This window comes from Schistocerca gregaria, chromosome 3, assembly GCF_023897955.1.
Source record: "Schistocerca gregaria isolate iqSchGreg1 chromosome 3, iqSchGreg1.2, whole genome shotgun sequence".
Lineage (NCBI taxonomy): Eukaryota > Metazoa > Arthropoda > Insecta > Orthoptera > Acrididae > Schistocerca > Schistocerca gregaria.
In genome coordinates, this window is record NC_064922.1 from 736,779,375 (window position 1) to 737,067,732 (window position 288,358).

Genomic DNA, 288,358 nt, shown 5'->3' on the forward strand with positions numbered 1-288,358 from the left:
GATTTAAAATAAAAAAAGTTTTTTTTATTTAGAATATAATAGGCATGTAATAGAACTACTATAATACTTATTTAAAATGAATACATTACTGCAATGAAATGGTGCAGAAGTTAGATTGTACTTAGGCACACACACTTATAAGGAATGAACACATTACTGCACTGAAATTGAGCAGAAGTTATATTGTACACACACACACACACACACACACACACACACACACTTATTTACGATGAACACATTACTGCACTGAAATTGTGCAGAAGTTATATTGTACACACACACACACACACACACACACACACACACACACACACAAACACACACACACACATTAAATGTAAAACACGAAGCCAAGTGGATGATGTTTTGTTGAGAGCACTAATTACAAATAATTTAAAGATGTTTGTACTGATGAGTAGATAACAGCTGAGAGCTCACTCTCGACTAGTTTTCTTCTTCTTCCCCTGCATAATTTTTATGAGCAGAGATTCAATAGATCTAGATAGGTCGAAAGCTGTAGTAGTCTAAACTCTTGGAAGGCGATTGTCGATTTCGCCCCACTCTGATTTAGTTAGTGCTAGCGAACATACTCTCGCTTCTGCTTACAGAATTCGCAAAAGCTCTATGGTTGAAAAACTCTCTAATATATATATATATAATTTGCGCAGTCAACTGGCACTAGATTCAATAGAAAATGGACGTGTATTATTTATGATACGCAACCCGATTGAATAGTAGTGTTCCACTGTATTTTGTAATTTAATTTTCCTTCTACACAGATCAAGCTAACCACGACGATCAGCAGATAGAGAGATACTGGACACCACTACGCTTCTGGAAGTGCAAAGCTTGAAGCAAGAGATGAAAAGGAGAGAATGACACATGCTGTTATATCTAAAACACATTAGCTGTCCGAGTTTTATAATGTGCGGAATAAGTTGTAGTTGATTGTAAGGATGATAGTTATACTATAGAAGATTCATCAGAAAATGCAACTTTTTCCGGTGTAGGGTTACGTTTTCTACAATTGGCGCAGCAGTGGAACAGACGGCAACTTTCCCTGTTCAGCCATATTGTCTCCAAGACAAACTGAAAAGCATAGGAAGTCCTATTGTCCCAGAGACCTCGTCTGATGTTACTGCATCTTGTTCAAGTGGAACACAAAGTGAAAGTAAAATGTATTCTAACGGTATTGGTGAGTGGCCAAACAACTTTGACAGAGATTATTGGATTATGAAAGGAAGTATCGAAGTTCAGCATATAAACAGTAGTTTTTTGTCTTCAAGAAAATATATGAGAAGGAAAATAAGTTCCATAGAAAATCGTTTTTCACATATAAACATAAACTAACAAATAAAACTTACATTAGATATTGGCTGTGCTATTCAGAAAGCAAAGTGCGTCTGTACTATTTTGTTTGTAAAGCGGCAGATTCTGACGGCTCGCCATCGTTTACGAAAACTGGAAGAGTGCACATATTTTGCTGAAGAGACATTAAGAAAGCAGTTCGCACCGAAAAGCGACTATTTCCCTGTTAGTTCTAAAAAAATAATGAGGATGCACGTATCGATTCTCAGCTTGTAAGCCAAATTGAGAGAGAACAAAAGTATTGGCGAAAGCTCTTAGAACGAATTGTTGCAGTTATAAGTTTTTTAGTTGAGCGAGGGCTAGCATTACGAGGTAGTGAGGAAATTGTTGATTCATCCCACATTGGAAATTGTTTAGGGTTGTTAGAATTACTAACCAAATTTGATGTGTTTCTGTTCCAACGTATACGTATTCGTGTGAATAAAAGAAAGCGACATATGTTATATTTGTCAAAAGCTATGTGCGAGGAATGTATCCATCTGATTGCATCATACATATTGAATCATATTATTTGCGAAATTAAGAGATTCAAATACTATTCAGTTTTACTGGATTCTACTCCTGATATATCTCACGTAGATCAACTGACCCTGATAGTGCGCTATGACTTACCGCAAAGACGACTGGAAAGATTTATGAATTTTTTGGATATGGAAGGACATACTGCTGAACAACTCTCCCAAAACTATCTTTCTTAACAGAGAATGGCATTAATATCAAAGACTGTCGTGGGCAAAGCTATGACAATGTCAGTAACATGAGTGACAGGTACACCGACTTAGAAGCACGAATTAAAGACATAAATAAGTATGCTGAATATATTCCCTGTTTTTCACATTCGCTAAATTTGGTCGCCAAGTGTGCTGCAGAACTTTGTACAGAAGCAACTATTTTCTTTGACTTCCTTGAAAGCCTCTATACATTTTTCCGCTTCTATCTATCGATGGAACCTTCTTTTGAAAGCACTGAAAAATGATAGCACTAAAATTCCGACTTTAAATACAAAATCGGACACTAAGTGGTCGGCCAGAGCGGATGCTACAAAGGCGCTTTTATTTGGTTTTCATACGATAAATCAAGTTTTGAATGACATATCTACTAATATGCATCAAAAGATAGAGGGCCACAATGAGGCTTACAGACTGATTTTGAAAATGGGTAAGTTGGAAACAGGAATAATGTGTGCCGCATGTTACACAATCCTAGAACGCTTGCAAGCGACTAGAGTTTCGCTGCAGTCGTCTTGATCTAGATAAGAGTACCGGGTATGCATTTTATAAATCCTTACATGAATGTATCCAAGCAATGAGGTTCAAATTTTCATTAATTGAGGCAAAAGCCAAATCCCTGACTAGCTGTGAAGAATATCAGCAACAAACTTCGAGACGACACAAGCGAAATACAAAGTACGACCATTTTAGTGGGTCAACTACACTCGATGAAGTTGTAGAAAATCAAACACCTGGCGAACATTTTGAATTTCAGATGTTGATTGTGGTATTTGACAATGTACTAGCTGCATTAGCTAAACGCATGGAAAAATAGCATCACCTGACTGATGCTTTTGGAATATTACGGGACATTAAATCTCTTACAGCACAAGAGATCTTGAAAAGAACTGCCAATATCGTGAATGCTTACCCAGATAATTTAGAAGAGTCGCTAGGCAACGATTGCTGAAAATGAATATCGCTGCCATTCACAGAAAATAGAACGAAGCTTTGGAACCACAAATTTACAAATTTTTCATGGAAAATTCGCTAGGATCGTGTTTTCCAAACGTAGAAATAGCCTTACGCATTTACTTATCTTTAATGATTATTAACTGCAGTGGAGAACGTTCTTTTTCAGCGATAAAGCGCATTAAAAATGAATTAAGAAATACGATGGGTCAGGGACGTCTAAATGACCCCAGTATAATGAACACTGAATACGATTTGCTTAGACATTGATCTATCTTGTAATATTTCTAAATTTGCCGAAATTAATTCGAGAAAAGTTTATATGTCCCAATATTGTTTTATTTTATATCCTAAACCATATAACCTTGTAGTGACCAATTTCTGACAATCGATCCCTACAAGTGTACACTGCTTCATAAAAATTCCGTGAAGTGTTAATTTACGTGCAGTGATATAGTTATTCTTTGACTTAGCTTTTGTTAGCTATTCCGTGCTGTTCATGTCTACACAATTCATTCATGTGTGTAGTGTTAAGTTATTGCTAAATATATGTGGGAATAAAGGAATTGTTTTCTCCAACACCCACATTTGGTGACCCCGACGAACTACGTTAACATCAGCGTCAGCTTCAGCCTTTAACGAAGTTCCGCAACGTTCACGTTTGTAACTTCCGCGCCAGCCGCGTCGCGCTCGTTTCAGCACAATAATGACCGATTCACCAGATTCAATTCAACCTGAAGCCAGCAATGCAATTAACAGGGTGACGATAAAACCTCCACCATTCTGGTTACATAATCCTCTATTGTGGTTTGTCCAGTTAGAAAGCCATTTCGTCCTCGCACAAATATCGACGGACGAAACTACTAAGTACAGCTATGTGGTTGCAGCACTTACAGAAGATCTAGCAGCAGAAGTACAAGATACCCTAGCCGCACCACCGGATACCGATCGTTATGCATCCATTAAAAACGCAATAATAACGCGTTTGTCACAATCCGAGGCAAAACGGCTAGAGAATCTACTACACACTGAAGAACTTGGAGATCGCACTCCATCACAACTCTTACGACGTTTGCGCGCACTGGCGAGTAACACTGTAACTGATGATGTGCTACGAAATATATGGGTGTCTCGGTTGCCGTCAGATACTCAAAAAATTCTCACGGTATGTGCAGGCGATTTAAACGCACTGGCACAAACGGCCGACAGGTTAATTGAAATATATCCCACATCAAGTGTCTCAACATTAACGCCACAACAAAAAAAATTCGCCCGCAGTGACGCTAGTCTCCTTACAATCACAACTGGCAGAGTTGACCGCACAGGTAGCTGCATTACAAACAACGCACAACCGCCAACGTCCTCGCCGCCGATGGTCACGAAGTCGCAATCGATCACCATCACTACAGAACTTACGCTGGTACCACAAGACATTTGGTAATGATGCACGAAAGTGTACGCCACCTTGCAAGTGGAAACATGAAGCAGACACCGTAGCAGCGATAACTTCCAGTGCAAACACTCGCCGACTTTTTGTGACAGACCGCGAAACAAAACTACAGTTTCTCGTCGATACAGGCGCAGAAGTGTCCGTATATCCAGGAAACCGCCTATCACGCCGGAGCTGCGACGACTGTTGTCTATTCGCCGCCAATGACTCCAAAATTAGAACATACGGTTGAGTAACATTATTCCTTAACTTGGGCTACGCCGTGTGTTTGAATAGCAACTTAACAGTGGCAGATATATCACAGCCTATTATCGGAGCAGATTTTTTTGTCCTTCTACGACTTACTGCCAGATCTGCGCCGTCAGCGACTAATAGATTTGATTACTAGTCTGCATACAACAGGAAACGTCCGTTGTATCACACCACTAGAGGTACGCACAGTCACAGGTGACACACCATATACAGGGTGTTACGAAAAGGTACGGCCAAACTTTCAGGAAACATTCCTCACACACAAATAAGGAAAATATGTTTTGTGGACATGTGTCCGGAAACGCTTACTTTCCATGTTAGAGCTCATTTTATTACTTCCCTTCAAATCACATTAATCACGGAATGGAAACACACAGCAACAGAACGTACCAGCGTGACTTCAAACACTTTCTTACAGGAAATGTTCAAACTGTCCTCCGTTAGCGAGGATACATGCATCCATCCACCCTCCGTCGCACGGAATCCCTGACGCGCTGATGCAGCCCTGGAGAATGGCGTATTGTATCACAGCCGTCCACAATACGAGCACGAAGAGTCTCTACATTTGGTACCGGGGTTGCGTAGACAAGAGCTTTCAAATGCCCCCATGAAGAAAGTCAAGAGGGTTGAGGTCAGGAGAGCGTGGAGGCCACGGAATTGGTCCACCTCTACCAATCCGTCGGTCACCGAATCTGTTGTTGAGAAGCTACCAACACTTCGACTGAAATGTGCAGGAGCTCCATCATGCATGAACCACATGTTGTGTCGTACTTGTAAAGGCACATGTTCCAGCAGCACAGGTAGAGTATCCCGTATGAAATCATGATAACATGCTCCATTGAGCGTAGGTGGAAGAAACTAAAATGAGCTCTAACATGGAAATTAAGCGTTTCCGGACACATGTCCACATAACATCTTTTCTTTATTTGTGTATGAGGAATGTTTCCTGAAAGTTTGGCCGTACCTTTTTGTAGCACCCTGTATACGATTACTGAAAGGATACCCCGAGATCACACAGCAATCGCCTACTCTCCCACCAGTCAAGCGTACAACCGTCCACCACATTTTGACCACACCAGGACCGTCAACTCACGCTCGGCCTAGACGTTTAACGGCCGAAAAGCTAAAAGTGGTAAAGCAGGAATTTCGCAGCATGCTGTCACAAGGTATCTGCAGAGTTTCGAGTAGAAGTTGGGCATCCCCAATTCACATCGTGCCTAAAAAGAAGAATAAATGGCGCCCCTGCAGTGACTACCGCCAACTCAATGCAAGAACCATTCCAGACCGAACCCAGTTCCACATATAGAAGACTTTTCTGCAAATGTTCACGGTAAGACTATATGTTCTTCCATTGATCTAGTTCGAGCTTACTATCAGATCCCTATAGCTGCAGAAGACATTCCTAAAACAGCGGTGACAACACCATTCGGTCTATTTGAATTCACCCGAATGCCATTCGGACTATGTGATGCCTCCCAGACCTTCCAACGTTTTATGGATGAGTTTACAAGAGATTTAGATTTTTGCTATGTGTATATAGATGATTTATTGGTATGTCTGCATCGGAAGAGGAGCACTTACAGCATTTGGCCCAAGTGTTGGACCGCCTACGCACACATGGACTAGTTATTAATCCTGCCAAGTGTGTTTTTGGTGAGAAAGAGGTCCACTTTCTAGGATATTTGGTGAATGCACACGGTATTAGACGCCACACAGTAAAGTAGAGGCCATAAACAAATACGCCCGCCCTGTCACAGTCAGAGAATTACGACGATTCATTGGAGTAGTGAATTTCTACCAACGCTTCATTCGCGATCATACACTGATAACTGCACCATTGAATGAACTACTTAAAGGCGCACCTAAACCTAACCACAGTGTGCATTGGACTATCGAGGCGGACACCGCGTTTCACGCTATAAAAAAAGCTATAACAGAGGCCGCACAATTAGCATACCCGGTCGCGCATGCTCCACTCGTTCTCATGGTTGATGCTTCGTCCACTGCCATTGGTGCCGTACTTCAGCAACAAATTGATCAGTTATGGCAGCCCATTGCATTCTATAGTAATAAGTTGTCACCATCTCAGCAACGTTGGGCAACATATGACCGTGAGCTGTACGCCGCTTATGCGGCAGTAAAAAAATTCAGACACGCGTTAGAAGGGCGACAGTTCACGATTTACACAGATGTAAACCGCTTACCTATGCCTTTAAGGTAAAGCCAGAGAAAGCATCGCCCAGGCAGCTGCGACACTTAGGTTATATCAGCCAGTTCACGACCAGCATTGTGTATGTGGAAGGGAAACTAAATGTTCCAGCTGATGCACTTTCTCGCATAGAAGCAGTGTCCACAGTAGCATATGACATCGCACAGGTGGAAGCAGTGACAAAGGCCATTGATTACGACGCCCTCGCGCATGCGCAACAATGTGATAGTGAGTTGCGTGATCCATTGCAACAAGGGAAAGGATTGAAGCTACAGCTCGTGGCATTTCCTGAAGCAAGCATTGAGTTGTATTGTGCCGTAGCAAGAGGAAAGATAAATCCATTTGTGCCACAGCAATTCAGAACACAGGCAATTGCATCAATGCACAATCTGTCATACCCAGGAGTAAGAGCCACACTCAGATTGGTGAAACAAAAATTTGTATGGCCATGTATGCACAACTGTAAAACATTTGTGAAGCAATGCTTGGCGTGCCAGAGGAATAAAATCACACAGCACGTCAGGGCACCATTAGGCACATTTCTTCCACAAAATCAGCGTTTTGACCATGTGCATGTTGACGTCATCGGACCACTCTCGACATCGGAAGGCTACAGTTATTGCCTCACGGTGATTGACAGATTTACTAGGTGGCCTGAGGCATTTCCAATGAAGAACATCACTGCAGAAACTATAGCTCAAACATTTTTTCGTGGTTGGATTGCCCGGTTTGGAGTTCCACTGAGAATTACAACTGATCAAGGACGACAATTTGAAGCCTACGTTATCAAAGCATTGGCTACGCTGTTAGGTACGAAACGCATACGCACTACGGCACACCACCCCGCATGAAATGGCATGGTTGAGCGTCTTCATCGACAGTTAAAGGCAGCACTGAGATGTCACGCAACACCGTATTGGACACAGACACTGCCTATCGTACTTTAGGGTCTACGAACGTCATTCAAAAGTAATCTGAAAGCAACAGTAGCAGAACTGGTGTATGGAAAAACGTTACGCCTACCTGGAGAATTTCTGCACAGCATGGCAGATGATACAATGACAGCCTCAGGATTCGCCAGAAGATTAGGAGAGCATATACGCCAATTGAGCCCAACAATGCCGAGAAACCAGCTAGGAAGACCCTCGTTCGTTTTTGCGAACCTAGACAAGTGCACGCATGTTTCCTTATGCAATGATACTGTGCGTAAACAACTGCAGCCACCATATGACGGACTATATCTGGTAGTCAGTAGGAATACCAATACTTTCCGCATAATGATTAACGGCACACCCACCATAGTTGCAGTGGACCGTATCAAGCCTGCATATCTGGACGCAACAGACACCACAGCTCCACTGAACACAAACCAGAGAAGACAGGAGACGCTACAAGATGTGTTCCTGTACCCCATGAACACCACAGCGCTCAGCGAACACCAGTCACTGCAACACCAAGACCGACGTCGAGAACTACTACACCACTCCCTGACACAACCACTGACACACGTGACGCACCGCACGGTTTCAAGAAAGAAGCAGTTACAAGAGCTGGACAGCATGTGAAATTTAATCTGCGGTATCCTTAGCATTAAAGGGAGGAGTCATGTAGTGACCTATTTCTGACAATCGATCCCTACAAGTGTACACTGCTTCATAAACATTCCGTGAAGTTTCAATTTACCTGCAGTGATATAGTTATTCTTTGACTTAGCTTTTGTTAGTTATTCCATGCTGTTCATGTCTACACAATTCATTCATGCGTGTAGTGTTAAGTTATTGCTAAATATATGTGAGAATAAAGGAATTGTTTTCTCCAACACTCACAACCTAAACAAACCAGAATTTGCTTCATACCCCACACTTGCTTAATTAGCACTGTCTACTGGTCGGCATCATAGCCAACATCGTGCTGAATCAATTACCTCTCCATCATCCACATACTGATTCCTGTGCAGTTCATTGGACCAGACAGACAGACAAAAATCTGAAGGCACAAGATCCGGGCTACAGAATGGAGGAGGAGGAATAATCCAATGAAGTTCTGTAAGCTTCTCTCGGGTGTGCAGACTTGTTTGAGACCTTGCATTGTCATGGAGAAGGAGGAGTTCGTTTGCATTTTTGTGGCAGTGAACATGCTGAAGTCGTTTCTTCAGTTTCTTGAAAGTAGCACAATACACTCAGAGTTGACATTTGCACAATGAGAGAGGACATCAAACAGAATAGCCCCTTTGGAGTCCCAGAGGAGCGGTGGTGTGTCACCATTCCAGATTCAAGCCACCTTGTTGTGATTATGACAGACGCCTCACCCAATGGCTCCCCGTGCTTTTGCTCACTGCCAGCTTTGTGAAGACATTCAGCAAGCGCCTATGAATATCTGTGCTTCTCTGGTTTTACGTCAAATGAAACTCAATGACAGCTCTCTGCTTGGAAAACAACTTCGTTACAGACGTTATTTTGAAGGCTACATATAGTGCTGCCATCTATGTAAACTTCACAAAACTAAAGAGGCTGAAGTGAGAACATTCCCTGATGCCCTGGAACAAATTCCGCATTTTTCAACCGAAACTGGAAGAGTAAAAAAAAGTGTTGCATTGATGAAGTAGCTAGAAGCTGACGCCCACAGGCTTAGGAAATTAGGGACATGTAGGCAAGCAAAATAGAATTATGGTTGAATCAGTAGTTGGGCTTATACAGTAACACAGCGAACATGCCATTTCGCAACAACCTCCAAAGCTCTGCATAAGCGTCAACTTGACACACTTGGAGCTCACAGCAGGACGTGGCAGTGTATGGTGTGAGACATGTCGGCCACTGCTCATAAGTCATACACTTTATTGTTAGATGAGGAGCCATAGGCCATTGTCTTTTTATTCCATTTTATTTTGTGAATTCAATTGTCTTGGTAGACACTTTAGCATTTTAGTCTCATAAGTGAAGTTTTACAACCTGATGATACGAACGTTGTCTCTTGAAACCCGTTTTGAGTTGTGCATAGGCCAAAAATTTCGGTTGAGTGCTAACAATTATTACTGTATATGTTTGTCACATACCACATTGCGGGGATTTGCTGTCTAAGTCAGCTGACAGTCAATATTTTTCAAACCAGACCTCAGAGATTGTTATTTGCTGTTGCCATTGGATATTGAGTCTCTATAGAGTTTGGTATGAAATACTCCTTTCAGGATGTACCAGTTTAACAGTGTGCTCTTTGAGATAGCTTCAGCTCCAGCAATATCCCACTGTTTCCTTGAGCAACTTATCAAAGACATTCTGTGCTGCATTAATTATTTGAATGATGTTTGGGCAATTGGTTCCACAACACAACATTTACAAAATTGGTAGGCAGTTTTTCGACGTGCCAGACAATGGGCTACATTGGAACTTTGAGAAAAGCAATTTTTTGCTCCTAGAATGCAGTACTTAGGGTAAGTGGTAAGTAAGGACAATATCATATGAACAACAGTAGAAAATTTGCCTGTTTGTAAAAACATTAGGGAGTGACAATCGTTTTTGGAGATCAATTACCATGCTAAATTCATTCCTAGGGCTGCTCATCTTTGTCATCCATTAAATCGGCCTCGAAGAAAAGTAGTGAAGTTTGTGTAGTTGGAGGCATCTTACTTCCAGAAACTGAAGCGCGATCTCTGCTCCACTCCATGTTTGGCCGTGTTCACACCCAGTAAGCCTTTGATTCTGGCCATTGAGGTGTCCCAATACAGCACTACCCTCATGCTCTCTCATAGAAATGTGGATGGCTTGTGTTCACCTCTAACACCTTGTTATCAGTACAGACAAGTTACTCGCACAAAGTTACTCTCACATTGAGAAGGAGGCAGGATCATAAATGGAGTAAACAAATTCGTGTTTTTATTTATGGCACTAATTCCCACCTCCTTACGTAGCATAATCCACTCATCTCACTGTTCGTTTCCCTGTCAAAGCTCCTGGACAGAACAGCATTGAGGCTTCTTTTTGAGTAATTATTTCTGACATTCACTAAAGGCCCACCTCACAGCACACGAATGTGGCCATCATGTCACAGTTTGATTTCGATAAACAAAAGGCAACCTGTTTTGTGCTGTACTAGAGCCTTCAGGATACACTCAACGAATATCCTGTGACAGCGTGGGAAGTTGAGGGAGCTATCAATGAGGATCTACTCTCATATTAATTACAGTAATTACGGTTTTTCAGTAAGGATGGGCAGAACATTAACCTGAGATGTCAGACTCAGTGCTCCGGGCATATTTCAAACTTCGTTATAGGCTTAACATTCTAGAAAATGTCCTACTGCTAGCTACAGAAGATCAAAATTGTCCCATACTTATTTCCACCATCACTGTGACAATGCATTCTGCAGAAGCCATATGCATTCCTTTTATGGATGTGATGCATGAAAGTGATCTTCCAGTGACACCTCTATTGACAGCAATTAATTGCACCATTGCACCATCAAGTATACAATGCATGCCTGTTTAGTAAGCTTTTGTAATCAGGCAGTCCTACTGTGAAAAGCTTGTCCATAGCCCATGTCACAGCACCAACTCGATCAGGTACAAATGGACTTTGTCAATCTCTTTTTAAGGGCCATGTGGCTATTAGTGAGAGCTGCCTTGTTTAATATCTGAAATTTTGCTAGGTTCTCCTTCACGACATTACATGCTAAATTAGAGGCCTTAACTGACATTTCTGCAGTAATGGGTTGGTAGCATGCCCTGGTCTTAGACAATGTTTGCTAGGTCGTGTCTGAGGAATTGGAAGTGTTTTGCCACTGAAATGTAATTCAGCACCTGACCACCACTTCGTTCCATCTGACGTCAAATGCAGAGGTTGAGTGATTAGTCAGGACATGCAAATCACTACTAAAGACAAGAGTCTCGACAGAACCAGGTGAAGATGCTCCATCCAGTGTCTTGGCGTTTTACCAAACAACTCCAATTGAAACGTCTCCTTAGAAAAATTATACACGACTGTGCTTAAACTGACACACAATATATTTTTGGCGCAATGCAATCTGACTTCCAACAATCCCTACGAAAGAATGGCCCTGACTAACATTAACCTATATGTTTCACAAATCACTTACCTCACAAAAATCTTCGTTACTCAAGCTACTGCAATACAACGAGCGCCACTACTGCCAGCTAAATAAAAGATTCAAACTACTGAAGGCACTAACTACTGATAGGCATAGTTAGCAAATGAAAGATTTTAATACAGAACAAACAATGTATTTACCTTAATAGTCATAATATATATATCAGTTCATGACACCAATTCTTACAAATTTCAAAACTCCGCCATCTCTCTCCCCACGTCCACCACTGCTGGCGGCTCACCTCCAACTGCGCAACGCTATGCGCTGTTAGCATCCAGCTGCCGCTGCCCAACACTACAATGGCAGACAACAATGCAAACCAGCCACAGACTGCACACGGCACAGCCAGTGATTTTCATACAGAGCGCTACGTGGCGGCGGCGTTACCAATAAAAAAACCTAAACAGCCTACTTACATAGCCCCCATGCTCCCCACAAAAAAATTACAAATTGTTTTGGGCAGTGGCCAATACAGATTTGAAAAATTTTTTCATAATTACAATGACAAAGAAATGAAATGCACACACTTATCGATACAATGTTGGTCAAAAGCTAAAATTTTCTCACAGTCCATAAAGACAGTCCTGATCATTCATCAAAGTAAAATTGCAGTTTTTTTCTCAAAGTCTGAGTAGCAAAAGAAAATGCACACGGAAGTTGTGGATTTCCATGCAGTCTTGAAGAAGTAGTGTTGTCCTTCCAACGGAAAGACAGTGCTGACTCTTGACATGCACACAGGTAATGGGCCACAATAGAGCAAGCCCACAGCAGAGTCAGACGAAGTTTTGAAGAATATTGGTAGGTAGGTCATCACAGAGTAGACCCCTTGTAGTCCTGGTAGAGATTACGGTATTGGTGGGCCACCAGAGATGCAGACCCACTGTAGACCTTGTAGAAATAATGGTATTGGTGGGTCATGAAAGGTGCTGACCCACTGCAGTCCTTGTAGAAATAATGGTATTGATGGGTCATCAACTGTAGTCCTTGTAGAGATGGTCAGCAGCCATCTGTTGCAACTGTGCAGGTGCACAATCACCATTGAAGAGGCTTGCAGAGAATGCAGCAAGTCCATAAACCACCACTTGTCCACTCACAAAAATTGTTTTTGAAATGTCCTTAGAACCAGCAATGCTGTTATCCAGTCCCTTACTGAATTATTAACACACATGCAAACACTATCAGTCCCTACTTCTCACATATTGTCCATATACTATGACCAACAGAAATGTGTGCAGTGAAATGTAACTTACAAGTTACTTAATTTGATTAACAGGTGTCAATTACAATTTTATAACATGAGAATACAATAACAAAGGCACAAAATATATCATTAAAGAACATAATAGTACAGATAACATTTGCAGTAATACAGGCTTTACAAAAGAATGGAAATAGCAAATACATCAGTGTTACAAAGATTATGACATAAGTACATACATAAAAGATCAGAATAACTTTTGAAACATCAACTTCACACATGAGAATTAGAACAAAACAGAATAAATAATGTGTAAACATCTTTACGAAGTAAATAACATGTTATTAATGCAAATTATATTTGAGGATAACAGTATTCCTCATCACAGTGAATGTAGCTTAGTATTATAAGAGAAAAAATTCTATGAAACAGCACACAGAGACAGGAAGAAAACAAATACACAAGGGTACACAAACACATAGTGGGATAACACAAAAGGAAAGGACAGGGTTTGTTTTACTGCAGTATTTTGCAAACAAAACTTTCTTTACTTCTCGGAGATCTCCCTTCGTTCTTCATTATTTCCAAAAAGTCCTATCTATACCTGCTTTCTGTACTTTTCTCATATAACTTCTCAGTGCATTTCTTCAAATCCATCGTAACTCATTCTCTTATATAGGCTACCCCCTCTTAAGCTAACTTAAATCTACTGAGCTCAGATGCTTAACTAAGGGACGAGGCAATGCAGCAGCACAAAACAATTTACACAAACAGCAATGATAAAAAAATGGAAATTGGAAAAAAAGGCAGCAATATTACAACTAATATAAGGCAATACGCAGCAAACAAGAAAAATAAATCAGTAATAAAATTGGCTTAACCTAGTAATACAAAGTGACATTCAGTAGCACTATGAATGGCAAACAGCAGCAGCAAATGCTATAACTTATACCTAAACATGACAAAGCTCAAGCAGAAAAAATGTTACACTAAAGACAACAATGCAGATAAGGACAATGTCTATTCACATCTTAATGTCTATGCAATTATGTCCAAGTGGTGCACCACAAAAACTAATGCTACAACAAATTACAAAGTACTTGAAAAGAAAAATATATATACAGTTACTGTTATTAGTCGCTTCTTATTGCTCTTTCCATTCCAAGAGCTCCTTTTTCGAAGAATGTGGATCATAAAATAATTATTTAATAGATCTGTCGACAGAAAGTGTTCACATCAGCAAATGCATTTAATTTTATAAAACCAATGCTGCAACACAGCTGGAAAACAGATATCAAATGAAATAAGCAACTATGGACAAAGCATAAAAATATCATTCAATAGTCATGTGACATTTCATAAGTTAGTAGAATTCTCTCAACTCTCGTAGAAAGACGTTTGTTATAATCAGGTGTCAGATGTAAGTATCTTTCTCAGTAATGAGCGTGTCGTATTTGCGGTGCTTTCTACAAAGGAATGTCAATAGCGAGGATAATGGCCTTTTTTTTTACCTGTGTCTCTGAAAGGCACACACTAATGGCTTCTTTCCAAGTGGCTGTCGCCCAGCTGGGTACCCACGACGCATTACGTGCAGGTGGTCACTTAACCGTCTTACCGAAATATTTACGACACCAGTTTCCGCTACAGTGGCAGTCTCATATAAAAAATTTCACAGGTCAAAAATTTGCATTACACATCTGTAGAAACAAAATACTATTAATATAACAGTGTCCAAAAAGTTTTTTTCGGCATTGTAATACATTCAAGCATTTACATACATTTCATACCTCTTAAAGTAGGATTCTTGGTTTTCAACAACTTTTTTCACAAACCAGAGTCCCTAACTACTACTCATTATTCCTTACCTTATTCGTCGACACTTCTTCAATATTTCATCATAACAGATACGTAGCATAATCAAATAACTCATATAGCATCAGCTTATTGATCATAAACATACCGCAACAGCATAATACACATAGACATCGTAATAACAACATCATAACACCTTAGTCAAATTCTCAAAATCGTCATAGCTTTCTGCAATAATTTCAAAACCTAAAAAAAAATTCTCTGCTCATTTCAAAAGTGTCATCTACCTCAAACGTACTTTAAAAATCACGATCCCACACCAAATACATCATTCAAAGCTCTCATAGTATAACAATGGTTCTGAAAAAATATGAACAGTTCACAAAGTACAGACAAATACAATTTCATAAGTGTGACGTTATCCAACTGTGTAATTACGTAAACATTTGTCACTGACGTAATAAAATAAATATTTCTCTCTCTCAGTTAAATGATCAGATAGCTGTGTAATTTATGTGTTAGAGAAATATGGTACCGATGTGTAAAGTTGTATAAGCAATAGCCATATTAGCTAGGGCTCCTTGTGCTTGCCATACACATGGTACACAAAGTAAGCGTGTACCCCCCTGAGGATTAATGTAATTATATCCTGAGATGTTACAGATTACAGCAATGGAATGAAATGTATCACAGAAAACCTTTATATCATTGTACTTCAAATATCTTTAAAAATAAATGTGTTAAGTACAAAATTAAACACTCAAATACGTGTACTGTAGCGACAAACTGTGCGTCTTGTTGTAAGATAATTATGTGGAAGTGTCGTAGTTATCGTTCTCTGTAAGCAAAGTTCTGCTGAAGTCAATGTACTTACCTCGTAATAAACGAAGTGAATTGCTTTGCGTATAAATATCTTAGTTATTACGCTTATTGCCGTGATGAAGAAAGTACTGTGCTGTAACGTATTGCTATGCTATGGAAAAGGCTGTCTAATTGTAGCTATACCACAAAAGTTACTACTAAAACATGTTTTACTTTCCAGAATAATACAGAAAAACTGTGCAGATATAAAACAGATACACCGCAAAAGCAACAATGTAAATCGTGTCACATATTAGTAGCGTCGTGATATAATCGTGTAGCTATTAGAGAAACCAAATGCTAAGTCATCTTTAATCTCACCGAATGAACTTCAAATAAAGAATGTGTTTTCAAGTAAACCAAAATGTTGCATTAAAATCTCATTAGCAGTACTGGTAAATGTTCTAAGTATGTAAGCCTTATAGTCGTTACGTAATCGTGCAACTAACAAGGAAGAATGTACACACACAATAACACTGTGACGTCTCTTCACTATAACAATGCACTCGTAAATACTGTCTAAATAAGTTCTCTAAGTTCTAGACTGGATAGTTAACTTCAAAACATTGTTGCATGTTAACAGATTCTTAGTGTGACAAAGTATACTAGTGACGTGATGTGAACAGCTTTATGGCAAAGATAAAGTTAAAAAGCAGATTATATTTCAATAAACAGTTTTACATGTGAAATGTGGTGTAAACCTTTACTCTTCCTAGTACGCAGACTGTCAACTGAAAAGCAATTATCATGTGATTACGTCGGTAAGGAATGCTAAAATTTTTCTCAAGGTTAGCGTCTTATGTTATTTTTCTCTGAGCCAGCCGGCGCACGTGGCTGCCTGCGGTGCGAGTCATTGTCTGTTACCTCTTTGTTGGCGCGCGTCGTTATTGGGATTAGGAGACCTAAATTCTACAAATTCACTTTGCCGAGAGGGCCCAGCTCTGTTTGAATCCCGCCAGTTCTGACGCAATTCCTGTTTGTCGTTATGATTATATCGTCTGTCGTCATGTCGGTAGTTCCTGTAGTTTCTTTCTTGTCGGTTAAGTGGTGAAGAATTTCTCCCTGAATTATCACTGCGCGTTGGACCGTTGCGTCTTAAGTTATTCTGTCTCCCTTGATAATAATTATTTTGGTTTCCATATTGTCTGTTTCTCTGATTGTCTCTGTGATAGTCACTACTGCGGAGAGGTGATCTTTCCCTGTAATTATTACTACTTTGCCAACGGTTGTCATACGGGTGGTGTCTGTTTTGGTCACGATTTGTGTTGTGAGAATAGCCTTGCGTCCAGTTATTATTTCTTTCATCGCGGAATTGCGACGGATGTGACCTGTAATTGTTGTGTTCCTGTTTTCGCGTTCCGCGATTGTCAGTGTCAATTTCTAATTCTTGTAAGAGTCCCTGAAAAGCTTCAATGTCGTCTTTGCAACGGCCTGCCAAAATAATATGCCGTAAATGTTCAGGCAATTTGATTAAGCAAATGCGGATGAGTTCTGACGGGCTGTATGGGTTTGAAAGATACTGATTCTTATGTAACATGTCTTCAAAATATTTCACAAGACTTGAAAATTCAGATTGTTCGAAATTTTTCATCATTATGATGCCATGTTTTACTTGGTCTTGTGTGGCTTGAGACCAATATGCTGAGAGGAAGGCGTGGTAAAATTCTCCTTCACTGTGGCAATCGTGAATGACCGATCGCATTCTTACAGCTGGTTCATTCTCTAAATAGCCACACATAAATTCTAATCTGTGCTCTAATGACAAGTTGGGGGGGAGGGGGGGGGGGGAAACAATGAGAGAATTGATGAAGCCACGCTTGTGGATGAATGTCGTTGCCAGAATTCCTGAATGTTTTGAATTTACGTGTAGTAATGAACAGCTTATAGTCAAAATCATCGTGTCGGCGGGTTGCATGTCGGTCATTGTTACGTCGTTTCGGCGGTTCCATCTCAAAATTCGGTGTACTCTGCCAATTTCTTTCATAATCTCCAAAGTGCCCTGTGTTATTATTTTGTGTTCCCTCTTCCCGTATTGGTGTGCGAGAGTCCTCTGAAGTACGTAATTCTTGTATTACCTGTGTCAGCTGATCTTGTACTTCCCGGATTTCTCTTTGGTGTTGCGTATTAATTTGATTTTGATTTTGTTTGAATTTCCTAATTTGTTCGAACTCTTCTGTGTCATTAAAGATTACCGGTTTTGTGTCATTCAGATTATCATCTACCTTTGTAGATAAATTATTTAGCTGATCTGAAAGTTCAACTACTTTCTCTGATAATGAACTAATGTCCTCCATGTGTCTTTCTGAACCAATTTTCAGAGTATCTACTGTGTCCTTTAAGTTTTCTTGAGTTTTTGCAAGTTGCGTAACCGAATCGGTAGATGCAACTGAGTCAATTTGAGCTTACAAGGTCTCATGATTTTCATGAACAATTGTTTGCAGATCTTTTATGGCTGCTTCGTGATTCTGTAATGCGTTTTCATGCCGCGAAAAAATAGGTTGAAAATGCTCACAAATTTGTGTTTTTACCTCATTACAGATTTTTTGGCATTTCGATTCAATATTATGTAACTCAGTAGTTAAATCTTCACGTGTTTGTTCAAGTGTGGTGTCTAACTTTTGAAGCTTTTGCTGTGTTTGTCTCTGATGTTGTTCCATTGTGTCTAACTTTTGCTGTGTTTGTCTCTGACTTTGTTCCATTGTGTCTAACTTTTGAAGATTTTGTTCCATTGTGTCTAACTTTTGAAGATATTGTCCCATTTGTTTCTGATTTTGTTCCATTTGTTGCATTAATTGCAATAATAATGTATTAGTGTCTGGAATCTGTTTTTCTATGCTTTTTGGCAGTGCATTTTCACCGGCAACATTTAAATTTTGACAGGCAGAAAATGTGTCTTGACTCATTTGAGAAAACGGTGAGGACCCATAACCTAAGTCTACAGTATTTGCAATATCGTGTTCTGTCATTTCGGATTCCTGAGGCGAGCTGTTGCCGACTGATCGATCGATAATTGTTCCCTGTTCACTACTTGCTTCCTTGTCTACACCATTATTTGCCGCCCGCTCCATTTCCCTATGCACAATTACCAAATTACTACTTCGAATGTCTGTTAATTCACTACACAGTGGTGCTCATAAGCGACGCTCGTCGTCACTATTATTTCTCAGTTTACTTTGGAGCCTAGTGTTACGTTTTCCACACGCCACTATTGTCACAATATTTCACACGATAACACATAAAAGCACATTTTGAAGAGCAATAATAAGAGAACACATTAACATAGCACTGAAAATAATATCTAGTTAATAATACTCTGTGCAAATCTACATGCATGCCACAACTGTCTTACTGTACAACAATGAAAGACTACAACTACAAAGGAAATTCTCTCTGTGATTACGCGCTAGCAATAAACAAAGGCTACACTAACTACACAAACTACAAGAAAAAATCAGAAGATTCCAGTGAGGTATCTTTGGCTAAGGATCGACATATGAAACGTCCCCTTAGAAAAATTATACACGACTGTGCTTAAACTGACACACAATATATTTTTGGCGCAACACAATCTCACTTCCAACAATCCCTACGAAAGAATGGCCCTGACTAACATTAACCTATATGTTTCACAAATCACTTACCTCAAAAAAATCTTCGTTACTCAAGCTACTGCAATACAACGAGCGCCACTGCTGCCAGCTAAATAAAAGATTCTAACTACTGAAGGCACTAACTACTGATAGGCATAGTTAGCAAATGAAAGATTTTAATACAGAACAAACAATGTATTTACCTTAATAGTCATAATATATATATCAGTTCATGACATCAATTCTTACAAATTTCAAAACTCCGCCATCTCTCTCCCCACGTCCACCACTGCTGGCGGCTCACCTCCAACTGCGCAACGCTACGCGCTGTTAGCATCCAGCTGCCGCTGCCCAACACTACAATGGCAGACAACAATGCAAACCAGCCACAGACTGCACACGGCACAGCCAGTGATTTTCATACAGAGCGCTACGTGGCGGCGGCGTTACCAATAAAAAAACCTAAACAGCCTACTTACACAATCAATAGGTGACCTCTGGTTCCAATGCTGAAGGGCTATCAGGCATGTGGTCTCTTTGCCCTATTGTATATGGTGTTGTGCACACCTGGCCTAGGGCTGAGTCACAGTATCAGCAAGGTTCTGGGCATTCTCATTTGGGTGGATACCAGGGTGGATGCAAGACTTTGTAGTGGGGCACTGGGGGGCGCCAACATCATGTACTTGTAGTAGATCGGTATACCTGATACGCCACGCTAACTAGCCATGTCTGTGACAAACAGAGCAATAGATGCTACAAATCAGACAGACTGCAGACATTAGCAAATGTGTAAGGGATCAATTAACCCTTGCTTCAAGCGCTGAATGTCACCTGCAGATGTTCCCGCTGACTGTGCACTGCTCGCCATATAATTTATGCTCTTGCTTGGAAAAATCACCATCAAGGTGATGGTTGGTTTTGATTACCAGTCTCCGACAGACCATCATCCGCCTGCGACCACCACAACCGTTGCCCATAACATCCTGGTGGAGAGTGCCAATGCAGAGAGTTAGCTGTCACCCCTTATCCATTGATCAGTGACTCCATCCTAGATTTGCACAAATTATCAGGCCTACGTGCCTCTTAAAGGTGGAAGGGATTTGGCACCCCTGCCAGACCGAAGTAAGTCAAATGAACTGTTATTCATAATCGAGGGTCAAAGCCGCCTGCAATCCACTGTAAGCAATGTGAGTGTTGCAGTGCCTCTGAAGTTATAGTTTTCTTTGTTCAACCACACAAACTCCGAAATTAGTCACACATTAGAGCAAGCCCCTATCTTGCTTACTTGCTATATGCTCGCCTTATGTATACACTAAATTTTTTGCACTGTCACATGGTTACAGTTTCTGTGTTTGCCCTAACAGTGTCTTCAGACTCTCTGCTAGCTGGTTTTATTGACACCTGGTGTCAGTCTTAAGCACCAAGCGTCATTGTACTCTGCATTCATTCCAACCATTTTTCTGCATCATCTCACTATACAAGATATAATCAATATTTATATACATAAACCATTTGTATAATTATGCATATGCTGATGATGGAATATATAACGCACAGTTGTGTGTAAATCAATTTGAATTTGGAGAATAAAGTAGCTTAAAAAGCAAAGTGTCTTGAAAATGGCCTTATGGTCTGTGTAGGCAACTACCTGGTTTCCCAATAAATAATTTATGAATTTAGAAAATGCCCAGTAAATGGCCAAAAGCTCTTTCTCAGTAACAGTGTATCGCCTCTCATGTTTTTTCAAGGTTCGACTAGCAAAAGCAATAGACCTGTGTTCTATTTTCCCATTTATATTTACTTCTTGGAGAAGGTGAGCACCTAGGCCATAATCACTACTATCTGCCATAATGCAAAAAGGTAAACTTAAATCAGGACGGTACAAAATTTGACTGTTACATAACTGTGTTTTTATTTCTTCAAAAGCAGCTTCACATTCCTGATCCCAAACCCACATTGCGTTTTTCTTCTGCAATCTGTTAAGACTTGGAGCATTTAGAGCTTGGGTACTAATGAACTTTCTGTAGTAACTGCACATCCCGAAAAATGACTTTAGTTGTTTCTTGGTTTTTGGAATTGGGAATTTTGCAATTGCCTCGAGTTTTTCAGGATCTGGCAAAATACCTTCCTCAGAAATACTGTGCCCCAGAAACTTCAATTTTTTCATACCAAACTTACATTTAGATAATTTAAGTGACATTCCCCCTTTCCTTAATCTATTGCAAACCTCCCTCAAAGTATTAACATGTTCTTCCCAAGTTTCTCCAGTGATCAAAATGTCATCTACATATACAGTTCATTTTGATAAAAGATCTTTTCCCAAAACAAAGTCAAGTGCTCTAATGAATTCGGCTACTGAGACATTCAGCCCAAATGGTACCACACAATACTGGTAACATCTTCCCCCATACAAAAAGGCAGTATACTTTCTGGAATCATTTTCTAATTCTACTTGGTGAAATCCTGATGTGAGATCCAAACTGGTCATGTATTTCATTCTTTCAAATTTATGAAGTAGTTTGTCTATATTCTCGGGATGATCGGTCTCTCTTTCCAGATACTTATTTAGGTGTCTTGAATCTAGTACAAGCCTGACACTGCCATCACCTTTTGCAACCACTACCAAAGGATTATTGTATTGGCTCTTACTTCTCTCAATGATGCCCCACTCTTCCATCTTTTGAAGTTCCTTTTCTACATCTTTTCTCTTTGCAATGGGTACACTATAAGGTTTTATAAAGAATGGCTCATGTGGTTTTAATCTGAGTTTACATTGATAATTCTTTACTCTGCCAGGTCTATCATCAAGAACATCACAATAATTCCACAATAATCTTTCTAACTCTACCTTCTGTTCTTGGTTCAAATTATCTGATTCCTGTAATTTTTCTTGAACTATATCCCCATATTCTCCATCATCATAATTCTCAGTAATTTCCTCTACACAATAACCACTGTCTTTAGAAAATGTAATGTCCCTAATTTCAATTCCCTTATCAGCACAGTTTTGAACCGACATGTCAGTACTGGAACATACTCTCGTCTTAGGATCAATAAAGGTAAACAAACTCTTTTCCCAATCAAATGCTGCATTAGCTTTTAATATCCAGTCCATACCCAACAGTACATTCTCATTTAGGTCACTTATTACAAGACATCCTTGAGTAAACTGTACATCATTTATACTGAAGGACAACAACACCTGTCTATTAACAACTTTGCTCAGTTTGCCGGTAATGCCTCTAATTTTTATTCCAACAACTGGTAATTCAACAAAGTCAGGATCATGCTTAATTATATCTCTTAATTTGCTTGAAATGGCACTAATTGGACTCCCTGTGTCAATCAAACAATACCCTTCCCAACCTGCAGCTTTAATTTTTATGTATGGACTACCAATAGTGGTGTTTTCCCTTTCTTCCTGTTCTTCATACAAAAGATCTTCTGCTATCTCATCATACCTCTGTTCCATATTTAGGTTTTCTTTATTAGGCAATACTTTCTTCAAACTTCTAGGTCTACTGGAATTTACTGGAATGTCTGGATTACTATTTACCTCACACACATCCTGACTAGTACCCCATTTGATGATTTCATTAGGCTTAAAAGCAGAAACTGGTTCACAAATTTCCCTTAATTTGATCTTAACATCATTGTCATCACTGTAATCTTTAAATTTGTCCCAAACAGATTTCAAAATAATCTCAGATGCATCAGCACAATCAACCCCCCTGTATCCTGATGTATTACTAAGCTGAACTGGCACAATCTGATTCTCATGTGGAATGTAGTTAGACTTCCTGGCACTACTATTCTCAACACTATTGCTTATAACATCCTCCTTAACTTCAACATAAACTATTCCATCCAATTCACCATCAAAATCTTCTAGTACATAATCACCATTAGCCTTAACATCAACATTATCATCATCATTGCCTGAGCTTACACTACAAACACTACTAGTATCACCAACATTACTCACAACACCATCTTCACCAACTACATCCACATGAATATCAGACTTTCCAGAAACTTCAGTACGAACATCATTATGACAACTTACATCTAAAACATCACCACACATAAGTTTGTACAATCCAAAATTATCAAAGTTATCCTTACCTTTCATTTCAGCATTAGGTGCTTCTTCTTGATTATATAAATTTGCAATTATATCATCTTCTAAGCCTACTTCAAAGGTAGCCTGGTTCCTATTACAGTTGTTTCTAGTATTTTCTCTGATGACATTCCAAAATTTCCTGTCAAATTTAATTTTTTCATTACCTCTATCTACAGATCGATCATAAGCATACTGTCTATACTGGTTAGGTCTCTGATTATAGTGCTGTCTGTTCCGGGTGAAATTAGCCTGATTTTGAAAATTCCTTGCCCCAAACTGACAGACTCCCAGTGGAGCATTTAGTCGTTTAAAGGCCTATGTCTGTCGTTTCCCTGCCTCGGGTTACCTTCTTTCATGTCATTACCCCAGGACCTGTTTCGATTTTCCCATTCTCTGTTTGAATTAAAGTGCTGATAATTCCTACCAAAATTTCTTCTGTCATTGCTATTATAATTATCCCTGTTGTTGTTAAAGTTTCTTCGTTCACTATTATTGTTATTATTTCCACGTTTCGGTTCCCACCCTCTGTGTGATGAACCTACAAAGTCGTTAAATCTGTTGTTTTGTTCAAAGGTTCTATCAAGTTTGTCCACATATTTCAAGAATTGTTCTATGGACTCATCTGGACCATATACTAAACCCCATTGTACTCTTTTCGGAAGTCTCCATTTTAGTGCAACAATTTGAGTTAGCTCATCAAATGGCTAATCCAGATGCACTAATTTTTGCAACTGTTTCTCACAATAGGCTTTCATTGACCCATCAGATTCTCTGTAACTAGGACCATTCAAGAATTCACTTTTGATTCGAGCTTGCTCAGTTTCAGACCAAAATTTGGTTAGAAAACATTTTTCGAAATCTTCAAAGGACATTTCCGCGGAACAATTCTGATTGGCCCACAAAAGCGCCTCACCATCAAGTAATTTCTTTACAAATTTTATCTTAACACTATCTGTCATTATGGACGTGAACTGCTCCTTGCAGAATTGCATGAAGTCCTTTGGGTGTATATTCTTGTCACCGGGATAAGTTTTAATGGGAAAATTTCCCCATACACCATTACAACTATTACTAAAACCTTTTTGCAACATAGATTCTTGTATTTCTACAAATTTTCTGTCTATAGTTTTTTCGACATTACCTACTCTACTACAAATTTCTGTGACCTTTTTGTCAGAATCAGATTTGAAAGATTCAATTTCGCTTTCAAAAAATCGTTTTGTCTGGTCAAATTCATTTCTCAATTGAGAATTTTCCTCATTTACAAAATCAACTACTTTTTTAAGTTTTGACTGGTTATTTGAAATTTCGTTACTTAAATCAGTTTCAAGGACAGAAATTTTGCTCTCAACCGTGTCCACACGACAACTAAGTTCTTTTTGGTTTGACTCAAAAGTAATTCGCCATTCTTCGAGAACCTGATTAGTGTGAGCAATCTGTTCTGTATTTGAATTTATTTCTGATTTTAAATCACACACAGCCTTCGAAATCGACCTGTCCATCTGTTGTTGTGTCTGTTCAATTTGTTGACGTAATTCGGCACGAGAATCGTCCATCTTCGAGTTTAACTCTGAAAACATTTGTTTTAACATTTCCAACATTCCTACACTGTCAGAAGCACTTTCCCTAATAGGTGTACTCGCTAAACCGCTGTCAGTACTGAAATCTGCGTCTTTTTCCATTATTTTAGGAAGCAGGTACTTATCTTAGTGTCCATCGGCAGTCGTTGGTGTCCGTATTTTGCGAAATTTCTTCAACTCCAGGGTGGTTTCGCTCGGTTGATTCACTCCTCTTCTTGTGACCCCAAAATCGACGTATTTACTTCTGAAGAATGACTGGTCCGTCGTATATCCTCTTCTTGTGGTCCCAAAACAGACGTATTTTATTTTGAAGAATCACTGGGTGGTCGTCAAATCCTCTGCTTCCTCCACCAAATTAAAACATCCCAGCTCTTCAACACCAAATTATAACATCCCAGCTCCCTCAACCAAATTATAACGTCCCAGGACTTTCTGCACCAAATTATAACATTTCAGCTCCTCAACACCAAATTAAAACGTTGCATTAGGAGGTGTCTGCTTCGTGCAAAAGGTCTTGAGTTCATATTGACGACAACAAGTAATTCTTCATTACAGACGTTTATTTACAAACAGAACTGACAGACTTCACAGACTCAACAACTGACTCTCCGAGCTAACCGCACTGCATATCCGAACTGAACTGGCCACTGACAACTCCTAGGTGTATTAATATCTTTCCAAACAATGAGAGTCTTTGACAATGTTTTGTTTACAATACGATAGCAATTCACGACTTAAAACTAAATTAGACATTACAGAATTTTAGTACAGATTAAAGTAAGTAAAAGGATCAGTACATATAAATTCTTACAAGCATAATTTCCAAATAGATTTTATAACATTTTTCTACCAGCTTCTGGATAACCTTCACCAGATTTGTATCGATGTTTCCAGAAATATCTTGACATTTGATTCTGGATATTTCTTGAGTGATTTAGAACAACTATTTATATGTAAAATGATTTAAATCGTGTTTCAAAAAGTCAATAAATCCCTTCAGCAATATTTCTTGATACAAATCGTCTTTTGAAGCTAGGCCATGAAACAGCTTTCTCAAGTTTTCGCATTTTTGCGATCATAATACAGAACCTCTCCATAGAAAGCTCCAGAAGTGCGCATCAAACGCTCATTCACAGACTTTCTCTTTAGCTGGTGAGTTTTTAAAAGTATCTTGTCCATATAATACGAAATAATTTAGTTCAAAACTGATAATTTATACAATTAATCAGAGCTAAAGCAAACAGTGAGTCTTTCTTTTACAAAACGAAATATAATTACAAAATTGAATGAAAATAAGTTACTAATACTAATATATATTTACATTAATTCTATTTTTGTTCTTTCTGTGCAAAATGTCCTAATATTGACACAGTACAATATTTAAACATCACCAAAGTTTCCCTTTACATTTTGCATATCTGTATCGACATGCCCTAAAAATCTACAGTATCGAATACTTCAATATGTCCCAATATGTCCTGTAATGTTACAAGTGGATACATTCTTAAGCACGAAAATACTCTTCATTTATAATGTTCTTCTTCTGCAAGGTCCTTATCACATGATTCAGATATCTATTTCACTGCTTGAGGCGATTTATTTCTTGTTTTGTATGTTTGCCTCTCACACAGTATACAACTTTCTCTTGCTATGAAGGACTGTCATGAGGTGATGTGACTGGACTACTGGGTAATATCTTTTGGCAACAATAGAAAATAAACATATATGTTAAATTACGATTTCATTTCAAAGCTTTTGATGCCCATAAATTGTTATCGTTTGTGCAGCAGCTGTTCCCAAAATAAAGGAAACTCTCAAAATAACAATTATCTCAGAACAGAATAATCATATATGCACAAAAAATTAACATGTTAAAAATGTTAATGATTAATTTGCTGCCTATAGTTGAGATACTGTAAGCCGATACCTCACAGTTGCAGTGAAGGGTATGTGGCAACTTCATGGGCATACCACTAGCAGCAACATAATGCCATTTTGTAAACATCTCTATGGCAACATCTCATTGTTGTCACAGCTCTATGGACAGCTATTGTTTGCACCAGTAACCATGTTTGCAGTTGATGGCTAGCAAGGGCGCTACAAGTTGTCAGGGATAACTGAACACAATCTCAGCTGTAGTCACTCACTGAATTAACTGAAACATAAAAATTTAAATAAAATAGACAATGCATAGACAAGTGCTGTGACACTACCTGTCAACAGCAAAAGCATCAAATAAATATGTGGATACCCCAGTACTATGGTGCAGAAGAAAGTACTAAAGACACTTTTCAAATATATACACTTTATTAACAGGTTGTTTACACAAAACTTGCAGCGAACAATAACAATAACATTCAAAACATGGCATACAAAAAAAATAGCAAGACAAGTCAAAGTATTTCATCCTCACATTGGTGGTGATCGAGTTGTACTGAGTCAACTACTGCCACAGAGACGCTCCACCCCACTGGTAGTGTGGGGTAATGAGCAATTAAGGATTTATGTCCCCAAAAATTATCGGGAAAGCAAGAACAAATACCATTTATTGTTATGAAATTCTCTTCCTACATTTAATAATGGAAATTGCACTTCAATTACATCCTTTAAGTAAAGTGAAAATATTGTGATGTTAGGAATTATTATTATGAGATCATATACGTATTTCAGTGCTATAAAAAAATGTCTCTGGAGTGGATATTAAATATTTTTCTTTCTGACTCAAAATAAATTGAATATTCTTTTAATTCTGAAATATTACTTTGTCAGGTTCAAACCAGAGGTAATGCAAGTTTTGCTAGTATGGGTTTACATAAGGATAAAATTTCAACAATCAAAGGTAACTGTGCTCTGTTAACTCAAAACTGGCCTTCGTAAATAACTTTGCAATGCAGGTTGTTCAGACTGTATAGTGTGCGAAATGAAAGAAAACTAATTTTAAGCTACTTTTGGGTATTAAAAAACCGCATGAGCTTCTGCCCTTACAAACCAGTGGCCACATTTACGTAAATGCGAAGTAAAGGAAGAAGTTTCTATTTTACAGTAAGAACAAATTTTTTAAAATTCAACACTGATAATTATTATTTAATGGTAATAAAACTTACATAATAATTATCAGTGCCGAATTTTAAAAATTTGTTCTTACTGTAAAATAGAAACTTCTTCCTTTACTTCGCATTTATGTAAATGCGGTCACTGGTTATTTAATGGTAATAAAACTTACCCTCCCCCCATGAAACATGGACCTTGCCATTGGTGGGAGGCTTGCGTGCCTCAGCGATACAGATAGCCGTACCATAGGTGCAACCACAACGGAGGGGTATCCGTTGAGAGGCCAGACAAACGTGTGGTTCCTGAAGAGGGGCAGCAGCCTTTTCAGTAATTGCAGGGGCAACAGACTGGATGATTGACTGATCTGGCCTTGTAACATTAACAAAAACGGCCTTGCTGTTGTGGTACTGGAGGAGTAGGTTTAATAATGATAGGAAAATAGGAATGCAGGTAAGCTACTACAAATAGCATAGTGAACGCATTATTGTGGCCAAGATAGATACGAAGCCCATGTCTACTACAGTAGTAGAAGTTTATATGACAACTAGCTCTGCAGATGACGAAGAAATTGAAGAAATGTATGATCAAATAAAAATTATTCAGATAGTGAAGGGAGACGATAATTTAATAGTCATGGGTGACTGGAATTCGTCAGTAGGAGAAGGGAGAGAAGGAAACATAGTAGGTGAATATGGATTGGGGGTAAGAAATGAAAGAGGAAGCTGTCTGGTAGCGTTTTGCACGGAGCATAACTTAATCATAGCTAACACTTTTTCAAGAACCACAAAAGAAGGTTGTATACATGGAAGAGTCCTGGAGATACTAGAAGGTTTCAGATAGATTATATAGTGGTAAGACAGATTTAGGAACCTGGTTTTAAATTGTAGGACTTTTCCAGGGACAGATGTGGACTCTGACCACAATCTATTGGTTATGAACTATGGATAAAAAATGAAGAAACTGCAAAAAGGTGGGAATTTAAGGAGATGGGACCTGGATAAACTGACTAAACCAGAGGTTGTACAGATCTTCAGGGAGAGCATAAAGGAACAATTGACAGGAATGGGGGAAAGAAATACAGTAGAAGAAGAATGGGTAGCTCTGAGGGATGAAGTAGTGAAGGCAGCAGAGGATCAAGTAGGTAAAAAGACGAGGGCTAGTTGAAAAGCTGGGTAACAGAAGAAATACTGAATTTAATTGATGAAAGGAGAAAATATAAAAGTGTAGTAAATGAAGCAGGCAGAAAGAAAAACAAACGTCTAAAAAATGAGATCGACAGGAAGTGCAAAATGACTAAGCAGAGGACAAATGTAAGGATGTAGAGGCTTATTTCACAAGGGATAAAATAGATACCGCCTACATGAAAATTAAAGAAACCTTTGGAGAAAAGAGAGCCACTTGTACGAATATCAAGATCTCAGATGGAAACCCAGTTCCAAGCAAAGAAGGGAAAGCAGAAAGGTGGAAGGAGTATATATAGAGTATATACAGGGGCGATGTTCTTGAGGACAATATTGTGGAAATGGAAGAGGATGTAGATGAAGATGAAATGGGAGATACGATACTGCATGAAGAGTTTGACACAGCACTGAAAGACCTGAGTCGAGACAAGGCCCTGGGAGTAGACAACATTCCACTGGAAGTATTGACGGCCTCGGCAGAGACAGTCCTGACAAAACTCTACCATCTGGTGAGCAAGATGTATGAGACAGGCGAAATACCCTCAGACTTCGAAAAGAATATAATAATTCCAATCCCAAAGAAAGCAGGTGTTGACAGAAGTGAATATTACCGAACTACCAGTTTAATAAGTCACAGCTGCAAAATACTAACGCGAATTCTTTACAGACAAATGGACAAACTAGTAGAAGCCGACCTCGGGGAAGATCAGTTTGGATTCCGTAGAACTGTTGGAACACGTGAGGCAATACTGTCCCTACGACTTATCTTAGAGGCTAGATTAAGGAAGGGCAAACCTATGTTTCTAGCATTTGTAGACTTAGAGAAAGCTTTTGACAATGTTGATTGGAATACTCTCTTTCAAATTCTGAAGGTAGCAGGGGTAAAATACAGGGAGCGAAAGGCTATTTACAATTTGTACAGAAACCAGATGGCAGTTATAAGAGTCGAGGGACATGAAAGGAAAGCAGTCGTTGGGAAAGGAGTGAGACAGGGTTGTGGTCTCTCCCTGATGTTATTCAATCTGTATATTGAGCAAGCAGTGAAGGAAACAAAAGAAAAATTCGGAGTAGGTATTAAAATCCATGGAGAAGAAATAAAAATGTTGAGGTTCGCCGATGACATCGTAATTCTGTCAGAGACCGCAAAGGACTTGGAAGAGCAGTTGAACGGAATGGATAGTGTCTTGAAAGGAGGATATAAGATCAACAAAAGCAAAACGAGGATAATGGAATGTAGTTGAATAAGGTCAGGAAATAAGACACTTAAAGTAGTAAAGGAGTTTTGCTATTTGGGGAGCAAAATAACTGATGATGGTCGAAGTAGAGAGGATATAAAATGTAGACTGGCAATGGCAAGGAAAGCGTTTCTGAAGAAGCGAAATTTGTTAACATCGAGCATAGATTTAAGTGTCAGGAAGTCATTTCTGAAAGTATTTGCATGGAGTGTAGCCATGTATGGAAGTGAAACATGGACGATAAATAGTTTGGACAAGAAGAGAATAGAAGCTTTCTAAATGTTGTGCTATAGAAGAATGTTGAAGATTAGATGGGTAGATCACATAACTAATGAGGAAGTATTGAATAGGATTGGGGAGAAGAGGAGTTTGTGGCACAACTTGACCAGAAGATGGGATTGGATGGTAGGACATGTTCTGAGGCATCAAGGGATCACAAATTTAGCATTGCAGGGCAGCGTGGAGGGTAAAAATCGTAGAGGGAGACCAAGAGATGAGTACACTAAGCAGATTCAGAAGGATGTAGGTTGCAGTAGGTACTGGGAGATGAAGAAGCTTGCACAAGATAGAGTAGCATGGAGAGCTGCATCAAACCAGTCTCAGGACTGAAGACCACAACAACAACAACAATAAAACTTACATGAATAGCAACAAGCTTCCATACACCAAATGGCATACAGAGCCATGAGAACAAGACAAGACAAGACCTGAGCAACAAAATCAAAAAGACAAGCGATAAGAAAAAGATAAGATGTCGTCTTCCCTTTATATAATAGTTCATGGTTTCTTTACACGTCACCAAGAAATCTGAAGTTACAAAACACTATTTGTGATAACTTTTTTTGCTAAGCATATGTCACTATTATTACTTTTACCACTAATTGGAGGCATCACAGGAGCTGGGCAGAGGTAATATGGTGGAGGTGCTCCCGATGTGCTCAGAGGTGGTGTAACCAGCCTCGTCGTAGCTGCCATGAGGGGAATGCGAGGCTGGACTGTTACCCTGCAAGAGAGAAGGAGGTGAGTAAAACATGTAATCTTGGTGCCAAATCGGAGGGTGGAGGGGACGACCTGCACAGGATGAGGGAATGTGAAGGGTGTGTGAGGGGAGTAGGTTGAGGATGTGGAGAGAAGAGGGATGTTAATGATAAGTCAATCAGTGGAGGCAGTAATACTGGCCTTGTCTGTGGAAGAAGGGAAAGGGTAATGTTTCAGAAAGATAACGTGGGCAGTGTTCGGGTCCTCAAAGGAGTGGGGAGGGCTACAGAGAAGTAGAAGGGTATTGTCACGGATCTGAATTGAAAGATCTTCAGGGGTGAATGGCGAGATATCAACAGAGATTGTTGTGACACTCGATGGTGATGGTTAGAGTGAATAGTCAGACTGAGCACACAAGGATCTCTTGTTCCAAGCACAACACTGCGGTAATCGTCGTAGGATGGGAAGTAGAAAGGTCAGAAGAGAATGCAATAATAGGTGAGTTATGGCCTAACAATGAGCCATTACACTGGGTGGCAGGTCATGCACTGTGGTGTCTTCAATTGTGGAAGCTCTTTTTAACCTGTGCAAGGATACCGTTTGTGGTTTACCATTGAGGAGAATAACAAAGGTTTTGTTAGAGTATGATAGCACCTTGTGAGGGCCTGAATAAGGGATCTGCAAAGCTGCATATACTGATTCATGACAGACCATGACAGAGTCGACGTTGGAGAGGTCACTGTGAATGATGACATGTGGAGTTGTGTATGTGTGAGGAGGGGGTACACGAATGTGTGCGTTGTGTGCGTGGGCACACTCAACTAATATGGGTAGAAAGGAGGGGGGAAGAGGATCAGAGTCCTTTACGAACTCTGTGGGAAGGGCCAAAGTTTCGCCTTACAGTACTTTGGCTATAGAAGATTGAAGATCCTCTCTGAAGATGGTATTTATGTCCAAGAGGATCCACAGCAAAGCTTCTGCCCAGGCACTGGTGTGATGCACGAGCGCTGTTTTCAGAGTGCAGTGCCAGCACTCCACAAGTATGTTACTTTGTGGATGGTAGTTGGTGGCACAGAAATTGGCAAACTGCATAGACTACAGAGCTTAGGGAAAAGGAGCGATTCGAATTGCCAACCTTGATCTGTAGTGACTGATGATGAGCAGGTGTAAATGAAAGCACAGGCTACCAGATCGGCTGAAATATCGGCGTAGAGGACAGCCTCCACCCACCTATTAGTCTGATCAATCATAGAAATAATGTATCTGAAACTTTCTGAAGGAGGGAGGTGACGAATCAGATCGAGATGTACATGACAAAAACGTCCCTTTGGGATGTCGAAGCGTTCGAGAGGACATAGCACATGTCGACCGATCATGCTACGTTGACTATGCAACCGGGCACAGCAATCACTTTCGATGCCCGGCCAAGTAAAATGCTCAGTAAAAAGACGCAAATTGGTTTTGATGCTCGGGTCAGGTCAGGTCGTGAACGGCTTTGAAAACTGTGCATCACAGGGCAGAAGGAACTATGGGATGCGCTGTGCTTTTAGAAGTGTCACACAATACTGGAGTAAGAGATAGGATTTCACTGTGAGGGACATAGATGACTTTTGTAACACATTCTACAAATCAGTTGTTGCAGTAAGTGAAAGAACTTGTCCATGTCAAATGGTGAAATAATGGAGTTAATTTTCGACATGTAGTCCACGACAATATTGTCAGCACCTTCTTTCTAACAGACATCCATAGTGTACTGAGAAATGAGATCCATATGTCAAAGACGACGAAGGGGAATGTCTTCATCAGGATAACGTAATGTGTTCATGAGGGGGAGTGGTTCTTAAAAATAGTAACCTCGTGAACTTCAATGTCTTCTCAGAAGTATTTCACTGCTTCATAAATACCATATATCTCCCTGTCAAAGGCAAACTATTTGCACTAACAGAAGGACAATTTCTTGGATAAGAAGCGAAGAGGCTGAGAAATGTCGCCTGTATGTTGCTGAAGCACGCTACAGACAGAGGAATTGCTAGCGTTCGTGGTAATAGAGATACACAAACCGGTGATGGGGTGTGCAGGTGTGACAGCATAGAAGAGCGCGACCTTGAGATTTTCAAAAGTTTGTCATGTAGTGTCTGATCACTTCTCTGTACGTGATCTGGAGGTGTTCTTGTCTGTTAAAGCGTGTGTAAGAGGAGCTTGATGTGAGGTGGCATGGGGTATATGGCACCTGAAAAAATTTATCATACCTAGAAACCTGTGAAGATTACAGTAGGCTTCAGGTAGCAGTAGATTGGAGATGAAGGCGACATGGTTGGAAATTGAGTGAATCCTGTCGGCAGTAGCCTCACGACCAAGAAAGGTGTTGGTGGTGTGACGAAGTTGAGTTTTGTTATGAACAGTTACGACACAATTGTCCATGAAAACTTGTAACACAGACGATGTACATCACCAAAAGAGCAAAACATAACGATGTCGTCCAGATATGCAAAGCAGAATGGCAACGCTGCCAGGTTTGGGCGGCATTTTTCAGTCCAGAAAGCATGAGATCATATTCGAATAGGCTCTATTTGTGTAATGATGACAGTTTTGGGGATTTCACCAGTAAGCATAGGTATTTGATAGTAGGCCTTGCGGCAGTCTATGACGCTAAATGCACGTGCCATGCAGCTATTGCACGAAAAGTTGGATGTGTGGAATGGGGTAGTTATCAACTATTGCGCGTATGTTCAGTTTGCAGTAGCTACAGCACAACCTGTAGAGTCTGTCTTTTTCAGGGACCAGCTGGATAGGCAAAGCCCAGTTACTAAAACAGGAGCAGGTTATAGTGTTGGAACAAGGATGGTTCTAACCTAGAGTACCGTTATCCAAGATGGTGGAGGTGACATCATCCAAGATGGCGTCGATGACGTCATTTAAGATGGTGGCGATGACGTAAATCAAGATGGCGGATATTGAAGTTTGGTGGGAAAGTGCCACACACCCTTCCCCCAGAGAAATGGCGCGAAGTTCAAATTCCAACAGGATATTGCCCCATATCACTCTTATCTCTTCTAAGCAAAGAAAATGGTGGGAAAAAGTACTTCTCTTTATTATTTTACTAATTTCAAGGACATGTGTTCTCCACTGGGTCTGGACTCCAACTGGCTTAGTTCATATCGTCGCCACCAAAGGACGCCACCGTGACATCGGGTGGTGACACAAGATCGTCTGCTCTCTCTATCCCAGGCGTTATAACCAGATACGCGCCGCATCAGCGGCCCAGGAGCGAGTGGCTGCTGACGAATTTAACTCAACACATGTGACACCAACGTCGCTCATCTAACTTATTACTTTCCTAAGTATTTAATTCCAATTCAATTTTAATTATTTTCACTAACTTAATTGACAGTTTCAATATTCAATGATCAAATGAGAAGTTCCACATTTTCCCACTATGAGTGCAGTGTTAATTCATGAGCTAACACCCGCCCTCAACCCCTAGAATGCTGCACTCTATTGGCTACTGCATTAGTCACATTATTCCACTTCATAGAACCTAGGATTACGAATCAGTTTTCGCGAATGCCACATCCACCTTGACTTGGAATCAAATAGTTAAACTCTCCACTACTATCCTAAACCGACCGCCACATCTCCCTACTATCTCATGTTGTTGGGCTAACGTGCACTAAAGTGTACTATTGCGCACAGTGCAAGACTTAATCCAAGATGGTGGAGCGAAATGGCAGGAAAACAGACCTGAGCACAAGTTTTTATTTTGCGATCAATGTCTCCACCATGAAACCTAGAGTCTAACTGACCTAGTACACGTTACGGCCATCAGAAGGTACTGTCATCCTCCTATGACCTAATCCCAGATGGTGGTCTGTAGGGGGAAAATAGCGCGAAATTGACTCAGGCTGCGCTGGGCTGCTGCGGAGAGGAAGGAAGGAGTACACTCTATTTATTTTCGAATATTTTATTTAGGGATATAGTATATTTATCAACACTGACGCAAAACACTCGCCATGCTATGCTTGGGGTCACAATACGCAATCTGCAGACACGCAAACAACTCCTAATTTCAGTACAGACCTGCAAACTGCTACTAAATAATGCTTCTTATCGGTGTGTCGACCCGCTCAGTATTCGTAAACTGCCCAATAGCGCAAAGCACAACCTACAGACCAGACCGCAAAATAATGCAATCAACGTGCGCAAGCACCCTCCGCCAGCCCCTGTCCAGTAGAGTGCACAGACAACCCCAACAACGCGGAGCGGTCGTCAGGTGCCAAACCATGCACAGGCCCCCGCCCAGGTCCTGCAAGCATTAGGCGGTGAAATCTCATTCATAAATCATTTCTGAGGAATCCCTATCCAAATACGTGTTCACCTAGACACACGTGCTGACGTGATCGAGCGGGAGTGCGACCGCGACCTACCGACGAACGCAAGCGAAAGTTGCGTCTATACAGTTTCCCTTATACCGACGTCATAGAACCCCAAAGCGCAGCCCCCACATTCGTGACACCTCAGGCCAGCATTGTCATTACCGCGGATGGCAGAATAGCACAGTCTGCTTCCATCTAATGGGGCAAAAGTGAGGTGTTCAGCTGTGTGTACCTGCCCCAGCATGCCTCACACCGCGTCTCCCGGCAAAACGTCTGTGTGGCGGCTAGCCATCTAACAACGTTCCCCATGTTATTCTTAAATCACATGTCTTTGTAAAAATTAACAGAAAAATCAACCTCTCGGGAATTGTGTACTGGCTCAGTAATAGTTAATTGCTCGCTTTCATGGTGCCTCAGCTTGTGTGCACGGAAATTTTTACCCTAACAGAACCTGTTTACGAAAATAACATCGAATGCACGCTCTCCAGCGATCCTAACATGTTACCCTTCCTGCTCTCAACTATGCAAATCTTCCCTGCGCTGTGTAAAGGCTCATATATCACAGCACAAACGATGGAACATTCTGATTGGCTCTTATAGAGTTTACTTGACGAATTACTGACGCCGCCGGTACTGAAGCACCATCCACCTATTCTTTATGGACCTTTCAGTGGTAAAATTATTTTGCACACATTGCTAAATTGATTTGACTGTTAATCCCGCAAAGTTGTCTACCGATCATGAAATTCATACTAGACTCACAAGAATATTGGAAGCTAGGAACATATTTATCAGGCTAACTACAATTAAATATTACTATTCATGCTATAGTTTGCCACCGATCAATGTACAGTTAATGACTCCTCTTGTTGACTCTGCTTCAGTATCTATAGTGCATATAATTTTCCACGTAAAAAATCTTTCAGTATTATCGATGTGCTGAATCTATAAGTCCCTCATAATAGGATACACAGTCATCCTCTTTAGTCATGCCATAACACAAACCATATTAACTTTACAATACAATATTTACACATTTTACACAAACAGTGCAATTATCTTTTATATGTGTATAGCACCCGAAAAAATTACTATATGCCAACACTCACACAGGCTATGTGTCATGATGCTCCCCAGTCCTAGGAAAGCACCATCCACCTTTTCTTCCTTTCTACAGACATGACATTAAGCTGCAACAAACCATTTTACACTGTTCGCCTTATTTCACCAACAACTAAACCTCGCAAAGTGCCATACAAATCGTCAAATACGTAAAGACACCTACTCATTTACACTGTTCTCCCACTTTTGCCAGGAGCTTGAATATTAATGAGTGAAACCAATCTCCAACTCAGCAATATATCAACGTGTACCGTGTCGATGTAGTAAACATGCAGTTCCTATTCTATGCCATACAAAGTCACTCCTTTTACACCTGAAAGTCCTCACTCAATCGAAGTCACTCTCAGAACGGGCTCGTTTCTCCTCAGTACAAACACGCTACTGTTTCTGGTCCAGACCTGCCTGCTTGATTGCTTTCCTACACCCACCTCTAGACTCTGGAATTACAAGAACACACCTATTTTCGCCATAACATTATATCAGTTTCATGGTACTTCTGGATATCAAGCACATGGCAGTAGACGCATGACCGCTCACGCAACGTAATTCCGAAGATATAGACTGGAAATTATTTATCTACAAACCCCAAACTTTAGATAGATCGAGTGTGCTCTAGACTACTCAGTAACTAGAAACAAACAGATGAAAAATGATGTTTCCATCGGCGGATACCGATCTCGCTGATCTAACAAATTCCATATCATTCCTATAATTTACAAGGCCACTAAGGTCTTTCCCATGTCTAGAGAACAGGCACATGCCAGATGCACACACCACAATCGATCTTCTCTCAACTAAATAAATGCTCAAATTGTGCAGAAGCAGTCAACCAAACAATTTACATGGAAGTGAATAACAGTCCAGCACAAATGCGCCTCCATACACAATTTTCTCAGATTTCCCCTTGATTACGAAAGCTGCCCATCTTATGATCACGGTCTCAATTGAACATCATTCGACAATGAGCGAAGCATCGGCAGTACACCCTACCGAAGGCTGGGCATGCGTTAGAAAACGATCACCACACAAAATTTGACGATACCTCTGTCGTGGCTCGCACTAACAGCTTCTGGGAAAGTTTAATAAAGGAAGCTATTGAAATAAAAACCACCCTTAATAGAGACGGTGGCTTGCAGCTCAGTGCTACATGGGATCCACGATCGCCCGGTTGAAGACGACACATCGAACGCCGACTCAGAACATATCGATACACGGCAAGTAACGAGCACCAGTGACGTCACAGCCGGCAGCTAGCGTTGCACCAACAGCCCATTGGCAGTCATGACAATCTTGACAGTCTTGACAATGGCCAGTGAATGCTTGGCCGAAAGCTCGTGTAGCTTTAAGCAATTGACGCGGTTGGAAACACGAGAACATTTTATTCAATGTTATCGCCGTGAGACCCTGCACTCATACAATCGTATGTTGTTCTTCTTAACTGTCTGCTATCATGTGAGGGCAATTTGAAATCCGTTACTATACATCAATAAGGAGTGCTAAGCTGCTTGATATGGTCGCACCTCAAGAAATCTTGTGCACTTGGACAGGTTAGGACTCGGAAAGCTTAATTCATTCATGAGACGTGGAACTAGTGGTCTTTTTCTGGTTGGTTGCATATTAATTCGCTAACTGTGCTGCAGGGCTGGTTGGTCAGTTGGTCAATGACATTCTGATGAGGGTCTTTCACTCTCTAATTTTACCCTAAGGCAGCGAGAATGCTCTCTGATACTCATATGTACAGAGATAGATCGTAAATTAAAGACTATGCTCGAGGTGATAGAAATATGTGGAGCGCTGTCTGGTATACTTTGATGATTTTATGTGTTCGAGAATTGAGACTGAATGGACATACTGCTCAGTCATCTATCCATGTTCGCAATGATATTCGCAACGTGGAGAGGGCATGGTTTAATTATGATACTGAAATTTGGGAAACATGCTGTCACATCATTGGCTGGTGTTGAACTTAGTGTAAGATTCTTCGCGCTATCAAGTGTGATCAGGCGCGGCTCGTGGTTTCTATACTGGGGAAGGCTGCGGTATTTATCGATCGGAGCCAACATAGACCTCGGGTGAGGCTAGAGATTTCGGACAAACAACTAATAATTCAGGGGGATGGGGTGGGCAGATCACTCTCTACCCATAATTTTACGTACTGTATCTTCTATAATCAGGTATTAAATATCATTAGAAGCTAACTTCGAGTTAAAATCTTTGGTTAGTGTTTTTATACGTCATCATTACATTTTCTGACACTTTGCAAAAAATCATATGAAAAGACACGTTTTGGGGAGATCTTTAATGCAGTGAATGTTAACTTCGCGGCTGTTTAATATTTTTGGTGTTTTCAGTTCTAAACTTAAGGCGTTTATTGATGTTTACGTCCAAAGCTCGAAGTTTACGAGTTCGCATGATGTTTTGGTGACGTCACAGGTCTTGTGCAAGTAAAACTCACTAAAATCTTGAAGAATACACCCTGTAAAAGAAACTTGCTAATGTCACACGGTATCAACAAAAGCAGTCAGTATCAGCAAGCAAGGAAAGTAAAGTAACGGGACAAATTTCGCGCGCTTTGTTCTCTAATCACTTATGAAACTCTGGCTAGATGGCAGTACTGTTATGTTACTGTAGGCTAGTGCACTCTGGCGGGATATTTGCAAACTTATTCTAAATGTGGATAAAATAGCCAATGACGGAAACAAAACAACTTGGTAAAACATTATCAAAACAATAATACTAAACTCCGATTAATGACGCATCGAAGCGTAGTAGAGATGTGCACAGACAGAGATTGGATAGCGAAGTTTCGGCCGCTCTACATTCCTTTATTACATACATAACGGAACGTGAAAAACGTGTGGTGGTTGGTATGACACCCTTAGGCTGCAAGCTCTGAGCCTTCGGGTCGCCCATAAAGAGCAGTACTAACTAGAAGCCACGCCCCCAAACCGCTACTACATGCAGCTTACGGACGTTCCAAGGCGCAACCTAAACACTACTAACCGTTCGGAAAAATCTATCGCTACAAAGAGTTCCAAAAATGTTGACCGTCGTTATTTTAATCGGAATGGGAAATTTGTCCTGATAATTTAAATTATGTAATACGTTCTTGCGAAATTTTCTTTAACATATATTTTGGGGCGGCTCCGCCTCAGAGCCTTTAATTACGAGCCGCGCCTGAGTGTGATGTTTCTTATTAGAGTACATGGATGGTGTCTTTTCCGTCTCATCCCTGCATTGGTTAGCAGATAATGATTGACTGATATGGCTTGTTTGAGATGGGGAAAAAGTTTTGGTGGATGGAGAGCAACTTCAGGGGGTTGCTAGCAGCAATACAGTGATCGCATACATGAGTGCAATATGAGGAATGAGTCGAATGGGAATGCACAGCCGTCAGCTATTCCGTCAAATGGCTCTGAGCACTATGGGACATCTTAGGTCAGAAGTCCCCTAGAACTTAGAACTACTTAAACCTAACTAACCTAAGGACATCACACACACCCATGCCCGAGACAGGGTTCGAACCTGCGACCGTAGCAGTCCCGCGGTTCCGAACTGCAGCGCCAGCTATTCCGTCAGTGTGAGAGATGAGTATAAATCTAGAGCTCGTGAATCACCTTTGGACTATAGTTTGGAGACCTACGCCAACGCCGTAAAAGTCTTCCAGTTTGCTTATGTTGTGTTTGTCTTTTATTTAAAATCAGCAGATGTGTGGTGTGTTATGGGTTCCGCCGTAAGACACAGAAGGCAGTAGCAGCAGCAGTTTGAAATGAAAATTCGCAGAGGGACTGTGTATACCGCTAGGAATTCTTGGCTGACTGCACACTGCGCTATTCTGGTGAAAATTGTGAAATCTCATTCTCCGAGCTGGACCACAGCGCAGTTGTGCGTCATTGCGCCAGTATTGGTGCGTAGTTGACTTCTAAATTGGATGAGCTTTTATAGTTCGTAATTATTCTCTGTTGGGGAGAATAGAATAACGATGATAGCATGTTGGGCTGACTGAATTGAATGAGCGCGGATCTGTAGTACTTGTATGCAATTTGGGGACGTACCACATTGCGCGAATTTTCGCCGAATGGTCAAAACACAGTCCTGTTTCACTAACTAAGGTCGTTCTGTTTCTACATGGGTTGCAGAAGGTTGCTGATATGTCTTTCTCCGACTTTTGCTCAGTTCTGACTTAAATTGGAACGATCACTTGCGGAAAGGTAAATGGGAGCAGTTGCAAGATGCGTAGGGAGTAACTAAAACGACGTTGGAATTTTACTGTAGCAGCTAGGTTCAGGAAAGGTGACTCGTTTCGAGATATGACTGTACCAGAAATATCATTCACTAATGGTTGTAATAATTAAAGGAATTGTCAGTAAGATCGAAGGCGTGTATGTGCTTGAATGGAAACACCAGATTCCAAACGACTGTAATCATTACTAGCGGATAGCGTGACACTAGAGATCGGGGAAACTAGTGTACATTTTCATACGATTTCAATCAGGACATCTTCTGCTACTATACTGTTTGTGCTCCTTCTCAATCAGTCATCGCCTATAACACAGTGGATATATCACTGAACGTCTGATATGGTCTCGAGACAGAATGCACCAGAAATACTATAGAATTATTTAGCTTGGGCTGTGTGAGGGAGTTGCAATTACCACTTACATACCACCTATCTTAGCCAATTGACTTTCAAATGCGGTAATTTTATCACTAGGTTGCATTGTGGACTTACACATTCCTACAGTCACCGTCACGGTATTTGTCCGGAAAAAGAAAACTACCTAATTCAGAGGTAATCTCGTACCACAATTTGTGAAATGGATATAGCTTTTAACATGGATACTTGTGTGCACCTGGAGAACCAGGAGCGCTTGTGGGAGTAACATGCAGTAGTTGTTGGGATCGCGTTTTTTCTTTAACATCAAGTCGATTACGTCTCTCTTTCTATGACATGGTGGTATGACTCGCAAGAAGAACATAAGGGACATGCACAGGGATAGTTGATTTTCGGTTAGTAGTATTTCGTATAATAGGCAATGACTTGGTGACGAAACATTATAATTAGTAGTAGCGGTGGGTGCGTGATATGCACGTATTTGAGGATCAGGTTTAAAAAGTATGTTTTTGTGGAACAGAGATGACTATGCCATGTTGTAAGACAGGTATGCATCTGAATTGGAGTACTGTGATAGCAAAGGGAAGAGTATGTCCAGTCGTAACGCACGCACAGATATTTCCATTTCCAGAGCCACCGCCTGCGGTAGGGTGTATTTCCGATACTTCGCTCATTGTCGAATGATGTTCAATTGAGACCGTGATCATAAGATGGGCAGCTTTCGTAATCAAGGGGAAATCTGAGAAAATTGTGTATGGAGGCGCATTTGTGCTGGACTGTTATTCCCTTCCATGTAAATTGTTTGGTTGACTGCTTCTGCACATTTTGGGCATTTATTTAGTTGAGAGAAGATCGATTGTGGTGTGTGCATCTGGCATGTGCCTGTTCTCTAGACATGGGAAAGATCTTAGTGGCCTTGTAAATTATAGGAATGATATGGAATTTGTTAGATCAGCGAGATCGGTATCCGCCGATGGAAACATCATTTTTCATCTGTTTGTTTCTAGTTACTGAGTAGTCTAGAGCACACTCGATCTATCTAAAGTTTGGGGTTTGTAGATAAATAATTTCCAGTCTATATCTTCGGAATTACGTTGCGTGAGCGGTCATGCGTCTGCTGCCATGTGCTTGATATCCAGAAGTTCCATGAAACTGATATAATGTTATGGCGAAAATAGGTGTGTTCTTGTAATTCCAGAGTCTAGAGGTGGGTGTAGGAAAGCAATCAAGCAGGCAGGTCTGGACCAGAAACAGTAGCGTGTTTGTACTGAGGAGAAACGAGCCCGTTCTGAGAGTGACTTCGATTGAGTGAGGAATTTCAGGTGTAAAAGGAGTGACTTTGTATGGCATAGAATAGGAACTGCATGATTACTACATCGACACGGTACACGTTGATCTATTGCTGAGTTGGAGATTGGTTTCACTCATTAATATTCAAGCTCCTGGCAAAAGTGGGAGAACAGTGTAAATGAGTAGGTGTCTTTACGTATTTGACGATTTGTATGGCACTTTGCGAGGTTTAGTTGTTGGTGAAATAAGGCGAACAGTGTAAAATGGTTTGTTGCAGCTAAATGTCATGTCTGTAGAAAGGAAGGAAAGGTGGATGGTGCTTTCCTAGGACTGGGGAGCATCATGAACATAGCCTGTGTGAGTGTTGGCATATAGTAATTTTTTCGGGTGCTGTACACATACAAAAGATAATTGCACTGTTTGTGTAAAATGTGTATATATTGTATTGTAAAGTTAGTATGGTTTGTGTTATGGCATGACTAAAGAGGATGACTGTGTATCCTATTATGAGGGACTTATAGATTCAGCACATCGATAATACTGAAAGATTTTTTACGTGGAAAATTACATGCACTATAGATACTGAAGCAGAGTCACCAAGAGGAGTCATTAACTGTACATTGATCGGTGGCAAACTACAGCATGAATAGTAATATTTAATTGTAGTTAGCCTGATAAATATGTTCCTAGCTTCCAATATTCTTGTGAGTCTAGTATGAATTTCATGATCGGTAGACAACTTTGCGGGTTTAACAGTCAAATCAATTTAGCAATGTGTGCAAAATAATTTTACCACTGAAAGGTCCATAAAGAATAGGTGGATGGTGCTTCAGTACCGGCGGCGTCAGTAATTCGTCAAGTAAACTCTATAAGAGCCAATCAGAATGTTCCATCGTTTGTGCTGTGATATATGAGCCTTTACACAGCGCAGGGAAGATTTGCATAGTTGAGAGCAGGAAGGGTAACATGTTAGGATCGCTGGAGAGCGTGCATTCGATGTTATTTTCGTAAACAGGTTATTATGTTAGGGTACGAATTTCCGTACATAAAAGCTAAACATCAAGATGGAGAGAATTAACTATTTCTAGTACAGTATATAATTCTCGATAGGTTGACTTGGCTATTAATTCTTACAAAGACATGTGATTTAAGAATAACATGGGGAACGTTGTTAGATGGCGAGCTGCCACACAGACGTTTTGCTAGGAGCCGCAGCGTGAACCATGCTGGGGTGGGTACGCACAGCTAAACACGTGACGTATGTTCCATTAGATGGAAGCTGCCTTTGCTATTCTGCCATCCGCGGTAAAGACAATGCTGGCCTGAGGTGTCTCCAGTATGGGGGCTGCGCCTTGGAGTTCTGTGACGTCGGTATAAGAGATGCCTTATAGACGCAACTTTCGCCTGGGTTCGGATGCAACTCGTGGCTGCGCTCCCGCTCGATCACGTCAGCACGTGTGTCTAGGTGAACACACATTTGGATAGGATTTTCTCAGAAATGATTTATGAATGAGATGTCACCGCCTCATGCTTGCGGAACCCGGCGGGGGCCTGTGTGTGGTTTGACAGCTGACGATCGCGCCACGTCGTCGTTGCCTGTGCGCTCTACTAGATTGGGGTTGGCGGAGGGTGCTTGCGCACGTTGATTGCATTATAACGTGAGCAGGTCTGTAGGCTATGCTATGCGCTATTTGGGTAGTTTACGAATACTGAGCATGTCTACAAATCACTAAGAAGCAGTATTTAGGAGCATTTTGCAGGTCTGTACTGAAATTAGGAAATGTTTGCGGCCAACTAGAGAGTGAATCTATTGTGCACCTTGTCAGCAGGCAGCTGTCTCAGCCCTATGAGCCCTCAGGCTACAGCAGATGTAGACTAATCAAATTGGATATTCGCAAGTGCACATTGAACCAGTCTTCAACAATACTCTTAATAACATTAGTGTCATACTATGAGGTCACAGTGGTTGCCTTTCTTACAACAACAAAAGAGACTAACCAAGCATTCTATTATAAGTTTGCTATGTGCCGAGAAAAAATTATTTTAAAAATATGATATGAATTTCTTATTTGAAATTGAAAAATTGTGTAACCTGAGTTATACAATACCAATATATGTGCCTATAACCTATTAAAATCTCATTAACATTGGATAAACAAGTTTCAAGATATTTAGTTTTAAGGTAAACAGTTCCTAGCGAAGATTCCCAAAACCTGTACCATCTTCTGTTCTGCGTGGCAGTGATACATCAGTTATGTAGGATAATTCATAATATTTGTAATTGAGCATGTTTGTATCAAGTGTAGGTACTTTGTCAATTAGAAAACTAGTTTACAGTTACTTGACCATACATGTCGTTTTCTGTTCCACATACTCTGTGTGTTGCTAAGAAAGTGCACATATCTTGCTGCACTATTCGCCTTTTACAACATCTGATACATAATTTCTGTAGGATAACTCATGCCCTGAGTATCTCTCCTAAGAATAGGTAGACGCATTTTCTCTGGTGTTTCAGCAGACATGTGCAATTTCCATTTTGCATTCTGTAGCACCCCCCCCCCCCCTCATGAACCATGGATCTAGCCGTTGGTGGGGAGGCTTGCGTGCCTCAGTGATACAGATGGCCGTACCGTACGTGCAACCACAACGGAGGGGTATCTGTTACGAGGCCAGACAAACATGTGGTTCCTGAAGAGGGGCAGCAGCCATTTCAGTAGTTGCAGGGGCAAAGTCTGGATGATTGACTGATCTGGCCTTGTAACATTAACCAAAACGGCCTTGCTGTGCTGGTACTGTGAACGGCTGAAAGTAAGGGGAAACTACAGCCGTAATCTTTCCCGAGGACATACAGCTTTACTGTATGATTAAATGATGATGGCGTCCTCTTGGGTAAAATATTCCGGAGGTAAAATAGTCCCCCATTCGGATCTCTGATATAGTGGGAATTAGTGAAGTTCGGTGGAAAGAGGAACAAGACTTTTGGTCAGGTGAATACAGGGTTATAAATACAAAATTAAATAGGGGTAATGAAGGAGTAGGTTTAATAATGAATAAAAAAAATAGGAGTGTGGGTAAGCTACTACAAACAGCATAGTGAACGCATTATTGTAGCCAAGATAGACACAAAGCCCATGCCTACTACAGTAGTACAAGTTTATATGCCAACTAGCTCTGCAGATGATGAAGAAATTGATGAAATGTATGAGGAGATAAAAGAAATTATTCAGGTAGTGAAGAGAGACGAAAATTTAATGGTCATGGGTGACTGGAATTCGTCAGATGGAAAAGGGATAGAAGGAAACATAGTGGGTGAATATGGATTGGGGCTAACAAATGAAAGAGGAAGCCATCTGGTAGAATTTTGCGCAGAGCATAACTTAATCATAGCTAACACTTGGTTCAAGAATCATAAAAGAAGGTTGTATACATGGAAGAATCCTGGAGATACTAAAAGGTATCAGATAGATTATATAATGGTATGACAGGGATTTAGGAATCAGTTTTTAAATTGTAGGACATTTCCAGGGCCAGATGTGGACTCTGACCACAATCTATTGCTTATGACCTGTAGATTAAAACTGAAGAAACTGCAAAAAGGTGGGAATTTAAGGACATGGGATCTGGATAAGCTGAAAGAACCAGAAGTTGTACAGAGTTTCAAGGAGGGCATAAGGGAACAATTGACAGGAATGGGGGAAAGAAACACAGTAGAAGAAGAATGGGTAGCTCTGAGGGATGAAGTAGTGAAGGCAGCAGAGGATAAAGTAGGTAAAAAGACGAGGGCTGCTAGAAATCCTCAGGTAACAGAAGAAATATTGAATTTAATTGATGAAAGGAGAAAATATAAAAATGCAGTAAATGAAGCAGGCAAAAAGGAATACAAACGTTTCAAAAATGAGATCGACAGGAAGTGCAAAATTTCTAAGCTGGGATGGCTAGAGGACAAATGTTAGGATGTAGAAGCTTATCTCACTAGGGGTAAGATAGATACTGCCAACAGGAAAATTAAAGAGACCTTTGGAGAGAAGAGAACCACTTGTATGAATATCAAGAGCTCAGATGGCAACCCATTTCTAAGCAAAGAAGGGAGAGCAGAAAGGTGGAAGGAGTATATAGAAGGTTTATACAAGGGCGATGTACTCGAGGACAATATTATGGAAATGGAAGAGGATGTAGATGAAGACGAAATGGGAGATAAGATACTGCGTGAAGAGTTTGACAGAGCACTGAAAGACCTGAGTCGAAACAAGGCTCCGGGAGTAGACAACATTCCATTAGAACTACTGACCGCCTTGGGAGAGCCAATCATGACAAAACTCTAGCAGCTGGTAAGCAAGATGTATGAGACAGGCGAAATACCCTCAGACTTCAAAAAGAATATAATAATTCCAATCCCAAAGAAAGCAGGTGCTGACAGATGTGAAAATTACCGAAGTATCAGTTTAATAAGTCGCAGCTGCAAAATACTAACGGGAATTCCTTACAGATGAATGGAACAACTGGTAGATGCAGACCTCGGGGAGGATCAGTTTGGATTCCGTAGAAATGTTGGAACACTTGAGGCAATGCTGACCTTACGACTTATCTTAGAAGAAAGATTAAGAAAAGGCAAACTTACGCTTCTAGCATTTGTAGACTTGGAGAAAGTTTTTGATAATGTTGACTGGAATACTCTCTTTCAAATTCTGAACGTGGCAGGGGTAAAATACTGGGAACGAAAGGCTATTTACAATTTGTACAGAAACCAGATGGCAGTCATAAGAGTCGAGGGGCATGAAAGGGAAGCAGTGGTTGGGAAGGAGTTAGACAGGGTTGTAGCCTCTCCCCAATGTTATTCAATCTGTATATTGAGCAAGCAGTGAAGGAAGCAAAAGAAAAATTCGGAGTAGGTATTAAAATTCATGGAGAAGAAGTAAAAACTTTGAGGTTCGCCGATGACATTGTGATTCTGTCAGAGACAGCAAAGGACCTGGAAGAGCAGTTGAACGGAATGGACAGTGTCTTGAAAGGAGGATATAAGATGAACATCAACAAAAGCAAAACGAGGATAATGGAATGTAGTCAAATTAAATCTGGTGATGCTGAGGGAATTAGATTAGGAAATGAGAAACTTAAAGTAGTAATTGAGTTTTGCTATTTAGGAAGTAAAATAACTGATGATTTTCGAAGTAGAGAGGATATAAAATGTAGACTGGCAATGGCAAGGAAAGCGTTTCTGAAGAAGAGAAATTTGTTAACATCGAATATTGATTTATGTATCAGGAAGTCGTTTCTAAAAGTATTTGTATGGAGTGTAGCCATTTATGGAAGTGAAACATGGACGATAACTAGTTTCGACAAGCAGAGAATAGAAGCTTTCGAAATGTGGTTCTACAGAGGAATGCTGAAGATTAGGTGGGTAGATCACGTTACTAATGAGGAGGTATTGAATAGGATTGGCGAGAAGAGAAGTTTGTGGCACAACTTGACCAGAAGAAGGGATCGGTTGGTAGGACATATCCTGAGGCATCAAGAGATAACGAATTTAGCATTGAAGGGCAGTGTGGAGGGTAAAAATCGTAGAGGGAGACCAAGAGATGAATACACTAAGCAGATTCAGAAGGATGTAGGTTGCGGTAGGTACAGGGAGATGAAGAAGCTTGCACAGGACAGAGTAGCATGGAGAGCTGCATCAAACCAGTGTCAGGACTGAAGACAACAACAACAAGAATTCCGTAGCATGAGTCAGCCCAGACCAATAGTGCTCATTACTTCTTTCATGTGACCCCCAATATTGACGGAAACCGCCAGTTTGTTTCCCATTACAAGCAAAATAATTTTTGAAACGAAATTCTGCGTCCCCATTCGTTAGAGCGATCCCTTATTAGTCTATTGCAATGTTTCTTTTATCGACACGAATTAAGAGGGACAGTAAAATAAGAAGAAAAACCGGCACTCCATCAGTGACATAAATGCCCTGGCACTTGTTAGCTGCTGCCTCCAAGCATCGAGTCGTTGCTTGAGTGCTACTAGATTGACTCACAAGCAGAAAGGAACGAGGAGGGAGAGAAAGCTGAAGCGCTTTCCGACATTAGAAAGAAGAGCAAATAATGACAGTATTGGCAGGAAAGTTGAAACGCGAGCAACAGCGAGCCGCCACTCTATTGTGCACATTTCGCTGCTCCAACAGGTACGTGTATATGAATGTCCTTTAAAGCCATTGGCACAAGGAAGAGTTAGCTAAGGCGCTCTACGACTTTTGTGACGTCACTTCCTGCTATGTCACGTTCTGCAGCCACTTCGTCAAGTGTCACGTAGAGTAGAACCTGTAGGAAGCAAGAGCGCTTCCTATGTCACAAGCAGAAATCTTGAGCCCTACAGAAAGCAAGCCGCCATATTGTACTTGCCTTGTTAAGTAGAAGTCCATATTCGGTAGGTTTTGTGTTATACCTTACACCCCACTAATATATGCTGTTTCTAAACACCGGCTATTGAATGTTTCAAGAACGAATCGTTACTGTTACGATTTGTTGTAATAAAATTACGAGAAACGTCATAAAGGTCGTTAAAGAATTTTCTTATTTAGTTGTTACCGCATTATAACACACATGTTATCAGACTAAGCTCCTTTAAGGCACGGCGCAGTAAATAATCTTGAAAAACATGCCGTTCTTGTTGGGATTTGTTATAATTAAATGTAAATTTATAACATATAGGTGATTAAAGACTACAGAAGATTTCAAGATAAAGTCCGAACCATCTTATAATGTAGCTGCAGTCTAGTGAAGTGTGAAGAGGCACCATGTTACAGTGCAGAGATTATGCCAGTATAAAGTTCGCATCATCTAAGTTACTCGAAATTCTCAGGCCCAAAAGTGTCCATGCATCGGTAGATGTGCTGCAGTATGTTAGGACTTATTTTGTGGAAGTAAGTTACCTCAACAATGAGGTCACTAATTCGCAACAAATAACGGCTAGAGGCATTACACTTCACAAAAAGAAACATTAAGGGAGAAACAAAATACATTACTGGCCATTAAAATTGCTACACCAAGAAGAAATGCAGATGATTAACAACTATTCATTGGACAAATATATTATACTAGAACTGTCATGTCACTACATTTTCACGCAATTTGGATGCATAGATCCTGAGAAGTCAGTACCCAGAGCAACCACCTCTGGCCCTAATAACGGCCTTGATACGCCTGGGCATTGAGTCAAACATAGCTTGAACGGCGTGTACAGGTACAGCTGCACATGCAGCTTCAACACGATACCACAGTTAATCAAGAGTAGTGACCGGCGTATTGTTTCGAGCCAGTTGCTCGGCCACCATTGACCAGACATTTTCAATTGGTGAGAGATCTGCAGAATGTGCTGGCAGGGCAGCAGTCGAACATTCTCTGTATCCAGAAAGGCCCTTACAGGACCTGTAACATGTGGTCGTGAATTATCCTACTGAAATGTAGAGTTTCACAGGGATCGAAAGAAGGGTGGAGCTATGGGTCGTAACACATCTGAAATGTAACGTCCACTGTTCAAAGTGCCGTCAATCTGAACAAGAGGTGACCGAGACGTGTAACTAATGACACCCCATACCATCACGCCGGGTGATATGCCAGTATGGCGATGACGAATACACGCTTCCAATGTGCGTTCACAGCGATGTCGTCAAACACAAATACAACTAACATGATGCTGTAAACAGAACCTGGATTCATCCGAAAACATGACGTTTTACCATTCGTGCAACCAGGTTCGTCGTTGAGTACACAATTGCAGGCGCTCCTGTCTGTGATGCAGCGTCAAGGGTAACCGCAGCCATGGCCTCCGAGCTGATAGTCCATGCTGCTGCAAACATCATCGAACTGTTCGTGCACATGGTTGTTGTCTTGCAAACGTCCTATCTGTTGACTCAGGGATCGAGACGTGGCTGCACGATCCGTTAAAGCCATGCGGATAAGATGCCTGTCATCACGACTGCTAGTGATGCGAGGTCGTTGGGATCCAGCATGGCATTCTGTATTACTCTCCTGAACCCACCGATTCCATATTCTGCTAACAGTCATTGGATCTCGACCAATGCGAGCAACAATGTCGCGGTACGATAAACCCCAATCGCGATAGGCTACAATCCGACCTTTATCAAAGTCGGAAAAGTGATGGTACGCATTTCTCCTCCCTACACGAAGCATCACCACAACGTTCACCAGGCAACGCCAATCATCTGCTGCTTGTGTGTGAAAAATTGGTTGGAAACTTTCCTCATGTCAGCACGTTATAGGTGTCGCCACCAGCGCCAACCTTGTGTGAATGCTGTGAAAAGCTAATCGTTTGCATATCACAGCATCTTCTTCCTATCGGTTAAATTTCGCGTCTGTAGCATGTCATCTTCATGGTGTAGCAATTTTAATGGGCAGTAGTGTAGCTAGGAACTGTTCAAATATCGAATGAGATGCTGTATGGAAAAATACACGCAGCATTGTATGAAATGGTAAATAATATAACTAGAACATATGAAAGACTGAATGAAATAGGGATTAGCCAAACAAACCTGTGTCAGAAATGTTATCTTGAAGACACAGTAGTACGTAGACTTACATATGCTGGCAATATACAAAACTGGAAATGGCTCAGAGATCAACTAGCTTTTCTTATGAGACCTTCAACAGACCATTTTGCACCAACAATGCTCTGCAGGCTCGATATTTTCCCACATTAAAAAAATAATAGTATTCATTGGTTAATGGAACAGTAGATGAGCAATGTCATTAATGGTCTGGGAGAAGACAATGTAATTGAATTCCATGTGAATATGAAGTGCAAATTACGTAAAATTATCAAGCATGCAGACCACGAAAGTAGTATGGAAACATGCTTAAAATTGTTTTAAAAAGAATGGGCACAGGATGACAACAGCAACCATTAAAAATAAAAAAATCTTACTTGGTAAGTTATTTGATCTTTTTTAATTTCTGTTCCTTAATTTACGTCTAAAACTAGTTTAAGCAACACATCAGCGTATCATGGCGAAATGCTCTGCAAGAAAACGTTAAAATCACTTCATTCTGTGGCTATGAATTCTGTCCGATTTTGTCCTTTCTTTTATAGTTTATTTTATTTAAAAAATACTTCTTTCAATAACATACCAATTTGAAGAATGATCTGACAGTGAAGAGTTTTGTATAAACTTTGGTGTAACATTCTAATTCGTTGTATTTAAATACAATGCAAGGTTTTTGAAAAAATCCTGCTGTATCTATTTTTTCTCTTCACCTTCCTATTTTCCAGAAGTTTGTGGGACTTCCTTATGAATTTATGGAAATAATTTCTGTAAAATTTAATGTTATGAGCATTCTCTGTTAGGGTGAGTTTGCTCATTTTGGTGAACATTTATAAGCTACTGGTCTCACTGACCCTGACATATATCTTTACCTTTTTATTACATATTCATGGATACTGAAATTTTTATCTGTGTATACCACAGCCAGAAGAACACGACTACCACATGGACAAGGGAGGAAATGAGCATTTTAATAGCATTAACGATGAAATTTTATGCACATCTATTTTAGTGAACAAACTGTATTGTTTGCCAGCAAAAGGAAGCAGACAACTCCACTGGAGAGCGCTGAAAGCGTAAAATCACATTAACTAGTTCCTCCTGTATCCTGACAATGCTGTGTCCCTGACGTTTGACATTCTGCCTGTGTGCACGTCAACGTTAGCTGCCTTGTCTGGTGCACTGATGTCTTAAAGCCTGTGTTCACTAGCAAGTAAATTCCGAAAGTAACTTCTGCAAGTACTTGTTGACATGCTTACATTGGAACAAAAATGTGTGCAAGTTTTCTTCTGCAAGTCGCTTGTGTATGAAACTTGGTTTAAGTAATTAAGGGAGTGTTTCTGCAAGAGTCACATTGTGAGAGAGGCAAGTTGAAGTTCACAATGGCTAGCACAGAAACCAGAGCAGCCGCTATGTTATTTCATTATTATTATTCACGAAATAAAGGTGATGGATAAAGTTTTAAGAAAACATTAAGTGTTTTGGTTAAGAGGTAGGTGCAGAGACGTACATATTTAAGTTTTGAAGAAACTTTATTAAATAGACTAAAGTCAGAGAACTCTGGTCAGATTAAAAACTTTCTTAGAATGTCATATGGAAATTTTTAACGACTTTTGTCTGTTGTAGAATCAAATATTTGGAAACAGGATACAAAAATGCAGCAAACTATTTCAACGAAGGCTTGTCTTTTTATTATGATTCCATTTTTAGCAATAGGCAAGAGAACAAAACATTTAAATATAAAACATTTGTTTATGGCTACTACACACCCTACTCATTTATTTATTTTGTATATTTTCAGGTGATTCGTTCCACCCCATCACATATCTTTTTCATGTGCTTTGTGCCTGTGTATACAATTTCACACACTGATCTCAACTGCTGTCAGGCTTTGTATGAATGTTTGAAAAGAGAGTATTTGAAAGTTGATATTTTGCTATTTCATAAGCTCACTCAAATAATTCACTTAAGCAGAACATTTGAAAAATAATTACCTTGTCAATAATCCACTTTGGTTAATTCAGATAAAATAACTACTACATCTGATGGAGCGTCCATTGTGGAAACAAAATTATGTCATCTGATATCTAAACATTATTTCAAGGATCATTCTCTGCCAAAATTTTCAAAATTGCTTTTTGAATTCTGCCTTATAATTTTCTGTGCTTTCTGCTTGCAAGAAAGCTTTAACAAATAAGCTCTGAAGCAACACAACCACCAAACACTTGAATTTCATCAGTGGATTTCTGCAGCATACCGAAGGCATTTTTCTAAATAACATCAGAATCTGACTATGTCAGTTTCTTCCTTTTGCTAGGAGTCCTTGTGATTTCTGTTTCTGCACAATGTTCCTACAAAATAGTAGGCCTGTTTGCGTCAAATTCGTTTTATTTGTTATCTTAATCTCTTAAGTGAAACAAATACCATAATGTAGTATGTTTCTTACTATTTATTTTCGTAAATTGCACATATAATTCCAGTTATCTATATTTTTAGGTACGATCAAACTTAGAAGAATGGTTACAGATAGCCAGTGTTTTCAAAACAGATGGGACTTTTCAAATTGTTGGTGCTATGGGTGGAAAACTTGTAGTCATAAGGTTTCCCAAGGAAGAAAGCGATGGTGTACTTCAATTATGAAGTCATACAAAATATTGTGCTATTAGCACTGGTTGTATGTGTCTATACAGTTCATTTCTTTGAAATGGGAAGTAACGATGGAATATCTGATGGTGGAATTTTTGATAAGAATATACTGTCAGATTGTCTTGAGCCTAATAATGTGAATTTACTCGTTTCTCGAATTTTTCCCGGCAGAACTGTTCAGATATCATATGTTATAGTTGCTGATGATACATTTGCTTGAAAAAAATTATTATTATGTAGTGTTACATTGTATTATTTTGAGGGCCAGCCATAGCAAAAATCGAGTGCTTAATTATCGGCTCTCTAGAGAAAGAAATATGTCTCAAAACTTTTTTCTTACTTATATCCATACACTTTGATTATTACAAACTCCAGTTCTTCTGAAAGAAAAATCAAAGGAAATTGTCAAGGCAGTTTGTATTCTCTACAACTTTTAAATTATAGGTGACAGTAGCAATTCCCTTTATTCAGCACATTTGATGCTCAAGATTAACAAATTCAAGGACAATGGAGTGAAGACACGTACATGGAAGCAAATGTACTATTGGATCCCTAAACATGCATAATTGGCCACCGCCAGTCAAGGAAATGCGAAATGAATTTACTGATTACTTTGTTTCACCAGAAAGGAAGTTGACTGGCAATAACGACATCTTTAAATTTTCACTGTGTTTTTCATGTTAGCATATACATGCATTTGTAATGAATGTGGTAAATACTATTTGTAAAATGTAAAATTTGTTTCAGTCACCAAATTTTCCTGTGTATCCTTTGGTGTGTAGGGTTGAAACATAAATTTTAATGAATCAAAGTGTTCTGACTTGCTTGTGTACAAATCATCTGGACTCCGTCTACTTTTTCATTTGCTCATTTTGATCACTTCTTGACTATATTCCGCATGCAAATTATGGACTATTTTAACTGTTTTGTCGTCTGCTGTACCAAAATCTGCCCCAGTGTTTTCGAGGTCTGTTTATTCATTCTATTTTTGAAGCCCATGTGATACGTGACCCACAGTTTTGGGATGTACTCCGTTTTTTGTACTAGTAACTGCGGTTTTTCGCAATTCGACACGAATTTTGTCACCGACACTGTTTCCACGTCAAATAGCCTGGACGTAGCTTTTGCAAGCTACTTGCGGAAGTTTACTTACCAGCAGGCACAAATTTTTAGCGGTCAGGCCTTCATGTCTGTCGGACGTAATTGAAAATGAATGCCCATAGCCGTCGGAACGTTTTACCTGCCAGATGTACATGTACGCTGTCTGGGCACTCTTAACTGTCTGTCATACGTGTATGCTCCTAGCCGCGAAATGGTTAGCGTACCTTTTTCAGATGCTTTGAATGAGCAGAAAAATTTGACGACACACTATAAAGTGCTACATTTAGACGCTCTTTGATTCTTTGTCCTCAGGGTGTTCATTCACAGAGCTCTCCGACCTTCGTCTTTTGGAAATCTGAAATCGTACAGGAAAAAATATGCTACAGTACAGTAAAGAAGTAGCGTAGTTTTGTTCACAATATAAGTGGCAAGATAACAAGTTAGTGAGACCACTTACACTTGAAATGTTTTTCATTTAGGTTTCGCATCACAATCGGAACTATTTGTGCAACCAAACACTACGCGTGTCACCATTATAGCTCTAAACCTTACCAAAAACTAGATGTAACCCTATGTACACAAGCTTAGAACAGCGGTATTTTGGTCCAATCAAGATTGCTCACGACTGAATTTTTTGGCTTCACAGTTCTGACGTCAGGGCCTCACCTTTTATTTTATACCTCCTGAAACTTTTCTCAATAATTTATTTAGTTAAGCCGGTCTTGTTATTTGTAAGACCTCTTAATTTCATCCATCCTTCAGTATTACATGGCAAGAGCAGATAATCGGTTACAGCCACGGTTTCTTGCAACGGAGGCCGTACCACTGCGCTATATTTGAAAAGACATATCGATTTGCATCGATAGAGCCAGAGACGACAAAGAATATCAAGCGACGAAACAGAGCTGCCAATAAAACCAAGGGCTTTTGACAAACAGCTGAAACATGAAATTGCTGTGTAGTGCTTGAGGATAACCAGTGTTCATATGGTGTTTTGCTGACAGTTGTATTTAATTTAACATACTATTTATTTTCATACTTTTTTGTCATGTCAGTGAACAGAGAAGAAGTTTTAGCCGATTTTCAGGTTAGTTTCGAACAAAATTTGAGTGTCTTACAAATAATACAGTGCCTCTGTTAGTTACTTTGGTTGCGCGTATCTGAATAACAATGAATATGAGTTTAATATACAATTTTTGTGTTGCAGGCGTGTACAGGAATAGATGATGTTGCAGAAGCAATTCTGCATTTGGAAGAAACTAACTGGGATCTTTTGGTACAGTTCTTTACAGGTTAATTCATACGTCAGGAGGTATTTTTACTTCATTAGTAATTAATCATTACTGAAATGTGTTTCAGGGTGCCATTAATCGTGTGATGCCCCAAGACACACAGACACTGCCGTCGGAAGTGGATTCTGATGTTCAAATGGTGGAAGAAGTGAAACGTCCACGTTCTGTGTCTACAAGAGTTACTCGCGCTAGCAGTTCTAAACTATCGAGTGGTGCTAACAGTTCTCACCGTTTTCGTATGCCAACGAGTATCAGCGCCGATGTCATCTCTCTTCCTTCAACGTCTCATGGTCGTGAAGCCAGATCACTGAATTTTCATGTGTACTTCAGAGAGAGGGATGCTAAACTCACAGTTTCAGATACAGATACTGTTGGTTAGTATGTGACATACACAAAGAGTGTGTCAAATGTTGTTTTATGTGTGATGTTACTTATTGGGTGTGTTCCCTTTTCTTAATTAATGTTGGTGCTCATCTGTTCACTTAATGTGGATGTCTCGAGTGTGTAGATTCATGGGTTTATATTTCTTAATCTAATAAGTGTTGGAAGTATCAAATACCTGCTTATTGCTTGGCATTTAAAGGCTTGAGCAGTACAGCTTGGTTGCTTCAGGATTTTATAACACCTTTAACTTTTTTGTCTATCATGGTACGTATTGTTACCATTCCATTAATGATTGTATTATCAGAATATTTGTTGTTCAGAAAGAATTGCAGGTGTGCCTGTATCTCGAGCTTCAGTTTTTTAATATCTGTTGAGGCTTGGAATCATGTTACAAAAATGATTACAGATATTACAAAGCCCTCCATCTTAAATACACAGTGACCTTTTTTTCAAATTCGATTTCAGTTTATGATTATTTGTGAACTTCACAAACTTGTTTCACTGCTATGAAACACTTAAGTATGCCTGGTACATACCTCTGCCAATAAGTGGGTGTTGTAAACTAGTACACTGCTGTAGAGATGATGCAACATGTTCAATTTGTGTTTGTTTACAATTTCTCTAAACACAAAACCATCCATGAATATAGATGTTCTCTCTCTATCTCTCTCTGTCTGTCTGTCTGTCTGTTTCTCTCTCTCTCTCTCTCTCTCTCTCTCTCTCTCTCTCTCTCTCTCTCTCTCTCTCTCTCTCTCTCTCTCTCTCTCTCTCTCTCTCTCTCTGTCTCTTTCTCTATAGTCAGGGTCAAAAAGATGGCAGACTTGCCCATTTAGGAGTCATTGGAGCAGCAGAGCATCTGTGACTTACTGAAGAAAATGTCTATTTGTTCATGGCTTATTTAGGAAAAACTGAATCATAGTTTGAACACTGGTCTTGTGAATGTCATATTAAAGAAAGGCATTCATGATGAACATTTCAGGCCACTGAGCTACAATGATTGTAAATACACAATATGACCAATTTCACACTTATCCTACACACTCATCTATAAGTATGTCTGTGGGATTCATTGTACCTCTTGGGAATTTCACTGTAACAACATGAACCCTACTGTGTTCCATCCTCATGGGATGTGTGTGATTAACAACACATTGTGACTGTGCTACACAAATGCATTCAAATAGAACTTAGTCTACCATCTGAGTAAAATGATGTATATAAGTTTTTGTACACAGAGCGAGATGTGTTGTTATACTAAATGAAAAGTGATAGTTTGCTTCTGTTCTACAGCATTACTTTTATTGTGTTAAACGATTTTCAGCTTACAAGGCCTTGTAAGCTGAAAATCGTTTAACACAATAAAAGTGATGCTGTAGAACAAAAGCAAACTAGCACTTTTCATTTATAATAATGTTGTTCTACTTAGAACCGACAGAAGATTCAGTTAACATGTATCATTACACTGATTGTTGGTGACGAATAATAGAATTTTGCATATATTCACTCATTGTTGTCTTACACAAAAATAATTAGGGAAAAAGTGGCATTGGTGAGTGAAACGTGTGCATCAAGCCGCCACCAACTGAACATTGCTGTGGCGTTTACAAGAATTTTTAAGTTCTTTTACATCTGTACAGTTGTTTACTGTTTTAACATTACTAATGCCTAATGGTAATTACAGCTTCTTTCAAATGATAGAGGCAAGTCAAATACAAAAGTAATCCTTTTTTTACACTTAATATTTTTGTAGTGAAAGTAGTCATGCCAGTGATAGTGTATGGACAGTAGCATTGCTACTTGGGTAAGAAGTAAGGGGTGGTGGTGGTAGTGCTGGTTGTGGTTGTGGTGGTAGCAGCAAACTGCAGTATTTTGTCATAGTATGTAGCATATAATTTCAGTAATAGGGTGTAAACAATTTTATGACGATATTGAGTTGCTAAGCTAATAAGACTTCAATTAAGAAAGAATGAATAACCTACTGTCTGAGCTTCACATCAAGCAAGTTGATGGAATGGTTAAGACACCGCATAGCAGAAATTAAATTTGAACATTCTGATTTAGGTTTCACTTCAAAATCATTTGGGGCATATGCTAGTTTGATCCTTAAAACAATGCCATGGCAGAGTCCTTGTTCTGTACTTTTCAAATTGAGCATGTATAGGCCTACAACCTTTGAAGATGTTGAACTACAGGGTGTGCACCAAAAACCAATCCTGATTGGCGACTGCTCATTGTCCCAGTCTATTGTCACCTACTATTTTGAAGCCGTTGCGATTACGTTTTGCATGGTCAGGTTGGTGTGAGAAATCACACTCCATGTGAATAAGTCTCATGAATTTGCCAGACCTAACCATGTGTGACTTTTGTCTTCGGGGCAGTCTAAAAGGGAAAAGTGTATGAAAATAACCAAATAACGTTAGAAGACTTGAGACATTTGTTGTAATGAAATTTTGGAAATTGATGTGGCAGGGTTGTGCAGAGCTTATATAAATGTGTTTGGACGCATGAAGAAGTGTGTTGAAGTACAAGGACCTAACGTATTGTACTCTGGTTTCTTTGTCAGTTGAAGCAAATGCTAGCATGATTGTTTTACGAAAGCCATAGCGTATTTTGTTCTCAGTTCCTGTCCATTTAAAAAATAGTCTAAAAAACTAATTTTGATGAGTCATTGAATGTGATTTGGGAACTTGTGTGGAGAAATGTTAGAGGTAATCTGAAATTGCACGTCCTGCTCTAATGAAGCACAATAAATGCTATTAGCAGATGTCAGAATGAAGATAATTTTTAGTTAAAATTCTAATGTGTTCACTGGGGGTGATAAGGTGAATTACAGAAATAGCTTCTGCCTTTCAGGGCAAAACTGATACTCCGGCAGTATTGTAAGTCAGCTTTTTTCAAGTTTCTTGGATCATTTGCACAATAAATTGTAACTTTGGAATGAGGCATTTTACATTCACATCACAAATTAATTTGTAAATATGGTTACGGTTCATGCTGAACATGTATAAGGTTTTATTATTATTATTCTTATTATTATTATTATTGAATATAGGGATTGAGTTAGTAATTCTGAACCACAATGTTTTTGCACATTACATTAATGGAAATAATTCTGTGGGAAAGGGGCAGTTTTTTAGTTTTCAGATTTTACTTTATTGTCTTCAGATATTTTATATCACTGATAAGTTATCAGAAATTTTACTTGCATCATTATGCACCCCTGTTTGTATTAAAGTCAACCTTAGTATGGGTTAATGAATGCCATTCAGTGTCATTCCTTTTGAACTGCAACGGATTATTTACAACAAACATCATGTGGGAATAAATACTGTGAAGCAGTTGTCAGAATGTCCAGCTCTTTAAAAAGATGCCTTCAATGGATGACCACCACATATTATTCTTACAGCACATTTTTGACACTGTTGACTTTCTTTCTTATAGATGAGTTACCCCCAAACATTAAGCCATATGACGCAATTGAATGAAAATGTGGAAAATATGTCAACTTACTGATTTGTCTCTTCTCAAGATGAGCAATGATTCTAAATGCAAATGAGGCTGAAGTAAGTTGTTTTAGGTGTTCCAAAATGTACTTTTCTGGTTTAAATTCTCATCATTATGGACACCTAAGAATTTTGAAGTTTCAATCCTATTTATTATTTTGTCACCTTGTCTTTCACTTATCATTGGCGTAGTACCTGTAGATGTGGAGAACTGAATCTGTTGTGTCTTTCTAAAATTGGTGATGAGACCACTCGCAGAAAACCAGTTCATGATGCCTTTAAGAGCCTTGTTTACTATGTTGCTATACATATGCTTGGATTAATTTAAGAGTGTCATCTGGGGGGAAAAAAGTAATTCTCCTTGTTGTATATTAGATGGACGGTAAGAACAATAGCAGACCTAAGATTGAGGATTGAGCCTTGGGAACTCCATACGTGACATCGCCCAGTCAGGATGATGACCCCTGGTTACATTGGTTGCATTACTAAGTGCAATGTTTTGTCCTTCAATTAGTCCTAATTTAAACCTGATAATCCAATAATTTTAGTGTCTTAACAAAAGCTGTATATACAGCATGTCTTTTGATGTTCTCAGTCAGGCCCAAAATTGAAGTTGTTCTTTTTTGTCCTTTTTTTCCACAAATGAGTTTAAGGAATGATCTAATAAAAATATCAGATCCATATACTTGTAAATGTCACTTGGGTCGGGAATATTATTATGGCAGCCGTGACGCAAAAATATGAATGGACCACAGTGGGCCACACCATGCCAAAGTTACCTGGGTGAGATATCCGTTGCTGTGTGTACCTGACGACAGGCAGTATTGCGGCTATGTGTGGTGCGCATGGATGCAGATCAGCAGAAGAAGCAAGGGGCTGTGCAGACAGCCGCTGTACAGTATAGATGCATTTTTCGAGTCTCGTGATGTCAGTCTGCGGACCACTTGAGTCGAGCTAAACGCAAGCTCCTCAGACACTTACGGATGTTTGTTGGATGCTCTCTGTTCATTTCAGCTTTTGCTTCATCGCATCCCACCATCATGAGAAAAGGGTTTTGTTTCATTCCAGACATGTGCCCACTGTTCTCCTGCACTCATGCAATTGGACAATGCGCTCCTCACCGCAGAGTGTACACCCTCCAGGATTGGTTTTAGAGTTGAACTATTATGCAAAGACAATTACTGCAATTGACTGCTAATGGGCATTACGATCTGATTTCATTTTTGTCACAAGTTCATTTACTCATTTGGCAGAATAAATACGTTTTTGGCAAGTGTACTTATCAGTTCCTGTTACCTAACTGGCACCATATCCTGCATCCTGAACAAGTGCATAGGTGAAACAGTAAAGTTGGCTCACTGAACGACTTTCATGTAAGTGGCCCACATGTTCCTGCTTTGATATTATATCCTACTCATCAGTTTTAGCCAGTGAAGTAACGTTAATGGCTGCTATGAAATTGCTATAAAATTACCCTTTGGTGCATATTTTCAGTGGTTGTTGGTTGACAAATCCAGTGATTGTGAAAGCAAAAGACCAAATAGTGGTGATGAACCGAATTGTAGCTTAGTAGCCAGCCATGTATGTTTACGACATCTGTCACATTTCCCGCATCATTGCTCAAAGCCAACGACTAGTATTGAATAGTCCTCTTTATTCATGTCACTTTTGTTTGAAGAGGAAGCTTTGTACACAAAAACGTAGTCTTGTCCCAGTTTACGCAACTCCTGGCTTCGTTTCCAGCTCCAATAATTAATAAAACTTGTATGTGTATGTATATAATACATCAAATTTTATCAGAGCCCTACTGCTGTTAAATTTAGTTCTGTGGTAATACTTTCTGTATGGTACATATTTTGTGTGGTTTCAGTGTTGCTTAGTTGGCATTGTCAAACTTAAAAAAATGTGCTGCAATTGTTGATTCATTTTCATTTTTTCTATATACTTTCTTCGGCTCACACTATCGTAACCATCATTGTGGATATTATCAGTTACTAAACTAACATGCAACTTGCAATGCTAAGGTGCAGAAAAATTACCTTAGTTTTTTTGTTAATCATTTTGCTTCACAACTTAAGTACTAATAACCACCATAGTCGTTTAGCATGTATGCCTTACTCTTAAAAACTGTTAGCAACCAGTGTATGATCACACCATTTCACCTGTAATAAATAACTGTGGAAAGCTTTTATTAATTTTTTTTGAAGCATTGGCCTTTTATAGACATACAGTGTCTTTTATTCTTGTCATTGGAAGCTTTATCGTTATAGTTATGAATTAGTCATTGAAAACATTTTGTGGTGGTAATGGAAATGAACTAATCTTTGCTTGTTTAATGTTATTACTCTGTGAAAATTGCAGGAGTGAATAAATGAGTAAGCCACCATTTATTTCTGTCATCAATGACAAAACATACGACGTAATCACTCCTCACATGGCTGTTAAATATATTTAATATGATTGCAATTTACTTTTGTCATTGTCAACCACTGGAGGGTGTTGAAGTTTAATGTACACCTTTAAGTTGTGACGTGCTGGAACACAGTTCAAACTATATAGTTCCTGAAGTGTCACAAGTTGACTTCGTAGAGCGGTCTGGGACATCCCACAGTGCTTGACAATGACAAAATGTCGAAATTGCAATTGTAGTAATAGTTTTAACAGCCATTTATGGAAAGATAACTATCAATGATTACATTAAAACGGTAGATTCAGTCATCAAAATTCGGTATTACCAAACCCCAGCTGGGTTTTTCCATGTCAAACCACCCAGAAATTTTAGGAAATGACAACTATTGTTGTGCAAATTCTTGAAATTTTGGGTAGTGGAAGTTTACCAATATATATCCACATTTCCAAAATGTAAATGTTACAGGTCAATTACTGTATCTCTTACGATAAAAAGGAGTAATATAGATTCAGGAATCCAGGCTTCCATAGACTAGCTCCTTTACAATTTAAAAGTGCAATAGTTCCTACAGTTTTTGTAGTGGAAGCTTGCATTTTGTTAGTTAAAATGGAAGGTTTATATTTTTATAGTCGTGCTTCTTGTAGTGAATATTCATCATGTACATCTCAGAAAAAATTGCAGATATTTTCTTTTAAACGAAATCCATACATGGACATTATAATTTTTTAAGGTATTGCCCCCTCATAGATACCTTAGAAACATTTACAATATTATTGTAAATATTTCATTATGTCACACAAAAAGAATAAGTTTGTAGAAATAATGGGAAGTGTGGAAAATGACATTACTGTAAAAGAAATATTGAAGTTGCTAATTATTGACTACCATGTCACCACTAACTTGCTGAAGTTGGTGGTGGTGGTGCTGGTGGTGGTGGTGGTGGTGGTCGTCGTCGTCAGTCCAGAGACTGGTTTGATGCAGCTTTCCATGCTACTCTATCCTGTGCAAGCTACTTCATCTCCCAGTACCTACTGCAACCAACATCCTTCTGAATCTGTTTAGCATATTCATCTCTTGTTCTCTCTCTACAATTTTTACCCTCCATGCTGCCCTCCATTATTAAATTAGTGACCCCTTGATGCCTCAGAATATGCCCTACCAACCAATCCCTTCTTCTAGTCAAGTTGTGCCAGAAATTTCTCTTCTCTCCAATTCTGTTCAATACCTCCTCATTAGTTGTGTGATCTACCCATCTAATCTTCAGCATTCTTCTGTAGCACCACATTTTGAAAGCTTCTCTTCTTGCCTAAACTATTTATCGTCCACATTTCACTTTCATACATGGCTACACTCCATACAAATACTTTCAAAAATGACTTCCTGACATACACGATGTTAACAAATTTCTCTTCTTCAGTTTCCTTGTCATTGCCAGTCTACATTTTATATCCTCTCTACTTCGACCATAATCAGTTATTTTGCTCCCCAAATAGCAAAACTCCTCTATTACTTTAAGTGTCATCATTTCCTAATCTAATTCCCTCAGCATCATCCAACTTAATTCGATTACATTCCATTATCCTTGTTTTGCTTTTGTTTATGTTCATCTTATACCTCCTTTCAAGACACTGTCCATTCCATTCAATTGCTCTTCCAAGTCCTTTGCTGTGTCTGACAGAATTAAAATGGCATCAGCAAATCTCAAAGTTTTTATTTCTTCTCCATGGATTTTAATACCTACACTGAACTTTTCTTTTGTTTCCTTTACTGCTTCCTCAATTTACAGATTGAATAGCATTGGGGAGAGACTACAACCCTGTCTCACTCCCTTCCCAAACCACTGTACAAATTGTAATTGCCTTTCGCTCCCTGGATTTTACCCCTGCCAACCTTCAGAGTTTGAAAGAGTATTGTAGTCAACATTGTCAAAAGAGTTCTCTAAGTCTACAAATGCTAGAAACATAGGTTTGCCTTTCCTTAATCTTTCTTCTAAGATAAGTCGTAAGGTCAGTATTGCCTCACGTGTTCCAACATTTCTACGGAATCCAAACTGATCTTCCCCGAGGTCGGCTTCTACCAATTTTTTCCATTCGTCTGTAAAGAATTTGTGTTGGTATTTTGCAGCTGTGACTTATTAATTTGATAGTTCGGTTATTGTCACATCTGTCAACACCTGCTTTTTTTCGGGATTGGAATTATTATATTCTTCTTGAAGTCTGCGGGAATTTTTCCTGTCTCATACATCTTGCTCGCCAGATGGTAGAGTTTTGTCAGGACTGGCTCTCCCAAGGCCGTCAATAGTTCTAATGGAATGTTGTCACTCCCGGGGCCTTGTTTGGACATAGGTGTTTCAGTGCTCTGTCAAACTCTTCATGCAGTATCATATCTCCCATTTCATCTTCATCTACATCCTCTTCCGTTTCCACAATATTGTCCTCAAGAAAATCACCCCTGTATATACCCTATATATACTCCTTCCACCTTTCTCCTTTCCCTTCTTTGCTTAGAACTGGGTTTCCATCTGAGCTCTTGATACTCGTGCAAGTGGTTCTCTTGAGATAAGCCTCTACATCCTTATATTTCTCCTAGTCATCCCTGCTTAGCCTTTTTGCACTTCCTGTCGATCTCATTCTTTAGACATTTGTTTTCCTTTTTGCCTGCTTCATTTACAGAATTTTTATATTTTCTCCTTTCATCAGTTAAATTCAGTTTTTCTTCTGTTACCCAAGATTTCTACTAGCCCTCGTCTTTTTACCTACTTGATTCTCTGCTGCCTTCACTACTTCATCCCTCAGAGCTACCCATTCTTCTTCTACTGTATTTCTTTCCCCCATTCCTCTCAATTGTTCCCTGAAACTCTGTACAACCTCTGGTTTAGTCAGTTTATCCAGGTCCCATCTCCTTAAATTCCCACCTTTTTGCAGTTTCTTCAGTTTTAATCTACACTTCATAACCAATAGATTGCGGTCAGATTCCACAACTGCCCCTGGAAATGTCTTACAATTTAAAACCTGGTTCCTAAATCTCTGTATTGCCATTATATAATCTATCTGACAGCTTCCAGTATCTCAAGGCTTCTTCCATGTATACAACCTTCTTTTACGATTCTTGAACCAAGTGTTAGCTATGATGTATTGTCATCCAATTCCTTTGAGTCGTGTTCACTGTGCATGCAGTTCTGAGATATTGTACTGAGTTGTACCTATAGTCAGTTATTGGTTAAAAATTCAATTGTTGCAGTTTTTAAGTATTCATCCAAAACAAAAGTAAGTCCTCTCGTGTTACAATAATAATGTGAAATACTTTTGTAATGAAACAATGGGATAGATTTTTCATTATTAATTACTTTTTGGGTTACACCAATCATCTTTTGAATTATTTACAACAAATATTGGTTTTATGACTGAAGCAGTATGAAAAGTACAAGAAGGCAGTGTTTTATTTGGACAGTATCTGTAAGATATGTGATGATGCCCTGACTTGTGTGAATGAACTGACAAGTGAAGAACAAAAACTTTTATTATGGCGAAGCAACAGTCATTCATGTTGTGATTTAAGTGTTTCATGTGTGTTTGTTAAACACAAAGACAGGTAGGCCTACCTGTGCAGATTCTCTCTACATAAGAAAATTTGCTGTGATCCCTTTAAGTGCCATAAATGACCTATTTCGTCTGGATTGCGTGAAATTAGTTTAGAAAAGGCAAAGACCTTCAAACTGAGGGGCTTTAGAGTTATTCCTGGGGAGAAAATGTGCCCAACCTGTATAAAACTTAATAATGAAAAACAAGCAAGTGACGACTCATCACCAGACTATATAAATGACAGTAATGTGAAGGTGCAGACTGCTGAAAAATCTTTGTCCAATACTAGCTTAGGAGTATTTCCTGCAAAGCTGCATTCAGTTGCTCAGCATAGTCAGTATGCAACAGCCAAATGAAAATTGGAATCAGCAGCTGGGGCTCTGAAAACTATAATTTCACATACATATCAAGTTGTGCTGGCTGCTGATGCAAGCACTATCCCTGACAGTGATTTAACAGAAAGGCAAAACATCAAAATCAAACAGAAAATTGAATATGCAAATAATCATGAAAAGATTCAGTTACTTAACTCTTGTGCCTACAAATTGATCTCGACAAAGTCAGTTCAAATTTTCAGGTTTCTGAATATTTAGCATGAGAAGCAAGAGCCCTTAAGCAAGAGCCCTTTGAATGAAGAAGGGTATTTTATCGATAGCTGAGCAGAAAAGAGGAAAGATGTTGCCACATGATACAGTGCAAAAAGTAAAGAGTTTCTATTTGGATGATGAAAACACGAGAATAATGCTTGGGGAAAAAAGACAAAGTGAGCACTAGCAAAAATACCTGTGAACAAAAGTCTTGTTTTAAGTAATTTAGCTGTGAACTGTATTCATTCTCTCTCTCTCTCTCTCTCTTACTGAATAAGAGAGAGAGAGAGAGAGAGAGAGAGAGAGAGAGAGAGAGAGAGAGAAAGTAACATGATGAGCAGGAGGAGTCTCAAGATTTGATTCTCTTCAACCAAAAGTGTGTATACTTGCAGGATCATCAGGCACACATGCAATATGTGTGTGCATTTACCACCAAAATGTTAAATTGCTTCTAAATTCCATTTCCATTAAAGAAAAATACCAAGATCTAATTAAAATAATATGGGATATAAATGACCAAGCCTGCATGCTTTGTCTGTTTGAAAAGTGCTTCACCAGTTGATTGCTACAAACCCACTTACAAAATGAAATAGAAGACTATGATCCTGATGAGATAGTTCAGTGCAATCAATGGGTATCAGCTAATAGAATGACTTCATGTTCGAATCACTTCTCTATCAGAATTCTGTGACACACTAATTAAGGAAACTGAAAAACTTACTCCACACTCTTTTTATTTCACAATCACAATCTGATTATCTGAAAATGAAGAAGGAAACACTTGATGAAGGATCAGTGTTAATTTTAATGTGAAAATCTCAATTTTGTTGCTCAAGATGAAGTACACGGGTACCATTTTAACAATGGCAGCTGCACTCTTCACACTGTCCATATATATTACAAAAAGGACAGACACGTGCAAAAAATATTTGTACTGTGTGTGATGATCTAGAACATGATATTGCTGTGGTGTACCATACTCAGAAGACTGTATTGAATTCTTTTTAGTGTGAATTTCCAGAAATTCATTTTGTGTATGCTGAATAATTCACTCATGGTTGTGCTGCACAGTATAAAAATTGTAAGGATTTCAGAAATACCTGCTACCATGAACATGACTTCAACATAAAGTGCAGCTGGTCCTTTTTATGCTACCAGTCATGGAAAATCCTCCTGTGATGGTAATGGTGGCACTGTTAAGACTTGTCACAAAAACAAGTTTGCAAAGAGTTTATAAAGATCAAATACTCACAGCTTCACAGGTATTTGAATTTTGTCGCTAGAACCTGCGAGGCATTTCAGTTCTCTTTGTTTCAAAAGATGAAATGGTACAAGTCAGGCATTGTCTTTCTCACCGCTTTGCAAGTGCAAAAACAATTCCTGGAACATGATCTGTGCATCACATTGTACAAATATCACCAACCTAGATTGGAGCAAAAAGGCTGAGCTATGATATGGATTTTAGTATCGTGCACGATTTCTTAGATGCACTTCCACCACTAATGCCACAATGCACTGTGCAGCCCAACTGCTATATTGCATGTGCATATGACTATTCTTGGTATTTGGGAATTGTTGGAAAGGTGAATTGTGAGGAGGAGATGTTACAGCAAGGTTCATGCATCCCCATGGACCATCCCCATCCTTCTATTGGTTCGATAATGATATTGGTGATGTTTCTTTCTCTCATATTCTGTGTGAAGTTGTTATCACCACAGCAACAGGCCATACTTATTCTCTTAGCAAAGAGTCCTCAAAGTTGGTGGAAGAAAAGTTGTTCTCATACCAAAAAATATTATCTAAGCATCAAAGTGTCTCATCATATGTAGTTCCGAATCATCTTGAATGCAGATTGCAGCAGTAGCATTTTGTGCAGTGTTGACAATATTGGCTTCTGACAAACTGCTTAAATATTATAAACAAAATGGTATGTATTTTTACATTGAGTTAATTTGGTTATGGCAGAGGTATCAAATTGTTCACATGTCATGTAATGTAAAAGTTGCCCTATATTATATAATGTGTAACTTTGTTTCAAATATTGCAGTTTTTGTTTAATTTGGATATTGTTACATGTACTTCTGTTGTTAATGTCTCTTGGGTAGTAATTGTATTTCTCTCCTTTTTTACCAGTGCCATTCATTTCTCAAAACTGACTTTTTGTGTGATGAAATTTTGTCATTTGTATATCACTTCCTAATTTTTTCAGTGTTTTCCAGAGGGGGGAAATTGTCCAAAATATTTTTTTCCAATTCAACAATAAAATTATTTACACAAATGTAATTGGACAATTCTGACATGTTTTCAGAAACTACATGTGTGAAAGGAACTCAGGGAAAAACTGTCAGCGTACCATTTTTTGTTTAAAAACTGCAGCCAATTTTCAAATTTTTACAGTTTGCTTTGAAGTAATGCATTGTATCAAACTGTCAGCAATTGCTACCACCAGAATGTATATAAAGTAATAAAAATTGTCAGAAGTTCATGATACAAAAGCAGTACATAAAATCTCAGTTCACATCTAGATAATGGGTGTCATGGTCTGGATGACTTGACATGGAATGGCCTGTTAGGAGAGTCACTTTTGAAGTTAAAACAATCTATGAAGAAAAATCAATTTTTGATACAAACAATTTTATTCACCCTGAATATTTACACAATTTTGCATACATCCAAATACTGTTGCAAATGAAACTTCCTGGCAGATTAAAACTGTGTGCTGGGCCGAGACTCGAACTTGGAACCTGTGCCATTTGTGGGCTACCCAAGCACAACTTATGACCTGTCCTCAGAGCTTCAATTCTGCCAGTACCTTGTCCCATACCTTCCAAATTTCACAGAAGCTCTTCTGTGAACCTTTCTTCCAGGTTCGCAGAAGAGCTTCTTTGAAGTTTGGAAGGTAGGGGATGAGGTTCTAGCAGAATTGAAGCTCTGAGGATGGGTGATGAATTGTGCTTGGGTAGCTTAGGCAGTAGAGCACTTGCCCGCAATAAGCAAAGGTCTCAAATTTGAGTCTTGGTCTGACACACAATTTTAATCTGCCAGAAAGTTTCATATCAGTGCACACACCTGCTGCAGAGTGAAAATTTCATTCTGTTCTACTTCTACAAATATTTTTCCACTCTGATGTTATCACCTCAAATATGTGGTTTAGGCGACTTCTTAAAGTGATGGATATCACTCGCCATACAATATTTGCTTGACATTGGAGATCAGAAAGAAGTCATCAGACCATAAATTGGGTGCTGTGTGAGCATTGTCACGGTGATGAATGATACAGTATCTTCGTTTCTTGACACGATCTCATTGATGAATTGTCGCAAACAAATTTTGTGCCATTCACCATTAACTGTTCTGTGATCCTCTAAAGCAGTGGGACAGTGTAAGCAACAAAACAAGCAATCATTTCCTTGGAAGTGCTTCACAGACGAGCCGCTTTCGTTGGTCTTCAGTTAATTTTTTTACTCTTACGAATATGTCGAATTATCATCTCCTGTTACAGTGTTGTATAGAGATTTTGCATTTCCTTGTCTGAATTTTTTTTTGAGCATATCCTTACACAAAAAGACCCACATGTTTTTGAGTTTGTCAAATTGTTCAGAACCTATTAGGTACGTTTTCTTGTCAGCTAAATGGTCATATAAAATAAAGTGTGCTGCAGTGTTCGATATGTCTGATGATGCTTCCGTCTCATGCTGACAAACAGCCTTTGTTTATAAATGTTCATCTCACATTATCGGTTTCGGCATACTGCTATCATCAAACCTATATGAAATAGAAAATAACGGAAAAAATCAGTAATGTGACAGTAAACCTAGAAATACATAAAAAGGTAATGTAATTAGCAGCCATATACTCCAGCCAAATGTGCCTTTTAAAAGTATTCAGATTCAAATACCATCATCGAATAATGTTACACATGCGAACATAAAGTGCTGATAATGGTCTGGGAGCATGTTATACTTCTCAAACACAGTTAAGTCAGTAGAGGTTACTAGTGGTGTGGTACTTGAGTAAATCAGTATCATAAATTTTGTAGTTTAAAATAGAATGTGCATGGTAATTAATTAAAATGATTTCATGTTAAAAACTGTGTGTCAAACAATGAAATACAAAATGTAGAAATAAAATGTGTAGTAAAAATGTGAATAGAACATGTAAAAAGTGAGACTATTAATAGAAACTTATTGGCATGACATAGTGAACAACACAGGATTGTTTGAAAGTTATAATAAAAGGTGTGAAAAGTATTACACAGTAGAACTTTTCAACAGAAAACCTGTCAGGATGACAAGGTGAATAAAACACAACCTTATGTGAAGATGATCTATGAAACAATAATTGTTTAAAAAGTGCTAATAGTCGATATTATATTTGGAGTAGAATCTAGCTTGCACTGCTCATGGTCTCTCTGTGAGATGGTTTATTTTCCTGTGGAGTCTGGGTCTTTCTTCGGCAAGCAACTCCACAGGGAAACAGAACAGCTTACAGAGAGGGCTGTGGGCAGTGCTAGTAGGATTTTACTCTGAATATACAATCTTGACATTTATTAAATAATTTTTGTTTCATTGACCATCTTCATGTATGGCTGTGTTTTAGTCAACTTGCCATCCTGAAAGCTTTTCTGTTGTGTAATACTTTTCACACCTTTTATTTTAACTGTCAGACAATTTTGTACTTTTTATATTGGTCTGGCAGTAGGTTTCTGATAACTGCCCTTCATTCAAATTTTAAGTATGGATTTTATTTTTATGTTTCATTGTTAGAAACCAAACTTGCTGTGTTAAATCATTTTAATTAATGACCTTGCATTTTCTATTTTAAATTACTAAATTTATGATAATGAACACTTGTGTTCGGCAGTGCTAGTGCATCATACTGGCCTTGTTATGTTTGTTAATGATGCCAGCATATTATATGTACCCATGTGTACAGATGATTTGACAATGATATTTGCATGTGACCATTTTCATGGGATGTATAACATGTATATGTGACTGCTAGCTATGTTATTTTTCATGCATACCCAGGTTTTCTGTCACATTACTGTTTTTTTCAGTTGTATTTGGAACAGATCTGATGATTGCAGTAAGCCGAAATTGGTAATGTGAGCTATAGAAAATATGTGATAAAGATGGACATTTATAAATAAAGTGTCAATTACTATATAACTTAAATGTATTAAGCATGTGACAATAACCTATTTCAGCTGGTCTCCACAACATTGATACCTGACATAAGCATGAGCATGATGAAATTCTACAAACAAGTCGTAAACAGTCCTTTCTGAAGGTGGTTGATTACCAAAAGGTGAATGGAGACATTTGAGGACTTGTTGATGAGTAAGATCTTTATGGAAATTGTAAAAGTGTCTTAAAGCAAGCTTCGCATGAAATTTCAGTTTTTTTTGTGACAGCCTTTCTTTAAATGCTCAGTGTAAACAAATTACTTAGTCAATTTCTGAGCTGTCATTGTTTTAACAGCAGCAAATGGAAAATTTTTAAAACAGTAGTAATGTCACACACTGGTAGTGTCATCTACTGGTGATTTATAAAATTTTAAGCTTGATGTTGTAGAACTTCAGTTTGTTTCTGTTTGTGTCTCATGATACTGTTTTGTTACAGGTGAACTAAAAAGCACTATATTTGCACGTTTGGGAGTGCCAGTTTGTCAGCAGACTCTTCAAGGATGGAAGAATAATCCAAAGTCTGATTCAGTAACATTATCTAGCCTGAATCTACCAAAAGAAAACACACTTTATGTTATTGTTCCAGACCTTGAAGACGGGTGTACTGCTGCAGAAGAGTAAGTGGTGGTCTCTTGGATTGTAGTTAGCCATTAGAACTTTGCTTGTTTTATGTTTAATCTTGTAATAATTCAATCATGGGACTTATTCTATGGCTGTTTAACATTGCTCAGTGCTTCATTTTGAGCTCAATAAACTGCAGTATTTGGCTAGTTTTCATTGCATTAAATATAGTTTTATTGGTCGCATACAATTGTAGCTATTGTTTATAGCTAAACTTTTAAACTTATCGAGAAAAACATTGAGATGTTTTGTTGCGCATTTCTTGAGGGCTTCAGCGTGCTTTATGTATCTCCATATCTGAGTTTTCTGTAGCACAGTTTGTTGCCACCCTTTCCAGAGATGAGAGAGATGGGTGTGGATATGCATAAATAATGAATGGTTTGCTTACTTTATGACAAGCTATGCTTTACAACACCCATTCAATTTCTGATAAGCACTTGCTTTGTAATTTGTGTTCAGACTCATAAACATTGTTCTGTAGCTCCATATTTAAGATATTTCAAGCCTGTTCCATTCAGGTTTTCCCATTGTACAATTTACTTCAGTGCAATGACATGTCAAAACTTACAATTACATCATTGTTGTTCCCTGAAACTCCAGAGAGATTCATTATGTAACCTCTGTAATGCATCTACAAGGGATGGGCACTCAATATAGGAAAGGTTTCAGGGCTTTTTTCGGCGATTTATTTGATAAGATGTGAATATGAAGGCCCCACAGGCAGTCAGTTATGATTCATTCCAATACAGTCTTTGCAAGTTCAGCAATTTTCTCCTATATCTGTCAGTGGCATAGGTAAGACGGAAGTTGGTAAAGTCTGTCGAAAGTGATACATTGTTTTTGCTTGTCTTAAGAATTCTCGTACCGTATTAATTTCTATTATTTTGTATAGATTTGTGTGCAATTCTGATGATATTACTGCCATTGGGGCTTGGCTGAGTGGTAAATACATTCATCTACTCAAGTATCTACAAGGATCCTTCTATGACTATTCTTAAGACTGTATCCCCAGAATAGAGAGACATGGAAAAAATAGTAGTTACATTAATGATCTGCAGAAGTCCCATTGTGGGCAGGGCAAAGCATGTCATTTCTGCGTTACCAGTTCTTTTCATCCGAACCCAAAGGGATATTTTAGCTCAGAAGTGAGAGGAATGTTCTTGAAGAAACCACTCTGAAGCATAGTCTGCAATTTGTTTTTTATGGCATTTAATTTTAGGGATGGCATGATAAATAAGTAGTTTGAACTGAGTTAAAGTAAGCTTTTTCTAGTTGTTTATTCACTTAATTTTTTTGACCCATGTTCTGGTGGAATCAGTTGACCTTCAGGTATAAGCTTCTATGAATGAATATGTGGTATACCAATTTTTATGACTTGCATTTTGTATATTTGCAACGGGATGCTCTTCAGTGTAATTGGAACTTCTGTAGTAGGGACTGTTTAATATTAAAAAGGGGACGCTTCTTGATATTCTTCAAATATCATCTACTTGGTCACAAATTGGCTTTTTGCTTGTTAGACCACTATCATGTTGTAAATGAATGTTGAAAACAGAGACGAGATGTCATGCGGGTTACACAAATCTACAATACTAAGCTTGTGTCTCGAAACCCAGTACCACTTGCAGGTTGTCTGTGTGACAGCTTCCAGGGGCAACAAAATTTTGACTTACATTATTTCATTTAATTGTTAACTGAATTAAAAAAAATACTGTCATAATATAGTGATTAAGAGGTATAATTTTATGTCGAAAGTTTACTGTATTACAGTTAGAAACTGTATGTTTGTCTTCAGACAGGTAACTGGTGGCCCACAAATACCTCGAGTTTGTTCATCCAGTGTTAGAGAATGCGGGTGCTCGGCAACTTCCAACAAGTTTTAAGCACAATTTCACACACTTCCTAAATTTTTCTCACTTACACACTTAATTGAAAATATTTAACATGTTAACTCGTTTGTAAAATAATCAGACATATGAAGCTGTTTTATGTATGAATGTCAGATTTTTTTAAAAAGAATCAAGGATTTACTGGTTGTTGTTGTTGTTGTTGTTGTAGTCTTAAGTCCTGAGACTGGTTTTATGCAGTTCTCCATGCTACTCTATCCTGTGCAAGCTTCTTCACCTCCCAGTACTTACTGCATCCTACATCCTTCTGAATCTGCTTAGTGTATTCATCTCTTGGTCTCCCTCTACGATTTTTACCCTCCACGCTGCCCTGCAATGCTAAATTTGTGATCCCTTGATGCCTCAGAACATGTCCTACCAACCGGTCCCTTCTTCTTGTCAAGTTGTGCCACAAAATCCTCTTCTCCCAAATTCTCTTCAATAACTCCTCATTAGTTATGTGATCTACCCATCTGATCTTCAGCATTCTTCTGTAGCACCACATTTTGAAAGCTTCTCCTCTTGTCTAAACTATTTATCGTCCACATTTCACTTCCATACATGGCTACACTCCATACAAATACTTTCAGAAACGACTTCCTGACACTTAAATCAATACTCAATGTTAACAAATTTCTCTTCTTCAGAAACGCTTTCCTTGCCATTGCCAATCTACATTTGATATCCTCTCTACTTCGACCGTAATCTTTTATTGTGCTCCCCAAATAGCAAAACTCCTCTATTACTTTAAGTGTCTTCATTTCCTAATCTAATTCCATCAGCATCACCCAACTTAATTCGACTACATTCCATTATCCTCATTTTGCTTTTGTTGATGTTCATCTTATATCCTCCTTTCAAGACACTGACCAATCCATTCAACTGCTCTTACAAGTCCTTTGCTGTCTCTGACAGAATTACAATGTCATCGGTGAACCTCAAAGTTTTTATTTCTTCTCCATGAATTTTAATTCTTACTCTGAATTTTTCTTTTGTTTCCTTTACTGCTTGCTCAATATACAGATTGAATAACATCGTGGATAGCTACAACCCTGTCTCACTCCCTTCCCAACCACTGCTTCCCTTTCATGTCCCTCGACTCTTATAACTGCCATCTGGTTTCTGTACAAATTGTAAGTAGCCTTTCACTCCCTTTATTTTACTCGTGCCACTTTCAGATTTTGAAAGAAAGTATTCCAGTCAACATTGTCAAAAGCTTTCTCAAAGTCTACTACAAATGCTAGAAATGTAGGTTTGCCTTTCCTTAATCTTTCTTCTAAGATAAGTCGTAAGGTCAGTATTGCCTCACGTGTTCCAACATTTCTACGAAATCCAAACTGATCTTCCCTGATGTCGGCTTCTACCAGTTTTTCCATTCGTCTGAAAGAATTCATGTTAGTATTTTGCAGCTGTGACTTGTTAAACTGATAGTTCGGTAATTTTCACATCTGTCAACGCCTGATTTCTTTGTCTGAGGGAATTTCGCCTGTCTCATACACCTTGCTCACCAGATGGTAGAGTTTTGTCAGGACTGGCTCTACCAAGGCCGTCAGTAGTTCTAATGGAAAGTTATCTACTCCTGGGGCCTTATTTCAACTTAGGTGTTTCAGTGCTCTGTCAAACTCTTCATGCAGTATCGTATCTCCCATTTCATCTTTATCTACATCCTCTTCCATTTCCACAATATTGTCCTCAAGAACATCGCCCCTGTATATACCCTATATATACTCCTTCCACCTTTCTCCTTTCCCTTCTTTGCTTAGAACTGGGTTTCCATCCGAGATCTTGATATTCGTACAAGTGGCTCTCTTTTCTCCAAAAGTTTCTTTAGTTTTCGTGTAGGCGGTATCTATTTTATCCCTTGTGAGATAAGCCTCTACATCCTTACATTTGTCCTCTGCTTAGTCATTTTGTACTTCCTGTCGATCTCATTTTTTAGACGTTTGTTTTCCGTTTTGCCTGCTTCATTTACTGCATGTTTATATTTTCTCCTTTCATCAATTAAATTCAGTATTTCTTCTGTTACACAAGGATTTCTACTAGCCCTCGTCTTTTTACCTACTTGATCCTCTGCTGCCTTCAGTACTTCATCCCTCAGAGCTACCCATTCTTCTTCTAGTGTATTTCTTTCCTCCATTCCTGTCAATTGTTCCTTTATGCTCTCCCTGAAGATCTGTACAACCTCTGGTTTAGTCAGTTTATCCAGGTCCTATCTCCTTAAATTCCAACCTTTTTGCAGTTTCTTCAGTTTTTATCTACAGTTCATAACCAATAGATTGTGGTCAGAGTCCACATCTGCCCCTGGAAATGTCCTACAATTTAAAACCAGGTTCCTAAATCTGTCTTACCACTATATAATCTATCTGAAACCTTCTAGTATCTCCAGGACTCTTCCATGTATACAACCTGCTTTTGTGGTTCTTGAACCAAGTGTTAGCTATGATTAAGTTATGCTCCATGCAGAACGCTACCAGACAGCTTCCTCTTTCATTTCTTACCCCCAATCCACATTCACCTACTATGTCTCCTTCTCTCCCTTTTCCTACTGACGAATTCCAGTCACACATTACTATTAAATTATCGTCTCCCTTCACTACCTGAATAATTTCTTTTATCTCATCATACATTTCATCAATTTCTACATCATCTGCAGAGCTAGTTGGCATATAAATTTGTACTACTGTAGTAGGCATGGGCTTTGTGTCTATCTTGGCAATAATAATACATTCACTATGCAGTTTGTAGTAGCTTACCCGCACTCCTATTTTTTATTCATTATTATACCTATGGTTCATGGTGTGGGTTCCTTTAGTCATGTCCTAGTTCATGAACCACAGGCAACGTATGAGTGGCCAAGTAAGTGGTCCCGACAGTTGGGATACCAGTTACTTTGGAATAAGGCAGGACATCTCGGTCATATTCTGAGTCGTGGTCACCTTTGTGCTCATATGGCAAAAGACTACCAAATCCACCGGTTAGTCCCTCAACTGTTAGGGGTAATACCCAATGGGACTCAGGGCAAGTAAGGCTAGCAACCTGCTTCCCTGGTACTTTAAATAAGATGCTGGCAACAATCAGAGCAAAATGCCTCGGACCTTTGGAGGTGACGGAGTCCCACCTCTAACTGACAAACCAGGGACCCCTAAGATACGACTTGGCAAACAAATGGTAATGAGATGGGGAGCTATTAATATCAATGGGGGCTACTCTGGGAAGAAGGTAGAGCTGGCAGAGGCTGCAAGTAAGATGGGGCTGAACGTTTTAGCTGTTAGTGACATTTGGGTAAGGGGTGAGAAAGAAGAAGAAGTGGGAGAATACAAGGTCTATCTGTCAGGAGTCAAAGCAGGAATAGCACAATGGGGTGTAGGGCTGTACATCCGGAAAGAAATGGAACCCAGCGTAGTTACAATAAGGTATGTAAACGAACGACTGATGTGGATAGGTTTGACAGTGTCTAGCAAGAAAATTAGGATTGTGTCAGTATATTCACATTGTGAAGGGACAGATCAAGATAAGATGGATAGTTTTTATGAGGCACTCAGTGATGTAGTTGTTAGAGTGAAGGACAAGGGCAGTGTTCTGCTCATGGGTGATTTTAACGTCAGGATTGGAAATCGAACAGAAGGGTTTGAAAAAGTTATGGGTAAATTTGGAGAGGATATGGAGGCCAACAGGAACGGGAAACAACTCTTCGATTTCTGTGCCAGTATGGGCTTAGTAAACACAAACTCCTTTTTTAAACATGAGAACATTCACCGGTATACTTGGGAAGGCAGGGGAACCAGATCTGTTATTGACTATATAATAACAGACCAGGAATTCAGGAAGGCTGTGAGGGACACACATGTATTCAGGGGATTCTTTGATGGCACTGATCATTATTTAATCTGCAGTGAAATTGGGATTGTGAGGCCGAAAGTGCAGGTGGTCAGGTCCATATGTAGGAGGATAAGAGTGGAGAAACTTCAGGATAAGGAAATTAGGCACAAGTACATAACAGCGATCTCAGAAAGGTACCAGTTAGTTGAATGTAATCAATTACAGTCATTGGAAAAGGAATGGACAAGGTACAAGGACACAGTACTAGAAGTGGCTAAAGAATGTCTTGGAACAGTAGTGTGTAAAAGTAGGAAAAAGAAAACAGCTTGGTGGAATGACACAGTCAAGGCAGCCTGTGAAAGGAAAAAGAAAGCTTATCAGAAATGGCTACATACTAGAACTCAGGTAGACAGAGAAAGTTATGTTGAAGAAAGAAACAAAGCCAAACAGATAATTGCAGCATCCAAGAAGAAATCTTGGGAAGACTTTGGAAACAGGTTGGAGACTATGGGTCAAGCTGCTGGAAAACCATTCTGCAGTGTAATTAGCAGTCTTCGAAAGGGAGGTAAGAAGGAAATGACAAGTATTTTGGACAGGTCAGGAAAACTGCTGGAGAATCCTGTTGATGCCTTGGGCAGATGGAGGGAATATTTTGAAGAGTTGCTCAGTGTAGGTGAAAATACTATCAGTAATGTTTTAGATTTCACTGTACAATGGGATAAGAATGAGGATGGAAATAGGATCACATTTGAGGAAGTGGAGAATATGGTCAATAGATTGCAGTGCAACAAAGCAGCTGGGGTGGATGCAATTAAGTCGGAACTCATCAAATACAGTGGAATGTCAGGTCTTTAATGGCTACACAGGATAACTGAAATGGCCTGGGAATCGGGACAGGTTCCATCAGACTGGACAAAAGCAGTAATCACACCAGTCTTTAAACATGGAAACAGAAAAGATTGTAACAACTACAGAGGTATCTCTTTGATCAGCGTTGTGGGTAAAATCTTCTCAGGTATTGTTGAAAGGAAAGTGTGAGTTTTAGTTGAGGACCAAATCGATGAAAATCAGTGTGGGTTTAGGCCTCTTAGAGGTTGTCAGGACCAGATCTTTAGCTTATGGCAAATAATAGAGAAGTGTTATGAGTGAAACAGGGAATTGTATCTATGCTTTATAGATCTAGAAAAGGCATATGACCGGGTTCCTAGGAGGAAGTTATTGTCTGTTTTATGAGATTATGGAATAGCTGGCAAACTTTTGCAAGCAATTAAAGGTCTTTACATGGATAGTCAGGCAGCAGTTAGAGTTGACGGTAAATTGAGTTCATGGTTCAGAGTAGTTTCAGGGGTAAGACAAGGCTGCAACCTGTCGCCACTGTTGTTAATATTATGTATGGATCGTATGTTGAAAACAATAGACTGGCTGGATGAGATTAAGACATGTGAACACAAAATAAGCAGTCTTGCATATGCAGATGACTTAGTTGTGAAGACAGATTCGATTGAAAGTTTGCAAAGTAATATTTCAGAGCTAGATCAGAAATGTAAGGACTATGGTATGAAGATTAGCATCTCCAAAACGAAAGTAATGTCAGTGGGAAAGAAATATAACCGGATTGAGTGCCAAACAGGAGGAACAAAGTTAGAACAGGTGGACGGTTTCAAGTACTTAGGATGCATATTCTCACAGGATGGCAACATAGTGAAAGAACTGGAAGCGAGGTGTAGCAAAGCTAATGCAGTGAGCGCTCAGCTACGATCTACTCTCTTCTGCAAGAAGGAAGTCAGTACCAAGACTAAGTTATCTGTGCACCGTTCAATCTTTTGACCAACTTTATTGTGTGGGAGTGAAAGCTGGGTGGATTCAGGTTACCTTATCAACAAGGTTGAGGTTACGGATATGAAAGTAGCTAGGATGATTGCAGGTACTAGTAGATGGGAACAATGGCAGGAGGGTGTCCACAATGAGGAAATCAAAGAAAAACTGGGAATGAACTCTATAGATGTAGCAGTCAGGACGAACCGGCTTAGATGGTGGGGTCATGTTACACGCATGGGAGAAACAAGGTTACCCAAGAGACTCATGGGTACAGCAGTAGAGGGTAGGATGAGTCGGGGCAGACAAAGGAAAAGGTACCTGGATTCGGTTAAGAATGATTTTGAAGTAATAGGTTTAACATCAGAAGAGGCACCTATGTTAGCACTGAATAGCGGATCATGGAGGAATTTTATAAGGGGGCTATGCTCCAGACTGAACGCTGAAAGGCGTAATCAGTCTTAAATGATGATGGTGATAATGATTATTATTATTATTATTATTATTATTATTATTATTATTATTATTATTATTATACCTATTCCTGCATTACCCCTATTTGATTTTGTGTTTATAACCCTGTATTCACCTGACCAAAAGTCTTGTTCCTCCTGCCACTGTACTTCACTAATTCCCACTATATCTAACTTTAACCTGTCGATTTCCGTTTTTAAATTTTCTAACCTACCTGCCCGATTAAGGGATCTGACATTCCATGCTCCAATCCGTGAACACCAGTTTTCTTTCTCCTGATAACGACGTCCTCTTGAGTAGTCCCCGCCCGGAGATCCGAATTGGGGACTATTTTACCTCTGGAATATTTTACCCTACACGACACCATCATCATTTAACCATACAGTAAAGTTGTATGCCCTCGGGAAAAATTACGGCTGTAGTTTCCCCTTGCTTTCAGCCATTCGCAGTACCAGCCCAGCATGGTTGTTTTGGTTAGTGTTATAAGGCTAGATCAGTCAATCATCCAGACTGTTGCCCCTGCAAGCACTGAAAAGGCTGGTGCCCCTCTTCAGGAACCACACATTTGTCTGACCTCTCAACAGATACCCCTCCGTTATGGTTGCACCTATGCTATGGCCATCTGTATTGCTCAGGCACACAAGCCTCCCCACCAACAGCGAGATCCATGGTTCATTTACTGGTAGTTACTAATAAGAGATACAGAGTATGAGAGATACCGTATGTTTACAAAATTAAGAATTACCTTTATTGTTACACAGAAATCATTATGTTTTACAAAAAAAAGCAAATAAAATTGTTAAATTTTAAATAAATATATTTTTACTATAATATTGTAATGGCATTGTTGCTTTGTGTGCCAGAGTTGATAACTCTTGGTTGTCGGTAGCCAGTTATAATTTTACCTCATTGTTGAAATTTTTGGCAGAATCATAAATAATGCATGAAGTATGTTATTGCAATGAAAAACATGTCTCGAACTATGCTACACATCTGTCTATTATGATTGTAATTTCATGTTGAGATGTGAATTGACTTCGCTATCAACCAAACTCACAATTTCCAACCAGACCTAACTATTGGACTGTGTTACAGGTCTGTCTATTAGCACATTGGTTATTCTTCCTTTGAAATTGAAGACAAATTTAATCAGTTCACGTCTTCCACTAAAAAAAGTCATTAGATTCAACATTTCTCATTGGCTACCATATACCACTACACAATTGTCTATGACCAGTGTCAGTGAAATGCCAACTTCAGCACACTACACAAGAGCTGCAGACACCTTAAGTGCATTGTAATCCAGTGGTTTCATAACTGATGTTTGGTAACTCATTATGTTTGTGAGAGTGTTACATGCTGTGTAATATCTTGATCTTTTGTGCACTTAAGTTTCCATTAATTTTAACGAGCGATATATTTTGTATTACTTTTCTTTTTTCACGGTGATTCGCCTGGTACTAACTGTTTCAGTTGGACTGAATAAATGTATCTGACATTTCATTGTGTGATTGTAGAATTAGTTGTCCTAATGGGTGCATGTAGGTAGTGATGTCATGTTTGTTTTCTTTTCGGTGGTGTTTGGGAAACTCTTCAGTTTTCATGTTGTTGTTCTGCATGCTTGGTGTTGCTTTGCGTCTGCAATAGGCTGTAGTTTGGCAGCTTCTTTAGGCACTACTCTCTTCTGTTTAAGTTTGAACACACACTTTGAAACCAGCAAACTTTGCTCAGTTTACAATTGTCCAGACTTCCATCAGCTGCATTCAGCTCATACTAATTAAAGGTGAACACAAGCAATGTGGTTAGCTGTTGTAGATTTCGTAAATCTGAGAATGACAGAACTCTCGTTTCATGCAAAGGTAAAGCACAGAAGTTCTGATGTAAAATTCTGTTGTGATAGTTGGAGCTTCAATAGTAACTCCATATTTTTTGCAACATAAACTGTGAAACAGAATAGGTGATATCAGGTGTCCATTTTGTGGGGAAAACATACTTACCATACTACAATAAATGTGTTGGATTGAAGGAAACCACTCACTGAAAAGCAGAAGCATTTGAACTATTGATTGGCACGCACAAAAAAAGGAAGAATACTTGCTACCTTCAGAGTACCCGTTCTTCCGAGCTAGAGTAACCCCCCCCCCCCCCCAACACACGCACGCGCGCGCACACACACACGCACGCACGCGCGCGCACACACACACACACACACACACACACACACACACACACACACACACACACACACACACACGTGGCTATGAGTGGTCTCCTTTAATCCCAAAGTATTAATTCTACCAGAGCTCTCTTACAACATTTGTACTTATATATTAATAAAAAAAAGAAATGAAGTCACAACTGTTGACAGAAACTCAGTTTGGACTAGAATAGTGAAATGGATAATTGAAAGATTTGAATTCATGAGGTGATGCTCAAGGTAATGAGATTGAAAATAAATATCAACACAGAAATGATCATTGGGACCCTTGGAACAAAAATTTCAAATTGAACTTGAAGACAGTTCATCATACAGAAATGTTGGGTAGTGATAAGATGGACATTTGAGGCTTTAATAAAAAGAAAAGTAAAGAAGGATATTTCACCTGAGAAAGTAATGAATCCCACTGACGAAATATAGAGTAATGTCATTCATGGTCTCTGAGTGAGTTCAACTGTAGTGTTTAAAATAACTTGCTGTGTGATGTAGTTATGAATGTACAGTTGTTTTCATGGAGAAAGGTGGAGTCAACTGATGATTTAGGTATCTGTGAAGCAAAGGAGATTTATGCTGAAATCTACAAAATTGAGTTTTTGTTCATCATTAAGTTTGTGTTCATCATCATGAATGAAGGACAGTGAGAAATGCTTAGGCAGTAAATGGTAAATACTGCTCAGCATCTTCTACACACATATGGTTTTCATGGGTAAATCTACATGGGACACAAAAAACTGAAGAGTAGATGTAGCTATTGATGCAATTGTGATATTTGTGATCAGTTTGTATGTATGCCTGAATGCAATATTTTGTAAGGGTATGAAATGGAGCAATCACTCGGACTCAGTCATAGGTAAGGCAGGTGATAGGCTTTAGTTCATTGGTGGGATATTGGGGAAAATGCAGTCATTCTAGAAGGGAGACAGCTTATAAAATACTCATACATTACATCCTTGAGAATTGCTCAATTGTATGGAACACAAACCAATTAGGACTAACAGGCAGTATTGAATATATGCAAAGAGCACCAGGACAAGTGGTCACAAGTTTGTTAAACTCACTGGAGAGAGTCATGGAAACGCTAAATAACTTTAACTGGCTGATGTGTGAAGACTGATGTCAGCTATCCCCCAAAAGCCTACTTTCACAGTTTCAACAACTAATTTAGAAATATACAGTACCTGGCAACATTATTAAGTACAGCTTCATTTTTTAACAGAATACAAACTTAGTGGGTGTAGAAAGCTGCAAAGATCATTTTGATCAGTGTAAATGAAATGCTTTAACTTCTTTAAACATTACAGGTTATTAATAATAGACAAATCATGCAGTTTTAATATTAACTGTTGTTGTTAAAAGAAAAGCCCAGTAAATAGAACTAGACCTAACTTCTTAATACTTCATCATGCCACATTTAGCAGCTATTATTTTGTTTTACCTTGACATATTGTGAATATAGGCTTCTAGAGTGTCTTGCATATGTGGGTGATGATACCAGATTTGAATAATCTTCCCAGCGATACGAATTTTTGTGATGCTTGTTTCCCTTGCCACTTCCCTTGTCACCAGCTCCGAGACATTTTCATTTGGTTTATGTTGTACTAATTTCCTGGCCATGGTAGCAAATTGCTAGAAAAAAGTTTTTGTTGATAATGCTGTGTGGCATCTAGCTCTTTCCTGTATAAACATGAATGGTTCTCCTTTAGTAGGTAGTAGCCTCTTCCTTGTACTGATCTTGCCTCATTGTTTCCTCAACAGAGTACAGACATCCAATGCCCTTGCCACTGATGACAGACCATATCGTGACTTTGGTGGGATGATTCATAGTCTGCACAATACAGTTGGGATGGTACTTTTCACCATGGTGCCTTTGTATAAAAAGATTTATTTTTGTACAAACGGAGATTTATTTACCAAAATTTCAAATGTGGCTTCATCACTAAAGCAAACCTGAAACAAAATGGAAAAAGCCATTAAGATTTGCTTTAGGGTTGGTCTAAAACGTTTTCCACTACTGTATTAAGGGAAATACTGTCTTAATTTTATGATACCTGCCAAATTCCAAAAGTCTTAAATTTTGATGCTTGTGCTCCTGTGCCCAAGCAAGAACATATTGACAGAATGGCAGCAGTTAATTTTAGCTTTTGAGCAGGCCTACTAGTCGTGAAGTTCATTTATGAAAATATTTATTTTTAACAGATTAACTATAGGGTAAAATAATGGTTGTGTGGTAAACTCCACTATCTTTTACTAATGGTTTGCTAAGTTATTAAATTTGGAAGTGGACTTAATTATTTGCCTTATCATTTGTGACGAGTGTGTGTTAATGGTATAAAACGATTCTGTTGCAGGTCGAAATTTGTTGAGAGACTGATTCAGACATACACTCTTAACATTCATGATCAAACAAATAATAAAACTTACAAGCTAAAGTTCTTGGGCTCTAAAACTATTCTTGAAGTGAAGACCGATGTGTATACTCTCACAGATATACCAGTGAGGCATCAGGTGTGGAAAGGTTGGCCACCAAATGTTGTAAATGACAAAACAACATTAGCATGTTCTGGCATAAATTATCCATCCCATGATTTTGTTTTGGAGCGAGCAGCCTCTACAGCCAACAGTGATAAGAGAGTAAGTCACCTTATTCTTGAAAATTGAATATTATTTTCTCTGTTGTAGTTTAAGTGTTTATTCTAGTTGCAGGGGTAGCAGTCTGGACTACTGACAGATCTGGCCTTAAAACATTATCCATCATGGCCGTGCAGTGTTGCTACTGTGGCACAGCTGTATGATTTAATGATGATCTATCCTCTTGGCTAAAATATTCCAGAGGTAAAAATAGACCCTCGTTCGAATCTTCAGGTGGCGAATAAGCAGAAGGGTGGGTGTTGCCATCAGGGGGGGGGGGGGGGGGGGGGGACGACAAGTTTGACATTGTACAGTTGGGAATTGGATAGCAGAATCCATTAATCAGCTAGTAAGGCTAGGGAATACAAAAAGGAAAATGGGTAGTTGATGTTAGATATAGTGGAAATTATTGATGTGTGTGTTGACAATGAAAACCAGTATTTTTGGTCGGGTGAGTAGAGGGTTATTAAAACATAACCTATAGAGCTAATGCAGGAGGAGGACAATTAATGTGTAAGAAAATGAATTGCTGGTGAACAGCACTGTGAGTGCATTATCACAAAGTGAAGTGAGATATTACATTTTTAGGATGGCATGTCCCACTTCCAAGCTTCCACGACAATGAAAGATGTTCATGACCTTTAGTAGTAAGTGTCAGACATTCCACTGTGGAAGTTGTTATTACGATGTATGCAGATGGATGAACTGTTTGAACACATCACTTCTGCAATGTGAGATGGTGAGTGGAATGTCTCCACCTGCTGTGTGGGGTCATGTGTTCCTTGGTGGCAAGCTTTGAGGGTGCTTAGTAAGACAAGGAGAAAAAGAGAGATGGTCATGGCTACAATGAGACTACAGAGAGACTGTGGAATTGGCTTATATAAAGATATACTTCTCGGCTTGATCTTACACAAGCTACATATGTTTTGAGATGACACGTCAACCCCCCTAGTTGTTGTAAAAGATGATGATGTATAAAAAGTGGAATACAGAACATTTAAACTTCAATTATTTACATCATTCCAGCAGCTTGGAAGACAATTAATGCTTTCTTACAGCACCCATCCATGCATAAGGGGAGAGGGGGGGTGGAGGCTGATGGACCTTGGTTAGGAGGAACTGAATAGCGGATCCACATCAGTAAACATCAAGAAAGGCAACTGAAAGAAATTTTATTAAGTAAGTCTACTTATGTCAAACATAAGTAGGTTGCACACAGGTAATGTAACCCAGTGCCATACTGAAAACCATAATGATTCTATTTCAAACCAAAGTAGATACAAAGCCACAGAAAGCCTACTTATTCATTGCAATCATATAAAAACATTTATGGTTCGTGTATTGACAAAAAGAAAGGCCCTACAATTAGATATCTTGTAATTTATATTAATATTTGCATGCAAAATACTTCAAAATAATGCTCTAATAAGTTTTCCATTTGCATTCAAGAATGGTATTTTTTTCCACTGCCGGTGTGTTCTATCTGTTAATCAGAATTTGACCAGTTTTCAACTGCACATGTTCGACCAGAACAAATATTGCTACAGAACACAACTGCCAGAGAACTAAATAGTAAAGGTTGGGATACTGACACTTTCTTTCCAGCCACCATTTTATTGGAAGTCAATGTTCATGTCACAGATCTTTCTATTGTTGTAAACATTTCACAAATTTATTTTAATAGCAGTTTCATGGCACTGGTTCATATTAAAACGTGGCACCTTGCTGTCTCCGTTACCAGTGTGAAAAGCACGGTGCCAGTGCCTTCTTTACAGTGCTACTCCACATGTGATGATGAAAAGGGTGAACAAATATATGACAGAATAAAACAACTTGTTGAATTTATTAAAAGGGTAAAAATTTAATTGTGATGAATAACTGGAATTAGGTTGTATGAAAAGGAAGAGGAGAACAAATAACAGGCCAACATTGTTTTGAGAAAAGGAAAGAAAGGGGATGCTGTGTGGTAGAATTTTTAATAGAGTGTAACATAATCTTTGCAGTCACTTGGTTTAAGAATGAGTGTTGTATGTGTGAGTGATACCAAGATACACCAGGAAGTTTCATACAGACCATGTAATAGTAAGATCACAGTATAGACACCAGATTTCAAACTGCAAAAAATTACCAAGAACAGATGTTAACTCTGACCATAAATTATTGTTTATAAACTGCAGCTTAAAACAGAGAAAATAACAACAGGTAGAAAATTAAGGAGATGAGACCTGTATACATTTAACGAACCAGATGTTGAGAATTTCAGTGGTGGTATTAGGGAATTGCTGACTGCAATAGGGGTAAGAGGTACAGCAGAAGATGAATGGATAGCTTTGAGAAATGAGATAGGGAAGATAGCAAAGGATCAAATGAGCAAAAGTAGAAAGCTCAGTAGAAATCCTTGGATGATACATTAGTATTGAATTTAATGGAGCAAAGAAGAAAATATAAAAATGTAGAAAATGAATTCGGCAGAATAGTTTACTGATGTCTAAAAATGAGATAAAGAGGAGAGGGAAATGACAAAATCAGGAGTGGCTAAAGAATAAATACAGAAATGTGGAAGCATGCATGACTAAGGGAAATACAGATGTCATTTACAGAAAAATTTGAGAAAGCAAATTGGAAAATGAGAATCATCTGTGTTAATATTAACAGCTCAAATGGCAAGTCAGTACCAAGCAAAGAAGGGAAGACTGAAAGAGGGGAAATTATATATAAAGAGAAGAGGAAGTGGGTGCAGATGATCTGTGGAAAACAACACTGTGAGAATATTTTGACAGAGCGCTGAAAGACTGAAAGTCCCTTGTCAAAGACAGGCACATGGAGTAAATGATACCCCCTCAAAGTTACTGAGATTCTTGGGAGAGCCATTCATGACAAAACTATTTCACCTCATACACAAAATAAATAATCTGCAGGATGCTCACAACTCAAGCCATTGCAGTACTTCTTCCTTCACTGTGGTATTATTCTCTCACTATAACTTTTCTCTGACTTATTCTCTAGGATGGATTTCTTACTGACAACTTGTCACATTATGTTGTCGATTCTGCCTTCTGCAGCTTTGTTCCTTTAGTTTACACATAATTCTGTTAATATATGCCCTGTTCCTACATCTGGTTGTGACCACCTTTTTAAAAAAAAATATGAATTTTGTTTAGGGAAGATCATCCACTACCCATCATGGTGGGCAGTCCTGTATGATGTCCCCTCATCATGCAGGCATCATACTGTCGATGCCTGATCTGTCACCTCTCCGTGCATTCTGAGGAGTAGGTTCCCATCCGTGAGAACTCTGGGCACTGTCCATCACACCAGGTGACCTTTGCTCTGGCTGGTACAGCCCATGGTGAGAATCCTCGTTCATAGCAGGCACCATTATGACAGAAATTTGGCATCATGAAGCAGCCAAAGTTATCAGTGAGTGACAATGATGTTCCTGTGTCTTTGCAGACAACCACAATTTAGTGCTGATAGCTACAACATGAAGAACTTTTCCTCCTTGGTTAATCATGGGAGGAAAACAAAACCAAGTGACTTGGAGACAGTTATTCCCCTCAGTTCTAGGTTTGCACCAGAATATATTGCAGGTTCTTTTCTCTCTAAGCTAGTCTTTCTTGTGAAGAATATTGAAAATGTGTTTGAACTCTCTACTCTTAGCAAATTGAAAAGTGGTTCAATATTAATTAAGGTGGCAAATCCTATCCAGTCACAGTTTTTTACTCCCTTGCAAACGACTTGGTGATAAACCCAAAAGAATCTCAGCATAGTATAGGAATTTAGTTTTCAGCTGGATCTTACGTAGTAGACAATGGACTATATGAATACTTGGAGAGATGGGGGACTCACTGTGTACATTGAGGTAGCCTGACAGGAGATGGGGGGATTCACTCTGTAGGTTGTTGCAGCTGGACAGCAAGATAGACACTAGTGCATCCATCCTTGCTTTTGAGGAGAATTTGCTTCCAGATAAGATCAAAGTCATGTGTTATTGCTTCAAATGAAGCTGTATTTCCCACCACTGATGTGTTTTAAATGCCAGTGCTTTGAGCATGTCTTCTCAGTGTACACACAACCAAATTTGTGGAGACTGTGGCTGGCTACTTCACAAAAATTCACCTTGCGTGCTACCACCTGTATGTGTATGTGTCAGCTGCTGGAAAACCCAGTTTCCCTGATCCCCAATGTTTGCTACCTAACTCAAGGAATGCAAAATCCAGGAACTGAAGGTCACAGATCATGTCCCATTTTCTTAAGCTCAGAAAAAATATGATTGATTGTATCCTGTCTCTGTCATACACACCTTTGTCATTGATGTGGCCAGGTTATCAGCAGTACCCAACATAAATAAGCTTGACCATTCTCCTCTCATGGTTCCTGTGGTGTAATCTGTGGGAACCACTACATGCATCCGGCCAGAGAACCAGTGTACTTCTCTGATGTTTAGCAGTGTCAGGGCTTCCTCTTGGCAACCTTTCCCTCAAGAAATCCGTCAGCCACTGAAGGAACTACAGACTGTGGGTTCCAGGACTGCCCGCTCTTCTTCTGTTGGTACACCCACAGTGGATAAGCCCTCATAGGGTTCCCAAGTGCAAAAATTTGTGAAGCAGAAGAAGAAGGAGAAATCTCAGGAGAAGGCGTTGCCAGATCCCCGCCCCAAGGCATTGGACTAAATATCAGTGTTTGTTGATATTCCATCCCACCAGTGACAGACTGTGATCCTGGGGCATGACCTGTCCTGGAATCTTCACACCTAACAAGGACATCCTCAACTTGATAATCCATTGAAATTGCGGTGGCTATTACTGCCACCTGCTGGAACTACAGCAAATAATTTCTTCATGTTCTGCAGTCTGCGTTGCTCTCCAAGGAATGCATTTCAGTGATGACATCCCCTAACTTCTTGAGGTTAACATACTTTCTGTCGAAATGGTCCCGAGAAAACATTTGAATAGGTCTGTTCATTGGTTCGCACAGGTGCTGTCAGTGATTGAATTCCCCACCATACTGTGTTGGTAACAATAGCAGTGTGAATGCATACTACCCCAGAAATCACCATTTCTAATGTTTGTTTGTCTCCAGGCTGCGTACTTATCTTGAAATGACCACCTTAAACCAACAACTCTCCCCTTTTTCTCCTATTTTGGGATTTCATTACACACCATCCCTTGTGGGGAGAACATCTTTGGTAGGTGCCTTCTGATTGACCAGCTTCTTTCCACTCTCAGTGTGTGTCTCGTCAATGACAGTACTTTATTCACTTCGGTGTTACCCATGGTCACCTTTTCAGCTATTGACCTTACAATCTGTTCTCCCAGTCATGGGTCTTTGCTTCAGTGGTTATTACATAACGATCTTTGTGGCAGTGACCACTGTCCGGTCATCCTGTCATTTTCTAGCCACCACCCACTGTATCAATTACCACATTGGACTCTTCAAACAGCCATCTGGCAGTTATATACCTCTGCTGTCATTTCTGTTCGGTCTGTATCAAATTGCATTGATGAGGTTGTGGGAGACGTCTCCCACAGGACCACTTGCTTCATTGGAACTGCTCCTCCATTTTCTACAGGCCTCTTCCCCGCTGGTTAGTGCCATGGTGGACCAAAGTGATTGCAACAGTTATTCATGATCCTCAAAGCACCCTACAGTGTCTCAAATGACACTCTTCATGGATCATCCCACCCTGCTTTTAAGTGGTTTTGCACTGAGACTCACTACCTAATTAAACACAATAAGAATGAAAGCTGGAAGTATTGGGTCTCCTCCTTGGGAATTTGTGCCCTTTCTTCCCATGTGTGAGCTAAGCTCCTTAGTCTTCTGGTCCGCAAAAGTTCAACTGTTACAGGTCACCTCCTTCAGGCTGGTATTTGTACTGATGTGCTGGTTCTTCCTAAATGTCTTAAAACCCACTTTGTGACAGTGTTGATGTTCTCTTCTTACCCAGCTACCTTTTGAATGTATAAATGACAAATTGTAGTCTCGTCCTATCTACCCACCCCCTGCATTGACGAATTATGTAATGATCCTCTCACTGACTGGGAACTGCTTCAGGCTGTTGACTCATCACACAATATGACTCCAGGCCTTGATTCGATTTGTAATCGGTTGATCTGTGATCTCGGAATTTTCAATTGTATTTGGCTAGAAGATGTTTTCCCTTCACAGGGGTAACTGGTATCATTGTCATAATCCTTAATCCAAGCAAAAGCCTTGTGTCCATCGAAAGCTACCGTCAGATTAGCCTCACCAATGTTTTCTTGAAAGGATGGTAGCCTGATGATTATGTGTGGTTTCCAGGTGAGACAATTTGTGTGGGTAGGTTCTTTTGGTCAGCACTTCATTGCAGTTTTCTCCTCCTCCTCCTCCCCCTCCTCCTCCTCCTCCTTCCCCCCCCCCCCCCCCCCCCCCTTACACGAGGCATACAACATTGGTTGTTGCCATTCAACTATATTCAGCCTTCATGACTGGGGCTTTCTAGGCTCCCTACCAAGTTTTTATTCATCAGTTCTTATTGTACCAGGTGTTTTGGGTTGGAGTTGATACATCACTCAGCTTCCCGTGGGTCTAAGAGAACGGCTTCCTGCAGGACTCTGTGATAAATTTTACACCCCTTCTCATTGCCATCAGTGGGCTACTTGTCTTCTTGTCAGGCCAGTGAATACCTTGTTGCAGTGGTTACCTCCTGGTCTGTAGCTCCAAGGCGCCATTCAATTGACCACCACTCATGGCTTCCAGTTCTCTTATGTGAAAACACGAATCATTTCTGTTGTTGCACTGTGGTCCATTCTGATGCAGAACTACTTGGGTACCCAATGTGTGGACATTTTTGCACAGTACTGAATTTTGGGCCTCTTGCTTGATAAAAAGCAGCCACATATTCAACAATTAATGACTAGCTGAGTGCAAAAGTTTAACTCTCTCTGCTTCCTTGCCCATACCTCTTGGTGTGCAGATGACTCTATTCTCCACCATATTTACTATGCCCTGGTTTTATCCCAAGTGGACTGAGGTTGGCTAGTTAATGGCTCAGCAGTACCTTAAGCTTTGAAATTGTTGGATCCTTTCCATTATCACAATGTAAGACTGGCCTTCAGCATCTTCCATCTGAATCCCTATCAATTTTTATTCATCATTTCTTATTCGACATTTTTCAGTTCATGTGCTTGTTTTGAGCAGGCATGTTCCCTCTTCAGTTGTGGTGGCACCAACTCTTGCTCACTTTTGTAGTCACCATTTGTCAGTTTTGTAATCATCCAACTTAACAAATTCATTCTGCATACAAGGGTCATCGAACCCTCTGCTACCTGCCCTCGGGTGGAATTACCACTTGAATGTGCCTCAAGGTCCTCTAACTTCGTTATAAGGTGTTTTCGTGCACTCCTCCCTTTGGTTAGTACCTGGACATGAATTAGGACCAAAATATTTTGAGCCCATAAAGTGGTTTCGGTTCTAGACAAATGTAGGCACATGCAAGGCTATACTGACCCTATGACTCACTTTGGAGAAATACATTGTAGGAAAGTTCTTGTGGAATATAAATATTTTTGGATTAAAGGAGACCACTCACCAGAAAGAAGAAGCATTGAGTTGTTAGGTAAATGTAAAAGAAGAAAATGTGATGACTTTAAAAGTTATCCTTTTATGAGATAGAGTAACACACACACACACACACACTCACACACACACACACACACACACACACACACACACACACACACAGGGTGTTACAAAAAGGTACGGCCAAACTTTCAGGAAACATTCCTTACACACAAATAAAGAAGAGATGTTATGTAGACCTGTGCCCGGGAATGCTTAATTTCCATGTTGGAGCTCATTTTAGTTTCTTCCACCTAAGCTCAATGGACCACGTTATCATGATTTCATATGGGATACTCTACCTGTGCTGCTAGAACATGTGCCTTTACAAATACAACACAACATGTGGTTCATGCATGATGGAGCTCCTGCACATTTCAGTCGAAGTGTTCGTACGCTTCTCAACAACAGATTCGGTGATCTATGGATTGGTAGAGGCGGACCAATTCCATGGCCTCCACGCTCTCCAGACCTCAACCCCCTTGACTTTCGTTTATGGGGGCATTTGAAAGCTCTTGTCTATGCAACCCCGGTACCAAATGTAGAGACTCTTCTTGCTCATATTGTGGACGGCTGTGATACAATACGTCAGTCTCCAGGGCTGCATCAGCGCGTCAGGGATTCCGTGCGACGGAGGGTGGATGGATGCATGTATCCTCGCTAACGGAGGACAGTTTGAACATTTCCTGTAAGAAAGTGTTTGAAGTCACGCTGGTACGTTCTGTTGCTGTGTGTTTCCATTCCGTGATTAATGTGATTTGAAGGGAAGTAATAAAATGAGCTCTAACATGGAAAGTAAGCGTTTCCGGACACATGTCCACAAAACATATTTTCCTTATTTGTGTGTGAGGAATGTTTGCTGAAAGTTTGGCCGTACCTTTTCGTAACACCCTGTATATGTGTAAAGGCATGTCTTCATGTGTCTGTATATGTACGGATGAATATGAGTGCGTGCGCGCGCGCGCATACTTTTCCCTTTTTCCCCCTAAGGTAAGACTTTCCGCTCCCGAGATTGGAATGACTCCTTACCCTCTCCCTTAAAACCCACATCCTTTCTGTCTTCCTCTCCTTCCCTCTTTCCTGATGAAGCAACCGTGGATTGCGAAAGCTTATATTTTGTGTGTGTGTTTGTGTTTGTTAGTGTCTCTATCAACATACCAACACTTTAGTTTGTTTTTAGATATATTTTTCCCACGTGGAATGTTTCCCTATATATAAAATAGAAAGATACTTCCACATGGGAAAAATATATTAAAAACAAAGATTCCAAGACTTACCAAGCGGGAAAGCGCTGGTAGACAGGTACAATAAAAAAACACACAAACACACACACAAAATTTCGAGCTTTCGCAACTGGCGGTTGCTTCGTCAGGAAAGAGGGAAGGAGAAGGAAAGATGAAAGGATGTGGGTTTTAAGGGAGAGGGTAAGGAGTCATTCCAATCCTGGGAGCGGAAAGACTTACCTTAGGGGGAAAAAAAGATAGGTATATACTAGCACGACACACACACACACACATCCATCCATACATATACAGACAGAAGCAGACATATTTAAAGCCAGTTTGGTTGAATCTGGGAGTGGGGCTGAAGGTGAGGCCTTTGGATAGGACAGAGGTTTCGGTTTGGGAGAGAGATTTGGAGGAAAGGTTAACTACTGAATTGGGTTGTTGTGGTTCCAGATTGTGTTGACTAGAATTTTGAGGTGTTGGGGGGAGTGGAGCTGGAAGTGGTAGGTTGAGTAGATGGAAGTGACTGGGTCTGTGTGCAATGAGAGGAGGTTGAGGTTTGTTGGAAAGGTTGTGGAGGGTGAGTGAGTTGCCTTTCCGGAGGTGGGAAACATGGAGATTGTATAGTTGTATAGATTGAAAGATCGAGGACTTTGATTTGGGATAGGAGTTGACGGATGTGTTCATTGGCTGAGTCGATGTATAGGTGAAGGATTAGGCGGGTGAGTGCTATGGATTGTGCAGTTTGGAACTGGTATAAGGACTGATGGAAAGAAGGATTGCAGCTAGAGATGGGAACTTTAAGTGTGAGGCCTTTGGGGGTAATGCCAAATGTCAGACAAGCGGGAGTAAATAAAATATGGGAGCGTAATCTGGCTAGGGTGAAGGCATGTTTGCGGAGGGAATGTAAATAAAATTTAATGGGGTCGTTGTAGGGATGTTGTGAGGTTGACATGATATTAGAAGGTGGAAAGGGTAACATGAAGTTCAAGTGAATATATAGGGAGAGACAAAGGTGTGAAAAAAGTCGAAAAAGTGTTGGTTTGAGATGAGCTATGTTGATACTGTGCTGAACTTAGGTTGGTGAACAACAATGGGTGCAAAGGTTAGGTAGTTGTGTTGTCTCCAAAACACGTTAAAGTGTGGGGAAATTCAGGAAAATTTCGAAAAAACTGTGTGTAAATGTATTCAAAGGACTGGTTATGTACTGGCAGATTATGAAAATGAGGCTAACAGTTGTCTGACGAAGAAATAATAACGTTTAAACCTGTGGGAAGCTGCTAAAAAATGATTGGTTATGTGGGAAAAACGGGAATGGAAATAAAACGAAAGTTGTTGGAAATAGCTGAGATGGTTGTTTAATGGGTGAAATGAACTGAAGCTGTGAAATAGTATTCACAAGTTTACATGAAATGTTTGTAAACTTGGAACAGTAGCTTTTATAGCAGCGGTAATTTTGAAAGTGTTAAAAGTTTTTAGGTTATGGTTTGGAAGTAAATTACGTATTATTGAGTATAATTAGGCAGGACAAAATGTATGGTAGATTACAGAAAAGGGGAAGATGAATACAAAGTGAAACTACTTGTACAAACAAAAAGAGAAAGTAAGATGATAGAAAAGATTTCGAAATGCAACAGAGACAATAACAAACGTAATTGTTGGGTTCAAATTAATGATGTAAATAAAATAGAAAGAAACTTCCACATGGGAAAAATATATTAAAAACAAAGATTCCAAGACTTTACCAAGCGGGAAAGTGCCGGTAGACAGGCACAATAAAAAAAAAAACACAAACACACACACAAAATTTCAAGCTTTCGCAACTGGCAGTTGCTTCGTCAGGAAAGAGGGAAGGAGAAGGAAAGATGAAAGGATCTGGGTTTTAAGGGAGAGGGTAAGGAGTCATTCCAATCCCGGAAGCGGAAAGACTTACCTTAGGGGGGAAAAAAGGATAGGTATATACTCGCGCACACGCGTGTGGGCGCGCGCGCGCGCACACACACACACACACACACACACACACACACACACACACACACACACACACACACACACATTTAAATATGTCTGCTTGTGTCTGTATATGTATGGATGGATATGTATGTATGTATGTACGTGCGTGCGTGCGTGCGGACGCACGCGCGTGTGCGTGCGTGCGCACGCGAGCATATACCTATCCCTTTTCCCCCCTAAGGTAAGTCTTTCCGCTCCCGGGATTGGAATGACTTCTTACCCTCTCCCTTAAAACCCTCATCCTTTCATCTTTGCTTCCCCTTCCCTCTTTCCTGACGAAGCAACCGCCAGTTACGAAAGCTCGAAATTTTGGTGTGTGCTTGTGTGTGTGTGTTTTTTATTGTCCTGTCTACAGGCGCTTTCCCGCTTGGTAAGTCTTGGAATCTTTGTTTTTAATACATTTAAGGATTACTCTGAAAGCTAGCAACTTTTCTTTCTTTTTTGTGTGACTATCAACAACTCAATGCTTCTGCATTTCTGTGAGTGGTCTCCTTTAATGCAAAAGAGTTTACTTAGACTGAAGAAGCTAACATACATTTATGGCATTCTTGTATTTACAGAAAGCTTCCGACAATGCCAATTGGAATACTCTCTTTGGAATTCTAGAGGTAGCAGGGATATAATACTGAGAGTGAGTGTAATCTACTACTTGTACAGAAACAGGCTGCAGCTATAAGAGTAAAAGAGTGTGGAAGGGAAGCAGTAGTTAAGAAGGGAGTGAGACATGTTTGCAGCCAATCCCTGGTGTTATACTATATGTACATTGTGCATACTGTAAAGAAAACAAAAAAATAAATTTGGAAATAGAATTAAACTTCAGACTAAAGAAGTAAAAACTTTTTTCAATTATTTTGTAACTCTATTGTGGTGCCAAAGGAGTTGGCAAAAGATCGCTTCTATGGAATGGATATTGTCTTGGTTAGGCAGTTAAATTAGATAATGAGAGAAACTTTTCTTAAATGAAGCAAAATGTCAACAAGAAACAAGTAGATAATAGAAGTGTTTGCAGAGTGGTGCTACAGGAGAATGCTGAAGGGGTAGCTCGTTTAACTAGCAGAGAGGCAGTGGAGTTAAGTGTGGAAAATAGAGCATTACTTATAGAATAAGTCATAAGTTGCCTACTTTCGGTGCTGAAACTGATATCAGTGTAGCAACAATGATTACTAAAGTATAAAAGACAGAGAAAACAATTAGGGAAATTTAAAGTTCAGCAAGGTAGATAAAGAAGCGATCATGTTGTATCTTCAAAGGGAACTCAAAATATTTACATGTGGGTAGAAGCATGTTAAAGAACTGTGGCAATAGTTTAGAAAAATAGCGCACAATGTACTGGATAGATAGATACATAGTAGAACAGTTTGTGATGGGAGGGAGACGACATCGAAACCAAAGCCCAATCATCCCAGTGGAAGCATCCTGGAGAGCCAAGACAAAAAAAAAAGTGCCAGGTTTGATCAAATGTCAAAGTTTTGCTCACTGTTTTCTTTTTCCCCAATTACAATGGCATAGAGCATCATGAATTTTTGCCTCATTACCTTTCCTAATGTGTCATTTGTGAAAAGCAATATGCAAAAAGCATCTGGAATTGTGGAAAAACAATTCATGGCATTTGCATCACGACAGTGCAGCTGCTCATTCATCGTTGCTTGTGAGAGATTTTTTTTGCCCAAAAACAACACGGCAATCATGCCTTCGCCACCATGTTCACTGGATTTGGCCTTCTGCTACATTTTCCTGTTTCCAAAACTGAAGAGACCTATAAAAGGATGAAGATTTTCAATGACTGAGGAAATAAAAACTGTATCACTGGAAGTACTCAAGGCTGTACCAAAAAGTGCTTATGAGAAGTGCTTCGAGGATTGGAAAAAGCGTTGGCACAAGTGTATTGTATCTGACACCTGTCTACAAAAAGAGTAGCATAAATGATCCTCAAAACTATTGTCTAATCGCATTGACATCCATCTGTTGTGGAATTGTAGAATGTATTATTAGCTAAAACATAGTGAGGTCTCTCAAACAGAATGATCTCCATGCCAAGCAGCATTTATTCGAAAAACGTCAGTCATGGTAAACCTAATTGCGTTTTTCTCGCCTAACATCTTCAAAGCAATGGATTGAAGCAGTCAGGTTGCTACAGTATTTGACTTCCGAAAAGCATTTGATTTGCTACCACACTGATTATTAACAGATATACTGTTGCATTGATATTAAATAAAATTTCAACTGAACTGATGGTTTTTTGGTAGGAATGGAGTCATTGACAGAAGTAGAAGAAACATTGGATGTGCCCCAAAACAGTGTTTTGGGATCCTTGTTGTTGTATATTAATGAGCACATAGGCTTTTTGCAGATAATACAGTTATCTATGACACAATAGATATCCAGTCAAGTCATGGTAAGATTTCAAAATAGTGTACCCACAAAACACAGAAAAATATCATCATATGACTATGTCATCACATAATGTGGTTCTTATTAAGATGTTGGTACATCTTTAATTTTGTGTAATGTAAGTTTTTTTCCTATATAATCTTTATTTAAGTATATCAGCTTGCTATGATGATATTTTCAGATTGTTGTTGATCTGGTGGAGAGTGACAATAGCTCAGCAGAAGAGTTTGAAGATGCATCAGAGACATTTGCTGTTGAAGACGATATCTTCGTTGATGTTGAAACTAAAAGAATGCAGCCCTTAAGTATGTCACCAATATTTACTAAGTATTTGTAATCTTTACCTGTTTCATTACTTTCACAGCCAGATTGTTCTTTTTTCTTCAGTTCCAGATAACGTAGAGGATGAAACTGCTGCCTGCATTCACTTTTGTGACCAGTTTACGAGTCGTTATGGTTCGTCACATCCGGACTTTTTCCCAGGATCTTTGGAAGATGCCATTAAAGAAGCTTGTATGAAACCGGCAAAAGATGTGAGCATTTTACTCCATACTGCAGCACTGGTTTTGTTTGTTTTTTGATTACTGATATTTAAGAAAATAGTTATTTTTCTTTTTTCTTGTTATAATGGCTTTCTTTCATAGTATCATAAGACCGCTGGTCCCAAAAGTGTATGAACATGGTGTGTACCCTTGGAACATTTTTTTCTGTCTTTGGAGAGCCCACAAACCATTTTTTCTCCAATTGTTTCCATGTGGAACCAAGTTACAAGGTTTGTTGCGAATCTCACCACTAGATTTTACAAGCTGCAGCAAAAGAATGCTTGTCATTGTTCAGAGATTTGGACTCTGCATATTCTGTCCTCTTATACATTGAGAGTTGCTCATAAATTATATGCCCAACACTTTGTCTCAATATCTGCACTGTCACTGGGTAGTAAAATTTTAATCATGTTTACACCAGTTTCAATAGTGGTTGTTGTTGTTGTTGTTGTTGTTGTGAAACGCCTGTTAGGCATTGGTGGATCTTCAGACCCAATTCTCAACACCAATAATTGTTATACAATTTCTTTGTGTTGTATGGCAGACTTTTGTAGTGTATGCTGTACACTGATAAGTTTTCTGCACCAACACAGAAAGTTTCTGGCATATTCAATGTTTTTCATGGATATAGTCTTTCCAAGATTTTCAAAAACTCAAATTAGTACTAGAGATAGCACTTCAGTTACATAAAGGACTGCCCTACAAATTGTCGTAGAGAATAACATTTTAAAACTATTGTTATTGTAACATTTGCATAGAATTCCAGGCATACTACTATCTGTTTCGATAATTAACCTGTTTTGGCATAAAGAATGTGTGTTTTTTATATACATACACTGGAACTTGGTAGTGTGTATCGATTACAGAGAGTGGATGTAAGTGATCCTGCCTTGCCTGTAGGCTACTTACAGGTTACGCAGCGTACAATACACACATGCCTACATCAATAGTGTCGGGAGCAATCGAATGAAAACAATCGGCTCATTCAGATGTAGCTTTACGTATTAATTGAACTATCCATTCTTTTGAGTGAAACTGTCTATGGGAATAAGCGAATGGAAACAAATGAATTAGTTGGTTGTAGCTTTGTGTCAGGTGGAATGAAAACAGTAGACACAATCCGGTGGTGTTTTGCGTATTGAATGAGTTATTTCAGGTGAAACCAGTCTGTGGTTTTTCTTTTGGTTGAAGCATGTATTCAGTTGTTTGTTCAACTGAATCCACTGTTTAGTGGTTTAGTAGACTGAATTATCCAGTTACTGTTCTGAGTGAGACTAGTCTGTAGTGCTTTCATTATGTGAAGTAAAGCAGTGATGAAAAATACAATCTGGGGTACATGTACACCCAAGCGGTAGTCCCACTCTAGGTTTATTTGAAGGCACCGCAATGGGTACGCCAAAGTTAAAATATTCAATATGAATACTAATTTAATTACGTACTGAAACACAAATTATTCTTTTTACTATTTAAAACTATATACACACTGCTGTGCATTAAATTGTTCCAGGTGCAGTTAACGCCATGTAAAAATAAAGCTTCGTTGGGAGTAAAAAGTTGAGAAAGCGTAAAAATTCTCGTAGGGGTATGTGAAGGAGAAAGAATACATGACAGAGTTTTGTGACTGTTTCCATTCTGTTTTGTTGAAAAGATGTGATGATGTCTATGTATTACAAAAAATCTAGTGTCCAAGACTCCTGCAGGCTCCATGTCAGGGCAGAAGACAGCAGGAGGAGGACGTGACCAGTAGCCACTAACGCAGGTCCTGACAGTACTGCTCTCATGCTGGCCACTGCGCTACCTCTTCGCAGTGCATCCCTGGTACTGGCAGCAGCAACAGCAGGAGGAGGTTACAGCAGTGGGCGCAGTGCACCTGCCCTAATGATCGTCTCTCCCTCCCCCCCCCCCCCCCCCCTCAACCCCCACTCCCCAATGGAAAAGGGTGAAAAAGTATGGGAGTGAAATCACTCAAACCCAGACACTGAGTGAAAACATTCATATAACTGGTGTCACTAACAGATAATTCTGTCAGTCGTGTGTCTCACATTGAATGAAACCACTCAAACCAGGAAAGTGTGTGAAAACATGTATAATGGCCACAGTAGACAGAGACTTCTTTCAGTTGGTTGTCTCGTATTGAGTGAAACCACTTATATCTGGTGAGTGAGTGATAACATTCGTATAGCTGACGTGGCCACAGAGACTAGTTTCATTCAGTTGTTTTTGTTTGAATGGGGAAAAAAAATTGTCTGGTCAGTTTATTGTTGAAAACAGTTGTCTGTCTCATCACGATATTTAAATGTTTATATTTAAGTAGAGTTAATGATCACTTAAATTATTTTGTATTATTGAAACTGAACTAGTTTCCTAAAAAATGCAAAATAGTACTATAAATATACTACAGAAAGTTCTGGCAGAATTAAATAATTTAGGAGTAAATGTAAAACCTTCTCTCTCTCTCTCTCTCTCTCTCTCTCTCTCTCTCTCTCTCTCACACACACACACACACACACACACACACACACACACACACACACCTGCCTTTTAGTTGTTACATTCACTCTTAAATTATTTACAAAATACTAATATACTGTGTTACCATGAATAATATTGTGTACTAAGAATAGTTATTACTGACCAGTAACAAGTCAGTCACAGAATTCTGAAGTGCCAAGTTACAGCATGTTGATGTTAAGTTCGTAATCGTAAAAATATTTGTTTGTCATCTTCTGTGTACTTGTACACTGGTTAAATCATAAAAGGACATGTTAAGGGAAAAGTCTGATGGAAAAGCACTGCAGATGGACATATTTAATTAAAACAGAACAGTGAAACTAATTATTGGGGTAATGTACTTACCATACATGAAAGGCCATTTCCATCACATCATCTCCCATTAGTTGTCATTCATTAAGGTGAAAGTGTTGTGTGGAGTTTGAAAGAGTCGGAGGTACTTCAGGAGAATTGCCTGCAGAAGACACAAGTAATAATTATAGATCTATCTCAACACAGTTTTAATCTTTTGAAACTTCATTCATAATTATAGTTCATATTTAATGCTAAATGTACAGTTTCAAACTAAAAAAAACTATTATTCTCTTTTCAGCGGAGGCTGTTGGCTATTTATCTCCATCACGATGCAAGTGTCTTGACAAATGTGTTCTGCACACAGCTTCTAGGATATGAATCAGTTCTGCAGTGCCTGAGTAATCACTTTGTTGTGTGGGGCTGGGACCTCACACATGAATCCAACAAACAAAAGTAAGTGCAAATTTGCTTCATTATTTTACTTATGTAATTAACAGGTGGAAAAGTCTGAAGGAAGCCTTTGTCCATTGGTGGATATGGATGTGGTGGTGACGGTGACGGGTGACGTCCCTGCTGTTCATATCACAATTAAAACATTGTCATTGTGTAACAAAACTTTAAAGGACTTTTTTGATGAGGATACCTTAGAAGACCCCTGGAGTGCATTGTTTGTGAAAACTGTCGTAGTGTTAACAATCTACTACTTTCTAAAAATTAAATAAAATCATTCTGATTCGTTGTGGATGGGCATGGGCTCAGCACACTATATCTCAGTCATTGTTGGCTCTCCCGATTTTGTGCATGTTGTTTCTCATTCAAGTATCTCCTGGAATCATGAGGCTGAGTGGACTCCATTCAAGTCCTCCCACCGATGAAAAATCACTGTCAGTACTGGGAATAGAACCTGGGTCATCAGCACAACAGCGAGATGTGCTGACCAAGCAGCTACAGAGCTGGGCTACTTGAAATTTTGTTTCTCATTATAGAGATTGTCAACATTTATGTTGCACTGTAACTCAGGGAGGTTAGAAAATTTTGTAAACATATGTCTCTGCAAAACATTCTCAAAATTAAAATAACAGACTTACATTAGTGATTATGCACAGAGAAAGTGTCACAGTTATAAATACCAAGTGAAGTATGCCGTCTTGACATTTCTTAAAATAAGACATTTTCCTGTGTACTGTTCTTTTAGCACTTTGCATCATTGTTAGCAATTAGCTGATTTTGTCCCATGTGGCGTTATGAAGCTATATTGTAACAACAGTAACAAAAGTTAAGAGCAGCTCCAAGTATTTGGTGAAGGCGAGTCACACACAAAGCTTCTGTGGCTCACCCCGATTTATTTGGCAAAATGAAACCTGTTACAGAACACTCCACGAGTCAGTGCAAGCTGTTTTGAGTAAACATTTCAATCAAAGTCCATTTCACACAGTATTAGATTTCTGCCAATGACAGATAGTCCCCATTGTAAACACCATAAACCAAACTAATATGCAATTCAGCATGCACCTCACTGATCGCATTATAACTGACACAGATCAAGAGTGGGCCATCTTATATGTAGGATTTGTAGAGGACACTTCTGGTGACTTGGTAATGACTCCAAAGTGGATGAAGAAATTTTACACCAAATAATCAGTGTCCATAGTGATGTCAGGTGGTACCACTATATCCCCTCCCCCATGTTAGTGGCTGCTTAGAAGAGGGGGCAGGGGGAAGCAGGTGTTGAGTGGCCTGGCTGAGACAGGATCACAAAATGATGTCCACAGGTGTCACTGTGGAAGGCTGGGGCAGAATGAGGCTCAATGGAAGTTGCACGAACCACTATGGGATCAGGAGGATCTACTGCCGGATGGGGAAGAATGTGGTTACTGACCAAGATGGGAGAGACAAAGTTGATTTGTATAACATCTCGGAGAGGTGTAAGTGGTCAACATGGTTTACATCATGGGTCTATGGTGGTCAGAGGTCGTCCAACAGATCTATGTTGGTGTTGTCTGAACCTGCAGGCCCACAATGGGGTGTCCACCGAGAAGGGAGATACCTCACCAGTGATTTTGGCCAGTGGTGGAGGCATCATGCCCAAGAGGGTGCAGCGAGAGGAGTCAAGAAGCCACTCTGCTAGGTTGTGGTATTCAATCAGGGTAGCCCTCTGAGTTGTTGAAAACTACAGAGGACAGCAGATGCTGTGTTGGACATCATTTTCATGCAGAGTTGAATCTTGAATGTGCAGATGAAGTGTTTCCCACAATTGTTGGAGAACAGGTGAAAGGGTGCGATATGCGGGTGTTCAGATCTGTTAAAGACACGAAATAGTTCAGTCATTAGAGGTGGAAAGCCATCTTGTTATCTGAAACAAAATTGAAATGGTTGCCTTCAAGCACAGTGTTTTTTCCCCTCTAATGCCACAGTAGTATTGACAGAAGTGACCTGGGACATGCAGATCATGAAAGGGGACTGAGGAAAAGAATCAGTTGCAACCAACCACATTCAGCTCAAAAATGGACCAGCAAAATCTAGATGGATAAATTCTCATGATTCTGCAGCATCAGTCCAAATAGAGAAATTATGGGGAGGTGCAGCTTGATAGACATGCAAGGCAGAATATGCTGTATCTTTTCATCTGGGAGATGTGGGCAACATGCAAGAGATGCAGCACCCACAACGGAAGAGAGGCAGGCTCAGGAAATGACAGTGGTCATTCTCAGAGTCCAGCAACAGAACCTCTTGGTTTAGGTGCAGGTGGTTTCGCAGTGATCAGTGCAGGCAGAAATATACCTCGGGAAGTGTGTGTGGCGATCTGTGTTGCATAAAGTGAGTGAGTCAGTGTAATTTATGATCCCTGCAGATGGTTGCCACAAAGTCATTTGATGATAAAGGGAGGGCTGGAATACCCAAATCAAGGCAGAAATGCATAATTTCATGTTTGTTAAAAGCTGGATTGGGTCCCACGTGAAATCGGGACGCATTGTCCCAGGAACACAAGAGTTTTATGGCCCATGGCCTTGTACCCTGAAAGGTTTACCAGTACCAATGTCATCCGGTCATGAAAGCCTTCATTCGACTGTAATAAATGGTCTTAACCAGAAACACTTGTAAGTATTTTCTGTTTGCGGGTGGCTGTATGTTGTTGACCACTACACCATTATTTGTTGTTTGTTCAAATTCATTGAACAAGAGTTGAAACCACAAATATATAAGGATGGTTTCATAAAGGAAAAGTTGGTGCAGATTGTATTTTAGTCCTTTTTTTGCGAGCCTCTGGAACAAGAGCTTAAACAGAAGCCATATTGCATATTTACACGTAAGCTTGTGTTACTGCATCCAAAAGGGTGCACACACAACTATCAGGGATTTACCCCAGTTTATTTCCCCAAAATGATATTTCTTTCAGAACACTTCTGGAGCAATGCAAACCATTTAAGTAAGCATTTCAGTCAAGGTCCAGACCTCACAGTATCAGTGTTCCATCAATAGCAACCAGACCAGTAACAAACTGAGTACCCAAAGTAAACACCATATACCAAACCAGTATGCCAATCAGGATGCACTTTACTGATCATATTACAACTGATTCAGATTTACCGTGAGCCATCATACATGCAGGATTTGTAAAGGACACCTCTTGTGACAAGCACCACTTGGGTAGCAGCATCTCGGCAGTTGACAGAAATGTTGTACTAGCTGATTGGTGTTGACAGTGACATCAGTTGGTGCCACTGCAGATTAAAAAAAGAATATATAAAAATAAGGAATTACAGAAAAACATAAACACATTTCTTAATTACTTACACGACACCAGTGATCATATTATGCTTCAGATGTGTCATCCACACAGCAGCATGACAAGAGTAATATGCAATGGTGTACCTAATTAAGAATTCAGCTTAGCTATAGTAACTAAGGGCTAGGCCTGTAAGTATGTCAACATATAATGTAATTTGCACAAAAAAGAAAAAAGGGAAAAGCTATAAATGTCATTTGGTAATGGATTATTATCAAAGATGTGTCCTATGTGTAGACTGAAAAAATTGCAATGTGTATGCAAAAAATGCATCAAATATATATATGTTGTATCATCTTACCAGCTTACATAACACTGAAATAGCACGGCATAAAAAGACTATGGTTTTAACAGTCAGGAGATGCTCTGTACGAACGACAATTGAATTCTTACAGTTGCAAATGAGGACGTTCTTTTAATAGTGGTGCCATTCCAATTTTTAAAAACTAGCGATAATTAGGCTTCATAATATAAAGACCTTTCCCTATGACTTAAAACTAGAACCAGTACTGAGCTTACAAAAATATAAAAATTCTGTACAAACGGTAGCTCTTGTGTGGCACACTTGGTGTGTTTCCATTTCTCCACTGCATCTTTTGATCTTCTCTACACAGCATAGCCCTTTGGTTCAACCCCTTCCTTGGTGCCCAAAGAGTTTTTACTATCCTCAACTTGGACAATTATGTTTGTACATCATTCCCCATCATTAGGTCTGCTTCCAGGGCTTTTTCTTCCTGTCAGTCCCTGACAAAGAGTTCGGTTTCCCTTGTGAAACCAGTCCATTCTTGCTCTAATATTCTTCTTCATGAGATTTATTAAGGATATCCAGTTGTTCCAAGTAAACTCGTAATTAAACTGTTGCTAGATCACTCCTTCCCAAAGGCTTTCGAGGGAAACATTCCACGTGGGGAAAAATATATCTAAAAACAAAGATTCAGTAACTTACCAAATGAAAGCGTTGGTACGTTGATAGAGACGACAACACACACACACACACACACACACACACACACACACATTTCAAGCTTTCATTCCAATCCCGGGAGCGGAAAGACTTACCTTAGGGGGATATATATATATATTTTAGAAAGAAACTTGCACATGGGAAAAATATATTAAAAACAAACATTCCAAGACTTACCATGCGGGAAAGCGCCGGTAGACAGGCACAATAAAAAAAACACATAAACACACACACACAAAATTTCTAGCTTTCGCAACCAACGGTTGCTTCTTCAGGAAAGAGGGAAGGAGAGTGAAAGACGAAAGGATGTGGGTTTTAAGGGAGAGGGTAAGGAGTCATTCCAATCCCGGGAGCGGAAAGACTTACCTTAGGGGGAAAAAAGGATAGGTATATACTCGCGCACACACACATACACATATCCATCCATACATATACAGACACAAGTAGACATATTTAAAGGCAAAGAGTTTGGGCAGAGATGTCAGTCGAAGCGGAAGTACAGAGGCAAAGATGATGATGAAAGAAAGGTGAGGTATGAGCGGTGGCAACTTCAAATTAGCGGAGGTTGAGGCCTGGCGGATAATGATACTGAAGGGCAAGTTCCCATCTCCGGAGTTCTGACAGGTTGGTGTTAGTGGGAAGTATCCAGATAACCCGGACGGTGTAACACTGTGCCAAGATGTGCTGGCCGTGCACCAAGTCATGTTTAGCCACAGGGTGATCGTCATTGCCAACAAACACTGTCTGCCTCTGTCCTTTCATGCAAATGAACAGTTTGTTCCTGGTCATTCCCACATAGAAAGCTTCACAGTGTAGGCAGGTCAGTTGGTAAATCACGTGGGTGCTTTCACACAAGGCTCTGTCTTTGATCGTGTACACCTTCCGGGTTGCAGGACTGGAGTAGGTGGTGGAGGGAGGGTGCATGGGGCAGGTTTTACACCTGGGGCGGTTACAAGGGTAGGAGCCAGAGGGTAGGGAAAGTGTTTTGGGGATTTCATAGAGATGAACTAAGAGGTTACGAAGGTTAGGTGGACGGCGGAAAGACACTCTTGGTGGAGTGGGGAGGATTTCATGAAGGATGAATCTCATTTCAGGGCAGATTTGAGGAAGTCGTATCCCTGCTGGAGAGCCACATTCAGAGTCTGATCCAGCCTGGAAAGTATCATGTCACAATTCGGGCACTTTTGGGGTTCTTCTGTGGGAGGTTCTGGGTTTGACGGGATGAGGAGGTGGCTCTGATTATTTGCTTCTGTACCAGGTCGGGAGGGTAGTTGCGGGATGCGAAAGCTGTTTTCAGGTTGTTGGTGTAATGGTTCAGGGATTCTGGACTGGAGCAGATTCGTTTGCCACGAAGACCCAGGCTGTAGGGAAGGACCGTTTCATGAGGAATGGGTGGCAGCTGTCATAATTGAGGTACTGTTGCTTGTTGGTGGGTTTGATGTGGACGGACGTGTGAAGCTGGCCATTGGACAGATGGAGGTCAACGTCAAGGAAAATGGCATGGGATTTGGAGTAGGACCAGGTGAATCTGATGGAACCAAAGAAGTTGAGGTTGGAGAGGAAATTCTGGAGTTATTCTTCACTGTGAGTCCAGATCATGAAGATGTCATCAATAAATCTGTACCAAACTTTGGGTTGACAGGCCTGGGTAACCAAGAAGGCTTCCTCTAAGCAACCCATGAATAGGTTGGCGTACGAGGGGGGCCATCTTGGTACCCATGGCTGTTCCCTTTAATTGTTGGTATGTCTGGCCTTAGAAAGGGAAGTAGCTGTGGGTCAGGATGAAGCTGGCTGAAGTAATGAGGAAAAAGGTTTTAGGTAGGGTGGCAGGTGATTGGCGTGAAAGGAAGTGCTCCATCACAGCGAGGCTCTGAATGTGCGGAATATTAGTGTACGAGGAAGTGGCATCAATGGTTACAAAGGTGGTTTTCGGGGGTAACAGATTGGGTAAGGATTCCAGGCGTTCGAGAAAGTGGTTGGTGTCTTTGATGAAGGATCGGAGACTGCATGTAATGGGTTGAAGGTGTTGATCTACGTAGGCAGAGATACGTTCTGTGGGAGCTTGGTAACCAGCTACAATGGGGCGGCCGGGATGATTGGGTTTGTGAATTTTAGGAAGAAGGTAGAAGGTAGGGGTGCGGGGTGTTGGTGGGGTCAGGAGGTTGATGGAGTCAGGTGAAAGGTTTTGTAGGGGGCCTAAGGTTCTGAGGATTCCTTGAAGCTCTGCCAGGACATCAGGAGTGGGATTACCTTGGCAAACTTTGTATGTAGTGTTGTCTGAAAGCTGACGCAGTCCCTCAGTCACATACTCCTGATGATCAAGTACCATGCTCGTGGAACCCTTGTCCGCCGGAAGAATACGATGGATCAGTCAGCCTTCAGATCATGGATAGCCTGGGCTTCAGCAGTGATGATGTTGGGAGTAGAATTAAGGTTTTTTAAGGAGGATTGAGAGGCAAGGCTGGAAGTCAGAAATTCCTGGAAGGTTTGGACAGGATGATTTTGAGGAAGAGGAGGTGGGTCCCGCTGTGATGGAGGACGGAACTGTTCCAGGCAGGGTTCAATTTTGATTGTGTCTTGGGGAGTTGGATCATTAGGAGTAGGATTAGGATCATTTTTCTTCGTGGCAAAGTGATATTTCCAGCAGAGAGTAGGACAGTAAATCTTTGACAAGGGCTGTTTGATTGACTCTGGGAGTGGGGCTGAAGGTGAGGCCTTTGGATAGGACAGAGGTTTCGGATTGGGAGAGAGGTTTGGAGGAAAGGTTAACTACTGAATTAGGGCGTTGTGGTTCCAGATTGTGTTGATTGGAATTTTGAGGTTTTGGGGGGAGTGGAGCTGGAAGTGGGAGACTGAGTAGATGGGAGAGACTGGGTCTGTGTGCAGTGAGAGGAGGTTGAGGTTTGCCGTAAAGGTTGTGAAGGGTGATTGAGAGAGGTGGGAAACCAGGTTTTCAGGATTCGAATATACAGGGTGTGGTAGATAAGTAATGAGACTGGCTGCCGCGCGGCGCCTCAGTCGCTCGCAGGGCGGTCTCCACCTGTACGTCACGTGGTGGGGGATCTGAGCTAACAATAGAACCGGTTCGCAGTCGCGTCGGAGCTCTGGTGGAGTGAGGGTGCAGCTTCGTGTATTACGTTGTTTGTGTGCCCGTGACACTTGTGAAAACGCTGAAGATGGATCGCTTGATAGAACAGCGGTATGCAATCAAATTTTGCTTTTGCTTGGGCAAAACTGCTTCGGAAACTTTTGCTATGATTACGGAGGCCTACAAAGAAGACTCCCTATCAAGTGTTCCGGTGGTTTAATGAATTTAAAAATGGGAGGGAATCCGGTGAAGACATGGAACGATCTGGACGCCCTTCAACGAGTCGTGTGGATGAAACGGTGGCTAAAGTGAAAGAACTGACTCCGACCGTCGTTTAAGTCTCAAAATGATCGCCAGTGAGATCTCCGTGAATAAATTTACGGTTCACCAAATTGTCTTACCCAAGATTTGATGATGAGGAAAGTTTGCGCAAAATTGGTTCCCCGAGTGCTCACCGCCGAACAAAAGCAACGAGTGGACGTTTGCCGTGAGATGTTGAATGATTTGGAAAATAATCCAGACTTTTTAGACAACGTAGTAACAGGTGACAAATCATGGACATTCCAGTACGACCCGGAGACGAAAGCCCAGAGCTCGGAGTGGCACATACCGGCATCCCTGCGGCCGAAGAAAGCAAGAATGTCAAAGTCCCGCATCAAAACAATGCTGATTGTGTTTTTCGACAAGCGGGGGTTAATTAACAAAGAGTTTGTCGCTCAGGGGAAGACTCTTAATGCCGAATTCTACAAAGAAGTCCTTCAGTGATTGCACAGAGCCGTCAAACGGAAGCGACAGGACCTTGCTCAACGCTGGCGTCTCCACCACGACAACGCTCCGGCGCACACAGCGTTCCTCGTGACCTCCTACTTGACCCGAATTGGAGTTGAAGTTCTGCCACAGTCGCCATACAGCCCTGACTTGAGTCGTCCTGATTTCTTCCTATTTCCGAAGGTCAAAAGATGCCTGAAGGGTCATAGTTTCAACGATATTCCGAACATCCAACGTGCTGTCACGAAAGCACTAACTGGGATAACTCAAACGGACTACAGTGGGGCCTATGAAACGTGGAAAACGCGCTGGCAATGTTGTGTCGACGCCTAAGGCGAGTACTTTGAAGAATATTAACGTTTTGTACAAATTGGATTAATAAATTTGTTTTTCTAGACTGAGTCTCATTACTTATCTACCACACCCTGTATGCTCATAAGCTAGCACTACCCTGGAACTCAACAGACTTTAAGGGTGGAGTTGGTTCGTGCTACAGGTTTTGAAGCGCCATGGACTTAGCATGCAAACCAAAACCAGAATATTGCAGAAAGTGCACAAGAGCATGATGAGAAAATATTATCTTTCCATCGCTTTATTATTCTACATCAAAAGAAAACCAAATAGTGAGCATGGATGAAACTCCTCTGACATTTGATGTGCACAGTAACAAACTATTACAATGAAAGGTGCTAATACTGTAACTAAAAGACAGGTGGACTTGAAAAAATGCACTATACTGTTGTCCTTTCATATTGTGCTGACAGTGATCAATTTACTAAAGTGCAAAACAATGCCAAAATCTTCTGACATACTGCCAGGTGGTGTTGCTCACATACATGACAAGGGTTGGATGAATGAGGTTGGTATGACATTACGGTTTTAACAGTGTGTGGAGAGAAGGAAAGATGCTTTATTGAAAAAGAGTTCTCTTCTTATGCTAGATAAGTTTAATAGTCATTTGAAAAATTCTGTGAAAGAGAAATTGAGACAGGGAAATACAGAGCTTGCTGGGTCATTCCATGTCAGTTCAACCAGGGGCTTCAGCTCATAGTCTCAGATTTGACTGAAATTCAGTACACTAATTCTACCATGTGTGGAACACTCGTGTATGTAGTATTAGTTTCCCCTGCCTGTTAGTTCCAGAATTATGACTTGCGAAAGAAGGTGGCGTGACCTGGAAATTGCAACCAGCACCTGGCAATCTATCTTCAGACCCAACTTCTGGTCTTAATAACTTTGGAACTATTCTGCACAGTCCAGTGAAATTTTTACAATTCAGTAACATCCACTGAGAGAACACACTCTATGAATCAAAACACCAACAACATATTTATGAGGAAAAAAAAATTCCAAAATGTGATTAAAAAATGTAATATGTTAAAAGGTACATTTTGTAGGTGCCTTCTATGCCAAATATAATTCACTCAAGAAGGGTATAATTTTTTTGTGGTGCGCTTAATGTGGCCTAAACACACACAGAACTAATCTTGCCCATATCAGTCACACAGAGTTACATGCACACGAAAATACAAAAATTTGGAAAATTACCTGGAAAACGTGGATTTTCAAAGTGTGGAAGCACAGAAGGGACAAGTGATATCCAAGCCAAATTTCAAACTCTACATAAGTAGACCACAATGATATATATCTCAAAATTTCAGCATGTTATTGCAATACATTTGTGTACAACAAAAGTTGACAGATGCATTAGGTGATGTGGCCATTGTTCCACAACACAATTTCATAAAAACATATCGTAAACTGTTCTGCCTCTTCTTATCCTCTCCCACAACTGTTTAATCACTAAGCATCAACATATAGACAGATTAACACAACCTATTATTAATGTTTACTGCACCTTAACTGCTAAAAACCAGTCTATTATGCTTCAAACAGAAGTTCTCCCACACTTCAGCTACTTTATTCTGTACATTGTAGTGTATTCCTGACACTGTGGTAGGAACTGGAACTGTCATAAGAATATGTTCAAAAGGAATCCAACACCTGTCTGCCAAACATAGCCAATTAAATGATCTTTCAGGTCCTGCTGGTGCCATGAAGTTAACAAATACATCACCTTCTGCTTCACAGCACTCTGCAACACATCCTAAGTACCATTTGTCGTCATAAACAGCGATAACATAGCAACCTGGTTGTATGTTGCTGCTTTTGCTTGTGAATCCTGAGTCTCACACACTGTGAAGACACATGTTGTGCATGAACCTATAGTTATATCCGGACAGTCTGCTCATCTGCACATTGTCAGAGTCCACTGGAGAGAAGTGATGGCTCCTTGTGCCTGCAACAGTTTTAACGTGTTCTAGCCTGTTTTTTTTTTTAGCAACTCTTCGACTGATTTCACCTCATCTTTCAAAACATAGAATGATTGTACGCCAGAGATATTTTTCTGTACCCAGGTAAATACCTTCTGTAGGGTGCTGCAGAATAGCTCATGATGCCATGCACCAATACCATCAAATAAGTTTTTACCATGACTTTTTGCGAAAAAATTCCATTCTGCATGAATCTGAAAAGCATGGTAGGGCATGCATAAATTTTTGAGATTTTTATAGTTTTTGTACTGACTAGCTGCCGCATCACTGAAGTATTTTGCAAAATGTATGTGAGGCAGCTTGTTTTTCACACATGTCATGACAGTGCGAATGTGGGCATGAAATGCAGTGGCGTCATGAATTAAACAGTCACTAAAAACGCAGAGGTTCATGACAGACACATCACCTGATTCACCTCTATAGTAAATGGCAAATGGCTCAAGAGTTGCTTGACTGTTGTCCCAATGATATCCTTGGATGGCACCTTGAACTATAAATGCATAATTTTCAGAAAAGTCTAGTATTACTATAATTTCATCTTGTTTCAAATTATCCTTACAAAACTGGAGAAAAGCCGATTGTGCTGTTGCTGTGAAGCTGTGTGTGGTCAGTTTGTCCGTTTTTTGACAACACATTTCACCAAAATCTTCCGCTATACTTTCCTTTGTTTCAAGGCTTGTGCGATCCATGTGTGTCCATTGTTTATAAGAAACAAGTTCATCGTCATCCATAAGGAGTTCACCATACAGTTTGTTATTCATGTGTTCTGCAAGATTTGCCTTACCAGGACACTTTTCACACCTGTGTATCATGCACTGTAGGAACTGATGTCACACACTAGCAGCTTCAATGCACCTTTGTAACCAACACCAGAATCCTTTATAGCAGCAAACATCAGCTTAGCATTTTGATTGGTCTCACATTGTGTGTGCGCCTTGCACTTACAGGCACAACCCATTTTGATCGAAGATTGAAAAAAGATGATAAACCTACTTTGGTATTGGGATACTTTCTCTTGAATTCTACATATAGTTATGATATGTTGCATAGCAACAGTCTTTTTTTTGCATCTGTACACATACATTTCCCATTTTCACCGTTACATAGTCTTGTTTTTCCAGGCATTATTCAGCTGTAGGCATTATTTTCATAAAACTCCGACACTAGCACCTTTATTTCTGAACTCAATTGCTTACCCTGGGCCTGCTGAAGTTGTGAAAGCGCTCCTTGGGTTGCTTTTATTTTCCTAGCTTGCTTTACCATATATGTAGAAACATTGAATTCCTTTGCAGTGTAGTCAGTAGACCAGCTGGAAGGTGCAAGGGTAAGAATAGCTATTTTTTTCTGGCGTGTGGATATACCACATTTTTATTTCAAATCATGCACAATTTTGTCCAAATCAGAGCATTTCTCGCATGATTTCTGTTCCTTTGTAGCAGATAGTTCTTCCTCTTCCATCATTAGTGAGTCAGCTATTTTGTGTTTTAATTCCATTTGAGCTTCTTGTAATTTTCTTCTGCTATAGCTGGGCCCGTCTCTTTTTTCCCCAATTTTGTGTGTCTTCATGGGAGACAAACTAAGAGCAGTCACTAAAGTATTTAATTGCTCATCCGCTGTGGTTGTAGGTGGCTGATATTCTTCGTCACTGTCATGTAAATTATCAGAATATTCTTCATTTTTTTAGCAGTGTAACACACCTGGAACATAACTTTTGTCCTGGTTTCATGTTAAGTCCCATGCACTGATTCTCTTTCAATACTGATTTTATATCAATTTCTCTGAGGCTACACTTTACTGTCTTCTTATGAATCCAAAATGGATCAAAACAACATCTTTGTTGGAAAGAATACTTATCCAGAAACACTTTTCATAAGATTATAACAAACACTAAAGTTCCCTGGAACTGTACTTCTTGTGCCCACAGGGTGTATCCCAGATCTCCATAGCAATAAATCTTGATCTGATTCATCCAGATCATACAGTACAAAGCGACTACCACATTTTGTTCCATATGTTGTTTTATGACACTCAGATGCTTGTGCTCTACCAATACTGCAACTTGTTTGAACAAAAGGACCACTAGTACACTCTTCTGCCTCCATACTGACTTTCCACAACAGTACTGACCAGTCTGAACTAGAATCTTAAAAACATGAGTAAGCTGTAACTGTCACATGTTTCCTTTGTTGTTCCTGCCTAACAATGAATCATTCTGTCACTGAAAACTACCATTGTTTACCTTTTTGTTACTTAATGGTTCCCAACAATTGCTGCAGCTTTATCTGAAACAAGCAGTCTGCATCATCACTATTACTTGCTAAATCGTGTTAAAAGAAACATAACCAAATACATCTCTGTCAACTTTTATTGTACACAAGTTGAAATTTTGCCACATACTAGATTATGGTCTACTTGTGCAGTGTTTGAAATTTGGCTTGGATATCACTTGTCCCTTTTGTGCTACCACACTTCGAAAATCCATGTTTTTCATGCAATTTTTCAAATTTTTGTATTTTTGTGTGCATGTAACTCTGTTTGTGTGACTGATATGGGCAAGATGAGTTCTGTGTGTGTTTAGGCCACATTAAGCTTACCACAAATATATTATACCCTTCTTGAGTGAATTATATTTGACATAGAGGGCACCTACAATATGTACCTTTTAACGTATTACATTTTTTAATCACATTTTGGATTTTTTTTATTTTCCCTCAGAAATATATTGTTGGTGTTTTGATTCATAGAGTGTGTTCTCTCAGTGGATGTACTGGGTTGTAAAAATTTCACTGGACTGTGCACAATAGTTCCAAAGTTACTCAGACCTGAAATTGGGTCTGAAGATAGATTGCCAGATGTTGCAATTTCCGTATCACGCCACCTTCTTTCACAAGCCATAATTCTGGAACTAATTGGCAGGGGAACTTAAAATTTTGTACGAATGTTCCACCCTTGGTAGCATTGGTGTGCTATATTCCAGCCAAATTATTTCACAGTTGCAACCTCTTGAACCATTTAAAAGTGTGTATGAGAGAGCGATGGAACAAATGGATAATGAATGAAACCCAATATGAATTTATGTCAAAGGGAGCTTTAAAAGTACTTACAATCAAACAAGTGTGCCAATGGAAAGAGAGAGGGAGAACATTATTGTTAAAATCTTTTCGAGAAGTGCAGCCTAAGTGATGTCCTTGATGGCAGTAAGACCATCTTGTATATAAACAGGACAATAGTGACGAAGAGTAAGAAGCAGAAGGAGGAGGAGGTTCATTTGATTATTTTCAGGGATTTGAAAGGTTGGTTCAATTTTATGAACTAAGAATTTTTTTGTCTGTCTTTGCCATCTAATAATAACAATGGTAAAATGTTATTCAGTTAAAAAAAAGTTTAAAAATTAAGGTGTCTTGTAGTCTGTAACATCTTAGTCCATAAAATATGATATTGTGTAGGTACGCCAATTTTTCAAATAATATTGGTTATATACTGTCTTTGCCCCCCATGAACCATGGACCTTGCCATTGGTGGGGAGACTTGCGTGCCTCAGCGATACAGATAGCTGTACCGTAGATGCAACCCCAATGGAGGGGTATCTATTGAGAGGCCAGACAAACGTGTGGTTCCTGAAGAGGGGCAGCAGCCTTTTCAGTAGTTGCTGGGGCAACAGTCTGAATTATTGACAGATCTGGCCTTGTAACACTAACCAAAACAGCCATGCTGGACTGGTACTGCGAATGGCTGAAAGCAAGGGCAAACTACAGCCGTAATTTTTCCTGAGGGCATGCAGCTTTACTGTATGGTTAAATGATGATGGCGTCCTCTTGGGTAAAATATTTCGGAGGTGAAATAGACTCCCATTCGGATCTCAGGGCGGGGACTACTCAGGAGGACGTTGTTATCAGGAGAAAGAAAACTGGCATTTTACGTGTGGAATGTCAGATCCCTTAATTGGACAGGTGGGTTAGAAAATTTAGAAAGGGAAATGGATAGGTTAAAGTTAGATATATTGGGAATTTGTGAAGTTTGGTGACAGGAAGAACAAGGCCTCTGGTCAGGCGAATACAGGGCTATAAATACAAAATCCGAGAGCTGGAAAACCACTTGCTGAAGGTGAGTTTATAAAGGAGTGCATCAATGACACTGCTGATTTACTTTGCCCACTGAATAAATATCAGTTTTGAGGTATCACTCTTTCTCGGCGGACTGTAAGTTGTCGTACAAGTGATGTGGCAGGTGACGTTCACCGTCAATTAAGGAGTGCAGTGCAGAAGTTTATTGCATTTTCCATCAAATTTGATGAGTCCACCTATATTTCATACACCGTGCAATTAGTGATTTTTGTCTGCCGCGTGGACACTGCACATAACAGAGGATTTTTTAGATATGACATCTTTAAAAAGCATGACTACCAGCGCAGACATCCTAAAAGCCGTTGAAGAAGCTGACGATTCAGCTGGCTTAAACTGGGAACATTTGGTGTCAGTGACAACAGACAGAGCACCTGCAATGAAAGGGGAACAAATGGGATTTGTTGGACTACTAAGAAAAAAGCCTCAGCATACAGCATCCTCTGCATTTTGCACCAAGGAGTACTATGTGCAAAAGCAGCAAAACTGGGGTACGTCATGCAAGTGCTTATTCGGGCAGTTAATTATTTGAGATACCACGGTATTACACAGTTTCACACATATTTAGCTGAAATTGGAGAAGAGTTCGGTAACATACAATACCACAGTGAAGGCCGTACTCAAAAAATTTTTTGAGCTTATAATACCAACAAATCAGTTTTTAAACAACAAAGGAAGGTACGATCCCAAGTTAGAAGATCCAGAGTGGGTTGCCAACCTTACATTTTTAGTGGACACTACCGGACACGTGAATGCGTTGAACACAAGTTTGCATGGAGAAAATCGTCTAATTTGTGAAGTGGCTGAAAAAGTGCAAGCTTTCACTTCCAAGCTTGAGCTGTGGGAACAACAGCTCTCGTCAGGGAACACACTGCATTTCCCTACTCTGTCTACTGTGCGAGAATAGAATCACAAGGAATATGTTTCCATACTTAGTGCAATAAAAGAGGAATTTCTCAAGCAATTGGGGATTATCATATTTAACCCAAGCTTTTGAATGGTTCTCGAGAGCATTTTCTGTTTCTATAGATGATATTCATCCCAATTCGCAAATGGAATTAGATATGCAGTGTAATTCTCATCTGAGAGACAAGTTCCTTTTGGCAAGCCATGTAATAGACTCTTATCAAGACTTTCGACAGCAGAGTTTCCTCGTCTCCATTGTGATGGCGCGAAGATAATGTCAATGTTTGCTTAGACATACGTTTGTGAGAGATTTTTTTTCTGTTATGAAAATTAATAAGTCTCGGTTAGGAGCAAACATCAGTGATGAAAATTTGCGTAACTGTTTGCGTTTGTCTGCATGTAGAAATTTTGTTCCAGACATTAAACATATTGTAAACTCCACCTGTGATAAATAAAATATATCGTAGGTAATAGGTACTCTTTCAAAGCATGATTTCTTTCAAGCACTCCTACATTTTTCCAAGCACTCCTACAAATGTTATGCCTTATTCAGTAAAGCAAGCTAGGAAACAATACGCATTACAGAGGAAGGAGCAGAGAGATGGTATGGTGGGGATGGGAGAGAAATGGGTGGCCAGCTTGTCCCTTTGTGCACGCAGAACACCTATTAACTGCACACGAGCAAGTGCACCGCACATGTGTAGGATTCCTGCTCTTCCCTGATATACAGGGTGTATACAAGGGGATATACTTGAGGACAATATTATGGAAATGGAAGAGGATGTACATTAAGATGAAATGAGAGATATAATACTGCGTGAAGAGTTTGACAGAGCACTGAAAAACCCAAGTCGAAACAAGGCCCCGGGAGTAGACTACATTCTATTAGAACTACTGACAGCCTTATGAGATCCAGGCCTAACGAAACTCTACCATCTGGTGAACAAGATGTATGAGACAGGCGAAATATCCTCACACTTCAAGAAGAATATAATAATTCCAATCCCTAAGAAAGTAGGTGTTGGCATATGTGAAAATTAACCGAACTATCAGTTTAATAAGCCACGGCTACAAAATACTAACACAAATTCTTTACAGATGAATGGAAAAACTGGTAGAAGCCGACCTCGGGGAGATCAGTTTGGATTCCGTAGAAGTGTTGGAACATGTGAGGCAATACTGAACCTACGACTTATTTTAGAAGCTAGATTAAGGAAAGGCAAACCTATGTTTCTAGCATTTGTAGACTTAGAGAAAGCTTTTGACAATGTTGACTAGAATACTCTCTTGCCAATTCTGAAAGGTTGGCAGGGGTAAAATACAGGGAGCGAAAGGCTATTTACAATTTGTACAGAAACCAGATGGCAGTCATAAGAGTCGAGGCGTATGAAAGGGAAGCAGTGGTTGGGAAGGAAATGAGACAGGCTTGCAGCCTATCCCCGATGTTATTCAATCTGTATACTGAGCAAGCAGTAAAGGAAACAAAAGAAAATTCATGGAGAGGAAATAAAAACTTTGAGCTTCACCAATGACATCGTAATTCTGTCAGAGACAGCAAAGGACCTGTAAGAGCAGTTGAATGGAATGGACAGTGTCTTGAAAGGAAGATATAAGATGAACATCAACAAAAGCAAAACAAGGATAATGGAATGTAGTAGAATTAAGTCGGGTGATGCTGAGGGAATTAGATTATGAAATGAAGACACTTAAAGTAATAGAGGAGTTTTGCTATTTGGGGAGCAAAATAACTGATGATGGTAGAAGTAGAGAGGATATAAAATGTAGACTGGCAATGGCAAGGAAATCCTTTCTGAAGAAGAGAAATTTGTTAACATTGAGTGAAGATTTAAGTGTTAGGAAGTCGTTTCTGAAAGTATTTGTGTGGAGTGTAGCCATGTATGGAAGTGAAACATGAACGATAAATAGTTTAGACGAGAAGAGAATAGAAGCTTTTGAATTGTGGTGTTACAGAAGAATGCTGAAGATTAGATGGGTAGACCACATAACTAACGAGGAGGTATTGAACAGAATTGGGGAGAAGAGAAATTTGTGGCACAAGTTGACTAGAAGAATGTATCGGTTGGTAGGAGATGTTCTGAGGCATTAAGGGATCACCAATTTAGTATTGGAGAGCAGCAGGGTAAAAATCATAGAGGGAGACCAAGAGATGAATACACTAAGCAAATTCAGAAGGATGTAGGTTGCAGTAGGTACTGGGAGATGAAGAAGCTTGCACAGGATAGAGTATCATGGAGGGCTGCATCAAACCAGTCTCAGGACTGAAGACCACAACAACAACAACAACAACAACAACAACAACAACAACAATTTCATAAGTTGTGAAGGAGCTTCACAACCTTTTTGTGGGCAAACTACTTACTTCACAACCTTTCCAGGCATGCGTCGTTAGCCACATCACTGCTTCAGTCTGTCAGTACCTATCTCAACTTTCCAAATTGAGTTGGAGTTTTATGCAAGAGTGTAGTCTTGTGTCCTAACCCAACAGACACTTCTAATCTGTCAGGAGGGTGTATGACTACTGATAATCCTCTGTGGAAAGAAAGATGTGTTATGAAGAATAGTTTTTGATGTTATCTCTGCTGCAATATTTGTCTCTAGCACATTATTTGAAAAATGATTTATATGGTTTGAGACAAAACTTAAAATTGAGATAATAGAACGTCAATATTGTTAATGCACAGGTGAAATGCCATTTCCAGCAATGTGTTAAAAGGATATGTACTGTAGTTATGGTTTGAATTGTTGTCAAAAATTCTTATTTTCTTCCGTAACAACTTTCAGGTTCATTGTGTATGATGTTGAGTGGGTAAACATTCAGTATTTGCCAAAAGTTAACTTCAAGTACAAATTTTAAATTCCCTATTCCCGCATCTCATAAAATAAGTGATGACTCTTATATACAAAAGATGAAGAAACATAATGTTACTATTTTTATATGTATGACTTGCCATATTACTTTAGCACTTGCATGTAGATGTTCCGTTTGCTTAGTCCTCCAGTCCCAGATGGTAATTTTTGGGAGTGCAGCTATGTAAAAATACACACTCTTACCATTTAAGACTGAATATAATGCCCGAATCCTTTGACTGCTCACTTTATACATACTTTTTCCCCCCTCACAGCTTAGAATTTGTTTGAATTTTACATGAAAGGTCTGAAAGTGTCACCTAATTTGCTGAAAATTACTGAATTTTCACATATTGTAACACCTAATGAACAGGCAATAATTCTGTTTAGTTTTCATTTCATCGTAAGATTGTCAGCACTTTAGATATAAAAGCAGTTTTGACAAACTTCAAATTTGTTATTAATTTTAATCCGATGAACAGTTTTCTGTTCGTATTAAATTCTTGCACTGTGATTCAATTTGTATGATGATTTGATGCCATCACGTATGTTTAAAAGGTGTGATTGCACAGAAAATACAAGGTGTACAACTTTTCTTTCTGCTGTTTGCTGATAGGTGGCGACAACGGTAAGTAGCGGTCGAAAGAAACAGATTGCAGACGTCAGGCAGTTAGCTTGGACCTCGGTCAACATAACCACATTCAAACATCAGTTAATTTGTGTCTGCATCATAAAGTTGCTCTTGATTGAAAATGTCAGTTTACGAGTGTAATTCTTGTCATTTGCGGGAGATGTTTGTTTTGTTTCAATATGAAGGCAACAGCGGCTGAGTCTCATCAAATGCTCTCAGGTATGTATGGTAAGGACGCTATTAGTGAAAGTATGTGTCTTGAGTGGTTTCAACGCTTCAAGAGTGGTGATTTTAACGTCATAGACAGGCATAGTGGTGTAAGAGAGAGTGTTTTTGAAGATGCAGAATTGGTGACATTGCTGAGTGAAGACTCGCGTCAAACTCAAGAAGAATTGGCATGATTAGTGGGAGTGACACAGCAAGCCATTTCAAAATGTCTCAAGGCTATGGGAATGATTCAGAAAGAAGGAACTTGGGTCCCGCTTGAGCTGAAACCAAGAGACGTTGAACGGCGTTTGTGTGTTCGTGAACAGTTGCTTCAGAGGCAAAAACAGAAGGTATTTCCGCGGCGCATTGTGACCAGGGACGAAAAATATGTTCTTTATGATAACCCTAAATGCAAAAAATCATGGGGATATCCCGGCCATGATTCTATGTTGATGGCCAAACCGAATATTCACGGCTCCAAGCTCATGCTCTGCACTTGATGGGACCTGCTTGGTGTCCTGTTCTATGAGGTGCTAAAACCAAGTGAAACCATCACAGGTGCTCATTATCGAATGCGATTAATGTGTTTGAACAGAGCATTAAAAGACAAACGGCCGCAATACAGCAAGAAATACAATAAAGTGATTTTGCGGCACGACAACGCTCGACCCTACGTTGCAAAAGAGGTAAAAACGTACTCGGAAATGTTAAAATGGGAAGTTCTACCCCATCCGCCATATTCTCCAGATATTGCTCCCTCTATCACCTATTAAGATCAATGGCGAATGGCCTGGCTGACCAACACTTCCGATCTCGTGAAGAAGTCACAAATTGGATCGATTCATGGATTGCTTCAAAAGATTAACAATTTTTTTGACACGGGATTCGTACACTGCATGAAAGGTAGGAGAAAGTAGTGTCCAATGATGGAAAATACTTTGAATTAAGAATGTGTAACCAATTTGTTTCATTAAATCCTCAAACGTTATGGAAAAAATGGCAGAAGAAAAGTTGTACACCTTGTATGTTTTATCTACAAAAGCATTGATGGAAGCTATCACACGTTCTTAATATAAATGCCTTAAAACCGAAGTGTTCAGCATGATGTATGAGGTTTTGGAGTGATAAATTGTATTTACAGAGTGTATACACTCTGGGACAACTGGGAAATCCGGGAAAACCCTGGGAACTTTTTTATCCAGGAGAAAACCGGGAAAACCCAGGAATTTTTAATTGTTTAAGTGTTCAGTTAAATGTTTGTGGTTTGGACTGGTAAGAACTGGTAGAATTTTACTTCAGCCCACTACTGCAAAATAATACTGCAGCAATAAATCATAAATTAGGAAAAAAAACAAACTTAAGTTGCAAAGGAAATGAACCATTTACTACAACAAAACACAGTGCACACACAAACATCTGCCAACAGCAAGATGTGTCAATGGAATACTTCATATCAACGAACTGCTGCCGATGGGCGTGATGTCACAACGGTTTATATTAGCTTCATTTGAGTAGTTTCCAGCAGGCTTATGCACATTTGCAGTGGAGTCGTGTATGAGCCGTATCTTCTACCGCTTCTGGCTACTTGAAGTGTGGCTGTTAGCTCTGTCAGCAGTAGCAACAAGCAGCCTAAGCTGCCAGATTGGTGCATGCACAGAGCTGTAGTGGGATTGGGGGAAGTATGCATGTGAACCGCATTTAGGTGTAGCGATTTTGCTGTTTCCTCTTGGTTTACAGCTCTCACGTCAGATAAAAATGAAATGTATTTCTGTGGCTGGGAGCTATAAAGTGAATTAAAATACATTTACATAGTTATGGAAAGCTAAAATATGTTATTAGTTTCAGTTTTCTGATTTTATTTTATTTCCAGGTTTGTGGCAGTCTCGCATTAATTGCCTTGCAGAACAATGAATTTATTTTTGTCAATTTGCTAAGAAAATTTAATTAATATTTTCCCCAGAGGTAGTCAGTTTATTTGCAACACTAATACTAGTGTCATCTGTCTGCAGAATTTCAAGTGCACTTTGTTATCTTCTGGGACTAATGGCATTATGCCAACATAAAGAACTGAACATGAGAATACAGTTACAGGTACTCCAAGAAAATTTGCACCCCGAAAACCACACTGAAAAATTTCATATCAGGATGGGGCCCACTTCTGTGTGAATCTGGAAATATGAATGTGCCCTTTAAGTCGAATTATGCCTTTCCGTATGGTTTACGAAATTCCGATGCTCTGGAGTATTCTCTGATGTCCTGTTTCATTTGTGACTTAAAGTATGGTCTCTTAATGCTATATATGTACGAATATGTGGGCTACTTATGTCATCGTAGCTGTGCGGGCACAGTAACGCCGTTTTCTTATTGTCTGACAGATGGTGAAACGAATTGTAACAGGTCACAGGAAAATATTGCGATTGGTGGTTTGAAAAGTGTTATTGGTGGTGGGAAAAGCATTACTTTCAAAGTACATTTCATTTTACGGAATACGAGTTATGTTACATGTGTGAATGTGCTTTGAATTTCTTAAATCAAAGAGTGTTTGATTCTCATTTGAAGCTTAACAGTTTGAGGGCCAGTCACTTAGAAGAATTTCGAGCCCAGAAGACCAGGCACATTTGTATGACGTATCGAAATACCACACAGACAAAATGACAGATTTTTTATATGAAATCTTATCTTTTCTTGTAGCTACACTATGTACATTAATTTGAATCATTAACTTTTCTTGTAGCTACACTATGTACATTAATTTGAATCATTAACTTTTCCTATTTGTGTGTTCGCACTACTTAACAGTAATGTTGCCATAGGTTGACTAGGCTTACATCACGTGTCCTACACACTGAATGTGCCCTTTAAGTCGAATTTACGCGCGACACATCTCCTGAAAGATGAAAACTAAATTTCGGAAACCATTTTTTGCTGTCGTGTTTACATGTTATTGAAGTCGGAAGCGGGTTTGTTAACCCATTTAACTAATGTGCCAGGAAAACAGCTGATACAGTATATGATTTAGCCAGTACAATCACTATTTATCTTCAATTAGACGAGGTGTAAACAGCTTCAGTCTAATATTCCTACTTATCATTCACTGTACATAAAGACACTCCATCTATAGTAGCCAAAATTTTTAGAAAGCAAGACGAAACCTGACATCCCAAGCATGTTTCTATACTCGCTCTGTTTACATGAGAGCAGAAATCGATTGCGGAATTGGAAAACTGGCAACCAGGAGCAGATTTCCTGAATCTGTTTTGAAGTGTTTACATGACCACCCAGAAGTGGCATAGGGAGATCGGTTTACGAAATCCACGTTTGGGAGCCCCATTTTCGCAGTGAGATCACATGACTTGAGCTATGATTGGCTTACAAAAGCACATCGCAATCTCAATTTCAATCCTTCGGAAACTAACGTTCTGTGTTTGGTGGAATTCGACTATGTGCTTTCATAATATGAAAATATGCAGAGTCCATGTTGCTGCAAATCAAAGATCTATCGAAAAAGCATTTTTTTCTGAGGTTCGCTTCCTAAAGTGGCGGGAGGTTCTACGCCAGTTTATAAAACCTTAACCATTCAAAGGATTGATAAATTTTACGATTCCGAGGGAAAGTATACCGGCACTTTACATGGAAAAAGTGTATTTTCATCCAGGAGAAAGTGTATTTTCATCCAGGAGAAAGTGTATTTTTTAACTGGGAAATCTGGGAATTTTGTTTCATTGTCCACGTATACACCCTGAATTAAATATTGGTTTTGCCATAAAAACTTATTTTGAATTATGATTTCATAATATGTCACTGTCATAGCTATTAGATGAAAAAAAATTTAGACAAGTAAAATTTTCTGTACACACTTCAATTCTTTGCTTTGGTAAGTTTGTGTTCTTAAGGTGACATCATAGACATGCAGATGTGTGTAAACATTTGTTTGGCATTTGAAAGAGCATTGATATTTTTGTAGCATTTTAACCTGAGTGTTTAACGATGTAATGTTTGCCCTGTGTATTTAAATGTTGAATAAAGCAACTGAAAAAGTAAGCTACCAGTAACAAAGAGAAACCACCTCCACTAGGACCTTGCCTAGTAAGGCGGCGCGGGTCTCTCGCGTCGTTTTCCTATGCTCTGTAAAGAAGTATGGAACATCATCGAATCCACTTGGAGATTTTATGTCTGTACAACCCATGAACCATGGACCTTGCCGTTGGTGGGGAGGCCTGCGTATCGTAAGTGCAACCACAACAGAGCGATATCTGTTGAGAGGCCAGCCAAACATGTGGTTCCTGAAGACGTGAAGCAGCCTTTTCAGTAGTTGCAGGGGCTACAGTCTGGATAATTGACTCATCTGCCCTCGTAACATTAACCTAAACAGCATTAATATGCTGGTACTGTGAACAGCAGTAATTTTTCCCGAGGGCACACAGCTTTACTATATAGTTACATGATGATGGCATCCTCTTGGAATTCCCCGTTCAGATCTCCGATAGGGGCTACTTAGGAGGATGTCATTATCAGGAGAAAGAAAACTGGCATTCTATGGATCAGAGCATGGAATGTCAGATCCCGTAATCGGGCAGGTAGGTTAGAAAATTTAAAAAGGGGAATGGATAGGTTAAAGTTAGCTATATTGGGAATTTGTGAAGTTTGGTGACAGGAAGAACAAGGCCTCTGGTCAGGTGAATACAGGGTTATAAATACAAAATCAAATAGGCGTAATGCAGGAGTAGGTTTAATAATGAATAGGAAAATAAGAATGTGGATAAGCTACTAGAAACAGCATAGTGAACCACGTTACTGTAGCCAAGATAGACACGAAGTCCATGCCTGTCACAGTAATACAAATTTATATATTAACTAGCTCCGCAGATAATGAAGAGATTGAAAAAATCTATGGTGAAATAAAAGAGATTATTCAGATAGTGAAGAGAGGCAAAAAATGTAATAGTGATGGGGGACTGGAATCTGACATTAGGAAATGGAAGAGAAGTAAAAGTAGTAGGTAGGGAATGAAAGAGGAAGCCACCAGATAGAATTTTGCACAGAGCATAACTTAATCATATCTAAAACTTAGTTTAATAATCATGATACAAGGTTGCATACATGGAAGTGGCCTGGGGATACTGGAAGGTTTCAGATAGACAGAGATTTGGGAACCAGGTATTAAATTATAAGACTTTTCAGGGGCAGGCATGGACTCTGACCACAATTTATTGGTTATGAACTGTTGATTAAAACTGAAGAAACTGCAAAAAGGTGGGAATTTGAGTAGATGGGACCTGGATAAGGTGAAAGAACCAAAGGTTGTAGAGTTTCAGGGAGAGTGTTAGAGAACAATTGACAGGAATGGGGGAAAGAAATGCAGTAGAAGAAGAATGGTTAACTTTGAGGGACGAAATAGTGCAAGCAGCAGAAGATCAAGTAGGTAAAAAGACGAGGGCTAGTAGAAATCCTTGGGTAACAGAAGATACGTTGAATTTAATTGATGAAAGGAGAAAATATAAAAATGCAGTAAATGAAGCAGGCTAAAAGGAATACAGCCTTATCAAAAATGAGATTGACAGGAAGTGGAAAATGGCTAAGCTGGGATGGCTAGAGGACAAATATAAGTATGTAGAGGCATATCTCACTAGGGGTAAGATAAATACTGCCTACAGGAAAATTAAAGAGACTTTTGGAAACAAAAGAACCACCAGTATGAATATCAAGAAGTCTGATAGAAAACCAGTTCTAAGCAAAGGAGGGAAAGCAGAAAGGTGGAAGGAGTGCATAGAGGGTGTGTACAAAGGTGATGTTTTTGAGAGCAGTATTATGGAAATGGAAGAGGACGTAGCTGAAGATGAAATTGGAGATATGATACTGTGTGGAGAATTTGATAGAGGACTGAAAGACCTAAGTCGAAACAAGGCCCTGGAAGAAGACAACATTCAATTGGAACTACTAATAGCCTTGGGAGAGTCAGCCATGTCAAAACTCTACCATCCAGGCGTTGACAGGTGTGAAAATTACTGAACTATCAGTTTAATAAGTCATGGCTGCAAAATACCAAAATGGATTTTTTACAGACGAATGGAAAAATTTGTAGAAGCTGACCTTGGGGAAGATCAGATAGGATTCCTTAGAAATGTTGGAACACGCGAGGCAGTACTGACCCTATGACTTATGTTAGAAGATAGATTTAGGAAAGGCAAACCTACATTTCTAACATTTGTAGACTTAGAGAAAGCTTTTGACAATGTGAACTGGAATACTCTCTTTCAAATTCTGAAGGTGGCAGGGGTAAAGTACAGGGAGCGAAAGGCTATTTACAATTTGTACAGAAACCAGATGGAAGTTGTAAGAGGCAAGGGGAATGAGAGGGAAGCGGTGGTTGGGAAGGGAGTGAGACAGGGTTGTAGCCTATCCCCAGTGTTATTCAGGTTGTATATTGAGCAAGCAGTAAAGGAAACAAAAGAAAAATTTGGAGTAGGAATTAAAATTCATGGAGAAGAAATAAAAACTGAGGTTGCCTGATGACATTGTAATTCTGTCAGAGACAGCAAAGGACCTGTAAGAGCAGTTGATTGGAATGGACAGTGTCTTGAAAGGAAGATATAAGATGAACATCAACAGAAGCAAAATGAGGATAATGGAATGTAGTCAAATGAAGTAGATGATATTGAGCGAATTAGATTAGGAAATGGGACACTTAAAGTAGTAGATGAGTTTCGCTATTTAGGAAACAAAATAACTGATGGTGTTCAAAGTAGAGAGGATATAAAATGTAAACTGGCAATGCCAAGGAAAGTGTTTCTGAAGAAGAGAAATTTGTTAACATCGAGTATAGATTTAAGTGTGAGGAGGTCTTTTCTGTGAAAGTATTTGTATGGAGTGTAGCCATGTGTGGAAGTGAAACATGGTCAATAAATAGTGTAGACAAGAAGAGAATAGAAGCTTTCAAAATGTGGTGCTAGAGAAGAATGCTGAAGGTTAAATGGGTAGATCATGTAACTAATAAGGAGGTACTGAATAGAATTGGGGAGAAGAGGAAATTGTGGTCCAATCTGAGTAGAAGAAGGGACAGGTTAGTAGGACACATTGTGAGGCACCAAGGGATCACCAATTTAGTATTGGAGAGAATCATGGACAGTAAAAATTGTAGCGGTAGATGAAGAGATGAACACACTAAGCCAATTCAGAAGGTTGTAGGTTGCAGTAGTTACTCAGAGATGAAGCAGCTTGCACATGATAGAGGAGCATTGAGAGCTTCATCAAACCAGTCTCTGGACTGAAGACCACAGCAACAACACAATCCATGTTACTTAGTTCAGGCTTTTCTTTATGGATACATTCACACACAGTGATTATAATATTTTCTTCACTCCTGCTCTGTATAGTTTCAAGTGAAATTACCTGCACAGATGACCCATTTCTATTGTCATAAATTTGATTTCATTCTTCCTTCTAATCTCAGTTCTGTTACCACAACCTGATTTCCCACGTTGTTTATATAGGCAGTTAATTTTGCTTGCTCCGTACGTCTGCTGTTACCAACACATCTACTTGTGAAATAGTTTGTCTTGCTTTTGAGCTTAATCTGCCTTATTTTTCTTTAAGGTTGCTTCCTACCAATTCCTCGAACACAATATCTAATTTTTTTTGTTAATGTATTTGCCATATTATCTTCAGATAAAGTTAATTTTTCTAGAATTCGCATCTCTTCTTATCTTGTCTTGTCCCTTTGATTTTAGTGCATCTTCAACAACACTACGCGTATTTTTCTGATCTTGACATTCTTATGCTAGTGCTTTCTGTTCCTTTACTAGTCCCCTTCCTTCTGTACTTATCCGTGTTCTCAAATGTGTCGTCCCCTGTTTGACTAACATTTGACACCCAGAGTGTTTAGATTTCATTTTCATTCCTACATCAATCTTATATGACTACTTGTCTTCATCGTGAAGAACTGTGCCCTTTAGCTTTGCATTGTCAGCAGTATTTTTGTTTCACAAAAAAGAAAAAAAAATGATATGCTTAATACACACCCAAAAATTAAGGACACTGAAGCACATATAGTAGATGTTCTTAAACTGGGTGCCATCAAAATGAGTTATTTGTGATGCAAGTGTGCCAGATATTCTTCGTTTTAGTGACACAAATTTTGAGCTTCTTTGTTGCTGAACTAAGACTTGTTTTAGGTATACTGTATGCTTCCTGCTGTGCATCTTTTCACAATTCACTTATTAACTTCACAAGGAGTGTTCTCTATTCCATGACCATTCGCCTTTGTTCATGTAACAGTTACACATTGCGGCCTGACATATGCCACACACTGTTTTTGGCTAAATAATTTGAGTCAGATACACAATTTATGACTATACTATTCTTCACCAAAGTACTGATTCTTAGTCACAGTAAGCAATGAGTAAATTACCAACCCCAGTATGCTCTATATGTCATGGACCTTACCAGACACAAATTTAATTAAAGTTACCCAGAATGACTTATTTGGGGATAAACTTACATATACTAAAGGAAAAGGAAAGTTAAAGTGCTGTGATAGTATCCATCCCATGCCCCTGTTTTTGTTAAAGAAGGCTGATTATTATTCATTTCAATTCAAACAGATAATAGTACGTACAAGGTTGTAAATATAGTTCCTGTTTGTTTGACACACATTTAAAACCTAACCGTTCCAGTTTGCATTTGCTATGTTCTGTATCATTCTGGATGTTCCTCATGAAAAAGACAAAAATTTTATAGAAACATGACTGTTACGTATGCCATTGCAGTCTTACTCAGCGTATTCCACTGATGAATTCCTTCGGGTTATCAGCTGAGTGGTGGCGCTGTCTTGTCGCAACGTTTCAATGAGTTTTGTACCCATCATCTTCTGGTGAAGTGACGTCAGCACTCGGCTGATAACCTGAGAAGAATTCATCAATGACTATTATGGTTTTTTATCTCTCATACACATTTGTTACCTTTAACCACATGAGCCCCTTAAAATTTAAACACCACTCCTTTAAAAACTCGTATCACCATCTTCTCCTCAGCATTACTAATTAATATTCTTCTTATTATCATGTTTCCCTCCTTTGCGTATTTTATACATTAGGGCCACAATTTTATAATCATCACTATTCCTCTTAACACTGTTCCTCAAACTTCTGACTGCCTCAGTTTGCCTCAGACAAGTCACTATTTGTATATGAAAACGTGTGCTCTAATCAGAAACCTCTTATTGTGAGCACGAAGGAACCCCACTGATTGGCTTCAGACTTTGTCTCAGTAGATATGCTACAGTTACTGTGTGTGTGTGTGTGTGTGTGTGTGTGTGTGTGTGTGTGTGTGTGTGGTGCTATGGACTCTGTATGAAAGCTTAGCAACATTTCCAGTGTGCTTCTTAAGTCTTGTTTTTGTGCTTATGAATCACTCATTGTTATGTTTATGCCTTCCATTGTTTATATTCCTTGCACCAAGAACTATCTCTAACTTTCCTCATGATCTGATAAACAACTTTACCCACTCTATCTATAGCAAGTCCTTTTTGCAGAAACTAACTTAATTTTTATGATCTCACTATTATAACTGTTGGTTTGTTGAACAGCAAATACTAACAATAGGGAGAATTTTATGCCACTTTTTCCATTTTGGTGGCTTCTCTCTTGTCTTCATTGGTACCTATTATTGCTGTTTTCCCCTCTCTTTTTATCTGTAGTTCCTTTAAACTTATGAATTTTTCATCCTGTCCTTCATTCTTAATGCCTGTTACCACTTTCAGTGGTGTGCTGTTGTGGTCTTCAGTTCACAGACTGATTTGATGCAACTCTCCACAGTAATCTGTTCTGTGCAAAATACTTCATCTTTGCATATCTATTGCAATCTGTGACCATTGAAACCTGTTCACAGTACTCTCAATATGGTCTCCAGCTACAATTGTTATGCCTCCTCACTTAACATTTATTACTAAAGTGACGTTTTCTAGATATCTAAGGACATGTCTTGTTAATCTATCCCTCTTTTAGGCAAAATATTTCATAGATTTCTTTCCAGTTAATTATTTATTCAATCCTTTATTTTAGTCAGCAATCCCTTCTTTTAGTTAGATTTTGCCACAAGATCTTTTTTCCGTAGATCATTTCATTACCTCTCTCTCTCTCTCTCTCTCTCTCTCTCTCTCTCTCTCCATCAGTCATTTGGTGTACCTGTCTAATCTTCAGCATTCTGCTGTAGCACCGCATTTCAAAAGCTTCTATTTGATTCTTGTCTGTACTGTTTATTTTCACACATTTCACTCCCATGCAAAGTGACTCCAAACAAATACTTCAGATGATGCTTCTTAAGCTGTACATTTATATGTGATGTTAACAAATTTCTTGTTTTCAGAAATGCTTTTCTTACTGTAGCCAGCCTACACTTTGCATTCTCTCTACTTTGGCTGCCTTAATTTTATTGTGCTGCCCACATAGCAAAATTTGTGTACTATTAGGTGCTTATTTCCTAGTCTGAATCCGTTAGTGTTACTTGGTTTAGTTAAAATTCATTCCACCATACACTTGTTTTGCATTTGATGTTATTTATCTTATAACTTCATTTCAAGAAACTATCGATCTGCTCATTTTTTTCATCTGATCTTCCCAAGTCCTTTGCTGTCCCTGACAGAATTACAATGTAACTGGCAGAATTTTTAATTCTTCTCACTCCCCAAATATGCCCTTGGTATCTATGACTGTTTGTTTTATGTCCAAGTTGAATAACATAAGGGATAGGCTAAATCCCTGTGTCACTCCCTCCTCAATTATTGCCTCCCATTTGTGTCATTTGACCCTGTAACTGCAGTTTTGCTTCTGAGCAAGTTGTTGATAACCTGTCTGTCGCTTTTTTTATCCCTGATAATTTTCTGAATTTGAAGGACTATATTGCAGTCAGTGCATGCAAATAGCATTCATTAAATTTAAAAAAAAATGCTGTAAATGTTGGTTTGCTTTTTTACATACTGTCTTGTTAAGTATGTCGTAGGGTTAATAATGTCTTATAAGTTCTTCTCTTCTAAATCCAAATGGATCTTGTCCCAGTCTGGCTTCTATCAGTCTTTCCGTTTTTCTGTTATTTTATTATTTGTTTCTTGTATTGCTTGATTGGTAGTGTTCATTTTATTTTCTGCCATTTGTGGTATGTCATAAGGCTTGCAAGAGTTGCAGTCTGCTTTCAACAACTTCACGGTTTGATATTTTTTTCTTTTTTTTCCCCCATGTATTCAGTTTTGCAGCAGAGTGAAACTAAATTTTGGTCTCTGAAATTTAGTGACACTTTAGGTTTTTGTAAATTCCAGTAGCAAGAAGAATATTTTCACTATTTGACCAAAAGTATCCGGACATCCCCAAAACATATGTTTTTCATCTTAGGTGCATTGTGCTGCCACCTACTGCCAGGTACCCTGTATCTGCGACCTCAGTAGTCATTAGACATCATGAGAAAGCAGAATGGGGCACTCTGCGGAACTCACTGACTTCGAACGCGGCAGGTGATTCGGTGTCACTTGTGTCATACGTCTGCACGAGATATTTCGACACTCCTAAACATCCCTACGTCCACTGTTTCCGGTGTGATACTGAAGTGGAACACAAAAGCTTACAGGCCAACCTCATGTGTTGACTGACAGAGACCACCAACACTTGAAGAGGGTTGTAATGTGTGACAGGCAGTTGTCTATCCAGACCATTGCGCAGGAATTCCAATCTTCATGAGGATCCACTGCAAGTACTATGACACTTAGGCGGAAGGTGAAAAAAAACTTAGATTTCATGGTCGAGCGGCTGCTCATAAGCCACACATCACGCAGATAAATGCCAAATAATATCTTGCTTGATGTGAGAAGTGTGAACATCGGACGACTGAACAGTGAAAAAACGTTGTGTGGAGTGACGAATCATGATACACAATGTGGCAATCCGATGGCAGGGTGTGGGTATGCAGAATGGCCGGTGAACGTCATCTGCGAGTGTGTACAGCGCCAACAGTAAAATTCGGAGGCGATAACATTATGGTGTGGTCATGTTTTTCATGGAGGGGTCTTGCACCCCTTGTTGTTTTGCATGGCACTATCACAGCACAGGTCTACATTGATGTTTTAAGCATCTTTTGCTTCCCACTGTTGTAGAACAATTTGGGGATGGTGATTGCACCTTTCAACATGATCAAGCACCTGTTCATAATGCATGGCCTGTGGCGGAGTGGTTACTCGACTAGAACATCCCTGCAATGGACTGGCTTGCAGAGTCCTGACCTGAATCATATAGAACACCTTTGGGATGTTTTGGAAAGCCGACTTCATGCCAGGCCTCACCGACATACATTGTTACCTCTCCTCAGTGCAGCACTCTGTGAAGAATGGGCTGCCATTTCCCAAGGAACCTTCCAGTACCCGATTGAACATATGCCTGTGAGAGTGGTAGCTGTCATGTAGGCTAAGGATGGACCAACACCATACTAAATTCCAGCATTGCTGATGGAGGGTACCACGAACGTGTAAGTCATTTTCAGCCAGGTGTCCGGATACTTTTGATCACATAGTTTATGACTTAAAAGGAACACTATACCACAGATTAGATTCAGGAAGAAAGAAATGGAATCAGGAATTGATGTTGAAGTCCCCATGTGCAGCAATTAGAGCCACTAAATGGCACAAATTCAAAGAAATCCTTTATATGGTCTCTGGGAATCTCCATCCATCCTATATGAATCTGTAAGGCCTCAAGATAAAGTTTTTGATGAACTACATCTCAGATATTATTATATTGTGTCTTCAAATATACGCAGCAGAGCCAAAGAAACTGGTACACCTGCCTAATATCGTGAAGGCCCCCCCGCGAGCAAATAGAAGTGCCGCAACACGACGTGGCATGGATGTGACTAATGTGTGAAATAGTGCAGGAGGGAACTGTCACCAGGAATCCTGCAGAGCTATCCATAACAGTACGAGGGGGTGGAGATCTCTTCTGAACTGCAGTTGCAAGGCTTCCCAGATATGCTCAATAATGTTTATGTCTGGGGAGTTTGGTGGCCAGTGGAAGTGTTTAAACTAAGAACAGTGTTCCTGGAGCCACTCTGAAGCAATTCTGGATGTTTAGGGTATCGCATTGTCCTGCTGAAATTGCCCACGTCTGTCGAAATGCCCAATGGACATGAATGGTTGCAGGTGATCAGACAGGATGCTTAAGTAAGTGTCATCATTCAGAGTCACATGTCGACATATCAAGGATCCCATATAACTTCAGCTGCACACATCCCACACCATTACAGAGCATCCACCAGCTTGAACAGTCCCCTGCTGACATGCAGGGACCATGGATTCACAAGGTTGTCTTCATACCCGTACACATCCATCCGCGTGATTCGATTTGAAAGGACACTCATTTGACCAAGCAACATGTTTCCAGTCATCAGCAGTCCAATGTTGGTGTTGATGGGCCCAGGCGAGGTGTAAAGCTCTGTGTTGTGCGGTTGTGAAGCGTACATGAGTGGGCCTTCGGCTCCGAAAACCCATATTGATGATGATGCATTGAATGGTTCACATGCTGACACTTGTTGATGGCCTAGCATTGAAATCTGGAGCAATTTTCAGAAGGGTTGCACATCCGTCATTGAATGATTCTCTTCAGTCGTCGTTGGTGCCGTTCTTGCAGGATCTTTTTCCGGCTACAGCAATGTCGGAGATTTGATGTTTTATCAGATTCCTTATATTCACAGTACACTTGTGAAATAGTGGTACGGGAAAATCACCACTTCATCATTTCATCGGAGATGATGTGTCCCATTGCTCGTGCGTCGAGTATAACTCCACGTTTAAACTCACTTAAATCTTGATAACCTGCCATTGTAGCAGCAGTAATGAATCTAACAAACTGTGCCAGACACTTGTCTTATGTAGGTGTTGCCAACTGCAGCACTGTATTCTGTCTTTTTACATATATCTGTATTTGAATACCCATACCTATACCACTTTTTTTTTGTGCTTCAGTGTAATAGCTTACTATCTTGAATTGTGATTTCAAGTTAATGGCTGTATGCTGACAGGTCTCACTTCCTTTATCCTGGTAACATAATGAGAAAGTCTTTCAAATGATTAGTAGCGCACTTAAAATTATGTACTGCTCATTCACTTCAACATCATAAATTATTTCTGATCATTATCACACCTGTTAGTTTTACTGTGTCGTACTTCCATCCTGTGAAAGCTACTTTATTTCCTTTAACTCTTTTTCCCCGTTTAAGTTTTGCTATTCACTGGCCATACTAATTTTAATTAGTAATTCTTACATTATTGCTTCCTGTTTGAACAGTCCTTCACACACTTCTGTCTGTCTGTTTGTCTTAGTAGTGAACATTTGAGATTTAGAACAAAGCTGGGATCTTCAGTTAGTCATGCCAATCCACATTACAAGAGCGCATACTAAATTGCTGTTTTGAAAACTTTTCTTTTTCCTTCCAGATCTGCCATATAACGAAATTCCTCCATGAAATTCCAAAAGAGGAAGAAAATACTTGACAGTACTATCTACAAAAACATGCACAGCAAAACAAACAAATTGTCATATATTGCAATGTTTAAGCCAATTTAGTTTTAAGCTGTCTCCTGTTTTAGGAGGAACTTGATAAATTTGATCTCCTCAGTGTTACAATATTTGTTTATGTTCAATATTTCAGGTTTTTGGCATCAGTTTCTAAGGCACTTGGGTCAGTTGCCGCAATGACAATCCGCAGCATAGATGTGGACACATTTCCTGTTTTGATAATTATAATGCGGATGAGATCTACAACAGACATATACACAGTAGTGCATGGTATGTTGAAGGTTTTATACTTTTAAGTATTATAATTTCATTATACTTAGTTTTTTGAAATTCATTTTGGAAGTTAGTTTACAGTTTAGAATTGGTTAAATTTAATAAGCAAATAAAAGAAAATAAATTAATGACTCTAAAGCAAAGAAAAACTGAAATTTGTTTTAATGTTGCATAGATCTTACATACCTCTCAAATACCTAGTTAAGATTCCATCTGCCACTTATAACATAGTTAATTTTTTTGTAGCAAATGGTAATTCAATTGATATCTTACAAGAAATCTTCCTTAATTAGAAACCATTCCACCAGTGCTGATTTTGGCATTCAGATAGATGGTCAGGAATATACATCATATGTAAAATGTGAAACTGTTAAACTCTAGTGAAACAGCTGATGAGCAGTTCATCGTTCGGATTGTTCTAAAACCACATTAAAGTTTATATTCCATGACAAAATATGTAAAGAAATTGGAACACAACCTTGATTCAACTTTAAATACTGGTTTTGTTGTGTGTGTGTGTGTGTGTGTGTGTGTGAGAGAGAGAGAGAGAGAGAGAGAGAGTGCTCGTGCGCTTGCATATGCTGTGGGACTAATGTAAATGTTCCATAGAATACAGAACCAATGGAATGGTGGTAATGCAGTACAGCTGCACAAATAAATCATATTTCTCATTAATTCATAGAAAATTTGGAAGAATTCTTTTGTATTTTTCTTTTAAAATAACAATAAAAAACCTATGCCATGATTTTTGAGTTTGTTTTTTGTCATTGTTGATGTAGGTTATTTCGGGTGCCTTCTCAGCTGCTTTTTTAAATTACAACAGGGTCCATAGCAGAAATGAATTTTCTGAATGACAGATTATTGTCATCCTAGTTGACCTAAATTACATTATAATATCCTTTTGTGTTGTGTTTTTCACTACTGCACAGTTTTGGCTATGTAAGCATTTTCAAGTGTCTGAAATACATACCAGATTTAACACTGTTAAAATAAAAATATAAAACAACCATTAATCGTTTGGTTGGTGGAATAAAAATTACAATAAAATAAAAGAAAACAGAATGTACACTGTATGCATGTACACTATGTGATCAAAAGTATCAGAGACCTCCAAAAACAAACATTTTCAATAATAGGTGCATTGTGCTGCCAGGTACTCCCATATCAGTGACAACAGTAGTCATTAGACATCGTGAAAGAGCAGAATGGGGCACTCCGCAGAACTCAACGGACGTTAAATGTGGTCAGGTGATTGGGTGTCACTTGTGTCATATGTCTGTTCATGAGATTTCCACACTCCTAAATATCCCTAGGTCCACTGTTTCCGAAGTGATACTGAAGTGGAACACAAAAGCATACAGGCCGACCTCATGTGTTGACTGTCAGAAACCGCTGACTTGAAGAGAGTCGTAATGTGTATCAGGCAGATGTCTGTCCAGACCATCGCACAGGAATTCCAAATTGCATCAGGATCCACTGCAAGAACTATGACAGTTACGCGGGATGTGAGAAAACCTCGATTTCATGGTCGAGCAGCTGCTCGTAAGCCACAAAGCACACAGGTAAATGCCAAATGATGCCTCACTTGATGTAAGAAGTGGGAACATCAGACGACTAAACAGTGGAAAAACATTGTGTGGAGTGACGAATCACAATCTGATGGCAGGGTGTGGATATGGCGAATGCCTGGTGAACGTCATCTGCCAGCATGTACAGTGCCAACAGTAAAATTCAGAGATGGTGGCGTCATGGTGTGGTCGTGTTTTTCATGGAGGGGTCTTGCACCCTTTGTTGTTTTGCGTGGCACTATCACAGCACAGGCCTGCTATTGACGTTTGAAGCATCTTCTTGCTTCCCGCTGTTGAAGAACAACTTGGGGATGGTGATTCCACCTTTCAACACGATCAAGCACCTGTTCAAAATGCATGGCTTGTGGCGGAGTGATTACTCGGCAATAACATCCCTGTAATGGACTGGCTTGCACAGAGTCCTGACCTGAATCCTATAGAACACCTTTGGGATGTTTTGGAAAGCTGACTTCATGCCAGGCCTCACTGACTGACATCGATACTTCTCCTCAGTGCAGCAGTCCGTGAAGAATGGGCTGCCATTCCCCTAGAAACCTTCCAGTACCTCATTGAAGGTATACCTGCGAGAGTGGAAGCTGTCATCAAGACAAAGGATGGGCCAACACCATACTGAATTCTTGCGTTACTGATGAAGGGCTCCACGAACTTGTAATTCATTTTCAGCCATATGTCTGGATACTTTTGATCACATAGTGTAGCTTATCAAAAGGACATATTTGCATTTCATTCGAAAGCTAGATTGGCCATGCATTGTTAAAATGCAGTTAAGTGGCATGGTATGTGATAAAATGAAAGTAGAGAGAGTGATGATATAATAATGGATAACATTATATACTAATATATTTTAGCATTTTGCCAGACTTTAAAATAACAGTGTCACCAAGTGTGCCTTGAATATAACATTTGGTTAGATTTTAAGTAACTAAGGAGGTGAGACAACAGTGGACTTCAACCCCTATTGCCTTAACAAAACACAATTTATTGTTTGGTATCTCTCCCTGCCATTGTAGTACAGGCAGTCATTACCGCTGAAAAGTAGTAGAGAGAGAAGACTCCTTTACAAGGTCTTTGTTAGATACAGTTTGTTCAGGTATTAGTGACCCTAACATTTTGTATCTTTTGGCCTCCAACTCTTCGCGTTGGAAGGCTAAATGAAGTCTACACTTAGGGGTTTCTTTCTTTATTCCCATCGTGTACAGGTGTTTCTTGAAGTTCCTACAGTCAGTCATTGAACTTACCATATGTTTAATCTGACTCCTGTTCAAACCGAGGATTGCAGAATTCTGCTTTCAACATGGTTTTGGCATCATTAACTTTCCATGTTTCTATTTTGGGTATTAATCCAAAGTCCTGATCCAGACACGTAGTTTAGATTTTATCATCACAGAAGTGATAGGACAAGTTGTGGTCCAACAAATGGGGTAATAGCCCTTGTCCTGGCTAGCCTATCAGCTCCTTTGTTCCATTACTACCTGAGTTATCAGAGATCCCACAGCAGGCTTATCCTATTGCTGTCCCATAGCATCACAAGGAATTCGTGGCATTCTTTGATGATCTTTGATCTCCTTTGCAGGAGCTGACACATTTCAAAGCTGGTTGACTGTGTGAATGGATGTAGATTCTATGATCCTTATATTATCTACATAGCTTCTACTCCACACATGCCCTGATCTTTGGCTGAAATACTATAGCCGAATTTCTAGTCTAAGCTGTACCCTGTATACCATGGCCCCAGCATCTTTGATTTCAGCCTCTGAAGAAACCTGTCACCTGAACAGTACCATGGTTCATTCTTGCACTGCTACTTGCTTTCAGTTGTTACATTGAAAGGTCTATTGAAGCAATTGGAAGCAACTGCACAGTCAACCTGCAATTCTAGGACCATTCCTATGTTAACTCAACATTAACTTTCTGTAATTAACATATTCATTATATTTATGTAGGATTCTAGGATTCTGATTATTCTAAGGATTCCAGTTCTCCTCTCTCTCTCTCTCTCTCTCTCTCTCTCTTTTATGATGCTGCCACTGCCTCTATTGTAACTGAAACATGTAATGAGGGCATACCTGGCAGTGTGTGTGCTGCAAATTCTTGGCTAAGCAGGTCCTTCTGGAGTTCCTTAGCAGCCACCTTCCATTCTACTTCATTCCACCATACTGTAGCCACACGACTTCAAGTTAATGTAGGTGTAATATGAAGTACATGCACAGACTTCAATCCCAGTTTTTTCCAGAAATCCTTCTAGAACACATGAGAACATCTTTTACCCTGCAACTTATATTTTTTTATATGATGCATCCGTGTTAGTTTTACATCCAGGGTTATCCATAGACACTTCAATATTCCCTCTATTGGCAGAATTTGATTAAAAATTTTATGCTTCCTGTCCATGTCCTGGATATGCTTCATCATGAGTAGTGCAACAGCCGCTTTTTTTGCACTGACCGTTCCTACTGTTCCGTAACCAGTTTTGCACATTGTTAAGAAAGTATTGTGCTATTGTTCGAATAGTATTTGCTAATTTTCCAAATATTACTATGACTAAATCGTCTGTTTATTCTTGGCAAAAGTAACCTCTAGCATTTAACTCTTTAATGTGTCCATTCACCATTAGTTTCCACAATAGTGGGCACAAAACCCCATCTTGGGAACTCTCTCTTGTGATATTGATAACTATTTTCACATCCATTATGGTGCTTCTACGTTTGTGTACTCGGCATAATCTCAATGCACCTATGTATAGTGATCTTATTGCCATGCTCTTATGCATTTCTTACCACGGTTTTGAAGGCATTATTGCTGAAGGCCCTTTTCCTGGAAGTATACAGCTGTTTCTACCTTCCCAACAAGTTGGTAAAGTCCTATTTTGCATTATGCATCTGGTTGATATGCTTCTTGGTTTTCATGTAGAGGGACCTCGGCTAATATTTTCTCCACAACATCCACATTACCAGTTTTTGTATGGTATTTAAAAGAAATAACAGAGGCATATGTCTAATGTCCTTCACCTTGGTGTGATCAGTTCTCTCTTGCTTCTGAATGAAAACAACCCTCACCGTCAAGCACCAGGAATAATTCTGCTGCTAGTCTAACTCCAAACAGTCTGCATAGGAATCTTGTTAATCTCTCTCTTGTTTTTTGCAGTAGCCAGAAAAAATTCCATTTGGGCCCAGTGACTTGAAAAGTTGAAATGTGCTGATCAACTATATAATGTCATGATGACAACATGGAAATGGCATGTTTCGAGGTGGTGCCCTCTATGTCCATAGATACTGTTTCATGCTCACTATCCTCCACTGCTTGCAGCGCCTTCTCACAAGCAGTAAACTGCGAGAAGTCTTCCTCCACACCTTTCCTTTATCATGTGCACACTTCCATGCAGTGCTAAGTGTGTAGCCTGTGTTTCTGTTAAAATTGTTTCCGGATTATGCCCCACCAAGATACATTCATGTTTGTGAATTTCATGCTGACTGCATAGCTTTCTAAGTCCAAGGTAATGATGACAGACATTACTTCATCTACCATCTCCTTCAAATCTACTAGGTTTCTTAACAAAGTTTTAACTTCTGACAAGTATGAGTTTAGGTATTTCCTATATGTGTCACATCTGTTTTACTAGGGTCCCTGTAGGCCACAGTCTGATGCCCATTTCAACACCAAGCTTTATATACACGTGGTCAGATAAGGCTGGCTCCATCAGCATATATTAACAGTATGTGTGTTAGTCACACAGACTAACTGTCCATTGAGATGGACCAGATGTTAATTCAGTTACTTCTTCCCTTCTTGTATTCCTGAAGTTGTCCCCCTTACCCCTACTCAAGGTCTCTAGACTGCTCTCCAGTAGGCATTCAAGTAGGTACTCACCTCTGTGTTGGTGTTGCTGCTTCCTCACACCAGGGTGTGTGCATTGGCAACAGTTGTTTGTTCAGCTGCAAGCAGCTGTCTACCAGTCTTTGTACTTCCTGTGAAAGAAGAGTCTTCATAAAGCTGAGGGCATTAAAAATTCCCTCATGCTCCCTTCCTCACACTGTTTCATCCTGATGATCATAAAGTCATTGGAACAGAAGTCTGCCATCAGCATGAGTGAAATTCTCTTTTTAACATTAATACATATTCTGGTGGTTTTTAGATTTCTAGGTAAATTAGGGCTGTGTTCACCTGCTGCCTTCCCAGAAAGTGACTCAGTTTTCAGTTTCCTCGTACTGTGTTGCAGATTTATCTGAAACAATTCCAGCCACTAGCTTGCCTTCATTGTCACTTCTGATATCCATATTCTTCCTGGCAATAATCCGTAAGAACCCTAAATACAGGCATTGCCCTCAGGGATTTGTCACAGACTTCCACTACAAGGGTTTGGCCATCGGATGCAACCTCCTAGTTAATTATCTTTACATCATCTTCAAGAATTTCTGAATCTGCACCCATACATTTTTGAACAGGGTCTTTGCAGTAACATCCTTAAGTAGCGTAGGTTCTCAGATTTATATCTTCATGACCTTGTAGAGTCTCTCTTCTGTTGTGACCAGAAACTTCACATTCCCAAATGGAGATGTCATGAGCACCATCTCCCTCAGCCAATCTATTGTTCCCATCCCCTCACAGGCAAAGATTAGAGCACTTTGTCCGTACAGACCTCTTAAATTTATGGCCTTGACTTATATCTCCCCCAATCTTTACAAAGAGAGCCAGCTGAACTAACTCTTCCTGTTGCTAGATGATGATAACAAGTGGATAATCTTGTAGGATTAGTGTCATCCTAAAAACAAAGACTGAAATATTAAAAATCTGTTGCCCTGTTGTCCAGCTATCACAGGAAGAAGTATTAACCCTTTGACTGCTGTTGGTGCTCCCCAGGTGCTGTGGACACATTCAAACATGGCCTCTGCTTTTTCCTTAAGCACTGTTGATGTGTTTATTCACCCCATTCTGCAGGCGCTCTCACTGCTGTGGACAAATTTAAGCACAGTGAGCGTCAGATGCTTGTGTTCCAGACGTGTCAACGTGCAGAGCTGAATTTCAGCACTGTTCTTCCAGAGATTTTCAGAGGTCCAACTTCATAGTTTGACTGTGCATCTATGTTTGCTGCTTTGATCCTTCACTACAGCGTTTGACTTCGCTTTGCATGTTTTTAAGTAGTAACATCACGTTCTTATGTTCTACAAGAGAAATGTAATGTCTCCATGGTTGCACGGATAGAGCGATCCTTGAGGAGTGGCAGTGAGTGAATTCTTTAATGCCAGTACCAGTGAGGAGTCCTCACCGGAATCTCGAAGTAGTAGTCCCCTTCCTTGTACTTCAGCTGGTACACTAGTTTGATGTTTTTACAATACATACAGTTGGCAGATATTCAGAATCCAAATAATCAGAAAATTGTAGTGAAATATATCAGAAACATGCATGCCTTAGTAACACTTTTAATTTGGAGGGGGGGGGGGGGGGGGAGAGGATTTCCAGCCATTAAAGCATACCACTTTAGGGCACAAATGTTAGTTGGTTTCATGACATTCCTGTCAGAAGAGTTGCAGACAGCCACAATTAAAAGACTTACATAAAGTTTTCGGCCAAAGTCTTCATTAACAAAAGAGAAACTCACACACCATTCATACACACAAGCAGGTACACCTCACACACACGACTGCCAACCCTAGCATCCAGGGCTGGACTGCAACTATCACGTGGTATGTAAGCAGCAATCTGGAGGGGGTGGGGAAGTGTACTGGTGGGGAGAGAGATGAACGCTGTGTGGTGGAGTGTGGAGGGTCTAGAATGCTAATAAGTGCATCAGGAGGTTGTGGGGCAGGAAGGTGGGGAAAAAGGAGCAAAACATGAGAGGAGCAAGGAAAGATGGGCACATGCATTGGCAGAGGGCAGCAAATAAACAGGGTGAGAGATGAGAATGGGGAGGAGGGAGGAGATGAGGAGATGGTAGGATTGGGGGGGGGGGGGGTGGAAACTATTGGGTGGAGGATGTAGGTACAGTAAGTTACTTTAGGTTGAGACCCAGATAATTACAGGAGCAGATAATGTGTTGTGTTGTAAGGATAACTCCTATCTACGCAGTTCAGAAAAGGTGGTGGTGGTGGTGGTGGTGGTGGTGGTGGAGGGAAAGATTCTGATGGCTCGGGTAATGAAGCAGACATTTAAATCAAGTATGTTATGTTCGGCTGCATGTTGTGCCACAGGGTGCTCTACTTTGCTCTTGGCCACAGTCTGGTAATGGCCATTCATCCTGGTTGGCAGCTGTTTGGTTGCACCTGCGTCTTCCACAGGGAAGTGATCCTTGTGGCAAGGGGTTGGGTTAGGAGTGACGTGGGGATGGATGAGGATGTTGTGAAGGTTGGGTGAGCGACGGAACACCACTTTAGGAGGTGTGGGAAGTTTCTTGGGTAGGATGACCTTCATTTCAGGGCATGATGACAGGTAATCAAACACCTGCCAAAGGGTGTGGTTCAGTTGTTCTAGTCTGGGATGGTATACTGGGTTGAAGGGAGCACTCCTTATGGCTGGGTCTTGGGATGAAAAGGGGGGGGGGGGGGGGGGAAGGAGGGAGATTGGGGGTTTGAGGGGGAAAAGGCACGGGAGATCAGTTTGCGTACTATATCTGGGGGTAGTGCCTGTCAAATGTTGGTACTGTTGGTGTTTGGTGGGTTTTATGTGGACAGAGGTGTGGATGGAGACATTAGAGAGGAGGAGGTCAACATGTAGGAAGATGACATATCGGGTTGAGGTGGACGACATGAAGTTGATGGGAGGGGAGGTTTTGAGGTTGCGAAGGAACAAAGATAATGTATCTTGGCCCTGAGTCCATATTATGAAGATATCATCAGTGAAACTGAACCGGGCTGGGGGGTTTGGCTAGGAAGGTGTCCTCTAGATGGACCCATAAAAAGGTTGGTGTAGGAAGGTCCCATGTGGATACCCATGGCTCTGCTGCATATTTGTTTGTATACCTTCCCTTCAAAGGAGTAGTAGATGTGGGTTAGTATGAAGTTAGTAATGTGTGTGAGGAATGAGGTAGTGGGTTTGGAGCTGAACAAGGGAAAGGTATCGTTCAATAGTGGTAAGTGCACCTGAGGGATGTTGGTGTAGTAGGAGGTGGCGTCAACAGTGACGTGCGGGATTCCAGGGGACAAAGGGTTGGGGATTGTGGAGAGTTGATGAAGGAAGTGGTTGGTGTCTTTGACGTGCGAGACTAGATTACAGGCAGTTGGTTCGAGGTGCTGTTCAATGAGAGAGAAAATTCTTTCTGTGGGGGCACAATAACCAGCCACAAGGGGGCGTCCAGGATTGTTGGGCTTGTGAATGTAGGGAAGCATGTAGAAGGTGGGTGTGTCGGGTGTCACAGGAGTAAGGACGGAAATGGATTCAGGGGAGAGGTTATGAGAAGGGCCCTATTTTTCAGTGTAGTCACCCTGGCAGAGAGAGACCTGCTTGTTGAGAAAATTCTTGTTGAATGTTTGACTTTGTTGATGGAGCCACAACGTCACTCTGCTTACACTACTTCATCATTATCAAAGAGACATCCTCGGAGATGTTATTCAAGTTTTAGAAACAGATAAAAATCGACAAAGTTGGGACTGTGTGGGGGATGAGTGGTGGCAGCGAACCCGAGTTGTTGGTTTGGTTTGTTGAAAATATTGCAGCACTCGTGTGGTCCAGTACTGTCATGCTGAAGGAGAGGGTGTTCCGTGTGTGGATGAACTCTTTTTATAATTCGAAATTCAATTACACCACAGTGTTTCTCACATACTGGCATAGTTACATTACACACCACCAAGTTACACCGCACGATTTTGAAGCCTCTCGACGTAGAGGGCTGGAAATACATAGATGTGAAAAATAAAGATATAGAGGTTAATAACTTTTATTTGACTTTAAAACTTTTTGGAGTTTTCACATAAAACATTTAGAGGAATTACTATCAGTGGGCTCTCATATGTATATACAAAGCCAAATCCTCCAGAATCTGTGCATTCTTGGCTGTCAGAAGAATGGAAAGATACTGGATTCACAATTTGGGGAAAAGTCGTGTCATAGTGTTAACACTTGAGAGGCCATATTTGGAAGAGGGGCATATTTTGTGTGTTGACAACTGCTATTTCAGCACAGACCTTTTTCTCTGGATTCACAACCATAGAACAACTGCATGTGGCACATGCTAAAACTACAGAAAAAATTAAATTGATGAAAAACTGAGTTTAAATCAACTGACAAGAAGCTTGCTATTGAGTGGTGCAGTAAAAGAGGAGTGTGTATGTTAACCACATGTAACACAACATAAGTGATTGAAACAGAGAAGACTGACAGAAACACAGGTGGAAAAATCAAGAAACCCCAGTGTATTGTAGATTGCAATTAGAGTGTGAGTGAGCATCATCTCCTTAAGCCAATCTATTGTTCCTGTACCCTCACAGGCAACAATTAGATCGCCTTGTCCAGACATACCCCTCTTAAATTTATGGCCTCGATTTACATCTTACCCAATCTTTTCAAAAACTGTTGATATGCTGCCGAGTTCAGTAGGATTAGTGCATAAGGCCGAAATGGTACAAGAAATATTTTTTAAATTCTGGATTTGTTAATTTTAAATGCTCATGCTATCCACAGGTCGGTTACTGGGGAAAAATGGCACTTAGAAAGTTTCACCTGTCTCTTATTAGGGAATTGTAGAAAGACCTGCAAGAGAAGAGGAATGAGCTGGGAGGGGAAGGCAAGATAATGACAAGAATCATGTCAGATTTACAGGATGGCATTTACCGGATGTTATTGTGAGCATTCAAAAATAAGTACACTCGTGCACAGATGCGCATCTGGCATGAAACAGAAAGTGCACCAAGAAACTAGATACCAACCCAAAACTAGGAGCATACCATTGTGTGTTGGACCATTTTTATAAACTTGTTGCACAAAGAACCGTTACTAATCTTCAGGAACAAAACCTGATAGCTGAAATTGACACATCAAAGTACATTAATAATGAAAACATGAAAAGGAGGCGTGTAAAACAATGTAAAAAACTAGAAAATTTATATTTAACTTTACAAGTGCCGGTCCAAACTGTGGATGGAAAATAGAGGCAGTGGGTGTGAAAAGTATCCAAACAGTTCCTGACTTCATTTGTTAAAGTTGGTGTTTCAGAGGTTACAATATCTATTCTGTACATAATGTAATTGCAAAGCATACACTGTGCCAATAAAGCACAACTTTTATCTTCATCTGCTTAGTATACACCCAAATTATCCACAGGTAATGTAGACTTTTTTTTTTTTTTTTTTTTTTTTTTTTTTTTTTTATCATGACTTTTGGCTGTTAATGCCATGTAGGAAAGGATTGCCATGTGCAAAGGATTGGAAGATACATACTGTATTTTGTAAAAAGTATTTAGTTGCATAAAAGACTCAGATTGAAGCATCTTCCTAGATGCTGGCAACAGACTGACCTGATTCTTCACATGAATCAAATGAATACACAACCTACATTGTGTCAGTCTGTTAATAATAATAATAATAATAATAATAATAATAATAATAATAAAAAGTACAGATTCATCTATGGGTGCTGTGATCAAATGGCACAATGTACATTGATTTCTGGCTTTGGAGTTTGCTTAAAAATAATTTTGTTGTTACACTCCCGAGGTATTTGGATGGTAAACAGGCCCCTTTCACTTACAAAGCAGGGAGTAAGAGAACATGGGAGGAGTCCTTTAACCCTTTTGCTGTTACAGATATGCTTGTCACAGTCTGTGCCGAGTGCAGTATCACTTCATTTCCTCTGTGAATTCTCTAAAAATGGCTGACAGTGCTAGCATGCAGCAAAAGCACAAACTGGAGTGAGTGGGTGTGCAGATGGTACAGTGGTTAGCTCACACGATATGGCTAAAATATTCAGCACAAGGCCAGTAGACTGTCACAAGCTATTCAGCAGACAGGGAGCAGTCCCCCCACAGAAGGCGGTAATTTGGCACAGCCTGTGACAAGCATATCTGTAACACCAAAAGGGTTAAAGGACTCCTCCCGTGTTCTCTCATTCCCTGCTTTGCAAGTGGGAGGGGCCTGTTTACCATTTTCACTCTGACCCACACTTTTTCTTGGAGGTCATAGGTTCAAGACCTCTTAATTCCATCCATTTGTTCAAAAGCCATTCTTTTCCTTACTTTTATCTTTGTTATCTTAGCAGTTTCCTCCTCATGTGCCCCAGCTAAGGCTTTTATCTTGATCTGTTCCAACTTCTCAGTTACATTTTCCACTTTTCGGACTACTCTGGCCCTCAATCCAGTTGCAGAAACAACTTCCTTCAGCCCATCACCAGATTTATGTGTATTTGTGATATCTTCAAATGCCTCTGTTTTTATATTAGTTTCTGTAGTCTCTATTCTGGTTCCATGGAATTGGGGATGTATCAAGTTGACAACAGCAGAACCGTACTCTGGTGTAAGGCTAATTACTCGGAGAGGTTGACCAGTGTCCATGAGGCTCCATTTGTGACGCTTCTTCCCAAGTGCCACACACTTCTCGATACAGATTGCATCACATCTTGGATTTAGCAAATGCTTTGGTTTCATCCTGCTTGTTCCATCCGACACACATTTTCATGTGAATCGGTTGGCCTAAGAATGGATACGATGTTTATCCCCTCCTCTAAAAGAATCAACTTTAACATGGTGTCAGACTCCTCAGACATACACACATGAATATAACATACTAGTTGCAAGGAAAATAGCATACTGTGCTAAGCAACACCCCACGACTAGTGAGTCGGAGACAAAATTGGGTGATATACTCTGTGTTGTACAAATTTACATAATCTATGTTTATCTAAAAAACTGATAAAGTACATGAACGAACAACAAGAGGGGAAAGGAATAATATTTCTTTATTCAATGTACAGGGTTAATAGGGAAACCATAATTACATTTATATTACTGGCATAGTAGTGTCTGTCTTGTATTTACAATTTGATATGATAGTAATGAAATGTGACAATTTTGTTTCACCAAATAAGCTATGAGACAAGCCCCTGCACATTTTTCTATCTTCCATATTAAGATTGACTACAGTGAGTATGTATATTAAATTATGTATGATAATAATTAGATGTAACATTTTTCATAACACATTATTGTTTTGTGTGTTATACTGTGATAAATAAAAGGCGAGTTGACATGCAGTGTTCTGTATGAAGCCAAATTGAAGCTTCCTCATGACTGGTTTCAAATCTGAAGTTCCCCTGCATATAAAGCATATTTCTATTCAGAATGAGATGTTACAAATTACATAGAGCTGTGTGCCAGTAGAAGGTTTTGTTAGTATATTGATTTCATATGAAGTAGGTTACATTGAGGGATGGTGTGTAGGTAGTTGTCATTTGCACACATCACATTTTGCTAGGCCAGTTGTGTCTACCAAACACTTTGGAGTCTGATAATGCTTTCTTCTTTGTAATTTGGGTACACGCTTTATGCATTACTAATAGATCTGATAAGCAAGCTGTTAGACTTAATTATTCTTTAAATATGTCTGTCAGTATAGATGATGATGTTTCAGTGTTCAATAAATTGAACATTACTGCTCTGTTCCTTTTCGGAGCACATTAGTGTAATGTAACCAACATCACACCCTCCCCCATGGGTGCACACACACACACACACACACACACACACACACACACACACACACACACACACACACACACACACACACACACACACACACACAGAGAGAGAGAGAGAGAGAGAGAGAGAGAGAGAGAGAGAGAGAGAGAGAGAGAGTTGACTCTCCAATGCTGATTTCTACTGCAAGTGTGTGTTTTATTTGTAACATTGTGTGACTTTTTTATGAATATTGAACATATGAGTTTCATGTAGTAATATCTGCAATATGTGAACTGAGCTTTTGTTGTTCATTTCCCCACACTCATCGTATCTGCAGCTAGTAGCATGGATATAACTGCTATGACATGCTTGCCGTCTCTCACAGAATGCTAATAGCACAGTGTCCCCTGTACCATGACAGCCAGAGATCGGTGGCCCTTGAATTTTTTTCTCAGTCACTATATGTCATAAATTCAGTTCGGTGAATTATCATGTGCGCGCCAGTATCCATTGCTTGCTTGTGAAGGTTTAATGACTAAAATATATAAAAATAATTAGTGCTTCAATATCTTCATTTCTCACTAACTTTGAAGCAAACAGAATTTTTTAAGGAGTCAGTGGAATATGTATATAACAAGAATTTAGAAAAAAATCCTTTGCTCCAGAAAAAGGCTTCTGTGCATTTTTCCCCCCATTTTTGCAATTGCATCCTTCTTTTCTTTTGCCCCTTAATAGATTTTTTTTTTAAAATAAACACATCAGCAGTGAAGGGTCAGTGATCTGTTGACTTAAACAGTTTCTGTTGCTTGAAAGCACATCTTGCACTTCCAGCCCCATGCTTTTCCTGTATTTCACCTTCCAAGACAGTTCAATTCTCTGTATGCATACAATAAAGTGCCATGTTTAGTGTTTTGTGGTGTTGGGATACGTAATATATCCTGAGAAACATTTTCCTCAACTTCACTTCTTTGTGGCATTACTTGGTACACAGTAATCTTGTTCTCAAGCAGGTTATAAATTATGTTTTTGGGTAATGTGGCATAAACATAAATTGCCTAAACCCATTTGATATAACCACGGAGTATAGTAGTGGTTCATTGCCTGACATCTTTTCCTGTTGATGTACAAGGTGTGTTCAGAAAGTATCTGTTGGCCTCCAATAGTTTTCATGAGAACATCCAGTTGTTTTGATCACTATATATGAACTGCCTGTAGTCAGGGAGTTTCCCTCGCCAAAAATAGCAGTATACTAAATATTTGTTCAATAGTATTTTTACTTCATATCTTATAAGGGTGCACAAAATTGTACAAAAGCTCACAGAATCTAAAATTAAATCAACCACAATATCTGTTGAGAATTTTAAATGCAGAAATGACTGTCAATTAGAATACAATACTTGTCTAGATTCATAGCATTTTTTGAATACTATCACCATTGATCATAAGTACTTGGAAGTACAAGAGAGAAATCCACAAACAGTCATCTCAGTTAAAGCCTGTCAAGAACAACAAAGAATTAGTTTCAAAGATTGGCAGCTTAAATTTCTGGCATGTAATCGCTCTGAAGGGTGCTTTGTTACTCATAATTGCCCAAAGTGTGTGTGTGTGTAGTATTTATGCCCCGATATGCCAAATTATCACTGTGTCAACAGTTCCTCAGCTAAGTTTTTGGCATGATCCACGACTGTATCCAGGATAAGCACCACAAATGGAAAGGTGCCAGAGGCACCTAAGTACAAAATGTTTGTTTGGAAGTGTTTCACAATTAATAGTGAAAACTAAAGGGAGTGGAGATACGTGTGGGAGGGGGAGGACACCAAATGAAACATCACTTGTGTGGAGAAATGTTCTTGAGCCAGCCTTGGCTGTATCAAGTGTGATTTTACACTAGTTTCCTTATTCATCAAATACGATTAATTTACTTCTGATTTTCAGTAGGTTGTAGAATTTAACATTGTATCAAAGCTTTTCTCTGAATGGCGAATGACAGATTCAAACCATTCTGAAAATATTTCTTGAGCCATTCTGCGACTATTATATTAGTTGTGTCATTGAGACTGTGGTAATGCTTTATCAGGAACAGGATAAAGTATGCATGGGAAATAACCTTTTTATGCTAGCCTGTGTGTGGATACTTTTCGAATGCACTTTGTACACTTTGCATTCCTCGTAGTGCCTGTGTTAGAGTAGTCTGGAACTTTGATTACTCTTGTAGATGGAGCTAGTCCTATAATCTTGGTCATGCAGAATGTTTTTTCTCTTTTCAATGAGCTGCATCGATGCTTTCACCAGTTGCCTACATTGGTAAGTAATAGCTTCTTTTAACATTTTCTGATTTGTTACACATTTCCTTAGTTTGCAAAAATAAGCTTATTGTTTCAAGTATTGGCATATATCTACATAAGCTCATAGACAAGTTATCTCCAGTTTATATTTTAATTCCGTATAGTCCCTTGACTAAAAATAAATATTTGCAAGTGAACGCAGTTGAGAAAAAAATTCGATGACAGTGTAGTTGTATAATTAAAGGGAATGTATAATATAGTTTACTAATAATGTGAATAAGTACCTAATGACAAATATCACTAAACTGTCCATATCTTATGAAAAATGACATATTTTTCAAACTGGTAACATCTGTATGTATTGATATATGTATATGTATTGAATGCTCTACTTACAGGCAATATTGGAGTTAATGAACTACTTACAAGTTTAGTTCAAGCTGTAGAGGTATTTACGGAGCAACAGCGAATAGATATGAAGGAGGAAGAAGACCGAGCAGCTAGGGAACGTGTTAAAATGGAGCAGGATGCAGCTTACCAAGAATCGTTAGCAGCTGATAGGTAAGTACCTAATTCTTAGTTGGTACAGTAAACTACTCGCCAACTGATTTTAGTTGTTATACAAGTTACATGAACCTCTTTTGACATCTTAATATAAAAGAAAGAAATAGGGTTATTTTACCAAAATACATATAGTTGGTAATGTATTTCATGTGGTTTTTCATAAGACCTGCAATATGCTTTGTATCGCTGTAATTTATTTATCTCTTAACAGAAACAATTCAGAAAGATGAGGAGTAAAGTTTTCATAGCAATGCACAAAAAAGACTGGCATGGTCTTAATACTTGTCATTGATGGTAGCCCTCTGGCAGTTTTAAAAGTGGTGTTTAAAAGTAAAAATAATTATGAATGACTGTTACATATTCCATAACAAATTAGGTACACTCTAGATTTAATGGAAGTGTAAATTCACTTAGATATAGAACACCATCAAATTATGGAGAGTTGAAGTGTCATGTGTCAGTAACAAAGTAATTACCCGGGAAGAACATTTTATCAGTGTCTTAAGACTTGTTTGATTCAGCCCTCCACACTAATCTATCCCATGCAAGCCTTACCATCTCTGTGTAACTGCTGCAACGTACAGCCACTTGACGCTGCATATGATAGACAGGCCTAGATATCTCTATACAGTTTTCACATCCACATTTTCCAGCATCATCAAGTTCAGCATTCCTTGATGTTTCATAATGTGTTGTATCAACCTGTACCACCTCCTATTCAAATTGTGCAATAAACATTTCTCCCTTATTTGATTCAGAATCTCATCATTAGTTATTCAGTGTACCCATATAATCTTCAGCATTCTTCAGTGTCACCACCTTTCAAAAGCTATTATCTTCTTGTCGGTACTCTTTATTGTCCATGTTTCATTTCTGTATAAGACTGCACATGAGACACATATTTCAAAAATGATTTCCTAACACAATTTTTAATACAATGTTAACAAATTTCCCTTCTTCGAAAATGCTGGTCTGCGCCTTATATCGTCTTTACTTTGGCCATTATTAGTTAATTTGGTGTCCTAATAGCAAAACTCGTATACTACAATTAGTAACTCATTTGTATGTGGATGTACACATACATTCTCTGTTAGCCACTGTACACTGCATAGTGGTGGCCACCACTCATTTCCTTTCCTGTTCCGTTTTCAAATAGAGAGAGGGAGGAATGATCGTCTGAATGCCTTCATACGAGCCCTAATATCACTTGTTTTGTCTTTGTGGCCCTTACGAGAAATGTACATTGATGGCAATAGAATCATTTGGCAACCGAAGTTGACCATTCGCCTTCCCTACTATAATCTTTACTCGCTTGTTCAATTTCATTTCACTTTGCATCCTGGATATTTAATCTACATGACTCTGTCGAGTGTCACACTACTAATGCTGTATTCAAACATTACGGGTTTGTTTTTCCTACTCATTTGCATTGAAGTACATTTTTATATATTTTCATCACACCAACAAGAAATTTTGTCTAAGTAATCTTGTTTTTTCCTAAAGTCTCTCGATGACACCACCTTCCTATATTCTGCAGCGTCGTCAGGAAACAGGTAAAGACTGCTGCTCACCATGTGCTTTAGGTCATTTATGTATATAGAGATTAACAATGGTCCTATCACACTTCCCTGGGACACTCTTGATGATACCCTTCTCTCTGATGAACACTCGCCGTCGAGGACAGTATACTGGGTTCTAGTCACTCTCATATCTCAGAACCTATTATGTATGCTCGGACCTTGGTTAAGTCTTCAGTGGGGCACTGCATCAAATGCTTTTCGGAAATCTAGGAATATGGAATTTGTCTGTGGCCCTTATCCGTGGTTCACATGTTATCTTGTGAGAAAAGGGCAAGCAGAGTTTCACACGAGTGTCCTTTCTGGAACCATGCTGATTTGCAGACAGTAGCTTTTCTGTCTCAAGGAAATTTATTGTATTTGAACTGAGAATATGTCGGAGAATTGAGAAGATTGATGTTAAGGAGTTTGGTCTGTAATTTTGCGGATCCATTCTTTTATCTTCCTCATATACAGGAGTCACCAGCACTTTTTTACAGTCACTTGGGACTTGGCAATGGCAGAGAGATTCACGATAAATGCAAGCTAAGTAAGGGGTCCATGCTGTAGAGTACTCTTTTGAAAACCGAATTGGGATTCCATTCTGTCCTGGACACTTAACCTGCTTTCAGCTCTTTCATTTGTTTCTCTGCACTAGGGTGCTTATTACTGTGTTCTCTGTATAGGAATCCATGCGATGGTCAAACGATGGTATGTTAGTATGATTTTCTAATTAAATTCCCTCAGAATACCCAGATTTAAGTTTTTATTTCACTGTTATATATGCTATTCACACAACTTCTTTTTAAGACAGTACTCATTCCATTCAGCTAATAGTAAACTTCATAACAGTCTGGCAGAATTACAGTGTCATTATCAAAACGTAAAGCTTTATTTCTTCTCTTGACTTTAATTCCATTTTAGTGTTCTGCGCCTCAGTCTGTAAAAACGGAAACCTTATAGGATTGCTTTGTTGACCATCCTTCTGTCTGTCTGCCCATCCAACTGTTAAGAACCTTTTTTCTGAGTCATGGGTTGATATATCAAATTCAAATTTATGTCATGTATTAATGTCTGTGGTCCCTTGACAGTGTAAAATTTTTACTACTAAGTCAATTCAGTCAAAAGATACAGCCATTTATGTCACATATTTTAATAATCCAAAACTCATCAAAACTTATAGGGTACTTTTCATTGATATAGAATTATTAAATTTGGCGAGAAGCGAGGTTTCATGTAGAAGTAAAGGGAAAATTCCGAAATTCTTAATTTGTAATTACTTCACACGAAAAAATATTTCTTTTGTCATTTATTATCGGACTTCAAATGTGAACTTAAAACATTTTCGAAAGTCTTGGAATCCTCAGGACCAATATCTTGCCATTATCAGTGTCGATAATGATCAATATCCTTGATTTGCGGAATGGATGAATCGTCTGTATACACAGTTAAGTGTGTATGAAATACTCGGTGCTTGAGTCCTACTCACACTTGGTCAGTCTTTTATTCCCATATTACTACTTGATTTTCTTTACTGCTTGCTCTAAGCGCACATTAAATTAAAGGGTGGTGGTGGGGATGGGGCACTAGACTACAAGTCTGTCTCACTCCCTTCTCAACTACTGCCTCCTTTTTGTGTCCTTCAACTGTTAAGACTACAACCTTCAACTATTATGATTGTACTCTGGTTTCTGTACAAGTTGTAGATAATCGTTTGCTCTGCATATTTTATTTTTATGGACGATGAATAGTTTGGACAAGAAGAGAATAGAAGCTTTCGAAATGTGGTGCTACAGAAGAATGCTGAAGATTAGATGGCTAGATCACATAACTAATGAGGAAGTATTGAATAGGATTGGGGAGAAGAGAAGTTTGTGGCACAACTTGACCAGAAGAAGGGATCGGTTGGTAGGAAATGTTCTGAGGCATCAAGGCATCACCAATTTAGTACTGGAGGGCAGCGTGGAGGGTAAAAATCGTAGAGGGAGACCAAGAGATGAATACACTAAGCAGATTCAGAAGGCTGTAGGTTGCAGTAGGTACTGGGAGATGAATAAGCTTGCACAGGATAGAGTAGCATGGAGAGCTGCATCAAACCAGTCTTAGGACTGAAGACCACAACAACAACAATTTATATCTGATAATTCTGAATTTCCAAATGTGTGTTCCAGTCAACACAATCAAAATGTTTTTCTAGGCCAGCAGATGCCATAAGCATAGGGTTTTCTTTCTTCAGTCTGTCTTCTAAGACAAGTCACTACTCCACATATTTTTACATTCAGCCGGAATGTTCCCTCGTTTTGGCTTCTTTCGGTCGTTCCATTCTTATGTAGATAATTCATGTTAGTAATTTGCAACCATTTACATGCTAAACTGATTGCTGTGTACTATCCGTACCTTTCAGCACTTGGCTTCTTCGGTACTTGCCCTCTTTGGTACTGGGATTATTACTTTCTTCTTGAAATCTAGTGTATTTCGCCTATCTCATGCAGGTGCAGTAGTTTTGCCATGAGTAGCTCTCCGAAGGGTTATAATTATTCTGAAGAAATGTGCTCTTAATTCAGAAGCCTTGTTTTGACTTAGGTCTTCCTATGCTCTGCCACACTGTCTGCTGCCACTTTCTTTAGATATGTATGTTCCCTTTTGCCTGCTTTGTTTTCTGCATGTTGATATTTACTTCTTTCATTAGTTAAACGTATTATCTCTGGTTATGGGAAGCCACAGTCCAATAAACACAATTGAAGGATAAAAGTAACAATTCACTGGGTAGATGAGGTACTGAGTAGTCAAAAGGCAGCTACCGGTAACAAATCTAGCAGCCTGCCTCTGAATTGCTTCACTGCCTTCCTTTGATCCGACCTGGTACAGATCCCAAACACTCTAGCAGTACTCAATAAAAGGTCACACCTGAGTCCTATATGCAGTCTCCTTTACAGGTGAACCACTCTTTCTTAAATTCTCCCAATAAACTGAAGTCTACCATTCACCTTTCCTATCACAGTTCTAACATGCTTGTTCCATTTCACAACACTTCGCAACATTAGCCCAGATATTTCAATGGCTTAACTGTGTCAAGCAGGACACTAATAATACTGTATCCAAACATTACAGGTTTGTTCTTCATACTTGTATGCATGAACTCAAATTTTGCATATTTAGTGCTGGCTGCTATTCATCATATGTACTGGAAATTTTGCCTAAGTCATCTTGTATCTTCCTACAGTCACTCAACATGACATCTTACCATACACCACAACATGATCAGCAGACCACTGCAGGTTACTGCCCATCCTGTCTGCCAAATCATGTATGTACATAGAGAATATCAGCAGTTTGTTCATGCTTCCTGATGATACCCTTGTCTCTGATGAACATTTGTCACCGAAGACAATATTCTGGGTTCTATTACTTAAGAAGTCTTTGATCCACTTGCGTATCTGGGAACTTATTCCATATGCTCATATCTTTGTTAACAGCCTGCAGAGGGTGCACTGTGTCAAATGCTTTCCAGAAATCTGGAAATGTGGAATCTGTGGCTTGCCCTTTATCCATCGTTCGCAGTACATCATCTGAGAAAAGGGCAAGCTGAGTTTCATGTGGATATAAGCTTCTCAGTCTCGTGAACGTTTAGTATATTGCCTTCCCCTCCCCAGTTACTTGGGACTTTGTGCTGGGCGAGAGATTCATGATAAATGCTGGCTAGATAACGGGCCAATGCCATAGGGTACTCTTTATAAAACCAAATTGGGCATCCATCTGAACCTGGTGATTTACTTGCTTCCAAAACTTCCAGTTGTGTGTCTACACCAGGGATGCTTATCTCTATGCCATTCATACGAGAGTGTCTTCGATGATGAAATTACAGTATGTTTGTGTGGTTCTGTGTGAACAATTTCTTGAACGTATGAGTTAAAACTTGGGCTTTTCCTCTTGTCAACTGCGACACCAGACTACAGTCTGCTTACACTTTGCCCATAATTCGTCTACATCCATCTTACTGGGAAAAAGTGATGTCAATTCACTGCATTAAGTGTGATGCTAAGAGCTGCTTATCTGTTCTATCTGGCAGCAACACTCTCCTAACCTTCTTGCCTGATTTATTAACTTTTATAACCATGGTTGCTATAATGACGACCTGTTCGCTAATCCTTGTTTTCAGAAAATGTGTTCAAAGCGATTCCATATTTTGTGTGTCTGTTTATCTGTAACGTCCCCCCACCCCCCTCCACAATGAATCCATAGACATCCCAGTCTGTGTACCAAGTAGGTTAAAGTCACCTCCAGCTAGTAGTACATGATCTGGATATTTACGTGCTATTACTGACCAGAGACTTCCTTTGAATGACTCTAGGACTGTGACAGCAGAATATGGTAGCCAGTAAAAAATCTGACAATTAACTTGGTTTCACCTACAGCTGTTATATGCAACCATGTAACTTCACTGTCACACTCAACTTTGACCTCAGTAGAGACAATATTTTTGTCAACTGCAATGAACACTTCCTCTCCTATGACCACTAATCTCTCTTTCTGATATACATTATAAACGACCTGCTAAATGTCTCATAACTTTCCAGTTTGGATTTCAGAGAGCTCTTGGTCCCAAGGATAATCTGAGCTGAGAACTTTCCTGGAGGGCAGTAAATTCTTTTCTTTATTACGAATACTTCAAAAGTTTACTGATAAAATTATGGCAATCAAAGTGTCTTCATTCTGAATGCCATTTGACATCCCTTGCTGCTTATCAACTAGGGAATGTTCATCAGAGCACCTCAAGCTACCGCCTAGCTTTTTTAAAAAAAAAAAAAAACCCCTTGTGTGCACTGCACAAGTACTCTGCTACCTGAGCAGCTGCTTCCTTTCGTGTAGTACACACTTAACCTATCAAAGGGAGTTCTGTCTATCCCCACTCGATAATGCAGGTTGACGAAGCATTTGGTTGAGACCATCTACTTGGCTCCAAATCAAAGTACCCCAATAAACTCTGGAAACAATGCTGCAAGTTGCAAACTCTGCTTGCACCCTGTGTAGTCTTCACCACCTTCACCAGCCACCCATATGAACTGAGGATGGCCTCAGAACCTATGTGTCAGGTGCCGTTGGTGCTGATGTGAGCCACAACTTGCAGATGACTGCACCCTGCATGCTTGATAGCAGCAAGCAAGGTTGCCTCCACATTTTGGATGAGGCTCCCTGGCAGAAATACAAAGTACACATTGGCCTTCTTTCCAGCCCTGAATGCTGTCTGCTTAAGAGGCTCCATAATGTGCCTAACATTGGAGCTGCCAATAACTAGTAAACCTTGCTCATCCCACCCCACCCCACCCCACCCCACCCCACCCCACCCCACCCCACCCCACCCCACCCCACCCCACCCCACTCCACCATGCCCCGTGTGCCTGCTCAGACCCAGATGGAGTAATGGCCATCTGTCCTCTCAAAGGGTGAGTGGACGAGGCCAGGTGGCTAGTCTCCATATTGGCCCTCCTCTTAAAGTGATGCAAACGCGTTACCACTCGTCATGACCGTGCTTTGAGGACAGACCAATCGGATCGGGGGCACTAGGAGGTGCCATGGAAGTAGATACCATTGGCGAAACAGGCGACACCTGAGGTATCCAATGTGGCTCGCCAGATTCTCCATCACCGGTACACCCCGAGGCAGCAGCTTCAAGGTGACTGATGATAACTAGAAGTGTGTTCAGCTGTTCACAGTGAGGCTACAATGTCCTGGTGGACTTCAATGTACTGGCACTTTAGGTTTTCTAGGGTGATGTGTTTTGTCAGTCATTATGGGAGAATGGTGACGATAAGAAAGGAGGATTGAGGAAACTCTGGATGACAGTATGGAGGAAGAGGCAGAAAGGTTGCAAGACAGAAGCGAGATGCAGTCCACTAAGAGGGATCGTTGCAGAAATATTCATTAATCACCTTTAGAATAAACTTCTGAACAACAAAGACAGCACCCAGAAAATTGTGCACTACAGCATACAGCATGTAGATGGCTCATTTGTGGTAGATAATGGGACTGAAAAGGAAATACAAACTTAGTTAAGTAGCTCCAATAAGTTACGTAACTCACCAATTCCACCATAGAATACCACAAGGATAACAAAATAAATTTCTTAGACATGACGATAACTAATAGAAACCAGACCTTTAACATCAATGTGCACAGAAAACCAGCACACACTGACATTCATTAATAAATCCTCCACACATCCCAACTCACACGAACAAACTACATTCAGACCTTTCATAAGCAGAGCACAAAAATCTGTGCTTAATGCTGCTGACTATGAGACAGAAATAACACACAAAAAGGACACATAAAAATGGCTGTCATGAACATGAAGTAGAGGCGCTTTCACAACAAATAACAAAAACAAAAGCAAACAAAATGGCGTGACCATCAGCCATAACATACTAAAACCCAAGTATATAACTACACCCTATTTAGGACATGAGCATCAGACACAACATGCTAAAACCAGAGTATATAAGTACACTCTATTTACAAGTCTATTTCAGACATAATAGCGAAGCTGTTTAAAAACACAGGTATCAGAATCACATTTGCCACCAACAACCACTTGAGGAAGACAAAAATTCTTACAAAAAAAAGAAAAAAACTGAGCAAACAGAAATCTTTTATTACATGAGGTCATTTGCAAAAAATACTACATTGGCCAAATGGGAAGAAACTTTAAAACCTGGTTCATAGAACGTATTGGCTGTTTTGGACTTTAAAAAGTTAACAAGTCAGCCATAATGAAACTTACAGGCAACACAGGACACATTGTTTATAGTGACTGGAATCGGACAAAACTGGGAATGACAGTAGAACCAGCAGAGGCTGGCCGACTGGCTCAGAGCTTTGACAGTGAGATGCAAAAGAGTTGCAGGTGGGCAGCACGAGAGAGAGAAACAGATAGCACAAACAGCATGGCAGAACAAGAAGTTCAGTGAGTGACCCAAGATCGAAAACTAAGATATAGCAAATTCAGAACCAAGACAATAATGTGTAGCAACGTCAGTACTGTCAGGGGGGAAAAATGGGGCACCTGGCAATGTGCGGAAGGTGCAGTAGCTTAGGCAGTGATGTCTTGGGCGACAAAGGCCAAGAGGGTGGAGGTTGCACTCGGACCTCTGCTTCCGTGGTCACCTCTTTGGGAACTGCTGCAGGGGTCCGGTAATGGAAATTGCTCCTTTCTGGGCAAGGGAGCAAAAAGGGCAGGTGTTCCGGAACTGATTAAGTTGTCGTTCGAACTGTCTACAGAAGCGGATGGAGCTGGTTGGTATTGTCGTACTCCAAACCTCTCAAAGTGTCCACTATAATAAGGCATTGCCTGTGGGTGACAATAACTGTAACCATCATTCATGAAGGTTTCGCCCCCCCCCCTCCCCCCCACCCCCCTTTACGAGCATACTTACAAAACCGAGCCCAGAAAAAAGCGACGACGGTTCAATCCCGCGTCCGGCCGTCCTGATTTAGGTTTTCCGTGATTTCCCTAAATCGCTCCAGGCAAATGCCGGGATGGTTCCTATCAAAGGGCACGGCTGACGTCCTTCCCCGTCCTTCCGTAATCCGATGAGACTGATGACCTCGCTGTCTGGTCTCCTTCCCCAAAACAACCAACCAACCAGAAGGAAGCACCCAGCAGGCTGTGGGGCGAGGAGGCGGAGGACAGTTTGTGGCTGCTGCCTGTGGATGAGCTCCACCTGGCTGCCACCGTGGACAGGGGTGGCCCTTTAGGTGCTCAGAAACAGTGCAAGTGCAGCTGTGGTGATGGAAGTATCCACTGCGTCCAACATTTGTTGCTCAAATATATGCTACAGACACTCTGCTTCACCATTAGCAAATGGGTGAAACGGCTTGCTGCCATTGAAGGCAGAATTGTTCGAAAGCTGCTGCCATATATCACAGTCCATTGTTCTGACATCATGGTGTGGGGAAGCCACTTGATGGCTAGAATCTGGATGAGAGCAGTGTGGGTGGTGGTTGCCATGCTGACCACATATGGCTTGTTGGAATAAGCGTCCATGACAATGATCTGTATAGATCCCAAAAAGGTCCAGTAAATTCCAGATGAATGTGGTCCCAGTGATGACAGTGGTTGGGCCAGGGGGCAAAAGTCTGGGATGGAGCAGCCTTGTGCTGGACACAAGCAGAACAGCTGCACATCGTGCCACTACACTTGTTTTCAGTCCTGGCCAGTACACACATCACCTTGAAAGGGCTTTCATCCACGACATATCCAATGCCCACAATGTACCTCCATGTCAAGGAGGAATGACTGACAAACAGTGGGAGAGGCAAGCTCCACCCCGGAGCTGTGAATCGACAGACTTGGAACGAGAAGTGGCCCACCTGCGGAGCACATAGTGTTTGAAATGCCACAAGATTGGGTCACGACCTGTCTGTAGCTATGTGAGTAGTTTAATGGGAAACTTATGTGAGCCATGCCCTTGTTCATAATCAGTGTGGAAACAGATATTTCCTACTGGTAAAATTCCAGGTCAGGCACTAAGGGTAAGTGAGAAAGGGCATCCACATTTGTATATTGTGCCATGGGCTTGTATTTAATGTCATAAATGTAGGATCTGAGGAAGAGTATCCAATGCTGTAGTTGTCATGCAGTCCAGTCTGGAAGCCAAGAGCTGAGCCTAAAGAAAGCTGGTCGTGGCTTGTGGTCCAGTAGGAGGGCAAACTGGGTTCTGAATTGATAAAAGTGTAATTTCTTAATCGCAAAGATGGTCATCAAAGCTTCTTTTTCTGTCTGCAAATGGTTTCTCTGAGCTGGTGCCAGCACCTCTGATGCATAGGCAATCGATTGCTCTGTGGCATCATTGTTCCTAAGCACCAGTACTGCGCCAGTACCATAGGGAGAAACATCTGCGACCAAAACCAGTGGACATGATGGAGTAAAGGGGCATAAAGCAGGGTGCTGTGTGCAACAGATACTTCAGTTGCATGAAAGCTTGCTCACAGGCAACTGTCCCACCTGTAATGAGTGCCCTTCTTTTGCAACTGGTTGAGCAGATGCATGACGTGGGCTACTTGTAGGAACTTGGAATAATGAGTTACCTTTCCCAAAAAAGCCTACAGCTCCTATTGAGTTTTGGGGATGGTGTGGAGAGTTCATGGTAGAGATGTTTTGGTCAGTGGGGTGGATCCCATCATTGTGCCCAAGCTATTCCACTTGCTCCTGAAAAAACCTGACATTTATGTAAGTGGCACTTGAGCCCTGAATCGTATAACTTAGTAGAAAGTGTGTGAAGTTTGCACTGTTGTTCCTGACGTTAAGTGCGCACGACAATTGAGTTGTTAATGGTACAAGCAGGAATGGACATGGTCGACTGTTCCAGGTATCTCTGAAAAATCGCTGGAGCGGAAGAGATCCCAAAAGGGCAAACGCCTGTAAAATGAACCAAAGGTGTTGCTCATGACCATAATGTATTGTGATTCCTCATCCAGGACAATCTTCATATACATGTCAGCAAGATCTATCTTGGAAATATTTACCTCCATCAAGCTTTGTGAGCTGATCCTCAGACTGCTGGTTAGGGTAGATTTCCACTTGTACTTGGTACTCGGGCATTGGCTGGTGCTTCAAAATCTACATAGCCGGAGAGACCCATTGTTTGCTGACTACCAGGGGTGTGGCTCAAGCACTAGTTTTGACAGATTCAATCATCCCAGCTTTGTGGAGACAATAGAGATCTTGCCAACAGCAGTCTATAAAGAGACAGAAAGAGGCCGTCCTTGGCAGAAATGGGGTGCAGCACATGTACATAAGGAGATGTATAGTGCTCTCCAGGCCTGATTCAAATAGAGGCACGATGTCAGTACAGAGGTAGTCAAGCTCCTGGAAGGAAACCATGCCTGATATTATCAAAACCTCGTCAGGGATTAATAGTGAGAAGGTATCATAGAGACAAAAAGCGTCGCCTGCTGATTGACTGTTGACAATAGAGTTACCACCTGTATAATGTGCTTGTATGTAGCATTGACTGAGAATTGACCCTGGGGAGGAATGGAACTGTCACCATAGGCGACAGCAGCAGACGCTCTTATTTTGAATTATGAGGTTGATAAACAACTTAGTGGTGTAAGGATCACCCTGAAGAACAACTGCCTGGAGTTCATGGACTGACCTGTGATGCATGTTGGGGGTGATATCTGACTGTCCCAACAGTGCAAAGATGGCCACCTTTCCCATGGTGGATGCAGTGCACCCAATGATCCAGGCAGTCAGCCTGCAGGTGCACTGTGGAGCAGTCAGGACATGGTAGGAAACCCCGTTGCTTATTTCAGTGGCATCTGATTGGCTGGTCAGAGACCACGGAGACATCAAAAATCAATGAATCACGACGACACCAACAGGAGAAAGACTTGGAAGAATTCCACCCCCAAGGTGGCAGCTGGAGCGCCACTACCTGGGATCAGGCCACAAGACATTAGTTTGCTGCCTGGTCAATCTCAGAACAGTGCACGATTTTCAAAATATCATCTAAGCGAGGATTGTCCAGTTTGAGGGCTGCATTGTGAATTTCCAGGTTGAAAGCCATTTGAACCATGAAATCTCGGATCAGAGGATGTGCATATGAATTTTTATAAGCTGTGTTTGTATGAGCGAATTCGCAATGTCGACTCAACCCGTGCAAATCCGTCTTCCATGGTCAGTATGACTGGCCTGGCAGCTTGTGTTACTGATAGAACTAAAGGCATGATGTGATCGCATGGAATTGTTCTGAATAATAATTGGACAGCAATGAACACACCTACCCAAATGTGAGCTCAACCAGATTTGAGAGTGGAGACAACTTCTTGAGCAAGAAGAATGTTTCTGGGGAAGCCCAAGAAACAGACACAACTAATGGAGAACGTCTCCCAAAAGCTGAAAAGTTGTGAAGTGTTGTTTCAGCCACTGCAAATACATGAGCCAAATACTGTCTGCATTGTTAAATGGTGGAAATGTGGAGAAGTGGAACCTATAAGTGATCTGACAACAGTTGAAATTCCTGTTGGAACTGCTGTAGCATTTGCTGATGCAGGAGAAGTTGTTGCAGTTGCCGTTCTACAAGTTGTACGAACGTGGCATCCATGAAACACCACTGACCTTTTTACCTTTACACCAGTTACAGTGACTGGAATCAGACAAAACACGGAATAACTCGAGAGTCAGCAGAGACTGGCCAAGAAAGTCAACAGTGAGCTCCAAAGAGTTACAGGTGGACAGCATGAGAGAAAGCCTTACAACGAAGACAGCATGAGAGAATAACAAGTCCAGTGAGCGAACCAAGATTGGAAACTAAGAGGTAATAAATTCAGAACCAAGACAACGATGTGTAGTGAGATCAGTACTGTAGCACAGAAAAATCACAACTGATTGCAGAGCCATGTGCTGCTGGCTTTAAAGGGAAGCCACGAAAGCTAATAGGCTGGTGCAGTGAATGTGTCTAGGTGCTAGAGACAGCTGTGCCCACAGATGTAGCTCCACTGCCTAAAGGCTGTCATCAATTTCCATACCATCCAGTGGGCCTTCAAACATGCTAGGCTGGGATACCGGAGTGTTGGTGTAGACAGTGATCTTAAAGTACTGCACACTTTATAAAAGAGCTGAGGGGTGTGTACTTCACTGTTATATCAGAGGATAGAGGTAATTGTTAGCCCAACAAAACAGAAACCATCAGATTCATATCTACAGACACGTAAAATTGTCCTCAAGAGTTGTCTTTCAACATTTATGTTAACATCAGCATACGACCCAAGTCTCGTCATTTGCTGCTGTCTGTTTGAAGGTAAAGAATGTCACATTCAAATACAGTGTGCTTTGTTAATCAAAAAAATCATTTGAAGATATTATACTAAGAGAATGAGGTAGCATATGGGATATCAAATAACCATCTTCAGATTGTAACAACTATATAAAGTCACGGAAGACAAAATACAAGTCCGAGTGCCGAAGTAGATGCACCTAGACTCTTCTGTCTCATTGAAGGGCCAGTTTAAGGGCCACTATGTTTGACGAACTGCAGGATGATCTCTCCAGGTGTGGTGTACATGACTAATTTTGATTGATTTTTGCTAATGGCCAATGAACTTGGTAAAGGGAACTTTGAAACACTCAAGTAGCCTGGGAACTTTTAAGAAGTATCCCAATTGAACAGGCCACTAATGATTTGCAAAACTGATAAAAAGAGTAACAATCACAGTCAAGTAATCTGGAAACACTCAGTCATCATGTAAAGAGTGTCTCGGCTGGGTTGATACTATAACATCACACCACAGGCATGGAACATAGTAATTCATAGAGCAACAAGTAACACACAGTGAAGTACAGGTTGTGCATAGCACGGAAAACATTGGCTGAACGACAGTAATGCAGGTTACAGAATAGAGTGAGCACTCTTTTGCGATCATTTAAATGATACCACTTCTGTGGCAGTTCACGAGAGCACGCCAGGACACTGATGAAGGTGGATGTAGCCTCTATAAGTGTGCCTGTGAACTGTATGGACACAAGATCTCTGAAATCACGTGAATGAGTGATGATACGTCAGCCTGTGACAATGATTGATAGAGTAATGATCACAAAACACTTGTCAGCAATCAAGGAGGATCCCAATCAGGTTGCTACTAGAACAACATACTTGCAAAATCGAAGAATGAAAAATGATCAAAATAAAGTAATACGGAAACACTCGGTGAATGTGTAAGCATGAAGGAAGATCCCAGTTTGGTTGTTACTGGATAGACACAGATAGTGAAAGAAATTACTAATGGATGTAACAAACAGTAAGAGGGTGCGATTGTTGTTTGCAAAGCAAAATACAATGACCAACTCAGTTTCTTGTAAGTGTCTACTACAAATTCACAAAGAATGTGGACTCCCTGAGGGTTCTTTGTCAGATATTGATCTTTTTATTATTTCAGTGTTATGCAGTCCTTTATCTTTCCTAGTTGACATATCTATTAGAAATACTGCCCTTTGGTGTGGAATGTTTGCCAGACTTTCGTACCTATTAAAAGAATTGCTGGTCTCATTCTTTATATTAGAACTTTGGTGTTAAGCCTTAGTCAACACCTGTGGGATGCCTTTTTACTTAGTTCATCTTTTATACATTCACGAGTATTACCTATTTGGCAAATTACATTATCTGGCTAATCTGGCTATTTGAACATTTTTAATAAAGGTTTTCCTATAAAGTTTCTTTTAATGCTTCTACTGATGAAAGCCCAATAGTTAAATGAAGTAACTCATTTAAAATAACTTGGGATTCAGGTATCAGTTGTGCTCAGGTAATTTGCCTACTTTTGCAATGTGGGTGACAAATGCATTCAATTTCCTTTATAACTTTTTCAGAAGGATTTAATGGCAGTTAGCATTTAGATATGGAATTTGATGTACCCCTTCCAAAACTAAAAATTCCTTTAAACTGTTGCTTGCAAATTGCATGCCATTATAAGCAAGTAATCTTAGTTTACCAATATCTGCAAATAATATTTTAAAGAATTAATTATTATGGCAGTATTTGCTGACTTAAAAGTATATAATTTTGTGTGTGTAGACCAACATTCAATAGCTACTGAAATGCACACAACTTCTCTTCTACCTTTTGGCAAAGGCCCGAATAGATCTTATGCTGTCATCATGTACTCCAGTAGGTAATATTGGATAAATCTTGTAACTCAAATTTCTATTACCTTTGTTTACGTCATGACATAATTTACAAGTACGTAAAATCTCTTTCACTTCTAATATTTTTAAAATAATAGAACTTAATTATATGTCTAATACATTTCCTTATTCCAAAATACCCAATACCTGTGTGTAAATACCATACAATGTCATTAACAGCTACTGCAGATATACAGAGACTACTCCTTTTGTAATGAGATGTTTTGTTGTACTGGAATATGTTCCCTATTCCCCATATATAATTATAGTGCCATAATGTTAATATGAGGATCCTTCTTTTATTTTCATAGCTAACTACCTTACCTCAAACAACTACTACTTATTGATCTAAAAGTAACTCTAAATATTGCTCCAGGTCCCTTGGTTCTACATTCATTAGCCATACCTAACAGTAATGTGATTTTGCATAGAGCACATCTTGTGAGGCTTCGGTATAAATAATCTCTTTAATTTAAATTCTTGTAAAAATTATATAAATCTCATTAATTGACTTTGTAATAATCTATAATTTCCATCAAGAATGCCAAACTGTGAAGTGTATATTATTATTTTAGTGACCTATACAAAAGTTTTAAAGTTTTGCAATCACCACGTAATGGATAGAAGTTCGGCTGAAATCGATCCAGGGGCTTAGGAGGAGTTTTCTGTCTGCGGCTTTGTCCACATGTGTATGTCACATGTATTTAACATATTTCACACATATTTGTACACACATTTTGCCTGCAGCTCTAGTGAAATTCATCCTGCATTTTCACTTTCACTCAGATCAGTGTTTGACATCATATCTCCTGAACTGTGTATCGTGCAATGATATAATTTTGCAGGTACATTCAGTGGCATATGTGGATAGTGTCTGCAAAATGCGTTGTTAATACAGTTGCTAGTAAAGAAGAAATAAATTAAAACATCACCTATGGTGCAGCAGTTTTACTGCATGAACACCGAGACTATAGTAAGCAATAAAAAATTTTCATTTCATCATTTTGTGAGTGTTGTCAATGAGAAAAATTTCGTAAAGGTTTGAAATGAAGTATAAAGTTGCAAGTCACTACATGTTCTCTTTCTCAAATATTGGATAAATAAAGTCTGAGTATTCACACATTGTGGGGTACATTTCTTTTTCATCCTCCTCCCATTGATATAATGGGTCTTACTCCCACAATGATTCTTTTCAGACAGTAAGGGACTTATGTACAAAGTTTGGTTTAAATTTGTCCAGTGATTTAGGAGAGATGTAGAACATACGTACATACATTGTTTAAATGTGTATGGATAAGATCTTGTTGAAAAGATGTAGTTGAACCTTTTGATCTTCAGTCAAAATATTTTATTCTCAAGATTTCAGTTTGTTAGTTTTCGTTAATTCTTGTTCAACGTGTTTTCGCTTACTTACTACAACATCCTCATCAGATGTTGCCAGATGAACATACTTCACTACTTGTGCTTCCTTAAACTCAAATAGATTGTTGTGGAACGGTATACTTTTGCACTCCTCTATGAACTTCCAATGTAACCCAACTTTTTAATTAAAATTTACTCTACTTTAATCAATCTAAGCCCAATAGTGTGTCAAAGTTTAAATTAGGAACTACATGCATTGTTTGGTAGAAAGTTTTTTGGTGTTCCACTGCTTCTTTACTAGGATATTGCGTGGCAAAGTGAAGTCTGATCAAGAGCTAAGGTTCCTGTTATTCAGTCTTGCTCACCATTATTTGAGTATACTCACGAACCCCTTCTGATTGAACTTTGTTTCTCAAAGCAGTGCAGTTACTGCTGGAAGTTAAGAAGTTCAAATCCAACATCCAGTTCTCCAAATTAATATGATGCTTCTCATAAACAATATACCATATATTGCACTCTTATTTACAATGACCATGAATTACAAAATTGTGTCATTGCTTGGAAAGTTAAAGGTACATTGATAAAGACTATGTCCAAAAAATGGTCTGTTTTAACAGGTTCCGATTAAGTATACAACAAGTTTTCTCTCATCCTCGTGATGTCATAGGCATTGTCATGAATGCTCTTCCTCCATGCCTCACACTATATGTGCAAGGCAGAACCTGACAGTGCAGTATAAACTGCCAAACCAGTGGGTACTGTGAATCTGGTTACATAATTGTCATCCCAGCTAGCAGTTACATTGTGTCCATCGATTTCATATCCCATACACTAAATCAAATGTGCATCCAAACAGTAGGTGGTGATCATCATTTGTTGGTTCTGAAAATGCTTGTGCAACGCATCACTTCACCAAAGTGATATGTTACACTACAGATTCTTCCCTTTAGGCAAATGATGTCACTACTACTGTGAGATCCCAATCAAACAGTAAATATTCCAAGTTCAAAACTACTTTTAACCATCTCAACTTCAACTGTCTCAATGTAATAAATATACTTACTCATATTTATTCTGTGTGGAATGCCTCATAATGAATTATAAACCATCAGTCATAGGCATGTATTTGCTTCAACTCCAGTTTGTTTCGTGGTATTTCTACCGGATAGTCATTCTTTTGCTGTGGATATAGGACATTGAATGACAAATATTTATTCCAATATGGATCTTTAAACTGTTTTACACTGTTCTTTTGTCTTGTGAACTGTTCATCAACACAACCTACAGACCAGTACCCATTTAATCTAATTGTCTGTATTTCACCTAATCAAATATCTTTCTTCCAGAACTAAGGCTTTTCCAGCCATGCTCATCGCATTTTTCGAAACCACTATACTTAATGCTACACCTTGGGTAAGAACTTTTAGCAAACTTAATTCACACTATGTTTTGGGAAGAGCAGTACTGGGATATTGCTGTGTGTAGTTGTTACAGAGAACACAGTATTCGTTGTTACCAGGCCAGTTTCCTCATTAAACACTTTCAGCACTCACAAAACTGCCATGAACCAGAAGAGTTATGTGCTTTGAAAATTAAAAGTATTTGTTGTCAGTGTCCTATTTTCCAAATCTGAAGAATACCACACAAAACTAAAAATTGCATCATTATTTTGTCTTTAAATTGGCATATGGAATAGATTAACAAACTCGGGTAAATTAGTCTACTTTCCTACTTTGGAGGAACCTCAACTAATGGTATCGGCTTATGGAGTAACTGTCAAGTTGCATGTCTTTCCACAGAAAGATTATATCTACACAATCATTTAATTATCCACAGCGATATTGTCCCCATTTATGTATCCTCTCCACCTACCCTTTCCGTCGCACCATATAGACATACAGATTAGAGTACAATACCCAGTTAACACTAGAAGGGTGGAAGTGGTCCAAATGACCCCTGTCATACTTCGCCTTCATTGTCATAACCAATTTATTTACATTGTTAATGAAGTCATATGACTTTTCCTGTAATTTTTTTCTCTTGTTTACTATGTGTATTAGGATTTACAGAATACTTATATTTTCTTCAGCATTTCATTTGACATACTTAGAACTATGGAAATGGTCAATTTGACCCCACTGTAATTTCTTTTCTGAAAATATGTAAATTATCCAACAATGAAGGGGCAATGGTCAGCAGTCAAAATGGTTCAAATGGCTCTGAGCACTATGCGACTTAACTTCTGAGGTCATCAGTTGCCTAGAACTTTGAACTAATTAAACCTAACTAACCTAAGCACATCATACACACCCATGCCCGAGGCAGGACTCTAACCTGCGACTGTAGTGGTTGCTCGGTTCCAGACTGATGCGCCTAGAACCGCACGGCCACACCATCCGACACAGCAGTCATGCAAGGCATTTGGTGCTCATTGTTGCAACTAAGATCGTGTAAATCCCATTCTACCACCGTTTATATTGTGTCATTCTGGTAATAATCTTTGTCTGCAAAACTTGATTTTGAACATGTATCATCAGTGTGTACTTTCTGATTAAGAAGTGTTAAACCTCTTGGAGAATTCTGAAGTTGAATTGGAAATTTACTTCACTGATGAAGATGTGAACGAGGAGTGGTTAGTGGAAGAGAATTCGTAGGCTGATATACATCAGTCATCACCTCTTTCAACAAAACAGGCACAGTTGGAATCATCTACAATGGTGGTTTCTACGGATAGCATCTTGTGGGAGATTGCCAATTTTTCATCTTCTGGAAGGAGGTCAGCTGTGAAGTGTAGGAGGTCTCACTGCTTATGCTTGCCAACAGGTAGATGATTCTGTCATCAGTGCCTTCCGACTTACTTTTGATGAAGTAATAACTACATCTCAGGAAGAAACACACAGAGTCAGATACTCGAAAAATACTAACAAACAATGAATGAACTGTCACTGGAGGAACTGGAGAAACATGATAGCCATCATGTATGCTCCGTGTGTCATTTGTACAAAAGGAGGTCTGGGGATGATCTCTGATTGCACTCTTGGGGGCCTACTTTCATCAAGAACATTATGCCAAGGTACAGATTTCAGGAGCTTGTCAAATTTCTCTATTTCAATGAAAAGTCAATATAAATGCCTGGCAGTCAACAAATTCACTCTTGTATCAGAAATTTGGGGAAAGTTAATTGAAAACAGTTTTCATTCTTACTACCCTGGAGAAAATATAACCACTGATGAGCAACTATGTATTACCAAGCAAAACAAGATGCAGGATCATTTAGTTTATGTCCTACAAACCATCCCAGTTATGGTATCAAATTCTGGTCGGCTGTTGATGTAATGGCAAACTATCTATGTAGAGCTTCACCGTACCACAACAAAGAGGACATGGGTAGAGAGAAGCAATCACTTGGAGAGTACATCATTCTGCATTTCATGGAGCCATTTGTAAATCAAGGAAGAAATGTAATGGCGGAAAACTTCTTTACATCTCTTCAACTTGCTAAGAAACTCGAAGAAAACAAAACTTAATTAGTTCGTACAATGAATGAGATCCATTCTGAAATCCCCAGTAAACTAAAGAAGCCCATTGCTGAAATACGCTGCACCCCCGTTCTGCACCATAGTGGCAATACAGACTGCACCATGACTGTATACCAAGGAAAGAATAATAAAATGTCATTCTTGTGAGTACACTGCATGCTGAAGTAGCAATAAGCAAGAAAAGGAAGAAGAAACCTGAAAGTGTAACATTTGACAATGCAACAAAGTATGGGGTGGACATGGTTGATCAAATGACCCATAAATATACAACAACGGCCGTGTGCAGGAGATGACCAATGCGTATCTTCTGCAACATCATCGACATGGCAGCAATAAATACAAGTTTCATCTACATCATACTAACGAGCAAGAAAATGGAAAGGAAGAAGTTTGTACTTCAGCTGGTGAATGAGCTTAAGGAAATAAGAGAGCGAGAAATCAGACAAAGGTAGAGGGTAGTGGCTGAAATCACCTTCCTAGGTGATTTCAGTGGAGGGAGTGCCAAATCAGCCTTTTCAAAGGCAACAAGACCAGTGAAAACTGTGTAAAGTGCCACAAAGCTCTGTGGGGAAAATGTTTGTGTAAAACAGAAATCACAATGGCTTGCATCTAGCAGATTTCAGTGGCTTGACTACAAAGTAATACAAAGCTGTCTGTAAAACACTGAATGTACTATAATGTATCTTACAGTTTGTACAAATAGTTCTTAAATGAAAATCTACAGTTTAGGAAACTTAGCATTAGCTACAATAAATGTTTAATATATTTTGTTGTTGAAATAAATAAGTAATTATTAATTTTCCTGTTAAATAATTATTGTGATTACTAGAAAAAAGGTACAGATTAACAAGCACCAAAATAAAGTATTTAAGTCAAATATGAAAATATTTTATGTGGGGTCAAAATGTCTGTTTTGTGCCATGTTAGGAATGTCAGAAACTCAGCCATTTTTGTGTTAATAGCATTTGTTACAACTCTACCTTCTCCTTTCACATAATAGCGAACCTGGAAATAATGCTTTGCAATTGCTAAATATGTACGGGAATTGGCTATACATCCTGATCTCTCTCTCTCTCTCTCTCTCTCTCTCTCTCTCTCTCTCTCTCTCTCTCTCTCTCTTTGTGTGTGTGTGTGTGTGTGTGTGTGTGTGTGTGTGTGTGTGCGTGTGTGCGTGTGTGCGTGCGTGCGCGAGCGCACGCGCTGTCAATCCACTAAATTCACGCAAAATGTGAACGTATCTGAGGCATGTTTTTAGGGCACACATCTCTTGACCATGCCTATGTTTGTTCCATTGTCATGTCATGGACCCTGGCCCCCATTCCAGACATCCACAGTTTGCTCTGTCAGAAATGTAATTCAGATTTTTGTGAACTATCACTATAATATTGTTGGTCAAGAGTGCCAAGTATCAACTTTCTTGAGCATTAGGAGACCAGTGCTGAGTAATTATGCAAATTCAATCCTCTTCATATCCTGCCGTTGCTTGGGTAAAAACTTTGTAAAAACTCTTTTTAAAAAAATACAGGGGGCCAACCTCCTCATCTGGATTAAACTTAAGGAATTGTTTAGATATACAGCTTCCATTTCCCAGCTACAATTCTTCTGTTAACTTGGTTCATAGTCCACTATTTCCACTAAACTTTCTTTTATTTATTAGTTAATTTGCCCCTATTTTCTGTAGTTCATTCTCCATTTTATATATATGATCGTATGCATTGTTGGCCGGGAGGCCCCATTCGGGGGAGTTCAGCCACTGTATTGCAAGTCCTTTTTAGTTGACATTACTTCGACAACTTGCGAGTCGATGATGAACAACACACAACACCCAATCCCCTGCCGGGAATCAAACCCAGGCCCCCTGTGTGACAGGCGGTAACGCTACCGCTATGCTACGAAGGCAGATTCTGCATTCTGTCTGTTTCTCTATGAGAATGAAATGTATCCACAAATGTTTTCGTCACCCGTACTTTTTTATCAACTAAATGAACTGTACGCTACTCTGTTAATGTGGAAAGTAGTCTGCAATTGTGATATACATGTATTTGTTTTTATTTCAATTTTTAAATTTTGATTTAGTATCCTCTGTACTAATATTTAACTTTCTTATCTCATCATTTAACTGCACACTCATTGTAACCATACTGGCATAACCACATCGGTTCTTTTCACATACTTTGTCTGCAAAACACGTTTTCAATCAATCTCAGCTGAATATTTTAACAAGGCTAGCTAGACCTCTGTAGTAAACCCGCAAACTCTGGTTCCTAACCACTTGCAGTTTACCCCACAAAAACACCAAAAAACTTTTGGAAACTAGTCATCTCGGATTTTATACATCTCACCAAAATCTTGCCATGACTAGATGCTGACGGGAAGCTCAATTGGTGTGTAGATCATGCTCTGTTGCCGAAAATGAGTGCATTGTTGACACTGCTGCCATGACAGGTTGATGTTCTGCAGCTGTGATCCACAATGGCTGTTCCGCAGCTGTGATCCACAATGGCTTTTGTAGGCTAGTTGTGGGATTAATGCTGTTGAAGACTTCATAATACAACTGCATGAATAAAACCTACATCCAAACAATAGGTTATAATAATTCATTAAAAAATAATCTTTGTGGTGGCAATCATTATTTGTCAGTTCAGAAAATGCTTTTGCAACACAGCACTTTACCAAAGGTTACACTACTGCGTGTGTGTAAATAATGAAAGCTATTTGTTTTTTCTCTTTCATTTGTTTTCCCTTGTTTTGAGTAATTCCGGTAACATACATCCCTGTTACTGGTAGTGCAGGACATGAAAATGTTTTGCTTGCTTCTATTACGAATTCTTCCTATAGCAAAAAATATTTCACTTCCACAATTAAATGAATGTCCACTTTTATTCCAAACTTTTCACCCACAATACTAGATCTTATTGTTCTGTTTCTAGTTCCATCTTCTCTTCTTCAAGTAACTGTGCAGGTAGCGTTTTGGACATTTGAGTGCTACGACTTTTTCTGTGCACGGGCCTGCATTTCCTTTGACACGTCCTGGATTGTGGCTCTGGTTGCAGAATGTTCATTGTTTTCTATGACTGGTTCGGACAGGGCCTGTAGTTAATTGATTTGCATTTTCATTAGTTAATTTGCTGAATTAAGTGTTTGATTCCTGTTGTTACATTGTTTATTTACTTTATTATGAGTTTGTTTCTTAATATTAATATTTAGTCTCACTTGTGGAAGATGCCTAATGCAATTATTATTATCTGATCTGTGGTTTCTTGCAATATTTAGTAATATTTAAGTTAGCAATTCATTAACATTTGTCCTTCCATGATTCCTTATTGTCTTCTGCACCTGGTAGGGTAAACGACCAAGTAATCCTCTTTCACGTATTGGCCTTCCTGTATGGGGTCATCTTAAATACACTGATCTTGTAAAGTGCATTGCTATGTATTTATTATAATTACCACAACTATTATAGAAATATTGATGATTTAACAAATTAATTGATAACTTTTATTTGCACGATGACAAGTACTTCTTTTTAAACTTAAGTCATTCCTTGAAGTGAATTCTCCTCACTCATTAATATCTCCTTGTAAATAACTGAGAACAAAATCTACCTTTCTCGTGTCACGCAAACATTTTAATAGCGATTTTAAAAGTTTTCTTACAGTAATAGGTATCCCCTTCCAGTTTAAATTTCAGGAATTGTTTATGTAAGTTTATTCCCAGTTCTAAACAGAGTTATACTAATAATTCTGCTGGAAGCCTACAACCCTCATTATATTTCTTTGTTTTAACCTTTTACTTAGTCTTTGCTAGTTCCTCCCAAAGTTTTTGAAATTCTGCTTCTGATTTCTCCAGTTCAACTGGGCACCGCAAATGAGACGTAATGTTAATATAATTTAGCTGTTATTTACCTTTTATTCTTGCCTATTGTGCCTTCTTGTCCTTGCCAGACTTCTGTTCTTGCATTGCTATTAAGAATGGTTACACCACACTTCTAAATCTTTACCATATAACTCGAGAATCCAATAACATGAATAACATGTATATCCTCTTCTCAAAACATTTATTAACTCATTTACATGTACACTTTCTTGGTTTTATATGTCATGCCAAAATGAGAATCAGAATGAATAGCAAAGATTATTTTAATGGCTCTTTTCTTACCAAGGTTCAGTTGTTTCTCTCTATGCTACTGAACTAAGCACATCTCCAAGGGAGGCCAGCGATCCATAGAACTTCTGTTCCTGCATCCGAGCAAGTATTGCCACTCACAAAGTTGCCACTGTCACCATCTTGTGTTGAAGACGCATGTCATCTCCAGATAGAGTACGCCAAATACTGTTATTTATAACAGTCCCACACAGTACCTGCACTTCCACACTCAACAATTCATTTTATAACTTTCGGTTATGAGTATCATTCATTGGTAAGAAGACATAAGGATGCAGGTCACAACTTTGGAGTGGTATGTATCACAACAATGCATTGCAAATAAGCGATGTATTGTCATTGTTAGATCACTTTCCTTTTCAAGGATGCCATATTGTATATATTTTGCAGGTTTGCCCATTATAACACATTTTCCCGTTTCTGGTTATTTCCAAGTCACAACATATTTGCTACATTTCAAAGTAACGTGAAACAGTTACATAAAAAAGAGTTTTCAGGATACAGTTACCAAACAGCACACAGTACGCAGATTTTTATGTTGTAAAGTAGTTTCTCGTACTTATTTTGATATTGCATCACCATTATCCTCGATGAATTGTCACAGATAAAAATTGTGTGAATACCTATCTGGTGAATTGGGAAGTCACTTAATGTGATTTCAGCAGAACAGGAAAGCATTTTAAAAATACTGAAACACACTTTTGTCTTTACAGTCACATGAAAAAGAGTTTTCAGGATACAGTTACCAAACAGCACATAATACCCAGATTTTTGTGCTGTAACGTAGTTTCTCATACTTTTGTGGCTTACTTGTGAGTCCATATCCCAGTATTGTTCAGGTGTTAGGTGATAATATATTATTTCATAAATAATATATCTTTCACCACATTTTATATGTACAACTAATTTATTTGTAAATAAAATAGAAAGAAACTTCCACATGGGAAAAACATATTAAAAACAAAGATTCCAAGACTTGCCAAGCGGGAAAGCGCCGGTAGATAGGCACAATGAACAAAACGCACACACACACATAATTTCGAGTTTTCACAACCGGCGGCTGCTTCGTCAGGAAAGAGGGAAGGAAAAGGAAAGATGAAAGGATGTGGGTTTTAAGGGAGAGGGTAAGGAGTCATTCCAGTCCTGGGAGCGGAAAGACTTACCTTCCCCCTAAGGTAAGTCTTTCCGCTCCCGGGATTGGAATGACTTCTTACCCTCTCCCTTAAAACCCACATCCTTTCATCTTTCCTTTTCCTTCCCTCTTTCCTGACAAAGCAGCCGCTGGTTGCGAAAGCTCGAAATTCTGCGTGTGTGTTTGTGTGTTTTATTCATTGCAACTAATTTATTTGGTATATTGAATTCCACTCTAAGATTTCAGCATCAACTTCTGGGGAGTTCTCTTGGTTGGTAGCCTTTTGAACTTTACATTTAACACAGACCATATAGAACTCCATTTTCTAACTTAAGTTATGAATTCTGCAGTTTTAGAAATACCTCCCAGAAATTCTCAGCAAATGCTTACTTTACTTCCGTGAATGATATAGTGTACGAACAAAAACGTCTGCAATCCCTACTTCAGAAATGATGACATTCTGAAATATAACTTTGTTGCACAACTTATATTCATTAAGCACTACCATTAATAACAGGAATGGTTTAATTTACTGTCAAGCACCTAGAACAAATACATACGAAGTTCAACGGACCTGCACCCACTAAATACTCTGGAATTGTTGTTGACTAGTTTCAAGGGCTCAGTCAGTGTAATATTATTGCAGTGTTTGGGATAAATTAATGTGTTAATAAATATTATTCAGTGAGTCTTCCTGGTTATTTACTGCTGGAAATTTAATATTGGAGAAGTAAAAGTATATGAAATATATTTATTCATTAATGGTGTATGAAAAATTTGATAGAAATTATAGTATTGCTAACAGTTGCAGCAAAACATGACTGATACAATGAAAGTCAGCTTTTAATTTCTTGTTTTTATCCATAACAGAGCAAAAGAAGAAGCAAAACGCCGCCAGGAATTAATGGAGTCTAAAGAGAAAGAGAGAAAACAGATATTACGGCAAGAGATAGAACTTATTCGAGAAGTAAGTGTCCTAATTACTATTGAAAAATTGTACAGGTTAAAATAATTCAAATGACTCCCATACAATGTACTGAAACTACTTCATCACTGTCTTCTGTGCACTGTTCTAGCTCTTAAGAACTTCTTTTAATTTTACAGCAGCTGTTTGTCTCTAATCATAGTCTTTCTGGCACCATGGAATATTGAGTGTTTGTCTATAACAACCCTGTTGTGGCTTTAGGTATCCACATTTGGGCAAAATTTTGACCGAGACTGAAAAAACTGGAGTAACACAAGAGTTTCTTCTGTGACATTTCTCTTGTTTATAGGGTACAGTGGTATCTTTCATGTCGTTGAACCTTTTTTTTTTTTTTTTTTCTATACGGTCACACAATTACTTGTTAGTGTACACTTCATGCCTGGTAACAGATATCCTCCAATTGAGGCTCCCAAAAACTGTCTGCCATTTCTAATGTGCCACAGCGAAGAATCGTGAAGTGTTTGAACAGCAACTGACACCTTGAATTGCACATCATTTAAGAAATGGAATGCTGAACCTAGTTCTCAGCTTGTTATATTGTTACCCCTCAGTATATGTCAGATGTTCTCATTCCCTGGTAGTCCAGGCAACAAAGGAAAGTTCATATAGCCACATTTTTGCACTGGATAGGGCAGAGTGCAGTGACCAACATACTAAAACTTGTAGCCAATGGGTTGTGATCATGGGGCTTGGGCGCGTTTGCAGGTCACTTTTTTTTTTTACTTCTAGCAAAAATGTTTCCCAGTGCAAAGTTAAACTACACTCAATTTCCAACAAAAAAAGGCCCCATTCATTTGTTTTCTCTGGGTGTAACAGCTTTCACATTTCAGGGATTGGAAAAATTGCAGATTATTAAAAATATTGTTTAAGTAATATAAAATTATTGTTAAATGAGGTGAGATAAAAACAATTAGCAAGTTGTGTGCCACCCATATTAAGGGATCAATGACGGGATGTTTCACTAAGTCACTAAGCTTTAATGAACCCCTGAGTAGCTTACTTTATGAATCACCGACAATGAAATGGACAGGCATGCCTGGGAGGGGGAGGGGGGGGGGGGAGTTCATGAAGTTCACTAACACTACGTAGAATACAAGAAACATGTATAGTCAGACTCTGTGTGAAAGTCTGTGCACTTCTCTACATTGCAAGAGATATAATTGATTGTTTGTCATCCTATATTACAGCTGTAGCATTCTTGTGGGAAAGGCGACTGCCCACTTCACGAGTGCTGCTTGCTTTTCAGTTTATATACAGATTATGTGTCTCCAGCACTTAACTGTCCAGTTCACTGAGTTCATGTTTATATAGTGGATTTAGATGTCCTTGTGTCCACTGTCAGTTGCTGGAATATTTTTCACAAGAGGGATATCAAGTGTAGCACCTCAGTCTCAGCTCTACCATCATCTGAAATGGCTCAGAGGCTTAAATAGTCTCTCTCTGCAACAACAGTTAAGCAATTCATTGCAGCAGACTGCTATTGTTGAACAAAATCCTAAGCCCTTATTTCTCACATTCATACCCACCCAGGAAGGCATAGTGTGCGTGTGTGGTATGTGACTCCTCTCAGAGCAGCACACTCTGTAAGTGCCAAAAACTCCTTAATGGAAGAAATTTATGCAGTCTCTTAATAACACAATTAATGGTGAGGGAAGTGCAGTAACTGTCTGGTCAATCATTATTCAACACAAGTGACTAAATCACTATCGCATGAGTTTAAAGTACACTGTCAATGATGAACAGTAACAAATTTACCAATCCAGTCCCTTTCCCACCAATGTTACATAGGTCACTGGCAACATGAGACATACAAGCTAAAGACTTCTCAGCCACTGTTTATGGGAAAGTATTTCACATAGCTCACTTCCATCAACTGCAAATAAATACTCACTTAATGAACTGAAAAGAGCTTCACTATATAAACATTAGCTCAGTGAAGTTATAAGGAGTTTTCAGATGGAACTGTATGAAATGTTGTACCAACCGAACCAATTGAAGTTTTCATACACTGCTTGGGGATAATATAGTGAGACATCTAGGCAACGGGAGCATGCTGTGTCATCACCTCCCCCAAAGAATTCAAATCTATGCCCTCAGCAGGCGAGGTGATGCACTCTGCCTGTTTCGACGTCCAAGGTCTTACACTCATTGAATTCCTCAAGCATGGAAAAACCATTAAGCGACATCACTGTCAGTCACTCCACATCCTACACAAGTCCATAAGGTGCAAATGACCTGGATTGCTCTCAGAAGTAGTGATTCTGTTCCATAATAATGCACATCTGCACATCTCCAAGATCACAAATGAAAATGAAATGATCGTATGGCATATGTTGGCCTGGGTATCCCCTTCAGGGTTCGGCCGCCGCATGGCAAATCTTTTTAGTTGATGCCATTTCAGCGACGTGTGTGTCAATGATGATGAAGCGCAAACCACACCCAGTCCCCTGCCAGGAATCGAACCCGGACCCCCTTGCATGGTAGGCGGTAACACTACTGCAGCGCTACGGAGGCGGTCTCCAAGGTCACACACAAAGTGTAATGGCCAAAGTCAAGTGGGAGAATGCATTTTCCCTATATCCTGAACATGTCGCCCTACGACTTCATGGGTTTGGCCCACTAAAGGGAGGAGGGGGTGATGGGGACCTCAAAGGGAAAGGGAATTGCTTCAGCATGGACGATGAACCGAAGGATACAGTGGAGGACTGGTTTCAGTCACAGCCACAGGAATTCTGGGAACAAGGAACCTTCAGATCTTCAGATCGTAAAACCTTGGGATAGTTGTGCTCAGGTCTCTGGTGATCACTTTTTTTGTTTCTCCCCTTTTCTTTTGAACACTTTTCATATTTGTTTACTAACGTAAGAGAACTAGATTGGAAATGCTGGGGAAGTGTAGTCTGTAAACTAAAAAACAAGCAGCACTCATGATGGGGGAAGTCACTTTTCCCGGAAGAACAATTCAGTTGCCTTACAGGATGACTATGAATCAATTTTTCCTCTAGCAGTGTAGAACAGTGTGCAGAGATTACATAGAATTTGTCCACAGGAGTTTCTCGCATTAATTTTATAAGTAACTCTCATGTACATTCCATTTAGCGTTAACACATTTTGTGGAAAATGAACATCCCCTAGGAGTGTCTGCACACTGTGTCGCCGGTGATTCATAAGGCACGCTATGGAAGAGTCAGTATAATTTTGTGAAACATCCTGCTGTTACCTCTTTTGTGATGTAATGCGGTAGAGAGAGGTGGGTATCACGCATTCGCTCTTCAGTTTATAGACGTATGTAGGAACTGCATGACCACAATCCAGTGACCTACCCACTGTCCCCAACCCCCGTCCATCCTGTTTCACTGCCCAGAACACCAAGACACAGTAGACTTAATATATTATTTTTATGTTTATTTTAATATTTGTTTTTAACTCCCTTCATTTAACCATAAGCATTAATTTTCTACCATTGAAACACTATTTTTAATAATCTGGAATTCTTCCAGTCTCTGAAACATGGGAACTCTTAGACCTAGAGAAAAAAAGGAATAAGAACTATTTTGTATGAAATTTAGATGTAATTTAAATTTGTAAAGGGAAACATTTTTGAGCTATTTAAGAAAAACATTAAAAAGTGCTCTTTAATGCTGACACCTCACTGGTCAGGATTTTTAGTATGTCGGTCATTGAATTCCCTCCTACCATCGTAAAACAAATTTGTGACTATGCAAATTTTTGCCCCAGTCAACTTCTTCTGTTCTTCATGGACAGCACTATGTTGGGATTTTAACTGAAGCAACTGATAATTATTGTGGCAAACCTGTAATGGTTCATGACAAACCAAAGTCATAGTTTTAAATAATGGAAGGAGTAAAAGTAATAATTCACTTCATAGCTCAGGCATTAAGTGGTTTACAGGTAAACAAAAGCTGAAAACATTGCTAAGTTTTTGGACAACGTCCTCCTTGAGAGCTAACTAGTACAGAACACATACACATAGACCTGAACAGCTATGTTGTTCCAGCTGACATCATTCCTCCAGCGTTGTAGCTTGATTGGGATAGTACAGTGTAGTCGGGTGGGGCAATGTAGCCATACAGGTTATCTGAGTGTAGTGTATACTGGTTATCCTCTGAATGAGATCATCATTCTAAAGCTTCGCATTTTTTCCGACCTGTTTATGTGCATATCAACCACTCAACTTCTCAGCTGTAATGTGTGTTGTTATCTTCACTCCCCTTCTTATTTATATTCCACCCTGGGCTTCATATCATCTTTTATATCGCGGTTCATAAAAAACTTCCTGGCAGATTAAAACTGTGTGCCCGACGGAGACTCGAACTTGTTACCTTTGCCTTTCGCGGGCAAGTGCTCTACCATCTGAGCTACCGAAGCACGACTCTCACTCGATCCTCACAGCTTTACTTCTGCCAGTATCTCGTCTCCTACCTTCCAAACTTTACAGAAACTGTCAACACTGGCTGTCACATGGAAGACTTGATAAGCAGTTTTTGATTGGGGAGACTCCAGCTACACACTGCACAGACAAAACTGCATTTTGCTGAACACCAAAGAAAATGTGTCCGATGATTCTTAGGAGAGATAAATTGTGTGCATGTTTATGAGTGTGAGGATGGTCCTTATAGTGGGGTTACATAAAAATATGACACACAGGTCCCCCTTCCCCATTTTTTGGCATGTTTTTGTAATATAACTAATTTTATTATAATGAATTAATACTAACTGCAATTGGCTTAAATGCCTACATAAAACTTAAATACTGAAAAACGTGTGGTATTTTTCTATTGGCATAAACCATTGAAATCAACCTATATATGTTTGGCAAAGATGACTAAATGCATTTAAATTGTAGAAATGTAAGTATTACTAAGCAGCAGAACATACTGAATGCCTGAATGCAGGATGAATCGATACTAGTTTTAGCACAGTTTGCTTTTCAGTATCTTTTTCTTCTCCCCTCCCCCTCTCCCCCTCTCCCCCTCTCCCCCTCTCCCCCTCTCCCCCTCTCCCCCTCTCCCCCTCTCCCCCTCTCCCCCTCTCCCCCTCTCCCCCTCTCCCCCTCTCCCCCTCTCCCCCTCTCCCCCTCTCCCCCTCTCCCCCTCTCCCCCTCTCCCCCTCTCCCCCTCTCCCCCTCTCCCCCTCTCCCCCTCTCCCCCTCTCCCCCTCTCCCCCTCTCCCCCTCTCCCCCTCTCCCCCTCTCCCCCTCTCCCCCTCTCCCCCTCTCCCCCTCTCCCCCTCTCCCCCTCTCCCCCTCTCCCCCTCTCCCCCTCTCCCCCTCTCCCCCTCTCCCCCTCTCCCCCTCTGCCCCTCTGCCCCTCTGCCCCTCTGCCCCTCTGCCCCTCTGCCCCTCTCCCCCTCTGCCCCTCTGCCCCTCTGCCCCTCTGCCCCTCTCCCTCTCTCTCCTTTTTTTTAAGAAAGAAAATCAGAATGCTTCAATGATCTCACACATCTTGCAAAATGAGTTCTGTTTGTTCTTAATCAGCCACTAGTACTCCATTGAAATTGTACATTAACTTCACTTCTGTCAAGCAAAGCAACATGAAACAGAAAAATAGAGACCATTTAATGTATATGTAATTTTTAATAGAGGAATATTGTAGTCTGCGTATGGATTAAAGACTACAGTATTCTAAGGATGAAAGTGATTGTTGAGGTGCCTACAAAAAATTGTGCCTTCCCCCACCCCCACTCTGTACAGGTGGATCTGCATGTGCAACAGTATCAGTGTGCTTAAATGGTGAAGTGCCAGCAGTGTGGGAAGAATCGAACAAAATAGATATCATCAAACGATGTAAGGTTAGTCTCCATATGTTAAAATATGCTGATCAGTTTGTGAATGAGCAAATTGTTTTGATCATATTGACACATCTTAACCAGAATTATGCATTTCCAATGTCTGAGAAAAGTAGTCACCTTACAAGTGCTAGTACTTTGAATTGGAATCTGCTGTGCCAAGTATAACTTCCTGAAGGCATGTATTAGAAGACTGTCACTACAAAAAAAATTTATCTCACACTCATTCCAACAACACTGTTATCCACTGATGATCAAAGATTATTTTTTGAACTCTTAAACTCTCATCCTTCAATGGTAAAGTATCAGTCTACAGATACCCTATTAGTCCTGAGTTTTTTTTATCTGTCACTTGTCACTTCTTTCACCTCTGCCAATGTTTGTTACTATGGAAAATGCAGAGTTAGCTCTGTGATTCAGAGTCCATGGTAAACTCTAGGCCCCCCTATAACTGGCTGGGAAAGTCAGTTCAAAAGGTCTGGTGAAGGCAACAGTATACCTCCTCATATAGGACTGTGCCTAGTAATGCACTGTGGTATTCAAACAACCTTAGAGTAGATGATGGCTTTACCTTCTTTCTTTGTAACCTGTGCGGAAAAAAAAAAAATTATTTATATGAGTACTTGTGCCGTAGTGAGCTTCAGTGTATTTGCTTTGCTAATGCATGTGAACGTGTTGTTGGTGATACAGGCTTACCGTCTTGAAATAGAATCTCAGCTGCCGGAGGAACCAGAGGAAGATTCTGGGGAAGATATAACAAAAATAAGATTCAGATTGCCTAAAGGAGAAACTGCTGTTCGTCGATTTCGGGTACGAGCACCTTTAAAGGTAAGTATTATGAAGCATGTCATGTTGTTTTATAATTTTCAGCTTACAGTGCCATTGATTTACAAGGTTACACCCAGAAACAATTTTCAAGTGTAAGGTATGTTCAAAAAACTCCAGAACATTGGTAATTTCACACCAGTTGTGTGTTGGAGAGAAATGCTGTTGGCATCCCTGTGTGTCTAATGTACATCTGTCAGAAGTTTCGTTGTTGTATCTCTGTTAGTTATTGTTCAGTGCTGTGTTGAGTTGAACATCGTGTCGCACAGTTTGCGAATTTTGAGACAGGGAAGGTAGAGGAGCAATTTTAAATTTTGATGAAATTCAAGAAAACCTTTACTGATGCATACCAAATGATTCAGGAAGCCTACAGTGATGAGTGCTTAAGCCATACTTGGTGTTATGAATGGTTCACATGGTTTAAAAATAGCCAGATGGAAGTTAAAAATGCCCTTTACTCAGGATGCCCTTCGACGTGTACCGACAACGCTCACATCAGGAACGTCAATGAAACTGTGCTTGCCAATCAAAGACTGACTGTCCAAGAGATTGCAGAAGAATGTAACATGTCAGTTGGATCTTGTCATGAAATCCTGTCACAGCATCTTGGAATGCATTGTGTTACTGCCAAGTTCATCCCATGGCCCATGAGTCAAGACCTGAAGACCTCTGCCTCACAATCTGTGAAGAGCTTTGGATCGCGCAAATGAAAACTAGATGTTCCTTAAGAGAATCATAAATGATGATGAGGCTGGGTCTATGATTATGACGAGACCAAGGTTTATTTCCAGTGTTGGAAACCCCTTTATAAAGACAATTATTTGCAATGATAGACAGGATAAAAGAAAATTCGCAGATGGCACTTCACGCGATCCAGCAAGAGGTGTATCAAGAATCCTTCCGGAAGTGAAAATGGCATATCAATTGTGGAGGAGAATATTTTGAAGGATACCACGTACAATAAGTAAAACGTAAGTTAGAAAAATTTTGTGGACAAAGTTCCAGATTTTTTTGGACAGACCTCTTAGTTAACATTTCTAATTACGTAAACCTTTTTCCACCTTCAAAAATTTTAAATACAAGTGACTATACATTAGAAACAAAGATTCCAAGACTTATCAAGTGGGAAAGCACTGGCAGACAGGCACAATAAAATAACACACACACAAAATTTCTAGCTTTCTCAACCAATGGTTGCTTCTTCAGGAAAGAGGGAAGGAGAGGGAAAGACGAAAGGATGTGGGTTTTAAGGGAGATGGTAAGGAGTCGCTCCAATCCCGGGAGAGGAAAGACTTACCGTAGGGGGAAAAAAGGACGGGTGTAGACACACACACACACACACACACACACACACACACACACACACACACACACACACACATCCATCCGCACATACACAGACACAAGCAGAACACCTTCAGTGTCTTACATCTTATGATAGCATATGTTTGAATACCATCACTGTTGTGCACACCAAATGCAACCCTCTCCACTGTCAAGTCACAAAGTATGCACCATCTAAACTTGAAAATGTCTCTACAAAGCATGTTAACACATTGAACAGTGTTCTCAAACAATTTTTGTATAATATGACAAAGTGTGTTGTGTATAGCAAGTGCCGGAGTTTCTCAAATCATAGTCTGGTGTGTTATTTGCTATGTAGTACACTGAGCAGTCATGCTGGAGAATGTGATTGCAGGACCACTGATGATGCTTCTTCCACTGTAACTACTTAGTGCCTCAAAATATTAAAGGTGGAATTTTCTATAAATCACTTTGTCCCTCTTTGACTACATTAATCCAACCTAGCTAATCTCCTTATTGCATACAAATAAGCATAATTTTTCCCTTCCATATCTTCAGCTCTTTCTATCCGCCTCACTATTCTGTCAACACTGTTTTTACCCCATTCCTTTTACCATTTCACACTTGCCCTCCACAACCACATAAAACTAACACTATTTCCATCCTCCAGTAAACACTGCCCCTGGTTTTATGTTTGTGCTGGCTGGTGCCTTCTTTGACCACATATAGCTCTGACTTTCTCTTCATTTACCTTTCATATTTTCTCTTCTGTAGAAGTTTCTTATCCTCACTGTCATTTTATTTATCTTTCTTCAAATATCAACTTGTTTATCTCTTTTTTTTCCTATTATTTTCCTCCCACTCAGTTACCTTGATGTTTTTTTCTTTCTTCTCGGTTTAACACCTTTCTTGTCACGTTAGTCAGTCTAGTATCAGTCATATTACATTTATCATTTTTATTTTTGTTTTGCTCCATTTTTATTTCTGATTATGCATAACTGACATCCACAATAATGATGATTTAGTAATCAATATGACTGGATCATGTTTTGAAAGTGTTCAAATTTGAATCCAATAATGCTCTCAGTATGTTCTTTTATGCTTGGACAAAGCTTTAAGCTATGATCAGATTAGATTAGATTAGATTAATTATTCATTCCATAGACCCATAAGAGGGAATCCTCCTGGGTGTGGAACATGTCAGATAAACACATTACAAAAATGTAATTAGAAAAACTTGAGTTTCATTAATTTTAATGATCTTCAGTGAATAAACAGTAAAATTATGTACGTGAATTACATTTAACTTCTAATATTTGCAGGTTTAATACTTACCTCTGCTTTCATTAAATCCATCATTCAGACATTTGCTAGTTTCTTGGCTATTGCAACCAAGTATTGTCAAAAATTAAAGTAAATTGTTCATTTCAGCGATCCTCAGTTAAGAACAGGCAGATTATGTACAAGATTTAAATTTTAACTTCCACTATTTACAGACTATTGATGAATTCTTCAAATACTGCGTGGTAGAATGATTTCTATTTGTCAATAATACACTAACTGTGACTGTTACAAAATATTGTAAGGGATCCAGTGTTTGAATTTTCATTGGTTATTTTTAATTTCAGATATTTATTTATGTATTTCAGTTATTGGAGTTGTCTGATGAAATGTGTGGAACTAATTTATATTTATTTTCTGCATTGTCTATTTTGTTACATAGGCTTGGTCTTTTACTATTCACACTGTTGATCTTACTGTGCTGGAACATGCATTTTGCTGAGTTGTGAACCAAAAATGTAACAAAAAACCACCCCACAATTTTATTAATGTGGTGAGATATTTTTGATCAGAAACAGGACAGTATCAGAGAAGATACAATTTGGTGTTTGAAGGAGGGGGGAAAACATTAATTGTAATCGGGCTTCAACATATTGCATTGAGTCTATGATGATGATGAAATAATATGAGCATATTTTTGTTTTTCCACTTACTTATGAGCAGTGTATGATACTTAAAGATTTCATTTGGCTGTCTTTCAGGTGTTACTCGATTATTTAGTGGTGCTAGGTTACCCTCCAGATGAATACAAAGTATTATCCAGCTGGCCACGAAGGGATGTAAGTTTTATTAAATACTTTCTGTCATTATGTCATTATGTTTTAGAAGTTTTATGTTGGTAAATTGCAAACATGATTTTTTTTTGCCTTCCAGCTTACTGCACTGGATCCAAAAAATACATTACAAGAACTAAAACTTTATCCACAAGAAACTGTGATTTTAGAAGAACGATGAAATTTTTCACTGAATATGCCTTACAATCTTTTTTGTGAAGAATTTTAAGTGGCTGAAAGGAAAGTATTACGAATACTTGTTATGAGGCCAAATGTCAATACTGTACATATTTAAGCTGGGAACACTCTGTTGCCCAATAATTTTTTGTTTGGGCTAACTTTCATAAGTACATAAAATTATACTTAGCTATAAAATCATGTATATCTGCTCCACCACTTTTTTATGTAATGTTATTTATGAAACAATTAGTTATTTTTTGCCAAGAAATTTTTGCCATTTGAATTTTCTATAATTTCAAAAGAACCAACCCCATAAACTGCACAGATTGGTTATATTTATTCTTGGTATACATTGACTGAAATGCAGAATACTGCATATGAAAATAATAGAAAACTTGACTAAAATTCCTGTGTCTGTCTGTAACTGTGACAGGATTATCTTCTTTGTTCTGTGCTAGTGTGCTGCCACCCCCACTCTCACCTCCCCCTTTCCCCCTTCCCTCCCTCTCCTTCTCCCTCGCACACACGCACAAGCCCATACTCGCACACAAAATTGACACTTGAGGATAGCTTACATGGCATTTCCAACAATAAGCACAGTATTGACAGAATGACTACTTTGATTGTATCAATCATTTTTTGTATGCAAACTTGATAATTCTGATGTAAGTTTTTCTGCTAATGTGTGGTGAAACTACATGTAAAGTAATTCCCATGTATGCTTGAGAGAGTTTGTGTTTAGATGGTGGAGATTTTGTTTCACACACATTGATCACTGAAAGCAAATGTAATTTTATGCAACATATTTTATCACCTTTGTGCCTAGCATTATGCAAGAAAAACAACATAAGATTGGGACTTATTTCTTTGGCATTACTGAAGAACTTAATTTATGAGAGAAAAGTGTGCAAGAATGAAACTACACCTAAATGACATCAGACTAAAACTTCTGCGTATGAACTTATCTGCTATTAGAGGAGGACTTCATTTATGAGACAAAAAAAGTACAAGAATGAAACAACTACTCGATAAAAACAGGAAAGACATACAAAATGTCAGAAAACCAACACAGACAAATAGTTGTTGGTCTAAACACTAGCTATCAGGAGAAGAGCTTCCATCGTCCAGCAAAAAGAAGCAAAGCATTTGCATCCATATTGTAGATTTAAAAATGAAAGTTGCCCAGGAATTTCATAGTTTCATTAACAAATATTTCACTTACATATAGGAAACCTTGTACTTGTGCTTTGCTTTAACTATGTGGAAAAAAGTACAACAGTAGTTTAATTATGAAGGGAAAACTTGTTTCATGAAGTCAGTATAAGTCCAGTCTTTACTAGCAGAAAAGAAACTAGGAGGTTTGAAGTGTAAGATAATGGATTGTTGAGACCATTCACCAGGTAATGGGCTCTTCAAACTGTTATCTGTTCCAATTTGATGATAGAACTTTTTTCCGCCATATTTCTGCAGTGATAATAAGTGTAACCAACTGCATGGACATCCCTCCCAGAAAGCCATTGTACTTATGGCATGATGTCTTTGGTGTGTTACAAGATTAAATTATGGAAATTAGACTTATGTGCTGGAAAGTTAGACTTCACTTAATTTTAAAAATAAAATCTTTAATTTTTTTAGCACAGTGTGGTCTTTACTGGTCTTAAGCACCTGTTGTTAACTGTTATGGAATGTATGTTATTAACATATCTGAAATAAGTAAGAATTGTGGGTAAATTGTGAGGAAAAAAAATAGCACACGTAAGCTACTCTCGTGTCAGTTGTGTTCTAAAATGCACAATAGAATGAAATAATTGAAGTATTATAGCACGTATTTGTGACTGACTGATCACTTAACCAAAAGTACTGGAGACCACCACTCTACGAAACACTGAAACTGACACAACTAAACATGTTAGAAATAAATCACTCAGTCGTAATGTGGGACAGTGTCCTATAGATGAAAAATAAATAACACTCCATTAAAACATTCTGAAATCCTGATGCCAGACCACTTTAAATTGTACAGTCCACTGGCTGTTTTAAACAACCATGTGTGAGGCAACAGTGCACATACATGGCAACAGGTTGGGGACTGGAAGAAGATATGCCACAGTCAGATAGTTGCTTTCACCAACCACAACTTGCTGGTCCTCAAATACAGCCACTTTTCTTTCGGTTGGTGTATAAACTTTTGCTTAGACAGGAGATTGCAAGGGAATGGCATATTTCAATACTATACCCCTTGCAACCGAGCATGACGACACATCTTGTTGCTGTTTCTGTAGCAAAAGAAGGGGGTCCTGTGTCTTTCACGCAGTTTGCTTTGAGGTCAGTAAGGGAAATTCTGAGGAAAATGACCAATAATGTTTGATCTAACAGTGTGTACTGTATTAAAAACATGATGCTTAACTAATGTATTATAACACAAAATTGGAGACTATGGTAATGGAAAGTCCTTAGAGGAGAACAAGTAATGGAAGGAGCAAAGATAACAACTTATTGTATACTTCAGTTAAAACTCAGTTGAAAGGCCATGGTGTTGATGTATAAAACTATTTCCTTACTTTAGTCTCTGTCTGCAGAAGGCATCTTCAGAGTTAAAGTGGCAACTGCATCGAGGGCTTAGTGGGCCCTAGAATTTATTTCTGTTGTCAAGATTTAAATAATGATGTTGACATTGTGCCATCATCATCTTTTCTGTTATACGTATTACGGTGTTTGTAAATCTCAATGGCCTCTCTATACCTGCATGCATGATAATATGTTGTCTTTGCTAAAATGCTTGTCTCACTGGACTTTGGTTTACATCTCCAAAAACATTTTGTACTATGCCCAATTTGTCAGTGAGATTAGGCGGCAGTTTCTTTTGCATTCAGCTAAGCAAGAACTGACACTCAATTTCATGGTTCTAACATATTAGAACTATATGCAATATGGCAATGTCATATGATATTAGTGTGAAACAGTAGCTTATAGGCTAAGATGTATTTGGCATAAGTGTCCTATCTCAGGGTTACAGTAAACTCCTCACCAATAATTACAAAGACCCTGTATATTTTTAAATTTATTGGAGTACAAGAAGTCTCATACTTCAAATCACATATTTAGAACAAAATTTTATGAGATTTAAAATGAAAACAATAATTTTTAAGTTACCTTCTACTGGGCTTAAGTAGGGTGGTAATCTAGGCTGTTCAGTCATTTCTTGGAGACAGTGGAGCAGATGGAACTTGAAAAATATGTGGAGGTCTTCATATGCTAGAAATCTGTAAGTGCTGTGCAATCCATCAACATTTGTCTTCAGATATAAAGCTGTCTAATCCAGGATGTTGTTTACCAGTTACAGCTGCAAGGTAAGTTAGTTGTGTTCTTCTGGACACACTATGTGATCAAAAGTATCTGGACATTTGGCTGAAAATGACTTAAAAGTTCATGCCGCCCTCCATCACTAACGCTGGAATTCAATATGGTGTTGCCCATCCTTAGCCTTGATGATGACAGCTTCCACTCTCGCAGGTATACATTCAATTGTCAATCACATGCTGGAAAGTTTCTTGGGGAATGGCAGCCCATTCTTCACAGAGTGCTGTACTTAGGAGAGGTATCAATGTCAGTTGGTGAGGTCTGGCATGAAGTCTGCTTTCCAAAACATCCTAAAGGTGTTCTGTAGTATTTAGGTCATTACAAGGATGTTAATGTCATATAACCACTCCGCCACAGGCCATGCATTATGAACAGGTGCCCGATCATGTTGAAAGGTGTAATCGCCATCCCTGAATTGCTCTTCAACAGTGGGAAGGAAGAAGGTGCTTAAAACATCAATGTAGGCCTTTGCTGTGATAGTGCCACACAAAACAACAAGGGGTGCAAGACCCCTCCATGAAAAACATGGCCACACCATACCACCACCACCACCACCACCTCTGAATTTTACTGTTCGCACAATACACGCTGGCAGATGACATTACCGGGCATTCGCCATACCCACACCCTGCTAACGGATCGCCACATTGTGTACCGTGATTCGTCACTCCACACAATGTTTTTCCACTGTTCAGTTGTCCAATGTTTACGCTTCTTACACCAAGCGAGGTGTCATTTGGCATAGGTGTCATTTGGCATTTACTGATGTGATGTGTGGCTTAGCCGCTCAACCATGAAATCCAAGTTTTCTCACCTCCTGCCTAACTGTCATAGTACTTGCAGTGTATCCTGATGCAGTTTGGAATTCCTGTGTGATGGTCTGGGTAGATGTCTGCCTGTTACACATTCTTCAACTGTCGGCGGTCTCTGTCAGTCAGCAGATAAGGTCGGCCCAAATGCTTTTGTGCTGTATGTGTCCCTTCACATTTCCACTTCACGATCACATCAAAAACAGTGGACCTAGGGGTGTTTAGGAGTGTGGAAACCTCGCATTCAGATGTATGACACAAGTGACACCCAATCACCTGGTCACATTCGAAGTCAGTGAGTTCCGTGGAGTGCCCCATTCTGCTCTCTCATGATGTCTAATGACTAGTGAGGTCACTGATATGGAGTACCTGGCAGTAGGTGGCAGCACAATGTGCCTAATGTGAAAAATGTATGTTTTTTCGGGGGGGGGGGGGTTGTTGTGGATGCTTCTGATCTTATAGTGCACCCGACCACGTGGGAATTCATGGAAATAAAATTCTTAATAGAGTGTCAAAGGAGACCTATGTGGAGCCAACCACAGAACAATGTGCCGACAAGACCCTGTTTGCCATTATCACATTGTTGAGCCAAAAAGTGACTTGCCAGAGGAAATATACATGGTTATGTGAGGAGTTACAATAAGCTGCAACATATCCACACAAGCTATAGGCTAGCCCCATTCAGCAGTGAATAAGAGATGTTCTTACACACTTGCATAGTGGCCATACTATTTTTCATAGCTTCCTGCTTCACCACAAGGCCCTGCCTGTTTGTGATGCTTGTAACTTGTTGCTTTCAGTGAAACATATTTTGACGGATTGAATTTTATAAGCTGCAGAAGGGCGGCCATTGATTTAAATGAGGACTTGCCTACAATAATGGGTAATGGTAGAATGAGTGTAGTGAGTATTTTAACTTTTGTGGATTGTCAGAACCCATCTCTAAAATGTTAGGTAGATCTGGAACTAATACAATTTTATTCTGGCTATGTTATATTGGAAGATGTATATGTTTGCGTAAGAAGTAAAGATTACGTCTAAAACAAGCAACTAATACAGGGTGTAGCACAAAAGATGCCCGGGAGGGGCCCACGGGTCACACAACATGGCCACGAGCTGCCGCTACTTCATCCAGAGGCCACCGCCGCGCCTTACTCCCGGACCCTAATCTGCCAGTTGTTGGCTGTGCATGTGTTTTCCCTTGAGTTAAGCGTAAACAATATTGCATCTGATTAACTTAAGCTTACCATTATTTACAGTAAGTGCTCAAAATAGTTTTCCTCAGTGGTAAGAGCAGCCTGACTTCTCCTGAACATATTAACAGACAAACAATGAAGTTCAGCTGCCAAAATCTGGGAAATGACTAGCCAAACCGTGTCTTCCAGCTCTTCGAGCTTGTGGGGATTGGTTGCATACACCCTATCTTTTAAAAACACTCCCCAAAGATAAAAATCACAAGAATTTAGATGTGGAAAACCAGGAGGCCAGTCAGCTATCCTATCATCAAAAACACTTTGTATTGCTGTGATTGGCACTTGGACTGTTCTGCATGAAATAACTGTACATCTTTAGTTAGGTGTTACTTCTTGAAGAAAAGTATGCAGTATATTATTCACAAATGTGTCAGAACGTATTGTTTCATGGAAAATGGTTGGTCCAATAATTTGTCTTGCACTAATTACAGACCACACTCCTGTTTTCACAACATGCAGATATTGTCAATGTAATTTGTGAGGATTTTTAGAGCTCCAACGTCGGTTGTTCAGAGAATTTACACATGCCGACAGATGCAGCCATGATTCATCAGAGAAAGAGACATCTCAGGGTCAACTTCCCCATCATACACAACTGTTACAGCCAGTTGCAATAAAAGCATCGAGCAACATCATCTGTGTTCCCCAGTTGATGCATTACTGTTATTTTGTATGTTTGTTTCACTTTGTGCACAGCTCTGTGAGCAGATGCTCTTGACACACCAGTCTGAAGTGCCGAATAGTGCAGAGATTTTCTCGGACTGCTTTTCAAGACCACCCCTATCTCGTCTAATTGATTTTTGGTTAAAACACTAGGTTATCTTGACCTCTGTTTCTGCACTACAGATCCAGTCTCTTGAAATTTCTTCACTAATCTGCATATCGTCAAATCGCTAGGAACATGCACACTGGGAAATTTTTGTATGAATTCAGGCCGATATTCCACATAAAATTCTGTTTTTGCACAGTTCAACACAAGAAACATTCATTGATCCTTCATGTATACCATACCAAACGGAAACTAGACAGGAAACTCAAAACAAAGCACCCGAACACTCAAATCTCACAGTATAGAAGACATGTGCACAGTGTTTCTGTCAGAACTGGGCCCTGCAACATATGGGCAGGGAAATCCCCATACTAGGTGCTGTTGCAATAATGACATCTAGTAACAATGTTTGAAGTGATTAAACTTGACAAAGAAAAAAAAATGGGGGGGGGGGGGGGGGGGGAGAACCACTAGTACTCCGCCACATAGTATATGAGGCACGCACAAAGTATTGGTGTCCAAGAATTACGCACAGTGACAACCGGCAGATGCAGCGGCAACAGTTGGCAAATGTGCCGCATGACTTTACCCCTCCCAGGCATCTTTCTTGAGACACACTATACTTAGGACTTAGTGAAGAATTTTTTAAATGGAACAGCACTACTGCATATTGTTAGTCTTCAAAACATTGAAGAAAAATAAAATAAATGCTGGTGATGCAACTTAGTGAAAAATCAAGTGGAAACTAACAATTTGGTTACAACATGTGAATGCAAATTCTACTCATACCTTCTCAACAACTGTTGTAACCGACACTTATTTCAGGTAGGTAGTAATGTCATGTAACTCTGTTTAAATTTTTTTCATGAGTTCATCAAATGGATGAGTTATTAATGTTCGCTTGAAAATGAACACCAGCTGCCTGGAACAAGTTGCAAATTAATATGTATTATTCATATTACTGTATCTTAACAGCGTGAATGATTGCAGCAAATAGGGAAATTTGAGCAGATATTGTCATGCAAGAAATTAAGAAATCTCCATAAATTTTGATCTAAATTGTCTGCAAGCACTGACAAAGCAACCAAGAATGGATTTACTAGTATTTTCAAACAACTATCCTGACAGTCATTTTGCCTTATTTAGGACGAAAAAACTGGGACAGCCAAACTATTGTCTAAATGTGCAATGCCACTTGTCATGGAATGAACTGATTCAAATTCTGATAGTGAAATTTTATTTTCCAGTATTTGGTGGCAAGGGAGGAGAAGAGGTGGTATAAAATTCTGATTAGCAGAATTTGTGCAAATATACTGAGTTGAATTTCAAGTCTCTGCAGTGTCTCATGTACCCATGTGACATTGTTAATAGCGATTGGATGCTCAGCAGCCCTCTAGGTGCTGTTCAAGAGAAGTAGACTGTGTGTTTGTGCTAGGACTCACCTTTTATCTCTGTCATTAACAACACCATAGTATCAATGAAGATGTGACATTGCACTATGCACAAACTTATTGCAGTCGTATGTACAATACCTTTATAGTTAAAACACCTGATATGAAAGCCACCAACAAGATGTCAGCTAGAAAGGTTTATATCTTGCTGTGGGCCACATCAAAAAAACTAGTTACATACCTGAAGCAGCCTACCCTCTTTCCAGCCTGAGCAGCACAGAATGTTTTATACAGTGTTATTTTTTGTCTTTCTCTCTGGTTATGGAGTGTGTATCATAGGCTGTACCAGATTGCCAGAAATTGAGATATCCACAAGAAGGCAACTACTGGAAAAGGGATCGTCTTAAGTTTTACACCTTGCCTGAAAAATGTCTTTATCAGTGCCAGATTTCCAATATAGTGTCCTACCTGCTTAAGGGTGCATACTTGTTCATTCACAGTTGAATCGCCATTATCAATTTCTGGAGGAGGAGGAGGAGGAGAAAGTTAAAGAAAGTTGTCATCTTAAAGCTGCAATATTAATTATTTTCATTTAGATTTTGTTTTGTGGCTTACAATCTGTTGTGTGATCTGATGGTGATTTAACAATGAACCTAGGCAAAAATAATAAAAATTAATAATATAAACACCTTTTGACAGTTTTAAGATGTCTTTTCTTAATTAAGAAGAACTGAATAGCAGCCTACGGAATGTATTTCATATCACAATCTGTTCTCATAAGCCCAGTTTGTCTGTCTGTCTCAACACATTAATGATGAGGACATATTAGTTGAATGACAAGTCTGCTATTTAGGTCAAATATAATTATTGTGAGTTCCAGAACACAGCACCTATGCTGGACATATTGCTGCTTGCCAAAGGCAAGGATCTCCAACATCATTTGATCTTCCAGACTTGTCTAGCCCAGACCAGCCTAAGGCACATTCACAACAAGCAAATCCTATTAATGAACTTCATCAAATTTAAAGTACCCATGAAGAGTTGCCAGTGAGATCTCCTGGTTTGAAAAGTGTTTTTAAGGGAATAGTACAACTATTTATAAAACTTTTGAAACATTTTATAGAGAGTATTGTACATTGCCGCTGGGGTGCAGCTGTAAATCACATTAACTACCTAGTTTTGTCGAGAATTTTCATACAGTTGGGAAACAGTTATTAATTTCTTGCATTTTGCTCTCCTGTCATCAGATAACCATGTAACTGTCATGTGAAATATGTTTTATTCATCTCATAACGTTCACAATTTCAGAACATGTCTGATGTACAGGAGACATGTCAAGGTTACAATTTCCTTATTTGAAATTTTGTCACACTTAAAATAATACTGTGTGAAGAATTTACTTATTTAAAATTTGTCAAACTTACAGTATTTACATCTACTACAGGGTGGCGCACGAAATGTGTTACCAATTGTTTCCACGAAATGTGTTACCAATTATTTCATTCACAATTTACGACGCACATTAGATATCCCACTGGGATCATTACAGCAGTACCAGCAGAGCTTGAGTTGTGAAATGACATGTAATTCACGATACTGCTGCTAGGAGACTAGTAAGCAGCAATGGCTGACAATGGAAGACTGACGACACAGCAACGATCGGCAATTGTGCTACTTTTTCATGAAACGAAAAGCCTTGTTGTGACTCAACAGTTTGACACACGATGGGTCCCTTGCTCCACATGTTGTATGATAAATTTATACAGGAAGGAAGCGAAGCAACCTCGACCTAAGCCTGTTTGTTCGGCGAAGAATATTGAAGCGCTACGAGCTGCTTTACAGAGAAGTTCCGGGAAATCATTTAGAAAGGCAGCAGTGCAACTGGGAATATCCAGACGCTCTTCAATGCATTCTTAAAAGTGACCTCCATATGTACCCATACAAGATGACCTGTGCACAGAAGCTTACTGAAGAACATAAGCAGCAGAGACTGCTGTTTGCTCAGTGGACGGAGGATATGGAAGAAACTGTCAGTAACGTTTGGTTTTCAGACAAGGCGCATCTTCATTTAGATGGTGTGGTTAACAAACAAAATGTACGCTTCTGGGCCACTGAAAACCCACAAGTGCTTCATGAACGACAACATTATGCTCCGAGGGTTACAGCGCAGGCAGCAATTACCAGTCACGGACTTATTGAACCCTTTTTCTTTGAATAAACTGTGAACAGTGAGCATTATTTGAGCATGCTTCGCAATAGCTTCATTCCACAGCTTCTTGCTACTGCCTTGCCCTTCAACACACAGTGGTTCATGCAAGATGGAGCAAGGCCACATGCTGCAGACACTGTGTTGGAGTTTTTACTCGAGCATTTTGACATGCAGATCATTTCACTCAGGTTTCCAGGTTGCTTCAGTGACGGACAAAATTGCCCCCCCAATAGTCCAGACCTCAATCCATATGGCTCTTTTCTTTGGGGTACCTGAAGGAAAAAAATTTCCAGAAATGTCCACATGATTTAATGGAGCTCAGAAGACTTATTCTTCAAGCTTGCAGTGAAATTACGGAAGACATGTGCTGTAGGGTAATCATTAACTTAAGTGTTCGTTTGAAGGAAATTAGGAAACAAATTGGTGGACATATTGAGCATGTGCTGAATTAGAACAAATCTCCATGGACAGCTCTTCATTGTAGTATATGTTATCTTCAGATTGTATTGACAATAAAGTTTATATTCAAAAACAAAATGGTAACACATTTCGTGCACCTCCCTATATATCATAAATTTGTATTCCATTTTAGGAATCCAGCTCAAAGTATCAATTCATCCTTCATGAAATCTTCCAGAGTAATAGCATCGTTCAGTTAGAAAATCATATACACGCTTTTTAAAATATTTATCTTCATATTCATTCTGTCACACCAGCTTATTTTGTTGTGAAGTTTCATGGCTATGTACTGAGGAGTCAGGACAGGCAGTTTTTAGCGATGTGAGATGATCATAAAGTTTTCTTTGTCTTGGGTTGTATGATTGTTCAAAATGATTTTTTGTTACAGATCATCTCAGCTGCATAGGAAAACCACCTCAAAGATATATAAAGAGGGGACAGTTACTATCTTTTAGGTCTTTAAATAATGGTCAACAAGATGCCCTCAGCTGTGCAGTGCACATCTTTAAAATTTTCTATTTTCATGGTGTCCATATTGGTGGCTAAGGCTAAAATTTACATTGCAAATGCAAGGCTGTTGAATTTATTTGCTAGATATTTGATATGAGAATTCTAACTCAAAGTTCTGTTTTAGTGTATGCCCAGGAATCTGATTGAGTCAAGTTTTTCCATTTTTTGATTGTTGTGAGCGATACAGATTTCTTAAGTATTGGACTGTTTGGTTTTAAAACTCATCATGTGGGATTTTTGAAATTTTTATCCTCAAGTCATTTAGATTGAACCATGTTTCCAAATTACTTAATGTATTTGTGACACACTGTGGTATATTGTCAGAATTTTCATTTTCAATTAGGGCAGAAGTATCATCTGCAAACAATGTTAAATAAGTATTTATTTTGAGAGGCAAGTCATTTACATAGAACAGTAATAAAATCGGTCCAAGAATTGAGCCCTGAGGAACACCTTGTGACAGTTTTCCACTTTAAGTAGTAATCTGCTCCATTTAATGTGATTACTATTCATTGTTTCCTCTCCATGAGCCAACGATTCAAAGCCATATCCTTTATTCCGTACCTGTTGAGTCTGAAAAGCATTATGGCATGGTTTAGAGTCCACTGCTTAAAGATTATAGGATATTCCTGTGACCTTAGCTTTCCTGTCTAATGATGAAGTAATTTTTCAGTAAATTCATTTATCGCATATACTGTGTTTTTGCCTTGTTGGAAGCCAAATTGGTTATGTGAAATGATCTCTCTCTGTGTGATGAAGCTTTGTATCTGTAAAGCAGCAATTTTTTCATATATTTATGATATGACAGGGAGTATAGAAATGGGGTGATAATTTCCCATATCTTTTGAATCTTTTTTAAACAATGGTTTTACTTCCACACATTTCAAGAGATCAGGAATTGAACCTTCCTCAAAGGATTTGTTTATTGAGAGGGGGGGTGCTGGGGAGCTATTATGTTATAAACATTTTAATCACTTTGGTGGGTATCCCATCCGAGCCTACAGAGTTGTTGTCATTTAAGGAGAGTATGACATTTTCGACAAATTTTGTTGAGAGTGTGTTGAATTTTTTAAGACATTCACTGTTATTGCCTTTTAACCCAAAACTGTTTACTTTCTGCTCATAATTTGCTGCATTTAAATCAGATTTTGCTACTTTAATGAAGTACTCATTGAAGCACTCTGATGTTTGAGCTGGATTTACAACAGATTTTTCCTTGAGTTGGATTTTTGAAATGTCTTGTTTGTTATTTGGGACACTTAATTCAGACTTAACTACTGTCTAAACTGCCCTTGTTTTATTTTTCTGCCCTACGATGAATTTGTTATTTGTGTTGAAGCTTTCACAACTTTTTAAAAAATAGTTTAATAGTTCCTAATGTATATTACAAAATCAGATCTTTCTTGTACTTCAGCTGATTGTGTAGCTTCCTTTTCCTCTCACTGGAAATTTTTATTTCTGGTGTGATCCATCTTATCTTACTTGCTGTTTTACGAGGTGCATTCAAGTTCTAAGCCCCCCCCCCCCCCCCCCCCCTCTAATTAACTACTCACCCGAAATCGATGAAACTGGCATTACTTCTCGACGTAATCGCCCTGCAGACGTACAGGAGTCTGTTTTGACCACTGGAAAATCGCTGAGGCAATAGCAGCACGGATGGTGAATTTGCAGATACGGAGAGTGTCTTTCATTGTTATGTTGGAAAAAGCAAAAAGCCAAAAGTCACTAGGAGCCAGGTCAGGTGAGTAGGGAGCATGAGGAATCACTTCAAAGTTGTTATCACGAAGAAACTGTTGCATAACGTTAGCTCGATGTGCGGGTGCATTGTCTTGGTGAAACAGCACACGCGCAGCTCTTCCCGGACGTTTTTGTTGCAGTGCAGGAAGGAATTTGTTCTTCAAAACATTTTTGTAGGATGCACCCTGTGGAATGCAATGGCTAAGGATTATGCCCTTGCTGTCCCAGAACATGGACACCATCATTTTTTCAGCACTGGCGGTACCCAAAATTTGTTTGGTGGCAGTGAATCTGTGTGCTTCCATTGAGCTGACTGGCGCTTTGTTTCTGGATTGAAAAATGGCATGCACATCTCATCCATTGTCACAACTGCCGAAAAGAAAGTCCCATTCATGCTGTCGTTGCACGTCAACATTGCTTCGCAACATGCCACACGGGCAGCCATGTGGTCATCCGTCAGCATTCATGGCACCCACCCGATGACACTTTTCGCATTTTCAGGTCGTCATGCAGGATTGTGCACAGAACCCACAGAAATGCCAACTCTGGAGGCAATCTGTTCAACAGTCATTCAGCGATCCCCCAAAACAGTTCTCTCCACTTTCTCGATCATGTCGTCAGACCGGCTTGTGCGAGCCCGAGGTTCTTTCGGTTTGTTGTCACACGATGTTCTGCCTTCATTAAACTGTCGCACCCACGAACGCACTTTTGACACATCCATAACTCCATCACCACATGTCTCCTTCAACTGTCGAATTTCAATTGGTTTCACACCATGCAAATTCAGAAAACGAATGATTGCACACTGTTCAAGTAAGGAAATCGTCGCCATTTTAAGTATTTAAAACAGTTCTCATTCTCGCCTCTGGCAGTAAAATTCTATCTGCCGTACGGTGCTCTCATCTCTGTGACGTATTGACAATGAATGCGGCCTCATTTTAAAGCAATGCGCATGTTTCTATCTTTTTCCAATCTGGAGAAAAAAAATTCGGAGGCCTCAGAACTTGAAGGCACCTCGTATTGGAATATGATCTTGCCGGGGAACTTTCGTTAAGTAGTTAAAATAAAATATATAATAATATGCTAAAGTTTTCGTTTGTTGAATCACCATCCCCTAAACACCACTTAACTTTAGTTTCTCATAGAATATTTCAATATTTGTTTTATTGAAACTTCTTTTGTATTATTTCTATCTGTTTTTGGCAGGGAGACATTATGCTCATATGTCGTGTTGTAATTACTTGTGGCATTTGGTTACTAATGTTATTGCTGTAGACCAGTGATGTGGCACGTGTCTAATCATATAATACATCAAATCCTGATCATAATTAGTTGATATCAATTCAGTAATTCGTCATGTTACCTTCCACTAGGAAATTGGGGGCACTCAGCGACTGTGATGCATGTCAGTTCCCTGTTGCTCGGACGTCAGTCACAGTGCTTTGAATACTGATGCCCAGACAATAGGTAACTGACATGCATTGAGACTAGAAAGTAGTGCATTGATAATGGCTTGGCACTAGCCAAAATGTGGGTTTGCCAAATAAAACATGCAAAAAAATAATAATAATGACGACTGCCCTTGTTATAGTCACCACTGGTCAAACAACATACAAGAACATTTTTGTGACCCATATGGGCCATTGTAGTTAGAGCTTACCTTTTGATGTTGTATACAGCTTTGCTACAAGGAAAAAGAAAGATAAATGGTTCATTGTCCAGGAAAGTCTTTGTAATCCTGTATTCTGAGTTCTGTACAATCTCAACATGTGGCACTAAGGACCAGTTGTCAACTGCACAAAGCCTATCCTGTCATTGTGTATCAATGTATCTGATCACTGTCGATCTCTGCCAATATTTACATTGATCGATGAAACTAATCTGTCACTTCTTTTCTCGTGGCAGAGGACCAGAGTAGGATACTTATTTCTCCATATTGTAGTTTCATAATTAACCCAGATAGTCCTGAATTATTTGTTTTTCTAAATTAATTTATATCTTACATACATTCATTCACAAGGTTGTAAGGAAGAAAGTAAAAACAATTTTGAATATTTATTTTTATTTAGATTTCCAAAAGTGGGCGTCCTTCCAGAAGGACGTAAGGACAATAAGGAAACATGTTTTTAAAGCTTGTGACATTGCACAATTAACTTATTTTGTTTTTATAGTTTCAAATAAACATAAATAAATTTGAATTATGGGCTAAAACAGCTAATAAATACAAAAAAACAAAGAAAATAACTTGTACACATATTTTATGCACTAGTACGATAAGACAAAAAGCAACAAACATGAAGTGGTCGTCATATACGCACATAATAGCAGGTAAACATGAAGTGGTTCGTCACATTATACGCACATAGTAGTAGGTTTTTTGTGACAACTTCAACATTTCAGCTGATTCTTCTTCTTCTTCTCCTCTCTCTCTCTCTCTCTCTCTCTCTCTCTCTCTCTCTCTCTCTCTCTCTCTCCCCCCTCCTCTCTCTCTCCCCCCCCCTCTCTCTCTTTTATAATCTCGACTGTTGGTAATTCAGCAACATAATCTTCTCTTCCTACAAACCTAGAATCTAGTTTTGTCCTCTTACTAGGACATCTTCTGCTGGTAGTGACTCTTTTGTTACTTTCAAGAATTGCAGTGATAATTCGACAACGAAATGTCAGATGATCTATGGGTTCTTTGTTGTGCTTGTAAAGATCCCAGGCATTTTGCTCTGCAATGTCTATAAAATGTGCAATGATCGGGAAATACCACTTTTTCCCTCTTATAGAACATTTATATAGGGATACATCTTGATCAGCTCGATCTATGCCTCCCATATGAGTATTGTGGGAGTGTAATAAGTTAGGTTGAGGCACGCTAATTGTTTTCTTTTGTTCCCTGGAAAATTTTGCTACAGAGCGTAGCAGTTGCACTCTGTCAAAGTTGGTGGCTACAGTAACAACATTGTTGTCATTCCAACGTACAATGGAAATCCCGGATGCTGATTCAGGACAAACTTCATATGATCCTCTATTTTCTTTTATCATTTTATCTACAGATGATAGAGTACAATTCTTAACTCTGTTTCCTCTTATTGTTCCAGTTGCTTCCACACCCCTCTCTTTTAGGTCATGTAGTAGTTCAATGCTGGTAAAGAGGTTATCAAAGTATATTCAATATGGAACATGTGGAAGTAACTGGTCAACGTAAGTCATTACCACACCGCACCCCATACCTTTCGTTTCATAATCCTTACTACACGTGCCAGCTCCTTTGTAGGGTTCGAGCGAAATGTGGAAGTAACTGATCAACGTAAGTCATTACCACACCGTACCCCATACCTTTCGTTTCATAATCCTTAGTACACGTGCCAGCTCCTTGGTAGGGTTCGAGCGAAATGATATATCCTCCACTTGTGCCTCCACACCAAAACTTGAATCCACGTCGGATTGGTTTCCCTTTTATGAATTGTTTGCACCCGTAACTTCCGACGTATGGGACCATCGATTCATCGACAGAATGATGATTTGTGTACGTGACCATCATCTGAAGCACTTAGTTATCAAAAAACTGTTAGAAATATTCAAGCGGTGTTCGCTCTTTCTTCATTGCAACTGTGAACATTAGAGGCCATACAAGTGTTGGATTAACTATTTCAGCACTTTTCCAGTTACATTTCTTGAGGTTTAGAACTATATTTTTCAATAGCCTTGCTGGTTTGTTTGTGGTTGTCGCTGTTTTTGTACTGCTGGATGGTCCTGGAACATCATCAGAGGTAAAGTATTGTTTCTTTGTTGCATTCACAGCATTACCATTGATAGAAATGGTCAAATCACAAAGTGCAGTAGCATTGAGCTGACTTGCTGGTAATTTATCTACCCCGGGATTGTCTTCAGCACCTGAATCTTCATCTGTTACTTCATCAGTTGAATTTAGAAGAGGGTGGAATGTTACATTCACACCAGTATTAGGTATTTCCTTATCTTTTGGTTCTAACTTTTGGAAGTTCCATCAGTGTACTCGTTTTCTGTGAATACAAAATGACAACATATTACCCTGACGTCCTTCTGGAAGGACGATTGAAAACATTATTGAATTACAACTGACGAAAACCTTCAATTGTAATATGATCCCGTAAATAATATAGGTTAATTCTTTAAGATGTTATATGACAGGTTTCAGAATTACCCATCCATAACAAGGTCAGTCAGTTCGTCCATGGTAAAATTGGCCATATTTTCAAGACACAGTTTCTCACTCACTATGAACGACAGCGTCAAACTGACTGTCGCAGTGCGCAAGTAACTCTGCCTACTTCATATAACAATGCGTCACACTCAGTTGCAACAATGTGTTGTTCGCAAAAATAAATAATTTCAACAGTGAGTGACGTCGTCCTTCCAGAAGGACGTCAGGGTTATCTGGGTTAACTAATTGCACATTGGTGGTGCACTCATGTGGCAAAAATTATGCTAAACTTCCTTCATATGACTCTTTAAAGGGGCGAGGCAACTGATGTGTTAAGTGGCTGATGCTGAGTGTAATAAAGATAATGATCTAACTTTTATTTTTGATTAAATTTACTAAACCTGTCCCCAGTATGAAGATTTGATTGAACACCCTTATGCTGTACTACTTGTATTGGAGACAGTATGCCCTTGCCATCCTATGTCCATTGAACTGCCTTATCAGCCTACAGTTTAATGTGGAATTGAAACCACGGTGGAGGTTTTCATAAATTCAAATGGTTGCCAGAGGTGAAAGAAGCAAAATCTCAGATAAAGCTCTTGGGGCAACTGTGGCTTGAACCCTGAATATCTGTAGACCTTAGAGGCAGGGCTTTGCAGTCATCAATTTCAGACCAGCGAGCACTGTATCCCCTCCCCTCCATTGTCACACCGCAGAGAAACTAAAAGCTTTACAGTGTCTCATAATTTGACTGTCACATAACTTCATATTTATTATTTTACTTACACATTACACAAGTAATGATTATTAATCAACTCTCTCATTCTCTATCTTCTCGCTCTTTACTCCTCTTTTACAAGAACATCTGTATTTGGTGGAATAATTGTTGTGCATTTTAGCTGTACCGTGCGGTGTAGATTATGACCTGAAAATTTCTCAAAGGTGCTTTATTGTTTCTCATTATTGGAAACACTTGGTTACAGACATACATGGAACTGAACATTGATATTATGTCTGCAGCCATCTTGTGTAAACCAGGAAATTGATCCTGTGGGAAATGCTTGTAGAAATCTAGAATGTTTCTCTTATTAAATTTCACACTACAAGCCAGTTACTTTGAAGCTGCTTATCAGCTCAAATGTCATAAGTATTCACTAAATATGGAGATGAGAATCACACTCAAGTACTGTAGCATCCTTAGAGTAAAAAATGGAATTCGTCCTTGACGTTACATAGAATGAGTGAATAGTTCATGGCCTATATTAATATCAGAGCCCTTCAATGAAGGTAATTTTCAAGAATGAACTGCATTTCTCATGTCCAAATGATTCTTCTAAATTGACAGTGTCATTTTGAATTCCTCTATACAATGGATGAAGTGCGTTATCAGCTGATCCTTGCCCAGAGGTGAAGTGTTCAAGTAGTTTAAATTGTATTGGCAAGAAAAGTATTGTCACTTTTGTACTAGTGGTGTTTCAGTTCAGAAACTCACATTAGTCATTTCCACATTCAATTTTCATCCAAAAAATAAAAAATCAATTTAACAATTGGCCCTGACTAAGATAGTGCATCTCACTATGATATAACAGAGTTCATTGCTGGCTCTCAATATCTCCAAGAAAGTTCTGAAATTGACACTGTTGAACTCCATCCTTCCATATATTATCAGTCATGACAACACTCATTACAGTTATCAGTGTGACAACCTTTGCACATAAATTCTCCTGGAGAGTCTGCACATTGATTTTACTGGGTACTGAATTTTTCATTTTCACATTCGTTTGCATTTTCTCCTACATGGCTGGCACTCTGTCTGTTGACACAGAAACTAATACCTTCCGTGATAAACCTGTATATTCTACACTTTATTCCCTGAGTGGGTGCTAGAGCTCACGTTCCAAATTGGCGAGTTTATCATCCTGCCTTAGAACCACACTGTGACACGGTTATAAGAGATTAAAAGAACTATCAAGGTGTGCAGTATTCTGCTGTTTTGAATGGGTGTTGCATCAAACTTCTCATTAGTTTAGAGGTTTTCAGGTACCTGCAGAATCTCCATTGTATTAGAATTATATGAACATCCGCTTCCCCAGCTATGCATGGGATCAAATTATTTATCAACACAAAAAAGAAGGTTGTAGATCTTGATCAAAATATGCAAGTTTGTGCAAGGAAATAAAAGATCAGCCAAGAAACCACTCAGTAGCAATTGAATGGTGTCAGAATACTTTCACAATATTGCGATATGGAAAGAGGACATGAGTCCGATTGTTTTTCATCTAAGGAACACATGGAGAGACTTAGAAATTGAATTATTATTTAAACAACATTGGGAAAAGGAGAGATAGCTACTCACTGTAAAGATGACCCGTTGAGCTGCAACTCAGTGGGTTATTTTGCAGTGAGTAGCAGTCTTCCTTTTCCTAATATTGTTGATACGCCATTCTGGAGTTTAAATTGCCATTTAAAGAATAACATACCCGCAAAGAGGTGAAAACAAAAAAGTGTGGTGAATACCTTCTTACAGTTGGACTGAACAATATTATGTAAGTATGTTGTTGCTTGCAGAAGTATAATGAATATAGGAACTGTGTGATTAAAGCTGAAGAAGGAAAATGAAAGCAAAATGTGTTAGTGGTGAGTATAAACCGCTGTTATTTAGTCATCTTGTGTTGACTGAGCAGATTATGTTATTTATATTTGCGTCTGCTATAACTTTAAATCATGATTAATTGTCATGGGCAGCTGTTTCACAGTCTTTCATAGTCTGCTGTAGCTATAATACTACTGTGCACATAGACAATAATTGGTAAATGTTATTAAGTTTTTGTACATTTCTTTTTAGTTTTTTCACAACATTGTTACTTCATATTGTCAGCTATAATTGACATTTAGGAACTAGAAAATTGAACAATGAATACATTTTTTAGCAAATAAATCCTGTCAGTTTATACAATTCATGACATGTTCAATTTATCAGAATTACATCTGGGGTCTGTTGGTGATTTTTTTTTTTTTTTTTTTTTTTTTTTAATACAGTGGAGTTTCTGTATCATATGTCTAATGTAAAATTATAGTGTGTCACATTACAAATGCATTAAAACAAGAATTTCTGGTGCAGTGGTATCGTTAAAAACTTTTGTGTAATGATGTATAATGGAGAAATATCCAGCGTATTACAGTTTTTAAAAGTTTTCATTGAGTTTTGATGAGGTATGTCTACACAGTTATAGTAAATGTAAGCTATGCATATGTATTTTATAATCACAGGCATTGCAGTGCTCATGGATGTACAAGACTTATCAGAATACATTTTGCCTTCTTGTAGTTTCCAATTCTGTACCATCACTTACCTATGTCCATGCAGCAACAGAATTCCACAATTAAATAACAGTTAACCATTTAAGTGTTCGTAGACATAAGTGTGTGAATTAATTATGATCATGTCAGAGCTTTGTCAGAATTTAAAAAATATCAAAGTGAGATAAATGAAGCACTCCAGATTATGCAAAGCAAACCATTAATTGAAATTTTCATGTTCTGAAGCTCTGCATTATCATTGGCCAGAATTTCATAATTCTCGATGCTGAATACACTGTAGCTAGAGTGAAACAGTATGCTTACAGACAACTAAAACAGTAGTTTTTATCTACAATGGACTGAAACATCACAGAACTAGTTGGAACTGTCAAGCAATTGGCATTTTTCAATATTGGGAACATTTGCCTTTGGGGGACCATGCTCTTAGCAAGGATCGATATCTCTATACTGCTGCAGTACATCATCCTATGAAAAATGACACAGGGCAGCCCTCTTGCTCATTAACTGTGCACTGAAACTGTACATGGGTCCTCACTTTGATAACTAACCAAGTGATGGGCTCAGTGGACTCAAATCCCCCTGTGGGCATCCAGATTTTCACTGTTCATCAAAAATAATGAGGCAACTGCCGGAAAGATTCTGACCGAAAGAATCTGACCGATTTTGTTCCCCAATCTGACGTGACAGACACTATTGACCTCATTCTCAATGGGACATTACATTCTAATCTTCCTTCAGCTCTCTTTCAGTAACTTGGTATTGTTGGCAGTCCATTACTGTTAATATCTTTCATCTGTCATTTGCACGCTGAATCCCATTGTACCATAATTTGAACCTTCTGAGGAGTTTTTGTAAATAATTCTCATATGAGGTGTGTGACCTATTCATTAGTTTTCATCAATGAAGATGAATAATTGCTGCATGAAGTTAACACTCTTGTATAATTTCCTAAATTTGGATAAAGATTCAGAAAAATAGAGGAGATGCTCAAGGTAAACAGTGTCTGGATTTCCTTCTTTGCCCTAAACATCTGATGCAAATACCAGTAGACACCCACTCTAATAATGGTCAGGGAATATCTTTAAAGAAAGTATGAGCCACTAAATATAAAATTATGATGTGGGCCCTGTCTCATGCGTAATCAGTTATGGAACCTGGTCTTTTTCTGAAATGCTACTTATATTGGTAAAATAGTAAAACATCGTCCAGACAGCCATCAGTCTGCTGTGGCCTTCTCCACCAGACATTAGTGCCTGGAGTATCAGCAACCAAACAGACAGCCTACAGCCACAGGTTGCCCACTTCACAGGCACACCGAAGCACTACACAACCAACAGGCAATATTGATGAATGGCCACAACAACAACAACACAGCAAAGACACCAGGGGCCACTACTGGCCCACGTAAACATACGGAAGGGGTTGCTGCAGATCCCGGAACTATTTTCACACGTCAAACCACGTTATGGAAAATAGTTCCGAGGTACTCATCCGCCGAATCGCTATAAAGGCCAGCGCTCAGCTGCACATCGGCAGTTCATCGACCGCCAGCAGATGTGGATAGCTGCCGCCCCGGCAGCTCGGCTTGGATCTTCTCACTGATCTCTGGATTAGGCTCGTTATATCGGAGAAGTCTCTGGCAGAGACTAGTAGGAAATTATTTCAGTTGTTTTCTATATTATTCTTGTATGTAGTTGTGATTTGAAGATGGATCACTGTTTTGTGTTGGTGTTATGCTTGGAGAATTTGTTTTGCTTAATTGAACAGTCCAATAAATTGCTTTCGGACTTTGGTCGTTAGTTTCTTTTCCAGGTGTCAGACATACCACAGTCAATGGATCAGAAAGATAAATGAATAAACTGCATGAAAAATACAATTCTCAGTTAGTACACTAAATCCTCAACAGAATTAATTGTTGCTGACATAATGTTCTGCTTGTTTGAAGATTCTGCAACATTACGGCAGATTCTCAGGCAATATGCTGGATGGTGATAACAATATTTCTATAAAGCAGTTTCTCTTCATCTTCAGGCACAACTGGGCTAGCTATTGAAGCAAGCTATAACATCATTGCAGGGGCTATACATTCAGCAGAGAGGCGCTGAATGTCAACATACCCTGTGATGACATTACATCCCTGCCTCCAGGTATCAGCACTTTTGTAACAAACTAAAATATAAATTGGTGAACCACAACAAACAAGTTGCACCCAAATGAAATGAGCAGCTGGCTCATAGAGATATTGTGCAGTTTCCACATCATCATCTGATACAATGCCTAAGAACCTATCAAGCATGTTATGCCTGAAAATCTCATTTTAATCTCCACCCCAATTTGTAAAACTATTTTAACAGACAAGCTCATGGAAATGTTTGACAAATGACCAAGTAACAATGGAAGGGGTTTCCTCACGACTTGATGTAAAAATCTGGTGAAGAAGCAATGAAAGTAAAAATATGATGAACTGAATGGAGAGCCTGAGATGATAACCTGTTTCATAGCAACATTGTAAGAACATAGTTTACCTGAGTACACATACTGAACCCTTTGCACTGTGTATGTCACTACCCATTTTTTTGTCGGAACCTGAAGGAATTTTCTAAGGACATCACCAGGAAGTGTTGCATTAGCAACCACTGGCTGGTAAGGACAGCATGGCAACACATGGAACATAGCAACACATTTGCAAAAGGACTGACAAGCTAGCCGTGCTTGATGAAAACTGCACTGCGCAGCGAAAACTGCACTGCGCAGCAGTTACAGCCAAAGTGGCCCAGGAATATGTCAACCCACCATAACAAGATACTTATTGTGAACTATGTGACTGGAACCCGGTAAATGTGTAACAAATATGTCTCAGTGCCATATAAATAGTTGCAATTTTTTAGGCAAATTCATTCAAAATCTAGCAGTGCACCACAACACCAATGCCACACTAAATGACGAGGACAGTGCTGCCAGCTGCAGCCAAGGATCAAGATTGGGTTGGACCAGCTGCCCCCTGCACAGTCTCCTTGTGGGACTTGGTGCCACAGTGCCACCGACGTGCCATCACCAGACTCCTGCCAGAGGACAGCGGGTCGAATCCTGTGCGGACACAAGCGGGGCCTGATCGCCAGGTGCGATCTTTTTGCATCAGAATTCTACACAGCAGAGCAAGAGAGTGCCACTAACAGCAAGGTCATAGCCTACTATCATGCCACCTGCCATTGCTTGGCCCCCAACATCATCAATACAGGATGCCTATGCATGCATCTCTTCGCCAGGGCAGAAGCCATCCTTAGTCGCTGGAGGGGGCATACCTACTGCCCCTGGAGTCTCCCTGTGGGTCTAGACTCCACAGTGACGCTGAGCTGTTGTCTGCTCCTGCCTTCAACAGAAACTTGCCAGAGGGCAGCTGGTTGTGTCCCGTGCATGACAGTCTTGACCCACCTCCGCAGTGGACACGAGCAGGCCTGAGTCTTTGGGTGCAACCATTCCACAGAGGAATGCCACTGGAGCAGAAGTAGAAGAGCATGGCTGACACCATAACCTTGGCCTATCCGTTTCTCAGCTCACACGCATGCATCTCTTGCCAAGGCAGAAGCCACCCTCAGTCGCTGGAGGGGGCATACCTACTGCCATTGCTAATGACGTGATGTGTATTTGAAGTTTAATAACCACCACCAGCCCTTCAGTCCGACACTAACCCTACCTAGTGCTGTTTGCACTCTGTAAATTGATGTTGGAAGGAGATCTTCGATCCAGTGAAAGCAGACAGCCGCCAACTGTGGACAAAGATGATAACTATTGTGGGTTGCAAATTTCATTGACACATTGTGGGGTGAGTACAGTTTCTCCCCCTCCCCTCCCCCCCCCCCCCCCCCTTCCGCCAGCTGCAAGTGTTATGGCAAGTCAGTCGGTTTTCGATTTTGCCAGTGGTTGAGTGGTGCTTTTAAGTTCAGTATGTGGATGTGGCAGGTGAACACAAACGTTATTTTTAGGAGGTGTAAATTTAACTTTTAGTGATTCAGGAACTGAAGCTATGTTTAGCCATTGTTTTGATGTATAGGAGTAATTCTGAGCAGCCTCGCAGGTGAGAGTAGTTAAGTTATAATAAGAAGTGATACAGGGGTGTTACGATTAAGTGTTCTCATAATTTGATTTTGTTTTTTGCAAAGCAAGGGAAATACCTTAGTAATTAAGCAAGTAAATTAGTAGAAGTGGAGGACACAAATAAATTAGTGAGAAGTGGAGGACTGTGACATGTTAAGGTATTTCTCCGCATTTGTGTTGGTGTAATTGCTATGAGATAATCGCATTGTGTTTAGTACCACAGGTAGTAGAGTTTTCAATACTGTTATCATGGAGGAGGTATTGAGAATTTTTAGGAGGCCAAGTAGATAAAGTTCAAGAAGACAATGCAGAGCAGTTTAAAAGATTAGAAGCACTTGAGGCTGAGGTGAAGAAAAGAATTTACCACAGAATTCCAGGAGTTTAGAGAGACATAGATGGAGCATAATGACTGACTGATCGTAAACAGACCTTGGAATATGAGGAGAATGTAGAAAAGGAGGAAGCTGAAAGAGAAAGCAGCAAGCTTGTGTATAGCTTACCTGTTCCTGCAGGGCACCAGACTACTTAATGTAGTTAAACCCATCAATCCTGTAAAGAGTTTGGAAGAACATCACGGAGGGGTGGATGATCTTTTGAGTAGATGAAATAAATGTTCTTGACAATTTACACAAGGCACAGAATGATGATGATGATTAAATTAAGAAGAGTAATGTAAAGGTACTAGTATGATATCAAGTAGAATTGTCGAGTCTGAGGTAGGAGGAATGAGTGTAGGCTGTACCAAAGTGATAAAATGTGGGGAGTAGCAACACGAGTGATTGAAATGCAATAGTATTTGCCCCACTATGTGGCAGTGCGTGTTGTGTTGAGGTTGGAGAGCCAGGTCACATGCGCAGTGAAGTACATGTGTGGGTGATTTTTGTGTTGTGCAGAGCAGAACTGCAGATGATGATGATGTTTTAGATACTGCAGGTAATACACAAGAAGTTGTTGATAGTTTTGTTGCAGATGGCGTGACACAAACAGTACAGGCACTTGTATTTTCTCTGGAGGAGGATGAACTTAGAAAAAGGAAGAGGAGACGAGGTCATAGAGTGGATGATGAAATCACCGAGACTGAACTCTTTTTGAAGAGTGTACACCAGAGGTTCAGAATGTATTGCAGGCACAAATACTGGGTCACAACCTTGCAGGACAAGCAGTAGATGTGCACAGTGGGCTTTCTACAATTCAGCCACAGTCTGATGTACGTAACAAGCTTGAAGTGGATGAAGGGTACAGTACAAGCATGAAAATAACTGTCCTGACTGAACATCATGCCAATGTCAACCTCCAGCAACAGAAAGTTGTTGCCAGTGCAGAGCTAGTACGAGGAGCATCTGGTTGTACAAGACCCATTTAAACCATGTACGAATACACTAAAGTGTAATTCACATGGTATAGTGCCATCAGGCACCAGGAAGTTGTTTTATGTGAGCAGAAGTACTAGAAAACCCAGCATTTCAAAGGGAATTCGGTCTGCAATGAGTGCTACAGTGGAAGGAATAAGTGAGACTACTTATTGGAGTATTTTTAATGGTAATGGTGTACGTAGTTTCCTAGTGAGAAAAGTTCTGGGAGTATTTTTGTTGAGAAAGCATAGGGGGAACAACTGTTGTTGCAAGGACAAAGTTCCGAAATGAGTTCCAAAACAAAGGATTGAAAAGCCATTGGATAGACAGACGAGATGCCAAGTATAATAATTTAATGGAGCCAGACCATATACTGTTAGAGCTGATATGTTATGGATAATTTATTAAGAAGGAAAGAGTGTCATTTTTGGTTTGTAATTGTGGAATGGAGGATTAAAAGTTGTTTTTGCGTATGCGTGGCAAGAGGCCGAGCAGTGAAATATGGTCTGTAGTAGTTGATACGATGAGCAGAGCAAGAAACAGTTGAAGATGGTGAAATTAAGTAATACAAGAAGAGATCCCAAAGTAACGATAGACATTTGAGTGTGAAGGAATGTTGCAGTGTTAAGTATTGGAGATAAATGAATTTGTAGAGCTTAAAGAAGAGACAAAGGAGCCATAAAATTTAATGTAGTAAGTATATACTGTTTGAGGTCATCAGTCTGTTAGAATCTTGAGAGTGTGGACTTGGTTCATAAATCAAAGTTGGAAGTAGTAGTGGGGAACCAATCCTGAGAAAGACCTGAGGGGGGCAGTTCCTGTGGGTGGAGGATAGTGTAGTGTTGCTACCCAGTTTTTAGTGGAACTTGTAAGAAAGACGGTGAGGTGTTACAGCAGCAACCATGGGCTGGTAAATGCACTGAGGTGACATGTGGATCAGAATAACACACCCAAAAGAAATGACGGAAGAGTCATGGCAAAACCTGCACTGTACAGTGGTAGCTGAAGTTCCCATGATGATGTCACCACACCATGGCAAGTCCCATGTTGTGAACTATGTGACCAGGGGCGGGGTAACAATGCACCTCAGAGCCATATAAATAGTTGTGATTTTATATGGAGATTCATTTGGCATCCAGCAGCAGCACCACCACAATGACAGAGCCATGTTAGACAATGAGATGACTGGACCCTGCCAGCTGCAGCCACTGGCTTGAGACCAGGTCAATCTCCTTGTGGAGCTTGGTACCACAGTGCCATCAACCTGCCACAGGGCAGTGGGTCTTGTCTCGGACACGAGTGGGGCTGATTTGCCTTTCACCACAGAATTCTTTCACAGTAGAAGTAGAAGAGTTCTGCTGGTATAAAGGCCATAGTCTACTGTCACGCCACCAGCATTGCCTGGCACAATGTTAGCAACATGGGGCACCTACACATGCATCCCTTCGCCAGTGCAGAAGCCAGCCACCATCTAGCTGTCGCCAGCCTGACTTGTCACCCTTCTGAGTGCTGTCTGCACTCTACAATAATATGGCCGTACTATAGATGCACATATACAAACAACATATGAGAATGAAGCATGTATATCATACACAGACCCATAGCATGGATCTGTTACTGCCATGTGCTCTGAAAGAAATGAAGGTGCAGGAAATAAGTCACTGTCAGTGGCACTGAGTTTGAGACCAGGAGCCAGCCACCCCCTGCACTGAGTCTCCTTCACATGGGACAAGGTGCGGCAGTACTACCATGGCGCTGTCCATGGCTGCCATTGCCAGATTCCTGCCAGGTGGCAGCAGGTTGTGTTCGGCATAAAGCGGTCTTCACCCAGCACATGCGGACCTGAGGCCAAATAGGGTCAGCTGCCCGTTGCCCTGCTGCAGCTGGCAATGCCTAGTCACCTCGTCATCTAGCATGACCCTGACATTGTAGTGGCAGTGCTCTGGGCAATGCGTGCAAACACATATGCATGCCTTCCCCCCCCCCCCCCCCCCCTGCTCCCCCTCCAAGCATTTACACATTTACAGAAAAAGAAATTAATAATAATCCAGCTATCTATGCTCCATTGCACACAATGCCAGTCTAACAGGGGTGACTACTGAAAAGCCAAAAATACTCCCTGTGTCAAAAAAGTTCAGGGACCTTTTTTAAAAAAAGAAAAAAAAACTTCATGTACCAAATAATGATCGTAGCTCCTATCTAAGTAGTCCCCTAAGCTACACTGTGATCAAAAATATTCAGACATCCCCAAAAACATATGTTTTTCATGTTAGGTATATTGTACTCCCACCTACTGCCAGGTACTCCATGTCAACAACCTCAGTAGCCATTAGACATCGTGAGAGAGTAGAATGGGCACTCTGCGGAACTCAAGGACTTCAAACGTGGTCAGGTTATTGGGTATCACTTGTGTGATAGGTCTGTACGCCAGATTTCCACAATCCTAAACATCCCTAGGCCCACTGTTTCCATTGTGATAGTAAAATGGAAACATGAAGGGACATAGTCAGCACAAAATCGTACAGGCCGACCTCGTCTGTTGACTGACAGAGACTGCCGACAGTTGAAGAGTGTCGTAAGGTGTAATAGGTAGACATCTATCCAGACCATCACACAGAAATTCCAAACTGCATCAAGATCCACTGCAAGTACTATGACAGGTAGGCGGCAGGTGAGAAAACTTGGATTTCATGGTCAAGTGGCAGCTCATAATCCAAACGCTGCCTTGCTTGCTGTAAAGAACATTGTACAATTGAACAGTGGACAAACATTGTGTGGAGTGACAAATAACGGTACACAATGTGGTGATCCGATGGCAGGGTGTGGGTATGGCAAATGCCCTGTGAACATCGTCTGCCAGCATGTATAGTGCCAACAGTAAAATTCGGAGATGGTGATGTTATGGTGTGGTTATGTTTTTCATGCAGGAGGCTTGCACTCCTTGGTGTTTTACGTGGCACTATTACAGCACAGGCCTACATTGATATTTTTAAGTACCTTCTTGATTCCCACTGTTGAAGAGCAATTCGGGGATGGCAATTGCATCTTTCAACACGATCGAGCACCTGTTCATAATGTAGAGCTTGTGGTGGAGTGGTTACACGACAATAACATCCCTAAATGGACTGGCCTGCACAGAGTCCTGACCTGAATCCTATAGAACACCTTTGGGACATTTTGGAACGCCGACTTCATGCTAGGCCTCAACGATCGACATTGATACCTCTCCTCAGTGTAGCAAACCATGAAGAATGAGCTGCCATTCCCCAAGAAACCTTCCAGTACCTGATTGAACGTATGCCTATGAGACTGGAAGCTGTCATCAAGGCTAAGAGTGGGCCAACACCATATTGAATTCCGTCATTACTGATGGAGGGCTCCATGAACTAGTAAGGTATTTTCAGCTAGTTGTCTGGATATTTTTGATCACATAGTGTATCTATACAAAGTTTCTGGAGGTCATGGAAGCAAGAAGGGAAATTTGAACTGTGATGCTCATTTGTCACAGCCTGTTAAGATCTGTGTGACATAGTGATGAAGCTTTCCTTTTAATCGCAGAAACAAGAAAAAATCACAAGACAGGACATCAGGCAAATATGATGGATGTGTGATTGCAATAATAGAATGTCCGGCAAGATATATGGTAGCAGATAAATAGTATGAGGTCATGCAGGAAGAAACAGTCCTGCGAATGCCACAAATCAAGGCGGTGATGTCAAATTCCTTGTCACAAACATTTCAAGACTTTGATGTTCATTTGAAATTTTCAAGGTTGCCGATCCAGGACTCTGCCATTCTGCACTTCGTGAGGGTCATTAGCACCAACATTCATCGCCATTAATAATCTTTGACAGAATTGTGGGATCATGTCTGGCTGTATTCAGTAGTTAAGCAGAATTTTTTTGTCTTTCCTTTTTATGTTCACCTGTTAGTGTGAGGGACAAGTTTTGCATTAAGTTTTCATTTCTCTAAATCTTAACGTAAAATCTTATGACTCACATCATTATTCAAATTAAGTTCTTCTGCATGCATAGTTACATGACAGTCTTTTTGCAATAACTGCCTTACACACTCCATGTTCGCATCAGTATGTACTTTAGATGAGCAACCCGCTCTGGGATCATCTTGCACTGAATCTGTGTGTTCATGAAACCTGTTGTGCCACTCAAAACCGCGACTTCTTGAAAGTGCCTCACCTGCGTATGCTTGATAATCATTGTCTACATTTCACTAGGGGTTTTCGCAAGCTTAATATAGAACTCTTTGCTCGCACTCAGCATCCATTGTGTAATTGTAACTAATGTGCCACAAATCCAAATAGTGTGTTGCTAAGGACAGCCCTGCCACCTAGCGGAAACATGGCCAAGATTATTTCAAGAATGCACACATACCTTATTATTATTATTATTATTATTATTATTATTATTATTATTATTATTCTTAGTTGGCTGTACAGTCCTTGAAGAACCTTGGCCTCCTGTATCACCTGCCTTCAATTCTCTGTCCATCACCTTCCTTCTCCAGTTTCTTATTCACATCACCTTTAGATCTTCTTCCATATTGTCCAGCCACCTTTTCATGGGTCTACCTCTTCTCCTTCCCCCATCAGGTTTCCCCAGGAAAACTTTCTTGATACTCTGAGTTTCTGTCATTCTCTGCACATGTCCTGCCCATCTTATTCTTCCCTGCTTAATTTTAACAAGTATATCCATCTCAAAATTGTTTGTAGTTCTACATTTGTCCTTATCCTCCAGCCATCTTTCTCTCTCACTGCTCCAAAAATCCTTCTCAGTATCTTTCTTCCCCATCTCAATACCAGTTCTCCTCTTTTAATGCCAATACCCAGCCTCCTGATCCATACATTACTATATGTCTTAATATGGTTGTGTATATTTTGATTTTTGTATTCCTATTGACATTCCTGGAATTAAACACAATTTGAATTAGCAACAATTTCCACTTGCTATCCCTTGCTATACAAGGGCAATGTATATTATGGAAATGGAAGAGGATGTAGATGAAGGTGAAATGGGAGACACGATACTGCGTGAAGAGTTTGACAGAGCACTGAAAGACCTGAGTCGAAACAAGGCCCCAGGAGTAGACAACATTCCACTGGAACTACTGATGGCGTTGGGAGAGCCAGTCCTGACAAAACTTTACCGTCTGGTGAGCAAGATGTACGAGACAGCCGAAATACCCTCAGACTTCAAGAAGAATATAATAATTCCAATCCCAAAGAAAGCAGGTGTTGACAGATGTGAAAATTACCGAACTATCAGTTTAATAAGTCACAGCTGCAAAATACTAACGCGAATTATTTACAGACGAATAGAAAAACTGGTAGAAGCCGACCTCAGGGAAGATCAGTTTGGATTCCGTAGAAATGTTGGAACACGTGAGGCAATACTGACCTTACGACTTATCTTAGAAGAAATATTAAGGAAAGGCAAACCTACGTTTCTAGCATTTGTTGACTTAGAGAAAGCTTTTGACAATGTTGACTGGAATACTCTCTTTCAAATTCTGAAGGTGGCAGGGGTGAAATACAGGGAGTGAAAGGCTATTTTCAATTTGTATAGAAACCAGATGGCAGTTATAAAGAGTTGAGGGGCATGAAAGGGAAGCAGTGGTTGGGAAGGGAGTGAGACAGGGTTGTAGCCTCTCCCCGATGTTATTCAATCTGTATATTGAGCAAGCAGAAAAGGAAACAAAAGTAAAATTTGGAGTAGGTATTAAAATCCAGGGAGAAGAAATAAAAACTTTGAGGTTCGCCGATGAAATTGTAATTCTGTCAGAGACGGCAAAGGACTTGTAAGAGCAGTTGAATTGAATGGTCAGTGTCTTGAAAGGAGGGTATAAGATGAACATCAACAAAAGCAAAACAAGGATAATGGAATGTAGTCAAATTAAGTCGGGTGATGCTGAGGGAATTAGATTAGGAAATGAGACACTTAAAGTAGTAAAGGAGTTTTGCTATTTGGGAAACAAAATAACTGATGATGGTCGAAGTAGAGAGGATATAAAATGTAGACTGGCAATGGCAAGGAAAGCGTTTCTAAAGAAGAGAAATTTGTTAACATCGGGTATAGATTTAAGTGTCAGGAAGTCGTTTATGAAAGTATTTGTATGGAGTGTAGCCATGTATGGAAGTGAAACATGGACAATAAATAGTTTGGACAAGAAGTGAATAGAAGCTTTTGAAATGTGGTGCTACAGAAGAATGTTGAAGATTAGGTGGGTAGATCACGCAATTAATGAGGAGGTATTGAATAGGATTGGGGAGAAGAGAAGTTTGTGGCACAACTTGACCAAAAGAAGGGATCGGTTGGTAGGACATGTCCTGAGGCATCAAAGGATCACAAATTTAGCATTGGAGGGCAGTGTGGAGGGTAAAAATCGTAGAAGGAGACCAATAGATAAATACACTAAGCAGATTCAGAAGGATGTAGGTTGCAGTAGGTACTGGGAGACAAAGGAGCTGGCACAGGATAGATTAGCATGGAGAGCTGCATCAAACAAGTCTCAGGACTGAAGACCACAACAACATCCCTTCTTGAATTTCTACTGCTACTTTATTGTCCTGCGTTATTACAGAACCTAAATATTTAAATGTTTTCACTCTAGCATATTCTTTCCCATTCATTACTATTGAATTATTTTTTCCATTTATATTGGGCTCCCCCATCACCATATACTTTTTGTTTATGTTTACTTCTAAACCTACTTCTCTTGCTGCTTTCTCTAATGCATCGTAGTTCCCCTTTAGTGCCCTTACATTCCTTGCCATTAATGCTATGTCATCCGCATATGCTACCACTTGAACTTGCCGATTAAGTATTGTTCCTCCTGGGTTTATCGGCATTTGCCGCATCAGCTTTTCTAACACTAAGTTAAATAGCATTGTAGAGATCACATCTCCCTGTCGTAGCTTCCTCTGTACTTGGAATTCACCAGACAGTTCTTGCTCTACTCTTACTTTACATACTGTTGCTTTCATTGTCATTTCTTTTAAATTGACAAGTTTCAGTCACTCACTCCGTCTTCAGTCCACAAGTGGCCTACCGGGACCATCCGACTGCTGTGTCATCCTTGGTGGAGGATGCAGATAGGAGGGGCATGGGGTCAGCACACCGCTCTCCCAGCTGTAAGATGGTATTCTTGACCGAAGCCACTACTATTCAGTCGAGTAGCTCCTCAATTGGCATCACGAGGCTCAGTGCATCCCGAAAAATGGCAACAGCGCATGGCGGCCTTGATGGTCACCCATCCAAGTGCCGACCACGCGCGACAACACTTAACTTCGGTGATGTCATGGGAACCATTGTATCCACTGTGGCAAGGCCATTTTAGTGGGATTCTAAATTCTTTCATGATCGGTATATTTTTCTTCCTGTATAGGCTTTTGTATGCTTGCTTAAAATCAATGTATAACTGATGTAGTTGCTTGTCATACTCATAAAACTTCATTAGCACTTGTCTTGATAAAAATATCTGATCCATCGTGGATCTGTTCCTCCTAAATCCAGCCTGATAGTCCCCCAATATTCCTTCTATCATGCCTTCCAAGTCTGGAGGCGAAAATTTTACTAAATATCTTATATGTTATGTCCGAGAGAGTGATTCCACGATAATTGCTACATTCTGACTTGTCGCCTTTGTTATGTAACAGGCAGATAATTCCCATGTTCCAATCCTTAGACATTACCTCCTTTATCCATAGTTCCTTTATCAATTCATGGACTGCCTCCTGAATTTTCTTTCCCCCATATTTTAACAATTCAGCCTCTGTGCTGTCTTCTCCTGCTGATTTATTATTTTTTAGGCTCTTGACAGCATTCATCACTTCCTCTAGTTCTGGTACTACTTCCTCTTCCCAATCCTCTACATCTAACGCTCCAATTCTGAGTCCTGTTCCCTTTCATTCTCAATCATGGTTCGTTCTTCTTTATCCCCTTCTTTCCCATCACGCAGTTCAGTAAAATACTTCTGCCACCTTTCCAGGACTTTGCTTTATCTCCAATTAGATTTCCGTCCTTATCCTTATAGAAAACTGCCAAAGGTTGGAAACCTTTCTTCAGATCTCTTGTTCTTTCATAAACCCTTCCGATCTCTTTATTGTCTCCCATTTCGTCCTGCTGCTCTACCCTTCTCCTTTCATGCTGCCTTTTCTATATCCTACAAAGCTTATCTGCTCTTTTCCTCTTTTTTCTGTATTCTTCTGCCCCTAACCTTGTGTTCCTTTGTAACATTCTCCATCTTGCTTCATTTCTCTCATTACCATTAAGTATTCCTCATCAAACCTCTTAACCACTCTTTTGCATTGTTCTCTCCCCAGTATCTCTTCTACAGCTACGCTGATGGCAGTTTTCAAGGACTCCCATTTAGTTCCACATTATCTTCATTCCCTGTGTTTGTCCCTGCTTCCAATACCTCTTCTAGTTTCTCCCCATATTCTTCCTGTGTTTCCTTTTTTTCGAGTCTTTGTATATTGTGTTTCATTCTTATCTTATTCTTTTGGTTTCTTACCAAATCTGTCTTCTGCCTACATCTAATTCATACTGAGTAGTAGTCTGTGTCTCCATCTGCCCCTCTGCAACTGCTAACTTCCATAATATCTGATGTACGCCTTTTGTCTATGAGTACATGATCTATTTGGTTTCTTGTGTTTCCATCTTGTGATACCCATGTACATTTCTTAATATCTTTCCTTGGGTGATAGGCGCTTTTTATCATCATGTCCTTGCCACTGGCAAAGTCTATCAGTCTGAGCCCGTTATCATTACTGTCATTGTGTAGGCTTTCCTTTCCTATTATACTTCGATATACCTCTTCTTTCCCTATTTTAGCATTTAGGTCACTAAGTATTATTTTCACATCGTGCCTTTGAATTTTATTAATTTCTTCTTCTAATTTGGCATAAAATATAACCTTTGCATCTTCATCTGCCTCCTCCATAGGGGCGTAGACATTCACTATTGTAACGTTAAAAAATTTTGCCCTTATCCTCAGAGAACACATTCTGTCACTTGTTGCCATAAAACCAATTGCATTACCCTTCATACACCTATGTAGAAGAAAACCAGTGACATAAAGGCCTGTATCTCCACCGCTATACATCATTGAATGTTCCCCTGACGCTATCATTCCTCGCCCTTTCCAGCTGTAGCGCCGATGAGATCGACAGCAGTATCGATCTGAACATCATCTTTGAACTATGCAAAACATTACCTTTGTGTAGTTCTGCTGTTCAGTTCTCTGTAAGCCTTACTTGAGTGAAGAGGTAAATAAATGAACTCCTGATTATAAGGAGGTGTTTGGTGTATCTCACCCGAGCGTCCACCTCACTAGTGACCCTGAGTTGTAACGTCTTCCATTTTCGCCGTTTTACTGTGTCCCTGGCCTCTGCGTCGGTTATCTTTGCGTGTATTACATCAACACAACATTTGAACAATGGCTTCAGCCCAAAGCCTAACGCCAGATTTTGTGATCGATATACATCGTGATGCGGGCGATGTACACCTGCCATTACTGCAACACAATGCATCTCATTCGTCAATTATGCCGATTTTTTGTGCCTGCAACAATAAGTGAGGTCAGGAGTGTGCATGACTCTGGCTATCAGACGCCTTTGTTCCCGCCACATGTGCCCTCCCTCATCGACAGTGCAGTTACCTCTTACGGATCTACGTGCAGTGCGGGATCGGTGCCGATTTCTGCAACTGCTTTGGATAACCTACCACCGCCAGGACAACGGTTTGCCACGTGGCCGGAACTGCTTTGTTCACAGGTCAACCTTCTCAGCATCCGATCACATCCGCTTCTGCCTCGGTTCAGCATCAGCACATGCCTTTCTGCCCCAATACCTCGGCCTGCAACAGGAGCAATGGCTTGTTATCTGTGCCTGTCCTCCATCCTATTGCTATGCCTCAGTGTTTTGTGCCACGACATTCACCTTTCCTGCACACCATTTTGAGTGAAGTGACTGCGAACAGTGAGCATTCACGCATTCCGCCCAACGTTCGACATCATTTTCCTCACTGTGCTTTTGGACAGCCCGCACCTCTGCAGCCTCCCTGCAACACAAGTGGCTCCAACTCTGATCGCATGTCAAGTTTTCTGGGGACTGGCACGCATTTTCAAACTTTGAACATTTTCTCACCTGTTGCCCCCCGCGCCGGCTCCAGTCGAACTTCCACAACCGCAATTGACACATTACGGTGTCACACCTGCGTCGGCCTTCCGCGTTGTGACAGATCGCGCTCAACGACAACGAGTCACCTTCACACTGCCACCCGACCAGCCACGTAACCACATACCCTGGAGACACACTCTCCTGGAATACTGCAGAACAACAGCTCATTTCAGGCAGTGCCCCAACGAATTCAACTCACCCTGTTCTTCTGAACGTTCCACAACACTTACTGATGCTGCCGCCATTCAGTTCCAGGTTCAAAATTGTGGACGAAGTGTTCAACCATTTCAAACTCGACAAATCAACTAGATTTCTGTGCCTCATCACCCACTTGCACCACCAGGAGGACTACATTGCTGACCTGGTCGACGCCCCGGACTCAGCTACCCGGTACACTCTAGCCAAAAAAGACAGCTCTACGTCGGCTTGCGCGTTCAACTGAGACAGCAATATGGCAAGTGCTCCATGTCGAGCAACTAGGCAACAACGACAACCCTTCAGAACTTTGGAGACGGTTACGGGCCTTGGTCAGCGACAATCTACACTCTGACACAGCTCTCCTCGCCATCTGGATAGATAAACTACCTCCCCACATCCGCTTTGCTCTGGCTCAGAGGTCTCCTGAACCTGTCGAGCAACAAATGACAATTGCTGACAAACTACATGAGGCATCACTACTCTATTTCGCCAGTAACTGCCTACCTGGCAAGTCTCAGGTTCAGGCTCCTCGTCCCACGGCCGGGGCTGCACTGTACCGACCGTTCCGCTCTCTCCGGGACGCAGTATACAAACAGCCAGGACGTCACCAGCTCAGCCCTCGGTCACGCCGCCTCCTGCAACCGAACCGGTTGCGGCCTCCAAACCTCAGCCACCGCCTCTGGCAACGAACTTACTGCAGGAAATGCAGCCGCACTACCCATACGGTTACTTCCACACACAGTTTGGTGAGGCGGCACGGAACTGCAGACCACCCTGCTGCTTCCCAAATGCAAATCGCAGGTAGGTCCGAGTGCCACCTCCTGCGCACAACATGACAGGCACCTCCCAGTGCTCTATTCTGTCCGGGAACAATCGGATAATTACAGACGACTTTATATTAAAGACATTTCAGGATACTTTTTCCTAGTGGACACAGGCGCCGATGTTTCGCTGCTGCCTATGTCCTTAGTGTCGTCAAACTTCCGCCCTCATCATTCTTCACTGCAATCTGTGAATTCTACTAAACTACAATGCTCGGGTTCAACCTCCCATGTCGTCTCTCTCTCTGCAAACTGCAAGCTCGAGTGGACTTTTTAGTGTGCAATATTGAGGAACCTATACTAGGCATTGACTTCTTGTGACACCACAAACTTTCACCAGACCTAGTGCAAAACACCGTGTTTCATCACCCGTCCAGAACTCACTTCCCCTGTGCTTCGTTGAGCAACACCCCCCGCCCCCCCCCCCTCCGTGACACGTTGTTCTGGACTCACCTAATCCGTACATGCTGGGCTCTGTCGACAACATTACAAGAAACAACACACAAGTGCCTTGTCGAGCTTGAAAACGTTGCCTATGCAAGGAAAACTTCGAGCTCTCCCTCCGGCTCCACAAAACTCAGCTCAAGCTATACGATGCAGCAAAGGAATAACAGACACTGCAGCAAGAACAAAGCAAGGTCAGTAAGTGTGCCGAATCTGCTTGAAGTCCCAGCAATAGAGCCTCCGAGTGCTTACCTCCTGCTACCCCTCGCAACTGTGCTATCAAGTCTACCATAATGTGTACTGACAGTTCCACTGGGCCTCATCCCCCTAACGGCAGCATTTGACACTCGGCCGGACACAAGTGCGCATTCACAACGAGCATCACGTGTTCCCGTACTGACAGCTCCTACCCCTCCCCTCGCGGACAGCACCTCAAACTATGCAACTTCGGCTCCTGCACACTGCTGTGCGACCGCCACTGACAATACAAACAGTGCACTCGCGCGTAGCGCTTCGGCCACGACCGTGCTGCCACAGACCCCTTGGACAATGGACTCAATAACGCTTCACGAGCTCACTCGACCACAGTGCCACTGCTTCGGGCCGGCAACCATCTTGTCACATTGACTCCTGGGACACTTTGCCATCTTGGCTCCCATCGGATCCGCTGAGTGGCTCCGAACACCACGAATTCGCCTCGCCTGCCCCGCCCGTCTCACATTGTAAACAAACAGCCTCCCGTCCCACCAGAAACATTTCCATCGTCACCAATGGCACGGTTCACAAGATTCGCCTCACGCCAGGCCTCAGATCTCCAGTAAACCACGTCGACTTTGTCCCGAGTGCCTCTCCGACCTTAAAAAGCAGGTTTCTGAACTTCTAAGCTCTGGCGTCATCGAACTCTCTGCCAGCAGCTGGTCTACGCCCATTCATATGACACCCAAGAAAGACGAGTGCTGGCGCATGTGCGGAGACTACCGTCGACTAAACGCACGAACAATTATGGACACCGACCCCACTCCCAACATTTCCAAATTTACCAATTCCCTCACAGGTGTGACCACTTTCTATGTCATTGATTGCAAACGGGCCTACCACCAGATCCCCATGGCTCCTGAAGACATTGAGAAGACAGCAATCACCACCCCAATCGGGTTAATTCAGTTTTGATTCAAGCCCTCCGGGCTAAAAAACTCAACCCAGACCTGGCAACGCTTCATCAACGAAGTGCTATTCGACCTAAAACTCTGCTTTGCATACCTTGATGACATTCTTGTGTTTGGCTCCTCCATTAGGGACAACATTCAACATGTGCAAACTGTTAGGGACACTCTCACAGCAGCTGGCATCGAGATCAACTAGGACAAATTGCGGCTACATCAACTCGCTGTCACTTTTCTTGGTTTTCGGGTCTCTGCCAACGGCATTTCACAACCCCCTGACAAAGTACAAACAATACTAAACCTACCCAGACCTTCGTCATTCAAAGAGCTTCGGCGCTTTCTGGGGACAGTTAATTATTATTGCCGACATCTACCGCGGGCTGTGGAGATCCAGGCTCCACTGACCGACACCTTGGCAGGCACAAACAATTCAGGATCTCGGCCCGTTCCGTGCACCCCTGCTATGACTGACTCTTTCACTGCCCTCAAAAATCTTTTTGCCGAGGCCTGCACCATCGCGCATCCTCATCTCAATGCGCAGCTTTTCATTACCACAGATGCGACCAATACTGCCATCGGCACTGTCCTTAGCCAGACAGTTGACAGCCAAACTTCGCCTCTGCAGTTCTTCTTGTGCAAGCTCACCAATGCACAACGGAAATATTCCGCGTTTGACAGGGAGTTGCTTGCAGTCTACGAAGCAATCAAGCATTTTAAGACTGACGCTGAGGGATGCCCTTTCTATGTTTTAACAGACCACAAACCCCTGGCCTGCGGCCATTTCAAACCCACCAGCTGACCCGCCTCCTCGCCATTTCAGATACATGGACTTCATATCTCAGTTCACCACCGATGTCAGACACACAAAGGGTGCTGACAATATAGTTGCTGATTTCCTTTCACAGGTCGACGCCATTCATTCACTGTTAGGCCTCTCTGGCCTGCCTAACCTCCAACCCGCTGGTGAGGACATACAAAAACTGATTTCAGACTCTACCTCTTCACTACACTTCGTCCGCACCACCTTCCCTGACATTTCTGGTGCGATGACAGTAAAGGCACGTTACGCCCCCTCATCCCAACCACACTCGGTCAAGCTGTCTTCAACGCATTGCATAATTTAGCCCATCCCGGTGTTCGAGTGTATGCCCGCCTTGAAGCAGAGCGCTTTGTGTGGAGAAATGTCAACAAGAACTACCAGCAATGGGCATGCTCCTGCATCGTGTGCCAATGCTGCAAAGTACACAAGCACACTTCACCCCCACCCCCCCTCTTGGCGCCTTTTCGAACCCTCCTGGGCGTTTTCAGCATATTCACATTGACATTGTCGGCCCTCTTCCCCTCCCCCCCCCCCCCCTCTAACGGCTTTCGTTATGTTCTCTCGTCTATCGACCGAACAACTTGCTGGGTTGAGGCTGTCCCCCTCCCCAATATCACAGCAGAAACTGTTGCTCGAGCTTTCGTCAAGTCATGGGTATGACATTTCGGATGTCCAGCTATCATCATGACTGACCAGGGCAGCTAATTTGAGTCGGCCCTGTTCAACGAGATTTGTAACATTTCTGGCATCCGACGCATCCATACCATAGCATATCACCTGCAAAGTAACAGGCTAGTTGAGCGCTGGCACTGCACTTTCAAGGCGGCTTTTTGATGCCACGACTCTCTTTGGACAGAGACCCTTCCCCTTGTACAGGGTGATTCAAAAAGAATACCAAAACTTTAGGAATTTAAAACTCTGCAACAACAAAAGGCAGATCTAAGCCCTATCTGTCGGCGAATTAAGGGAGCTATAAAGTTTCATTTAGTTGTACCTTTGTTCGCTTGAGGCACTGCTGACTAGGCGTCAGCGTCAGTTAATGCTAAGATGGCGACCGCTCAACAGAAAGCTTTTTGTGTTATTGAGTACGGCAGAAGTGAATCGACGATAGTTGTTCAGCGTGCATTTTGAACGAAGTATGGTGTTAGACCTCCTGATAGGTGGTGTATTAAACGTTGGTATAAACAGTTTACAGAGAATGGGTGTTTGTGCAAAGGGAAAAGTTCTGGACGGCCGAGTGATGAAAATGTAGCATGCATCCAGCAAGCATTTGTTCGCAGCCCAGGAAAATCGACTCGCAGAGCTAGCAGAGAGCTGCAAATTTCACAATCAACTGTATGGAGAGGCCTACTAAAAAGGTTAGTTATGAAACCTTATCATCTGAAATTGGTTCAAGCACTGTCTGCAGCTGATAAGATTAAAAGAATTGATTTCTGTGATTTTATCCTTGCTCAAATGGAAACAGATGAATCTTTCGTTTCAAAGATTGTGTTTAGTGATGAAGCAACTTTCCACACTAACGGGAAAGTCAACCGTCACAATGTCTGTATATGGGGCACTGAGAATTCGTGGGAAACAACTCAGTATGAATGTGACTCGCCTAAGGTGAACGTTTTCTGTGCCATTTCAGCCAATATAGTTTTTGGTCCATTTTTCTTCGAAGGTGCTACTGTAACTGGACTACAGTATCTGGAGATGTTAGAGAATTGACTGTTCTCTCAGCTCGAACAAGAAGCACAACAATTCATATTTCAGCAGGATGGAGCGCCACCACATTGGCACTTACCTGTCCGTAACTACCTGAACGTCAACTATCCGAGGCGATGGATCGGCCGCCAGGCAGCCCGTGACAGAGCACTTCATCACTGGCCTCCAAGAAGCCCTGATCTTACCCCCTGCGATTTTTTCTTATGGGGGTATGTTAAGGATATGGTGTTTCGGCCACCTCTCCCAGCCACCATTGATGATTTGAAACGAGAAATAACAGCAGCTATCCAAACTGTTACGCCTGATATTCTACAGAGAGTGTGGAACGAGTTGGAGTATCGGGTTGATATTGGTCGAGTGTCTGGAGGGGGCCATATTGAACATCTCTGAACTTGTTTTTGAGTGAAAAAAAAACCTTTTTAAATACTCTTTGTAATGATGTATAACAGAAGGTTATATTACGTTTCTTTCATTAAATACAAATTTTTAAAGTTGTGGTATTCTTTTTGAATCACCCTGTACTACTTGGCATTCGTGCGATCTATAAGGAAGACCTCAAAGGCACAATTGCCGAGTTTGTATACGGCCAGAACATTGTTCTCCCTGGCGAACTTGTGAGCCCTTCCGCTTCTATCTCTCAGTCTGACTTACCTTCCTTCATGGTCCGCGTCAGACGCCACTTCAACCTCCATATCCCTCCGCCCTCCAGCCATTCCCGCCCTAAGGTTTACGTCCCAAAATCTCTGAACAATTGTGAATACGTCATGCTCCGAGATGACATTGTCTGTGCTCCCCTCCAGCCTCCGTATACCAGCCTCTAGCTCATGTCGAGCCTTCTTCTACCCCCCTTCAGGCCACGACCACACCACTCACTGTCATGGCTCACGACGCTCCAACCACTCCCTCCACGTTGGTCTTACTCACCCCGTCGAGTGATCACATACTCCCCATGTCGAGCTTGCCTACGATCACGCCCTCACCACCAGGCCCTTCTCCAGTCCCTTCAAACTCTCCCCCTGCCTCGCCCTGTCGAGGTTTCTCATGCCTCCCCATCTTGAACGTGGCCTCGCTCAAGGTGTTCGTGCCTGTTCCCCTGGACATAATCCACGACATCTCTATAATAGTACACGATAACACACTGTTCGTCATATGTTTCCCTTCATCCGGTGCTCTTGATACAACCTCCGCCACTCCCTGCCATATGGTGAAATGTGTTCACCTCTCGCCCGACGTCTACCTGGACATGCTTCGTGTGTTCGCCACTCCCACCAGGGACATCGTCGTCGTCGCTCTGTTCCTCCCACAAACCACCAGCCTACCTGTCGCCATACGACCAGTACGATGCCCAGCGTGCTTCAGTGACTTCCAGGTTCAGTGGCCGGACCTTCCTTCACGTCATCTACCAGCACAGCTCCCCGATGACACTGTCGAGCTGATCGTGGTTTGGTTCCCGTGGACCACACCTGCCGACACCATAGTCACCCCTCCCCCGCCCCCCCCCCCCCCCGGCCACTCCTCAGGAGTGCTCTGTACTGTAAGGGGAGGGGGGGCTATGTGGTGCCGATGAGATTGACGCCAGTATTGATCTGAGCATCATCCTTGAACTAAGTAAAACATTATCTTTGTGTAGTTCCGCCATTCAGTTCTCTGTACGCCTTACACGTGTGAAGAGGTAAATAAATGAGCTCCTGATTATAAGGTGGTGTTCGGTGTATCTCACCCGAGCATCCACCTCACATCTATTTTCTTGCATTGCTGCTGTTTTCACTTGATGCTTATCTAGTTCATTCCCAATTTCTTGTAGATTGCCAGGCCTCTTGAGTGTGCTCACATTCCAGGTGGCTATCCAAATATCAGTGTTTCTTCTATTAAACCATTTTTTTGACCAGGTCATCAACAGGCAATTCTTTCCGTTCCAAGGCTTGTGTATAGTGTCCGCAACAGCAAAGGAGGGTTGGCTTCCCTATGCCTACAGAGCCCCTCCTGCCCCACGTTGTGGGACACACTGTCTGGCTCTTTCGTCGACACCAATCCAGCTTGGGTGACCCTGCCAGTAGCTACGCTACCGCCGGCACAGCTCTCGACTTCGACAGAGCGCGCAAACTCTCCCACCCGGCAGTGAAGGCGCCTACGATAAGGCGGTGTCCCCTGGGAGGCTGCACACATACCAGGTAACATAACATTTCTTCCTTTTCAGTATTCCAAACTCGGGAATAAAAAAGCCTGCACTTGAATTTTTGTGACAAAGGGAGTATAGTATGTTCCTCAAGGCTATGAAATTAAGTTTCATTGATGGTGCCATATGAAACCACTAAGGCCCCATTTGTGGAAGTTTGTTGAAAGAATTTGAATTGTCATTATGTAAATCATTAATCATCCTATGATTACGGTCTTGGCAGCAAGAAAATGGTGCAAATGTAGAAAAACATCACTAATAAAATAGGCTGTCACACTTCAAAGGGATGTAAATGCTTTTAGGATTAACCTGTAGACACTAACTTTCTGTACACTCTTGCTCTTGCACACCTTGCTCAGTGGAAAGCAGTCTATAATTTTTCCTTCAGTGACTACTTTCCCATCTAGAAACACCTATCAGACTAATCAGTGCTTGAAAATAAGGAACCAGGCTCTGCAAGGGGAACTGAATGGTGGACAGTCAGTTGGCTCCTACAAATGTGCCCATGAAGGCATAGATACAACTATTCCAAAGTCTTCAAGCCATCTATGAAGACAGCCAGTCCCCTGGTGGAACTTGGGAGTACCAAGCAGCTCTCTGCAGGTTCAGCTACTGGGTGACTGAAAGGCTATGAGATTTTCAGCAAGGGGCAAATGCCACAAAATTGTAAAGGAGCAAGCAGAGTTTTTGAAATGAATTCCTGAAAACTTTGTATGGGAGGCAACACAAAGATTTCTGACCAATGTGGGAGGTACACAGTTACTGGTTTAATGGGGAATAGAGGTCTCCAAACCTGCCCATCTGATACAGCACAGATAGTAGTAGAATATTTGCAGAAGTCACTGCTACTGCCAGGAAGGATCCAACCACTTGTGATACAACTATTACGGAGAGTGGTGAGAGAGACTTAATTTCACCTACTGTCCCTTCTTCATACAGGTGATGGATTCAGTATTCTCTGTGGCTTACGACAGTACTTGCTATCATAAAAAGCATTACGTTACACTGAGGCACTTCACTGGGGATTTGAGGAAAATGCGTTTCATCTTGTTGTCAAATATTTTAAGCAAGGCATTGCCCTGACTCACGAAGGCAGGTGGAGCTAATTTTCTTTTTAAAACCAGGAAAATACTCTGCTTGCCAAAGACAATAACTTAAAAGCTACCCATAAGAGTTTTGTAGGTGAGGCATGCTGAACCATCATCCTGTCTGGGTTCCTGAATCCAGATACTTCATAAGTTGATTCCAGTGTGGGTTCTGGAGATGTGATAATTTTACCTGTGTCCTGCCTCAGTTAATTGTAGTTAGATTAAAACTGATAGCTGAGAGGGTACAGGAACCATAGTACCATCATCTGAGATCCTGTTTACTTTCCCGTGCTTTTGTACCAGGCTCATACTTCTTGTTGACTTTGTCACTGTGGACTGAAATCTTGGATTCTTTCAAATCCAAAAATCCTTCTTCATGAAACATTACATTTTAATTGAATCAGACAGCAGGAAATACTTCTTGTAAAAAGTTTCTGTTGATAAACATTAAGAGCCTTTTTTCTACTTCATGGGGTAGAGAGATAATGAATTTTCCATTGTCATTGTAATGTAATCCTTTTATTTGTCATGAGCATCAGCATTTTGTGAAGTGTGTGATGTTCACCTGCTTTATTTCTTCGTTTGTTGTCCCCAGTGTGTTGACGTATTGCGTTGCTGTACTGGCTGAAAAAATGGAGGGTGGAAATCAAACACGAACTACTTTAAATGATGTAGCCGACAGGTGCACATTTGCGTTTCACAGATGTTTACATTCAACCCCCCCCCCCTTCCCCCCCCCCCATACCCCATATACACATTTAATATGGCGAGTGCATTATTGTTTAACTTTGGATAAGCCTCACAATAGTTTGCAGGTGAACATCCACATACTACTACAATAGTTTACTACTGAACATCTACGAGCAGTAAAAACATAACCACGTGGTTCACAGTTCTTTTAGAATAATAAGGTATGTATGGAACAGACACTGTCATTGTTTCAACACACGGACTAATTGTTATACACATATTTCATGGATGCATTGTTGATGATCTTTCAACACATGGACTAATTGTTTTACACTTATTTCATGGATGCATTGTTGATGATCTAACCAATATAGGTTCCTCGTCTGAAACTCAGCCATGGACTGACTGTCTCTGTACCAAAAAATCAGGCCCTTATATATCCTCACAATATCAGGTGCTGAAACTACACGTTGTTTGAAGTTTTAATTTACACAAATTACAATTCAAACTTAACTCAATAAATTAACTGAATACATCGAAATATTGGTTCTTTTTAACAGTTTCTTCTGCTGTAAGGGTTAAGCTGAATTACAGTTAGTTGTCCCTCCAAATGTTTATAATTAGTAAAGAATTTATATTTGTTTATAAGTAAACAATAGAATTTAAGTTATGAAATAATTACTGATTTCACCCCATAATGAAATATTCTAACTAGGAATAGTCAAAATGAATTAGAAAATCAATTATATGCATAGAGCTAAGCCCAAAATTATATCTGGTGTTATATTCTTTAAAAATGGGGGCCAACCTTTCTCTCTTATAAAAAAGCAGATTATACTCACATACGTTAATGGTAATTCATCACACATGAAAAAATGAATTTTAAGGAGGCAGATATCAAACAAGACAGGAAGTGAAATACCCCAGCTTTCTTCGTCACAAGTGCTGCCTGTCTCCAAGTAGGGGTGCCCTCCATGGAGCAACCGCCAACCCAGCAAGTGACATGGTGGTAAACAGCTGTCAGAGCCCCTGTCTTGTAGAATTTGTCGACAAAATGCATATTTTTATTTATTACACATTTATCACAATTTTTTTGTGTAAATGACAATCATCATTCGTTGGTAACAGGTACAGGTAGCAACTTATCACTTTTATGAAGCAATACATCATATTTCATATTACTCATACAAATAAGGTCATATTCAGGAAGAAAAATTTAATCAACCAAACAACATTAACATTAATGGATATTTCACCAAGTCAATCTTTTTTTAGGCCCAGTTCATCTGTAAAATATTTTCTTTTCTTTAAACTGGAAAAGTAAAATGAAACCACCAAGGCATGACATATATTATCTTATCTTATAATGTAATTTGATAGATAAAAAAAATCTACTTACCAATTGGCAGCAGAACACACACATAAAAGAAGGGTACAATTACACTAGCTGTCGGCAACAGTGGCTCCTTCTTCTGGCAGAAGGGTTGAAGGGAAAGGAAGCGGGTTGAAGGAAAAGAACTGAAGAGATCTTGGAAAAAGGGGTAGATTTCACAAAATTCACACAGAACCATGGGTACCACTTCTGCCACCTGGTGAGTAGATTTGTTTATCTATCCAATTACAAATGGATCAAATGGCTCTGAGCACTATGGGACTTAACATCTAAGGCCATCAGTCCCCTAGAACTTAGAACTACTTAAACCTAATTAACCTAAGGACATGACACACGTCCATGCCTGAGGCGGGATTCAAACTTGCGACCGTATCAGTTGTGCAGTTCCAGACTGAAGCGCCTAGAACCACTCGGCCGCAGTGGTCGGCTATCCAGTTACATTCTATTGTCAAACACTCTTCCCAAATTATCTTATGTTAGATACATATCATTTCAGGTTGAATATCACCATTAACATAAGTAATAGCCCTACATTTTAACAGGTTCACTTATTATCTTGTTTTGGCTCTTCTATCTACTTTTGTAATTCATTGAGTTCAGGTTCAATCACAATTCTTAAAGTAATCAGGCTATCAATTGATTTCCCTTGTAAGTTTTATACAGGGTGTTACAAAAAGGTACGGCCAGACTTTCAGGAAACATTCCTCACACACAAAGAAAGAAATTTTGCTAGGTGGACATGTGTCCGGAAACGCTTAATTTTCATGTTAGAACTCATTTTAGTTTCGTCAGTATGTATTGTACTTCCTTGATTCACCACCAGTTGGCCCAATTGAAGGAAGGTAATGTTGACTTTGGTGGTTGTGTTGACATGCGACTTATTGCTCTACAGTACTAGCATCAAACACATCAGTACGTAGCATCAACAGATTAGTGTTCATCACGAACGTTGTTTTGCAGTCAGTGCAATGTTTACAAATGTGGAGTTGGCAGATGCCCATTTGATGTATGGATTAGCACGGGGAAATAGCCACGGCGCGGTACGTTTGTATCGAGACAGATTTCCAGAACGAAGGTGTCCCGACAGGAAGACGTTCGAAGCAATTGATCAGCGTCTTAGGGAGAATGGAACATTGCAGCCTATGACTCGCATCTGGGGGAGACTTTGAACGACGAGGACACCTGCAATGGACGAGGCAATTCTTTGTGCAGTTGACGATAACCCTAAAGTCAGCGTCAGAGAAGTTGCTGCTGTACAAGGTAACGTTGACCACATCACTGTATGGAGAGTGCTACGGGAGAACCAGTTGTTTCCGTACCACGTACAGTGTGTGCAGGCACTATCAGCAGCTGATTGGCCTCCGTGGGCACACTTCTGCGAATGGTTCATCCAACAATGTGTCAATCCTCATTTCAGTGCAAAAGTTCTCTTTACGGATGAGGCTTCATTCCAACGTGATCAAATTGTAAATTTTCACAATCAACATGTGTGGGCTGACGAGAATCCGCAGCAACACAGATTTTCTATGAACATTTGGGCAGGCATTGTTGGTGATGTCTTGATTGGGCCCCATGTTCTTCCACCTACACTTACTGGAGCACGTTATCATGATTTCACACGGGATACTCTACCTTTGCTGCTAGAACATGTGCCTTTACAAGCACGACACAACATGTGCTTCATGCACCATGGAGCTCCTGCACATTTCAGTCGAAGTGTTCGTACGCTTCTCAACAACAGATTCGATGACCGATGGATTGGTAGAGGCGGACCAATTCCATGGCCTCAACCCTCTTGACTTTCATTTATGGGGGAATTTGAAAGCCCTTGTCTACGCAACCCTGGCACCAAATGTAGAGACTCTTCGTGCTCGTATTGTGGACAGCTGTAATACAATACCCCATTCTCCAGGGCTGTATCAGGGATTCCATGCGACGGAGGGTGGATGCATGTATTCTTGCTAATGGAGGACATTTTGAACATTTCCTATAACAAAATGTTTGAAGTCACGCTGGTACTTTCTGTTGCTCTGTGTTTCCATTCCATGATTAATGTGATTCAAAGAGAAATAATAAAATGAGCTCTAACATGGAAAGTAAGCATTTCCAGACAAATGTCCACATAACATATTTTCTTTCTTTGTGTGTGAGGAATGTTTCCTGAAAGTTTGGCCGTATCTTTTTGTAACACCCTGTATAGCAGTCAGCAAACTTGAATTTTTTATTATCTGCTTGTAAATTGATAGTATGTTGGAGGTTTACTCTCCCACTATTCTACATTATACAGAGGCTACATTATACAAACTATTATTTTTTTGTCATAACTCCAAACTACAAAAGTTGTACTAAGCTCTTGCTTCTGGTATCCCACAAGTAGGACAGGTAAGTAGGGATTGGTTATCTATCTACATCTACATCTATACTCCGCAAGCCACCTGACGGTGTGTGGTGGAGGGTACTTTGAGTACCTCTATTGGTTCTCCCTTCTATTCCAGTCTCATATTGTTCGTGGAAAGAAAGATTGTCGGTATGCCTCTGTATTGGCTCTAATCTCTCTGATTTTATCCTCATGATCTCTTCGCAATATATACATAGGATGGAGTAATATACTGCTTGACTCCTCGGTGAAGGTATGTTCTCGAAACTTTAACAAAAGCCCGTACCGAGCTTCTGAGCGTCTATCCTGCAAAGTCTTCCACTTGGGTTTATCTATCATCTCTGTAATGCTTTTGCGATTACTAAGTGATCCTGTAACGAAGCACGCTGCTCTCCGTTGGATCTTCTCTCTCTCTTCTATCAACACTATGTGGTACGGATCCCACACTGGTGAACAATATTAAAGCAGTGGACGAACAAGTGTACTGTAACCTACTTCCTTTTTTTTCGGATTGCATTTCCTTAGATTCTTCCAATGAATCTCAGTGTGGCATCTTCTCCACCGACAATCAAATTTATATGATCATTCCATTTTAAATCACTCCTAATGCTTACCCCCAGATAATTTATGGAATTAATTTCTTCCAGTTGCTGACCTGCTATATTTTAGCTCAATGATAAAGGATGTTTCTTTCTATGTATTCGCAGCACATTACACTTGTCTACATTGAGATTCAATTGCCATTCCCTGCACCATACGTCAATTCACTGCAGGTCCTCCTGCCATTTCAGTACAATTTTCCATTGTAACAACCTCTCAATATACCACAGCATCATCCGCAAAAAGCCTCAGTGAATTTCCAATGTTATTCACAAGGTCATTTGTGTATATTGTGAATACCAACAGTCCTACAACACTCCTCTGTAGTACACCTGAAATCACTCTCACTTCGGAAGACTTCTCTCCATAGAGAATGGCATGCTGCGTTCTGTTATCTAGTAACTCTTCAATCCAATCACACAATCGGTCTGATAGTCCATATGCTTTTACTTTGTTCAGTAAACGACTGTGGGGAACTGTATCGAACGCTTTGCGGAAGTCAAGAAACATGGCATCTTCCTGGGAACTCGTGTCTATGGCTTCTGAGTCTCATGGACGAATAGCGCGAGCTGGGTTTCCCACGATCGTCTTTGTTGAAACCCATGCTGATTCCTTACAGGGTATATTTCTAGTCTCCAGAAAAGTCCTTATACTGGAACATAATACATGTTCCAAAATTCTACAACCAATCGACGTTAGAGTTATAGGTCTGTAGTTCTGCACATCTGTTTTGACATCCTTTCTTGAAAATGGGGATGACCTGTGCCCTTTTCCAATCCTTTGGAATGCTAAGTTCTTCTAGAGACCTACGGTACACCGCTGCAAGAAGGGGGGCAAGTCCCTTCGCGTACTCTGTGTAAAATCGAACTGGTATCCCATCAGGTCCAGCAGCCTTTTTTCCTTTGAGCGATTTTAATTGTTTCTCTACCCCTCTGTTGTCTATTTCGATATCTACCATTTTGTCATCTGTGTGACAATCTAGAGAGGGAACAATTATAATATATTATAGGTTACACAAACCAACCTTAAAAATTATATACCAACTCAACCATAATGTTTAATTGGTCATTACTTCAAAGTATAAATATCCCTTTGTAAAGCCAAAACTGTTCATTATCTTTCATTAAAAAATTTAAAAAACCTTGGTGCAAGTTCTAATGCTTTGGACGACTTAAAGTGGCAAAGTATGCGTGTAAACTCCCACGTCTTTAATGATGAGACGGTCATCCAACTTCCCTTGCTGGTTAGCTTGCTGCTGCAACCTCCTTTTCTCTTCTTTTCCGAAGTGTATGTGCTAGTAACAGGAATTTCTCAAGACTCTTTATACTTATAAAAATAAGCAGAGGTACACAGTTTCTTTTGCTTCACTTCACAGTGTATATTTGAACATCAAATTTTTACAAATCTCATTCTCCACATGAAGAAACACTATCAAGTCTCTTCACATCTCTAAAGGTTAGAAACAAAGTTCATTTACTCATAAGAGAAAGTTGGTTTAAAAAGAAAGTCCATTCTCATCCTGAATCTGAACACATCTTATCCTCTCCAAGGCCAAGATGAGCATTAATTAACGATATCTCAACTGTTCTTTTTTTTTCACTACAATTGTCAAAGTTATAAAACAGCACAGAATACATAAACACCTTTCACTACGGCTTCCTCTTTCACTACGGCTTCCTCTGTGCTACCAGCAAACACTTTCTGGCGGTTTCCGGCAACTAGAGGAAGCAATGTGGTGCTGGTGTGCAAGACTCACATGTCCCCTTCATCATTGGACTTACTTGGAAGTGCTTTGCTGATCTTCTTCCCAGGATAGCCAGCTGCGACAACCTGACCAACTTCTTCCGCGAAGATATGGTGCTTTTTGGAGGAATTATCTCTACTCTTCAAATGATTGTGTACACTCAGGGTACTTTTAAATCAACCTTGCTATATTTCATTTCCATAAACAGAACACCACATAATAGTTTCAAATCAATGAATCTTATTTCGTAAATCTGTCAGAAGCTATTGATTACTTTTACAATAAATACAGTTCCAAAAAATCTCTCAAGGTCTGCCAAGGCCACCAACTGCACCTGTAGAGAGTCAGTAAGTAAGTAAAAGTAAGTGTCTCATCTTTTCTTTTAACAATTCAACTGTTCACAATAATGACTGACATAGCACCATCACGGAGTAAGGCGGGCTTGCTCCTAGTGCTGGTCATGTAACTTCTGTGATGAGCGAGGCAACCACTTGCCTGTACCATTCGACCGTCACTAATGCCATATTCTCCTGAAACATGTCCATCCTACACACACAGAAACACGTGGTGAGGTAGATGCATCTCCACTCTCTCACCCTCGTACTTAAAATATCGGGTGTTCGATACAGTGGAAAGCCGAGTGTGTCTGGAATTTACACCGAAATTCTTGACGCACTACATATCCCTCCCCTTAGCTTGAACACATGATATTTTATACATATTCATTATGTACAATTACACAGGATAGTAATTCTTTATCTTTTAATAGTACCATGCATATTTTACCACAATTACAAACTCTGAACCTTTCAATCCATGTTGGAGTTATCTCTGTTTTCTGTTCCTCTTCCGATCATAAATTCCAGGCATACATAACTCATGAATATTCTGCCGATTTGTTCTTACTTACCGTACTACTTTTTCTAAGTCTGTACTTAATCATTACTTATTGTAATCTGGAGGAACTCTAGGTAGAATAAAAGTGTTCCCTTCTGGGACATCTGTGAAACTGAAACTTAATGAGGCTATTTATGCATAGAATTCAAACTTACCAGACTCAGACCTTTAAACGTGTGACTTCTGCCATGATACTGCCCTTTTTACCTTTAAGAACAGTACTTATATCTTACATGGGTTGATCATAAGAGTACCCTTTCTCCTTCCATTTAGGTAGGTATGCCCCTTTTAACTTCCTAATCTATGGTATAGGTTGATCCCCCTCTTGGTGCCCCATTCTGCACAGTATAGGTCAGCCTCTCTTGGGTCTGCCTATCTGCCCTTCTCATCCAATAAGTGCTGGGTGCGCCCTCCTGACTAGGCCTCCTGGTTCATTGCCCAAGCATACATCTGTTCGAATACTATTCTTAAATACTCTACGGTAAAATAACAAATCCATTTTCTAATGCATCATCTAATACTCTAGAGTTGTCTTTCACTCCTCACTTTTACTATATAAATAGATATCATGCACACACATAGTAGATGCTATGTCTACCTGTATTTACCAAATTTCCTCCAAGGACTAGCACGGCACATGTAAATATATATTTTAGAGTGACAAAATAAGGGTGCAGAACCGTCACATATCAACAATGTAATATGTGTATCAATTCAGATATACATATATCTATATTCCCCTACATGCCATGGCAGTTCCAACATCGCAGCATGGGGTTCACGCCTGAGCCTCAGGATGTGTGCTAGCAGCGCATGTCGGGTGTTTCAAGCGTCAACTTAGCATCTTAAAATCTCGGGATGTAATGGGAATATTGCGATGCAATCAACGCCATTGCGTATGTGCTTTGTCATGCTATGTATTGCTGAAGAAAAAATATAGGAGGTCCATTTAAAAAAAAACATAAGTTTGTGTTAAAAAACACATGTGCTTTCGTTTTAGAATATTTCCAAGTATGTACATTCATGGGCCCCAGCCCTACATTGATACCGGTGAAAGTCGTTTTCCAATAGCTGTTATTGTTCCAGAGATATTTTGGGTGGACAAGATAGCTGGGACATCCTGTATATACAAACCACCACCCTTATATTTAGATCTGCAGAAGTAACTAGCTAGTTTGTAGTCCTTTATTGCAACACTATGTATTTTACTTTCAGTTAGTCCATGTTCACTTATGCATAATACGTCTGGTCTTACTTCACTCAGGAGTACTTCTGCTTCTAAATTTTTCTTTTGTTGGTTTACATGTTGTGGGCTGTATTCTGGGACAAATTCTTTAGTATCGTCTTTTTTTATATGGTGCGTAAATTTTTCTTTTCCAGCTGGAGTGTATGATTTTTCACCCCCTTCAGGCCACATTAGTTTCCCTTGCATCTAATGATTTTGCAGACATCTGCAAACATTCTGCTGAATGTTACAGACCCCAGTCTATTTAAATGCAAGCCATCCTTCGCTAGTGAGTTTTCACATAGGAATTTGTTTGGATTTATAAAAATTGCCCCAAGACGATCACATTGTTCTTTAAGAGCAGTTTATTTTGACGATGTATTTTTCACTCACCAACCTTCTGTTTATGACTCAGCTAAGTATCAGACGAGATCCTGCATACATATTTCTTGCAGAACGAATCGTGTTTCTTGTTTCGTTTGCCATTTCTTCTTCACTGCTGCTCCTTAACGAATTCGTTCCAAGATGAATAACCACCCCTTTATAGTTGTGTCTGGTTTCAGAATCTGGTTCTGTAGTATCTTGTCTTGCATTTACCATATTTTTAAAATATTTACCGAGTTGATGCATTCTAATTCCAGGTCGTACGTCAATCTTGCAATTGGGGACAGCGATATTCATCAGCAGCGAATCGCCAATTATTGAAAAGTCATTTTCCTTTTGTTGCGTATCTGTCGCCTTGTTTTTCCGTCACCACCCCCCATGAACCATGGACCTTGCCGTTGGTGGGGAGGCTTGTGTGCCTCAGGGATACAGATAGCCGTACCGTAGGTGCAACCACAACGGAGGGGTATCTGTAGAGAGGCCAGACAAACGTGTGGTTCCTGAAGAGGGGCAGCAGCCTTTTCAGTAGTTGCAGGGGCAACTGTCTGGATGATTGACTGATCTGGCCTTGTAACACTAACCAAAATGGCCTTGCTATGCTGGTACTGCGAACGGCTGAAAGCAAGGGGAAACTACGGCCGTAATCTTTCCCGAGGGCATGCAGCTTTACTGTATGATTAAATGATGATGGCGCCATCTTGGGTAAAATATTCCGGAGGTAAAATAGTCCCCCATTCGGATCTCTGGGCGGGGACTACTCAAGAGGATGTCGTTAGCAGGAGATGGCAAGGAAAGCATTTCTGAAAAAGAGAAATTTGTTAACACCAAGTATAGATTTAAGTGTCAGGAAGTCATTTCTGAAAGTATTTGTATGGAGGGTAGCCATGTATGGAAGTGAAACATGGACGATAAATAGTTTGGACAAGAAGAGAATAGAAGCTTTTGAAATGTGGTGCTACAGAAGAATGCTGAAGATTAAATGGGTAGATCACATAACTAATGAGGAAGTATTGAATAGGATGGGGGAGAAGAGAAGTTTGTGGCACAACTTGACCAGAAGAAGAGATCGGTTGGTAGGACATGTTTTGAGGCATCAAGGGATCACCAATTTAGTATTGGAGGGCACCATGGAGAGTAAAAATCTTAGAGGGAGACCAAGAGATGAATACAGTAAGCAGATTCAGAAGGACGTAGGTTGCAGTAGGTACTGGGAGATGAAGAAGCTTGCACAGGATAGAGTAGCAGGAGAGCTGCATCAAACCAGTCTCAGGACTGAAAACCACGACAACAACATATGTCACCACCTTCCATTTATATTTACCTTCCGGTTTTCGGCTTACTGAGTTTACCGAGACATCCACAGGAACGCTTGAAATCTTGTTTTTAAAGTACGATCGGTCACTCGTATTTTCGCGATCTTCTTGCTTTTCCGTTTCATAGCTTTTACACACACAGGACTTCTCGTCTTGTATTAATGTATCGTTTTCTTTCTTGATGGCCGAACGTTCGGTTTTTAATGCCTCAATGTCACTTCGTAGTAACTTTATAATTTCGTTGTTTGTATCAACTGCACTTTACAAGATCGGCCGTTTCGTCACGTAAACAACTGTGACATGTCCACGGAAAATCATCGCTGACGAACTTTAGATTTACTTTCGCGCGCTTTTCGTGTAACCAGAAGTTGCATTTGATACACAGAATACCCTTCAACACACGCTTTTTACATTCTCTACACGAAGAACTGTTCATTTTTTGCCTTTTTAGCGAGAGAGAACAGGCAAATGATGAAGAATCAGTCACACTAGAGGTGGAAAAAAATAACGTAACTGATAGAAATAACCGGTTACTGCGATAGCCGTTCCTCTGATACAGGCAGTTATTTCACTAACTGTCTAATGTCAACAATGCCTCGCGTCATCTGTTAACCGAAGATCGTACTACGCTTTCCCGTCAACTCATTGGAGATCTGGCTAGAAACTAGGGAGAGGGTAGACCATTTGGAAGGCGTTCTATAGGCCATGGGAATAACTGTGAGACTGCGCCATCTGTTGATAAGAACTGTGTACTACATCATGCGCCTTCATTACTTTTAGCACAAACAATTAAATAAAGTTAATGTCCGAGCGGTGGCTGATAGGAGCTGCACTACAGGCATTAACAAGTACAGTCGTTCCTTAAGCCACCGCCTCATATGTCAGTTTAGCTTGGACGGGCTGTATAAAGAGATGTACCATAAGGAATTCGAGCGACTATGGAAATAACTGTCAGAGATCGGTATTTTCCTCTGGCAGTTATCGTAATTGGCTCACAGTTCTCGCTCTCTGGCAGTTATCGGGCTACCATTACAGGTAACCTGGAAGTTGGTAACGGAATAACTGTGTATCTGTGTTCCTGATACAGTGACTCCAGTGATATTTTAGAGACGATAGTTACTGGAGCGAACAAATATTTACGTACTTCTTTGGAAATAGCCACTGGCCATCGCGAATGACAAATAACATGTCAGAAAGTATAACATAATACAGTTGAATATAATAATTATTATCCTCATCATTTGTCAGGAGATTGTCAAAATATGTGAATATATCACAGTAACTGCTAATATTTACAGAATTGATACGCTGTCAGAATAAAACACAGTTACGCACTTTTAATAAATTCATCATACACAGAATACCCGATCTTGACTGTTGCAACCAAATGCTGTCAAAACTGAAACATAACAGAATTTTTACATAAGCTGGTATATCAGTCTCTGTTACGATATTCATCTACAGAGTAGAAGAAGGGGTCAATGGAAGCGTCTGATTCCACCCGTCTGCTTCAACTTAAAGGTGTTGTGGTGTGTGAGTGTTATTATGGCACGGTGTTTATGAGTTCGTTTTTTGTGTGGGGGGGGGGGAAGGGGGGGGGGCTGCCGTTCCAGTTTGCAGTGCCGGATTTTGCTGGTGGTAATTAATTTTTTTTTTCCTAGCTGTGATGTTTGTGTATTTATGGAGTATTGAATGTGATTTAATTTATGTAGAGATGATTGATTTGTGGACTTTTGGGATTGTGGTTTTATTATTCGCAGTTGTAGGTGTTGGTTTTTTTGGCATCAGTAGCTGTTGTGGACCTATATAGGTTACCGGAAATGTCCAATTCCCATTTTCATAGTTGTATGTGTTGATGTTTTAGTATCATCATGTGAGGTTGACCTATGTAGGTCAAGGGAAATGTCCGATTCCAATTTTCGTACTTTTAGTTGTGGGTATTGGTGTTTTGGAATGGGCACCTATGGTTGACCTATATTGTTCAAGGGAAGTGTCCAGTTACTTGCTGGCAGTTTATTGAAAATGCATGTTCCTGAAGATTGGACACCTTTTGGACCAAGATAAGTGATTTTAGGTCTTTATGTAGATTGCTGTTCCCATTTCTAATACTGATATTATGTATTGAGCTATTGGTTGGAAATACTTGTAACAAATTTCATGGAATAAATATACTAGGAAGCAGTAGTTAGAATACAAAGTTCCTTGAACAGGTTCCTACATGATGTTCTTGAATTTATACCACAAACGATTTTTATTACACGCTTTTATATGCGAAAAACTTTTGCTATGTTTGATAAGTTAACACAGAATATGCTCCCTTATGAAATAATAGAGTGAAAAATGTGGTATGCCCTTCCCAACTGAATTTATTATCGAGTTGTAGTCCCAGAAATGTAACACTGTCAACCTTTTCGATCTGCATGTCTTAATATGTTATAAACATGCTGTAGCTGGAGAAATCTAGCAGTTTCCAAATCTGACATAAAACTTGGATTAGCGTACTCACACTTTCCTCAATAGGACTAGCTTTAACAGCACAGGAGTAAACGAATCTGTCACATTATGTATATTTTTTGTTGTATTACAAGGCTGTACACTTTATTCTATTATGTGAGCAGCACAAGAAATTAAACTTCGAATTTAACCTACAGTACTCAGCTTACATATTACTTCACACTTAAAAACTCACGTTGTTAACATTTTACTTAAACAGTGCTGTGTCGAAGTTCCGCCTACTTTGTTGCAGCTGCGCAGATAATATTTCTAATAGCGACCGATAACCTACAAACATATAATATGAAACACTAATAATCGTTCTAACATCAACCAAAATGTACCCGGAGTTAATAAGTTATGGTTATGACACGATTCATACGACATTTCTGTCATTTCACACTACTCGCAGTTATACTGATAACTAAACTGATGGATTCCAACTATGTCATTATTTAACTGTAGTCCCTCGGAGTATTCGGTATTCGCTAGTGAAAAATAACTTGGCAGTTATTAGTAACCGTTAACGATAACGGTTATCAAAGAATAACTGGAACTGTGATAACGGTTACTCCAGAATAACCGTTTGGCCCACCTCTAAGTCACACTTGTCTGTGAGGGTTGTCCGAAAGGTTTGGTGTGTGTGTGTGTGTGTGTGTGTGTGTGTGTGTGTGTGTGTGTGTGTGTGTGTATACCTACACTACCCACCCTTTCCAAAAGCGATACAAACCCTCCCATTTACCTTACATCTCACGAAGGTTATAAAATTATTCTATAAAAATAGAAAATTATACACTATGGTAACATAATTGTTAAGTCATTCAGTTACTACTATTTTTCATACACACAGAGTACTTTGTTCAGTTTTTGACGTCTAGATACTACTTTGCTTGAAAAGTACCATGGTATTATCGTTACACTAGTACTATATTCTATTCGTTTCATTCCATGTTTAGAGATCCCTGTTCATTTGCGATTCTCTTAAATTAGTCACTATCTTGTAGTCATATTCGGTCACTTAAATACTTACATGATAGGATAGTTTAAGAGGTTATGAATAGATTGCAGAATAGTTGAAGATTTGAAGGGAAATTGGTGTAGGAAAACTAATGTGGAAGTAACACCAAAAACAACTCAGGAACCGACAGTCGTCACTCTGTTAACACAGAATGTTAACATCCCTGGGGAACAGATGTAACTCTGCCCGGATCCCAGAGATCTGATATTAACCTCATTTGACCAAGTGCATATCAGTACTTCTCATTAAATTTTGTGTGAAAGTCTCCGCACAGCAAAAAAATTACCCTGGTACTAAGAAGCACGACATTATGTAAAGTTATTCTATGTTCTAATCTTCCTAGACAATTTGGAATTCTTTCCATGAGTCGTCAGTAACATCGCTATTATCATTAAGTTTGGAAAAAGCAACAGTCGAAACGTGTCCAGATATTATGCTCACTGTAACTTCTCGATCTATAATTAGTTCAAAAGCTCTGCCAGACTACTTACTTTTATAATGTCAAAGTTAACTATTTTTTCCCTGACATTTCATCCTTCATTATTTACACGCGGACTGACAAAGCATGTACTAGCAACTCGGTAATCTCTAGTATGGAGATCACTGTAACAACTCGTGTATTAGCCTCTGGCATTTGGGATTGAAAAATCGGCCGTGTGGTAACACCGGGAATTTTCGACTGAATAATTGACATTACTTTCTTAGTGCGATCTGTGCTCTCTTTCAAGATATTCATTTCCTGTCTTACGGCATTACATTTAACATTACATATATTTTCACAAGATTTTGTTTTTTCATTAAGATAGGGTTATTTTATATAATATTTATCTTCAATATCAAATTCTAATTTCTGGGTCAACTTCTGAAACTGATCATCCTGCTTATGGCTAAAATCTGTAAACATTTGATTCATTTGGACAGTTAAAGAATTACTTAATTCATTCTTTAAATATAATCCTAAATTTTCCACTTCATCATTTGATACAAAAAACTTTGAGCGGTTGAAGTTACCCCACAGTCTAACATAACAGTCGCGACGCTGTAAAAGTCCTTGCCGTTTGACAGATGGAGCACCACTAGCGCTCCAAGCGGCAGCTAAGGTGAACGTCAGACGCGTTGTAAGCATCTTGTTTGTTTGCATCCATTTCCTACGTAATTTCCGAATTATTCAAGTTAGTTTCCTGCCTCCAAGAGTTTTTGTAGTATCAGAAGGCATATATATGTCTAAAAATGATTCTAAATTAAGCGCAAGTATGGACAAAAACCATGAATAGAGTGGCAAGCTACAACACATTCGGAAGAAACACTTGTGACATTGGACAGAATTGCAGCTTACCACGTTGATATCAAAAGAATATAAACACACAGATTCATATGTAGGAAGCACAGGCACGTACCTCTACATGCAAAAGTGATGGACAGCTCGTTTATCGTTCTCTAGGCCTACTGTGTTTGTCATTGTTGCCTGTTGCCACAAGTACAAATAGTGGGAGAAATATGCTGAAAACATTATAATGAGCTGATTACATTTCACGAAAAACCAAATATTTGAATAATTTTCAAACAATCTGTCTGTAGGCACTTCTTGTCCCATAATAGTATCGGTCGAAGTCTAGCGATCTGCACATCCTGACACTTCACACGCTTTTATAAGACACTAACAACTGCACTTAATCTAACCACATCATCGTCGAAGCAGGTCTGTGTTGATGATTCTCACGAACCTGGCACCAATACATGGAGAGTTGAACTGGCTCCTTCTGTGTCATAGGACTGTTTTACAGATTTAGATTTACTGTCGAATGTTTGTGGCAGTTTCATCTTCATCGTCAGTTTAGATGGCTTATTTGGAATGTCAAACAGGGTGGGTACTGTATTCCACACGAGTTTGTTATTGTCTGCGTTCATGAAACGTAGCGAACAAAACCTAATATTATTGTACAGGTAAACCGGGTCTTTCTTAATAAGGTCTTCTCGTCTGCTATTTACTAGCCATTTTTTGCTCCTAAAACGAAACATTCATAATTTATACACATACAGTTTGCAAGTGAATCCTGACTATACAGTTTAGTAACATGATGGTATACACCTCTCAGGATCCTTAGGAAACCTAAAAAAAGACAGCTGTGGTGTCTTCTTCCTATTGCTGCTGCAATTTATTGCGCTACAAACGCTCCCGATGGTAAAAACCATTGTGTAAATCAAAATAAACAATCGCTATTCGCTTTCACGATCGCGTCGAACTCACAGTTCAACCTACCGGCCGCTTGGGGCGCTGTTGGCGCTGAAGGCAGCAAAATCGAGGCGAAGTGTCGCGACTGTTATGTTAGACTGTGGTTACACTCTGTGCTTCTAACTTTTCACTTCAAGTGGCTGTATCAGCCTTCTGATTATCCAACATAGCACTAATCTAGTATTCAGGTCTTGTCTCTGGTTATCTAATCTAGCATTCACTTCTTGTCTTTGATTATCTAGTTTAAGGCTTAGTGCTTTAATTAAATTTGCTACCTCAGTCCAGTCTAGCATTTCCTTTGTTACATTCATTGCTGGCTGGCTCTGAAGTTTCCCCAACTTTCTGAATATTATCCATCTCTCTACTTTTCTTTGACCTCGTAATCATCTAACCTAAAATACAAATACGGAAAAAGAAAAGCAGTACTTCCAGTACACCTGAATGAGTTTTTATTGGCAAGATAAATGTAATGATGAATTAAATATGCCAAAGTCTAACAAGTCTTTTAATTTCATGCTGATTCATCAAAATGTCCAATCATTCCTAAACAAATCAAGTGATATATACCGATGAGCTAAAAAACTCTTCTGTAATGTGTATAACTGAACACTGGCTGCCCAAAGATGCAATGTCAGTCACAAAACCTGCAGACTTTAATCTTTCATCATCATTCTCTATAATTACATCTAGTCATGGAGGGTCATGTATATTTGTTAAAACTGGTATTGATTATTGTAACATAAAACCCACTGAACTGTTTGCTGAAGAAAAAGTTTTTGAAGTATCTGCAGTTGAACTCTCTGCATTAAAATTAATGATCATCTGTGTATATAGGAGCACTGGTGGGAACTTCAATGATTTCTGTCATCAACTAGAAGCAGCTTTAAATACTATAAAAAACTTAACAAAACAGGGATCATATGTGGAGATTTTAATATTGTTTTTCAAGAAATTGCAAAAGACCAGCAAAGCATAATGGCCCTACTGGAAACATATACCATAAAAGCCACCATAGATTCTCCTACAAGAGTTACACCAACAACTAGCTCAACAATTGATCATGTATTAGTAAACACAAATGTAAACACAATTTCTGTGCCGGAAATCTTAATATTGGCTTCAGTGATCACTGTGCACAATTTATTGCTTTACATGCTCCAATTGAAACAAATGAGAAAAGGGAACTTGTAAAGGAAACAAGCAAATTCACTAACAATCAAATAAATCTTTTTAGACAGAGACTAAGTGAAGAAACCTGATATGAAGTGTATACTTCTGAAAATACCAACAAAAAGTTTGAAAAATTCATGGAAATCTCCATGTCATACTTTGAAGGTGCATTTCCATAAAAAAAAACATGTCAACCCACCTTCAAAAAGTACAAATGGTGTACAACAGGTATTAGAATCTCTTGTGCAGAGAAAAGAAGATTACACAATATAGCAACGACACAGAACTCCGCTCCGCGAAAAACGTAAAAAAGAATGAGTCTTTATGTATTTAGTGCAAAAAAACTATCGTTGTTCGACCTGGAAAATGTTACTGCTGCGAAGTTAAAGCAAAAAACGCAAACGAAATCATTACAAGATCAAAATCTAGTGAAAAAACCAAACCGTAGCAAATGCAAATTCAGTGACATCGACATGTTAACATTGCGATTATTTTCGTCTCGTTTTAACTGCAAAAAACAGTGAAATCAGTAAACTTAAAAGGACTGTAGCCTTACTGGAGAAAAAACCGCAACATCTTGGCTGTAAAACTCAACAAACAGAGCATCGTCTGAACCTGGAAGAAATATCGGCTACGAGTTATGTAATCAAAGGAAGAACTACTGTTGAAACCAATACAAAACTTGTAAATAATAAAGTAAGTGCATCAAATAGCTATAATGACAAACGTGATTCCACAAACAATGTCAATCAGGAACATATGAGTCCAGCTAATAATTACAAACAACAACAGCGATGCACTTTAAATTTTTCGCTCATGTTGCATACTAAACAAAGAAATGTGATTGAAAAATCAGTCGACTGGCCTCAAAAAGAGCAAAAAGTGTTGATTTTTGCCGATAATCATGGACGCCAGATAGCAGAAAAGGTAGCAGATACACAAACTAACGCAAGTGTCCAAGCCTTTGTCAAACCAGGAGCAGGCATTGCAGAAGTGACAAAAACAGCGGTAAAATCATGTGAAAACCTTAACCAAAAAGACTGTGTCGAAATTATTGCAGGCGCGAATGATGTTGCCAGAATTAAAGGTAGTGAACTCATCACTGTTCTTGAAAGTGTGCTACCCAAATTAAGCAACACCAATGTAGCTGATGTAAATAAACACACAGATACGACCTTCCTCCTTGGTCATGTGTAAATAAATTAATAGAAAGAGTAAACAAAGAGATAGATAATGTATGCAAAAAGTTTCTGTATGTGAACTTAATAAATGTAAGCACGTTAGACAGGTCCATGCACACCATCCATGGCCTTCATTTAAATCACAGTGGGAAACAATTTTTGGTGGAACAAGTCTGTTGTCTAGCCAATTGGAATCACAATAGGACTAATATAGAAGCAGTCCAAAGTACTTTGGACAAATGGGTCATAAAGAAAGATGCGATGTCTTATAAAAAGGGTGAAAGACATTCTTTAGGGAAGTAGACTGTATCACAAAAAAATGTGATGCAGAATTAAATTGCAAATATAGACTGAAGATTGTACACCAGAATGTAGAGTCATTAACAAACAAAGTTGATGAAATAAATGTACTCCTCAATAATGAATGAAAAAATGTTTCAGTATTATGTTTTTGTGAGCATTGGTTACATAATGAGTATTTTCAGTACTTAAAAATATTACATTTTAACCTTGCAAACTGCTTTTGTAGAATGAAATCAAAACATGAGGGATCTTGTATATATGTAAAAGAAAATGTGGATTATAAGAGTATAACATCTGTTTGCACACTTGGTTGTGAAAGAGACTTTGGAATCTCAGCTGTAGAATTAATGTCTGAAAACTATTATTTGATGTATGTATAGATCTCCTGTTAGCAACATAAGTGTTTTTTTTTTTTTCAAAAAATTGGACCTTGCTTTAGGCAAACTTAAGACAACTGGGAAAACAGTGGTACTATGTGGTGATTTTAATATTGACTTTATGAGCCATAACCCTCACAGGGAACCGTTTTTAAATATTATAAAAGCCTACAATCTTTGTCTTACTGTTATCTCTCCAAACACATGTAAGTAAAATTAGTGTCACTCTCCTTGATCAGGTAATGGCAAACATGGACAGGTGTACATCAGAAAACTTTGATACCAACTATAGTGACCACCTTTCACAATTACTAACCATACCTGTAAATCACATTTTGATGAGTGTACAAAATATTATTTATAAAAGGATTTATAGTAGGAAAAATATTGAATACTTCCAGTATCATCAGCAAACAGTCTTGGAGAGAAGTATATGATCCCTCTATTACCAACGAAAAGATGGAACATTTTCTACCATAACTTTGACACAGCTTTTCCACAAAGGAAAAGTTATTTTCAAGAGCACAGGTAGATTCAGAAACTGGATTACACCAGGCATCAGAGTATCTTGTAAAAGGAAGCGGGAACTTTTTCTGCAGTCAAAAACTAACAGCAGTCCAGAATTTATTAATTATTTCAAAAAATACAAGCTAGTTTTGAAACGCATCATAAAGGAGGCAAAAATTAAGGAAAATGACAAATATATTATGAAGTCATCGAATAAAATTAAGTCCACGTGGAAAGCTGTGCAGGATCTTACTGGGAAGAAGACAACTCACAAAAATATTGTGATATTACATGATGGCAAGAATGTCACTGACCCTAGGGAAGTTGCAAATAGTTTCAATTCTTACTATGCAACTGTTGCTGGGATAAAAGTGAAGGAAAAATTTGGAAATCCACCTAATACGACATGGAAAGAACTTTCATCTATTGAAATAAACATGTTCCTCAGTCCAATAAGCCCAACAGAGCTCCTAAATACCATTAATTCACTGAAGAGTAAGTATTCAACTGGTATTGATGATATTCCAGATTATATTATAAAAATAACAGCAAGACAAATACTATCACCTTCATTGGACATATGCAATTCATCCTTATCATGTGGTGTCTTCCCTCAGCAACTGAAAATGGCAAAAGTAATACCCCTACATAAAAAAGGTGATCATCAATGTATGGGTAACTATAGGCCTGTGTCTCTATTGTCAGGGTTTTCGAAAATTATTGAAAAAGTGTTCCTTTCAAAACTAATTACATTCTTTGACAAGAATAATATTATTTCTGGATGTCAACATGGCTTCAGACCACAGAGATCAATTGAAACTACCACTTTCAATCTGATAAACCAGGTCTTAACCAACCACAGAAGTATCTCATGTATTCTTGGACCTAACAAAAGCTTTTGATGTGATTGATCATTCTAAACTCCTGAGGAAGCTCAAATGGTATGGTGTAAGAGGTGTGTCAAATCAGTGGATCAAATCATATTTGGAATATCGCTCTCAGGTAACTGAAATTAAGTACACAGAAGGAAAGGAACTCCAGGTACACGTTTCAGAACCATGTGGACTAACTCATGGTGTTCCACAGGGCTTCATTTTAGGTCCCTTTCTTTTTTGGTCTACATTAATGTTTTCCCATCACACATTAGGGATTCTGAACCAGTACTGTTTGCAGATGACACCAGTCCATTGATTGAAGGGAATAATGAAGAAAATCTTACTGCATCTGCAAAAGATATTACAAAATGAGAGTCTGAATGGTTTACCAGAAACAGGCTAATAGTTAATCCCCAAAAAACGGTACTCATGAATTTCCACACTGATCAAAACCTGTAATATGTATAGATAACCAAAACATTAGTTCTGTCAATGAAACTAAATTTCTTGGGATTATCCAGGAAAATCTTAAATGGAACACTCATATCACAGCCCTACATTCAAAACTAGCAAAAATGAGCTTTGTGGTAAGAATTCTCTGCAACAGTACTAATGCAGAAACACTTTGCTCGTGTACATTCAATATTGAAGTACGGTATCATTTTCTGGGGAAATGTACAGCAGGCCATAACAGTTTTCAGGAAACAAAAGGCAATTATAAGAATAATGAAACAAGTGAGCAGCAGAAAATCATGCAAACCTTTCTTTAAAGATCTAAAGATCCTACCCCTTCCCTGCATTTATATACTGGAAGTAGTCATGCATGTAAAAAAAAAAACACACTGAGAAAAGAAAACCTTTTTCCTCAAAACAAAAGTGTCCATGATTACAGTACCAGGTCAGACAGTGACATACATGTCAATCATTGTAACACCACATTATGCCAAAAAGGTGTATATCATGCAGGAATAAAACTTTACAACAGATTACCAAGACATATAAAATCTCTTACTAAACTATAAAGCTTTAAAAAAGGCTGTGACATCCTACCTTCTCAAAAACTGCTACTATTCAGTCTCACAGTATCTTATGGAAGAAAAAATGTAAATTTTATCTTTAATTGTAGAAATATGTTATAAATATACAGTATTTCAAAAATTTGTAATTATTAACTGTATAGATCCAATTTGTCATAAAAATTTATAAAAGTTATGTTTGACATTTGAAAATCCAATAGCTAAAAAGGTTTTCTGTCCAATATCCTATGTACAGAATATGTACTTAAAAAAATATTTATATGGACAAATAAATAAATAAATAAATAAATTTCATTTGTACCTGAAGAATTACAAGAGGTTCCTCAAAAATGTTGTTAGGAAAGCTAAAAAAATGGCAAATGACAAATACGTTCAAAATTCAAAAAACAAATCTAAAGCTACATGGGAAGTTATAAAAAAACAAGTAAAAGCAAACTTGCATTATGAAGAACACATTATTTCTTGTACAACAAAAATTGAAGGGACCTTCAACAAATATTTTTCTAACAGTAGTGAACAGTTGGTGAGTGGACTGAAAGAACAACAAAATATCACCCCCATCATCCATTAGCGTGAGAAATGTGTATACACCATTGTTCCTTTCGCCCAAAAATACTGAAGAAATTTTATCTGTTATAAAAACCTTGAATACAGGGCGCTCATGTGAAATTGATGGAATACCAGATGCAATTATTAAAAAATGCTGAAAACTTGACACTCTTGTGCAACAGTTCACTGGCATCAGGAAGCTTCACTTCATGCTTAAAAACTGAAACCACTGCTCAAAAAAGGAAATCCAGAAAGTGTTTCAAATTATAGACCAATAGCCCTACTGCCTGTATTTTCAAAAATTTTAGAAATTTTTTTGTAAGAGTTTGTCTGATTTCCTAAATAAAAATAAAATTCTGTCTCCCTCAAATCATGGTTTCAGGAAAGGCTATTCAACTGAAAGTGGAATGTTTGAATTTCTGAATGAAATCTATACTAAACTGGATGTGAGTGAGTTTGTGGTGGGCATATGCCTTGATTTATCCAAAGCTTTTGATGTCATTGACCGTAATGCCCTACTACAGAAGCTTGACAAATTAGAAATTAGAGGTATATCCAATGAGCGGCTCAGGACATACCTATGTGGTCGCAAACAGGGGGTAGAAGTGCAATATACTGACCATAACAAAATCAGCTACTACTATCCAGGATGTGAAATATGGTCTGGGTGTACACGATCCAGGAAAAACCTGGGAATTTTTTCATCCAGGAGAAAACCGGGAAAAACCCGAGAATTTTTTTAGAATTCCGGGGATTTTTCGTCGTGTTAGTTTTCAGTTAAATTTTTGTAATTTTGGCTGGTAATAATCGATACTCTAACAAAAGATATTACTGTATCGCGCTATTGCAGAATACTACTGCAACAATAAAACGTGAACAAGAAAAAAAGGGAAAATAAAACATTAATTGCAAAGGAAATGTGCCATATACAACAAAACTCAGTGCTCATACAAGCGTTTGCCAACAGCAGATTGTGTCAAAGGCTTTAGGAAGACTAATCAATGCTTCATAGCAACAAATTGCCTCCGATGAGCGTGATGTCACAACTGTGTACATTAGATTCGTTTTAGCAGTTACGAGCGGGCTCATGCGCATGCGCAGTTGAGTGGCGTATGAGTAGTACCTTCTCCCGCTTGTGGCTACAAAAATGTGGCAGTTGGCTGTGTGAACAGTCGCAGCAAGATGCTAGATGCGACCGGGAAAAATTTTACTTCCGCGCCCAAGCAGATTCACAGATGCGCAGCAGTCCTGGATCTATGAGGGAGGGAGAGAGGTCCCAAATTCATATTCTTGAGGAGGAAAAACCTTGTTTCACAAAGCGCACAACATCCAGCGCACGTTGGTCTATCGATTACTCTTAAGATTTTGAAACGCATCCCTGTTAGTTTTTGAACACACTCTCTAAGCTGATTTCGGAATGAATCATAAGTTGATTTTTGAATGCGTGCATAGTGTACGTGATGTCTCTGTCAGGGGAATCCTCGTCACATCTAGAAATAAACTTCTTGCAGGCAAAAGGGGACCGGGCTATACGAGCTAAGCGAAGTACAGCCGAACGAGTGAACGCCAGTTGCTGTCTGTTATAATCTTGATTGGGTTTGCGAATGATCGGGAAGTCCATAGATTCAGACCTCCAGAGTGGAAATAAACGACTAACAGGAATACCAGCTAAGAAAGATTTCGTATTATCTTCTCTCTTCTCATTGTACCCAGGAAAATGAAATTGTGTCAGAAAATTTTTGCTCATTAAGGGCCAGTTGTACAGTCCCCGTCTAGCAGCCGCTTAACTTCTATTCTGGAAATAGCGCGGAAAATGGTTTGTACGAACATAACAACACCTAACCAGAGAATAATCATAGATAATTAAACCGGTGATTCTGACAGGGTTAGTTAAGTTAACGAGCGAATAAGTTTTGACAAAGACTGGAATAGTTCCAGAATTAGTCATGACATGATTGATTATTAGAACTAGGAAGGAGAAGAAACGATGACATCACAGAAATTAGGGAAGAATATGACGATTCCAAGTTTATATAAAAATCTCGTACTACTAATTTTCGATCTCATGCTCGAGAAACAGCAACGTATGAATGAAATGTGAAACTATTCTCTAACATAAAGCATTTTCCTTGTAGTAGACCTAATAGGCATTTTATGTTGGTCTTCGTGAATTATTTTCTGTCGTGTTACACAAATGATCATTTGGTGTGTTACAACTTCGACGGTGTTAGAAAGGCCTATTTCGTTTTATCTAGCAGACAGTGACGAAATAGAAATAATAAGATCGAGAAACCACACCAGTCTTGGGTAGTGTTTGTATTAATAACTTACGCAATATTAGACAACAATATTTCGATTTTTCATGTAGCAAAACCTTTGACGAACTTTGATGAGGTAATAGACTCTTTCACAGAAAGGATAGCACACCATGTAAAGCTGTAGCAAGATTAGAGAAAAAATAATGCTAGGAGCTAAGGATTGAAGAAATGTGTACAGTGTTGTTTGATTCTTGTCTTCACAGGTTTTATGTATCCTATATTTAATTTTATGTCACCTGAAACAGGAAGTTTTTAGCCAACAGGCAATAAAGAGTGCAAATGTTCAGAAGAGTTCTATTAGAGTTCTATTACAAATAATCCCATCCAGTATTAATTGCGAGGGAGAGGCACCACAGGACATTAATTTTCACTGTCCTGAATGTAGTTTGATGGCATCCATTACAGTTTACAATTCCCCGTAGGAAAATACAGTGACATGCGATAGAAGAATGCTGTGTGAAGAGGGGTGGCACTGCACTCTGGCACACTTAAGACCAAATAACATTTCTTACATTTCCTGGAAAATATATGTTTTATGTATCAGACTCTTCAGAAAGGTGTGCGTACAAAAATGAACATATTTTTGAAAATCCAATTTTTTTAAATTTTTGAATTCGTGTCTCAACCGCTTGAGGGAGTGGCAGGGAGGGGGGGGGTGCCATTATCGCAGTATTGCCCCGGTTCGGAATTATCGTAGATCCGGGGCTGCTGTGCAGAGCAGTCTGCGGTGTAGTGGGGAAGTGTGTAGTCTCCACATGACCCGTGTTTACACTTTAGTAAGCTTGATGTTTCCTTTTCGTTTACTGCTCTCATGTCAAATGAAAACAAAACCGATTTCTGTGGCCAGGAGCTATCAAGTGAATTAAGACATTCACATAATTATGGAAGGCTAATATACGATATTAGTTTCAGATTTTATTTTATTTCCACTTTTCTGACAGTCATACATTAATCGCCTTGTAGAACAATGAAGTTATTTTTGTCGGTTTGCTAAAGAAATTTGGTTTTTATTAATCTTTTACGCTGAGGCAGTCAATGTGTTTGAAACAAAGTGTTTAGTTCCACACTCTTGGCTAATTTCAACAGCTCGTTGCATTTCAAGTGCACGTTTTCATCTTCTAGCACGTATGGCATTATGCCATAATACAGAATCAAAAATGAGTTAATACAGTACTGGTACTCCAAGAAAATTAACATTCCGAAACCCACACTGAAAAGCTTAATATCAGGTTCGAGGCCTACTTCATTGGGAATCTGGACCTTGGAATGTGCTCTTTAAGTATGCACTTTAAATGTGCCATTTTAGAATGATTCACGAAATTCCGATGCTCTTGGAGTATCCTCTTATGTCTTTTTTCTTTAATGACATAATGTAAGATCTTTTAATGGTTCACACGAGCGAACATACGGGCTTCCTGCGTCATAGCAGCTGCCAAAGCATGGCGGCGCCTGTCATCTAGCGCTCTCTTATTTATTTATTTATCTCTTGTTCAGGTGATCCATGTTGTGACTCTATCACAGGATATGGAACGTGTCAATTTTACAAGCTTTTGGCCAGAATTTATGGTAATACATAAAACAAAATCAAAACAGTAAACAGTAACTTAGGTCCCACTACAAAAATATATTTTAGAGATAGATAGAGATTACAAAACAAAAAACAGTAACTTAGGACCCACTACAAATATACATTTTAGAGATAGATAAAGATTACAAAATAATAAGTATTACAGAGAAATAAATATTGCAAAATATATGTTTACAATAAAAATATTTGGTACTACAAATACAAATTTGGGCATACATTCGCAATTTACAATACAAGAGATGTTATACACTGTAGTTCAGAAACTCTTCTAATGTATAAACTGATCCTTGCAATAGGAACTGCCTTAAGGTTTTTTTAAACAAGAGATCATCATCTACCAAACACTTAATTCTTGAAGGGAGGGCATTAAAAATCTTACAGTCACTGAAATGGACTCCTTTCTGCACCATGGTTAGCTTTGGCTGTTCATGGACCTTGCCATTGGTGGGGAGGCTTGTGTGCCTCAGCGATACAGATACCCGTACCATAGGTACAACCACAACAGAGGGGTATCTGTTGAGAGGCCAGACAAACGTGTGGTTCCTGAAGAGGGGCAGCAGCCTTTTCAGCAGTTGCAGGGGCAACAGTCTGGATGACTGACTGATCTGGCCTTGTAACACTAACCAAAATGGCCTAGCTGTGCTGGTACTGCAAATGGCTGAAAGCAAGGGGAAACTACAGCCGTAATTTTTCCCAAGGGCATGCAGCTTTACTGTATGGTTAAATGATGATGGCATCATCTTGGGTAAAATATTCCAGAGGTAAAATAGTTCCCTATTCGGATATCCGGGCGGGGACTACTCAAGAGGACGTCGTTATCAGGAGAAGGGAAACTGGCGTTCTACGGATAGGAGCGTGGAATGTCAGATCCCTTAATCGGGCAGGTAGGCTAGAAAACTTAAAAAGGGAAATGGATAGGTTAAAGTTAGATATAGTGGGAATTAGTGAAGTTCGGTGGCAGGAGGAACAAGACTTTTGGTCAGGTGAATACAGGGTTATGAATACAAAATCAAATAGGGGAGTAGGTTTAATAATAAATTAAAAAATAGGAGTGTGGATAAGTTACTACAAACAGCATAGTGAAAGCATTATTGTGACCAAGATAGACACGAAGCCCATGGCTACTACAGTAGTGCAAGTTTACAAGCCAACTAGCTCTGCAGATGATGAAGAAATTGATGAAATGTATGATGAGATAAAAGAAATTACTCAGATAGTGAAGGGAGACGAAAATTTAATAGTCATGGGTGAGTGGAATTAGATAGTAGGAAAAGGGAGAGAAGGAAACATAGTAGGTGAATATGGATTGGGGGGTAAGAAATGAAAGAGGAAGTCATCTGGTAGAATTCTGCACAGAGAATAACTTAATCATAGCTAATACTTGGTTCAAGAATCATGAAAGACAGTTGTGTACATGGAAGAATTCTGGGGATACAAGAAGGTATCAGATAGATTATATAATGGTAAGACAGAGATTTAGGAACCAGGTATTAAATTGTAAGACATTTCCAGGGGCAGATGTGGACTCTGACCACAATCTATTGGTTATGAACTGTAGATTAAAACTGAAGAAACTGCAAAAAGGTGGGAATTTAAGGAGATGGGACCTGTATAAACTGACTAAACCAGAGGTTGTACAGAGTTTCAGGGAGAGCATAAGGGAACAACTGTCACAAATAGGGGAAGGAAATACAGTAGAAGAAGAATGGTTAGCTCTGAGGGATGAAGTAGTGAAGGCAGCAGAGGATCAAAGAGGGCTAGTAGAAATCCTTGGGTAACAGAAGAAATGTTGAATTTAATTGATGAAAGGAGAAAATATAAAAGTGTAGTAAATAAAGCAGGCAAAAAGGAATACAAACGTTTCAAAAATGAGATCGACAGGAAGTGCAAAATGGCTAAGCAGGGATGGCTAGAGGACAAATGTAAGGATATAAAGGCTTATCTCACTAGGGGTAAGATAGATACTGCCTACAGGAAAATTAAAGAAACCTTTGGAGATAAGAGAACCACTTGTATGAATATCAAGAGCACAGATAGAAACCCAGTTCTAAGCAAAGAATGGAAAGGAGAAAGGTGGAAGGAGTATATAGAGGGTCTATACAAGGGCGATGTACTTGAGGACAATATTATGGAAATGGAAGGACATGTAGATGAAGATGAAATGGGAGATACGATACTGCGTGAATAGTTTGACAGAGCAGTGAAAGACCTGAGTCGAAACAAGGCCCCAGGAGTAGACAACATTCCATTGGAACTACTGACGGCCTTGGGAAAGCCAATGCTGACAAAACTCTACCATCTGGTGAGCAAGATGTATGAAACAGGCGAAATACCCTCAGACTTCAAGAAGAATATAATAATTCCAATCCCAAAGAAAGCAGGTGTTGACAGATGTGAAAATTACCGAACAATCAGTTTAATAAGCCACAGCTGCAAAATACTAACGTGAATTCTTTACAGACGAATGGAAAAACTAGTAGAAGCCGACCTCGGGGAAGATCAGTTTGGATTCCGTAAAAATACTGGAACACATCAGGCAATACTGACGTTACGAGTTATCTTAGAAGATTGATTAAGGAAAGGCAAACCTACGTTTCTAGCATTTGTAGGCATAGAGAAAGCTTTTGACAATGTTGACTGGAATACTCTCTTTCAAAGTCTAAATGTGGCAGGGGTAAAATACAGGGAGTGAAAGGCTATATACAATTTTTACAGAAACCAGATGGCAGTTATAAGAGTCAAGGGACATGAAAGGGAAGCAGTGGTTGGGAAGGGAGTAAGACAGGGTTGTAACCTCTCCCCGATGTTATTCAATCTGTATATTGAGCAAGCAGTAAAGCAAACAAAAGTAAAATATGGAGTAGTTATTAAAATCCATGGAGAAGAAATAAAAACTTTGAGGTTTGCCGATGACATTGTAATTCTGTCAGGGGCAGCAAAGGACTTGCAAGAGCAGTTGAATAGAATGGACAGTTTCTTGAAAGGAGGATATAAGATGAACTTCAACAAAAGCAAAATGAGGATAATGGAATGTAGTCGAATTAAGTCGGGTGATTCTGAGGGAATTAGATTAGGAAATGAGACACTTAAAGTAGTAAAGGAGTTTTGCTATTTAGGGAGAAAAATAACAGATGATGGTCGAAGAGGAGAGGATATAAAATGTAGACTGGCAATGGGAAGGAAAGCGTTTCTGAAGAAGAGAAATTTGTTAACATCGAGTATAGATTTAAGTGTCAGGAAGTCATTTCTGAAAGTATTTGTATGGAGTGTAGCCATATATGGAAGTGAAACATGGACGATACATAGTTTGGACAAGAAGAGATTAGAATGTTTCGAAATGTGGTGCTACAGAAGAATGCTGAAGATTAGATGGGTAGATCACATAACTAATGAGGAGGTATTGAATAGGATTGGGGAGAAGAGAAGTCTGTGGCACAACTTGACCAGAAGAAGGGATCGGCTGGTAGGACATGTTCTGAGGCATCAAGGGATCACAAATTTAGCATTGGAGGGTAGCGTGGAGGGTAAAAATCGTAGAGGGAGACCAAGAGATGAATACACTAAGCAGATTCAGAAGGATGTAGGTTGCAGTAGGTATTGGGAGATGAAGAAGCTTGCACAGGATAGAGTAGCATGGAGAGCTGCATCAAACCAGTCTCAGGACTGAAGACCACAACAACAACAACAGTAGATATCATCTTTCCTTCTAGTATTGTGACTGTGATGTGCACTATTCAGCTTAAAGATGAATTTTTCTTTCCTTATTAAGCACATCAACGAGAATATATATTGCACAGTGGATGTAAGTATTTCAAGCTTCTTAAAAAGATTCCTGCATGTGGCTCTAGGATGGACTCCACGCATGATCCTTATGGCTCATTTTTGTACACATAGTACTTCTTTAGCCAGTGGCTGATTTCCCCAAGGTATAATTCCAAATGCCATAATTGCATTAAAGTAACCATAATACACTGACTTCATGCTTTCCATGTTTCTGTAAGTAGAAACAAGGCACAATGTGAATGTTGCTGAACTTAGTCTTTTGCACAGATCTACGATGTGGTTTGACCAATTCAGTTTGCTATCAGTATGCAAGCCTAGTTATTTTGAGGAATCTACCCTGGTTATTGTCCGCTCACCTATCTTTACAAATATATTTCCTCATCTTTGGATGTTTTGTGGAACTGAATTTAGTTTGTTTTACAGTAATTTAAAATAAGACCTTTAATGTTGAACCATTTCACCGTTTCATTTAGAACCTTATTTGCCGTTACCTCAAGTTTATCTACTGAATTATCAATAAGTAGTGTAGTGTCATCCGCGAAAATGGTGAATCTACAATATTCCGTAGAGAGAGGAAGATCATTTATAAATACAACAAAAAGTAGGGGGCACAGAACTGAGCCCTGCGGCACTCCACATATGATGGTACCCCCTTTTGAAGATACTGGGACACCATCTTGACTATCTACTACGACTTTTGGTTTGCTGTTTGACAGATATAAGTCGAGCCATTTCCCTGCTGCACCACTTATACCGAGATGTGCAGCTTTTTGTAAAAGAATTTGGTTTTTTGTTGATAGATTGCAAGAGTTTGCCAGTAAATGGAAATATTTGCAAATAATTGAAAAACCTTTCTGAAATTCAAACTGACTTTTGTTGAAGCTGTTATGTTCACTGAGATGCTTAACTATCCTGTCATGCATTAGTTTCCCTAAAACCATCGAAAAGCTTGTCAGTAGTGATATTGGCCTATAGTTAGCAGTATCCGTCTTATACCCCTTCTTATACAGCGGTTTTACAACTGCATACTTAAGCCTCTCAGGAACTATTCCTTGCTTAAGTGAGGCATCAAAAATGTGGCAAAGGACTTTACTTACATGTCTGGAGCAGTATTTTAATAATTTGTTTGAAATGTTGTCAGTTCCAGCAGAGTTTTTACTTTTCAGGGATTTAATAACTCTTTCAGTTTCTTGAACAGTGACTGTTTTTACTTTCATGTGTTGTACTGAAACTGGTACTCTAGCTTTCAAAAGATTGATGGCTTGCTTCATGGACACTTGTAAACCTATTTTTTCTATTACTGTTAAAAAATTGTTGTTGAATGTGTGTGGCAACTGTTTTTGGGTCGCTAACAAGATTACCCTCACTTTTGATTTGGATATTTATACTACAAACGGCATTTTTCCCTGTTTCCTTCTTTACAAATTTCCAGATTGTTTTTACTTTATTACTCGAGTTGTCAATTTCTGCCTTCAAGCACATGTTCTTTGCTGCCTGAATGGTCTTATTCAGAACTTTATTGTAGATTTTATAGTGTGTAATCCTAATGTTATCATTTGAACTCCTGGCTGAAGCATATAGTTCTCTTCTTGTTTTACGAGCGATTTCGATGCATTTAGTAATCCAAGGCTCATTTCCAGATTTGAACAGGTTTTCTCTCCCTGATTTTTTAGGAAATGCTTCTTCAAAAAGGCTTGTAACTTCATTGATAAATATATTAAATTCTGAATTAACATCAAGCTGTAATCGCTGATTAAAGGTTTCAGTGGTGTGTCTGTTTATAATCCTAAATGTTTTCCAAATGAAATTTTCTTTTCTTTGTACATTCATTTGGTTTAGAGTGAGGAATTGCCCTTAATCATCCGAGAGACCATTTATAATATTCTTATGGTTAAATTATTGCAAATATCCTTATCTACAAATACATTATCTATTAAAGTGCTAGAGCTGGCAGTTACTCTAGTTGGAATGTCCACCAACGGTACTAAATTGTAACAGTACATTAAATGTTCAAAATCTGTCTTGTTTCCATTTTCTGTTACAGGGTCCCCATTGAAGTCACCCATAACAATGATAGATTTAGTTTTCCTACATAGATGGGCCAGAAGTGATTCAGTTTCTCTTAGAAATACATTTAGATTTCCAGCAGATGCCCTGTAAACGGCCAGAACAATAACAGTTGCACTGTCTGCTGTTAACTTAATGCCACACACCTCAAAACGTTGTTCATCACAGTATTTGCTTAAATCTAGGGATTTATACACTATATTATTTTTATAAATATTGCAACACCATCTTTTTCCATAACAGATCTACAGTAATGAGTAGCTAAACTTAAGTTCTCAATCTGTATCATGTGGATCCCACTCATAACGTGATGTTCTGAGAAACACAGTATATCAGGCTCACTTTCACACTCATCTTTTAAATTTATTAGCAACTGGTCTATTTTATTCTTGAGGCTACATATATTTTGGGTGAATAAAGACAAAGTTTGATTTTTTCTCACCTCTGCATTTGCGTGATGTTTGCTATGAGTGCCTTTTTCAGTGCATTAGTTGATAGTATTGCTGGAGGCGTGGAAAACTCATATTGAACACACGAGAGAGATGCTTCACGCAACTTTGAATCCTCATCTCTCGTGTTACTCACTGTAAAAAACGTTAAGTTTGTTTTCTGTTGCGTGTAGGGCGGGCAATAGTTACCGCTGAATATGTTGTTTTAGCTGTTGGTTCCGCCACTGACGATTCTGCTGCTTTTGAGGATGCTTCTTTTTCTTTTGCTGAGACTGGTCCCATACCGGTACATGGAATTTTTCTGTTCGCTCTCTCTCTGTTCGCAATGATTTCATTTATCATTTTGCATACAAAGTTTTTTCCTTCATAATTTAGGTGCATCCCGTGTTTGGTATGCTGGCATCTGTCCAATTTGCCTATATCAAGGACGCTACATTTTCCAAACAAAGAACACATCTGCTTTATTTTAATGTTAGTTTTACGAATTTCTTTATTTACACACGAGTGATGCATTAGATCATATCTGTATGGTAATGTTGTAACTATCGTATTTTTTGTTTACTGCATTCCAGAAATTTCTTTAGTTCAGTGATACAGTTATTTGCTTCGTTTTTCGCAACATCATTTGCACCCGCTATACACACGACATAGTCTTTTTCCCTACATTTTGTCTTGTAAATCAACACCAATAATATTTTTTGCTGTTTCTCCTGGCTTCACAAAACCTGTTGCGTCACATTTCATGTTCTCTTTGAATAGTCTCGTCATTTTTCTGCCGTGACTGTCCGTTAAAAATAATACATTACTTTCGTCTTTGCACTGTTGTACGTTTTTATTGATAGTGACTTTCTCTTTACTACCTACAATAGATGTCCCATTATTATGTACAATAGATAGCATGCTCAATTTCGCACCTTGTTTGCGTTAATGTTGAACTCAGAGTCTGTATCACCATTCTGACAATAAAGTTTGTTCAAAAGTTCATGTTCCCTTACCGATGTTAGGCCTAAATCCGCCTCTTCACTCGCGGCAAGAACCTGAAATTTGTTTTTAACCGTCAGCTGTTCGGTGTTTTTACTCCCTGGTGATGTTTTCGTGTTCACATCTTTGTCTTTAGATGGTATCTTTCTCCACTCAGAGTTTTTTAGCGGAAGAGAACTGGCCTTTTGTTTGACTAGTGACTCATTTCTTTCCGAAGTTCTGACATCTCACTACTCAATACACTGACGATTTGCTGAAGGCTAGAAATACACTCATTTAACTTAATAATTTCGTCCTTACAATTCACACACACTGTACTTTTACCGATATTATTTTCGTTTTTCGCAGGAACACTACTCACTTGTACACACAACATCTCCGCCATAATGGTTCACAACCACAGTCTGACAACTACCGGAACGAACCTATTTCTAACAGGTCACAGGAAAATATTGCGGATGGTGGTTTGAAAAGCGTTACTTTCAAAGTAAATTTCCTTTTACACAAGTAGAACTATGTGCGACAATGTACGATGAACTTCTTAAATCACAGAGCGTTTGATGACGAGCGATTTAGAAATATTTTATGCCCAGTCATTCATGTCGTTATCATGAGCAAATTGATGTAGTGCTACGGGAAGCTCTCTCTCTCTTCTGCGGTAGCTAATTTATTTGTAGAAAACTTTGAGGACAAATCACTGGACCCGGTTAACAATTTTACTGACACATTTGTGTGATATATATCTTAAAGTGTAACACGAGCAAAAAAATCAACATTACATGTAAAAGCTTAGTTCTCTTGCAGCTTATTAATCTTAGGGACCAATATTATATGAGAAAGCTTAGCTTTTCTTGTAGCAACACAACGTATATTAATCAAAAACATTACCTTTCCAGTTTATGTATCCTGTGGTCCGAACATCCGCTGTCATCGGGTGGCAGGATCACGTGACATGAGCTATGACTGGCTTACAAAAGCGCCTCGCAATCTCGATTACAGTGATTCGGAAAGTAACATGCGGTGTTTGGTGGAATTCGAATTTATACCTTCGTAATACAAAAATATGCAGCGTACATGTTGCTGCACATCAAAAATCTTTCCAAAAGGGACTTCCTTCCCCGAGTTTCGTTTTCTAAAGTGCCATCAAATTCTACACCCGTATATAAAAACTTAACCATTCTAAGGATTGATAAATTTTACAATTCCGAGGGAAAATACACTGTTACTTAATAACACGGAAAAAGTGTGTTTTCATCCGGGAGAAATTTTTTTTCCTTGTCCTTGTATACACTCTGATGGTGTCTGTCAAGGATCAGTATTAGGACCCATTCTGTTTCTCCTCTATGTCAATGATCTTATGTACAAGAAATATTGCCAAACTACCCTCCAATTTGCAGATGATACAAGTTTCCTTATTAGTGGCAATACAGAAGAAAAACAAAAAAACTCCGCTATCCAAACAATGAACAGTGCAGAACAGTGGTTCAGCTATAACAAGCTAATTGTAAACAAAGAAAAGACAGTAGCACTGAACTTCTATAATCTAAAAGGAAGACACCACCCAAACATACAAATAGAACTAAGGGACAGAGTTCTTGAAAGTGTTGACAGCACAAAATTTCTGCGACTCTCCCTACAGAACAACACAAAATGGGAGGTACACATTGAATATTTGCAAAGGAAACTAAGTAAAACCTGCTACATGATAAGGATCTTAAAAACCTATTGCAGCAAAGCCAGCCTGTTAAATTTATACTACCACTATGTGCATTCTGTAATTAAATATGGCATAATCTTCTGGGGCAATGCAACAACAAATATTAAACTTTTTTAGGATGCAAAAGAGAATATTAAGAATTATTGAAGGGGTAAACAATACGAAATCCTGCAGATCCATACTCAAAAAATGTCAGTTTTTCCTCTTTCTTGCATTTTTATTTATAAAACATCAGTTTTCATCAAACAATATATTGATAGCCATCCAGATATCTTATTAAAAATGAAGACATACATGCATACAATACAAGGCAAAACTCTGACCATATGAAACAGGTAAGAATATCATTGTGCCAAAAAGGCACTCTACATACTGGGATAAAAATTTACAATAAGCTGCCTAACCATATCAAATCAGTAAGTAAACTCAGTAATTTTAAAGCTGAACTAAAGGCATATTTAATTGATCATTGCTTTTACAGTCTGACAGAGAACCTATAAACCAAACAACAAAAATAAAGATGCATTATAAATATTCTACTTTGTATGTTGCCTCTGATATTTGTTGTATATATGATTCTTCACTAGATTGCTTCAATATCTAGTCCTTAGCAATGCAATACAAACTGTATTTTATTGTGTAAAGACCTAACCATGTCCAAATATCCTTGTATATATTCTATACATGTTGGATTTGAAGGACTCAACAAATAAGTATCCTGATGCCTCAGAACATGCCCTACCAACCGATCCCTTCAAGTTGTTCCACAAATTCCTCTTCTACCCAGTTTTATTCAGGGCCTCCTCATTAGTTACGTAATCTTCAGCATTCTACATGTAGCACCACATTTCGAAAACTTCTATTCTCTTCTTGTGTAACCTAGTTATTGTCCATGTTTCACTTCCATAAAAATACTTTCAGAAATGCTCTTCTTGCCATTGGGAGTATACATTTTATATCCTCTCTACTTCGACCATCATCAGTTATTTTACTTTCCAAACAGCAAAACTCATTTACTACTTTTGTGTTGTTTCTTAATTTAATCCTCATTTTGCTTTTGTTGACATTCACCTTGTATTCTCCTTTCAAGACACTGTCCATTCTGTTCAACTGCTCTTCCAGGTCCTTTGCTGTCTCCGACAGACTTATAATGTCATCAGCTAACCTCAAAGTTTTTATTTCTTCTCTATGGATTTTAATTCCTACTCCAAATTTTTCTTTTGTTTCCTTTACTGTTTGCTCAAACTACAGACTGAATAACAACATGGAGATAGGCTACAACCCTGTCTCACTCCCTTCCCAACCACTGCTTCTCTTTCATAACCCTCGACTCTTATAACTGCCATCTGATTTCTGTACAAATTGTAAATAGCCTTTCACACCCTGTATTTTACCCTTGCTATATTGGGAGAATTTGAAAAGAGTATTACAGTCAACATTGTCAAAAGCTTTCTTCAAGTCTACTAGTGCTAGAGACGTAGGTTTGCCTTTATGTAATCTATATTCTAACATATGTCGTAGGGTCAGTATTGCCTCACGTGTTCCAACATTTCTACGGAATCCAAACTGATCTTCCCCAAGGTCAGCTTCTACCAGTTTTTCCATTCATCTGTAAAGAAATCGATTTATTATTTTGCAGCCGTGACTTATTAAACTGATAGGTAATTTTCACACCTGTCAACACCTGCTTTCTTTGGGATTGGAATTATTATATTCTTCTTTAAGTCTGAGGGTATTTTGCCTGTCTCATACATCTTGCTCATGCAACTTATTTTGACTTAGGTCTTTCAGTGTTCTGTCTAATTCTTCATGCAGTATCACATCTCCCATTTAATCTTCATCTACATCCTCTTCCATTTCCCTAACATTGACCTCAAGTCTTACCCCTAGTGATACATGCCTCTAAATCCTTACATTTGTCCTCTAGCCATACCTGCTTAGCCATTTTCCACTTCCTGTCGATCTAATTTTTGAGACGTTTGTATTCCTTTTCGCCTGCTTTATTTACTGCATTTTTGTATTTTCTCCTTTCATCAATTAAATTCAGTATCTCCTCTGGTACCCAAGGATTTCTACCAGCCCTCATATTTTTACCTACTTGGTCCCTTTGCTGCCTTCACTATTTCATCTCTCTAAGCCACCCATTCTTCCTCCACTGTGTTTCCTTCCCCCATTCTTGCCAATCGTTCCCTAATGTTCTCCCTGAAACTCTGTACAACCTCTGGTTTAGTCAGTTTATCCAGATCCCATCTCCTCAAATTCCCACGTTTTTGCTGTTTCTTCAGTTTTAATCTACAGTTCATAACCAATAGATTGTGGACAGAGTCCACATCTGCCCCTGGAAATGTCTTACAATTTAATACCTGGTTCCTGAATCTCTGTCTTACCATTATATAATCTATCTGATACCTTCTAGTATCTCCAGGATTCTTCCATGTACACAACCTACTTTCATGATTCTTGAACCAAGTGTTAGCTATGATTAAGTTATTCTCTGTGCAGAATTCTACCAGATGGCTTCCTCTTTCATTCCGTAACCCCATTCCATATTCACCTACTACTTTTCTTTCTATTGCTTTTCCTACTATCTAATTCCAGCCCCCCATGACTATTAGATTTTTGTCTCCCTTCAGTATCTGAATAATTTCTTTTATCTCATCATAAATTTCATCAATTTCTTAATCATCTGCAGAGCTAGTTGGCTTGTAAACTTGCACTACTGTAGTAGCCATGGGCTTCGTGTCTATCTTGGTCACAATAATGCTTTCACTATGCTGTTTGTAGTAACTTATCCACACTCCTATTTTTTAATTTATTATTAAACCTACTCCCCTATTTGATTTTGTATTCATAACCCTGTATTCACCTGACCAAAAGTCTTGTTCCTCCTGCCACCGAACTTCACTAATTCCCACTATATCTAACTTTAACCTATCCATTTCCCTTTTTAAGTTTTCTAGCCTACCTGCCCGATTAAGGGATCTGACATTCCACGCTCCAGTCTGTAGAATGCCAGTTTTGTTTCTCCTGATAATGATGTCCTCCTGGGAAGTCTCTGCCCAGAGATCCGAATGGGGGACTATTTTACTTCCAGAACATTTGATCTAAAGAAGACATCATCATCATTTACACATACAGTGAAGTTGCATGTCCTCAGTGAAAATTACAGCTGTAGTTTCCCCTTGCTTTCAGCCGTTTGCAGTACCAGCACAGCTAGGCCATTTTGGTTAGTGTTACAAGGCCAGATCAGTCAATCATCCAGACTGTTGCCCCTGCAACTACTGAAAAGGCTGCTGCCCCTCTTCAGGAACCACATGTTTGTCTGGCCTCTCAACAGATACCTCTCCGTTGTGGTTGCACCTACAGTATGGCTATCTGTATCGCTGAGGTACACAAGCCTCCCCACCAACTGCGAGGTCCATGCTTAATGGGGGGGGGGGGGGGAGGGGGGGGTCAGTCTTATAAATAATATATTTTCAAATGTACAATCCACAGAAGTAGAAGTAACAAGTACTGATTTGGGATTATCAGACCATAATGCTCCTGTCCTCAAAATTCCTTCAATGCCATTGCAAGAAAAAAGGTGTGCTTTAGGCAAAAAAGAAAATTTGTCACTGAAAACTGTAGACTTTACAAATATTATTCCAACTAGTGAGTCCTGGACAGAAGTGCTGCCCCTATCAAATACAAATGATGCATATAAATCTTTTTCTTCAATTTTCATTAGCTATTTTGAAATGTGCTTTCCAAAGAAGCTGCAAGAGTCACATCACATCACAATACAAAGCCAAGTTCATGGATCACAGTTGGCATCAAAACTTCTTGTGGAACTCTAAAGAGACTAAATTCAAAATTTAAGACATCTACAGATCCACAGTTCATAGAACATGTTTAAGAATTACAAGAAGGTATATCGAAAAGTAATTGCCAATGCAAAATTAATGAGTAATGACAAGTTAATAAGACAGTCTGATAACAAATCAAAAGCCATATGGGGTATGTGAAGATAGAAACAGGAAAGAGATGCAAAGAACAGGATATCATTCTCAAAAACACAGTAAATGTCAATATTAAAAAACAAGATTTGGCAAATTACATCAACAATTATTTCATAAATGCAACAACTTGAAAAGCTCAAAATTTACAAACCAAGCAAAACCTGAATTTCCAAACGCTGCTTGTAGCAACGGGATAGATCCAAAAGATGAACATGAGGTGTCAAAGTATTAAAAAGTATGAAACCTAAAATGTCAGCAGGTGTAGAAGAGGTACCTGTTTATATCATAACAATGACAGCTGCACAATTCGCAAGGCCATTGGCATACATAGCCAACTTATCATTTAGTGAATAAGTGTTTCCTGAAAGGATGAAAATGTCAAAAGTGAAGTCATTATTAAAAAATGGCGACAAGGTAGAAAGCTATCAGCCAATATCCCTCCTTCCACCATTTTCCAAAATAATAGAAAAATTAATGAAGCACGGAAACAACAAACATCTAATGACCATAAGTTACTAAATAGAAATCAGAATGGCTTCCAGGCAGGTAAAAATACAGAAACAGCACTAATGTGCTACACTGAATAAATAGCCAAAAACCTAGAAAAAGACATCAGTGTAATAAGAATAAATTTAGATCTCTCCAAAGAATTTGACACTGTCAATCATGCCATTCTTTTAGAGAAACTGGAAGCATTAGGTAATCATGGGGCAGGGAAAAAGTGGTTTGAATCATACCTACAAATCAGCACATGGATTGTAAGAGTGATGTCAGAATACTGCAACCACAAAATAAATTTAGTATCAGATGGAAAAAAAGTGGAAATAGGAGTGCTGCACAGCAGTATTCTAGGTCCCTTATTGTTCCTTGTATACATAAATGACTTTCACACCTCAGATGGAGCAGCAAAGGCCATACCATTCACAGATGACACTAGTCATGCTGCATACAACTGCTGATAAAGTAATAAAGAATGACCAGTGCAAAGTGGTCAATATTAAATGCAAATAAGAATCTGCAGTTTGGGAAAATATGTCAAAATGTAGATCTTTATCTGTTGTTGGGTATAAGGCCATAGACAGTGTGGCATCAACAAAATTGCTGTGGATTCATGTAGATGAAAATCTTAATTTTAATGACCATGTAATGAAACTTGTGCAGAAACTTAATCCAGCCTGTTTTGCACTATTTATTTATTTATTTATTATTTGATTTTATTTTATTTATCCATCCGTTGACAATAAATATTGTATGGATGTTGTCAAGGGTACATGTAAGCCATTTCAAAGAAATGGGACACAAACAATATATACATAAAAAAGTACAAAACAAAATAGTACAATGAAGTTAGTAACAATACAATGAATTTAATATAGCCTATATACATCCCTGCTTGTTATTTTAAATGCATAGTCTGTTTTTCATAAGGCTTTAGTTTTGTCCTCCCAAAACGGCAAGTCTTTATATACACAACACTGCTTAAGTATATATTTACATCACACAACAGCTGTCCTTTAAGTATGTAAATATAATGAATGATTAGGTAATGAATGATTAGGTGCAGATAGAGTATTTTCCTTTTTGCCTTTATAAATATCATCAGAAAAAATTTATGACCTACATAGTCATTTGCAGAATAAAAACATTGTTCTACCAGAAATTTTTTAAATTCTGTTTTAAATTTGTTATCATCTTCTAACTGCCTGATGTTGACTGGCAGTATGTTGCACAGTTTTGCACCGATATAGCTCACATGCCTTTGTGTATTCGTTCTTTTTGTTCGCTGAGTATGGAGTGCTGCGTTATTACGGGTATTGTAGTTATGAAAGTCGGCATTTGTCTGAAAATCTGCAATGTGGGTCCTGACATACAATACACATTTATATATGTATAATAATGGTATAGTAAGTATTCTAAGCTTTTTGAATATGAGTTTGCAGTGTGTCTGTGGATGACTGTGAGTTATTATTCGGATGTCCCTCTTCTGCAACAAAAAAATTTGTTTTAGGTGTCCTGTTGTGGAACCCCAAAATATTATTCTGTATGTGGCAAGAGACTGAAAATAGCTGAAATATGCCATTCTGGCACCCTAGGTACAAACATTTGCAATAATTCTGAGGGCAAAACAGGCTGAATTAAGGTTCTGTGCAAGTTTTATTACATGGTCATTAAAATTTAAGTTTTCATCCACATGAATCCCCAACAATTTTGTGGATGTCACTCTGTCTAAAGCTTTGCCACTCCACACCAGATCGAGATTTATATTTTGACATCTTTTCACAAACTGCATATAATTTGTTTTATTTACATTAAGTGTCAACCTGTTTGCATTCAGCCAAGAGTGGATGTAATTTAGTACTTTATCAGCAGTTGTTGGTAGCAATTGCTTTGGTGCACTTATTATCACACTAGTATCATCTGCAAATATTGTTGCTTTGGCTGCATCATCTAAGGTGTGAAAATCATTTATACAGACAAGAAACAGTATGAGCCGTAGGATGCTGCCTTATGATACTCCTATTTCTACTTTTTTGCCTCTGATACTGAATTTATTTTGTGGTTGGAGTAAGTTGATGTCAGTCCTACAACCTGTGTTCTGTTTTTTAGGTATGATTCAAACCATTTTTTCCCTATCCCATGTATACCCAATACTTACAATTTTTCTAAAAGAATGTCCTGGCTCACAGTGTCAAAAGCTTTGGAGAGGTCTAAATTTACTCCTACTACACTATAATCTTTTTCTAGATTTTTGATTATTTGTTCAGTGTAGCACATTACTACTATTTCGGTATTTTTATGTGCTTGGAAGCCATGCTGATTTCTGTTAAGTAAATTATGGTCATTTAGATATTTGTTGGTTCGGTGTTTCATAAGTTTTTCTAATATTTTTGAAAATGCTGGGAGGAGAGATATTGGGCGATAGTTTTCTACCTTATACTTGTTTTTAAATAATGGCTTCACTTTTGAAATTTTCAGCCTCTCTGGAAAAGCTCCTTCACTGAATGATAAATCGGCTATGTGTGCAAAGGGCTTTGCAATTTGTGGTGCTGTCCTTGTTATGATTGACACAGGCACCTCATCTATGCCAGCCGACACTTTGGGTTTCAAGCTTTGTATCACATTCAACACTTCACCCTCATTTGTTGGCTCTAACCTCATCCTACAAGCTGTTTTTGGATATTCAGGTTTTTCTTCGTTTGTAAATTTTAAGCTTAATGAAGTTGATGCATTTATGAAATAATTGTTAATATAATTTGGCAAATCTTGTTTATTAATACTGACTTTTTTAAAATTTTGAAGCTAATGTCCTGGTTTTCTCAGCTCTTCACCATTTTAGTCTTCACAATACCCCATTTGGCTTTTGATTTGTTTTCAGACTGTCTTATAAAACTATCATTACTCATGAGTTTTGCTTTAGCAATTACTTTTCTATATACCCTCTTGTATTTCCTGATATATTCTGTGAATTGTGGGTCTGTGGGTGTTTTCATTTTAGAAATTACCCTCTTTAGAGTTCCACAGGAAGTTTTGATGCCAGCTGTGATCCAAGAACTTGGCTTTGTCTTGCCAAGTGACCTGATTTTTGACAGCTTTTTTGGAAAACACATTTCAAAATATCCCATGAACATGGAAGAAAATGTGTTATATGCATCATTTGTATTTGTTAGGGATAGTACTTCTGCCCAAGCCTCATTAGTTAGCATATTTATGAATTCTACACAGTTCTCTGTAGAAAAATTTCTTTTATACATGAAGTGTGTTTTTTTCTCTTTCAGTGGTCTTGAAGGAATTTTGAGCACAAGAGCTTTGTGGTCTGATAATCCCAAATCAGTATTTGTTCCTTCAAATTCTGTGTGTCCAACATTTGAAAATATATTATCAATAAGACTGACTGTATTATTTGTTATACTTGTGGGTGTGTGTATGTGTGGAAGCATGTTGAAACTACACAACAGATTTAGGAACTGGTCTTTTAGCCTACTTTCACTCATAAGATTAATATTGAAGTCCCCACACACAACTACAGTGGCTCTATCGGTGAACAGAGTGTTAAGCAATATTTCTAATTGGTTAAAGAATATGTCTGCATCACCAGTAGGTGGTCTGTATATTGTTATGACTATGACTTTTCCCTGTATTTCATTCAACTGCACAGCTGCTGCTTAAAAATGATTTTCCACACTCAATGATTCAGCTTCACACCTTCTTTTATAGGTAATACTTGGTTTGGTAAATACACATACAACTCCATTTTTGGTATTTTTTCTACAATATTGGCTTGCCAACTTAAATTGATGAATATTAATGCTACTTAGTTCAAAACTTCTGCACCAATGCTCCTCAATGCACATGCAGTCAATATTTGCACTGTTCATAGCTACCTCAAGTTCTAATGATTTATTTCCAAGACATTAAATGTTTAAGCTTAGAATTTGCAGATGATGAGGATGAGGACTGGTTACATTTAGAATTATTGCAAATGTTTGTGCTGCAGAGGGTACCAGGATGGCATATTTTGACTATTGTCAGTCTCTTTGGGGTTCCACCACTTGTCATCTAAAACAAATCATTGTTACAGATGAGAGCTGTTATTGTTGTTGTGTCTTCAGTCCTGAGACTGGTTTGATGCAGCTCTCCATGTTACTCTATCCTGTGCAAGCTTCTTCATCTCCCAGTACCTACTGCAAACTACATCCTTCTGAATCTGCTTAGCGTATTCATCTCTTGGTCTCCCTCTACAATTTTTACCCTCCACACTGCCCTCCAGTGCTAAATTTGTGATCCCTTGATGCCTCAGAACATACCCCACCATCCGGTCCCTTCTTCTTGTCAAGTTGTGCCACAAAATCCTGTTCTCCCCAATTCTATTCAATACCTCCACATTAGTTATGTGATCTACCCATCTGATCTTCAGCATTCTTCTGTACTACCACATTTCGAAAGCTTCTATTCTCTTCGTGTCAAAACTATTTATCGTCCATGTTTCACTTCCATACATGGCTACACTCCATACAAATACTTTCAGACACTTAAATCTATATTCGATGTTAACAAATTCCTCTTCTTCAGAAACGCTTTCCTTGCCATTTCCAGCCTACATTTTAAATCCTCTCTTCATTGACCATCATCAGTTATTTTGCTCCCCAAATAACAGAACTCTTTTACTGCTTTGGAAGTGTCTCAATTCCTAATCTAATTCCCTCAGCATCATCCGACTTAATTCGACTACATTCCATGATCCTTGTTTTGCTTTTGTTGATGTTCATCTTATATACTCCTTTCAAGACACTGTCCATTCCGTTCAACTGCTCATGTGTTCCAACATTTCTACAGAATCCAAACTGATCTTCCCTGAGGTCAACTTCTACCAGTTATTCCATTCATCTATAAAGAATTTGCATTAGTATTTTGCAGCTGTGACTTATTAAACTGATAGTTCAGTAATTTTCACATCTGTCAACACCTGCTTTCTTTGGGTTTGGAATTATTATATTCTTCTTGAAGTCCGAGGGTATTTCACCTGTCTCGTACATCTTGCTCACCAGATGGTAGAGTTTTGTCATGACTGGCTCTCCCAAGGCTGCCAGTAGTTCTAATGGAATGTTGTCAACTCTGGGGGCCTTGTTTCAACTCAGGTCTTTCAGTGCTCTGTCGAACTCTTCACGCAGTATCGTATCTCCCATTTTATCTTCATCTACATCCACTTCCATTTCCATAATGTTGTCCTCAAGTACATTGCCCTTGTATAGACCCTCTATATACTCCTTCCACCTTTCTGCTTTCCCTTCTTTGCTTAGAACTGGGTTTCCTTCTGTGCTCTTGATATTCATACAAGTGGTTCTCTTATCTCCAAAGGTCTCTTTAATTTTCCTGTAGGCAGTATCTATCTTACCCCTAGTGAGATAAGCCTTTACATCCTTACATTTGTCCTCTAGCCATCCCTGCTTAGCAGTTTTACACTTCCTGTCGATCTCATTTTTGAAATGTTTGTATTCCTTTTTGCCTGCTTCATTTACTGCATTTTTATATTTACTCCTTTCATCAATTAAATTCAATATTCCTTCTGTTACCCAAGGATTTCTACCAGCCCTTATCTTTTTTCCTACCTGATCATTTGCTGCCTTCACTACTTCATCCCTCAGAGCTGCCCATTCTTCTTCTACTGTACCTCTTTCCCCCATTTGTGATGATTGTTCCCTTATGCTCTCCCTGAAACTCTGTACAACCTCTGGTTTAGTCAGTTTATCCAGATCCCATCTCCTCAAATTCCCACGTTTTTGCTGTTTCTTCAGTTTTAATCTACAGTTCATAACCAATAGATTGTGGTCAGAGACCACATCTGCCCCTAGAAATGCCTTACAATTTAAAATCTGGTTCCTAAATCTCTGTCTTACCATTATATAATCTATCTGATACCTTTTAGTATTATGAGAGCTATCTGAATAATAACACACAGTCATCCACAGACATGTTGGGGCCCACCTTGCAGATTTTCAGACATATGCCGACACACACACACAAAGCCATATTGGTACAAAACTCTACAACATACTGCCAGCCAATGTCAGAAAGTTAGTAGATGAAAACAGATTGAAATAGAATTTAAAAAATTTGTACTTGAACAATGTTTTTACTCAGTAAATGACTATTTAGGCCAATAAATAATTCTGATAATGTTTATATTGAGGCAAAACTGAAAACACTATCTTTCATCCCCTGAAGTTTCTGTTAATTTTGTATATCTGATGGACAGCTGTTGATTGTGGTAAAATATTTACTTAATTATTGTTACGGTGAATATAAGGGCTTCCTGTTTAGGGAAGACAAAAGTACAGCCTTAAGGCAAACAGACTATGCAGTTACAATACTGGTAGTATACATGTATACAAAGTTGTATTACTGTGTCTTGTATGACATTTTTTGTACAATTTTGTATGTTCCTTTTGCACAAATTGTTTGCCAAAAATTTACATGTACTTTTGGACAACATCCATACAGTATTTATTGTCTATGGATGGATAAATAAATAAAATAAAAAACCAGCATTCCAATAGGACAATGTTAGTTATTCCTTTGGTAAAGGAAGGTAGTAGTCAGCCACTATGAGCTCATGTAATGCTTTGGGTATTACAGGGTATAGCTTATATGGTACTCTACTGCTGTTTCCTTTTACCTTTTGAGACAAGCCACAGGTGCGCAAAATTTTCCTAACCATTCAATTTATGTTTTTATTATAATAAAATTTAGTCACATGTTCAATACATTTATTAATTCCAAAATGCCCATGTCCTTTATGTAAGAACCTAATCACATCCTCTACTACATTCTGAGGAACACAGTTTCCAAAAATCTGAATCAATATTGACTTTCCAAAACAAAGAACCTTGATACACTACCGATTTATCAATTTTTCTGTCAGAATACCTAGTTTACTAGCCGCAGATAACTCCCCAAAACGTGTTTCTTCTTTTTGTGCTACATGCATACTTCATTGATAGTGTAACAAATTGATAGAAAATTTATGGCAAATATCACTTCCGGGCCTCCTGTTCCTGTCATGTCATTCATACTCATGGGTAATCTGGATGGAACATCGATGGCGGCACCTGCCTGTGCTGAAAATTATTGCCTCACTTTGTCATTTCTAAAATGTGACTATAAAATTGGGTGACTGATAACTTTTTTTTGGTCCTTCCTAAATGATTTTTTTAACGCATGAAGGAAAGTAAGACCTAAAATATGTATTCCATTCCTTGATACCTACTGATTGCTTTACGTTAACTGAAAATTTTAAAATCATCATCTTTTTGCCCCCCCCCCCCCCCCCCAAAAAAAAAATAATAATTCAAAGAGCATATCAAACTCATACATACTTTGGAGTGAGATTTGATACTCCTTCTGAAAGTGAGTAGAAACATAGGCTATGACACTCAATGTATCAATCTCAACCCATTCTATAATCTGCTTGTTACTTTAGGAGCTACACTGTTATAAATTTCACATTTTAATGGGTGAGAATGATAACAGACAACATTTTCACAGTAACATGTAGAATATGTATTTCTTTACAAAAGCAAGTTTTATTAAGACAAAATTAGGCATATAATGCAGAACATCTCAATTAATTTTAGATTAGGTACAAAATTAAATTACACATGTACCAAATTACTCACATTTACATTATGTATACAAATCTTATGATTCTTTACATCAATTTTATCTTTGAACTGACACGAAATCTTATTTCTTGACCTTTCAAGTTTTGGTTCTGATAACACTGCTAATATATCTGAAAAATCAGCGTGATGTATATCATCATCTACACCTTTAAATACAGTCATAGAAGGGTCTACAGACTTTAATCGCAACACTTCATATTCAGTTCCCTTCTTTTATTGAATAGTTGCACCAGATAGAACTTTAACAAGAACATATTTCCTTACATTCAATTCCATAGCAGTTGCCTGACAGTCTTCCTCCACTTCTTCTTCTTCTTCAACAACTTCATTCTGCACATTTGAATTCATGTCTACAGGCAGGTCTTTATCATCTGTCGAAGTAGCTGTCTTGCTTGGGGCTGCAACACTTATTCCAGGTAGAACATATAATCTTTTCTTTTCCCTTTGCACTTTGTGTTTGACCACAATGCTGCAGCTTTAAGAAATCTACAAGTGAATCATTCACATGATTTATACCAGGGGTAAACCCAGACAGCTTGAGTAGAATCTTATAAGGACAAAACAGAAATATTCCAGTTGCCTAGAAGCCTCTTACAATATCCTTCTAGAGTAATTTCATATCACTGTCCATCATTTTCAGTGTTGAATACAGCAGATGAAAATTCAGGCATGGGATACCACAAAGTTTCATGTGCTTTGCCTTCCATGATGTTAAAACATTCCTCCAGGCAACCTTTATTGGATGAAAGACTTAAATGTCCAGTGGCTAGGTCAAATGTGTTGAATTTGGTGGCAAGCATACGAAAGCAGTATTGTTTTCCTCACACTGTTTGATCACTTTGTCAGTAAAATGGCTGGCCAAATTGTCTCCTATAAGAACTTCCCTGCCAGAAGCCTTTTTGTGTGAGGAAGAAAAACCTGCATGAACCAATTCATGAATGTGACTGAATCAATCCACCCATGGTTAGTTCTGTTAAATCTCGACCCAAGTGTACAGCAAGGTGCATCACAACATGTTTCTCCTTGGGACCATCCTCTGTCCAAGTGTCTCATATATGTCCATTCTTGCAGATAATGTAAAGGGGCAGGCGAGTACCAGAAGTACTTCGATACATCATTATAGTTGCTGACTCAGGAGTGTTCCATCACTGACTCTGGATATTTTGTACCTCGACAATACAATAGCTTCTTTTTTCGAGAGTAATCAACACTTTTAGTCTCATTGCAACTGAAGACAATGCATGGGGGAACACCATCAATTGTGGTTTTTTAATCTGCAAAATATTCCTCCATTCACTTTTCAAATAGCTCACACCCCTCTATCTTTTTCTTTGTAATAAAGGACACCATTCTCTGATCCAGTATGCTTTTGTTGCATCTCAGGCAGAAGTAAGCTCAATCAACACCAGGCATGCTTTCCACAGTCCTATCTTCTCTGTCCAAATAACTTTTAGCAAATAGCCTTAAGCTCCAGAAAACCCTAGCTTTCCAATGTTAAAATATCATCTATAAATTACATGTTTGCTTAGAGAGTGTTTAAGCTATGTAGTTGAACTTTATACAGGTTATTTTTTGGAGTATTTGCAACAACTTAACAAAGGGACTTTTAAAAATTTGAATTAAGTAGTTAGAGACTAATTTTTCCCAATGTAATGAAAATTCACTACTTTTTTGTGTCATTTTTTGTTTACAAATTTAGCAATATACAGGTTCCTCGAAAAAGGCTGTGTTGAGTTCTGCAGAAGAGACTGTGTAACATTTCTTGAAAATTTGAAGCAAATTGGTTTGGTAGATCCTGAGAAAAACATGTAATTTGTATGAAACAATAAATCTTTTGGGAATCAAGTGAAAAAGTTTGGATAACGTTTTTAGTGCATTCCAGGTCCATAGGATGGATTACTTTCATCTTCTGCAAACTCCTCCTCCTTTCTCTTTGTCCTCCTCCTGTTTACTCTATCTTGCATTGCTAGTCTATTTACAGTCCTGTCAGCAGCCCAAAGATGTTCCTTGTTGAAAGCAAGTATTGTTCGTACCATGTTGAACCTATCTTCATTCCATATTTCGAAATACTTGGCACCTTACAACATTGCCATCATTGGAAGTAGCAGCAGCATCATACTCACAAAAGTGAAGTGTTTCTATTCCAATGAACAAAGTCTGGCGATTCTTAGCCATATAACACTATTTATACTTCCACAGGGTTTTTGAAATTTTCCATTAACACACTTTTTCAATCGTTCAGGTGCTGCTAAGTCTCTGAAAATAGGTTTTATCACCTCCATTACCGCATCAGGCAGACTATGTTTATGAGTGTACACGACACCAGTTTGCAATTCCTTGTTGTACCTACACTAACTGTTTTCTCCTTTGGGACACAAGTAATGACAGGAACTTACATTGGTAAAGAAGAAAAAGAAGAAGAAAGAAGAAAGAAAGAAAGGACACTGTCAGTCAACCTTCCCTTCCCCTTCCAATCCTTTACCATCACTAAGTTTTTGTTTTTTTATGACCCATGGACCTTGGCGTTGGTAGGGAGGCTTGTGTGCCTCAACGATACAGTACCATAGGTGCAATGACAACGGAGGGGTATCTGTTGAGAAGCCAGACAAACATATGGTTCCTGAAGAGGGGCAGCAGCCTTTTCAGTAGTTGCAGGGGCAACAGTCTGGATAACTGACTGATCTGGCCTTGTAACACTAACCAAAATGGCCTAGCTGTGCTGGTACTGCAAACGGCTGAAAGAAAGGGGAAACTACAGCCATAATTTTTCCCAAGGGCATGCAGCTTTACTGTATGGTTAAATGATGATGGCGTCATCTTGGGTAAAATATTCCAAAGGTAAAATAGTCCCCCATTTGGATCTCCGGGCGGGGACTACTCAAGAGGACGTCGTTATCAGGAGAAGGGAAACTGGCGTTCTACGGATAGGAGCGTGGAATGTCAGATCCCTTAATCGGGCAGGTAGGCTAGAAAACTTAAAAAGGGAAATGGATAGGTTAAAGTTAGATATAGTGGGAATTAGTGAAGTTCGGTGGCAGGAGGAACAAGACTTTTGGTCAGGTGAATACAGGGTTATGAATACAAAATCAAATAGGGGAGTAGGTTTAATAATAAATTAAAAAATAGGAGTGTGGATAAGTTACTACAAACAGCATAGTGAAAGCATTATTGTGACCAAGATAGACACGAAGCCCATGGCTACTACAGTAGTGCAAGTTTACAAGCCAACTAGCTCTGCAGATGATTAAGAAATTGATGAAATTTATGATGAGATAAAAGAAATTATTCAGATACTGAAGGGAGACAAAAATCTAATAGTCATGGGGGGCTGGAATTAGATAGTAGGAAAAGCAATAGAAAGAAAAGTAGTAGGTGAATATGGAATGGGGTTACGGAATGAAAGAGGAAGCCATCTGGTAGAATTCTGCACAGAGAATAACTTAATCATAGCTAACACTTGGTTCAAGAATCATGAAAGTAGGTTGTGTACATGGAAGAATCCTGGAGATACTAGAAGGTATCAGATAGATTATATAATGGTAAGACAGAGATTCAGGAACCAGGTATTAAATTGTAAGACATTTCCAGGGGCAGATGTGGACTCTGTCCACAATCTATTGGTTATGAACTGTAGATTAAAACTGAAGAAACAGCAAAAACGTGGGAATTTGAGGAGATGGGATCTGGATAAACTGACTAAACCAGAGGTTGTACAGAGTTTCAGGGAGAGCATAAGGGAACAATTGTCACAAATGGGGGAAAGAAATACAGTAGAAGAAGAATGGATAGCTCTGAGGGATGAAGAAGTGAAGGCAGCAAACGATCAAGTAGGTAAAAAGACAAGGGTTGGTAGAAATCCTTGGGTAACAGAAGAAATATTGAATTTAATTGATGAAAGGAGAAAATATAAAAATGCAGTAAAAGAAGCAGGCAAAAAGGAATACAAACATTTCAAAAATGAGATCGACAGGAAGTGTAAAACTGCTAAGCAGGGATGGCTAGAGGACAAATGTAAGGATGTAAAGGCTTATCTCACTAGGGGTAAGATAGATACTGCCTACAGGAAAATTAAAGAGACCTTTGGAGATAAGAGAACCACTTGTATGAATATCAAGAGCTCAGATGGAAACCCAGTTCTAAGCAAAGAAGGGAAAGCAGAAAGGTGGAAGGGCGATTTTTTGAGGACAATATTCTGGAAATGGAAGAGGATGTAGGTGAAGATGAAATGTGAGATACGATACTGCGTGAAGATTTTAACAGAACACTGAAAGACCTGAGGCGAAACAAGGTCCCAGGTGTAGACAACATTCCATTAGAACTACTGGCAGCCTTGGGAGAGCCAGCCCTGACAAAACTCTACCATCTGGTGAGCACGTACAATACGAGACTGGAATAGAAGGGAGAACCGATAGAGGTACTCAAGGTACCCTCCGCCACACACCGTCAGGTGGCTTGCGGAGTATGGATGTAGATGTAGATGTAGATGTAGATGTAGATGTAGACAGGTGAAATACCCTCAGACTTAAAGAAGAATATAATAATTCCAATCCCAAAGAAAGCAGGTGTTGACAGATGTGAAAATTACCGAACTATCACTTTAATAAGTCACAGCTGAAAAATACTAACACGAATTCTTTACAGACGAATGGAAAAACTGGTAGAAGTCGACCTCGGGGAAGATCAGTTTGGATTCCGTAGAAATGTTGGAACACGTGAAGCAATACTGACCTTATGACTTATCTTTGAAGAAAGATTAAGGAAAGGCAAACCTACATTTCTAGCATTTGTAGACTTCGAGAAAGATTTTGACGATATTGACTGGAATACTCTCTTTCAAATTCTAAAGGTGGCAGGGGTAAAATACAGGGAGCGAAAGCCTATTTACAATTTGTACAGAAACCAGATGGCAGTTATAAGAGTCGAGGGACATGAAAGGGAAGCAGTGGTTGGGAAGGGAGTTAGCCAGGGTTGTAGCCTCTCCCCAATGTTATTCAATGTGTATATTGAGCAAGCAGTAAAGGAAACAAAAGAAAAATTCGGAGTAGGTATTAAAATCCATGGAGAAGAAATAAAAACTTTGAGGTTTGCCAATGACATTGTAATTCCGTCAGAGACAATAAAGGCCTTGGAAGAGCAGTTGAATGGAATGGACAGTGTCTTGAAAGGAGATATAAGATAACATCAACAAAAAGCAAAACGAGGATAATGGAATGTAGTCGAATTAAGTCTGGTGTGGCTGAGGGAATTAGATTAGGAAATGAGACACTTAAAATAGTAAAGGAGTTTTGCTATTTGGGGAGCAAAATAACTGATGATGGTAGAAGTAGAGAGGATATAAAATGTAGACTGGCAATGGCAAGGATAGCGTTTCTGAAGAAGAAAAAAATTGTTATCATCAAGTATAGTTTTAAGTGTCGGAAATCGTTTCTGTAAGTATTTGTGTGGAGTGTAGCCATGTATGGAAGTGAAACATGGGCGACAAATAGTTTGGACAAGAAGAGAGTAGAAGCTTTCGAAATGTGGTGCTACGGAAGAATGCTGAAGATTAGATGGGTAGACCACACAACTAATGATGAGGTATTGAATAGAATTGGGGAGAAGAGGATTTTGAGGCACAACTTGACAAGAAGAAGGGATCGGTTAGTAGGACATGTTCTGAGGCATCAAGGGATCACAAATTTAGCATTGGAGGGCAGTATGGAGGGTAAAAATCGTAGAGGGAGACCAAGAGATGAATACACTAAGCAGATTCAGAAGGATGTAGGTTGCAGTAGCTACTGGGAGATGAAGAATCTTGCACAGGATAGAGTAGCATGGAGAGCTCCATCAAACCAGTCTCAGGACTGAAGACAACAACAACATGTAGCTTTGTCGCCAAAGGCTGGATCCCATTCTGTATGTGTCCAATACAATCAAATTTCTGCACTAATTCATCTGTTCTTGAATATGTTTGAAACTTTTAGAATCACTGTCACCAACATAATTCACAGATCGCACTTTACCACACACAACAGAACATTGAAACATACTTGCAACACCAGCACTTCGATTCCTCCTCTATAGTTAGCTGTGCAATGATTTCATGTGCACCGCTTTTTTTTTTTTTTTTTTTTTTTTTGTGGCAATTACAATATTTAAATATTACTGCTGCATCTAAATCTTTCCCTGCATACATACCAGTGACAGATACTACACAGTGAAGAGATGTGTGTACCCATTTATGCTTGGTACCAACGAATGCTGCAGTCAAGTCTGTATTACCATTGTTTTCTATTACTGCTTCTTCCACAGCTTTCTTCATAGCTACTTTACACACATTTTCTACTTTAGACCCTATAAATCTATTATAGTTCATAAATTTGGTTGGGGGATTTGGAAGATTCATCATGCCACAGATTACTGCACCTGCAGTTGCACGCAAGGCATTAACAAATCCATAGATTTTGCTACCATTTTCTTTATTTGTAATTACTGCACTACTGTTCCAAAAGGTTGTCATGTATGAACACTTGCCACACTTCAGTTCCATTGTGCTAGAATGTCCTACGTGATATTTTTTTTAGAGGTCCAGACCGACTTCACTATATTGAATATATCTTACATCGTTTGCAAAAATTCCGTTGAGAACTGACATATCAAATACTTGACTCACATCCGATTCGCCCATAAAACATTCATACTTTTCACTAACTGAATCAAGCTTTCTCTGCAAATTACTTTCTTTCTTACTTTCACTGCAATGGTCAGGTGAACCAGTAAGGTCAGATTCACACACTTGGTTATTATCTTTATTGTTCATGGTAATAGCACCTACATTAGGCTTTTCAACATTTCTCCTTTTCTTAAAAGTCTTCAGAGAAGATTTCTAGTCACTTTACGTTTACCCACGATTATCTTTCAACAAAATAGAGACTTCAATGAACACAATTCACTACTTAAATATTTTCAACATTTCACGGACCTGTCAACAACTGTACAAATATTAATTTTAATTTTAAAAATCAACAGTCTCAGTTGCCAAGTTTACCTAGATTTACCTAGGTTTCAGTTGGGATATCCCAACCTTCTTCAGAATAAAAGTAACTACCGTTTGTCCATAGTGGAGATAGTCAAGCTGAAACTACAGATCCATAAATTATCATCAGACTGTAAAAACTTATCTGAAACTCCCTCAGCCCCACTTTGCGAACTCAATGCGGCAGCCACGAGTGCGGTACTGGAACTCACCCTAGCATAATGAGGCCTACCTGGGCGGACACAATAACTGTGTGTTGAGCACTTGTTGGGACAAGACATGAACCTAACTCCTGACCTTGAATTTACTGGTAAAGTGAAA

The 288,358-nt window shown here is 39.5% G+C and overlaps 1 protein-coding gene across 2 annotated transcripts; it reads left to right on the forward strand.

The window, feature by feature from the left end:
• The first annotated feature begins 56,209 nt into the window (after positions 1-56,209).
• LOC126353787 (FAS-associated factor 1) lies at positions 56,210-191,161 on the forward strand. Of its 2 annotated transcripts, XM_050002876.1 has the most exons (15): positions 56,237-56,452; positions 56,573-56,641; positions 56,725-57,031; positions 72,747-72,927; positions 85,492-85,774; positions 99,182-99,305; positions 99,388-99,533; positions 102,646-102,800; positions 136,703-136,839; positions 152,299-152,331; positions 152,711-152,873; positions 179,184-179,280; positions 185,794-185,931; positions 189,276-189,353; positions 189,448-191,161. In XM_050002876.1, the coding sequence occupies exons 1-15, from the start codon at positions 56,414-56,416 to the stop codon at positions 189,526-189,528; spliced, it is 2,031 nt and encodes a 676-aa protein (XP_049858833.1). In that variant the 5' UTR covers positions 56,237-56,413; the 3' UTR covers positions 189,529-191,161. The 2 variants fall into 2 exon arrangements, with proteins under 2 accessions (XP_049858834.1, XP_049858833.1); XM_050002877.1 differs by lacking the exon at positions 152,299-152,331 and having other exon boundaries at positions 56,210-56,452.
• Positions 191,162-288,358: the final 97,197 nt, after the last annotated feature.

Bases quoted from the DNA above. Each gene is read 5' to 3' on its own strand.
- LOC126353787 (XM_050002876.1), top strand. From the start codon at position 56,414: ATGTCAGTGAACAGAGAAGAAGTTTTAGCCGATTTTCAG. The intron at 99,534-102,645 runs GTGAGCATTTTA...TTCTCTTTTCAG, and splicing joins GTATGAAACCGGCAAAAGAT to CGGAGGCTGTTGGCTATTTA. The intron at 136,840-152,298 runs GTATGTTGAAGG...CTTTTCAATGAG, and splicing joins CATATACACAGTAGTGCATG to CTGCATCGATGCTTTCACCA.